At 41.9% G+C, this 258,783-nt stretch overlaps 2 protein-coding genes across 4 annotated transcripts; one reads left to right on the top strand and one right to left on the bottom strand.

Moving 5' to 3' along the window:
* Positions 1 to 40,371: 40,371 nt before the first annotated feature.
* pex5lb (peroxisomal biogenesis factor 5-like b) lies at positions 40,372 to 191,765 on the top strand. Of its 3 annotated transcripts, none has more exons than XM_029704017.1 (14): positions 40,372 to 40,735; positions 93,560 to 93,655; positions 104,309 to 104,423; positions 128,550 to 128,768; positions 135,093 to 135,222; positions 135,561 to 135,648; positions 135,920 to 136,018; positions 161,669 to 161,785; positions 174,824 to 174,967; positions 176,740 to 176,810; positions 178,603 to 178,818; positions 189,432 to 189,594; positions 189,730 to 189,887; positions 191,049 to 191,765. In XM_029704017.1, exons 1-14 carry the CDS (start codon positions 40,721 to 40,723, stop codon positions 191,242 to 191,244), a joined length of 1,827 nt encoding a protein of 608 aa, XP_029559877.1. In that variant the 5' UTR covers positions 40,372 to 40,720; the 3' UTR covers positions 191,245 to 191,765. The 3 variants fall into 3 exon arrangements, with proteins under 3 accessions (XP_029559877.1, XP_029559876.1, XP_029559878.1); XM_029704016.1 differs by having other exon boundaries at positions 189,429 to 189,594; XM_029704018.1 differs by lacking the exon at positions 93,560 to 93,655 and having other exon boundaries at positions 189,429 to 189,594.
* Positions 191,766 to 216,083: 24,318 nt separating this feature from the next.
* Positions 216,084 to 249,906, bottom strand: mfn1a (mitofusin 1a). The gene is made up of 18 exons (XM_029704015.1): positions 249,576 to 249,906; positions 249,314 to 249,437; positions 248,873 to 249,008; positions 248,280 to 248,442; positions 247,675 to 247,799; positions 236,333 to 236,441; positions 235,900 to 236,007; positions 232,525 to 232,678; positions 230,622 to 230,689; positions 230,394 to 230,515; positions 229,670 to 229,796; positions 229,112 to 229,216; positions 226,694 to 226,796; positions 225,910 to 226,136; positions 225,384 to 225,515; positions 224,214 to 224,410; positions 216,540 to 216,674; positions 216,084 to 216,383 (listed from the first exon to the last, which is right to left on the bottom strand). The coding sequence occupies exons 2-18, from the start codon at positions 249,426 to 249,428 to the stop codon at positions 216,314 to 216,316; spliced, it is 2,196 nt and encodes a 731-aa protein (XP_029559875.1). The 5' UTR covers positions 249,429 to 249,437; positions 249,576 to 249,906; the 3' UTR covers positions 216,084 to 216,313.
* Between the last annotated feature and the right edge of the window lie 8,877 nt (positions 249,907 to 258,783).

Here is a 258,783-nt window from a genome sequence, read left to right as displayed (position 1 = left end):
CCTAGTCTAGTGCTCTGTGGTCCCATTTCAGCACCATGTCGCTGTCCTCAAGTGCTGCACAGTCTCTATGGGGCTCCAACAATTTCAGCATAGTGGTGCTGTATGTCAATGCATGGACTCGTGCTGAACGGTGTTATGATACTGATGGTTTGTACGGTTGTGGCTAGATTTGGGTTCCCGAGTGGCGCAGCGATCTAAGGCACTGCATCTCAGTGCTAGAGGCGTCACATGCTTAAACTGCCTAGACCTGCAGCACTATGCTCGCCAAGGTCCAAACTGAGTTGAAGCACCTTCACGGGGCCTTTTCTTACACATTCTGGTTAGATTCCAGGCTATATCACAACCGGCCATGATTGGGAGTCCCATAGGGCGGCGCACAATTGGCCCAGCGTCGTCCGGGTTTGGCCGGGCTGCCATTGTAAATAAGAATCTGTTCTTAACTGACTTACCTAGTCAAATAAAGGTTAAATAAATGGAGTACAACTCTATCTAGTTGTTGTGTCAGGGGTTTAACAGCTGTTGACAACTGTAGCATTTTAGCCAAGCCTAACCCTTTTCCTAACCTTAAACTCATTCTTGTAACCTGCTACATGAATTCTCTTAACCTGCTGCGTTAAATCTCCTAATCTGCTGCGTTAGTTCTCCTAATCTGCTACATGAAGTCATTTCTGTCCTCAGCTGGGTTAGGCTTAGCTAAAAAATTACAGTTGTCAACAAACCATCAGTCCCGACAAAACATCAGTATCATCACAGCTACAGTCATACACACACACCTAATACAGACTTGACTTAATTGTCTACAATATGTTGGCTCTGTGTCTGCCATGTGTTCTCATTCAGATGTAGGCCAAGGTGTCTGAAATGTCTATATTTTTTTACTCTCCTAAATAAAGGATGTTTTTACTTCATGAGCGAGAGCTGCACTTGTTCTCTCCAGACACGGTCACAAAAATAGATTTCGAAAGACTGTACAAGGACACAATCATAAGAAATAACTTTAATTTGGCAAACCTCCATATGATGACCCTAGGCCTAGATTCAATCCAAACTGCAGAAGATCTGCTGTAAAGGAGTGTACCTTCACTAAGGTCTTTAGTCGTACAAAGAAATGTGCCTAAACTCTCGTTAAGAAGAATGTCAGCAACTCCAGCTCCAGTTATGATGTTGAATTACATATTATTTGTTCATGAGCAAAGATATGTGGTTTCTGGTAGTACAGAATTAAGATGATTTTGTAAAATATCAGGTTATCTACAATAGTACAATTTTACAATGAAGTAACAAAACTGCTAGAGTACAATAATATGTCACATTAACAATAACGGTTATAATTGAGTCAGTGATTCACATAGGGAAACCATAACTGAAAAGCTCCACAAGGGGGCAAGGCAGAGCTATAACTAAACAGGCCAAATGGCTTTCAGCGTGGAGCTGACAGCAACTTCAAACGATGAGGAAGGAGGCAGTCATGTGGTGCTTCAAGACAACTCGGAAAATCAGAACTTCAGAGTTAAAATTTGCTTAGGTTTTTTGTGTAGAGCTTCCTATTGGTTGATTATGATATCTTCCAAGTGAGTTCCATGTCGAAAACGTCTGAGTTTTCCAAGTTATAAAGAACTAGTGGAGGAATGTACATAAGCACATGGACACAATAGGATACAATAAAGGTTATGAAAAATACCTTGCGGTAAAAAAAAAACCTGTATACTATTGAAAAGGCGCCTCCATTAAAAATGCATTGTTTATTTAAGCAAGGTTAGAAGATTAACGTTTCAACCTTCAATGGCCTTTATCAGAATAATCACAAAAAGATAATAGACAAGTTACATATAGGGCACAGGAAAGACAATAAGGGAGAAAACTCGCTTCAACTGGTGGTGCTAATGAGAGAGGGTGTGGTAGACTATACAGGTTGGTCCTCAGGAAGAGGGGTACTGTGGTCAATGTCTCCACTTAATGATGATTTACATATTCACTATACATATGCGCAATTGGGCATTAGGCCACCACTGAAATCAATTAACGAACGTAGGCTACGAGTTTAACTTGTGTGCTAAAGTAAAAAACTTACTGCAATATACAACAAGGAAATATTTGTCACGTGTGCCTATGGTTCTATTTAGTCCTTTTTCTTTATTCCCTCGTGTGCTTTAAATATTTATCCTATTGTGTGCTTTGTTTTGGTTGATTTATTAATTACTTATTTGAGTGACTTTGGGACCGGATGAGTGTGACCCTGCTCGGGATGAAGAGCCGAATAACGTGCGAGTGTGTACCAATGGTTTCCAGTATAATGACGTTACTGATGAAGCTTTCTCCACCCTCTCCAGACATGACCTGCTACGACCCGACTGCAGAGGCCGTGACTATCGCATCGGAACCCCATGATGCCGATGCTGAAGCAACTAATGCTCCACGCCAAACAACTATGGACTCTAAAGTGTATGTGGTGTGAGTATGCCCGGGCCTGTCCTTGTGTTTTGTTCTATAACCCCCTTTTAATATGAAGAAAAAATGAAGATATTAAAGAACCGTAAACATTGACAGTCTGCCTGCTGCCTGTGTCTGTGGTATTGGAATTGAAATAACTTTGGTTTTGGACATATGCATTATGATAAGGTGCTTACTGTTGCATGAACGTACACATATATACATGTATTATTGGTTAGGAAACAACAAAAGGCAAAGGTGCGCCAGGGGGAAAATGTGCTGATGCATACAACAAGTTCGTGCAGGTTCTGTATGAATATGCAAATATACTCATGCACAGAACAGGTGAGGGATTTAGCACCCAAAACGGCACGGAACAACAGAGAATATTGTACATCCTCGTTATAGTGCAATTGACATTTATAGGTAATTTCCAATTGAGCCGACATATGCAGCGTTTACCGTGAATGTGGTCTTTGCGAAAGCAGTAAAACGTGCATAGCAAACCAACCATGATCAGATTGAATTTGGCCTTTAGACATTCCCTAGTGAAAGGACTCCCACCCAGTTTCATTTGTTGTACTGACCCCTCAGAGATGGACTGCTACCCACCACCTTGAGAGAGATTTATGCTTAGGTCTGCAGAGGGACAGATGGCCCTGGGAGGATCGCCATTGACAGAGTGTGAGAGGGGGACAGAGAGGGGGGGGGGGGTAGAGGGAGATACGGGGAAAAAGAGGGAGAAGGGTGGGGGAGAACGGCTATTTTTTGTCAAGCTCCATGTCCAACACAACCTGACCTCTACATTGGCCGGAATCCACCCCATCGCCACAGACACCTGGCAATCCACCAGAGACCTGCCCTGACGTCAGCACCAGCTTGGGTTGCCAGATTCCAGACGTTGCCCGAGACCTTTGCCGGCCGCCCACTCTGGCCATAGCATGGTGCCAACTGAGCTGATTGAATATTATTTGATTACTCTGAAATCCAACGGCATCAAGAGATTAGAGCCAGCTCAGAGGGTCAGCTCAGAGTATTTACCTCGAAATACGGCTCACAGACATTTTAGTTTTCAGGAAGACCAAAACACAAACAGACGTAACAATGGTATGATGCTTTTGCATATGATCGAAAGGTGAGTGATAGTTATAGTGGATAGGACTATTCACATCAAAAATGTGAATGTTGAATGGTCCTACCAACTATGGCTATACAGATGTAGGATCTTCATTTGAGCCAGTTTGCTACAGCTTGCTACAGCAGGAAAATAATCCTGCAGCAACAGGAAATGTGAATTTTGTGAATTATAATTAATGGTCATTTTTTGTATGGGTTGATACATTTCTCGTTAGGGCAAATCAAGTCTGACATTTTAAAGTGGAAATTACAAACTTTAGAGGCCTTTTTAAACCTTGAATACACTTCAAGTTTGCATTTCCTGATGAGTGATCAAATGAAGTTCCTACATATGTACTGACCCACTAAATTCCAAGGTCTGTCCAGCAGTGGACATGGAAACGAATCGAAAGCCCACTATTCTTAATTTTTTTTGTGATCAACATGTCATAAAAGCCTATTATTCTTGATCGATTGATTAGTGTATCAAGAGAGTTATCACATCTGTTTTCTATGAGTTTTGATCGGTTATTAATCAGTCATGAGTCATGACAGCCTTAACGCTACACAAGTAGCTGATTTGGTTCTGGGTGCTGAGACTAGTCACTAATTGAAAGGCAAGGAAGGGAACTAGTAGACAATGTGGCTCTCAAAAAAACATTGTATTTGGTCAAAACACTCACTAAACCCTAAACCTCACCTAAATCTTGTAATAAATAATGTGGAAATTGAGCAAATTGAGAAGACTAAACTGCTTGGAGTAACCCTGGATTGTAAACTGTCAAGGTGAAAACATATTGATACAACAGTAGCTAAGATGGGGAGAAGTCTGTCTATAATAAAGCGATGCTCTGCCTTCTTAACAACACTATCAACAAGGCAGGTCCTACAGGCCCTAGTTTTGTCGCACCTTGACTACTGTTCAGTTGTGTGGTCAGGTGCCACAAAAAAGGACTTAGGAAATTTGCAATTGGCTCAGAACAGGACAGCACGGCTGGGCCTTGGATGTACACAGAGAGCTAATATTAATAATATGCATGTCAATCTCTCCTGGCTGAAAGTGGAGAAGAGATGGACTTCATCACTACTTTTATTTATGAGAGGTATTGACATGTTGAATGCACCGAGCTGTCAGTTTAAACTACTGGCACACAGCTCGGACACCCATGCATACCCCACAAGACATGCCACCAGAGGTCTCTTCACAGTCCCCAAGTCCAGAACAGACTATGGGAGGCACACAGTATTACATAGAGCCATGACTACATGGAACTCTATTCCACATCAAGTAACTGATGCAAGCAGCAAAATTTGTTTAAAAAAAAACAGATTAAAAAAACACCTTATGGAACAGCGGGGACTGTGAAGCAACAAAAACATTGGCACATACACATGCATGCACGCACGCACGCACACACACACACGGATTAAGTAATGTAGATATGTGGTAGTGGTGGAGAAGGGGCCTGAGGGCACACAGTGTGTTGTGAAATCTGTGAATGTATTGTAATGTTTTAAAATTGTATAAACTGCCCTAATTTTGCTGGACCCCAGGAAGAGTTCTAATGGAGATCCATAATAAATACAAATACAAATATGTCTGATGGAAAATGGGCTAAATCCAAGTCATGAAAGGAAGGTCAAATTACCAAATCATTTTGTTCAGGTGCCAAAAATAATTTGTCCTTCTTCACATGGTGACATATCTGAGCCTACATTTGCATCATACTCTGTAGTAGGCTACACAAGACACGAAAAGGCAAAAAACAGCATATATAATCGAAGTTGCTATTTCCAAAGCATCTCTGCTATTTCTGTTTAAAAAAAAGATGCAGTATAGCAAATCCAGAGCTCCAATCACAACACATGTTTTCTGTAAAGATGCAAACGTAGACCAATATTTGCTCAAATTTAATTGAATTTTTTTTTAACAGAAAATAAAAGTTGCACACCCTCAATACCCCTGCTTGCCCTATTTGTTATGGATGATGGATACAGATTGGGTCATCAGTGGCGGTCCCTCGCAGTCCAGACCCAACATGGTGGTAGTGTTGGTCTGTGATCCACTCCAAACTGTCAATAAAATAAATCATTCATCAAAATAACCATACCACAAGGTAGTTACTCTACCTGCTTCATTCATAACAAGAAAACTAACATTAACTGTAAGAAGCTAGCTAGCTGGCCAAGTTGCTAGTTAGCTAAATTACTAAGCTTGCTACCTTATATTAACTAGGTAAGCATGTCAAAAACAAATTCTTATTTAATATGACGGCCTACCGGGTAACAGTGGGTTAACTGCCTTGTTCAGGGGCAGAATTACAGATTTTTACCTTGTCAGTTCAGGGATTCAATCATGCAACCTTTCGGTTACTGGCCTAACGCTCTAACCACCAGTCTACCTACCACCCCAAGATAAAGATAAATAAACCTTCTCAAATTAGCTACTAACTTTAGCGTCAACTTCTTTGAGGTATTTTCTGAACAGCTTCTCAATTCTTTATTTCAGTTCGATCACACACCGTTTACACACTCATTTGTGGTACCCAAATAAAAAATGACAGTTGAAACTCCACAGCAGAAAATACGTGATTCTTCTTGTTAAGCTACCAATACAGTGCTTTTTAGCATGCCTTTATCCAGAAGGAATATAAACATTATAGCTAGTGTCTGAAATAATTATATTGATTTAATATTTGTCAAATTATTGAGCATGTCTTCAAAACTCAAATAAGCATCAGAAATTGTCCTTTATTAGCCTATCAAATGCATATCATTATCCTGATATGGACCTCAGTCAAGAGAATATGCATTGTATGTGCTGAGGAAATATACTATGTAGGCCTATTGTCAGTATTGGTAATCTAATAGAGAAAATAAGAAAATAAATGTCCACATCTCAGGAGATCTAATCCAGAGGGAATCCAAAAATTATTTGTGCATGAAAGAAAAATATGGATTTCATGTTTGTGAAATTATTGAGCATGTGGTGAAAACTCAGAAATGCATCAGAAATCATCCTTATTTTCAGCATATCAAAATCAGGATATGGACCTCAGCCAAAATAAGCATATCTGGAATCAATATAGTTTCATATCTTGAATGTACAGAGAAAACACATATGTGATACATACAGTCAGTATTTGTCAACATGAAGAGGGAAAATAGGATGTCACATATCTCAGGATATTGAACGAGTCTATATCCGGCCACAGGAAATGTCCATGTGTAGTATTCGAAGTAATCCCAATGTCCTATATGTCTAAAAGACACATTTGTATTCAGAAATGGTCAGGATATGGTGCATATCCACAAAACAGAAAATATGCATTGGAAATGGTCTGTATTCTGTAGAATATCAAAAATGTGTCATGTAAAGATATCCCCTGATATGGACTCAGTGCATGGTTATAGCATAAAGTTAACAGATGGCACAAGCTTTTATGAAACTGACATAGTTTTAGGCAGGCGATTTAATCTTTAATTGACACATCCAGCGTGTTGAACATGGTTGGCTTTCAGCATGTGAAATTACTGTATGGAATGAAATCAAATGTTCCATGCCAATGCAGAAAGTAAACTCAAGTTGAATCCTCACATGAAATCTGATGAGTAAGTGGTATTTTCCCATAGGCTAGGAAAACGTACAGTTATGAATGAAACTACTGTTCCCCGAATCGATTGCTCAGTTTGGCATAGCGATCAGCTCCAGGAAGGGTCTTGGTGGTTCCAAACTCCTTCCATTTAATAATGATGGAGGCCACTGTGTTCTTGGGGACCTTTAATGCTTTTTGGTACCCTTCCCCAGATCTGTGACTCGGCACAATCCTTTCTCGGATCTCTATGGACAATTACTTCCTCCTAATGGCCTGTTTTTTTGGATTGACATGCACTGTCAACTGTGGGACCTTATATAGTCAGGTGTGTGGCTTTCCAAATCATGTCCAATCAATTGAATTTACCACAGGTGGACCATAGGTGGACTCCAAACAAGTTGTAGAAACATCTCCAGGATGATCAATGGAAACAGGATGCACTTGAGCTCAATTTCGTGTCTCATAGCAAAGGGTCTGAAAACTTACGTAAATAAGTTTTCTGTTTTTTATTTGCAAACATTTCTAAAAACATGTTCTCTCTGTCATTATGGGGTATTGTGTGTAGATTGAGGAACAAAATGTATTTAATCCGTTTTGGAATAAGGCTGTAATTAACAAAATGTGGAAAAAGGTAAGGGGTCTGAATACTTTTTCAAATGCACATGTATACAGTGTCACAGGTGGGATTGAACCCTGGTCTCCAGCTCTGATTTATAAGTTGGAAGAGTACGACTCACCTTTGCTACAACAGCACAACTACGTATGTATACAACCCTCTCATAGAGAGCGCACGCGCCGACTGTATAGTCGTAATCCCGTTCGAGGGTAAACCCCTAGCTCTCAAATTCAACTTTTCAGGGGCCGAATCCACAGATCCCTTATCTGCAGTTGTGGGTGCCAATCTCTCCTGTGCGCCTGGGACAATAGATCCCGAAGACACGGAACCCTCCACGGATCCCCGCCTGTCAAGCGGTTGATATCCAGGAACCAACGAAGAGTCGCCAGACTCAACAGCAGACCATCCTGACGGACCCTCTCCACAGTGGCCTGAATCGGATACGCCAAAGCGTCCATTCTCAACGGAGCGCCGAGATCCCTCATTGAGAAGTACAGACAACAATGTGCGTTTTCTCATGATGCGTAAAGATCTATGTTGGCTCTGCTGAACCCCACCCCATAGAGATATGAGCCCCCTTGAAAGTAGATCCGCACCCACGTTGAGAGATCCGGGACGATACGTCATCCTGAGCAACAGGAAATGTGCACTGCTCCATGCAAGCAGATAACGGCCAGGTTTTGGAGAGAGAGAGACCACGTCCCCCCCGCCTGTTGATGTACTCCCCTGCCATCCTGTTGTCGAACCTTACCAACACATGCTGCCTCTCCAACATCGGTAGGGAATGCCTCAGTGCTAGCAAAACAATCAGTAGCTCTAGATTAATGATATGCAGTGCCCTTTACGCTGTAGCCCACATACAGCCCTCCCCTCCTAGTAAGGATGTGTCTGTTGTGATCACCTTGTGGGACACTACCCGGCTCATGAGAACCCCCTGCAACAGCAGTCGCGGGTCCCTTAGACATGACAGGGATACTTTGAGCCACCAATGGCAGTCACAAGATGCGTCCAGATGCGTAGCAATCACCTAGCATTGAAACAGACGAATCAACAGAAGTCCCAGAGGCACCACAGCTATCATAGAGGCCATCGGACCCAATAACCGCAGGCTCAAGTGAAAAGGCCCCGAGTGCCTCAGCTGGAACCGTACTAGACAGAGCTGGAATGCGACCATCCTCTGTTAGGACAAAAACGCATGATTCAGACCTGTGTCCAGAACAAGACCCAGAAACTGAATGCGCTGAGCCGGAGTCAAACAACTTTTCTTGTGATTCACGATGAACCCCAGAGACTGAATATGGGAAACCATTGTGGCAGTGTGGAGTTACACCTGTTCCCTTGACTCCTCTATGACCAGCCAATCATCAAGATAGGCCAACACTCTGACTCCCTGGCAGCCCACCGGTGCTGAAGCTGCCTCCACCACCATAGAAAAGGTGTGTGGGATAGGGAGAACCGAAAGGCAGGACCAAACACTTGTAGGCCATACCCTCGAGGTGTGAGCATTTTGAACTTGCAAACGCTGAGGTGCTTGTACACAAGTCCAGGATTCGACGCAACGTTCCATTGCTCTTGGGAACTAAGAAGTACCGGTTGTACCAACCGCTCTGTACTTCTGACACGTGGGACCACCCAAATATCCTGCTTTAGAAGGGGAGTGGAAATCTCCTCTCTCAAGACAGGCGCTAGGACCTCTGGGACCAATGATGTAATGACACCATGAACGCACAGCAAACTACAGACCGTACCCCCTTGTCACCTTCCTCATCACCCATAGAGAAACTGCATATGCCCGCCACTGGATGGAGCACGCTGCCAGTCTCCCATACTTTATCTCTTAAAGGGGCAGAGTGCCACCCTAAGGACTGGGACATTGAAGGATTTTAGTAGGAAAAGGACCCGTAGAGCAGCGTCCTGTTTTTGTTTCTCCTCGCCTGTAAGGACTCCATAGCCGAGCCAAACAACTTTGTTGGCGAAACTGGCTTATCCAAATACATCCGCCTGTTCGTCTCAGGAATCTGGGACAACGTCAACCAGAAGTGGCACTGAGCCACCACTGTCCCCCCACACGTTTCCCCACAGCCAGGATAGTACCGCCGGGACAGATGCAGCACAAAAATCAGCCGCAGCCCAGATTTTGTCGAGAAGCTCTGAACCGGCTTCCCACCTCCACGGTCTTATTCAGCTCCTGCAGCAGATTGAAATGATACATCCACAGCATTGTGACCACACTCAATGACCGGATCGCCACACCCTCAGCCTGTTACACTTTGTCCAGCTGATCTGCAGAGAACCAGCACTGTTTATTCAGAAGCACCATGCTAGGAGTAACGTGTCAGCTTTCCATCTATTGGTGATGTGGAAACGAGCCCGGCCCCCTCCTTAACTCTCTACATTCATGAACTCGCCATAATCTGGTAGCACCAGCCTGGCTGGATGAGGGGAATCCCAGGTTGCCTTTAGCTCATCTGCAAAGATCTTTAAACAAGAGTAAACGACTTGGCTGGTTAGACTTTTTGTACTTACTCTTACAACTGGCCATCTTACTCAAGCAAGGAAGCGCTGGCTACACAAGCGAAGCAGAAAGTAGCATTTAGCAAACACAAAACCCAATACCAAGACCTAAAACTCGCAACATCTAGGGGGACAAGTACTCTCGCTCCATTAACCGGCACATAAGTCGGAGTCAAATCTCGTAGTCTTCATGTGCATCAAAAGTTTGTAAGTTGCGAGCAGAAGAGCGAAGAATTTATTGCCAGGAAGGCGGGGGCATCCGAGGGCGGGCTCGGCATCCATTGGCCCTTTTGGTTTGATTTCAGTTTTCTTCAGCTGAATGTGATTGACTCCCCCATAGTATGTTATACCGAGTGACCGACTGAAAGGGAACTGCAAGGTTGGCCGGTATTTTGTTGTGTCTTGGTTCCCCGCTAGAGGTAGCTTTGACAAATTGTGTCTTTTCAGATTTTGAATCAGGGCAATTCCACAGTAACTTGCATTGAGACTCAGATTTTTCACTTAGAATGTACGCCAAAGAAAAACTATTTATTTTAAAGTTTAACTAACCATACAACTCTATGCACAATGTAAACAACATAAACCCAAAAAATTCTGGGAGAACTATGCAGATGCAAAGTTTGGTAACTGCAGAAAGAATGGCGTGTCAGCGATGACATGACACATTGACTTTCAATAACTACATTTATTTTGGTTATTGAATGAAAGTAAGTGAAGTGGATTTACACCCGGTAACGGAATAGCGTTAACAGAATTTCATCATGGGTCCCTGATCTGTACTACACAGAAATTCATACTTATGGATATGATTGTCATTCTCTTCATGGTGATGTATCTTAAATAGGTACAAAAATGTGTAAATATGCAATATCCTACTTTGCAAATTTGGGTATTATTCTACACAATGGCTATTATTTTAATGAGCTCTGCCCCCAAACAAGACCAAATTTGGTTGGTCCGGACCTCACCAAATCCAAACTAATCATAGACATCTACTGTATGTTTCACAACTTTGGACATCAAGGTACAGCACAGCAGAGTTCAGTACAGTAGAGTACAGTTGAGTACAGTAAAGTAGAGTATAGTACAGTATAGGGTACTCAATCTAGTGCGCTCTACTGTATATTGTACTAAAGTTGTCTCTCACTTTACAGGTGCTGTTTTGGGGACATACAGTATGTCCCTGTTATCGCTGTCTCATCGTCTGACCTTAGAGGCATGGAGGTTTGACAGCACCCCATATGTCCCAATACTCCCCCCTTCCCTCCCTCCTTCCAGTGCTGCCATTCTGAACTGCAGACAGAGCTCTGAAAGTTGGCACTCAGTTCTCCAACTCAGCAGGGCAGCTATAGAAACTGAGCCAAACTTAGCGGGGACACGTCAGGATGTGAGGAAATTCAATTAAAGTCATCTTCACACCCACCCCAGTTGGTGACACGGGGAGTACCGGTGTGTACTCTGCTGATAGAGGCTGTAATATCATCGGTCACACTGCTGTTTGGTCATGTCAAATCGGCGAGTCTCACAGGCAGGCTACACTGGATGCAGAACTTTAGCAGAGAGTGAGGGGCTCCCATTCATTTCAATGAAACCTGGGTGTAAACAGCATAAAATTTACGCTCTAGTTATTTTGTCAAGATTGCATGCTCAAGAACACAGCTCATACTGGCAAAATGCACATATTTCTTTATTTGTATTCATTATTGATCTCCATTACAATTTTAAAACATTACAATATATGCACAGATTTCACAACACACTGTGTGCCCTCAGGCCCCTTCTCCACCACTACCACATATCTACAGTACTAAATCCATGTGTATGTATAGTGTCTGTGCCAATGTTTTTGTTGCTTCACAGTCCCCGCTGTTCCATAAGGTGTTTTTTTTTATCTGTTTTTTAAATCAAATTTTACAGCTTGCATCAGTTACTTGATGTGGAATAGAGTTCCATGTAGTCATGGCTCTATGTAGTACTGTGTGCCTCCCATAGTCTGTTCTGGACTTGGGGACTGTGAAGAGACCTCTTGTGACATGTCTTGTGGGGTGCTTGGGTGTCTGAGCTGTGTGCCAGTAGTTTAGATAGACAGCTCGGTGCATTCAACATGTCAATACCTCTCATAAATAAAAGTAGTGATGAAGTCCAGCTCTCCTCCACTTTCAGCCAGGAGAGATTCATTAACACCTAGAAACAAGATGCACACCAGTTTCTACATTGGTGAAAGACGATCATTTGAAGGTATTTTTCAAATCACGAATTGTCTTTTCTACAATGGATTCTGCTTTAGGGCTCTAGTCAATCTGTATCTCGGAAGTTCAGCATTAGAGTGTGATTGAAATGTAAAAAGCAATGTTCTAAAATTAGTGGAGACTGTGTTCATAGTAAACAGTGCATATGTCAGCTTAGTCTGAAATTACCTTTAAACATCTATCGCACAATCTGTAATGCCCTTAGATTTGTTAAATGTCACTCAAAACAATGGATGCTTTAATACATAAGTATAACTGATCCTTGTTGGATTGGTGGGAGTACAGTACTATTGAAAGGCAATCATGTGTACCATTTGCCTTAGGCATATTTCTGCATGGAGAGCGTTGTCTCATTCAATTTTCCTTAGACAGAAATTTGACACAAGCCAATAACAACAAGATTCTCTCAATGATAACCACCGTCTAGATTTAGTATCACATGCAGGTAGCCAGAGGCTAGCTATTAAATTGATGACAAATATTAACTATTGATAACTCATGGTACTGTATGTATTTGTATTTATTATGGATCCCCATTAGCTGCTGCCAAAGCAGCAGCTACTCTTCCTGGGGTCCAGCAAAATTAAGGCAGTTTATACAATTTTAAAAACATTACAATAAATTCGCAGATTTTACAACACACTGTGTGCCCTCAGTCCCCTTCTCCACCACTACCACATATCTACAGTACTAAATTCATGTGTATGTATAGTGCGTATGTTATCGTGTGTGTGTGTGTGTGTATGTGTGTGTGTGTGTGTGTGTGTGTGTGTGTGTGTGTGTGTGTGTGTGTGTGTGTGTGTGTGTGTGTGTGTGTGTGTGTGTGTGTGTGTGTGTGTGTGTGTGTATAGTGTGTGTATGTATAGTGTGTGTGTGTGTATAGTGTGTGTGTGTGTATAGTGTGTGTGTATGTATAGTGTGTGTGTGTGTATAGTGTGTGTGTGTGTGTGTGTGCCAATGTTTGTGTTGCTTCACAGTCCCCGCTGTTCCATAAGTTGTTTTTTTATCTGTTTTTTAAATCCTCATCAATCCAAGGGGATTTAACAGTTTTTACCGTCATTTACTTAATGAATGCGTGCTTATTAATAACTGGAATAAGTAGTTTCATAAATGTGTCAAGTGCAGCATCTGGTTGCTCCTCATTACACACCACAGACCAGCAAATATTCTTTACATCATCAACATATGAATCACTACAAAACTTATTGCATGACCTCTTATACATTATTAGGCCCAGCCTTTGGAACTTTGGTTTTCCTAGATATGGCTATAATATTGTGATCACTACATCCTATTGATTTGGATACTGCTTTAAAGCAAATTTCTGCAGCATTAGTAAACATGTGATCAATACATGTTGATGATTTAATTCCTGTGCTGTTTGTAACTACCCTGGTAGGTTGACTGATAATCTGATCCAGGTTGCAGGCACTGGTTACAGTTTGAAGTTCTCTTGAGTGAGCAGCTTGATGATAGCCAGTCAATATTTAAATCACCCAGAAAATGTACTTATCTGTTGATTTCACATACATTATCAAGCATTTCACACATATTATCCAGATACTGACTGTTAGCACTTGGTGGTCTATAGCAGCTTCCCACCAGAATGGGCTTTAGGTGAGGCAGATGAACCTGTATCCATATAACTCCAATAGTATTTAACATTAGATTGTCTCTAAGCTTTACAGGAATGGGGTTCTGAAAATAGACCACAACACTGCCTCTATTGGCATTTCTGTCTTTTCGGTAGATGTTATAACCATGTATTGCTACCACTGTATCATCAAAGGTATTATCTAAGTGAGTTTCAGAGATAGTCAGAATATGAATGTCATCTGTTACAAGCAAGTTATTGACTTCATGGACCTTGTTTCTTAGACTACATATGTAAATATTGGTTATTTTTTAGCACTGTTCTGGATAATTTACCAGTCATTGTTTCAACGCAGCCTTGAAATGTGTCGACAGTGTCCAGGAGCCAAGATGATTTGGATGGACTCCGTCATTCCTGTAGAGTATCTTCTGTTTCCAGAAGGTGTCAAAGTTATCAATAAAAGTGACTCCAGCAGAGCTACAGTAGTCTTTTAGCCAGATGTGTAATGCCAGCAGTCTGCTGAATCTTTCACACCCGCGGCCCAACGATGGTACTGGACCTGAAATGATTGGCTGTTTTTTGTCATCTTTAATTGTTAAAATCAGTTATTTAAAATCCATTTTCAAGTGTTCCGAGCTAGCCCTCCTGCTGTTGTTTGACCCCACATGGACTACGACAGTGTCACCTCTCGGCATCTGTGGTAGAACAGTTGGAAGCAGCCTGGTTATGTCCTGTACTCGTGCTCCTGGGTAACACAGGGTTTTTGCCTTGGGGACCAAGATGTTTCTCACCATAGAGCTGCCTATGATGACAGCTGGTGATGTTGAATGGGCCGGTCTCTCAGGCAGCCTCACAGTCTGGTGAGGCTGAGAGCTCCGAGGATCTGAACCCGAGGTAGAAGCCACCGGAGAGGGAGACAGAACCGAGGACCAAGACGCAGGTACCTCCGGATCCGATCTTGATTGGGAAGCCACCAAGGAAGAAGGCACCGGAACCTCTGGATCCAGGGCGGCAAAGCTGTTTCTGGTCTGTGTCAGTTCCGGGCTCAACATCTCCATGGAGACCCCCGTTACCAGAGGACGCCTTCTTCGACTTCCACGGCGAGTGACGTACCTCCATGGCTGGTTGGTTGGGTCGAGAACAGTCCATTCTCCAGGGACGGAGGAGACCCCTTCGGGGATGGAACCCTACCAAGCACCGGCCAGTCGGCTGTGGAGAGTCGACACTGCGGCGAAACTTCCACCAGACCAGAGCGGCGTCCGGCTACTGGGGTGGAAGAAAAATAAAATGTAGGTGGGCGTGGGTTCCCCAGTTACTTATGTAGGTTTGCTACTTGCTTGCTAAGAGTAGCTACTTCGCTCCTGTAGTCCTCCGCAAGCAAGCAGTTGCTATATTGAAAGTCAGCGCGGTCCACATTGTCCTTGAACAAAGCAAAGTAACAGAGCTCCTGCAATGCTGGAAACGTTCAATAGCGGCCTCCATTTGAGCCTGCCGAGCCAGCTAGGCTAGCTGGGCTTTCGCGTCTCTCCTCTATACGAAATCTGGCAGGATCCCAGGACAGATAGCAGCGCTCACAGTAATTTAGCCCAACAGAGCCGCAGGATTCAAAATAATATAAAAGTATATAAAAACACTGTCAGCTTTTAAACCGAGGTCTTTAGTTCAGGTTTCGGCATTCGACATCAAAGATATGTCGATGGCAATACAACACAGAAAAAAAGCCACTGTAATAATGCACATATTATGAATAGGCTATGCCATAACTTAAAAAAAACCTTAAAAGACCCTCTCTCCAAAAATAAAGAAGCAATATGCAAATATATGGCAATTTTTTAAAGTTAACTTCTGTTCTGTTTGTAGAATGTGTGCTTAGACATTGTACTGTTCTTGTTAACAAGTACACACTGCATCTGTGTGTACAGACATACAGAGACAAACACACAGCCCTCGTGAATTATTACACGTAGCCCTCGTGAATTATTACGGAGGGTGCTCCTTTTAGAGCCATGCCACTTCACCCTAGGCTGGCATCTCACAGCAGCTTAGACATACTGCAGCACACAAACCCTGCTGCCAAACTTGAACCTCGAGGCATTCCGAAAAGCCTCTCAATTATTACACAGGATTTCCTCACCCTTTACTGTAAGACCATGCGCACAAACATATACATGTACGCATGCACGCACAAGCGTGCGCACACACACATACAAACACACACACAGAAGGTATGTAAGACCTTTGAGATTCTATCCTGAGAGATACCAAGCGTTTTCTTTTGTGATTCTGAAGTGATGACTGCCCCCGTCATTGTATTACCTCCAAATCAACAATCCAGGGTGGAATCAGGCCCTTAATCGATTTTCACCCACTTGATTGCCTGAGAGGCCAACATCACTTGTCCTTGGTAAGAATTCATGTAACTGACAAAAAGAGTTAATGAGTGAGAGAGTGGTGTCAGTATGCCAAACAAAAAACATTTATTTCAAAGTTACTTTTAACAATTTACACTGAACATTTTACAAACAGGCATTTACTGGGAGAACTGTGCAGATGCATATTTCTGTAAAATCTCTCTGTTTTTTATGTGTCCATGTTTTCCAAAAACTCAAAATTAAGATTCAGCAATGTCTGCAGAAAGAATGGGGTGTCAGCTATGACATGACACATTCCCTTCATTTAGATTATTTTTAGGGGGTAGATCAGCTTTAATATTGCAGATAGATTGTGGCTTCTATCAATGAAATTATCTGCATAATTTCCAACCCCCATATATTTTGGGGAAAATACAGTACAAGTCAAAAGTTTGGACACACCTACTCATTCAAGAGTTTTTCTTTATTTTTACTATTTTCTACATTCTAGAATAATAGTGAAGACATCACAACTATGAAATAACACACATTGAATCATGTAGTAACCAAAAAAGTGTTAAACGAATCAAAATATATTTTAGATTTTAGATTCTTCAAAGTAGCCACACTTTGACTTGATGACAACTTTGCACACTCCTGGCATTCTCTCAACCAGCTTCACCTGGAATGCTTTTTCAATGGTCCTGAAGGAGTTCCAACATATGCTGAGCACTTGTTGAATGCTTTTCCTTCACTCTGCGGTCCAACTCATCCCAAACCATCTCAATTGGGTTGAGGTCAGGTGATTGTGGAGGTCAGGTCATCTGATGCAGCACTCCATCACTCTCCTTCTTGGTCAAATAGCCCTTACACAGCCTGGAGGTGTCCTGTTGAAAAAAATATGTTAGTCCCACTAAGCACAAAGCAGATGGGATGCAGAATACTGTGGTAGCCATGCTGGTTAAGTGTGCCTTGAATTCTAAATAAATCACCGACAGTGTCACCAGCAAAGCACCCTCACACCATCACACCTCCTCCTCCATGCTTCACAGTGGGAACCACACATGCGGAGATCATCCGTTCGCCTACTCTGCGTCTCTCAAAGACACGGCGGTTGGAACCAAAAATCTCAAATTTGGACTCATCAGACCAAAGGACAGATTTCCACTGTGCTAATGTCCATTGCTCATGTTTCTTGACCCAAGCTGTCACGCCCTGACCTGAGAGAGACATTTTTCTCTGTTTAGTTAGGTCAGGGTGGGGGTGGGCATTCTATGTATTTTATTTCTATGTTTTGGCCAGCTATGGTTTCAAATCAGAGGCAGCTGTCTATCATTGTCTCTGACTGGGAACCATACTTAGGCAGCCCTTTTTCCCTCCTTGAGTTGTGGGATCTTGTTTTTGTGCAGCTGCCTTTTGAGCAGTCCCAGAACGTCACGTTTCTTTCTGTTTATCCTGTTTATTGTTTTGTTCGGTTTCACTTCTAAATAAAGGATGTGGAATTACCGGCACGCTGCGCCTTGTCTTATTTATGACAGGGAGTTCGAGGACAGTGATCGTGACACAAGCAAGTCTCTTCTTCTTATTAGTGTCCTTTAGTAGTGGTTTCTTTGCAACAATTCAACCATAAAGGCCTTATTCACGCAGTCTCCTCTGAACAGTTGATGGTGAGATGTGTCTGTTATTTGAACTCTGGGAATCATTTATTTGGGCTGCAATCTGATGTGCAGTTAACTCTAATGACCTTATCCTCTGCAGCAATAAAAACTGTTTTTTAGAAATGTTTGCAGATTTATAAAAAAAATTAAAACAGAAATACTTTATTAACATCAGTATTCAGACCCTTTGCTATGACACTCAAAACTGAGATCAGGTGCATCCTGTTTCCATTGATCATCCGTTTCTACAACTTGGCGTCCACCTGTGGTAAATTCAATTGATTGGACATTATTTGGAAAGGCACACACCTGTCTATATAAGATTCCACAATTGACAGCACAACCTTCCAGAAGAACAACCATCTTTGCAGCACTCCACCAATCAGGCCTTTATGGTAGAGTGGGCAAACGGAAGCCACTCCTCAGTAAAAGGCACATAACAGCCCGCTTGGAGTTTGCCAACAGGCACCTAAAGGACTCTCAGACCACCTCTGGTCTGATGAAACCAAGATTGAACTCTTTGGACTGAATGCCAAGCATCACGTCTGGAGGAAACCTGGCACCATCCCTACAGTGAAGCATGGTGGTGGCAGCATCATGCTGTGGGGATGTTTTTCCGTGGCAGGGACTGGGAGATTAGTCAGGATTGAGGGAAAGATTAACAGAGCAAGGTACAGAGAGATCCTTAATGAAAACCTTCTCCAGAGTGCTCAGGATCTCAGACCCGGGCGAAGGTTCACCTTCCAACAGGACAACAACCCTAAGCACATAGCCAAGACAACGCAGGAGTGGCTTTGGGACAAATCTCTGAATGTCCTTGAGTGGCCCAGCTAGAACCTTGACTTGAACCCGATCGCAAATCTCTGGAGAGACCTGAAAATAGCTGTTCAGCATAACATAGCTTGAAAGGATCTGCAGAGAAAAATGGGAGAAACTCCCCAAATACAGGTGTGCCACACTTGTAGTGTCATACCCAAGAAGACTCGAGGCTGTAATCGCTGCCAAAGGTGCTTCAACAAAGTACTGAGTAAATGGTCTGAATTCTTATGTAAAACGTCATACGTTTATTGCAAAAATAAACAGTTTTTCGATTTGTCATTATGGGGTATTTAATCCGTTTTAGAATAAGGCTGTAATGTAACAAAATGTGGAAAAGTCAAGGGGTCTGAATACTTTCTGAATGCACTGTAGGTAGGAGCAAGTCCGTGTAATGTTTTGTAGGTTAGCAGAAAAACCTTGAAAACAGCCCTAGCTTTCAGAGGAAGCCAGTGTAGAGAGGCTAGCACTGGAGTAACATGATCTAATTTTTATATGATTTAATATAATTTTAATATAATATGGTTGTACAGTACACCACAGACTAGTAGTGTAGAAGTCAGTACAGTACAGTACAGTAAAGTATACAAACCACAGTATAGTAAAATACAATACATAGTGTGCTCTACTGTGTACTGTACTTTAATGTATTGAACTATACTCTACTTTCTTTACTGAACTATACTCTACTTTTCTTTACTGTACTGTACTGTGCTGTCCAAGCTTGTGAACCCAACTGTGGTTTGTGACTACTATGATTTCCCATTGTAGCCAATTCTATTGCAGAAATTCCAATTCGGTCGTGTAATTTCAAGTTTTAATCAGTAATTCATCAGCAAAATACCTTTTAAGACTTTTTCTAAGACCCATTTTCCATCTGTTTGACCAGAAATCAAAGCCTTTGCTTATTTCAATTTTTTGGGAAGGAAAATGGTGGAGAAATCTATATATGCCTTAATTTCTAACAGAATATAGACTCTTAGCTTTCATTTGACACCCAATTTGACATGCTCCTATTAACTTGACCAGAGAGAGAGAGGAGGGCCTACAGCAGCACTTAGATCTTCTGCACAGATTCTGCCAGAGCTGGGCCCTGACAGTAAATCTCAGTAAGACAAAAATAATGGTGTTCCAAAAAAGGTCCAGTTGCCAGGACTTCAAATATAAATTCCATCTAGACACCGTTGCCCCAGAGCACACTAAAAACTATACATACCTTAGCTTAAACATCAGAGCCACAGTTAACTTCCACAAAGCTGTGAACGAGCTGAGAGAGAAGACCTTCCATGCCATCAAAAGGAACATAAAATTTGACATACCAATTAGGATCTGACAAAAAATATTTGAATCAGTTATAGAACCCATTGCCCTTTATGGTTCTGAGGTCCGCTCACCAACCAAGAATTTACAGTGGGACAAACACCAAATTGAGACTCTGCATGCAGAATTCTGCTAAAAATATCCTCCGTGTACAACATAAAACACCAAATAATGCATGAATTAGGCCAATAGCCGCCAATTATAGAAATCCAGAAAAGAGCCGTTAAATTCTACAACCACCTAAAAGGAAGCGATTCCCAAACCTTCCACAACAAAGCCATCACCTACAGAGAGTGAACCTTGAGAAGAGTCCCCTAAACAAGCTGGTCCTGGGGCTCTGTTCGCGAGCACAAACAGACCCCACAGAGCCCCAGGAAAGCAACACAATTAGACCCAACCAAATCAATGCTGTTCATTGACTACAGCTCAGCATTCAACACCATAGTACCCTCCAAGCTCATCATTATGCTTGAGGCTCTGGGTCTCAACCCTGCCATGTGCAAATGGGTCCTGGACTTTCTGATGGGCCGCCCCCAGGGGGTGAAGGTAGGAAACAACATCTCCACTTTGCTGATCCTCAACACTGGCGCCCCACAAAGGTGCGTGCTCAGCCCCCTCCTGTACTCCCTGTTCACCAATGACTGCGTGGCCATGCACGCCTCCAACTCAATCATCAAGTTTGCAGACGACACAAAAGTAGTTGGCTTGATTACCAACAACAATGAGACAGCCTACAGGGAGGAGGTGAGGGCACTCGGAGTGTAGTGTCAGGAAAACAACCTCTCACTCAATGTCAACAAAACAAAAGAGATGATCGTGGACTTCAGGAAACAGCAGAGGGAGCACCCCCCATCCACATCGACGGAACAGCAGTGGAGAAGGTGAAAAGATTTAAGTTCCTCGGCGTACACATCACGGACAAACTGAAATGGTCCACCCACACAGACAGTGTGATGAAGAAGGCGCACTCACAAACTTTTACAAATGGACAATTGAGAGCATCCTGTCGGGCTGTATCATCGCCTGGTACAGCAATTGCAACCGCAAGGCTCTCCAAAGGGTGGTGCGGTTTGCACAACGCATCACCGGGGGCAAACTACCTTCCCTCCAGGACACCTATGGCACCCGATGTCACAGGGAGGCCAAAAAGATCATCAAGGACAACAACCACCCGAGCCACTGCCTGTTCACCCCGCTACCATCCAGAAGGCGAGGTCAGAACAGGTGCATCAAAGCTGGGACCGAGAGACTGAAAAACAGCTTCTATCTCAAGGCCATCAGACAGTTAAACAGCCATCATTGACACAGAGGCTGCTGCCTACATACAGACTCGAAATCATTGGCCACTTTAATAAATGGATCACTCGTCACTTTAATAATGCCACTTTAATAATGTTTACATATCTTGCATTACTCATCTCATATGTATATACTGTATTCAATAGCATCTATTGCATCTTGCCTATGCCGCTCGGTCATCGCTCATCCATATATTTATATGTACACATTCTTATTCCATCCCTTTAATTAGATTTGTGTGTATTAGGTCGTTGTTGTGGAATTGTTAGATTACTGTTAGATATTACTGCATTGTCGGAACTAGAAACACAAGCATTTCGCTACACTCGCATTAACATCTGTTAACCTCTACGGGGTAGGGGGCAGCATTGAGAATTTTGGAAAAAATATGTGCCCATTTTTAACTGCCTCCTACACCAACTCAGAAGCTAGAATATGCATATTATTGTTCAGGTTTGGATAGAAAACACCCTAAAGTTTCTAAAACTATTTGAATGGTGTCTGTGAGTATAACAGAACTCCTATGGCAGGCAAAAACCTGAGAAGGTTTCATGCAGGAAGTACCCTGTCTGAAGTCGCTCTGGATAAGAGCGTCTGCTAAATGACTTAAATGTAAATGTAAATGTTGTTCTTGCTTCTGTTTATTGAAGAGTCAGGATCTTAGCTGTAACGTGACAATTCCTAGGGCTCCAATAGGCTCTCAGAACCCGGGAAAAACCTGAACGATGACGAGGCAGCCTCAGGCTGAAACACAGAATCCCCTTTTCCAAGTGTCCCATCAGGGACAATAGAATTAGGAGCGTGCACGATTCGCCCCCGTGGGGTATTTTCCTTCGGCTGTTTAGCTAATTGCAGATTCCCGGTCGGAATATTATCGCTTTCTACGAGATAAATTGCATAAAAATTGATTTTAAACAGCGGTTGACATGCTTCGAAGTACGGTAATGGAATATTTAGAAAATTTTTGTCACGTTCTGCGCCATGCGCACGACCGTGATTTAGCATTCTGATAGTGTCTAGAACGCACGAACAAAACGCCGCTGTTTGGATATAACGATGGATTATTTGGGACCAAACCTACATTTGTTATTGAAGTAGAAGTCCTGGGAGTGCATTCTGACGAAGAACAGGAAAGGTAAGACAATTTTTCTTATAGGAAATGTGATTTTGGTGAAGGCTAAACTTGCCGGGTGTTTAAATAGCTAGCCCGTGATGGCTGGGCTATGTACTTAGAATATTGCAAAATGTGCTTCATCCGAAAAGCTATTTTAAAATCGGACATATCGAGTGCATAGAGGAGTAATGTATCTATAATTCTTAAAATAATTGTTATGGTTTTTGTGAACGTTTATCGTTAGTAATTTAGCAAATTGTTAGTAAATTCCCCGGAAGTTAGCGGGGGGTATGCTTTTTCTGAACGTCACATGCTAATGTAAAAAGCTGGTTTTTGATATAAATATGAACTTGATTGAACAGACATGCATGTATTGTATAACATAATGTCCTAGGTGTGTCATCTGATGAAGATCATAAAAGGTTAGTGCTGCATTTAGCTGTGGTTTAGGTGTTTGTGACATTATATGCTAGCTTGAAAAATGGGTGTCTGATTATTTCTGGCTGGGTACTCTGCTGACATAATCTAATGTTTTGCTTTCGTTGTAAAGCCTTTTTGAAATCGGACAGTGTGGTTAGATTAACGAGAGTCTTGTCTTTAAATAGCTGTAAAATAGTCATATGTTTGAGAAATTGAAGTAATAGCATTTCAAACGTTTTAAAAATCGCGCCACAGGATTACACTGGCTGTTATGTAGGTGGGACGAATTCGTCCCGCCGGTCCCATAGAGGCTAAGCCTGTGTATGTGACCAATACAATTTGATTTGATTTGATCATGAGAAAACAAAAAAGATAATTACTTGACATATAAGGAAAGCTTTGACTATGTACAGACTCAGTGAGAATAGCCTTGCTATTGAGAAAGGCCGCCATAGGCAGACCTGGCTCTCAAGAGAAGACAGGCTGTGTGCACACTGCACACAAAACGAGGTGGAAACTGAGCTGCACTTCCTAACCTCCTGCCAAACGTATGACCATATTAGAGACACATATTTCCCTCAGATTACACAGATACACAAAGATTTAGAAAACAAACCCAATTTTGATAAACTCCCATATATATTGGGTGAAATACCACAGTGTGCCATCACAGCAGCAAGATTTGTGACCTGTTGCCACAAGAAAAGGGCAACCAGTGAAGAACAAACACCATTGTAAATACAAAATACAACAATCCATTTTGTACTGTACTTTAACTATTTGCACATAATATGACATTTGTAATGTCTATTGTTTTGTAAATTTTGTGAGTTTTATGTTTACTGTTAATTTTGATTATTTATTTCACTTTTGTTTATTATCTAGTTCACTTGCTTTGGCAAAGTTAACATATGTTTCCCATGCCAATAAAGCCCTTAAATTGAATTGAATTGAGAGAGAGAGAGAGGGGGGAGTAATCTATCGCCATAATGGATTCCATAGACCTTGTTGACAGGATTCTGAAAACTAATTTCAATTACTGTCGATGCTTCAAATTATAAAGCCTGACAAGCTTTGTTAGTAATTTCTGAGTGCCACCAGATTTTTGGAAGGTACAGCGACAGTGCCCCTCGATGAGCAAAGTGTAAAGTAAAATAATTCCCAAAGGTGTAATGTAATCCACTTCCACTTGTCAGTCAATCCACTCTTCATACAATGGGAAATACGATGATAGCCTGGTCCCAGAGATATTTGTGCTGTCTTGTCAACTTCTATGGTCAATGGCTATACACTCTTAAAAAAAGGTGCTATCTGGAGCTTAAAAGGGTTCTTGTTTACGTGCTGCTGTGCGTTTTGTTGCGAGCGTTACTTTGCTACCTGCCAACTTTATGGTTTTTACTTTTTAATGACCGTTTTATAACTTTTTCACCCCGGACACTTTATCTCAACATGGTTCTACAGGACCTCCACCAGCCGAAGCTAAGTAGTAACATTAACATTATGCCTTCTAAATGCAGTCGCTGTACTCATAATATACAGGAGAACGATTGCCTTATGGTGAGGATTTCCGTGCTGCAAGCCCGGCTTCAGACGCAATCGTTAGGCAAGGGTAATATAAGTGTAGGAAAGGATGAAACAGCGTTGTGCTACAAATAATGTAATGTGGTCTGTGTGTAGCTTGTGTAGAGGAGTCAGGCGCAGGACAGCAGATATCAGTAAATAAACGTAATTTACTCAAAAATAGACAAATATAATACAATAAAGCGAGCCCACATAGCAGACTGTCTTACATACTGTGGCAAAGAAGGGGGTTGAGGGATAAATGGCAGATATGTGAGAAAATAAATAATAAACGGGCTCTGCCCGATCACTAAAATGGCCACCCCGATCAGAACTACAGATCACAAAATGGCCGACTGCCAAAACTACAATTCCCAGAAGCAAGGGAAACCCTCAGAAGGTGGAGCCGACCCACAGATAAAGGGTCAAGACAAACCAGGAAGAGAGAGAGAGGGCTGGAAGGATCTATGAACCATAGAGAAGGGGACAATATATATTGGCTGGATTTACCGTGTATGAGCTGGACTGTTTTAGACTTACCTGTTGGCATTTGGACCTGGACCTACCGAGAACCAGATTCATGTACCGAACCCTGCTATCCTTGACCTTGCCTGCGGCCTGGGTGGACCAGGACGGAGAAACAAACACATAGGTACTGTCATGTTCGAAAGAACTTTCATTCTGGGGTGATTTTGGTGACAGTTTCCCGCTTAATTTGTGACAAACGCTCCTAACCTTGAAGAGGTTTGCCTCAATACAAACAATTACTCACAAACAAACATGGGGGAACAGAGGGTTAAATAATGAACAAGTAATTGGGGGATTGAAACCAGGTGTGTAAGACAAAGACAAAACAAATGGAAAATGAAAAGTGGAATGGCAATGGCTAGAAGGCCGGTGACGTCGACCGCCGAACGCCGCCCGAACAAGGAGAGGGACCGACTTCGGCGGAAGTCGTGACAAATAAGTACAGATAGTAGTATAAATCCCCTCGCACAGTCCCCGCAGCCGGACAATTTTGTCATGGCTTCTGGAGGGAAATGCTGTAGGAATGCTCAACCGGTGTCGCTCATTCAGCCGACAGAAACTTTCAACTGGTTCTCCCCATTAAGCAACGAGTCGGAGTCAGAGGCCGAGCCTTCTCTGGTCTCTCCTCCACCCGTTACATGGTCTGAGACGCCGAAGCCTCCCACCATTAGCTCTGACAAATGGAAAACCTTAGTCATTGGCGACTCCATTACCAGCAGTAATAGACTTAAAAATAATCATTGAGCGATCATACACTGTTTACCAGGGGGCAGGGCTACCGACGTTAAGGCTAATCTGAAGATGGTGCTGGCTAAGGCTAAAACTGGCGAGTGTAGAGAGTATAGGGATATTGTTATCAACTTCGGCACCAATGATGTTAGGATGAAACAGTCAGAGGTCACCAAGCGCAACATAGCCTCAGCGTGTAAATCAGCTAGAAAGATGTGTCGGCATCGAGTAATTGTCTCTAGCCCCCTCCCAGTCAGGGGGAGTGATGAGCTCTACAGCAGAGTCTCACAACTCAATCACTGGTTGAAAACTGTTTTCTGTCCCTCCCAAAAAATATAATTTGTAGATAATTGACCCTCTTTCTGGGACTCACCCACAAACAGGACCAAGCCTGGCCTGCTGAGGAGTGATGGACTCCATCCTAGCTGGAGGGGTGCTCTTATCTTATCTATGAACATAGACAGGGCTCTAACTCCTCTAGCTCCACAATGAGATAGGGTTCAGGCCAGGCAGCAGGCTGTTAGCCAGCCTGCCAGTGTAGTCAGCTCAGCTATCCCCATTGAGACCGTGTCTGTGCCTCGATCTAGGTTGGGCAAAACTAAACATGGCGGTGTTCGTTTTAGCAATCTCACTGGAATAAAGACCAACTCCATTTCTGTCATTATTGAAAGAGATTGCGATATCTCACATCTCAAAATAGGGCTACTTAATGTTAGATCCCTCACTTCCAAGGCAGTTATAGTCAATTAACTAATCACTGATCATAATCTTGATGTGTTTTGCCTGACTGAAACATGGCTTAAGCCTGATGTGGCCTCTCCTCCTGGTTACACTAGTGACCATATCCATCCCGCAAAGGCGGATGTGTTGTTAACATTTATGATGCCAAATTTCAATTTACAAAAAATATAAATGACTGCATTTTTGTCTTTTGAGCTTCTAGTCATGAAATCTATGCAGCCTACTCAATCACTTTTTATAGCTACTGTTTACAGGCCCTCTGGGCCGTGTACAGCATTCCTCAATGAGTTCCCTGAATTCCTGTCGTACCTTGTAGTCATGGCAGATAATATTCACATTTTTGGTGACTTTAATATTCACATGGAAAAGTCCACAGACCCACTCCAAAAGGCTTTCGAAGCCATCATCGACTCAGTGGGTTTTGTCCAACATGTCTCCGGACCTACTCACTGCCACAGTCATACTCTGGACCTAGTTTTGTCCCGTGGAATAAATATTGTGGATCAAAATGTTTTTCTTCATAATCCTGGACTATCGGACCACCATTTTATTACGTTTGCAATCACAACAAATAATCTGATCAGACCCCAAACAAGGATCATCAATAGCCATGCTATAAATTCTTGGACAACCCAAAGATTCCTAGATGCCCTTCCAGACTCCCTCCACCTTCATTTAACCTTGCGTAATACTCTAGATGCAGTCGCACCCCTAAAAACATTTGTTATAAGTAACTAGCTCCCTGGTATACAGAAAATACCCGTGCCCTGGAGCAAGCTTCCAGAATATTGGAACGGAAATAGCGCTACACTAAACCGGAAGTCTTCCGATTAGCTTGGAAAGACAGTACCGTGCAGTATCGAAGAGTCCTCACTGCTGCTCAATCATCCTATTTTTCCAACTTAATTGAGGAGAATAAGAACAATTCTACATTTCTTTTTGATACTGTCACAAAGCTAACTAAAAAGCAGCATTCCCCAAGAGAGGATGGCTTTCACTTCAGCAGTGATAAATTCGTGAACTTCTTTGACGAAAAGATCATGATAATTAGGAAGCAAATTACGGACTCCTCTTTAAATCTGAGTATTTCTTTAAATCTGCGTGGTTTAGATCTTATCTGTCGGAAAGATATCAGTTCGTGTCTGTGGATGGTTTGTCCTCTGACAAATCAACTGTAAATTTCGGTGTTCCTCAAGGTTCCGTTTTATTGTTTTCACTATATATTTTACCTCTTGGTGATGTCATTCGGAAACATAATATTAACTTTCAGTGCTATGCGGACGATACACAGCTGTACATTTTGATGAAACATGGCGATTCCCCGAAATTGCCCTCCCTGGAAGCCTGTGTTTCAGACATAAGGAAGTGGACGGCGGAAAATGTTTTACTTTTAAACTTAGACAAAATAGAGATGCTAGTTCTAGGTCCCAAGAAACAAAGAACTTCTGTTCGATCTGACAATTAATCTTGATGGTTGTACAGTCGTCTCAAATAAAACTGCCAAGGACCTCGGCGTTACTCTGGACCCTGATCTCTCTTTTGACAAACATTTCAAGACTGTTTCAAGGACAGTCTTTTTTTCCATCTTCGTAGCATTGCAAATATCAGAAACTTTCTGTCCAAAAATGATGCTGACAAATGTATCCATGCTTTTGTCACTTCTAAGTTAGACTACTGCAATGCTCTACTTTCCGGCTGCCCGGATAAAGCACTAAATAAACTTCAGTTAGTGCTAAACACGGCTGCTAGAATCTTGACTAGAACCCAACAATTGTATTATATTACTCCAGTGCTAGCCTCTCTACACTGGCTTCCTGTTAAGGCAAGGGCTGATTTCAAGGTTTTACTGCTAATCTACAAAGCATTACATCGGCTTGCTCTTATCTATCTTTCCGATTTGGTCCTGCCGTACATACTTACACATACGCTACAGTCACAAGACACAGGCCTCTTTATTGTCCCTAGAATTTCTAAGCAAACAGCTGAAGGCAGGGCTTTCTCCTATAGAGCTCCATTTTTATAGAACGGCCTGCTTATCCATGTGAGACACGCAGACACGGTCTCAACCTTTAAGACTCATCTCTTCAGTAGGTCCTATGATTGAATGTAGTCTGGCCCAGTGGTGTGATGTGGAACGGAAAGGCACTGAAGTGATGAACCACCCTTGCCGTCTCTGCCTGGCCGGTTCCCCTCTCTCCACTGGGATTCTCTGTCTCTAATCCTATTACGGTGGCTGAGTCACTGGCTTACTGGTGCTCTTCCATGCCATTCCTAGGAGGGGTGCGTCACTTGAGTGGGTTGAGTCTCTGACGTGATCTTCCTGTCCGGGTTGGCGCCCCCCTCGGGTTCGTGTTGTGGGAGAGATCTTTGTGGGCTATACTCAGCCTTGTCTCAGGGTAGTAAGTTGGTGGTTGAAGATATCCCTCTAGTGGTGTGGGGGCTGTGCTTTGGCAAAGTGGGGTGGGGGTTATATCCTGCCTGGTTGGCCCTGTCCGGGGGTATAGTCGGACGGTGCCACAGTGTCTCCCGACCCCTCCTGTCTCAGCCTCCAGTAATTATGCTGCAATAATTTGTGTCGGGGGGCTAGGATCAGTCTGTTATGTCTTATCCGGTTTACTTTGTGAATTTGGTTCCTCTCTAGGTTTCTCCCTAGGTTCCTGCCTTTCTAGGGAGTTTTTCCTCTTCTCTCAGAGGACCTGAGCCCTAGGACCATGCCTCAGGACTACCTGGCCTGATGACTCTTTGCTATCCCCAGTCCACCTGGTCACGCTGCTGCTCCAGTTTCAACTGTTCTGCCTGCGGTTATGGAACTGTGACCTGTTCACCGGACGTGCTACCTTGTCCAGGACCTGCTGTTTTCGACTCTCTCTCTCTACCGCACCTGCTGAACTCTGAATGATCGGCTATGAAAAGCCAACTGACATTTACTCCTGAGGTGCTGACCTGTTGCACCCTCTACAACCGCTGTGATTGTTATTATTTTACCCTGCTGGTCTTCTATGAACGTTTAAACATCTTGGCCATGTACTGTTATAATCTCCACCCAGCACAGCCAGAAGAGGACTGGCCACCACTCAGAGCCTGGTTCCTCTCTAGGTTTCTTCCTAGGTTCCCGCCTTTCTAGGGAGTTTTTCCTAGTCACCGTGCTTCTACATCTGCATTGCTTGCTGTTTGATGTTTTAGGCTGGGTTTCAGTATAGCACTTTGTGACATCGTCTGATGTAAAAAGGGCTTTATAAGTACATTTGATAGAAATTTGATTGATTCTCCAGCTGTCCCTATAGGAGAACCCTTTGGTTCCAGGTTGAACCCTTTTTGATCCAGGTAGAACTATTTTGGGTTCCATGTAGAACCCTTTCTACACAGGGTTCTACATGGAAGTTGAAAGGGTTCTACATATAACCAAAAAGGTTTCAACCTAGAACCAAAAAAGGGTTATTCTAAGGGGACGGCCAAAGAACTCTTTTGGAACCCTTTTTACTAAGAGTGTACAGCACAAACAAATTTGGGACCAAGCTAATACGATGTGAGTTGAGGGTTAAATAAATACGAGGTGGAGGCTCAATTTTGTGGGAATTGCTTGTCTTGATCCCGTTTCGAGATTATGGACTACATAATCTGCGTAATGTGCCAAATAGCATGCTATCTGTGAGGAGTTCAACCAACCTCATTACTCTAATGTGGTATGTGGGGGAAAACAGTGGGCACCTGGTGATGAAATACACTGTATGTTATAATTTTTTAAACATTTCTACAGAGCTCTATCCCTCTATCCTTTGTTTCCTACCTAGGGGAACCTTCACTGGAGTACAGAGGAACCTTCAATTTTGGAGTACAGATGAACAAAGGAAAAAAGGGGATGGGGCTAGGTTTGAAGATAGAGATGCAGCTGTCATGACGTGGCCCTTTCTGATAATAGATTGTAGCATCCCTCTCTCTCTCTCCTACACCCAGGTTCTGTTATCTCAGGTTGTAAATTCCTGGAGGAGACTCTCTCCTCCTGGCCATGCAGTACAGAGAGAGAGAGAGAGAGAGAGAGAGAGAGTTTCACAGTAGAACAAAGGAACTTCTTCTACATCACAGAACTTGAGAACTGAACAATATCCATGTTTTGGAGAATGTGTAAATGGTCGGTGGAGAAGCCAGCTACGACCCGATCTGTTTTGTTTCATATTGGTGACCTCATGAAAGACAATACAGCCACATTACCATAGCTCTGTTTATACATGTGTCTGCGTTATGAGGTTTGTGTCTAATTATTGTATAAAATGAATGAGTAAAGACTAAACTATTTGTGAAATTATGTAATATGATGTTAAACCGTTAATGTGAGAGAATTGTATTCCCCTTTAAAGTTTAACTAAGTCATTGGCTCGCCCCATGTGCACAGACATGATCTGGCTCATGGGACAGCCCTTTCCTGTTGTTATGAATAAAACCCCCTCCTGAAGAAATCCTCTTCAGACCACGCGTACCTCGATGGACACCGAGTGGGCACAGGTTGAGTTCAGACCACGAAAACCTCAGTATAAGCTTAGGTTGTAATGGTTGTTGAATTCCTAACCATACCACGTGGAGCATTGTCGATCCCGACAGAATAAGAGCAAATCTTAGATACTAATTACTAGTCTGCAACTAGAAATGATGTCAACCTGGGATGCGAAGACCGACAACTGCCGAAACATCTATTCTATAAGAACATTTCTGAATGGTACTCTGATGTATCCATCCTAACCATGAAAGACTTCAGGGAAGCAGAGAGGCGCTCGGATGAACTTTCCAACAGGACTGACGATTCCAACAGAGATCACAACGACACACTGGGCGTAAATATATATTGATTGCAATTATTCCCGAAAGAGTGAGCGTTCATGTGCAAAAGAATAGCATTTCAATTAATATAATTATCAACTGTGTAGCGACTCCTGTTCTTTCCCGCCTTTTCAGTCCACACCCACTTCCCTTTGTCCACCAAGCCATCATTTCGGCTTAGCCCACTAGGGACCCTCCCTTATCATTTCCTTGTAACCATATCTACTGTGTTGTTTGTTTATGCATTTCTGTGATTATTTAGTTAGTAAATAAATGATTAAGACAATTGATGTATGGATGATTCATAGTGAAGGCTGGGTTCGTGCGGATAACCAACATATTACGAGGTTTGGAATGAGACTAGCGTGAAGTAAAGAATAAATCATTAATTAGACGACTAATTGACCAGATATTAAAATATCTGAAGAGTTATATTAGGAAAATTATAACTTTGTAATCTGAAGATTTTCCTTGGTGCCCCGACTTCCTAGTTAATTACATTTACATGACTAGTTTAATCACGTAATAATAATTACAGAGAATTGATTTGATAAAATAACAGTCTTCACTTTAATGATGCCAAAGACACGACACAGCCATGATTTAGTGTAGTTCAGTGGCGTGTATTCATGGATGCCAAGGGAAGCCCCCCCCCCAAATGGACAAAACATTTTACAAAATAAAAAACTATCTTTCGTCTCTTTGTGTTTCCTAATTTTCCTTCAATTCACAAGAGGCTGAATGTATCTCACCGGAGAAAGCATCCGAACGAGTGAAACAACACCGAGTGAAACAGTCTGACCAAAAAGTGTATGACATTGTTGCCGCCCGTAGCATATAATTCAATAACAAGGGAATCCAGCAAGCTCTCTTGATAAAAAAACATTATAAAATATAGCCAATCAACATTGAGCTAAACTGAATGGCTCAAATGTGAATGGTCCTGGCGCACCAAACAAAAGTGTCAAGAGAAGCCGATTTGGCTTCAGACCAATCACATAAGATCGAAAGCAAAACGTAATCAACAGAAAAAATGTGAATTGCTGCATCTCGTTGTGTTGTTGTCCTCCGGTGGCTAGCTAACTAAAATCATCCCTTTCCTAAATTAGCCATGGGATGGAGATTTGTATTTGAACTTGTTGTTTTACTTAATTCTCCGTACTGGCCAATGATTATAATGGTGATTGGGATCCAAACAAAAATTCATACACTGTGCCCCTGGCCTGAGAGGATGGAAGTTCAATATGTAGCTAGATGTAGTAGGCTATTGTTAACTAGCTGGCTCATCGTTGCCCATGAAAGGAAATTAGGCTAGCGAACAAGCATTTTAGCCAGGTAGCCTAGGATAACAAAACTAAAAGCGTGTCTTGTATGATAGAGTCATAGACCGTTTTGGCAACATGAAAGAGAGGAGGACGGTACTGGCGTTCCTCTACAAGTAGCGTGAGTCAACATGTGTTTTCTACTTGCACGCGCACACACACAGTCTTGTTTAAGTAGCCTTGTGGGAACATACAATTCAGTCCCACTCAAAAACCTATTTTCCCTAACCCCTAACCCTAACCCTAACACTAACCCTTAACCATAATCCTAACCCTAAACCCTAACCTTAACCATAAACCCCCTAGAAATAGCATATGACTTATGGGGACTAACAAAATTTCCCCAGTTGGTGACATTTTTGTACATTTACAATTATTGTGTTGTCTACACAAGTATAGTTAAACACGTCCACACACACAGAAATCAGTCCCATGGACAGCACAGCCACATCATATATAGCTTACATTGTATTGGACTAAATCGTATTTGGTATCTTTAAGGTGTCACTGTATTAGACTAAGCGTAGGTGATTTGATGATGTTGAAATGTTGAAGTTGAAATAGTGTTGGAATGGTGGAATCAGCTCCTGCTTTCTTTGCAACTAGCTGATACCTCTCCATGGTTCTAAATCAGTAGTTGTTTAGTAGTCCAAAAATGTCCAAAACATTAACTTGCTCTCCGGTTTTGTGATGAAACAAATGTGTGGTTGAATTTATTCTGCCACTTTGTCATTGTCTTCTTCTGGTCCCCACAAGTATAATTAAACACGTGTACACACACACACACACACACACACACACACACACACACACACACACACACACACACACACACACACACACACACACACACACACACACACACACACACACACAGTCTTGTATAAGTAACCTTGGGGGGGGACACAATTCAGTCCCATTCAAAATCCTATCTTCCTTAAACCCTAACCCTTACTCTAACCTTGGCAGTAACCTTAACTCTAACCATAAACCCCCTAGAAATAGCATTTGACCTTGTGGGGACTAACAAAACATCCCCAGTTGGTCAAATTATTTTCATTTACAATTGAAATGTTGAAGTTGAAATGGTGCTGGAATGGTGGAGGCAGCTCCTGTTTTCTTTGCGACTGGCGATAACTCTCCGTGGTTCTAAATCAGTAGTTGTTTAGTAGTCCCTAAATGTCCAAAACATTAACTTTCTTGACCATGCTGCAGGTCATGTAACCGTTTGTTAAATGCAAAATGCTTTGTGGATTTCACTGGACAGATGTTGCTCTCCGGTTTTGTGATGCAACACGTGTGGTTGAATTTATTCTACTACTGTGTGACTGTCTTCTTATTGTCCCGGCCTTATGCTTATATATTATGGTGGCATATGAACTAACAGGTTGAAGAGCAAACAATGCAATTATCACAACACATTGGTTGCAATAAGTTTTTTTTCTTCCTGGTTTGTCTTCCCTAGTGATTTTACTTACGCATCCCTACTGTTTTAGTTTGTGGGGAATTTGTTTCTTCCTCATAGCTCATTTTAGTAGCTCATACCATAGCTCTATTCAGTTATTTTCTGTTTTTCCCCAAGATCTTTCTATTTCATCACAAAACTCTTCTTCTAACTAGTTACTCTATCACTCACATAGAAAACCAATTTATGTCTGATTTCGGTCCGATTCCTATGCGTGAAACAAAGGTCAACAAAAGGTCACGAGAAGCCTCAAAAAAGCAATAACCCTGTGGGCACAAACTGGTTGAATCAATGTTGTTTCAACGTAATTTGTCAACATATTGTGACGTGGAATCTACATGGAAAATACATCGGATTTGAAAAAGTAATCAACAACAGATTTGACGTTGTCTTTAAATGTACAAATTCAGCATATTTGGGGTTTTCTATGTTGAAAATTGGTTAACATGATGACATAATTCTGTGGTTGAAATGTAACCTTAAAACAACAGTTTACTGTAACCTTAAAACTGTTGTTATAAGGTTACATTTCAACCACAGAATTATGTCATCATGTTAACCAATTTTCAACATAGAAAAACCTAAAATATGTTGAATTTGTACCTTTAAGTCAGATCTTCAATGTTATATCCACTATAAGAAAAAACAATAGGCTGGGCAGCACCTCCAACTGGAGAGTTAATCTATCAACAGCTATCTATTTGGTCTCTCCATCTGGAGACGTGAATCCAACACAGCAATTATTAGTTTGTGGAATTGTGTTTGGTTGTCAACGCAACCAAATATAATTTGAAGGAGATATATCTTCTGCTTTGATAGTTCAATCTGTGCAATTGACTTAGTCTGGCTTTAATTCCAGTTTGTCTACAAATGAACAATAGATTGGTTGGATTCACGTCTCCATTTCAACTTTAAATGCACTTCAAATAAAGTTTGATTTAGTCCTATTCTTTAACCATTTTTGGTTGAGATGGAGATGTGAATCCAAGATATCAATTATTCATTTGTAGACAAACTTGAATTAAAACCAGACTAAGTCAGTGGCACAAAAGATACATCTCCTTCAAATGTTGATATTTGTTTGCAATGACAACCAAACACAATTCAATATCACTTTTGCAATACAGTAAATAGTAGGGCTGGGACAATAGCATTATCGCGACAGTCGTTAATATCGTGGCAAAGAAACAAAATACAAAGCGGATTTGAGGGAAACAGCCCTAATGTTGGAAACAAACATCATTATGATGTCATCCAGAGTTGCATTTTTTTAGTTTTCCAAGCTATAGCACAACATATTTTACATACAACATGTTTTTAAAGGACCAAAGGGTTCAGTCTGCTTAGTTCGTGTTTTCATTTTTGCCATGGGAAAAATATTGCGATACTGGTGTAGTCATAGCCCCTGTAAATAGCCTATTAACTTGTCGACAAGTTAACAAATTATATGTTGGACTCACATCTCCAACTAAACCAAAAATAAAAGTTAAAGAATAGGATTAAGCCAATGGCTCAGATGAAACTATGTAATGGAGAAGGTGGAAAGTTTTAAGCTCCTCGGCGTACACATTACTGACAAACTGTAATGGTGCACCCACACAGCCATTGTGGTGAAGAAGGCGCAACAGCGCCTCTTCAACCTCAGGAGGCTGAAGAAATTTGGCTTGTCACCTAAAACCCTGACAAACTTTTATAGATGCACAATTGAGAGTTTCCTGTTGGGCTGTGTTCTGGTACAGCAACTGCACCGCCCTCAACCACAAGGCTCTCCAGAGGGTGGTTCGGTCTGCAAACGCCTCACTGGGGGCAAAATACCTTTCCTCCAGGACACCTACAGCACCTGATGTCACAGGAAGGCCAAAAAGATAATCAAGGACAACAACCACCCGAGGCACTGCCTGTTCACCCTGCTACCATCCAGAAGGCGAGGTCAATACAGGTGCATCAAAGCTGGGACCGAGAGACTGAAAAACAGCTTCTATCTCAAGGCCATCAGACTGTTAAACAGCCATCACTAACACAGAGAGGCTGCTGCCTACATACAGACTCAAATCATTGTCCACTTTAATAAATGGATCCTAGTCACTTTAATAATGTTTACATATCCTACATTACTCATCTCATTTGTATATACTGTATATTATACATCTATTGCATCTTGCCTATGCCGCTCGGTCAACGCTCATCCATATATTTATATGTACATATTCTTATTCCATCCCATTAGATTTGTGTGTATTAGGTAGTTGTTGTGGAATTGTTAGATTACTGTTAGATATTACTGCACTGTCAGAACTAGAAGCACAAGCATTTCGCTACACTCGCATTAACATCTGCTTAGCCTGTGTATGTGTTTGATTTGAAGCATTAGATACGTCTATTTTAAATGTTGAAATTTGGCTGTGTTGTCAACCAAACACACTTCTATATTACTTTTGTAATACAGTAAATAGGCAAAAGTTAAGGCTGTCTTAAACTAATGTAACAGTATTTATTTAACACATCCATGGCCATATTGAGGTTACTGTAGCTATAAATGTTGTCTTATGTAATCATAGAAAGTGTGCATGTTCAACATAGCATGCATTGGTCGCAGGTCTGTGGAAATCTTCACAATTGCTATAATAATCTATGCAGAATCTGGAACAGCATTGATCACCTGCACTATGTATATTTAATGTAATCTCAAGTGCAATCCAGGTCATTTGGTTGTGCTATTAGATGAAGCACAGTGATAATGCATTAAGTTATTGTATAAATACAAAATATCTGACATTGTATATTTTAACTTTGTTGTGCTTTTAAATGGTTGAAAGTGCAGTGATAACACATTTAGATTACAAATAAACCAAAAATCAGACATTGTTTTTCCATGAGAATTTGGTTGTGCTTTTAGATAGTTGAAATCATAGTAATAACACATTGGGAATTCAACAAACGTTCTTTTTGAATTGGTGACTAAAGATTTAAATCTTAATGATCAATGTCTAAACCAAATATGATCCCAATTTCCATATTGAAATCATGTGGTGTGTGCCCTTTCTCTGTAAACACACCAAAATGGGATACTGACATTGGTGACTGGTGCCCAGTTTTTGGCCACACCATCTGTGGATGAGATTGTCTCGCTGTTTATGAGGGAACAAAATATCAAATGTAATTGAATGATAATCCTAATCCCAAACGGAAATTTGTCTGTAATCCAGAGGTCTCTGTTCCAAATGAAGAGAATGGCTCCAATCCAGTCTGCTGCTTTGGTAGTCTTTGATGAAAATAGACAGGTCAACAAAGGTCTATTATTGTCATGCATGGAAAATGTGATGCTGTTGTGTTGTACTTTGTGATGTAGATGTGGGAGTGTTTTAGGTCAGTAAAAGCTTAATGAAGAGGTTATATGGTCTGGTTTCCCGGAAACAGATTTGAGCCTAGTCCTGGACTATAAAGGACTGTCAATGGAGAATCTCTATCAAAATAGCTTTTTGTCAACAGTTGTCTTTTTGAGCCTATAAATCCACAACACAAAACCATCTTCCTTCCTAAGTATAATGATATGGGTCAATAGGGTCTTAAGTCATTGATACAGGAAGTGTAAACATGTATTTTCTACGCAGACTAAGTGAAAAAATTAATCGTCTAGAGAGGCATAACATGAACCCTCAACAACAGGAAGAATAGCTGCTGCTTCAGCAAAAGCTAATGGGGAATCGAATAAACCAATAAATACCAACATATTATGCAAAATACAGAGAGCATTTCATTCAATTAAATTCATTCCACATCAGTCTTCATTGGGATGCCTGATATTCCCTGGCCACTGCACAAGTAGATCTTATACAGTAAATAATTATGGGATAGGGAAAGTCAATTTCTCAGTTCAATGGACTTAATCAGACTGTTTCCTATTCTTGTCTGAGCAAATTGGTACATGGTTTCCTGTAGTGATGGGCATTCCGGCTCTTTTCAGTGAGCCTCAGCGGCTCACCTGGCCATCGTCAATGCACCTGTTGATGCTCTGACCCAAGAGGAATGGGAGGTGGTGGAGGAGGTGTGCAGAGTCCTGGAACCCTTTGGAGCAGGTCACTGTGGAGATCAGTGGAGAGAGGTACAGTAAGCAGTTATTACTACATTATTATTTAATCCAGTATTATATATGTATATGAGCAGTAGATGAGAATGTAGTATCAGTAGACAAAACATGAACCTGAACTAATAAGTTACTGTTCTCTCTTTTCAGCTATGTGACAGCCTCAAAAATGATACTCCTGTGTAAGGGTCTGCAGCGAATCACAGCCAGCCACCAGAGAGAAGCAAATGTAACCACAGGACATGTGACAGAGTTGATGGACACCCTATGTTCATCACTGGACAGAAAGTTCCACAGAATGGAATATAATCATGTGCTATCAGAAACCGCTGATAGAAAACTTGACCCTAGGTTTAAGAAGTTAGCCTTCAGTGATGCCAGAGCGATTGATGAGGCTCTTCAAAGAATAACCTCAGCCTCACGGAGGGACAGCCCCAGCAGTCAGCTGGCTCTGGCACCAGGGCAACAGGAAGAAGAGGGATCTGATGGTGCAGAAGCACCAGCAGTGGTGCCATAAATGTCTGCTGTTTGGATGCTGTTTGACGAGAGAGCAACTGGGGATGCAGTACAAAGGAATCCCTCAGCAGATGCTATAATGGAGGTTCGATCCTATTTGGAGGAGCCCCAAAGATCTGCAGATCCTCTGAGCTGGTGGAAGAACAAGGCCTCTGTCTACCCACGGCTTACTAAAGTCATGACAGGGAGACTCTGCATAGTGGCCACATCCGTTCCCTCTGAGAGGGTCTTCTCAAAAACGGGACAAATAATTACTGAGAGAAGAAACCCCATCAGCCCCTCTAAAGTGAGGCAGCTTGCATTTCTGAATGCAAATCTCTCATAAAAGCAAAATCTGGTCAGCATTGCTGTGTGCTGCTGGTTATAACATGGCAATAAAGAAGAGAGAGCAAAGAGGGACCAGTTTAATGTTTTAAGTGAAATGCTAGTTTTGCACATTGTTATTTATTTTTCTTTGATATGGTGCAATATTCTATTATTATGTTGTTCAGATGGTATTCATTTTGAATTGTTACATTTATATGCACTTTGTTTATAAACATTAAAAAAGTTATACTTTAAATGCGCATGTGTAATAGCATCCTTCTTTTTTACATTCATTTCAATTTGTGGGATGCTGCAGTTTTGCAAATTGTTATTTTTATTTTGTTGATATGGTGCAATATTCTATTATGCTGTTCAGATTGTATTAGTTTTGAATGGTTAAATTTATATGCACTTTGTTTATATACATTAAAAAGTTCAACTTTAAATGCAAATGTTTAATAACACTCTTTTTCATAACAAACCAATGCATTTTTAAATACATTGTGGTTAAGGTAGAGTATGATTTCATTGAATAATTTAATTAGAATTGTTTTAACACCAATCATAGTCAAACTATCGCAAACTGTTTGACTTGAAAAAATACAAAACATATTTTTTTAAAGAGCCCATTTGGGAGCCAAAAGAGCCGACTCTTTTTGGTGAGGTGAGCCGGAATGCCCATCACATGCCTGCCTGCTCTCCACTGTTGCATGTTTTGGCTAAATTAGATCTCAGCTACTGCCGACAAGGGCTAAATTGATTGGGCTGCCTCAGTTGAGAGGTTAACTTATGATTCTTAAAAAGTTATTTCACTCAAACCTAACTCTTTATCACTTCTGGTAGACTTGTGGAAAATTACATAGATTCTGCTCTGTTACTCCATTTCTTTGAAAAGCACAAATGAATGCCATGGGAATCTTGCTAGCTTTAGGGCTCTTAACCTTCATAACACGTCTGCCTGCACAGCAAAATAGTAGAATATCACTTTTTTGGGGGGGTAAAAACAACTGTGAGCAGTACTTGTTATGAAATGTCATAAAATATTCACGTTGCCGCGTCTTCTCAAAAGAGCATGTCGGGTTCACGACATCTCACGTTGATTCGGGCTGTACTCTCGTTCATTTCGGGAGGGCACGTCAGCGGACGAGTCGGAGAGAGAGAGAGAGAGAGAGAGAGAGATAGAGAGAGAGTCTCTTCAGGGGTTGGGACAACGGATGCTCCACTCATTCTGCCCTCCTAAAAAGATAGCCCCGGGCTGCAATTTTCAAACAAATACTATTTACAATTGTGTAAATATTGGAAACATGACCCGGGCTCGTTTCAGAATCAATACGTTAGTTTGTAGTAGTAATTTGGCTGGTTTGAGAAACGCCGATCGTTGACTAATGGTCCGGGACCTCTCTTCGCCGGTGGGGTAGCAGCTAGCTGGATACGAAAACAGAGCGTCAACTCCGTGTGCAAGGAAGGGACAGCCTGTCCAAGCCTTCTGTGGTGAAAAGGTTCAGCAAAACCAAGTGCTGAACTAGCCTATTCGACTTCAACAATCCTCCTATTTGACTGAATTATGTACCAGGTGCAGGTAAGCTTACGATTTTAAAAGCAGTCCTCCAAAAGCCAGTTTTTCACGCCATAATGACACGTGTAGGCTACATAACCTAGAAAAAAAACTATGATTCTATACCCTACAGAAGGCTTGAGGACATTTTATGGAAGTAAATTGAATTACTATACATTTTTTTTGTGCGGACATAAGATGAGTGACGATAGGAATTAAGTAGTTTTTGCAAGAGGGATATAACATTTAACAAACACTGAGTGTACTAAACATTAGGAACACCTGCTCTTTCCATGAGACTGACCAGGTGAAAGCTATGATCCCTTATTGATGTCACTTGTTAAAACCATTTCAATCAGTGTAGATGAAGGGGAGGAGACCTGTTAAAGGTGTTTTAACCCTTGAGACAATTGCGAAATGGATTGTGTATGTGTGCCATTCAGAGGTTGAATGGGCAAGACAAGATTTGTGTCTTTGAACGGGGTATGGCAGTAGGTGCCAGGCGCACTGGTTTAAGTGTGTCAAGAACTGCAATGCTGCTGGGTTTTTCATGCTCAACAGTTTCTCTCGTGTATCAAGAATGGTCCACCACCCAAAGGACATTCAGCCAATTTGACACAACTGTGGGAAGCTTTGGAGTTAACATGGGCCAGCAACCCTGTGGAAGGCTTTCGACACTTTGTAGAGTCCATGCCCCGACAAATTGAGGCTCTTCTGAGAGCAAAGGGGCTGCAACTCAATTATTAGGAAGGTGTTAATTCTTTGTACACCGTCTATACGAACCAGCCAGAGAATGCCCACAACCTTTACTTCAATGAGTGAGACCAATGTGTCTTTTGATGATTTAAACTCCAGTTTATCTTGCTGTTGATTGAGAGTGAGTCGTTATTTGGTTTCTAGTAGTGGACCACTTATCAACATCTAAGCTAAGCTATCATGACTGTGCCTGCTGAAAGCACATTTTAGTACTCCCTCTTATAGTGCATTCGGAAAGTATTCAGACCCCTTGACTTTTTCCAAATTTTATTACGTTACAGCCTTATTCTAAAATTGATTTTTTTAAAGTCCCCCCTCAATCTACACACTACCCCATAACTACAGCAAAGCAAAGCCAAAACTGGTTTTTATAAATGTTTACAGATTTATAAAAAATACAAAACTGAAATATCATGTTTACGTAAGTATTCAGACCCTTTACTCAGTACTTTGTTGAAGCACCTATGGCAGTGATTACAGCATTGAGTCTTCTTGGTTATGACGCTACAAGCTTGGCATACCTGTATTTGGGGAGTTTCCACCATTATTTTCTGCAGATCCTCTCAAGCTCTGTCAGGTTGGATGGAGAGTAGAGGTCGACCGATTAATCGGAATGGCCGATTAATTAGAGCCGATTTCAAGTTTTCATAACAATCGGTAATTGGCATTTTTGGACACCGATCATGGCTGATTGCATTGCACTCCACGAGGAGACTGCGTGGCAGGCTGACTACCTGTTATGCGAGTGCAGCAAGGAGCCAAGGTAAGGTGCTAGCTAGCATTAAACGTATCTTATAAAAAACAATCAGTCTTAACATAATCACTAGTTAACTACACATGGTTGATGATATTACTAGTTTATCTAGCTTGTCCTGCGTTGCATATAATCGATGCGGTGCCTGTTAATTTATCATTGAATCATAGCCTACTTCGCCAAACGGGTGATTTAACAAGCTTATTCGCGAAAAAACACTGTCGTTGCACCAATGTACCTAACCATAAACATCAGTGCCTTTCTTAAAATCAATGCACAAGTATATATTTTTAAACCTGCATATTTAGTTAAAAGAAATTCAGGTTAGCAGGCAATATTAAACTAGGAAAATTGTGTCACTTCTCTTGCGTTCATTGCACGCAGAGTCAGGGTATATGCAGCATACGAGCCTGCAATATGTGCCATGTAAAAAAGCCAACGTTTAAGTTCCTTGCTCAGAACATATGGAAGCTGGTGGTTCCTTTTAACATGAGTCTTCAATATTCCCAGGTAAGAAGTTTTAGGTTGTAGTTATTATAGGACTATTTCTCTCTATACCATTTGTATTTCATATACCTTTTGACTATTGGATGTTCGTATAGGCACTATAGTGTTGCCAGCCTAATCTCGGGAGTTGATAGGCTTGAAGTCATAAACAGCACAATGCTTGAAGCACAGCAAAGAGCTGCTGGCAAATGCAGGAAAGTGCTGTTTGAATGAATGCTTACAAGCCTGCTGCTGCCTACCACCGCTCAATCAGACTGCTCTATCAAATATCAAATCATAAACTTAATTCTAATGTAATAACACACAGAAATACGAGCAGGTCATTAATATGGTCAAATCCGGAAACTATCATTTCGAAACGTTTATTCTTTCAGTGAAATACGGAACCGTTCCGTATTTTATCTAACGGGTGGCATCCCTAAGTCTAAATATTGCTGTTACATTGCACAACCTTCAATGTTATGTCATATTTATATACAATTCTGGCAAATTAATTATGGTCTTTGTTAGGAAGAAATGGTCTTCACACAGTTCGCAATGAGTCAGGCCGACCAAACTGCTGCAGGCAATATTAACTAAATATGCAGGTTTAAAAATATATACCTGTGTATTGATTTTAAGAAAGGCGCTGATGTTTATGGTTAGGTACATTGGTGCAACAACAGTGCTTTTTTCGCGAATGCGCTTGTTAAATCATCACCCGTTTGGCGAAGTAGGCTGTGATTCGATGAGAAATTAACAGGCACCGCATCGATTGTATGCAACGCAGGACACGTTGTAATATCATCAACCATGTGTAGTTAACTAGTGATTATTTTAAGATTGTTTTTTGATAAGTTTAATGCTAGCTAGCAACTTACCTTGGCTCCTTGCTGCACTCGAGTAACAAGTAGTCAGCCAGCCACATAATCTCCTCGTGGAGTGGCATGATCGGTGTCCAAAAATGCCAGATTACCGATTGTTATGAAAACTTGAAATCGTCTCTAATTAAATTGGCCATTCCAATTAATCGGTCGACCTCTAGTACACAGAGCTAATATTAATAATATGCATGTCAATCTCTCCTGGCTGAAAGTGGAGGAGAGATTGACTTCATCACTACTTTTATTTATGAGAGGTATTGACATGTTGAATGCACCGAGCTGTCTATCTAAACTACTGGCACACAGCTCGGACACCCATGCATAACCCATAAGACATGCCACCAGAGGTCTCTTCACAGTCCCCAAGTCCAGAACAGACTGAGGCACCCATGACTACATGGAACTCTATTCCACATCAAGTAACTGACGCAAGCAGCAAAATTAGATTTAAAAAACACCTTATGGAAAAGCGGGGACTGTGAAGCAACACAAACATTGGCACAGACTCATGCATAGACACATGATAACATACACACTATACATACACATGGATGTATTACTGTAGATATGTGGTAGTGGTGGAGAAGGGGACTGAGGGCACACAGTGTGTTGTGAAATCTGTGAATCTCTGCCTTTTACTGGTGGCTTCCGTCTGGCCACTCTACCATAAATAGCTGATTGGTGGTGAGCTGCAGAGATGGTTGTCCTTCTGGAAGGTTTTCCCCTCTCCACAGAGGAACTTTGAAGCGGTGCCAGTAACCATCGTGTTCTTGGTCACCTCCCTGACCAAGGCCCTTCTCCTCTGATTGCTCAGTTTAGCTGGGCAGCCAGTTCTAGGAAGTCTTGGTGGTTCCAAACTTCTTCCATTTAAGAATGATGGAGGCCACTGTGTTCTTGGGGACCTTCAATGCAGCAGAAATGTTTTGGTACCCTTCCCTAGATCTGTGCCTGGACACAATCCTGTCTCGGAGCTCTACGGACAATTCCTTCGATCTCATGGCTTGGTTTTTGCTCTGACATGCACTGTCAACTGTGGGACCTTATATAGACAGGTGTGTGCCTTTCCAAATCATGTCCAATCAATTGAATTTATCACAGGTGGACTCCAATCAAGTTGTAGAAACATCTCAAGGATGATCAATGGAAACAGGATGGACCTGAGCTCAATTTCGAGTCTCATAGCAAAGGGTCCAAATACTTAAGTAAATAAGATATTTCTGTTTTTTATTTTTAATACATATGTAAACAATTCTAAACCTGTTTTCTCTGTGTCATTATGGGGTATTGTGTGTAGATTGATAAAAAAAATGTTTTAATTTATTTTAGAATAAGGCTGTAACATAACAAAATGTGGAAAAAGTTAAGCAACCCCTACATACTGATTTCACAGATACTTCACTTTAAGCCTTTTAGATCCTTTTTTGTGCACTATGCACTCTAATCTTTTAAAAGCATTTTGCCAAGACAAAGACTTAAACTAGATAGGAATTATCTTGAGTAACTATCCCTGACTGAATATGATGAAAAAGTTGGCAAACATGATAGGCTTGCAGCGTTTGATTCATGCGTGTTGTAAGATTCCAAGGAAGTGCATTTTTCGCCACTACACATCATATGCTAGCCTCCTATATTGCAATGCTCCTCAAACCATGCTGAGGCAAAAATGATGACGGGACACTATTTGGCAGGCATCAAGTTTTATCTAACTAACATGAATACTCAATGCACAGTATACTGATGTCAGGGTGGAGGGGCAAATGCACCTTACTGAGAAGAGACACTCAGTGAGAACCTTGAAGTCAGAGGAGTGGAATCTCTGTACAATCTGTGAAGGTAATCAATCAATTACTTAAAGCCCCCCCATGCAGTGTTCTTAATTTTATTTTTAAATTGTCACTGTTCATGAAAATAACTCCAAATATATTTTGTATTATTTATATCCCTGAGCGTCCTTTTGCCATTTAAAATGCTCAGTCTGATCGTGTGGGCGTATTGATACAAATGTAAATATTTACATACACAGCCCTGATTGGTGGATAGGATCGTCTAGACCAGGAATACTCAACTCTTGCCATACGAGGTCCTGAGCTTGCTGGTTTTCTGTTCTACCTGATAATTAATTGCACACACCTGGTGTCCCTGGTCTATATCAGTCCCTGATTAGAGCGGAACAATGGAAAAATGCAGTGGAACTATCTTCGAGGTCCAGAGTTGAGTATGAGGGGTGTAGACTTTACCCCTTCAAAGTAGGAGGATCCATTTGCAAATAAAAGATTTCTGGTCATTGGTAAGAAATACTCAGATTGTGATGTCATGATTAGGGATGCACGATATATTGGTGAACTTATCGGAAATCGGCCGATGTCTGTCTAGTTTAACGCCGATGTGTAAAACCGATGTCAAAGCTGACGTGCATACCTATATAATGTAGGTACATGACGTAATGATGCCACATAAAATGGAGCGCTACACGTGCAACTCAGCATTCTTAACCTAGCCCACAATGACTGCTGTGTGGATCGAGCAGTCATTTGAAAGATTAAGAAAATTTCAGCGAGACAACTTGAAGGCGAAATCCATTACGCCAAGATAATGGAATTCATTGCCCTTGACAATCAACCGTTATCTGTCATGGGTGATGTGATGTTGGCTTTCGCCGACTGGTCGAGCACCGGTACGCACTACCAAGTACGCTATTTTTCAGATGTTGCCCTACCGGAGTTACACAGTAATAGCGTCACTGCTATTAGCTTAACGACTGACATTTGGACCAGCAATGTCAGCCCCATGAGCACGCACAGTGGGTCGTCGAGGATTTCGTACTGAGGAAAGTCCTATTGCATGCTCATGAATGTGCTGGTTGTCATACCGCTGCTGCCATTTCAATGGCATTTGAGATCATGTTTGAAACATGAACACACTAGCTAGCTCCATTCGAACAACTGACTCGAGAAATAAGCTCATCAACTGCGCCTGCAGCAGACGTGATACCCTCTGTCATGGAAACGCCTGAAACGCATCATGTCATGGAAACGCATTGAAACGCCTGCTCAACAAAGCGATTCGGTGGCATTCTGTCTTTACTGTGTTGCCACCATGCTTGATGCTAGGTACAAGGACTGCTACTTTGATGCAGACAAACAGGGTTTACGTGAAATGTTACATGCACAGCTGGACAAGATGGAAACGGACACAGTGACAGTGCGTACCGAGGAAGAGAGGCCATGGACAGACAGAGCTGAAACTTCACTGCTTGACATGTTTGATGAAATCCTGGTAGAGAATGAAACGACTGTACAAATTAACAATGAAACAGCAAGTAAGTGAAAGAAATAGGTTTTGATTATGTTTTACTGGTAATGGGGACATACGTACATATGCTAATTAATAAAAAATGTTGTTCTGTGTGTGTGTGTGTGTGTGTGTAACCATTATTTAACTAGGCAAGTCAGTTAAGAACAAATTCTTATTTACAATGGCCCCAAACCCCGACGACGCTGGGTCAATTGTGCGCCGCCCTATGGGACTCCCAATCACGGTGATACAGCCTGGATTCGAACCAGGGACTGTAGTCTTGCACTGAGATGCAGTGCCTTAGACTGCTGCGTCCATGTGTGTGTGTTAACTATTTAACTGTACTAGAATGCTTAAAAGGCCGCTAAAATGTTTAATATTGGTTATCGGTATCGGGGGGGGGGGGGGGGGGGGGGTTTGGCAAGGAAAATTTCTGATATCGGTATCAGCCAAAAATGTCATATCGGTTTATCACTAGTCATGATCTGGGCCAAAAACTCATCCCACCTGAACCGTCTGAAATTCCAGGCATGTTTTTTCAAACAGCTCTTACACGAAAAGGGCATTATCACCATTTTCCTAATTTCAGTGTGTTATTTAGGCATCATAGTGTGGAAATATCATTTAAAAAAAACAGGAAAATCACATTGACTGCACTGCCCTTTTTAACTACCAGGAAAAGAAGAAGTACTTTGGAGTATTCTGGACCTCAAAGCTCGGCTTTAAGTAACCCTGCCCTAAGAATTGGTGGTGCATTATCTGCACAACACAACTTTCACAAGTGCTAGTAGAGCTCTTCTGTACATAGTAATGGAAAGTTAGAGAGGAACAATGAGAATCTATATTACTGATCCTCACAAGTATTTCATTTCTGATCATGGTGAAAATTCAAAATTGAGACCTTTTCACTTCTTACATGCACTTGTATTGATGTATTGACCCAGGGCAGGCATGTAGGCTATTTGTTTCCTCTCTATACTATAGAATGGATGCCAAATAACCTGTCTGTGCATGTTTCCCTGTTCAGTCCCCCAATATTGATCTGTTCCTTTACCTCACATGTAGGGTTGCACATTTTAGGGAATATTCAGAGGTGGAAACTTTCTGTGGGAATTAATGGGAATATATGGGAATTAACAGAAATATATGCAAATTAATATTAATACCATTTAAATGTAGATGTTTTTTACATTGGATATATTTACCATATCATATGGAAACAGAAACCTTTTACCTTATCATAGTTGCAAATGATTAAATCCTTCCAATAGAAAAATGAAAATGAAAAATGTAGTTATGAATTGAACTTTAATTAAATGAGTTGACTCTTCACATGGGATGATTTCACTGAACAAAAGAAAGGGAATATTGAATGATCCATTCCATCTCCCAAAAACGTTATCAACATACATCTGTAAAATGATAGTCTAGAAACTAAAGCTTTGGTTGTCTTCCTCTCAGGCTTCCATGTCTTCTACCTGGACCTCCTCAATGTCCACCTCTTGAACATCAGACTGAGGCCTCATCTTCACTGTCACTTTCCAACCTTGTTGAGGATGGCTCGTTGTCAGGCTCAAAGCCTCACAGTTGCCCAGATGGCCACCAATTTTTCAACCCTTGTGTTGGTCAGCTGATTGCGTGCTTTGTGTGTGTGTGTGTGTGTGTGTTCCCAAACAAGGACCAGTTGCACTCTGAGATGGCTGATGTTGGTGGGATTTGGAGTATGATGGAGGCAACAGGGGAAAGAGCCTCAGATCCACAAAGTCCCTTCCACCAGGTGGCTGATGAGATATGTTGGCACGACTGCCATATTGTATCTCCATCTCAAAGCCCTTGCTTGGAAGTGTACTTCGCCAGACTGCCAAGAATCTTGCCTTCATCCAGGCCAAGGTGGCGAGACACGGTAGTGATGACACCATAGGCCTTGTTGATCTCTGGCCCAGACAGGATGCTCTTGCCAGCATACTTTGGATCCAACATGTACACTGAGGCGTGTATGGGCTTCAGGCAGAAGTCTTCATGCTTTTTGTTATATTTCAGAACTGCAGTTTCCTCTGCTTGGAGCAATAGTGAAGTGGGCAGGGCAGTACTAATTTCTTCTCTTACATCTGCAAGCAGAGTCTGAACATCAGACAGGATGGCATTGTCTCCCTCAATCCGTGCAATGGCTACTGTTATAGGTTTCAGGCTGCTTACCACTTTCTCACAAAATACATCATCCAGGAGGATCGTCTTGATGGGGCTGTCCATATCGGCAGACTGTGATAAGGCCGGAGACTGTCAAACATGATGACAACACCACCCCAACGGGTGTTGCTGGGCAGCTTCAATGTGGTGCTCTTATTCTTATCACATTGTTTGGTGTGGTAGAATGCTGCTATAACTTGATAACCATTTCCTTGGCACTCTTGTACAGTCGTGGCCAAAAGTTTTGAGAGATGACACAAATATTCATTTCCACAAAGTTTGCTGCTTCAGTGTTTTTAGATATTTTTGTCAGATGTTACTATGGAATACTGAAGTATAATTACAAGCATTTCATAAGTGTCAAAGGCTTTTATTGACAATTACATGAAGTTGATGCAAAGAGTCAATATTTGCAGTGATGACCCTTCTTTTTCAAGACCTCTGCAATCCGCCCTGGCATGCTGTCAATTAACTTCTGGGCCACATCCTGACTGGTGGCAGCCCCTTTTTGCATAATCAATGGTTGGAGTTTGTCAGAATTTTTGTGTTTTTGTTTGTCCACCTGCCTCTTGAGGATTGACCACAAGTTCTCAGTGGGATTAAGGTCTGGGGAGTTTCCTGGACACGGACCCAAAATATCATTGCTTTGTTCCCCGTGCCACTTAGTTATCACTTTTGCCTTATGGCAAGGTGCTCCATCATGCTGGAAAAGGCATTGTTCGTCACCAAACTGTTCCTGGATGGTTGGGAGAAGTTGCTCTCGGAGGATGTGTTGGTACCATTCTTTATTCATGGCTGTGTTCTTAGGCAAAATGGTGAGTGAGCCCACGCCCTTGGCTGAGAAGCAACCCCACACATGAATGGTCTCAGGATGCTTTACTGTTGGCATGACACAGGACTGATGGTAGCGCTCACCTTGTCTTCTCCGGACAAGCTTTTTTCCGAATGCCCCAAACAATCGGAAAGGGGATTCATCAGAGAAAATGACTTTACCCCAGTCCTCAGCAGTCCAATCCCTGTACCTTTTGCAGAATATCAGTATGTCCCTGATGTTTTTCCTGGAGAGAAGTGGCTTCTTTGCTGCCCTTCTTGACACCAGGCCATCCTCCACAAGTCTTCGCCTCACTGTGCGTGCAGATGCACTCACACCCGCCTGCTGCCATTCCTGAGCAAGCTCTGTACTGGTGGTGCCCTGATCCCGCAGCTGAATCAACTTTAGGAGACGGTCCTGGTACTTGCTGGACTTTCTTTGGCGCCCTGAAGCCTTCTTCACAACAATTGAACCGCTCTCCTTGAAGTTCTTGATGATCCGATAAATGGTTGATTTAGGTGCAATCTTACTGGCAGCAGTATCCTTGCTGTGAAGCCCATTTTGTGCAAAGCAATGATGATGGCACGTGTTTCCTTGCAGGTAACCATGGTTGACAGAGGAAGAACAATGATTCCAAGCACCACCCTCCTTTTGAAGCTTCCAGTCTGTTATTCAAACTCAATCAGCATGACCGAGTGATCTCCAGCCTTGTCCTCGTCAACACTCACACCTGTGTTAACGAGAGAATCACTGACATGATGTCAGCTGGTCCTTTTGTGGCAGGGCTGAAATGCAGTGGAAATGTTCTTTTGGGATTCAGTTCGTTTGCATGTCAAAGAGGGACTTTGCAATTATTTGCAATTCATCTGATCACTCTTCATAACATTCTGGAGTATATGTAAATTGCCATCATACAAACTGAGGCAGCAGACTTTGTGAAAATTCATATTTGTGTCATTCTCAAAACTTTTGGCCACGACTGTAGTGTGTCCATTGTTTTCACTGCCAAGATGTCCTTGAGGAGCAGCACAGCCAATGGGTGTGATGTGAGGGTAAGACCCCTCCACGTTAGACCAAGCAGCCTTCATGTTCGCATTGTCTTTCACCAGTGCAGAGCTCCCCAGTGGTGCGTGCTCAGTCCCCTCCTGTACTCCCTGTTCACCCACGACTGCATTGCCAGGCACGACTCCAACACCATCATTAAGTTTGCAGATGACACAACAGTGGTAGGCCTGATCAACGACGAGACAACCTATAGGGAGGAGGTCAGAGACCTGGCCGGGTGGTGCCAGAATAACAACCTATCCCTCAATGTAACCAAGACTAAGGAGATGATTGTGGACTACAGGAAAAGGAGGACTGAGCACGCCCCCATTCTCATCGACGGGGCTGTAGTGGAGCAGGTTGAGAGCTTCAAGTTCCTTGGTGTCCACAACAACCAACTAGAATGGTCCAAACACACCAAGACAGTCGTGAAGAGGGCACGACAAAGCCTATTCCCCCTAAGGAGACTGAAAAGATTTTTCATGGGTCCTCAGATCCTCAAAAGGTTCCAACGAAATGTACTATCTTATTACCCCTCCTGTTTCCAATCTGTCTAAATAAAGCATCGGAAAAAGGTGGAATTCCACCAAAAAATATTCTCCATAGGCCCTTATCAGTCAATATTTAGGCTATATAGCATTTGCTTTTCTGAACCATTGATTGTATGAGAAACATTTGTTTTTGTATTTTGATGCTGTGTTTTTACATGCATTGAATCCCCTGAAAGTGTTTTCACAATACTCTCTTAAAAACACCAATATTCAGGTTGAAGAACCACTTTGCGCGTTTCAGTGTACTTAATTTCTGTTTTAAAACATATTCTCTGTATTAAAGCACTACATTGGGTTTACATTCACACACCCTCCGAACACCAGATCTCAGCTTAGGTGCACTACTTTTTCATGGTTTCATTACACAATCATGGTGTTTTGAGACTTTACATTTTTACAGAGCGTGGCCGAAGAGGCAAAGGGAGAGCACGACACAGCAGCTGAAGATGGCTGTTTTTGTGGGCTGAAGAATGAGCTTTAGGGGGAGAAAAAATGGTGAGACCCATCTTAACTCATAAATGTCCTCCCTCTTGCAGTTTATGGCTCGAGGTTGATTTGTCCCAGTGCTTTGATAGGAATTTAATGGCAATGTCAAGGTGATGCCTCTGAAGAGAAAACAATTGTTAAAATTAGAATGTGCGGGCGGCACAAAGTGCTAAAAGTGTTTTAATTTGGGCTAAACAATTCATGATTTTTTGGCTAAATGGCTATATTGGTGACTCAATGAGTCTGAGGTCCAGTCCTTGTTCCTGGCTTGGTCTTGCATGTGCTTTTAAAGGGTAGGTTGACTTTTTAGACATATTCATGGTTTTTCAGACAGTTTTTAAGTCCTGGATTCAGATTTGTTTAAACATCCATAGCTAATGTTTATTTTACATTTTTATTTAACCAGGTAAGATCTATTGAGGTTAAAAACATCTTTTGCGAGGGTGACCTGGCAAAACGGGGAAATATAATACATAAAATGTACATAAAATACAAAACCCATCTCAGTTCTAACCTTAGAAACAGACAAGGACAGCAGCGACTGTGAACAAAAGACTGTATTGAGTGATTGATCTGGTCAGTAAGGAACAGAGATACAAAGGGACTTACCCTATCAATGCTTTGTACACAAAAGTGTACCAGTGCTTTAGCCTCCTGGTGGAGAGAGAGGTCCATTGCACCATAGCGTACAGATCAGTGATGGGTCAGTGATCTAGCGTTGGTAATAGATGTTAAAGCACCATGATACACTGTGTCCAGAGTTTTCAAGGCACTTGCTGAGGCCTGCATATAGACAATATCACCACCATAATCCAGCACTGATAAAAAAAAGTGCTTTGAACAAGATCCTTTCTGACTAACATAAACTTAGTCACCACCTAACCAAAAAACAATAGGAGTGATAGGGGCATGGTTCGCAATTTTAAAATTGCATAAACAAACCGTGATTGGAAGTTACTAAGATCTGATTAGGCCACACATTTGGGACATGCAAACCATATGCCTCTATCCTAACTGTTTAAAAAGTGAACCTACCCTTTAAATGTCTCTGTCCATTTGTAGAACAAACACAGCTTCCAAGTAAAACAGCCTATACGACCAGAACAGCCTATGATTTGCTGTCTATGAATGTTCAGATAAGAAAAGGGACAGCCAAAATGCTCTAGCCACAACTACATGCTCTTAAGTGCATTGGGATTCCGTCATTTGTTTGCAGAGGTCTGCCTTTAAAACTGTGACAATACAACGTGGTTCCACTTGACTGTTCAGCCAATGCTAAGTTAACCCTTTTCACACCAGCGCTGAGGAAAAATCACTTTGACCAACCTCCGATTTTAAACCAGTAAAGCGTAACACTTAAAGAAAATGTTCACACAATCTGACCAGTATCCAGACAAGTCTGGCACATCATTGTTCAGAGGTTTGATGTTATTGGTTGGCTGTTTTTCAAAGCTGTTGAACAATAATATATAAGGTTGCTTGTGTTCTGGGCAGTGCTTGAAGTGAAAGTAATATAATTATATAGGATTAACATGCTATGAATGTGTTATAAACACAAACTCCGTCTTGAATTGTCATTTATGGTCATGGAAAACTGAGAATGCCATCTTTGTCAAACTGAAGGTTATTGTCATGTAGTGGTTTTGGAGCAACGGAAGCTTGCATCTGTGCACATTAACCTAACCATCCTAATGGAAGATACACATAGTCAAGCTCTGGCTTAAGTGCTAAGTCCCACTAATGACACTGTGGCCTCAGAAAGATAACACCATTTTAAATGTTTGCTTTTCTTTTTTCGATAACACCATTTTAAATGTTTGCTTTTCTTTTTTCGTTGGGAATTAAGCACAGCAATGCCAGTTTTTCCTGTACATTTATGCAATGGCACAACATAATTTGAAGTCCTCACTTGATACGAAGGGGTGAGCCATTTATGACAGGGATTTCTGAAGTTATATTGAACAGGTTTCTGAAGTTATATTGAACAGGTTTCTCAAGTTATATTGAATAGGTTTCTGAAGTTATATTGAACAAGTTTCTGAAGTTATATTGAAGAAATTGGGATATTGTGTTATTACAGGATCATCTTGTATGATGAGGGATGGACAGAGTGAGGGAAAGAGGAGTGATGGGGAGCCAGAGGGGAAAAGTTGTGTCGCAACCTTAGACCTGTGGATCGATTGGAGTCAGTTGCTGAACCTCAGATTAGCCGACGATAGACTAATAGGAAATGTGTGTGTGTGGGAAAAACAGTTGGCTGGTATGCCCTCACCCATCTGAGCGGTCGGCTGTGAATGCCCTCACCCGTCTGAGCGGTCGGCTGTGAATGCCCTCACCCATCTGAGCGGTCGGCTGGGAATGCCCTCACCCGCTAGTACACTTGAGCTGATTAACATAGGGTCTGGCCCTCTACAGGATGTCTGGTAAGAACAAGGCAGATGATTCTCCTTTCAAGGGCTTTATTGGTTTTTCTTCTTCACCACCACACATTAGGCACACACAGACACACTTGGAATGAATTGGAATCTTACTTGTTGTGAACTGTTGTAGTTAGATGCACAGGGCAGAGCAGCAAAGGGACCGGATAAGATGGAGTCCTTGTTTATGTTTGGCTGTACTAGAGGTGCAGCTGATAGCAAGTGTCACTCTAGAGCAGTGTTTCCCAACTGCTTGAATATCCCCAACAGGACACATTTTTGTTGTATCAAGCACACCTGAATCAACTTGTTAACTAATCATCATGCACTCATTCAGTTGAATCAGGTGAGTTAAAACAAAAATGTGTGATGTTGGGGGGTACTCGAGGACTGGAGTTGAGAAACACTTCTCTAGAAAACCGTGGGGGCCAAGAGGGTGCCGGCTCCAACACACGTAAGGAGCTTCGGGACTGACCCCATGAGGGGAGGTGCGTAGAGATGTGGAGTTAGTCCTGGGCTACCCCATGGAATGCCACGGGGTGGCAGAGGATCCTGTAACTCAGCTGGTGCAGGACTGCTGGGGCCCATCTGTGGGCACTGATTCATTTGCCGGAGGCTGGCCACAGCTGAAGGAGGTGGCTTACGTAATGTGGCAGAGGAAGGCAATGGCTCCCATTGTGGAGCAGGGAGGCCTATGAGGGATCTGGAGGCAGGAGCAGGCTGGGCCCCAGAGACAAAGTCAGGTGGTCTCCCAGGTGTGAGGGTCGGAGGGTCGTCCAGTGCAGAAGGTGGGTGGTCCTCCAGAACTGGTGACAGCAGGGCCCCCAGGCCAGGAAACGGTGGGTCCCCCAAGTCGGGGGGGGCTGAGGGCTTAGCAGGGAAGGAAACCCGGGGCCTGACAGGGCAGGGGACTGAGAAACAAGCTGACTAGGGAACTTGGTGCCTGGCATTAGGACAGGCGACGGGGTGTTGGCTGGGTGCTATGAACTGGCTAGGGGCAGAGACTGCAGACCTAGAGGGGCAGAGCTGGGCTTGTAGCAATGAGGGAGCTGACTGCTTGTCGACTGAGGCTGGGGATTTCGGACCAACTGAGGGCAGAGGCTGTGGACCTAGTATGGCAGCGAACCTAAAGTCTGGCGGAGTAGTGGACTGAGGGCCGATTTAGGGCTGGAGATGGCAAAACTAGAACGGCTGAAGGCTGGGAGCCTAGTGCTGATAATGTTGGGCCTGACAGGGACACTGACTCTGGGCCTGGCAGGCAGTGGTGGGAAAGTACTTGAGTAAAAGTAAAGATACCTTAATATTAATAGGAAATGACTCAAGTAAAAGTCACCCAGTAAAATTCTACTTGAGTAAAAGTATAAAAGTATTTGGTTTAAAATATACTTTATCAAAAGTAAAAGTATAAATAATTTCAAATTCCTTTAACCAGATGGCACCATTTTCTTGTTTTTTTAATTTACGGAAAGCCACGGGCACACTCCAACATTCAGACATAATTTACAAACGAAGCATGTGTGTCTAGTGAGTCCGCCAGATCGGAGGCAGTAGGGATGATGATATTATGATGATGATATATTTTCCTGTCCTGCTAAGCATTGAAAATGTAACTGTCACGCTCGTCGGAAAAGACGGACCAAGGCGCAGCGTGAGTTGAGTTCCACGTCTTTAATATACAGTGAAACTAAGAAAACAACAAACATGCAACGAACGTGAAGTCGTAGTGCTCAACACACTAACACAAAAACAATATCTCACAATGCAGGTGGGAACAGAGACTCCTTAAGTATGATCCCCAATTAGAGACAACGATAATCAGCTGCCTCTAATTGGGAACCATACTCAAACCCAAACATAGAAATATAATTGACTAGAACACCCCATAGTCACGCCCTGACCTACAACACCATAGAGAACCAAGGGCTCTCTATGGTCAGGGCGTGACAGTAATGAGTACTTTTGGGTGTCAAGGAAAATGTATGGAGTAAAAAGTACAATATTTTCTTAAGGAATGTAGTAAAACTGTCCAAGCATTAGATACATCTATTTTAAATGTTAATATTCGGTTGCGTTGTCAAACACAATTCTATATTACTTTTGTAATACAGTAAATAGAGAAAATGTAAGGCTGTCTTAAACTAATGTAACAGTATTTATTTAATACATCCATGGCCATATTGAGGTTACTGTAGCTATAAATGTCTTCTTATGTAATCATAGAAAGTGTGCATGTTCAACATAGCATTCATTGGTCGCAGGTCTGTGGAAATCTTCACAATTGCTATAATAATCTATGCAGAATCTGGAACAGCATTGATCACCTGCACTATGTATATTTAATGTTATCTCAAGTGCAATCCAGGTCATTTGGTTGTGCTATTAGATGAAGCACAGTGATAACGCATTAAGTTGTATAAATACAAAATATCTGACAATTTATTCCCATTTGAACTTTGTTGTGCTTTAAGTGGTTGAAAGCACAGTGATAACACATTTAGATGACAACTAAACCAAAACTCTGACGTTGTTTTGGTTGTGCTTTTAGATGGTTGAAAGCATAGTGATAACGCATTGGGAATTCAACAAACTTCTGTCTGGCCTTTTGGAGTGGGTGAATAAAGGTTGAAATATCATTGATCAACGTCTCAACCTAGATATTACCCACATTTCCACGTTTAAATGACGTGGTGTGCCCAGTGGGAGGTAATTCACTTGAGAGAAGAAAAATGTATGAACGATTCTGACCACCCACCCTCTGCAGACAGGGTTGAATATTTCTTTAGACATTTCTTTGGCATGGGTGGGGATTTTAATGAGCAGCTAGTGTGACAGGGACAGGGCAAATCTGACCTTGGTTCTGAAATGAATGCAATAAATAGAAGGCTTGAGGCTAAAATGGCTTTTCTCGAGGCTGTATTAGGAGAAGCCTGTTCATGTAGGACTGTGCTGTGTGGAATAGGGTATTTTCTCTCCACAAATTATGGACTTGGGGGCTTAGTCTTACCAATTGCTTGCCTTTATTAGACTCTTTTCAATTGTGCCACAAGTATGAATGAATGTGCTCATATTATGGTGATAGAAAACTATAATTCTGTCATTGATTACATTCAACCTGGATATGAATGTATTAATATTTAGTTGATATACAGTACCAGTCAAAAGTTTGGACACAGCAACTCATTCAAGGGTTTTTCTTTATTTTTACTATTTTCTACATTAAAATAATAGTGAATACATCAAAACTATGAAATACCACATGGAATCATGTAGTAACCAAAAATATGTTAAATAAATCAAAATATATTTTAGATTCTTCAAAGTAGCCACCCTTTGCCTTGATGACAGCTTTGCTCACTTTTGGGATTCTCTCAACCAGCTTCACCTGAAATGCTTTTCCAACAGTGTTGAAGGAGTTCTCACATATGCTGAGCACTTCTTGGCTGCTTTTCCTTCACTCTGCGGTCCAGTTCATCTCAATTGGGTTGAGGTCGGGTGATTGTGGAGGCCAGGTCATCTGATGCAGCACTCCGTCACTCTCCTTCTTTTGTTCTGTGTAGCGCTGTATTTCTTGTGGCGTCATTACTTCATCGGCGTTAAACTAGACGTCGGGCCAATGCCGACGTTGGCATTTTTAGCTAATATCGTCCCATTCCGATATGCTTACTGATATATCGTGCATTCCTAGTATGCCCCATCAGGGATTTCTTACAATTAGTCCTTTAACCTCATTTCCACCTTTTTTTATGGTACTAAACGGAGACAGTCCTACAGTATAAGGGTGTTTTTATGGTACTAAACGGAGACAGTCCTACAGTATAAGGGTGTTTTTATGGTATTAAACGGAGACAGTCCTACAGTATAAGGGTGTTTTTATGGTACTAAACGGAGACAGTCCTACAGTATAAGGGTGTTTTTATGGTACTAAAGGGAGACAGTCCTAGATTATAAGGGTGTTTTTATGGTACTAAACGGAGACAGTCCTACAGTATAAGGGTGTTTTTATGGTATTAAACGGAGACAGTCCTACAGTATAAGGGTGTTTTTATGTATTTTTATTTTGCATTGTCCATGCAATTTTCTCCCTAAGCCGTTATCTGTTTCAAGACAGTGACTCCAATTCCTTTTTCTTTGCTCTTCACTGAGCATGCTTATATTGTAGTTCCTCTTAGTCTTCTGAAAGAGACCTCATTCACGGTCTCCGAGAAGATTCAGAGGGTGTGAAATAAGCCCCAAAGCTCTTTATTACTCTGTCAAGACAAGCTGCCCTATTTTGTTAACAAGTATAGTGAGTTGATTTCTAGAACTGGAATAAAAAGGGTATTTGTAACTATACAACTTACTGTACAGTGACAGCGTGAGTGGGAATTCACATTAAAACTTTGGGTCGTAATCTCCCGAACTGTCACTTGATTTACCTCAACGTGAGGTAAAGGACACTCAAAGAAACTTTATGAATGAGTAAGCATGCTGATTCGCATCAGGTTGAACTTTGACTGCTTCAAATTAGGAGCATAGTCCCATGTAATCCTCATGAGTCATGAAACATTTGTACAGCAAGTATCAAAAGGTGTTAGCTCAATGGACAGAGAATACTTCAACACCAAGGGCTGTGATTGGGTTCCTAGGAGTAGGTGGAAGGAGGAAGCTGCAGAAACTGAGGATGTTTGGTAATACCTCTTAAATCTGACAGATGTAATGCGTCCTGGTGTGGTTATAATGCATTGTAAGACGTAAGATCTTTGTAAGATCTATTATGTTGAACAGTTAAAAACTTACGGAACGTGTTATGTCTCGCAACAGTGTTTGTCTTTGTTCACCAACAGAGCATCAAAGAATACAATCAAAGCCTTTTATGGGTTTTGAGAGATGTAGTGGAAACGTAAACATTGATTGATGTATAGAAGAAGAGACATTAACAAAAACATGTATTACCAGGTGCAGTTAAGGTCAGACATAGGGCACCACTTTGCTAAAGGCCTGTTTCAAGTGTCTCACTACAATGGTTTAATCGGCGAGAAAGCTCAATGTTCAACATTAGAACTACTTTGTCTGCTCAGTATCAAAGCAGAGGAAGCTTTATCAGCAGGCTAGGGACCCTAAAGCTCTGGATATTGATCTTCGTCATGCATCCTGTCAAATCACTTGAGAGAGAAAAAAGCAGATGGTTGTCTGAAAGAACACAGCAGGGGGTTCTTAGGTAGAGAAATAAATTGGTGCCTTAACTTCAGGGTAGACGTTGAAGTCGAATGTTATTCATAACCCTCATGAGACATTCATGGCACATCAGACTTTTAGAATAATAATGTATTACATTTGTTAAGCACTTTTCATTATACAAGAATAATCTCAAATTGCATAAAAGAAGTTAAAATAGAAAAATAGTTAACCAAACAAACATAAATAACCATATCATAAAAGCAACAAAGTCTAGGTGGAAAGGTAGGACAGCTGATAAAGATGAGTCTTAAGGCCTGCTTTAAATGCTCAAACAGTCTGAATAGCCCTGAGACTGACAGGAAGGGAGTTCCAAAGGCGTGGTGCGTGGGAAAAGGCACGGTTCCCCATTGTTTGGAGCCAGGTCCTGGGTGCATGAAGCAGTTTGGTGAGGCTTGACCGTAGGGTGTGTGGAGGTTCATAGGGGGAGAGTAGATCAGACGGGTAGGCAGATCCAATCTCATTTAGGACTTTGTAGACCAGGAGGATAATTTAAGTCATTTCTTTGAGGGACAGGTGGAGGGATGTCGGCAAGGATGGGGGTGATGTGGGCAGAGTTGTTTTTATTGGTGTTAGAATCCTGCAGCACTGTTTTGAATAATCTGTAATTTATTGAGTTTACTGGCATGCCCCCAAGTACTGCATTCATAATAATTGAAAAAGCGTCAGAAGGGGTCTTTTTGTTTCACTTTCTGTTGGTTAGGTCTAGGTAGGCACGCACCTGTTTTGGTTTAGTTATTAGTAGGGGGGGTTATTTAGTCTAGCAAGGTATGTCTGTGTTTGTGCGTGATTATTTTCGTCAGGTTGTACGTCTGGGGAACAGGTGTTTTTTCCCTTCTGCCTGTGGGTTTTGTGGCAGTGTGTTTTGGGCTGCGTCCCTACGCTGTGTTCGGGCTGTTTATGGGTATTTGTTTTACCTTGCCCTGCCCTACCTGTTTTTGGCAAGTGTGGATTGTTTATTAAAAACGAGTGTTCACGGACTTGTGTCTCCTGCGCCTGACTTCAACCCTCCTGCTTCCTTGAGCATTCTGACAGTAGCAGTGCTGTTTCCTATCACATTGACTCTTAATTCTTTGTTAAAAACATAACCTTTTAACTTGCATTGCTTTTTCTAAGGCTCCACAGTATTGAAGTGGGGCACGGTAGGAGCAAGCAATAAGACTTAGTCCCCAAGCCAGTCTGCACACTTCACAAGACAGTCCATTTTCACTAATAAACCAACGCATTAACTTAAAACACAAAAACACAGCCAGCTGCATACATACGCAAACACACTTGCTCTGTCCATTCTCCAAACTGGCATCTAGTTAAAATCTAAAATAAAATACCATGTTCGTCCATCATTTTCTTGCTCGCGTTGCTGAGCGGATGCTTTTTTAAGCTTAACTTCATGGTGGACATATGACAAATTCTTCCCAATTCATATAACACTGTGTGTTAATGTAGGCAACTTGATTTAAAGTGCCGGAACAGTACTGCAACCCTTCTGGAATTTCATCACTGGTTTTCAGTCCATCCTGGAAAAAGAATGCAGATGATGCTGTTGAGTGCATATATGTGGTCTACAGTAAATGGTGAACTGGAGAATGCCACTGCGGAGGTTGACCCATGCGCTATTAAATTAGCAATAATGCATATGCAGATTCTGGGAAATGAATGTTGCAAATTTTGTCTGCCTTTAATCTACAGTAATCCTAGCACAACTAACCCCTACCCCCGATCACTGACCTCAACCATAGCCATAATCTAGATGTAGATATTAAGAACGTATGACGGGCTTGTCTTCAGCCTGTGATTATGCTGCCTACCCCCTCCACTCCATCACTCCATTTCAACCCCTTTACAAGGGTACACAATGACATCGTCACATAATAGACCAGAGCCAGGAAGTTAGACCCCAATCCTCACCTGAAAAGTAGTCGTGTTCATTAGGGCACACATACAAAAAAAGGGTATCTTATTGGACAGGTTTGGATGGTACCTTCCCACTATTTAGCTGGGAGCCTGTCCTCTCCTCTAGGGCATCTGTACTGTAGTTAGTCACAGAGACTCAGGTGGAAATAACCACAGGAGGGATGCTTTCATACAAGATTTATTAGAAAGAACTCTGCCTGATTACTGGTGGTTATAAATACATAAAACCTTTGGGGTCAAATAATTTCCGTCAACACAATTTTTAACCTCACCTGACACACGGTGACAGACAGTGGCTAGAGACATGTCCCCACCTCCACTGTTGCCCTTGGCTTGCTTTCAGGAGGTTGTTGGCCTGCATACATATGCTCTTGGCAGTAGGCTGATGATCAGTGTCTGACATTTTAAAAGCTCAGCAAATAATAATGCATATCAGGTTGAATTATTAATTTCCTAAATAATTCATATAAACTCAGTACCATTTATGTCATTTCTCAAAGAGGATATTCATTTTATGCCATTCTGTCCTTGCAGAAAACGCACTACAAATGAATCCCTATTCTCAATACTAATTTGATCCAGTGAGAACAAGGGAAGGAGTTGTGGTGACAGATATAGGCCATGTTTCCTTTTATGTATGTCTTTGAAACAAAACACTGCACTTCGGTTTGCATCTACTATGAAATGTTATGCCCACACTACATTATATTGGCCGCATTCCAGAGAACCAGTATCAGTTGAATAGTGCGTATGTAATTACCCTAGAATACGCTAGGACTCTTGCATGCATGTGTGCTGTATTAATTGTGTTTACTTGAAAAAAGCAGCAGTGAGCACTAATGACATCCCTTTACTTGCATACAGTACCTGGTACACAATAATTCCAAGATGGCGTAGCAGTTCAGACGTCCTGTCGTGTCCCGTGTATATATATATATATTTACATATTTTTTTCTTCACTTATCTTTTTACATTTTTTTTATTCTAAATACTCAACCTCAAAGCACTCTCCTGCAACCCGCCTCATCAATTAAAAAAAAAAAGAAAGTATTATTTACCTCATCTGAATTCCACGACAGAAGCTAGCCAGAGGTTAGCCATTTTCACTGGCTAACGTTGAAGTTCAGCTAGCTACGGTTAGCTGTCCTCAGCTATCCATTAGCTCGAAAAGCTATCGCCAGTTTTTGTACAGCGCGACTCAGACCAGAGCATATCGGACCTATTCTCTCTCCTTTCCTCGATTTCTACCGCAGGCTCTGGTCATTTACACCTGGATCTTGCAGCTAACTAGCTGCTACCTGAGTGACTATTGGCAACGTCGGTCACGGAATTAACACACACTATTACGGAGCTAGCTAGCTAGCCAGCTGAAGAGTTCCGTCAGCCACTCGTGGGCTATTCCTGAGCTAGCCAGCTGAAGTGTCTCCTGGGCTACAACTCACCTATCCTGACCCGTTTTACTGCCGATGCGGAGCCCCATTGGGTCTTCACGACTGGATCACCGACGTTATCTGCCCGAGGGAGTTGTCCAACTGGCCCCTCCGTCGCGACGTAACCTGATCGCCCATCTGCGGCCAGCTAATCGTTAGCTGTCTTTTCGGCTGCGATCTGAATAGGTCTGTCGGACACTTTTCTTGGGCCACTATAACTAACTATTTTGCCAACTTGGACAGGTCCCCCCTTCCACACGGAACCCCACTAACCCACAGACGGAAACGCACGAGGCGGCTAAAAACAGACCTCCCTCCCATCTTCCACCAGCTTGCTACCTATGGCCCGGCTAGCTGTCTGAATCTCACTGGACCCTCTGATCACTCGGCTAAGCATGCCTCTCCTTAATGTCAATATGCCTTGTCCATTGCTGTTCTGGTTAGTGTTTATTGGCTTATTTCACTGTAGAGCCTCTAGCCCTGCTCATTATACCTTATCCAACCTCTCAGTTCCTCCACCCACACATGCTATGACATCTTCTGGTTTCAATGATGTTTCTAGAGACAATATCTCTCTCATAATCACTAAATGCCTAGGTTTACCTCCTCTGTACTCACATCCCACCATACCTTTGTCTGTACATTATACCTTGAAGCTATTTTATCGCCCCCAGATACCTGCTCCTTTTTCTCTCTATTCTGGATGTCACAGACGACCAATTCTTATAGCTTTTAGCCGTACCCTCATACTTATTCTTCTCTGCTCCGCTGGGGATGTAGAGGTGAATCCAGGCCCTGCAGTGCCTGGCTCCACACCTACTCCCCAGGCGCTCTCTTTTGATGACTTCTGTAACCGTAATAGCCTTGGTTTCATGCATGTTAACATTAGAAGCCTCCTCCCTAAGTTTGTTTTATTCACTGCTTTAGCACACTCTGCCAACCCGGATGTCCTAGCTGTGTCTGAATCTTGGCTTAGGAAGTCCACCAAAAACTGTGAAATCTTCATCCCTAACTACAACGTTTTCAGACAAGATAGAACGACCAATCTACTGCAGAGATAGCTTGCAGAGTTCTGTCCTGCTATCCAGGTCTGTACCCAAACAATTTGAACTTCTACTTTTAAAAATCCACCTCTCCAAAAACAAGTCTCTCACCGTTGCCGCCTGCTATAGACCCCCCTCGGCCCCTAGCTGTGCTCTGGACACCATATGTGAACTGATTGCCCCCCATCTATCTTCAGAGCTCGTGCTACTAGGCGACCAAAACTGGGACATGCTTAACACCCCAGCCATTCTACAATCCAAGCTTGATGCCCTCAATCTCACACAAATTATTAATGAACCCACCAGGTACAACCCCAAAGCCGCAAACACTGGCACCCTCATAGATATCATCCTAACCAATGTGCCCTCTAATTACACCTCTGCTGTTTTCAACCAAGATCTCAGCGATCACTGGCTCATTGCCTGCACCCGTAATGGGTCAGCGGTCAAACGACCTCCACTCATCACTGTCAAACGCTCCCTGAAACATTTCAACGAGCAAGCCTTTCTAATCGACCTGGCCCTGGTATCCTGGAAGGATATTGACCTCATCCCGTCAGTAGAGGATGCCTGGTTATTTTTTAAAAATGCCTTCCTCTCCATCTTAAATAAGCATGCCCCTTTCAAGAAATTTAGAACCAGGAACAGATATAGCCCTTGGTTCTCCCCAGACCTGACTGCCCTTAACCAACACAAAAATATCCTGTGGCGTTCTGCATTAGCATCGAACTGCCCCCGCGATATGCAACTTTTTAGGGAAGTTAGAAACCAATACACACAGGCAGTTAGAAACGCCAAGGCTAGCTTTTTCAAACAGAAATTTGCTTCGTGCAACTCCAACTCTAAAAAGTTCTGGGACATTGTAAAGTCCATGGAGAATAAGAACACCTCCTCCCAACTGCCCACTGCACTGAGGATAGGAAACTCTGTCACCACCGATAAGCCCACTATAATTGAGAATTTCAATAAGCATTTTTCTACGGCTGGCCATGCTTTCCACCTAACTACCTCTACTGCATTCAACAGCACTGCACCCCCCACAGCTACTCGCCCAAGCCTCCCCCATTTCTCCTTCTCCCAAATCCATTCAGCTGATGTTCTGAAAGAGCTGCAAAATCTGGACCCCTACAAATCAGCTGGGCTTGACAATCTGGACCCTTTCTTTCTAAAATTATCTGCCGAAATTATTGCAACCCCTATTACTAGCCTGTTCAACCTCTCTTTCGTGTCGTCTGAGATTCCCATAGATTGGAAAGCAGCTGCTGTCATCCCCCTCTTCAAAGGAGGTGACACTCTTGACCCAAATTGCTACAGACCTATATCCATCCTACCCTGCCTTTCTAAGGTCTTCGAAAGCCAAGTCAACAAACAGATTACCGACTATTTCGAATACCACCGCACCCTCTCCGCTATGCAATCTGGTTTCAGAGCTGGTCATGGGTGCACCTCAGCCACGCTCAAGGTCCTAAACGCCATCGTAACCGCCATCGATAAGAAACAATACTGTGCTGCCGTATTCATTGACCTGGCCAAAGCTTTTGACTCTGTTAATCACCACATCATCATCGGCAGACTTAGTAGCCTTGGTTTCTCAAACGATTGCGTCGCCTGGTTCACCAACTACTTCTCTGACAGAGTTCAGTGTGTCAAATCGGAGGGCCTACTGTCTGGACCTCTGGCAGTCTCTATGGGGGTACCACAGGGTTCAATTCTTGGGCCAACTCTTTTCTCTGTATACATAAATGATGTCGCTCTTGCTGCTGGTGAATCTCTGATCAACCTCTACGCAGACGACACCATTCTGTATACTTCTGGCCCTTCTTTGGACACTGTGTTAACAACCCTCCAGACGAGCTTCAATGCCATTCAACTCTCCTTCCGTGGTCTCCAACTGCTCCTAAACACAAGTAAAACTAAATGCATGCTCTTCAACCGATCGCTGCCTGCACCTGCCCGCCCATCCAGCATAACTTCTCTGGACGGTTCTAACTTAGAATTTGTGGACAACTACAAATACCTAGGTGTCTGGTTAGACTGTAAACTCTCCTTCCAGACTCACATCAATCATCTCCAATCCAAAGTGAAATCTAGAATTGGCTTCCTATTTCGCAACAAAGCATCCTTCACTCATGCTGCCAAACATACCCTCGTAAAACTGACCATCCTACCAATCCTCGACTTCGGCGATGTCATTTACAAAATAGCCTCCAATACCCTACTCAACAAGCTGGATGCAGTCTATCACAGTGCCATCCGTTTTGTCACCAAAGCCCCATATACAACCCACCACTGCGACCTGTATGCTCTCGTTGGCTGGCCTTCACTTCATAATCGTCGCCAAACACATTGGCTCCAGGTCATCTACAAGACCCTGCTAGGTAAAGTCCCCCCTTATCTCCGCTCACTGGTCACCATAGCAGCACCCACCTGTAGCACGCGCTCCAGCAGGTATATCTCTCTGGTCACCCCTAAAGCCAACTCCTCCTTTGGTCGTCTCTCCTTCCAGTTCTCAGCTGCCAATGACTGGAACGAACTACAAAAATCTCTAAAACTGGAAACACTTATCTCCCTCACTAGCTTTAAGCACCAGCTGTCAGAGCAGCTCACAGATCTCTGCACCTGTACATAGCCCATCTTTAATTTAGCCCAAACTACTACCTCTTCCCCTACTGTATTTATTTATTTTATTTATTTTGCTCCTTTGCACCATATTATTTATATTTTAACTTTTAACTTTCTTCAAACTACAAATCCACCATTCCAGTGTTTTTCTTGCCATACTTTATTTACTTTGCCACCATGGCATTTTTTTGCCTTTACCTCCCTTATCTCACATAATTTGCTCACATTGTATATAGTCTTATTTTTTTCTACTGCATCATTGATTGTATGTTGTTTTACTCCATGTGTAACTCTGTGTTTTTGTATGTTGTCGAACTGTTTTGCTTTGAGAACTTGTTCTCAACTTGCCTACCTGGTTAAATAAAGGTGAAATAAAAAAAAAAAAATAATTACATCACCTATTACCTCATAGTAATCTTGGAATAATGTGTACTAAACATTAGGAACACCTGGTCTTTCCATGACATAAACTGACCAGTTGAATCCAGGTGAAGGCTATGATCCCTTATTGATGTCACTTGTTAAATCCACTTCAATCAGTGTAGATGAAGGGGAGGAGACAGGTTAAAGAAGGATTTTTAAGCCTTTAGACAATTGAGACCTGGATTGTGTATGTGTGCCATTCAGAGGGTGAATGGGCAAGACAAAAAAAATGTAAGTGTCTTTGAACGGGGTATGGTAGTAGGTGCCAGGCGCACTGGTTTAAGTGTGTCAAGAACTGCAACGCTGCTGGGTTTTTCACTCTCAACAATTTCTTGTGTGTATCAAGGAAGGTCCACCGCCCAAAGGACATCGCCAACTTGATACAACTGTGTGAAGCATTGGAGTCAACATGGGCCAGCATCCCTGTGGAACTCTTTTGACACCTTGTAGAGTCCATGCCCTGACAAATTGAGACTGTTCTGAGGTCGAAAGGGGAGGTGCAACTAAATATTAGGAAGGTGTTTCTAATGTTTTATACACTCAGTGTAAGTGTTGCCAATATTTCCAAAGTTTCTAAAAGAACATGAGGTCAGGTTATTCAATCAAATGCAGAGGATTTGTTTGGATTGATTTTCAATCCAATCAGGTTCTATTTCTTACACAGACATGGCTATTGGGACTCATGATATGCTTGACTTGCAAAAGTAATGCGTCATTATACAGGTGTGGGAGGGTTTTGTCGAAACAGATGTGGTGGGAAAAAAAAAACGTTTAAGCCTCAGTCCAGATCAGCTCGGCTCTGCACTACTGGGAGTCTCAATGGTCGGAGGTAGACTGTTTGCTCAGCATACAGCAGGTTTATTTTTAGGTCTGAAACGTGACGGCAACTCCCAAGCCACAACGATACTGAAGAGCGTTACAGCGGCATAAGATGCATGCATGGGTAAAAGAGTTGGAGAGAGAAAGAAAGAGACGAGTTAAGGTGAGACCAATATCCATTACCTTCTTATATCCATAAAAAAGTGCTGACTACATGGAGGATTCTAACTGGCCACAAGCCTCTCGTGCAGAGAATTTAATGTGGGTCCTTTATTGTAGGAACAGCGTGTGACTTTTATTTTGATATGCTCTTCTGGAGGTTAAGAGAAGAGCAGAGGTTCATTTAGGCAGTCTTGAGATTGGTGTGACTGCAGGTGCCATGTTGGTTTTATGATTTTGCCTTTCCCTAAATTGTAGTACTCTACTATTTAACATTGAAGTCTTGGAATACAGAGTTGCATTGTACCTGGTCATAATTCATACTATCGGTCTTATGTTAACATAGAAAAATATATTAAAATAGAAGCTTATTTCAAATTAAATGAACGCCCCCCCCCACCTCTGTGTCATGGTTGAACCATTTTTTCCCATGTGGGTGCACTACAGTCCTGTATCTCAGCCCCTTTTCAGGTGTCCCAACTTTTCTCTACAAAAAAATATCCTTTTGTCAGCAAGACGCATCAATTAATTCAGGCTAAAAGTGTGTAGACCCACTGACAATTGCCAAATGTCATGAATATTTTTTGGTGTTTTGTAACAGATGTCTCTTTCCATTCATCAAATAGATGCTGGAATTATTTTGGAGTGGACAAACATGCGCAGGTAGCCTACTTTTTCATGTATTTATTATTAGCCCCATACATTTTTTATAGATTTATTTTCATAGGAGGTCCTGCAAAAAAAATAGAGGCCCCGAATGTTAAGGTATAATTCGCACTCTGACCATGAGCCATTTAAACTGAACAACACTTTCGAAGGCGAAAGCCAAATAACATCGAACAGTTGACGAAAGAAGTGCATCTCTCAGAGTTTGAGCGTGATCGAGGAAGAAAGAGACGGAGAAACGAGATCAAACCAAAAGTTAGCTTGGCGGAGGAGTGGAAAAATCAAAATGTCAGTGTGGTGTTTAGAGGTTGTTGTTTACTTCTGTCCCTTTAGCCTTTTCTGTTTTGGTGTGTATCTGAAAAGTAAATGGAAAAGACGAGTGAAACTGCTAGCTTAGGCTGTGTTGTCGTTGATCGTGCAGTGGGTTACCCGCCCTGAGACCTGAAGTAGTGTCGCCATCGCCCAACCAGGTCCATCCCACTGGGCACACCACGTAATTTCAACATGGACATTTTGGTTGAGAAGTTGATCAATGAGATTTCAACCTTTTTTATTCACACACTCAGACAGCCAGAAGTTTGTTGAATTTCCAATGTGTTATCCAATGTTACAACCACAACTAAAAGCAAACCAAATTCCAATGGAAAAACAAGGTTAGATATTTTGTATTTTTACAACAATGTAATGTTATCACTTTGCTTCATCTAAAAGCACAACCAAATAACAGATTGTAGTTGAGATTACATAAAAAATACATAGTGCAAGTGATCAATGCTGTTCAGATTATTACAGCAATTGTGAAGATCGCCACAGACCTGCGACCTTTGCATGCTATCTTGAACATGCACGCTTTCCATGATTACGTAAATGAGACTTTTATATTTACAGTAGGCTAACCTCAAAATGGGGCCATGGTTATGTTACTCATTTTAAGGTTGAATAAACACTGTTACGTTAGGCTATTTACTGTATTACAAAATCATTGAATTGTGTTTGGTTGACAATGCAACTAAATATCTACATTTAAAGGATATGTAATGCTTCGATAGTTTAACAAATAATATACAGTGCATTTGGAAAGTATTCAAACGCCTTGATTTTTCCACATTTTGTTGAGTTAGACTTATTCTAAACTTGATGAGGAAAACATTTTATTTAATCAATCTACACCCAATACTCCATAATGGCAAAGCAAAAACAGGTTTTTAGAAATTTTTGCAAATTTACAAAATATAAAAAACAGAAATACCTTATTTACATAAGTATTCAGACCCTTTGCTATGGGACTCAAATTGAGCTCAGGTGCATCCTGTTTCCATTCATCATCATTGATGTTTCTTCAACTTGATTGGAGTCCACCTGTGGTAAATTCAATTGATTGGACATGATTTGGAAAGGCACACACCTGTCTATATAAGGTCCCACAGTTGACAGTGCATGTCAGCGCAAAAACCAAGCCATGAGGTCGAAGGATTTATCCGTAGAGCTCCCAGACATGATTGTGTCGAGGCACAGATCTGGGGAAGGGTACCAAAAAATATCTGCAGCATTGAAGGTCCCCAAGAACACAATGGCCTCCATCATTCTTAAATGGAAGAAGTTTGGAACCACCAAGACTCTTTCTAAAGCTGGCTGCCTGGCCAAACTGAGCAATCAGGGAAGAAGCGCCTTGGTCAGGGAGATGACCAAGAACCTGATAGTCAATCTGACAGAGCTCCAGAGTTCCTCTGTGGATATGGGAGAACCTTCCAGAAGGACAACCATCCTTGCAGCACTCCAACAATCAGCCCTTTATGTTTTGAGTGGCCTGACAGAAGCCACTTCTCAGTAAAAGGCACATAACAGCCCGTTTGGAGTTTGCCAAAAGGCACCTAAAGATTCTGACCGTGAGAAACAAGATTTGTTTTGAAGCGGGATCGCGCATTTTGCAACTCATGATTACATCTTCAGTCGTTGTGGGAAAGACGCAACGTTAAATACATTTGTAAACAACTGGTTGCAGTTCAGAGCCAACCTGGATACTAAGGAGATTCTGAGGGAAATCGATGAGTATCAACATAATCCATCATGGAAAGATCCGGCTAACTCACAAAATAACTCTAACCTGACAAAAAAAGAGAGACAGATTCATCTACAGACACGGACAATTTACTTACCGTTGAACTAGAGGCTAGTGCTCTTGCTTGAATCCATGCAACACTTACAGTTGTGTGAGGAGGTACAAGGGCAAAGGGGGAGTTTGGAGTTTAGCAAGAGTGAAATTCTCACGCTCCAAGGAGAGAACACAGTATTCACAGCCAAGGTAAACATCCTTGATTCCAACATGGATTGTCTACTCAGTGAAAAGAGGGTGATGAGGGAGTTGCTACTAGACATACAAAGCATGCATGAAAATCTAAATATTTTCTTGGATTCCCGTGGACACCCAATATTCCAGAGGGGGTGATCAGAGAGTTCATGCAATCCGCCTTGAAACTTCCTCTAGAGGCTGTAAACAAGGTGGCTTTCCACCGAGTGTACAGACTTGGAGGTCGGAGCGACAAGACCAAGAGTCCCCGACCTATCATAAAATTTGAACACTACCAACAAAAGGAGCTGATCGAGAGCAGGGGAAGGGAGCTTGAAGGGACTAAATTCAGTCTCAATTACCAATTTCCCCGGGAGATAAACGAACGTCGCACGAAGCTGTACCCTGTACAGAGTTAACAGAGGGAGAGGGGTAAGCGTGCCTTTCTCATTGTGGACAAACTCTTTATAGATGGACAGCTCTTCCGAGACAGCTCCATGACACCATGGCTGTTCCAAATTCTATGGAGACGTCAGGTTCCAAAAAAAAAGACAGTATGGGAACTGTAAAAATATCTGAACACTATGAAGTTGATGTGAACACACACACTCAATTACATGCTCACTTACACACAGACACAGACTTGATCTCGCTCTGTTCTCTCCTCTCTTTCTCCTCTTCTCTCCCTTTTCTCTCTCTGTCGAACTTTTCTATAATTTAATGTGTTTTGTTTATTTATCTTTTCTGTCTTTGTCTACATGTTTATATATGTTTACAACAAACAAGGGGAAGATATCAGAACATTGAGGAATAATAACAGAGACATTGAGGAATAATAACATTGTACAGAATACGTTTGTACTGTAGTGAAGCCGTCTCTATAGTAATGCAAGGTCTCTTTCATGATCATGTGAAACGTCAATTGCTATGGAAATGCTGGGATGTGTTTTTCTATGAAAATGTTTATGGTAATTATGATGAAACTATGATGGTGATACGATAGGGATTACAATTATCATCCTGAATATTAAGGCTGTACTCCATGTTACACACATAGACACTCAACCATGCAAATTGGCTGGGTTATTATTTATTTGGACATCACACATTATAGTCTTACTCTTATCCAGACATCATACACACTCTTACTTAATAACATCCAATATCATACACATCAACTTACTCGGATTTACTACACACTATCTTGACCCAATTTTCTAACATCTGTGGCATTGGCTCACAGGCAAGGGAATAAAACAAATATTGCTAGAACCTGTTTCTTGAAATCTAAATATCAGACATTTGAAATCTCGAATTTTGACCGTCATTATACCTCTGATGGCAGTAACTTTACAATCACTAATTATGGTCAATTTAGACTGAGAATAGTATCCAGTTATGGTAAGGGGTGAAATAAGTATAGCTAGTTATAATTGTAACGGTTTAGCAGATTATAACAAGAGAAGATCAGTCTTTACGGGGCGAAAAGAAAAGGACTATAACATATACTGTTTACAGGAAACTCACTACATCCTGATGAAGTTGCGTGGGAAAAGGAATGGGGTGGTGAAATAATTTTCTGTCATGGACAAAGGAACTCAAAAGGTGTGACGATATTAATTAACAAATTTACATCTGAATGTTCAAAGGCACTTACATTTTTTTGTCTTGCCCATTCACCCTCTGAATGGCACACATACACAATCCATGTCTCAATTGTCTAAAGGCTTAAAAATCCTTCATTAACCTGTCTCCTCCCCTTCATCTATACTGATTTGAAGTGGATTTAACAAGTGACATGATATGCTTGACTTGCAAAAGTAATGCGTCATTATACAGGTGTGGGATGGTTTTGTCGAAACAGATGTGGTGGGAAAAAAACGTTTAAGCCTCAGTCCAGATCAGCTCGGCTCTGCACTACTGGGAGTCTCAATGGTCGGAGGTAGACTGTTTGCTCAGCATACGGCAGGTTTATTTTTAGGTCTGAAATGTGACGGCAACTCCCAAGCCACAACGATACTGAAGAGCTTTACAGCCACATAAGATGCATGCATGGGTAAAAGAGTTGGAGAGAGAAAGAAAGAGACGAGTTAAGGTGAGGCCAATATCCATTACCTTCTTATATCCATAAAAAGTGCTGACTACATGGAGGATGCTAACTGGCCACAAGCCTCTAGTGCAGAGAATTTAATGTGGGTCCTTTATTGTAGGAACAGCGTGACTTTTATTTTGATATGCTCTTCTGGAGGTTAAGAGAAGAGCAGAGGTTAATTTAGGCAGTCTTGAGATTGGTGTGACTGCAGGTGCCATGCTGGTTTTATTATTTTGCCTTTCCCTAAATTGTAGTACTCTACTATTTAACATTGAAGTCTTGGAATACAGAGTTGCATTGTACCTGGTCATTCATACTGTTGGATTCGAAATGTTGAACATTGAGATATTAAAGACATGATAGTATAGTAAGGAGTGAGATCTGTAGAAAAACAAGAGTGGCTGTGGAATGTGCTGGGTGGATGGGAGGAGATCAAAGGATTGCTATAGGGGAGACAGATGGACATCTGTGGACTAGGCGAAGAAGGGGTTGAGGTCAGGAGGTGAGGTCAGATCCCCTGAAGGGAGTAATAAAGGTTTACTATCGTTTTCCCGTGGAACCATAAGATGTAAGGATTGGAGAGAAGGAGTGTCAAGGGGAATATATATATATATATATATATCTGTGATGGGACAAATGTTGGGTGGTCTGAATTACAGCTGTTCAGATCCTTTTGGGAAGAATTAAACTTGGTTAAAGCTTCTCTAGTGTCTGTGAGTTACTTACTCTGAAAAATAAGACCCTAACAATACTATCGGTCTTATGTTAAAATAGAAAAAATATATTAAAATAGAAGCTTATTCCAAATTAATGAACTCCCCCACCTCTGTTATGGTTTAACCATTTTTTCCCCATGTGGCTGCACTACGGTCCCGTATTTTGATATGCTCTTCTGGAGGTTAAGAGAAGATCATCAAGTTTAACAAGTGACATGATATGCTTGACTTGCAAAAATGATGCGTCAATATACAGGTGTGGGATGGTTTCGCAAGAAAGGTGGATCTTTTTGAATATGAAAGTAGATGAAAAACAGGTTTGACTCATTAATCTATATTTCGGTGATTCCCTTATAAAATGGGTAAAAGTTATGTATAGCAACCCCAGATGTAAAATAGTAAATAGCAGCTACTTCTCAGAGTTTTGAATTGTCAAGTAGTTAAACAAGGGTGTCCGCTGTCACCCTATCTATTCGTTATGGCTATCGAAATGCTAGCTATTAAAATCAGATCAAATAACAACATTGAAGGATTAGAAATCCAAGGCTTAAAAACAAAGGTGTCCATGACTCAAATTCTATATTAAGTCCGCAAGCTAGATTCCTGCAATGTCTCATTGAAGATCTAGATAACTTTTCTGGTCTCTGGACTAAAACCTAATTATGATAAGTGTACAATATTACATATTGGAACTATAAAAAATACAACTTTTACATTACCCTGCAGTTTACCTATAAAATGGGCTGACGGTGAAGTAGACATACTTGGTATTCATATCACAAAAGATATAAATAAGCTCTCCACAATGAATTTCAATAGAAAACTAGCAAAAATAGACAAGACCCTGTAACCATGGAGAGGTAAATACCTGTATATTTATGGAAAAATTGCCCTGATTAACTCCTTAGTCATATCTCAGTTTTTACTCACTTACTTATGGCGCTGCCTACTCCTGATGATTCGTTTTTCAAATCGTATGAGCAAAATATATTTAGCTTTATCTGGGATGCTAAACCAGACAAGATAAAGCGTACCTATCTATATAATGAATAGGGTGGGTTGAGATTATTAAATATAAAAGCATTAACCTGTTTGGGGTAGGGGGCAGTATTGAGAATTTTGGAAAAAACATGTTCCCATTTTTAACTGCATCCTACACCCACTCAGAAGCTAGAATATGCATATTATTGTTCAGGTTTGGATAGAAAACACTCTGAATTTTCTAAAACTGTTTGAATGGTGTCTGTGAGTATAACAGAACTCCTATGGCAGGCAAAAACCTGACAAGGTTTCAAGCAGGAAGTACCCTGTCTGACAAGGAGTCGTGCGTCTTGCATCTTTTTATTGAAAAGTAAGGATCTTAGCTGTAACGTGACAATTCCCAGGGCTCCAATAGGCTCTCAGAGCCCGCGAAATAACTGAAGGTTTACGAGGGAGCCTCAGGCTGAAACACATTATCACCTTTTGTAAGTGGCTGCTCCGAGGACCTTTGAATGATGCGCGTGCATGAGTCGCTTCTGAGGAGAAATTTTATTCGGCTGTTTAGGCTCAATGCATACTCCCGGTCGGAATATTATCACTAATCTACGAGTTGAATGGCATAAAAATTGGTTTTAAACAGCGGTTGACATGCTTCGAAGTACGGTAATGGAATATTTAGACATTTTTGACACGCCAATGCGCCATGCGCGAGACCGTGAAGAAGCATTCTAGAACTCACGAACAAAACGTCGCTGTTTGGATATAACGATGGATTATTTGGGACCAAACCAACATTTGTTATTGAAGTAGAAGTCCTGGCAGTGTATTCTGATGAAGAACAAGCAAGGTAAGAACATTTTTCTTATAGGAAATGTGATTTTGGTGGATGCTGACCTGGGTGGGTATCTAAATAGCTAGCCCTGTAATGCCGGGCTATGTACTTAGATTATTGCAAAATGTGCTTCATCCGAAAAGCTATTTTAAAATCGGACATATCGAGTGCATAGAGGAGTAATGTATCTATAATTCTTAAAATAATTGTTATGCTTTTTGTGAACGTTTATCGTGAGTAATTTAGCAAACTGTTAGTAAATTCAACGGAAGTTTGCCGGGGGTTATGCGTTTTCTGAACGTCACATGCTAATTCAAAAGGCTGTTTTTTGATATAAATAAGAACTTGATTGAACAGACATGCATGTATTGTATAACACAATGTCCTAGGTGTGTCATCTGATGAAGATCATCAAAGGTTAGTGCTGCATTTAGCTGTGGTTTGGGTTTTTGTGACATTATATGCTAGCTTGAAAAATGGCTGTCTGATTTTTTCTGGCTGGGCACTCTGCTGACATAATCTAATGTTTTGCTTTCGTTGTAAAGCCTTTTTGAAATCGGACAGTGGGGTTAGATTAACGAGATTCTTGTCTTTAAATAGCTGTAAAATAGTCATATGTTTGAGAAATTGAAGTAATAGTATTTCTAACGATTCAAAAATCGCGCCACTGGAATTTCAGTAGCTGTTACGTAGGTGGGACGAAATCGTCCCACATACCCCAGAGAGGTTAAACCTCTCTAAAAGATTCACTTATTCAAAAGTTTTATTTGAACCCTAAATGGTTCTCAAGTAGATTACTAAGAAAAGCTTATACATTGTTTAAAAATTGCCTTTTTGCCTTTGTGCAGATTGCCATGTCTCATTTTTGATTAATTGAAAATAATACTTTTTTCAAAGTATCTCTCTTTTTTCAGAAGTATCTTTTCTCTGCTGTTTCCTGAAGTCCACAATCATTTCCTTTTGTTTTGTTGATGTTGAGTGAGAGGTTGTTTTCCTGACACCACACTCCGAGTGCCCTCACCTCCTCCCTGTAGGCCGTCTTGTCGTTGTTGGTAATCAAGCCCACTACTGTGGTGTCGTCTGCAAACTTGACGATTTGAGTTGGAGGTGTGCATGGCCACACAGTCATGGGTGAACAGGGAGTACAGGAGGGGAATGAGTACCCACCCTTGTGGGGCCCCAGTGTTGAGGATCAGCGAAGTGGAAACGTTGTTTCCTACCTTCACCACTTGGGGGTGGCCCGTCAAAGTCCAGTACCCAATTGCACAGGGTGGGGTTGAGACCCAGGGCCTCTAGCTTAATAATGAGCTTGTAGGGTACTATGGTGTTTAATGTTGAGCTGTAGTCAATGAACAGCATTCTTACGTAGGTATTCCTCTTGTCCACATGGGATAGGGCAGTGTGATGGCGATTGCATCGTCTGTTGACTTATTGGGGCGGTATGCAAATTGAAGTGGGTCTAGGGTGGCAGGTAAGGTAGAGGTGATATGATCCTTGACACTTCTCTCAAAGCACTTCATGATGACAGAAGTGAGTGCTACGGGGCGATAGTCATTTAGTTCGGTTATCTTTGCCTTCTTGAGTACAGGAACAATGGTGGCAATCGTGAAGCATGTGGGGACAGCAGACTGGGATAAGGAAAGATTGAATATGTCCGTAAACACACCAGTCAGCTGGTTTGCGCATGCTCTGAGGACGCGGCTAGGGATGCCGTCTGGGCCGGTAGCCTTGCGAGGGTTAACACATTTAAATGTCCTACTCATGTCGGCCATGGAGAAGGAGAGGGTGGTACCGCAGTCCTTGGTAGCGGGCCGCATCGGTGGCACTGTATTATCCTCAAAGCGGGCAAAGAAGGTGTTTAGTTTGTCTGGAAACAAGACGTTGGTGTCCGTGACGTGCCTGGACTTTTCGTAGTCCGTAATTGCCTGTAGACTAGAGGTCGACCGATTTATGATTTTTCAACCCCGATACCGATTATTGGAGGACCAAAAATAAATGGCCCGATTTTTTTTGGCCATTTTTTTTACCAATATTTATTTTAATTTTTTTATTCATTTGTAATAATGTCATTTACAACAATACTGAACACTTATTTTAACTTAATATAATACATCAATAAAATCAATTTAGCCTCAAATAAATAATGAAACATGTTCAATTTGGTTTAAATAATGCAAAAACAAAGTGTTGGAGAAGAAAGTAAAAGTGCAATATGTGCCATGTAAGAAAGATAACGTTTAAGTTCCTTGCTCAGAACATGAGAACATATGAAAGCTGGTGGTTCCTTTTAACATGAGTCTTCAATATTCCCAGGTAAGAAGTTTTAGGTTGTAGTTATTATAGGACTATTTCTCTCTATACGATTTGTATTTCATATACCTTTGACTATTGGATGTTCTTATAGGCACTTTAGTATTGCCAGTGTAACAGTATAGCTTCCGTCCCTCTCCTCGCTCCTACCTGGGCTCGAACCAGGAACACATCGACAACAGCCACCCTCGAAGCAGCGTTACCCATGCAGAGCACGGGGAACAACTACTCCAAGTCTCAGAGTGTGTGACGTTTTAACCGCTATTAGCGCGCACCCCGCTATCTAGCTAGCCGTTTCACATCGTTTACACCAGCCTAATCTTGGGAGTTGATAGGCTTGAAGTCATAAACAGCACAATGCTTGAAGCACAGCGACGAGCTGCTGTCAAAACGCACAAAAGTGCTGTTTGAATGAATGCTTACGAGCCTGCTGCCTCCTACCACCGCTCAGTCAGACTGCTCTATCAAATCATAGACTTAGTTATAACATAATAACACACAGAAATACGAGCCTTAGGTCATTAATATGGTCGAATCTGGAAACTATCATCTCGAAAACAAAACGTTTATTCTTTCAGTGAAATACGGAACCGTTCCCTATTTTATCGAACGGGTTGCATCCATAAGTCTAAATATTCCTGTTACATTGCACAACCTACAATGTTATGTCATAATTACGTAAAATTCTGGCAAATTCGTTCGCAATGAGCCAGGCGGCCCAAACTGTTGCATATACCCTGACTCTGCGTGCAATGAATGCAAGAGAAGTGACACAATTTCACCTGGTTAATATTGCCTGCTAACCTGGATTTCTTTTAGCTAAATATGCAGGTTTAAAAATATATACTTGTGTATTGATTTTAAGAAAGTGTAAGGGCTGTCGTCGTAAGAAAACCAAGGTGCAGCGGAGGATGTGTATTCATTTTAAATATTTAATAAAAATGAACCACTACAAACAAAACACTTGATAGCAACGACAGCAAACAGTCCTGTCTGGTCAAAAATGAACGAAACAGAAAACACTAGACAGAAACAATCACCCACAAAAACCCAAAGGAAAAACAGGCTACTTATGTGTGACTCCCAATCAGCAACAACAAACTACAGCTGTGCCTGATTGGAAGCCACACGGCCAAAAATCAACGAAACAAACCAACCTAGAAAAAAGAACATAGAACGCCCACCCAATGTAACACCCTGGCCTAACCAAAATAAAGAACAAAAACCCCTCTCTATGGCCAGGGTGTTACAAAAAGGCATTGATGTTTATAGTTAGGTACACGTTGGAGAAACAACAGTCCTTTTTCACGAATGCGCACCGCATCGATTATATGCAACGCAGGACACGCTAGAGAAACTAGTAATATCATCAACCATGTGTAGTTAACTAGTGATTATGATTGATTGATTGTTTTTTATAAGTAAGTTTAATGCTAGCTAGCAATTTACCTTGCCTTCTTACTGCATTCGCGTAACAGGCAGGCTCCTCGTGGAGTGCAATGTAAGGCAGGTGGTTAGAGCGTTGGACTAGTTAACCGTAAGGTTGCAAGATTGAATCCCCGAGCTGACAAGGTAAAAATCTGTCGTTCTGCCCCTGAACAAGGCAGTTAAACCCACCGTTCCTAGGCCGTCATTGAAAATAAGAATGTGTTCTTAACTGACTTGCCTAGTTAAATAAAGGTGTAAAAAAAAGAATAATAATAAAAATAAAGAAATCGGCGTCCAAAAATACCGATTTCCGATTGTTATGAAAACTTTAACCTGTCTGGCGCATGTGGGACGAATTCGTCCCACCTACGTAACAGCCACTTCAATCCAGTGGCGCGATTTTTGAATCGTTTGAAATACTATTACTTCAATTTCTCAAACATATGACTATTTTACAGCTATTTAAAGACAAGAATCTCGTTAATCTAACCACACTGTCCGATTTCAAAAAGGCTTTACAACGAAAGCAAAACATTAGATTATGTCAGGAGAGTGCCCAGCCAGAAATAATCAGACACCCATTTTTCAAGCTAGCATATCATGTCACATAAACCCAAACCACAGCTAAATGCAGCACTAACCTTTTATGATCTTCATCAGATGACACACCTAGGACATTATGTTATACAATACATGCATGTCGGTTCAATCAAGTTCATATTTATATCAAAAAACAGCTTTTTACATTAGCATGTGACGTTCAGAAAAAGCAAACTTCTGGGGAATTTACTAACAGTTTGCTAAATTACTCACGATAAACGTTCACAAAAAGCATAACAATTATTTTAAGAATTATAGATACATTACTCCTCTATGCACTCGATATGTCCGATTTTAAAATAGCTTTTCGGATGAAGCACATTTTGCAATACTCTAAGTACATAGCCCGGCATCACGGGATAGCTATTTAGACACCCGGCAAGATTAGCCTTCATCAAAATCACATTTCCTATAAGAAAAATGTTATTACCTTTCTTGTTCTTCGTCAGAATGCACTCCCACGACTTCTACTTCAATAACAAATGTAGGTTTGGTCCCAAATAATCCATCGTTATATCCAAACAGCGGCGTTTTGTTCGTGAGTTCTAGACACTATCAGAATACTAAATCACTGTCACGAGCATTGCGCATGGCGTGACAAAAAAATTCTAAATATTCCATTACCGTACTTCGAAGCATGTCAACCGCTGTTTAAAACCAATTTTTATGCCATTTATCTCGTAGAAAAGCGATAATATTCCGACCGGGAATCTGCAATGAGCCTAAACAGCCGACTGAAATTTCTCCACGGGGGCGAATTGTGCACGGGCATCATTGCATTGACACCTAATGTGACACTTGGAAAAGGCGATAATCTGTTTCAGCCTGAGGCTGCCTCGTCATCATTCAAATCAAATCAAATCAAATTTATTTATATAGCCCTTCGTACATCAGCTGAAATCTCAAAGTGCTGTACAGAAACCCAGCCTAAAACCCCAAACAGCAAGCAATGCATGTGAAAGAAGCACGGTGGCTGGGAAAAACTCCCTAGGAAAAACTCCTGAGAAAGGCCAAAAACCTAGGAAGAAACCTAGAGAGGAACCAGGCTATGAGGGGTGGCCAGTCCTCTTCTGGCTGTGCCGGGTGGATATTATAACAGAACATGGTCAAGATGTTAAAATGTTCGTAAATGACCAGCATGGTCAAATAATAATAATCATAGTAGTTGTCGAGGGTGCAACAAGCACGTCCGGTGAACAGGTCAGGGTTCCGTAGCCGCAGGCAGAACAGTTGAAACTGGAGCAGCAGCATGGCCAGGTGGACTGGGGACAGCAAGGAGTCATCATGCCAGGTAGTCCTGAGGCATGGTCCTAGGGCTCAGGTCCTCCGAGAGAAAGAAAGAAAGAGAGAAAGAGAGAATTAGAGAGAGCATATTTACATTCACACAGGACACCGGATAAGACAAGAGAATACTCCAGATGTAACAGACTGACCCTAGCCCCCCGACACAAACTACTGCAGCATAAATACTGGAGGCTGAGACAGGAGGGATCAGAAGACACTGTGGCCCCATTCGATGATACCCCCGGACAGGGCCAAACAGGCAGGATATAACCCCACCCACTTTGCCAAAGCACAGCCCCCACACCACTAGAGGGATATCTACAACCACCAACTTACCGTCCGAAGACAAGGCCGAGTATAGCCCACAAAGATCTCCGCCACGGCACAACCCAAGGGGGGGGGGCGCCAACCCAGACAGGAAGACCACGTCAGTGGCTCAACCTACTCAAGTGACGCACCCCTCCCATGGACGGCATGGAAGAACACCAGTAAGTCAGTGACTCAGCCCCTGTAAAAGGGTTAGAGGCAGAGAATCCCAGTGGGAAGAGGGGAACCGACAAGGCAGAGACAGCAAGGGCGGTTCGTTGCTCCAGCCTTTCCGTTCACCTTCACACTCCTGGGCCAGACTATACTTAATCATAGGACCTACTGAAGAGATAAGTCTTCAGTAAAGACTTAAAGGTTGAGACTGAGTCTGCGTCTCTCACATGGGTAGGCAGACCATTCCATAAAAATGGAGCTCTATAGGAGAAAGCCCTACCTCCAGCCGTTTGCTTAGAAATTCTAGGGACAATTAGGAGGCCTGCGTCTTGTGACCGTAGCGTACGTGTAGGTATGTACGGCAGGACCAATCGGAAAGATAGGTAGGAGCAAGCCCATGTAATGCTTTGTAGGTTAGCAGTAAAACCTTGAAATCAGCCCTTGCCTTAACAGGAAGCCAGTGTAGGGAGGCTAGCACTGGAGTAATATGATCAAATTTTTTGGTTCTAGTCAGGATTCTAGCAGCCGTATTTAGCACTAACTGAAGTTTGTTTAGTGCTTTATCCGGGTAGCCGGAAAGTAGAGCATTGCAGTAGTCGAGCCTAGAAGTAACAAAAGCATGGATTAATTTTTCTGCGTCATTTTTGGACAGAAAGTTTCTGATTTTTGCAATGTTACGTAGATGGAAAAAGCTGTCCTTGAAGCAGTCTTGATATGTTCTTCAAAAGAGAGATCAGGGTCCAGAGTAACGCCGAGGTCCTTCACAGTTTTATTTGAGACGACTGTACAACCATCCAGATTAATTGTCAGATTCAACAGAAGATCTCTTTGTTTCTTGGGACCTAGGACAAGCATCTCTGTTTTGTCCGAGTTTAAAAGTAGAAAATTTGCAGCCATCCACTTCCTTATGTCTGAAACACAGGCTTCTAGCGAGGGCAATTTTGGGGCTTCACCATGTTTCATTGAAATGTACAGCTGTGTGTCGTCCGCATAGCAGTGAAATTTAACATTATGTTTTCGAATGACATCCCCAAGAGGTAAAATATATAGTGAAAACAATACTGGTCCTAGAACGGAACCTTAAGGAACACCGAAATTTACAATTGATTTGTCAGAGGACGAACCATTCACAGAGACAAACTGATATCTTTCCGACAGATAAGATCTAAACCAGGCCAGAACTTGTCCATGTAGACCAATTTGGGTTTCCAATCTCTCCAAAAGAATGTGGTGATCGATGGTATCAAAAGCGGCACTAAGATCTAGGAGCATGAGGACAGATGCAGAGCCTCGGTCTGACGTCATTAAAAGGTCATTTACCACCTTCACAAGTGCAGTCTCAGTGCTATGATGGGGTCTAAAACCAGACTGAAGCGTTTCGTATACATTGTTTGTCTTCAGGAAGGCAGTGAGTTGCTGCGCAACAACTTTTTCTAAAATTTTTGAGAGGAATGGAAGATTTGATATAGGCCGATATTCTTTTTATAATTTCTGGGTCAAGATTCGGCTTTTTCAAGAGAGGCTTTATTACTGCCACTTTTAGTGAGCTTGGTACACATCCGGTGGATAGAGAGCCGTTTATTATGTTCAACATAGGAGGGCCAAGCACAGGAAGCAGCTCTTTCAGTAGTTTAGTTGGAATAGGGTCCAGTATGCAGCTTGAGGGTTTGGAGGCCATGATTATTTTCATCATTATGTCAAGAGATATAGTACTAAAACACTTTAGTATCTCCCTTGATCCTAGGTCCTGGCAGAGTTGTGCAGACTCAGGACAATGGAGCCCTGGAGGAATACCCAGATTTAAAGAGGAGTCCGTAATTTGCTTTCTAATGATCATGATCTTTTCCTCAAAGAAGTTCATAAATTTATTACTGCTGAAGTGAAAGCCATCCTCCATTTGCGACTGCTGCTTTTTAGTTAACTTTGCGACAGTGTCAAAAAGAAATTTCGGATTGTTCTTATTTTCCTCAATTAAGTTGGAAAAATAGGATGATCGTGCAGCAGTGAGGGCTCTTCGATACTGCACGGTACTGTCTTTCCAAGCTAGTCGGAAGACTTCCAGTTTAGTGTGGCGCCATTTCCGTTCCAATTTTCTGGAAGCTTGCTTCAGAGCTCGTGTATTTTCTGTATACCAGGGAGCTAGTTTCTTATGACAGATGTTTTTAATTTTTAGGGGTGCAACTGCATCTAGGGTATTGCGCAAGGTTAAATTGAGTTCCTCGGTTAGGTGGTTAACTGATTCTTGTCCTCTGACGTCCTTGGGTAGGCAGAGGGAGTCTGGAAGGGCATCAAGGAATCTTTGGGTTGTCTGAGAATTTATAGCACGACTTTTAATCTTCCTTGGTTGGGGTCTGAGCAGATTATTTGTTGCAATTGTAAACGCAATAAAATGGTGGTCCTATAATCCAGGATTATGAGGAAAAACATTAAGATCCACAACATTTATTCCATGGGACAAAACTAGGTCCAGAGTATGACTGTGGCAGTGAGTAGGTCCAGAGACATGTTGGACAAAACCCACTGAGTCGATGATGGCTCCGAAAGCCTTCCTGTTTTTCCTGGGCTCTGAGAGCCTATTGGAGCCCTAGGAATTGTCACGTTACAGCTAAGATCCTTACTCTTCAATAAACAGATGCAAGACGCACGACTCCTTGTCAGACAGGGTACTTCCTGCATGAAACCTGGTCAGTTTTTTGCCTGCCATAGGAGTTCTGTTATACTCACAGACACCATTCAAACAGTTTTAGAAACTTTAGGGTGTTTTCTATCCAAACCTGAACAATAATATGCATATTCTAGCTTCTGAGTTGGTGTAGGAGGCAGTTAAAAATGGGCACATATTTTTTCCAAAATTCTCAATGCTGCCCCCTAGCCCCAACAGGTTAAATCGGCCCTAATTAATCGGCCATTCCGATTAATCGGTCGACCTCTAATGCTTGGGGTCATTGTCCATTTGGAAGAACCATTTGCGACCAAGCTTTAACTTCCTGACTGATGTCTTGAGATGTTGCTTCAATATATCCACATCATTTTCCTCCCTCATGATGCCATCTATTTTGTGTAGTGCACCAGTCCCTCCTGCAGCAAAGCACCCCCACAACATGATGCTGCCACCCCCGTGCTTCACGGTTGGGATGGTGTTCTTAGGCTTGCAAGCCTCCCCATTTTTTCTCCAAACATAACGATGGTCAATATGGCCAAACAGTTCTATTTTTGTTTCATCACACCAGAGGACATTTCTTCAAAAAATACGATCTTTGTCCCCATGTGCAGGTGCAAACCGTAGTATGGTATTTTTTATGGCGGTTTTGGAGCAGTGGCTTCTTCCTTGCTGAGCGGCCTTTCAGGTTATGTCGATATAGGACTCGTAGTTTTGTGGATATAAGATACTTTTGTGCCTGTTTCCTCCAGCATCTTCACAAAGTCCTTTGCTGTTGTTCTGAGATCGATATGCATTTTTCGCACCAAAGTACAGTGGGGCAAAAAAGTATTTAGTCAGCCACCAATTGAATCCTACAGACGAAGAACCGTATATGTGACATTTTTAAAAAAAAAGAGATATACATGAAAAATCATTATTGGACATCCTTTTTCTATAGTGAACCGGTTTCACAAGCTTTCCACGCGCTAATTAACAATATTTTTTAATTTAAAGATAGGCTCTCGTGGAATAACCGTTTATGTGCACCACTCAGAATGGACGGACAAGCGCACAACTTTTCTGTTGCTGATGAAAATCGCCGAAATGTGGGAAAGAAACGTAAAACAAAACTAAAAGAATGGAAAGACAGGCAAAGGAAGATCTTACGGAATGCGGGAAAACCCTATACAAATCGTAAGGGTCAAGAAAAAACAGTGAAAAGCTGTCCAAAAGAGGTATGTGGAAGAACCGTATATCAAACAATCAAGCTAGCTAGCTATAGAGTACAGTAACTAACATGTATGTTCTGGGTTGTCTAATTTGTAACTATAGAGAAAATATATTAGCTAAAGTTCGTTGGCTACTAATTTATACACTATCGTTACAAATGTTATTGCTAGATTATAGAAGAAACATAGCTAGCTACTTTTTGTCCATCCACCGGATGATTCGACATGGCTATAGTAGCTAGCTAGTTATATGTAACGTTACACTGTATCCTGCAGGGAAGAGCGTGTTCCACGACGTGCAGAAAGAATTAATTAACTACATATTGCATTTAAGTTATTTACATGAAGGGCATCTGTACTTGAAAGTACTTAAAACATCATATCAGGTGTTAAAAAAGGACATTTTACAAGTGTCATGCAAAATGTCACATATACTGTTCTTCCACAAACTGAAATCATCGCTGGAGATATACTGTTCTTCCACATTCTAAAAATTAAAACACCAATAAAATAAGTATTTTTTGAAATAACAAAATAATATCAATTGTTGTTGGAAGATATGAGTATGGTGAATTATTTGTCAACCATAAAACACCTAATGTGGTACACACAATTAATAATATAAAAATAGCTGATTATCTTAAAATGGAAAAATTGTCACATATATGGTTCTTCGTCTGTAGGATTCAATTGTGCAGGTTCTCCCACTTAAAAAGATGAGAGAGGCCTGTAATTTTCATCATAGGTACACTTCAACTATGACAGACAAAATGAGAAAAGAAAATCCAGAAAATCACATTGTAGGATTTTTTATGAATTTATTAGCAAATTATGGTGGAAAATAAGTATTTGGTCAATAACAAAAGTTTATCTCAATACTTTGTTATATAGCCTTTGTTGGCAATGACACAGGTCAAACATTTTCTGTAAGTCTTCACAAGTTTTTCACACACTGTTGCTGGTATTTTGGCCCATTCCTCCATGCAGATCTCCTCTAGAGCAGTGATGTTTTGGGGCTGTTGCTGGGCAACACGGACTTTCAACTCCCTCCAAAGATTTTCTATGGGGTTGAGATCTGGAGACTGGCAAGGCCACTCCAGGACCTTGAAATGCTTCTTACAAAGCCACTCCTTCGTTGCCCGGGCGGTGTGTTTGGGATCATTGTCATGCTGAAAGACCCAGCCACGTTTCATCTTCAATGCCCTTGCTGATGGAAGGAGGTTTTCACTCAAAATCTCACGATACATGGTCCCATTCATTCTTTCCTTTACACGGATCAGTCGTCCTGGTCCCTTTGCAGAAAAACAGCCCCAAAGCATGATGTTTCCACCCCCATGCTTCACAGTAGGTATGGTGTTCTTTAGATGCAACTCAGCATTCTTTGTCCTCCAAACACGACGAGTTGAGTTTTTACCAAAAAGTTATATTTTGGTTTCATCTGACCATATGACATTCTCCCAATCCTCTTCTGGATCATCCAAATGCTCTCTAGCAAACTTCAGAAGGGCCTGGACATGTACTGGCTTAAGCAGGGGGACACGTCTGGCACTGCAGGATTTGAGTCCCTGGCGGCGTAGTGTGTTACTGATGGTAGGCTTTGTTACTTTGGTCCCAGCTCTCTGCAGGTCATTCACTAGGTCCCCCCGTGTGGTTCTGGGATTTTTGCTCACCGTTCTTGTGATCATTTTGACCCCACGGGGTGAGATCTTGCGTGGAGCCCCAGATCGAGGGAGATTATCAGTGGTCTTGTATGTCTTCCATTTCCTAATAATTGCTCCCACAGTTGATTTCTTCAAACCAAGCTGCTTACCTATTGCAGATTCAGTCTTTCCAGCCTGGTGCAGGTCTACAATTTTGTTTCTGGTGTCCTTTGACAGCTCTTTGGTCTTGGCCATAGTGGAATTTGGAGTGTGACTGTTTGAGGTTGTGGACAGGTGTCTTTTATACTGATAACAAGTTCAAACAGGTGCCATTAATACAGGTAACGAGTGGAGGACAGAGGAGCCTCTTAAAGAAGAAGTTACAGGTCTGTGAGAGCCAGAAATCTTGCTTGTTTGTAGGTGACCAAATACTTATTTTCCACCATAATTTGCAAATAAATTCATAAAAAATCCTACAATGTGATTTTCTGGATTTTTTTTCTCATTTTGTCTGTCATAGTTGACGTGTACCTATGATGAAAATTACAGGCCTCTCTCGTCTTTTTAAGTGGGAGAACTTGCACAATTGGTGGCTGACTAAATACTTTTTTGCCCCACTGTACGTTCATCTCTAGGAGACAGAACGCATCTCCTTCCTGAGCGGTATGACGGCTGCGTGGTTCCATGGTGTTTATACTTGCGTACTATTGTTTGTACAGATGAACGTGGCACCTTCAGGCATTTGGAAATTGCTCCCAAGGATGAACCAGACTTGTGGAGGTCTTGGCTGATTTATTTTTATTTTTCAATTAGCCTATCAGAAGCTTCTACAGCCATGACATAATTTTCTGGAATTTTCCAAGCTGTTTAAAGGCACAGTCAACTTAGTGTATGTAATCTTCTGACCCACTGGAATTGTGATACAGTAAATTATAAGTGAAATAATCTGGCTGTAAACAATTGTTGGAAAAAGTAATGTCCTAACCGACTTGCCAAAACTATAGTTCGTTAACAAGAAATTTGTGGAGTTGTTGAAAATCGAGTTTTAATGACTCCAACCTAAGTGTATGTAAACTTCCGACTTCAACTGTAGCAGTGGCAACTCTGTCACACTGACTGAAATGTACATTTCATCCACCTCCCACTATTACAGTCATCTTTTAAGAAAAGTTTTATGGGAGCTGTTATGAAACAAGATGTTTAATAAATGAGTGGAGATGCTAAAGCAGAGAGACAAGCTGTAAAAGTACTAGTTGCCAAGCTTCCTAAAATATGGCTGTGCATATGTGAGGAAATTGTGAGTTGACACTGGTGTCCTAGAGTGAACTCTTTCCACTCCAAGTATCGAACCCAGACCGCATGATGGGAGAGCTCCTTCTCTCCAATCCTTACATCTTATGGTTCCACAGGAAGAGGGTAACAGGATAATAAACCCTTCTTACTCCCTTCAGGGGATCTGACCTGACCTCCTGACCTCAACCCCTCCTTCGCCTAATCCACCGATGTCCATCTGCTTCCTCTATAGCAATCCTCTGATCTCCTCCCGTCCACCCAACACATTCCGAAGCCATCTGTCTTTCTACAGAGAACCATTATCTTCTGACATAAAACCCAGTCTCTTTCACTGCTTATATTCTTCTATGCTTCTGATCTATCCTTTATTTAAAATCTCAATGTTCAAAGTTTAGCCCGATTCCAACAAAAGCTAGAATCCTTAGTTGCTACATTCATTTTTGGACTTATATATTAATGATATATACCCATTGATTATTGAAGAATATAATTTACAAATGCCTCATGAGCTTATTTCAACTGTACCTCATCAGAACCCAAAATATAAAATATATAAGCTTGTTTTACTCCATTGTTTGTAAACAGAAATGTAAACAACAGTGTATAACCTCAACACATGGTTAAAACTATGCATTTGATATCATGGATGGTCAGTCCTTGCACCCATAGCTCTATGGTTACATTTCTCCAGCCTCATCCCTTAACTTTTTGGGTGAAATTGACAGGGAGACGATTTGTTATTGTTGCAATTAAGGATTCTAGCTTTAATGTCACTCAAAGGCTTGTAGTGGAGACTGATTTCATCTTTCCATCAAAACTAGTTTCTGTATTGATCCTATAGTTGTAATAATAGAAACCTGGACCAATGTTCTCTCAAATGTTTGGCACTAAGCAAATTTCTTGGTCTTCTGAGCGAAAATTCTGCAACTTCCAGTGTGCGTTTACTATGAACACTGAGGCTGTATCCGCTTTAAGTTACAGTTTCAGACAGTGGTCATGTAGGCTACTGTAGCTATTTGATCATAATGTAGACCTACCAGATTAGCCTACCATAAAAAAAACTATGGAGAAAATGCATTCTATAACATTCTACGTGGAAATAGCTGTTCTATTATTCAGCCTACAGTACCAGCCAATGTTTGGTGTAAAATGTAGGCCTACATTGCATGAGACTAGGGAGGGCTTAACATTAACCTGTTTATCCACTTGTCCTTTAGACAAGGAGGTGACAAAAAACGTTTTGTTTGATAAATACAAAATAGTTATTATTCCCATACCATTATTACAGAGAATCAGACAAATTATGCTAGCCTCTGCCTATTGGCTACTTAGCTTATTCAAGAACCGCTCAAAATACAACACTGTGCCTTTAACCCTTGGGTGGCAATGTTACCCCCATATACCCCCATATTTTTTGCAAAATAAACAAACACACCTTATTTACGTAAGTTTTCAGACCCTTTACTATGACACTCGAAATTGAGCTCAGGTGCATCTTGTTTCCATTGATCATACTTGATGTTTCTACAACTTGATTGGAGTCCACCTGAGGTAATTTCAATTGATTGGACATGATTTGGAAAGGCAAACACCTGTCTATATAAATGTCCCACAATTGAAAGTGTATGTCAGAGCAAAAACACACCATGAGGTCGAATGGAATTGTCGAGACACAGATCTGCGGAAGGGTACCAAAACATTTCTGCAGCATTGATGGTCACCATGAACACAGTGGCCCCATCATTCTTAAATGGAAGAAGTTTTGAACCACCTAGACTCTTCCTAGAGCTGGCCGCCCCGGCCAAACTGAGCAATCGGCAGAGAGAAGGGTATGCGTCAGGGAGTTGATCAAGAACCAGAGTTCCTCTGTGAAGATGGGAGAACATTCCAGAAGGACAACCATCTCTGCAGCACTCCACCAATTAGGCCTTTTTAATGGTAGAGTGGCCAGATGGAAGCCACTCCTCAGTAAAAGGACATGACAACCCGCTTGGAGTTTGCCAAAAGGCACCTAAAGAACTCTAATCATGAGAATCAAGATTCTCTAGTCTGATGAATCCAAGCTTGAACTCTTTGGCCTGAATTCTCATGGTTGAACTCTTTGAACTATTTGGCCTGAAGCGTCAAGTCTGGAGGAAACATGGCACCATCCCTATGGTGAAGCGTGGTGGCAGCATCATGCTGTGGGGATATTTTTCAGCGACAGGGACTGGGATACTAGTCAGAATCAAGGGAAAAATGAACGAAGAAAAGTACAGAGATCCTTGATGAAAACCTTCCCCAGAACTCTCAGGACCTCCGACAGGGGTGAAGGTTCACCTTCCAACAGGACAACAACCCTAAGCACACAGCCAAGACAACACAGGATTGGCTTCAGGACAAGTCTCAATGTCCTTGAGTGGCCCAGCCAGAGCCCGGACTTGAACCCAATCGAACATGTCAGGAGAGACCTGAAAATAGCTGTGCAGCGACGCTCCCTATCCAACCTGACAGAGCTTGAGAGGATCTCTGCCAAAGGTGCTTCAACAAAGTACTGAGTAAAGGGTCTGAAAACTTATGTTAATGTGATATTTCAGTTTCTTAAAAAGGTTTTTTCTTTGTCATTATGGGTTATTGTGCCTAGATTGATGATGGAAAAAAATGATTTAATGCATTTAAGAATAAGGTTGTAACATAACAATGTGGAAAAAGTTGAGGTCTGAATACTTTGAATGCACTGTACGTACAGTACCAGTCAAGGTTGGACACCTCCTTATTCAAGGCTTTTTCTTTATTTTTAAAATTTTCTGCGATGTAGAATAATAGTGAAGACAACACTATGAAATAACACATGGAATCATGTAGTAACCAAAAATAGTGCTAAACAAATCAAAATATATTTTATATTTGCAAAAGCCACCCTTTGCCTTGATGACAGCTTTGCACACGCTTGGCATTCTCTCAACCAGCTTCATGAGGTAGTTACCTGGAATGCATTTCAATTAACGTGTGCCTTGTTAAATTAATTTCTGTAATTAATTTCCTCCTTAATGTGTTTGAGACAATCAGTTGTGTTGTGAGAAGGTAGGGGTGGTATACAGAAGATAGCCCTATTTGGTAAAAGACCAAGTCCATATTATGGCAAGAACAGCTCAAATAAGCAAAGAGAAACGACAGTCAATCGTTACCTTAAGACATGGTCAATCAATTTCAAGAACTTTGAAAGTTTCTTCAAGTGCAGTTGCAAAAACCATCAAGCAATATGATGAAACTGGTTCTCATGAGGACCGCCACATTCATTTGAGTTTACTGCACCTCAGATTGCAGCCCAAATACATGCTTCACAGAGTTCAAGTAACAGACACATCTCAACATCAACTGTTCAGAGGAGACTCCTTGAATCAGGCCTTCATGGTTGAATTGCTGCAAAGAAACCACTACTAAATGACACCAATAAGTGATTTGCTTGGGCATAGAAACACAAGAAATGGACATTAGACCGGTGGAAATCTGTCCTTTGGTGTAAGTCCAAATTTCAGATTTTTGGTTCCAACTGCTGTGTCTTTGTGAGATGCGGAGTAGGTGAACGGATGATCTCCGCATGTGGTTTCCCACAGTGAAGCATGGAGGAGGTGTGATGGTATGGGGGTGTTTTGCTGGTGACACTGTCAGTGATTTATTTAGAATTCAAGGCACAGTTAACCAGCGTGGCTACCACAGCATTCTGCAGCGATACGCCATCCCATCTGGTTTGCGCTATCATATGTTTCTTAAGGGAACAATGACCCAACATACCTCCATGTTCTGTGAGGCCTATTTGATCAAGAAGGAGAGTGATATAGTGCTGTATCAGATGACTTGGCCTCCACAATGAACCGACCTCAACCCAATTGAGATGGTTTGGGATGAGTTGGACCGCTGACTGAAGGAAAAGCAGCAAACAAGTGTTCAACATATGTGGGAACTCGTTCAAGACTGTTGGAAAAGCATTCCAGGTGAGCTGGTTGAGAGAGTGCCAAGAGTGTGCAAAGCTGTCATCAAGGCAAAGGGTGGCTACTTTGAAGAATCTCAAATAATATAAAATATATTTAGATTTATTTAACACTTTTTTTGGTTACTACATGATTCCATATGTGTTATTTCATAGATGTGGTGTCTTCACTATTATTCTACAATGTAGAATAAATAAAACCCTTGAATGAGTAGGTGTCAACTTTTGACTGTATACATATTAACCAGTTGCTATTAATTTAACAATATTAACATTTATTTTTATGTAAACCAGTCTCTTTTTTGTTTTTATTTAAAAATGCTAGTTTTATTTTAATCTAGTTCACAGGAAAACCAATGAGTAGTTAAAAACCACCCCATGTAAAATCACATTTTCTGCTGAACTATGTCATCAGTTCATCCACGTAGACAAACTATACTATACTGTGTGCATAATCTAAGGTGGCTGAATAAAACAAGTAGCTACCTTTCTACAGAGAGAATAACTTTTTATCAAGTAGACATCCTCCAAAGTCAGTATTGTGATGTTGAAACCCTGATATTTTATGGTACGATTAGTAAACTCTGATAATGTCATGCTGCCCCTCACTCGGCTGTCTTCAGTTTAAAGGGGCAGCCCATCCATGTATCATACCCTGTATGCCTTTTCTTTTTGTCATCTGAACATGAAACCCTATATTAAGTAATCCTTTTAAGGTAATGATCTACTTAAATTCAGATTTCTGTGGTGGACCACCTGTTTAAGTTATTTCAAACTGCCTATTCAATTCCTTGATATAAAAAGACATTGTCAGCATCCACTTTCAGTTTTTTCTTCTACAGTATAAGATGGAAATGCATGTTCAATTAAAACCATAGAATTTGAATTACTAGAATGGACTTTCACATTCAAGTCAATGTTCTGTGATAGGTGTACAGGCGGCCATATTGAGTTTACCCATGAGTGCACTGTCAAGTTGCCAGTCAGATTTATTTTATATGTTCTTGTAACTCTATGGTTATAACAGGCCATTAAATTGTAAATTGAGGAAGTAGAAACCATTTATCACCGCTGACACAAGTCATTGTTGATCTCACTGTTATAGGGGAAAGGGGAAAGGGCTGTTGCCATGGTGCTGAAGGAGCTTCCGGGTAAAAAGGCATCCTCAGAAGGAAACCCCCTCCTCACCGTGACAACCAAGGTGGGCATGACGACCACCGACAGGAAGCAGCAATCAATCACTTCCTGGTTTGGTATACTGTACACAACTGCTTTTTCGATTTCTTTTCTTAGCAGACACTGCTAGCCAAAGTAACTTACATGGCTTAGAATTCTGCACACATTTTTATATACAGCCTGGCAGTGAACCAATTAAGGTTAAATGCAGTGCCAGTGGCAGTGTTTCTTGCAGTGCCCCCCTGGGACTTGAAACAACTACCAACATATCAACAATGCTGTTCCTATTTACTTGGCTTGCTGCTGGCTGCATGTGAATGTATTTTTGCAAGCTGGCGCTAAAGCTGCATCTAGGCCCTTTTCAACAATCAAAAGTAAAAAGAATGTCAAATCTGTTCTGCAGCTGCAACTTTCTATTTCTGCAAGCAAACTGCTACATACACTCAAGGCCTTATAAAAATATTGGTATCGTCAATTTATATTACTGTTCTAAAACAATGCATGACATTTTCACATGTTAATTTTAAAACCATGAAATAACCTGGGGGGAAATTACTTAATGTGTAATACATTTTTTTTTAAAACTCAACCACCCCCAGGGGCCTCCCGAGTGGTGCAGCAGTCTAAGTCACTGCATCGCAGTGCTTGAGGTGTCACTACAGACCCGGGAGACCCATGAGGTGGGGCACAATTGGCCCAGCGTCGTTAGGGGAGGGTTTGGCCGGCTGAGATTTCCTTGTCCCATCGCGCTCCAGCGACTCCTGTGGCTGGCCGAGTGCCTTCACGCTGACTTCTGTCGCCAGTTGTACGGTGTTTCCTCCAACATGTTGGTGCGGCTGGCTTCCGGGTTAAGCGTGCAGTGTGTCAAGAAGCAGTGCGACTTGTCAGGGTCATGTTTCGGAGGACGCGTGGCTCTCGACCTTCGCCTCTACCGAGTCCGTACAGGAATCGCAGCGATGGGATAAGACTAAATACTAATTGGATATCATGAAATTGGAGAGAAAAAGTGGTAAAAGTACCTAAAAAAAAAATAAAAAAAAAATATATATATATATATATATATATATATATATATATATATATATATATATATATATATATATATATATATATATATATATATATATATATATATATATATATATATATATGCATGCAGACTATGATTTCAACAGTTTAATTCAAAATGAAAAACTTAGATGCTGCTTAGCTTTTCTTTTCTGCTCCAATCCAAGCAATCTTGTTTTTGTTGGATATGATTTTGTGTGCGAAGTGTTCTTTAATGCAACATTTAATTTTTGTGAATATGCTGTATTTGCAAAACTGATCTCTTAGTTATCCCTTGCAGTAATACTATATTTGTTACCCCAGAAATGGATATTTACGTTTTTTTCTATTTTGGCTCATCAATATATTCTACTTTGCAATGAAATATAGGCTTTTGGTGTTTAGTAGCTTGTTTTATTTAAATGCCGATGGTAGAAATGTATGTGCTTGTTGCCCTCCAGTAACGGTCTCGAAGCACACTGAATGCACTGTGTTTTAGTGGTCACAGTGATGAGTATGTGTTTGTTGTTTCGCCCCTTACATTTCCGTTAGTTCTACAGTATATTTTCCTTATTATGACTCCTTGACATATGTATAGTCTATATAAATAATAACTTCTGGCAGCTCTGTTATGGTGTGCATTTTCCTGACATGGTTTAGGTCCACTCAACCCCTTAGAGGGCAAGGTAAACGACAATAAATGCACAGCCTTTCTGAGTGATCACCTTCAGCCTATGGTGAATCATTTCTATGCTGATGCTAGTGGTCTCTTCCAGGATGACAATGCCCCCATCCACAGGGCACGAGTGGTCATTGAATGGTTTCATGAGCATGAAAACAATGTAAACCATATGTCATGGTCATGTCAGTCACCAGATCTCAACCAAATTGAACACTTATGGAAGATTCTGGAGCGGTGCCTGAGACAGCGTTTTCCACCACCATCAACAAAATTATGGAATTTCTCATGGAAGAAGGATGTGACACTTCCACCATACAACCGCTCCTTAACCAACTAGCTGACTGGTCAGAACAAAACAAGATGAAGCTCAACCCAACAATGTGCAAAGTCACGTACGCCTGTTTCAGCCACAATCCTGACCCACCTCTGCCATTATCCATCTCTGTTCACACACTTTGGTGTCCAGCACCAAAGTGCTCGGCGTGACATTCCAAGCCAATCTAAAATGGAACACGTACATATCTGACATTACCAACAAAGGTGATGATGAACTATCTTCGCCACTTAAACTTCCCTGTTTTGTCCGCCAAGTGCTGGTCTATCCTTGGCATGTAGGTTTCTCACTTATGGGTGGCACATATTGCGATATGTGCGAGGGGAATAGGCAGGGTATATGCAAGTTAAATACTGTAGTATTACTATAGTTAAACTGTTGTGTTTTTGGGGTCATTACTATAATATTAACTAGTGTTTTTTTTCAGCTATTACTGTAGTGTTTAGTATAGTATTCTACAGTATACTACCTAATTCTATAGTAAGTACTACACGTGATTGAGGGAGAGTGTACTATATTTTCTGCAATATACTACAGAATTCTATAGTAAATACTAGAGGTCGACCGATTCATCGGAATGGACGATTTTAATTAGGGCCGATTTTCAAGTTTTCATAACAATCGGTAATCAGCATTTTTGGACGCCGATTATGGCTGATTATATTGCACTCCACAAGGAGACTGCGTGGCAGGTTGACCACCTGTTACGCGAGTGCAGGCAGCAAGGAGCCATGGTAAGTTGCTAGCTAGCATTAAACTTATCTTATAAAAAACAATCACTCTTAACATAATCACTAGTTAACTACACATGGTTGATGATATTACTAGTTTAAGTAGCTTGTCCTGTGTTGCATATAATCAATGCGGTGCCTGAAATTGTGTAATTTCTCTTGATTTCAGTGTAAGCAGAGTCAGTATATGCAGCAGTTTGGGTCGCCTGGCACGTTGCGGACTGTGTGAAGACCATTTCTTCCTAACAAAGACCGTGATTAATTTGCCAGAATTTTACATAATTTTGACATAACATTGAAGGTTGTGCAATGTAACAGCAATATTTAGACTTAGGGATGCCACCCGTTAGATAAAATATGGAACGGTTCCGTATTTCACTGAAAGAATAAACGTTTTGTTTTCAAAATGATAGTTTCCGGATTTGACCATATTAATGACCAAAGGCTCGTATTTCTGTGTTTTTATTATATTATAATTAAGTCTATGATTTGATATTTGATAGAGCAGTCTGAGTGAGCGGTGGTAGGCAGCAGCAGGCTCGTAAGCGTTCAATCAAACAGCACGTTCCTGCGTTTGCCAACAGCTTTTCGCAATGCTTGAAGCACAGCACTGTTTATGACTTCAAGCCTATCAACTCCCGAGATTAGGCTGGCAATACGATAGTGCCTATAAGAACATCCAATAGTCAAAGGTGTATGAAATACAAACGGTATAGAGAGAAATAGTCCTATAATTCCTTTAATAACTACAACCTAAAACTTCTTAACTGGGATTTTTGAAGACTCATGTTCAAAGGAACCACCAGCTTTCATATGTTCTGAGCAAGGAACTTAAACGTTAGCTTTTTTACATTGCACATATTGCACTTTTATTTTCTTCTCCAACACTTTTTGTTTTTGCATTATTTAAATGAAATTGAACATGTTACATTATTTATTTGAGACTAAATAGATTTTATTGATGTATTATGTTAAGTTAAAATAAAAGTATTAATTGTTCATTCAGTATTGTTGTAATTTTCATTATTTCAAATATATATATAAAAATTGGCCGATTTTATTCGGTATCAGCTTTTTTGGGTCCTCCAATAATCGGTATTGGCGTTGAAAAATCATAATCGACCGACCTCTACTAAATACTGCATTATTCTATGGTAAACTGTAGTTATTTTTTAATGCAGGTAACTGGAGGACCAAGTGCTCTATGATCTATGGAAGCTCCAATGTTTGTGGAATTGGAGCCTTAAACCAGTATTAAATATATTACGGAAAGTGGCTTTCCATCAATCAATCAATCAATCAAATATATTTCTAAAGCCTTTTTTCTTAACCTGAGCATAGACGCTTTCTTTCTAATAAACAAGATTCCTTCCATAGTACTTCACTCGTATATGCTGCTCCTCATCATTCATTTCAAATAATATGGGTACCAGGGTTGAAGTCAATTCCATTTCAATACGTTTAGAAAATCAAAAAGTTAATATTGCTGGACTTACCTTGCCGTTTTGGAGACACAGTTGTGTTTGCTAGCAAAGAGATTTGTGGTGGCTGATTAAGTGAATTGTTTCGCCCCACAGTTATTCAAGATGATTAGTAAGCCAGCTAAAATGGTTTACAATAGTTAGCAATCACTTCTTCACCTATTTTGCTAGCTACAGTGTGCCTGCCGTGTCAATGTATCCAAAATGGTTTACAATAGTTAGCAATCACTTCTTCACCTATTTTGCTAGCTACAGTGTGCCTGCCGTGTCAATGTATCCAAAATGGTTTACAATAGTTAGCGATCACTTCTTCACCTATTTTGCTAGCTACAGTGTGCCTGCGACGTGCTGTTTCCAGTTTTGTTTACATTTTACAATTTTGACACTCATCCATGTGTATCCACTTTCTCTGCACATTGAGTCAATTCCATAGTTGTCCTCATTGAAAAGCATTGAATTGATTGAATTTAAATGGAATTAACCCCGACCCTGGTGACGTACTGTCTCCGGCCATTCACATTGGAGTTGACTTCATAGCCTATACATCTCATGTAATGTGGATTAGGATTTCTAAAGCAGAGCAGATTTGGGGACTAGAACAGATCGTCTGTGATACTGGCTGTTTACAGCCAGGGATTAAGCCATGGTTAAGCTTTAAGAGTAGGATGATTACTCCTCTGTGATTTGATAATAGATCAATAGACCTTCACTTTTTCCACATTTTTTAAAAGTTTCTAAAATTAATTAAATTGTTTTTTCCCCTCATCAATCTCCACACAACACCCTATAATGACAAAGCAAAAACAGGTTTACATTTTTTTAATAGAATATCACATTTACATAAGTATTCAGGCCCTTTACTCAATACTTTGTTGAAGCACCTTTGGTAATGATTACAGCCTCGAGTCTTTGTGGCACACTTGTATTTGTGGAGTTTCTCCCATTCTTCTCTTCAGATCCTCTCAAGCTCTCTCAGGTTGGATGGGGAGCGTCGCTGCACAGCTATTTTCAGGTTTCTATAGAGATGTTAGATCGGGTTCAAGTCCAGGCACTGGCTGGGTGCTTCAAGGACATTCAGAGACTTGTCCCCAAGCCACTCCTGCATTGTCTTGGCTGTGGGCCTAGGGTTGTTGTCCTGTTGGAAGGTGAACCTTCACTCCAGTCTGAGGTCCTGAGTGCTCTGGAGAAGGTTTTTATCGAGGATCTCTCTGTACTTTGCTCCGTTCATCTTTCCCTCGATCCTGACTAGTCTCCCAGTCCCTGCCGCTGAAAAATCCCTACAGCATGATTCTGCCGCCACCATGCATCACCGAAGGGATGGTATTGGCCAGGTGATGAGCGGTGCTTGGTTTCCTCTAGATGTGACACTTGGCATTCAGGTCAAAGAGTTCAGTCTTAGTTTCATCAGACCGGAGAATCTTGTTTCTCATGGCCTGAGTGTCCTTTAGGTACCTTTTGGCAAACTCCAAGTGGGCTGTCACGTCTTTTACTGAGGAGTGGCTTCCGTCTGAACACTGTACCATAAAGATCTGATTGTTGGAGTGCTGCATCGATGGTTGTCCTTCTGGAAGGTTCTCCCATCTCCACAGAGAAACTCTGCAGCTCTGTCAGAGTTACCATTGGGTTCTTGGTCACCTCACTCCCTTCTCCCCGATTGCTCAGTTTGGCCTGGCGGCCAGCTCTAGGAAGTCTTGGTGGTTCCAAACTTCTTCCATTTAAAAATGACGGAGGCCACTGTGTTCTTGGGAACCTTCAATACTGCAGAAATGTTATGGTACCCTGCCCCATATCTGTGCCTCGACACATTCCTGTCTTGGAGCTCTACGGACAATTCCTTCGATCTCATGGCTTGGTTTTTGCTCTGACATGCACTGTCAACTGTAGGACCTTATATAGACAGGTGTGTGCCTTTCCAAATCATGTCCAATCAATTGAATTTACCACAGGTAGAATCCAATCAAGTGACAATATCTCTCTCATCGTCACTCAATGCATAGGTTTACCTCTACTGTATTCACATCCTGCCATACCTTTGTCTGTACATTATGCCTTGAATCTATTCTACCGTGCCCAGAAACCTGCTCCTTTTACTCTCTGTACCGAACGTGCTAGACGACCAGCCTTTAGCCGTACCCTTATCCTACTCCTCCTCTGTTCCTCTGGTGATGTAGAGGTCAATCCAGGCCCTGCAGTGCCTAGCCCCACTCCCATTCCCCAGGCGTTCTCATTTGTTGACTTCTGTAACCGTAAAAGCCTTGGTTTCATGCATGTTAACATTAGAAGCCTCCTCCCTAGGTTTGTTTTATTCACTGCTTTAGCACACTCTGCCAACCCGGATGTCCTAGCCGTGTCTGAATCCTGGCTTAGGAAGGCCACCAAAAACCCTGAAATTCCCTTCCCAAACTATAACATTTTCCGACAAGATAGGTAGGATAGTCAGTTTCACGACAAATTGGGCGAAGTCAGTTTCACGCCAAATTGGGCGAAGTTAGCCTGCAGAGTTCTGTCTTACTATCCAGGTCTGTGCCCAAACAATTTGAGCTTCTACTTTTAAAAATCCACCTTTCCAGAAACAAGTCTCTCACCGTTGCTGCTTGCTATAGACCACCCTCTGCCCCCAGCTGTGCCCTAGACACCATATGTGAATTGATTGCCCCATCTATCTTCAGAGCTCGTGCTGTTAGGTGACCTAAACTTGGACATGCTTAACACCCCGGCCATCCTACAATCTAAGCTTGATGCCCTCAATCTCACACAAATTATCAATGAACCTACCAGGTACAACCCCAAATCCGTGAACACGGGCACCCTCATCGATATCATCCTAACCAACCTGCCCTCCAAATACACCTCTTCTGTCTTCAACCAGGATCTCAGCGATCACTGCCTCATTGCCTGCGTCCGTAATGGGTCTGCGGTCAAACGACCACCCCTCATCACTGTCAAACACTCCCTAAAACGCTTCAGCGAGCAGGCCTTTCTAATCGACCTGGCCCGGGTATCCTGGAAGGATGTTGACCTCATTCCGTCAGTAGAGGATTCTTGGTTATTCTTTAAAAGTGCTTTCCTCACCATCTTAAATAAGCATGCCCCATTCAAAAAATGTAGAACCATGAACAGATATAGGCCTTGGTTCACTCCAGACCTGACTGCCCTTGAGAAGCACAAAACATCCTGTGGCATACTGCATTAGCATCGAATAGCCCCCGCGATATGCAACTTTTCAGGGAAGTTAGGAACCAATATACAAGCAGTTAGGAAAGCAAAGGCTAGCTTTTTCAAACAGAAATTTGCATCCTGTAGCACAAACTCCAAAAATGTCTGGGACACTGTAAAGTCCATGGAGAATAAGAGCACCTCCTCCCAGCTGCCCACTGCACTGAGGCTAGGATACAGTGTCACCACCGATAAATCCCCGGTAATTGAGAATTTCAATAAGCATTTTAGTAAGGCTGGCCATGATTTCCACCTGGCTACCCTTACCCCGGTCAACAGCCCTGCACCCCCCACAGCAACTTGCCCAAGCCTCCCCCATTTCTCCTTCACCAAAATCCAGATAGCCGATGTTCTGAAAGAGCTGCAAAATCTGGACCCCTACAAATCAGCCGGGCTAGTCAATCTGGACCCTCTCCGTCTAAAATTATGTGCCGAAATTATTGCGACCCCTATTACTAGCCTCTTCAACCTCTCTTTCGTATTGTCCGAGATCCCCAAAGATTGAAGAGGGGGGATGACCGCGGCAGCTTTCCAAAGGGGGAGACGCTCTAGATCCAAACTGCTACAGACCTATATCTATCCTACCCTGCCTTTCTAAGGTCTTCGAAAGCCAAGTTAACAAACATATCACCGACCATTTCGAATCCCACCGCACCTTCTCCGCTATGCAATCTAGTTTCCGTGCTGGTCATGGGTGCACCTCAGACACGCTCAAGGTCCTAAACGATATCATAACCGCCATCGATAAGAGACAATACTGTGCAGCTGTATTCATAGACCTGGCCAAGGCTTTCGACTCTGTCAATCACCACATTCTTATCGGCAGAGTCAACAGCCTTGGTTTTTCAAATGACTGCCTCGCCTGGTTCACAAACTATTTCTCTGACAGAGTTCAGTGTGTCAAATCGGAGGGCCTACTGTCTGGACCTCTGGCAGTCTCTATGGGGGTACCACAGGGTTCAATTCTTGGGCCAACTCTTTTCTCTGTATACATCAATGATGTCGCTCTTGCTGCTGGTGATGCTTTGATCCACCTCTACGTAGACGATTCCATTCTGTATACATCTGGCCCTTCTTTGGACATTGTGTTAACTAACCTCCAGACGAGCTTCAATGCCATACAACTCTCCTTCCGTGGCGTCCAACTGCTCTTAAATGCAAGTAAAACCAAATGCATGCTCTTCAACCGATCGCTGCCCGCACTTGCCTGCCCGTCCTGCATCACTACTCTGGACGGTTCTGACTTAGAATATGTGGACAACTACAAATACCTAGGTGTCTGGTTAGATTGTAAACTCTCCTTCCAGACTCAAATTAAGCATCTCCAATCCAAATTTAAATCTAGAATCGGCTTCCTATTTCGCAACAAAGCATCCTTCACTCATGCTGCCAACATACCCTCGTGAAACTGACTATCCTACCGTTCCTTGACTTCAAGGATGTCATTTACAAAATAGCCTCCAACACTCTACTCAGCAAATTGGATGCAGTCTATCACAGTGCCGTCCGTTTTGTCACCAAAGCCCCATATACTACCCACCACTGCGACCTGTATGCTCTCGTTGGCTGGCCCTCGCTTCATATTCATCGACAAACCCACTGGCTCCAGGTCATCTATAAGTCTCTGCTAGGTAAAGCCCCGCCTTATTTCAGCTAACTGGTCACCATAGCTGCACCCACTCGTAGGACGCGCTCCAGCAGGTATATTTCACTGGTCGCCCCCAAAGCCAATTCCTCTTTAGCCGCCTTTCCTTCCAGTTCTCTGCTGCCAATGACTGGATCGAATTGCAAAAATCACTGAAGCTGGAGACTCCAGCTGTCAGAGCAGTTTACAGATCACTGCACCTGTACATAACCCATCTGTAAATTGCCCATCCAACTACCTCATCCTCATACTGTTATTTATTTTGCTCCTTTGCACCCCAGTATCTCTACTTGCACACTCATCTTCTGCACATCTATCACTCCAGTGTTTAATTGCTGTATTGTAATTATATCGCCACTATGGCCTATTTATTGCCTTACCTCCCTTATCCTACCTCATTTGCGCACACTGTATATAGACTTTTTCTATTGTATTATTGACTCTGTTTGTTTATTCCATGTGTAACTCTGTGTTGTTGTTTGTGTCGCACTGCTTTGCTTTATCTTGGCCAGGTCGCAGTTGTAAATGAGAACTTGTTGTCAACTAGCCTACCTGGTTAAATAAAGATGAAATTAAAAAATAAAAGCCATTCCAAATTGTCTTTCTCATTCCTAATTAAAGGGGTTGTAATGTCTGAGTCATTAGAGTCTACCTCACAGAGACAGTTATGACTCTAGGTCACACTCAGACCCTCTCTCATTTTCCTTCCCAAATAGACATGGGTGAAGATCCATAGTGCACATGGGCATGTATGCATGTATGTCCTCGCCGAACATAATACGCAGTGGTTTAATGGTGTATGGTGTCTATGGTAGAGGAAGCGGTGCTCTCTATCTCCCAGCTACTGCTTATCTGTTTGAAGGCAATGCACTGTTCCATATATAGCTTTATGTCCGTAAGTGGTCTATGTAACATCCCCAATGTTGCACAATCTGACATATATGGGATCTATATATATCTCAGTCATGTGCTATATATCATCCTTCATCAATGGAAAGTAAAGGATATCATATATTGTATTACATGACATTTTACTGTAAGCTGCTCTGTGTTTATGGAACATCAAGGAATACTCAGGGTCACTATTTAGTCAAGTGATGTAAATAAATATAATATGGTTACACTTTCACTTTTACATTTCATTCTCAAATGAGATGTCATTTATGTTTTATGTAATTTGTCACGTTTTATTATTTTGAAGATCTGTTTCGCAACTCGTATGGTCAAGGGATTTTGGCAGTTGTTTTATTATGTGTTGTATGCTTGGTTTCACCATCGCTCCTCTTTTGGTTCTGCTTCATCAAAATCAGTTCTTCTCCTCATCCTCAAAATGTTTTGTTTAGCTGTGATCCGATTCATCTCAATCCCTATGAATTCAGGCATAAACTTGAAGTGTTTCATATCCAGTTGATAGTAATCCGTTTCTGGGCTGGATTTGGCTCACAAGCCACGAGTTGCAGACTCCTTCTATGGACTATCCTTCTCCTGCAGCATTTTTCTTTTTTTGTTTTCTGTTTTCCTCACTGCGTCTCTCCTCCCCAGCTGGTCGGTGAGCAGCAAGAGAGCCGCCCGCTGCTGAGCCCCTCCATCGACGACTTCCTGTCAGAGAGCCGCATCGATGGCCCTGTGGTCCGGCCGGTCACCTCCAACACAGCAGGTAGCCCTCTCTCATTACCCACAACTCATTAATGCCCTCATCTGCTACTCTCCTCTCGTTCTCTCTCAGCCAGTCCCAATTTGTTCCCTGCCCCACCCTTCCCCTAGGCAAGTGTTTCCCATAGCTCTCCTCAAGGGCCCCCAGCCAGTTACACTTGAAGTATTCCACTACAAGCACACCTGAATCAATGGCAAAGGTTCATAAAGATGCCGGAATTCAGATATGACATCAGTGTTTTAGGACTATCCACAGAATTTGTAAACAACGGCACATGACATGGTTCAATATACAAATAAATCGCAAAAATGTTCCAATTGGCAGGCGTCTCAAAGCTGCCCCACACACAATACCCCATAATGTCGAAGTTGAATAGTTTTTGTTTTCACATAAAAAATGTAAAACTGAAATTTCGTTAAGTAAGCATTCAACCCCTTTGTTAACCTCTACGGGATTGGTGTCCTGTAGAGTTTAAGTTAATATGCTATAACCACCCAACACATCCAAATGTGCAACTTTTGTTGGAATGACTGAAATTACCACTGGAGCACATGGGGAAATAAATCAAGAGGGAAACAAACAATCTCTATGCTTAAATTTGTCTTTCCTAGTTGGTGATGAAGAAACGCATCAGAAGCATAATGTTAAAATCAATCTTTTAGTTAGTAAAAATCACAATTGTCAATCAACATTTTTGGCCTAATGGCTAAAGGCTGCCACACCCTGATCTGTTTCACCTGTCTTTGTGTTTGTCTCCACCCCCCTCCAGGTGTCGCCCATCTTCCTCATTATCCCCAGTGTATTTATATCTGTGTTCTGTTTGTTGCCAGTTCGTCCTGTCTTGTCAGGTCTTACCAGCATGTTTTCCAGTCTCCCTGCTTTCTCAAGTTCTGTTCCCTAGTTTCCCCGGTTCTGAACATTCTGCATGCCTGCCATTCTATACTTGCCTGACTCTGACCCGTTTACGAACCTCTGCCTGCCCTGACCCCGAGCCTGCCTGCTGTTCTGTACCTGCCTGACTCTGACCTGTTTACGAACCTCTGCCTGTCCTGTCCCCGAGCCTGCCTGCTGTTCTGTACCTTATTGACTCTGACCTGGATTACAGACCTATGCCTGTGAAAGTGTGGGCGTATCGTCAGTGGGATATTGTGCTGGAGACCTGAAGAGTTTTGTCTTATTGGTATTCTTTGTACTGACAGAATACATTTAAGTGAGAGTCCATAAACCATAATATATTAAATTAAACAGAGTTCCTAATTTGGAATAATGTCACCTATCTTCTGTTTTGGCAGTCAACTCGCTCAGTTGCTGCTCCAGAAATGCTCGATCAGCCTCCAGGTCTTCCACTGGAGCCTGGAGGATCTCTGCTTTAATCTTCCATTGGACCAATTCCTGGCTCATCGGCTTAATGTTTTCACTTGAACTTCAACAACATGAAAGAACATAAACTGAATACAAATATAAACGCAAGATGCAACAATTTCAAAGATTTTACTGAGTTACAGTTCATAAAGGAAATTAGTCAATTGAAATAAATAAATGAGGCCCTAATCTATGGATTTCACATGACTGTGCAAGGGGCGCAGCCATGGGTGGGGCTGGGAGGGCATAGGCCCACCGACTTGGGAGCCAGGTCCACCCACTGGGGAGCCAGGCCCAGCCAATCAGAATGAGTTTTTCCCAACAAAAGGGCTTTATTACAGACAGAAGTACTCCTCAGCCCCCTCCCTCCCCCTCCTCAGTCGATCCCGCAGGTGAAGAAGCCCGAATGTGGAGGTCCTGGGGTGGTGTGGTTACACGTGGTCTGCGGTTGTGAAGCCTGTTGGATGTACTGCCAAATTCTCTGAAACAACGTTGGAGGTGGCCTATGGTAGAGAAATTATCATCTGTGACATTGTTTTGAGACAAAACTGCACATTTTAGAGTGGCCTTTTATTGTTCCCAGCACAAGTTGCACCTGTGTAATGATCATGCTGTTTAATCAGCTTCATAATATGCCACAACTGTCAGGCGGATGGATTATCTTGGCAAAGGAGAAATGCTCACTAACAGAGATGGTAACACATTTGTGCACAGAAGTTGAGAGAAATAAGCTTTTTGTGCACATGGAACATTTCTGTCATCTTTTATGTCAGCTCATGAAAAGTGGGACCAACACTCTACATGTTGTGTTTATATTTTTGTTCAGTATAGTTGGGGAGAAAATATAGCACAGGAAAGTTCATCATGCCGGACACGAGACATTCAATAACCAAATTTGGTTAATGTTTTTCATGTTTGCATGCTGTTTATTCACTGCAGCACCATCTCTGGGCCAATGATGACTGAAAAGAGATGTTTTACAATCTGAACTCTTGAAGCGATACAGTATGCGATCGTTAACGTTAACACTGACAAATGCTAGCTATGTATAGCTAGCTAACTAAACATGGTATTTCACAAAGTTTAGCTTTCTAGCTAGTTAGCTAGCTACCTTTTTATAGCTTATACCATAGATAAGAGGTTAGCTAGTTCTATAATCTTTGCTTATACTGTTATCATTAGCTTGCTAACTACTTACATTCCCCCTCCTCGTCCTCTTCCTTTGCATGGTCACACATCCGCGCTCTTGTCCCCTGAGCAGAAAAGATGGTGGACATGAAAACGTGAGCTAGCTAGCTAAACAAGCTCCAGGTACCTTACTAGCTGTGGCCGAAAACGTATAATAGCAGCAATTGTTGTTAGACTTGCAGTTTACATTTTGCTAGCCAATACTTTTTAGCTCAGACATGAATCATATTTCAACAATGTAGCTAGGCATCTAACATTAATTTACCTTATATCATTGTATTGCTTTGTAGACACTCCATATGGTCCTCATGCAGTTGCAGCGGTGAATGTAACGTTACTGCAGGCGGGGAGAGAGGGGCCGTCCGGTTCGGAAGTGCAACGATGTGCAATGTCCACATAGAAACGAACACCCACATAGACGTCACTCATGAAAGATCGCAGTGAAATCTCTCTGCATGGTTATGCACTTTGGTCCCAGCCAATGAAATTAGTGTGCCAATTATATTCAAATAGTACGCCAATTCCAGTCAAAACACTATCCATTATTCCAGCCTGTCCCTAATGGATAATAGATTAGAGATAATGGATAGTTTAGTTAGAAAACTGACTAGCATGGTCTATGTCAAACAGAACAAAAAATCTACATAGAAATTGATAAACTGTCTGCAGGAGAAACGTCTGCTGAAAGGAAAAATGAAAAGTAAGAAGTGTGTGGACGGAAGATGAAGATGGTGTCATACCAGTGCACAGAGAACTTCATCTGGGAAGTCATTGTTAGCTAGTGTTAGCTGTATTAATCAACTGGAAGCAAGTGGCATTTTTGTTTTTAGAAACAATGTTTAATTTAAATATGTAATAATGCAGCCCATCAATATTTGTTGCCGACCATAAACCGGAAAACAAGCTGATATGTTAATAGGCTATCGTGGTATGATATGAGCTTTGAATGTCCAAAAGGCTCCTCAACAGCTTCTACCCCCAAGCCATAGAGACTGCTGAACAATTCATCAAATGGCCACCCGGACTATTTACATTGACACATTTTACACTGCTGATACTCGCTGTTTATTATCTATGCATAGTCACTCTATCCCTACCTACATGTACAAATTACATTGACTAACCTGTACCCCCGCACATTGACTCAGTACCGGTACCCCCTGTATATAGCCTCGTTAATGTTATTTGATTATTACTTTTTATTCCATTTCTTACTTTAGTTTATTTAGTAAATATTTTCTTATCCAATGATGCAGTTCAAGAAATAGAGTTAAAGGCTTGACAAATACATTTTTGATTTGATTTGCTGTGGTGGAGTTCTCCATGGTTCTGCAGTAGCCGGTGAGTGCAGCCTGTGCCTAGGCCCTAGGTCTACTGCTCAACTGGAATATGTGGCTCTGACCTAGGCTATTGACCACTGTTTCTGTATGGTCTCCACTGTCCTGAGCAAGCTCTGTACTGGTGGTGCCCCGATCCCGCAGCTGAATCAACTTTAGAAGACGGTCTTGGCGCTTGCTGGACTTTCTTGGGCGCCCTGAAGCCTTCTTCACAACAATTTAACCGCTCTCCTTGAAGTTCTTGATGATCCGATAAATGGTTGATTTAGGTGCAATCTTACTGGCAGCAATATCCTTGCCTATGAAGCCCTTTTTGTGCAAAGCAATGAGGACGGCACGTGTTTCCTTACAGGTAACCATGGTTGACAGATGAAGAACAATGATTCCAAGCACCACCCTCCTTTTGAAGCTTCCAGTCTGTTATTCGAACTTAATCAGCATGACCGAGTGATCTCCAGCCTTGTCCTCGTCAACACTCACACCTGTGTTAACTTCTTGGGGCTATGTGGGACGTTAGCGTGCCACCCGTGGCGCACCCTATCAACAGCAGGTGCATTTCAAGAGCGGCAAATTTGAAACCAAATAAATGTCAAAATTCAAATTTCTCAAACATACAACTAACTTACAGCCTTTGAAAGATAAACATCTCCTTAATCTAACCACGTTTTCCGATTTCAAAAAGGTTTTACGGGGAAAGCATAAAGTTAGGTTATGTTAGGAGAGTACATTGACAATAGCTGTGTGTAGTGTATTGTCGATTCAAAGACAGGCGTCACCAAAACCATAAAATCAGCAAAAATTATGCACTAACCTTTTACAATCTCCATCAGATGACACTCCTAGGACATTATGTTAGACAATGCATGCATTTTTAGTTCTATCAAGTTCATATTTATATCTAAAAACAGCGTTTTACTATGGCGTTGATGTTCAGGAAATCGTTTCCCTCCAATACCGGCAGTCAAGTCATGACAACAAAATAATTAATTAATATTAGAAAACATTGGTAAAATATTATATTGTCATTCAAAGAATTATAGATTTACATCTCTTGAACGCAATGGACTTGCCAGATTTAAAATTAACCTTACTGGGAAATCACACTTTGCAATAATCTGAGCACTGCGCCAGAAAAATACGCATTGCGATACAGACTAACCGCCATGTTGGAGAGATCTAAAATCGAAAATACTATGTAAATAATCCATTACCTTTGATTCTCTTCATCAGATGTCACTTCCAAAGAATCCCAGGTCCATAACGAATGTAGTTTTGTTCAAAAAAGCTCATCATTTATGTCCAAAAACCTCCGTGTTGTAGCACATGATCTAAGCCAGCCGGACTTCACTTCACTTCAAGAACGGAAAAAATATATTTCCGTTCGTTCAAACATGTCAAACGTTGTATCGCATAAATCATTAGGGCCTTTTTTAACCAGAACATGAATAAAATTCGACGCGGACCATTGGGTTCTCTTTTAAAACGTTTCGGAATGAGAGTACCCACCATCAACTCGCGCGCCAGGTGTCACGTTCCAAGGTTCTTCTTCAGTCAGATCTCACTGTAGAAGACTCAAAACACTTTGTAAAGGCTGGGGACATCTTGTGGAAGCAATAGGAAGTGCCAAAATATTCCTCAGCCCCTTTGTTTTTCAATGGTATAGGCTTAAAGTCAATTCAACACATCAGGTATCCACTTCCTGTCAGAATCTGTCTCAGGGTTTTGCCTGCCAAATGAGTTCTGTTATACTCACAGACACCATTCAAACAGTTTTTGAAACTTTAGGGTGTTTTCTATCCATATATAATAAGTATATGCATATTGTAGTTACTGGGTAGGATTAGTAACCAGATTAAATCGGGAACATTTTTTTATCCAGCCGTGAAAATACTGCCCCCTATACCCTAACAGGTTAACGAGAGAATCACTGACATGATGTCAGCTGGTCCTTTTGTGGCAGGGCTGAAATGAGGTGAAAATGTTTTTTGGGGGATTCAGTTTATTTGCATGGCAAAGAGGGACTTTGCAATTAATTGCAATTCATCTGATCACTCTTCATAACATTCTGGAGTATATGCAAATTGCCATCATACAAACTGTGGCAGCAGACTTTGTGAAAATTAATATTTGTCATTCTCAAAACTTTTGGCCACGACTGTACATAGTCTTGTCTATGTTAACACACTGTGTTGTGACTATAATGGCCTATTATGTAGTAGTCCTTTAAGGCTGCAGTTATGGGTGTGGTTGTAGGCGTGTCCAACCCACAGGTGCCATCTTGAATTTGCTGCAAGCCCATTCTGACAGAGAGCTGGGGCTAGCTCGATCCAATCGGGAGAGATGCTGGTTGGAGCTAGAGACCGAACGGTTGACGGCTGGTTTGTGCATTGACAGTGTCCGATTCGGATTGGAAAGCGACAGGGTTTTGAGTGTTGACGTGGAGGTGTTTGACCAACGCTGCGCTGTGACTGGAGCAGAGATGGATGGAAAGGTAAGAGGGTTAGGACTTGAGGAGGATGGGATGAGTGTAGCGGTGGAGGGGGAAAAGTTAGAGGAAGAGTAGTGCGAGTAGATATGAAGAAGAGGAAGACTGAGGATCTTTTGCAGGTCTCGTCAGGGGAGAGTGGTGATGAGGGAGGTTCGGTTCACAGTGTTTTATGGAGAGAAGTGGAGTTCAATGGGTTGGTTAAGTTTAAGGACAAGAGTGGAGTCATGGCGGGGAGTCCGGTCGCATTTGCTCGTGATTTGTATAGTAAAGTAGGAGAGGTTGTGTCTGCTAAAAGTCTTTGTGATGGAAGTTTGGTGGTGGTGTGTAATGATGCTGAACAGCATGAGAAGGCTCTCAAACTCAATCAGGTATGTAAACGTGAGGTTGATAGTAGCATACTGGATCAAACCGGACGGTAGTGGCTGAAAGGAATTATTTTACCAGAGTCCCAGAAATTGTTAACATAAACAAAATAAAGGATCACTTGAAGGGAGGCTCTCTTATTAATGCAAAGTGCCTCCAGATGACACAAGAAGGGAAGGTGGATAGCCTGTCAGAGATACTAAACTTTGAGGATCTGGTACTGGCAGAAAAATTTCAGATGTGCAAGCTCATGTTCCGAAACCATTGCATTGATATAACTGGTAAAGGTTTGGGTATGTGGCGGTGGTGTTTAAAGGCAAAATTATATTTGTGAAGTGTGGGGGCGAACATGAATGTGGAGATCCAGTTAAATTGCTGTGCAGTGAGGAAAAGACAAGTAGAAGTGCAGCAGGTGAGGAGTGAGCGTAAAATCTCATATGCAGAAGCGGTAAAGGTAGTTCACGCAGAGCACCTAGAAGAGCAGGTATTCCAGGACAGATTGGGATGCAGGTTGGGCGTGATGTAGGGAGAAAAATGAGAGAGAACACAAGACTGGTAGACATGAAGAAGGTTGTTACATATGCACGGTAAGTGAGAAATCTAAGAATAAGATTTGGCTTGTTTAGGTATGGCCCTGCCCTGCCCCCGTGTGGAGCTCTTCAGTTACTGTTTCTTATAGAATTCATAATTGGGATTTTGTCATTGCAACTTATTTTTTTATAGCAGTGTTATTATGTTACTTCATTGTAATATTGTTTTATTGCTATTTCCTGCTATTGTATTCTAATTACTAATAATTCCTCATTCTGTACTTTCAGAAACCACACACATAAACAGTAATAAACATTATTTGCGAACATCATAACTGGACATCTTTCGTGCCGAAGATTGAGGCCAACTTTTGTATGCTAGCAACATACTGTTTGAATTTACACTCCTTTACAGTTTTAGTGGAGGGAAAAATAGGTCTATATGTAATGGTTGTCTATTTCTAGTGATTGAGCAACAAAAACAGCATTCCCATCCCCCACCCCTAAAGGCATTGTATCAAGGCAGGTCACCTGTCAAGACAGTCAGTCAGTAATTGCGGCAGATGTGCTCAATAGTCCCCAAAGTGTGGCGTAACACACAGGGCGTGTCACAAGCGAAACACATGTACTTTATGAACTTCCTCTGCTTCCTTCTCCTGACGCTGGACAAGCAGACTATGCAGTGCCTCCTTGTGCGACTGCCTTGAGCAGCAGTTTGAGGGTCTTCGGAGGGAAAATGTAGTGCCGTGAGGCATAGGGGATTGTCTGCAGCAGGACACCCGCCAGTGGATGGACGCAGAGGGGTGTGGTGCTCGTTCATCGGCTCTCATGAGGTTCTCTCTATACTTTTGGTAGGTGATCATCTCACCGATGAGGGAGTGGCTAGGTGGGTGAGATATTGTCAATATAATTGCATAATGGAACTGTATGTGAACTATATGTTCAATTACAAAAAAAACGTGTTAAATAATCATCTCACCTGTTAGCTGGCGGTGAATTATGTGGCCATTGAGGACAGCAGTGTCGACCTGATGAAAAAATATATTCTTCTACCACTTGGTAGTTTTCCGAGCACGTTCCACAAAGCTGTTTATCATGTCCGCCTTATCCACTGCCCCATTTTGATGTTATAGTCAAGCACGCAGTCTGGTTTGATCTTTCTCCCGTCAGGTGGTCCACCTTTCCTGTGGCAACATGGTTGCTATATGGACAGTGGAGAGGACATGGACGTATACAGCTGTTGACCGTTCTCCTTGATCTCCCCTTCTGCATCTTCCTGCTTCTGAATCCCTGCATCCCTTTCCTGTTCAAAAGTCTGTGCCAAAGGCCCCTGTGAGGGGGGCTGTTGGTCTGCCTCAATCACCACCAGCATCTTCAGAGTGACCTGGTACTTCGTTGGTGTGCAAGGGGTCCTCAGATTCAGGGTTCTCAATGACCACAAGGTTGGGGGCAGCTCCTCACTGTCACTGTTAGAATCTGATTCCTGACTTTCCGACTCACAATTTACAAAAATCTCCAGAATTTTTTGCTTTTGAAAGACATTGCTAATGCTACAGCTTAGCCCACTAGCTACATACATAAACGTCAACACTGAATTTCTCTGAGTGACTGTCAGAGGTTACTTGATTGACTGCCGGCACGCGCCAATTGTATGAATAAATCAATATCAGAAAATGGTTTGTGTGATGTTTTCAAGTACTGGTGACAAATCATGGATTCCGATTCTTGCACAGATTGTAATGGACACATACAGTATGATGTGTGTAAAATCCTTTTTCAAGGTTGTACTGATTATGATTAGCTAATTGCTGGTTATGTGTGGAGCCATGTTTGTTGACATCATACAATGCATTCTGGGTGTCACGGTAACGTCTGTCAGACTAAAGATGTTATAACAAAATGAGGTGAAAGGATGGTTGAAATTAAATTGTATTTGGCACATGCGCTGACTACAAAAGGTGTAGACTTTACCATGAAATGCTTACTTACGAGCCCTTAAAAAGTTAGAACATTTAGCTTTTTTTTTAAGGAAATAGTAACACAATTAAATACGATTTTACTGAGTTACAGTTCATATAAGAAAATCAGTGAAATTAAATAAATTCATTACGCCCTAATCAATAGATGACTGGGAATACAGATATGCATCTGTTGGTCACATATACCTTAAAAAAAAAAGTGGCTCAGGCTCTCAGGATCTCGTCACCGTATCTCTGTGCATTCAAATTGCCATCAATAAATGCAATTGTGTTCGTTGTCAATAGCTTATGCCTGCCCATACCATAACCCCACCATGGGGCACTCTGTTCACAATGTTGACATCCGCAAACTGCTCACCCACACGACGCCACGCACGTGGTCTGCGGTTGTAAAGCCAGTTCAACGTACTACCAAATACTCTAAAACGATGTTAGTGGCGGCTTACGGTAAAGAAATGAATAATCAATTCTCTAGAACCAGCTCTGGTGGACGTTCCTGCAGTCAGCATGCCAAATGCATGCTCCCTCAACTTGAGAACTCTTTGGCCTGAATGCTAAGCGGCACTTCTGGGGGAAAAAAACTAACAATTTAATCAATTTTAGAATAAGGCTGTAACGTAACAAAATGTGGAATTAGTCAAGGGGTCTTAATACTTTCCAAATGCACTTATGGCTCAATCATTAGGGATTTTTTGGGGTTGGGCTCATTAAATGTCTTTTAATGTTGGGCTAATGAAATGTATTTAAATTATGGCTCATCAGGCTCGAATTTACACTAAAATCCAGACACAGGCCTATGCTTTTGAATGACGCTTCCGGTTTTGGCAGGAAATCACGGGTTACCCGGGAGAAAAGTGATGGGAGTATTCAGACCCCTTTACTTTTTCCACATTTGTTACATTACAGCCTTATTCTAAAATGGATTACATTTTTGTTCCTCATTAATCTACACACAATACCCCATAATGACAAAGCAAAAACAGGTTTTAGACATTTTTGCAAATGTGTATATATATATAAAAAAATAAAACTTACATAACATAAGTATTCAGTCCCTTTACTCAGTACTTTGTTTAAGCACCTTTGGCAGCGATTACAGCCTCGAGTCTTCTTGGGTATGACGCTACAAGCTTGGCACACCTGTAATTGGGGAGTTTCTCCCATTGTTCTCTGCAGATCCTCTCAAGCTCTGTCAGGTTGGATGGGGAGCGTTGCTGCACAGCAACATCCCTACAGCATGATACTGCCACCACCATGCTTCACAGTAGGGATGGTGCCAGGTTTCCTGGGTCTGGACCCTGCCCTGTGCAACTGGGTCCTGGAATTCCTGACGGGCCACCCCCAGGTGGTGAGGGTAGGTAACAACATCTCCACCCCGCTGATCCTCAACACTGGGGCCCCACAAGGGTGCGTTTTCAGCCCTCTCCTGTACTCCCTGTTCACCCACGACTGCGTGGCCATGCACGCCTCCAACTCAATCATCAAATTTGCAGACGACACCACAGTGGTAGGCTTGATTACCAACAACGACGAGACGGCCTACAGGGAGGAGGTGAGGGCCCTCGGAGTGTGGTGTCAGGAAAATAACCTCACACTCAACGTCAACAAAACAAAGGAGATGATCGTGGACTTCAGGAAACAGCAGAGGGAGCACCCCTCTATCCACATCGACGGGACAGTAGTGGAGAGGGTAGAAAGTTAAGTTCCTCGGCGTACACATCACGGACAAACTGAAATGTTCCAACCACACAGACAGCGTGGTGAAAATAACGTGGCAGCGCCTCTTCAACCTCAGGAGGCTGAAGAAATTTGGCTTGTCACCAAAAACGCTCACAAACTTTTACCGATGCACAATCGAGAGCATCCTGTTGGGCTGTATCACCGCCTGGTACGGCAACTGCTCCGCCCATAAACGTAAGGCTTTCCAGAGGGTAGTGAGGTCTGCACAACACATCACCGGGGGCAAGCTGCCTGCCCTCCAGGACACCTACACCACCCGATGTCACAGGAAGGCCAAAAAGATCATCAAGGACAACAACCACCCGAGCCACTGCCTGTTCACCCTGCTATCATCCAGAAGGCGAGGTCAGTACAAGTGCATCAAAGCTGGGACCGAGAGACTGAAAAACAGCTTCTATCTCAAGGCCATCAGACTGTTAAACAGCCATCACTAACATTGAGTGGCTGCTGCCAACATACTGACTCAACTCCAGCCACTTTAATAATGGAAAAATGTATGTAATAAATGTATCACTAGCCACTTTAAACAATGCCACTTCATATAATGTTTACATACCCTACATTACTCATCTCATATGTATATACTGTACTCTATACCATCCACTGCATCTTGCCATCTTGATGTAATGTATCACTAGCCACTTTAAACAATGCCACTTCATATAATGTTTACATATCCTACATTACTCATCTCATATGTATATAATCTACTCTATACCATCTACTGCATCTTGCCTATGCTGTTCTATACCATCCCTCATTCATATATTTTTTATGTACATATTCTTATTCATTCCTTTACACTTGTGTGTATAAGGTAATTGTTGTGAAATTGTTAGGTTAGATTACTTGTTGGATATTACGGCATTGTCGAAACTAGAAGCACAAGCATTTCGCTACACTCGCATTAACATCTGATAACCATGTGTATGTGACAAATAAAATTTGATTTGATTTATGTGACGCTTGGCATTCAGGCCAAAGAGTTCAATCTTGGTTTCATCAAACCAGAGAATATTGTTTCTCATGGTCTGAGAGTCCTTTAATTGCCTTTTGTCAAACTCCAAGTGGGCTGTCGTGCCTTTTACTGAGGAGGGGCTTCCGTCTGGCCACTCTACCATAAATGCCTGATTGGTGGAGTGCTGCTGAGATGGTTGTCCTTCTGGAAGGTTCTCCCATCTCCAAAGATGAACTCCGGAGCTCTGTAAGAGTGACCATCGGGTTCTTGGTCACCTCCCTGACCAAGGCCCTTCTCCCCCGATTGCTCAGTTTGGCCGGATGACCAGCTCTAGGGAGAGTCTTGGTGGTTCAAAACTTCTTCCATTTAAGAATGATGGAGGCCACTGTGTTCTTGTGGACCTTCAATGCTGCAGAAATTTTTGGTACCCTTCCCCAGATCTGTGCCTCGACACAATCCTGTCTCGGAGCTCTACAGACAATTAATTTGACCTCATGGCTTGGTTTTTGCTCTGACATGCACTGCCAACTGTGGGACTTTATATAGACAGGTGTGTGCCTTTCCAAATCATGTCCAATCAATTGACAGGTCGACTCCAATGACGTTGTAGAAACATCAAGGATGATCAATGAAAACAGGATGCACCTGTGCTCAATTTCGTGGCTAATAGCAAAGAGTCTAAATACTTATGTAAATAAGGTCTGTTTTTTGTTATTAATACATTTCCCAAAATGTCTAAAAACCTGTTTTAGCTTTGTCATTATGGAGTATTGTATGTAGATTGATGAGGAAAACATTTTATTTAATCCATTTTAGAATAAGGCTGTAACGTATCAAAATGTGGAAAAAGGGAAGTGGTCTGAATACTTTCCGAATACACTGTGTATGCATCCTCCGGTTCAGTGAGCCCCATAAATATGGATACTTTTTTGTCTGGTATAGTATTACCTAGATTATCAGATAGCCAGGTAGACCTGGTCTGTACAATAATGGAAGATGAGGTTAGAGCTGCCATTTTATGTATGATAGCAGGGAAGTCACCTGGTCTGGATGGCCTTCCTGTAGAATATTCTGAAAAGTATATTGACATTCTTGTACCTATGTTGACAGTGGTTTAACAGGAGTCATTAAATAAGGGCTCCCTTTCGGACACCTTTAACCTCTCTTGGGTCCCTACCCGGATGAAAAGCGTGCCCAAAGTAAACTGCCTGTTACTCAGGCCCAGAAGCTAGGATATGCATATAAAATTATGTCTGAGTATAACAGAACTGATATGGCAGGCGAAACCCAGAGGACAAACCATCCCCCCCCAAAAAAGAATTCAGCCTACCACTGTTTTCAATGGCTGTCACTTTTATTATAAGGCAAAATCCTCCCAGATTGCAGTTCCTAGGGCTTCCACTAGATGTCAACAGTCTTTAGAAAGAGTTTCATGCTGTTTTTTGGGAAAATGAGCCAGAAATTGTAGTTTTTCCAGGTGGCTCCCATTTTGGCTTTAGTGTTTCCAAGCGCGTGGAAGAGAGCGCGTTCTTTGGTATTTTTTTCCGGTAAAGACAATAACGGTTCTCCGTCTTAAATTGTATCATTTATTTACGTATTAGGGTACCTAAGGTTTGATTCTAAACATTGTTTGACTTGTTTGGAAAAGTTTATTATTAACGTTTGGGATTCATTTTGCATGCATTTTGATGGAGGGAAACTGGGTGGATTATTGACTGAAGCGCGCCAGCTAAACTGAGTTTTTATGGATATAAAGAAGGACATTATCGAACATCACAAATGGTCCTTTTGTATCTTTGACCTTTTGGAGTGCCAACAGAAGAAGATCATCAAAGGTAAGGCATTTATTATATCGCTATTTCTGACTTTTGTGTCGCACCTGCCTGGTTGAAATATGTTTTTCATGCTTTTGTATGCGGGGCGCTGTCCTCAGATAATCGCATGGTGTGCTTTCGCCGTAAAGCCTTTTTGAAATCTGACACAGTGGATGGATTAACAAGAAGTTACGCTTTATTTCGATGTATTACACTTGTGATTTTATGAAAGTTAAATATTTATAATTCTGTAGTTTGAATTTCGCGCTCTGCAATTTCACCGGATGTTTGCCAGGTGGGACGCTACCGTCCCATCTGCCCATAAGAAGTTAATGAGGCTTTGATATTGCTTATCCCTAAAAAAGATAGCGATACTACGGAACCTGGGAATTTTAGAGCTATCCGTCTCATTTAATGTGAATTGTAAGATTCTTACTAAGACCCTTGCGATATGCTTAGAGAAGACACTACCTAATATACATAGTGACTAAGTAGGATTTATTAAGAACAAGACCTCAACTGATAATATAAGGAGGCTCTTACATCTCATGTGGTCAAACATAGTTCCTACCACTGCTGTCACCTTAGATGCTGAGAAGGCATTTGATAGGGTAGAGTGGGCTTTTCTCTTAAAAACTCAAGGAAAATGTGTTTTTGGACATGACTTTTGTAAATGGATAGGGTCCTTTATTCCAGTCCTAAAGCAACAGTATTTACACATGAAATTGTTTCCTTTTTTTGTCTTTCTGGAGGCACAAGACAGGTTTGCGTGCTCTCCCCTCTCCTGTTTTAGAGCCTCTTGCAACAAGGATAAGAACAGATCCAGAAAGTTGGGGTGGACATGGAGGAGGAAAAGAACACAAACTGCTTATGTATGCAGACAATATTCTACTGCTGGTCTCTGATCCTGTACCACGATTACTTACTTGTACTGAATCATATTCTAGTTTGTCAGGCTACACAATTAATTGGAATAAGTAGGAAGCAATGCCAATTAATGCTATATGTTACTCTGGAACTGTTACCCCATTTAATTTCAAATGGGATCCAACTGGGATTAAATATATGGATATTAAGTTGAGCTCAAATTTGGAGGAAGTGATGGGACTACATTTTGAGCCACTACTAGTCAAGAGTAAGACCAATTTAGAAAAATGAAAATATTTAAATTTTATCTCTGCAATGTTACCTATGAATTTTCCAGACTGGTATTTTAAACAATATGACAAATGAACTAAATACTTTTTGTGGGATAGGAAAAAATTCAGGATTAATATGAAGAAGATGTGCTCACCAAGGGATGTAGGAGGCTTGGCTTTACCAGATGTTAAATTGTACAATTTACCATTTGAAATGGCTAAATTGGGGAAGCATTGGGTAAAAGGGATGCTGGCTTGGATTGGATAACAATAGAATGGGAACTAAGTTATCCTTTCACCCCTGTTGATACTCTGTCATATAGTCTTACAGGGGGAGGTCTGTTAACTCCCAAACCAATTTTGTTACACTCAAAAGAGGTGAGGAGAACAGTACACAAGATATGTGGAATTTCACATCTAAGGATACTCATATTTGTGGCACAATCCTAGGCTACTGATGGGAAAGAAGTCTGTGTACTGGAAACAGTGGCTAATGAAAGGAATTCATACTATAGGTAATCTGTACAATGAAGATGTTTTAAAGTCATACTCAGATTTGGTACAAAAATATGATGTGGGAGACGAGGGACATTTCTGGAAATATTTACAAGTGAGGGAGTGTTTGTTAAACGGCTATCAACAAAATCCAGGAAAGAACCCAATAGCTGAATATTTGGAATTACCCAAATATAAAGCAGCTGTTTTTTTACTCAATATTTAGTCATCTGCAGAGTAAAGACTGTAAAAACCTCTGAACAATATGGCAAATTGACCTTAAGTGTGAAATTGAGGATGATACCTGGTTGAAGATTTTGTCCAGCTCAGGGAAGGGAAGCCAGGGGGAAACTTACTCAATATAAGATACTACATAGGTTTTATTGGACCCCAACAAGGCTTCATAAGATGGGGCTGACCAACAAATATCTGTGTTGGAAATGCCAAAAAGACACTGGGACATTTTTACATGCAATATGACAATGTACATTAGTGCTACCTTTCTGGAAGGATGTTTTGAAATATTTGGAGGAATGGTTGGGGTTAACAATTTCAGTTATACCAAGAATGTCTCTTGGGCGATAGAACAGAGTTACCTAATGTAACAAATGAGGAATTTGCACTGATCGCTGTTATCGTTACAGCAGCTAAAGTAATCCTTAGAACTTGGAAGGGTCATGCCACTCCTACTCTGAAACAGTGGATAGAATCAATGTTGGAGGTAGTATCTTATGAACAAATGATTGATTGGATCACTGGTAGAAACGACAATTCTAGAAGCTGGACGCATTTTATTTGTCATGTTGTTTCTAAGACTGGGAGGTGATGACTTATGCTTGTGAACCCATTTTAGTTTAGTATTTTAGCTTGTAAGATACCATTTGACTCCTTATGTGTGATATGTTGGAGGTGTTGGTCAATTTCTTCAACAGATGATCAGGTCTATATAATTATCATACATGTATATATATATTGGTAGTAGAAAGGAAACACAGACTCTTTGTTTAAGTATTTAGATTCTCCTTCAGTAATACAATTGTAGGCAGAAGTTGTTACAGAGTACAGTATATGACTGAGGAGAGCTAAGACCTGGGGAGAGAGCTAAGACATCCTGTAACTCATTTAGCCTCTCCCAGTCCTCCTTGCGTGAGTTTCCCTGGCAACAACATTTTAATAAATATAACCTCTCCCTGACAGCAGCAACCATCTCATCAGCAAGTAAAAACTCAGAAGTGGGTTTGACCAAAACTTGACCTTTCATCACAGGTATAGGGGTCATAACAAGGTGAACGAGTCCAAGCATCTTCTGACAGGAGGCTGTTTTCATCAGGCCTGCGGCAGCCTTGTGTTCTCAGGAAAACAGTCGTATTCGCAGAAACTCAGATATCCACGTTGGGGCCCAGACAGGAGGAGTATGAGCTTAGGCGGTTTCACCCTTCTGATAGTGTCTGAAGGGCACAACACTCAAAACAGGTGTTACCACACACACAGAGGTCTCATTACAGTTTATCATAACACAATATATTAACCCTTTAGAAGGTATGAGGCCTTGGTTTAACCCCTTCAGAAGATATGTCTGGATGTCATGCTCAATGTTTTTATGCTGTACATTGTTTAAAAAAAAATGTGTTTGTGGGAGAAAAAAAAAATCTATACAACTTTAATAACAAACCAAAAAACTAGCATTAGTTCAATCGTCTTGGGGTAACAGTTGAAATAATGGGGAAATTCGTAGTACAGTGCATTTCTCATCCCTGGATTGATGTACTTTTTCCAAACTATATCTTGCGCTGGCTCCACAGTGTCTATACAGGAAGCTTGTCTGACCCTAGTGCAGCTTGGGTCGGATCTGTTGGCTGACAGTAGGCCTACATAGTATATTTCCTCAACAAATACAATGCATATGCTCTTGACTGAGGTCCGTATCAGGATCTTGATATGCGTTTTGATATACTAAATTGTCTGTTTATTTGAGTTTTGAGGACATGCTCAATAATTTGATATATATTAAATCCATATAATTCATAAAGGTGCAAACCGCAAGCTACACGCACTGTAACTGGTAGCCTAGCAACAAGAACCACTTTATTTCTGCTGCAGAATTCAAACCGTCATTGTTTTGGGGGGGGGGGGGGGGGGGGGGGCACAAATGAGTGTGTAAATGCTGTGGTCGAACTGATAACTGGAAAAGCAAAGTGAGGAACTATTCAAAAAATACCTCAAAGCAGTTAAAGTGAATAGCTAATTTAAGATGTTTTATTTATCTTATTAACTAGAATCAAGAACGTTAGCTAATTTGGCCAACAGCCAGCAGGTCTAACTTAGCTAGCTAGGCTTGATAGGGTGACTTCAGGCTGATGAGTTTAACAGATCCCCATCTGCTACATTCACCCCCCAAACTCACTCCACAGCGACACCAGCGTTTGAGATGAGCACAACTATTGTCAGAGTCCAGCTTACTTAGCGAGTACCGCTTCCACCTGATTCAGCTTGTACAGAGACTCAAACTCAGGACCTCTGCTTCAAAAACACATGTGACCGTCCTCCTGTACCATACCATCCCATCACGCCATTAAAAAAGGCTTCTTCAATAGTGCAAGGGGTGACACTTCAGGCTGAGGAGTGAGTTTCACAGATCCCAATCTGCTACACTAATTCAAGTCTGCAAGATCCAGCAAGGTTAATCAGCAAAAGAGCGTGGTTTGGTGACCCACGCTTATGTGATGTGAACCTTGCCTGAGACCTGAAGATTTGTTTGTTTCAAGTACTCATTATAAGGGTAACGTGACTGGGTTAAGACTTTGTTAGCCTACTGAGCTAAATCCTAGGCATTGGTTATGTTACTTTGATTGGTCTCTTTGAGGAGGAGGTCAAAGGGGGGTGAAGTGTAACACAGGTGGTTCGGGGACCACATTTGAGTGATAAGTAACATGTCAGAGACAAGTTGCATTGTCTTGCGTGCAGGATTGGGTTAGAAACCCATCAGTCAAGCTAACATGTCTTCAGGTCTCAGGCAATAAGTTTGCTCATCACATGCATGGATCACCAAACCACCTCTGTTGCACTTTCATTGAGGTGCACAGATCCTTCTGCTTCTGTTTGCCACAGAAAGTGTTGTTGTGCAGTGGGCCTGAGTTCAAATGCAGTCAGCTATATTGGTGCTATGATCTGTGAGTATGAGGTCAAAAGGGGTGAAATGTAACCTTGCTGGAGACTTGTTAGCTTCCTGTACTCATTCGGATGGGCTTCAGCTAAGTGGGCTAAAACAGTCTTCTGACATGCAGGAGACCCAGTTCGCACCCAGTAAGTCACAAGAGCAAGAAAAGGTATTTAACTATATTGTAATGGGGGCCAAATTGCTGTTTTTTTACCCTCTCCTTCTAATGTGTCCATAGAGGGGAACAGAAGGCACCACCATGTTCCAGAGAAACTTCGCTTTCAAGAATGGGGTCATAATAGCTTATAGCCGAAATGGTTAAAACGCTAGTGCCAAATTCATAGAAAGAAAATACATTCAACATGCTACATTGGCTTCAGAAAACACCAGAAACCTGTTTAACATAGTGTTTGATTCTCTGTTCTCTTGTACCATTTCCTGCTGGCAAGGTACAGTACCAAGATGTTGTCTCTGGTTTTGAATCTGAATTTAGAGAACTGAATTTGAAAACTGAATCTAGACGCATCTGAGAAGTTGAATATATTAAACCTTGGTAAACTTGAAATTATAGTTTTTAACTTGATACATAGACAATGAATGCAATAGTTACCATATTGAAACTGAATTCATAAAGAACAGTAAAGGGGCCTCCCGATGTGGCGCAGCTGTCTAAGAGGCGTCACTACAGACCCGGGTTCGATCCCACGCTGTGTTGCAGCTAGCCGCGACTGGAAGACCTCACATGAGGCAGCGCACAATTGGCCCAGCGTCTTGTGGTTTAGGGGAGGGATTGGCCGGCTGGGATGTCCTTGTCCCATCGCGCTCTAGAGCATCCTGTGGCTGGCCGGGCGCATGCACCCTGATTTCGGTCGCAAGCTGTACAGTGTTTCCTCCGAAATATTGGTGCGGCTGACTTCCGGGTTAAGCAAGCAGTGTATCAAGAAGCGGTGCGGCTTGGCAGGGCCGTGTTTCGACCTTTGCTTCGTTGCAGCGATGGGACTAGACTGTAACTACCACTTGGATATCACGAAAAAGGGGAGGTTAGCATTTTTTTTGGGGGGGGGGGTTATGATATATATGCCTCTAACTTTCTCACTCATCATTATTCACAATTAATTCAGGATTATTCGTAATCATGGTAGCATCCACATTAATGTAGAATTTGTCATTGTCCCAATACTTTTGGCGCTCATGGTAAGTCTTTAAATAAAACACTCCAGTGATAACCAACTTTTTCATTTGAAAACTGTCGTTCAGAGCTTAGATTTAAAGGCTTAATCTGTAATATGTGCATCACCAATTTGGACTTTGAATAATATATAGCCATTGATTCCTGAGGAATAAAACCTCGAGAGCTAAATTCAACTGCCTAACTCCATCAGAACCCAAAATATAATCTTGATTTACTCCATTGTTTGTAAATCATGTAATTGTAAACAACACTGTATAGCCTCAAAACATATACTGAAGAAAAATATAAATGTGTTGGTCCCATGTTTCATGAGCTGAAATAAAGATTCCAGAAATTTTCCATATGCACAAAAAGCTTATTTTCCTCAAATGTTGTGCACAAATTTGTTTACATCCGTGTTAGTCAGCATTTCTCCTTTGCCAAGATAATCCATCCACCTGACAGGTGAGGCATATCAAGAAGCTGATTTAAACAGCATGATCATTACACAGGTGCATATTGTGCTGGGGACAATAAAAGGCCGATCTAAAATGTGCAGTTTTGTCACACAAAACAATGCTACAGATGTTCATTTCTCTACCATAAACCTCCTCCAACGTTGGTTTAGAGAATTTGGCAGTACATCTAATCGGCCTCAAAACTGCAGACCACGTGTAACCACGCCAGCCCAGGACCTCCACAACCGGCTTCTTCACCTGCGGGATCGTCTGAGACCAGCCACCCGGACAGCTGATGAAACTAAGGAATATTTATGTCTGTTATAAAGCCCATGTTGATATCATGGATGGTCAGTCATTGCATCCTTAGCTCTGTTTAGGAATTTGAGAGATTTACATTTCTCCAGCTCCATCCCTCAGCTGTTTACCAAAATTGTGGTGGGGTTTCACTTTATTTTTTGAACTGCAGAATGCCTCTTTAATGGGTAGGTTGATTCCTTGTTCACTAATGATACTTTGACACTATTTAATTCCAGTACACCAGAGGACACTTTGGAAATACATGGAGGACATAGACATGGGTGTTCGGAATGTTGGCGATCCGGTGCAACTCCAGTCGTCACAATCCCTCAGCTTGTGAAGAGGAGGAACAAGGAGACCCTGGTTGCTGTCATCACGAAGCATGTGAAGCGTTAGAGTATGGTAGTCAGTGATAAGTGGAGAGCCTATGCAGGTTTCTCAAAGGAGGACTACAGGTCAACCACAGTCAGAATTATGTAGACCCGCTTACAGGTCTGCACACTCAGAATATTGAGAGGGCGTGGCAGATTTACAAGAAGGAAGTGTGGCGTGGAAACCGGTCAGAGAAGTCCCTAAAGAGGAAGCTCTGCTTCATCGAGTGGATATACGTTGGCCAGGAGACACAAACATGGAGTCCTTGGTAGACTTTTCAAGGACATAAGGAATGTGAAAAACTGAGGTTGTGATGGTTTTGACCATTTGAAACGCAAAACTTGTGCATCACCCATGTGCAGCACACACCATACACAATCGCTCTATGGGTCACCGTAAATGTACCGTTCTTCTACTGGTCGTTTAGTACTGTTTCCTTTGAATTATACATTACACACTATTCTGTCGAACTGAACACACCCCTGGCAACTTTATGCATGGTGGGTGATATTCAAGTAAAGGTCACAGAGATGAAGAGAAAGGGGGAGCTACTTCCCCTCCAACTAAGATAAGAGGACAAACATGTTTTCCTTGTTGCAGGACGACGGTACTTTGTTACATTCGATAGTACCGGTTCAAAAAAAGAAAAACGTATATTTGAGTTTTTCCCCAAATTGAATTAAACTTCCCTGGTGCTGCAATGTCTCTTTTTCACTCACTCTCCTCGGGCAATGGCCCAACATGCACTGGCAGCCTTTAACAATTAGGCCAAAAATGTTGATAGACAATGTTGTGATTTTTGTTCATTAAAACATTGAGTTTAACATTATGCTTCTGATGCGTTTCTTCATCACCAACAGGAAATACACGTTAAGCTTAGTGATTGTTAGTTTCCCTCTTGATTTATTTCCCTGGGTGCTCCAGTGTCTGAAGGTCATTTCAGTCATCCCAACATCAGTTGCACATTTGGATGTGTTGGTTGATTATTGCATATTAACTTAATCACTTTATTTCCATAGTCCCAATGCATGTCTACAGAGGGTTACTAGAGTGTTGGTAATTGCACATGTTGCCCAATTGCAACATGCTCATCAGTTGATAAATATTTGAATGTGAAATAGATAGTTGAAGGTCTACACTATACAGACTAAGCTCAACTTGTTTCACTTTATTTAAAAAGTCCCAAAGTGTATGTACAGATATTTCTAGATAGAATGCTATTAAAGGGATAGTTCACCCAAATTACACAATTCCGTTGGCTTCCTTACCCTGTAAGCCAGTGGTATTCAAACTTTTTCAGCAGGGACCCTATTTTTTTCCACTAGAATTTCTGGGAACCCATTTCTATCACCAGAGATTCTGGTGAACCCCACCCCAAATCTAATGACACAACCCTAAAATCCGTACATTTTGATTTTCACGTCAACAGAAACCTTAATTTAATCTCTAGGAAAACCAGTATATGCATTTACTCAATAAAATTGTATTTTTCAACAACAAAAAAATCTGTAACGTTTGTACACGGTGTATAAAACATTAAGAAAACCTTCCTAATATTCAGTTGCATCCCCCCTTTTCCCATCAGATCAGCCTCAGTTCATCAAGGTGTCAAGCGCTCCACATGGATGCTGGCTCTTGTTGACTCCAATGCTTCCCACAGTTGTGTCAAATTGGCTGGATGTCCTTTTGGTGGTGGTCCATTCTAGATGCACACGGGAAACGGTTGAGCGTAAAAAAACAAGCGTTGCAGTTCTTGACACAAACCAGTGCGCCTGGCACCTACTACCATACCCTGTTCAAAGGCACTTAAATCTTTTGTCTTGCCCATTCACCCTCTGAATGGCACACATACACAATCCATGTTTCAATTGTCTCAAGGCTTAAAAATCCTTCTTTAACCTGTTTTCTCCCATTCATCTACACTGATTGAAGTGACATCAGTAAGGGATCATAGACTGACCAAGTGAATCCAAGTGAAATCTATGTTATGTGAAGTGCAGGTGTTCTTAATGTTTTGTACACAGTGTATATTGTCCCATAAAATAAACTGTACTCTTAATTTTTGCAATTCCTAGTGGTGACCCCACTGCAAATCCGACTTTGAATACCTCTGCTGTAAGCAGTCTATGGACAAGATATGACAGCAATCCGTGCCTCGGTTTAGTTTCTCTAACACTGTTTCCACATGCTAATGTTTTAGCATTTGTGGCTCAAATCACATTCAAGTCATTGGAACGATATTGGCTTTCACGCATCATGTCCAAATCATACGAAAGTATCTAAAATCGATTGTGAAGCTCAACAAAGTCACTGAGATAATTTGAACATGATGCGTGAAAAATGCTAATATCGGTGCCATGCCTTGAATGGTATTTGTGCTATAAAGGCTAAAGCATTAGCATGTGGAAACAGTGCTGCTAAGGAAACTAAACCAAAGCACGGATTGCTGTCCATATACGGCTGACAGTGTAAGGAAACCAATATGTAACTGATATGCAGTTGACTATGCTGCTGATAGTCTACAGCTGGTTTGTTGAGCATCTATAGATGGAATGTCCAAATAAAGTGTTACCGAATAGATCAACTAAGTGGAAGTGGGAGGAGGATACTCAAGTAATAGGTTTGGGAAACACTGTGTCACGCCCTGACCTTTAGAGAGCCTTTTTATTTCTCTATTCGGTTAGGTTAGGGTGTGATGTGGGGTGGGCATTCTATGTTGTTTATTTCTTTGTTTTTGGCCGAGTATGGTTCCTAATCAGAGGCAGCTGTCTATCGTTGTCTCTGATTGGGAATCATACTTAGGCAGCCCTTTTTCCACCTGTGATTGTGGGATCTTGTGATTGTGGGGTCTTGATCTGCCTGTGAGCAGCCCCAGAACGTCAGGTTTAGTTTTTTTTTTTTTCTCCTGTTTTGGTGAGTTTCATTTTCATTAAAAGATGTGGAATTCCATGCACGCTGCGCCTTGGTTTATTTATGAGTTTGAAGATAGCGAACGTGACACACTGCCCTAACCCTTTGATGTTTGCAGATCTATAAGAAGTAAACAATATGGTAGAAGTCCTACCACTACATGGTCTGCTTATACTTATCCAGACAACTCAGATCTGCAAACATGGAAGATTTATAGGGTCAGGGGGATGGATAGAATTACAATAGGTTGTCTCAAGTCTTTTGTATGCATTACATGTGTTCCTAGAAAGTGTTACCCAAGTTGTTAATTCAGCAGTAACACACATGTATGACTACACAGACATGACCTTCTGTTTGTGTCTCCTCAGTTCTATCCTCAGCCCTCGACCTGGTGGATCTGAGTGAGCCCAGTGAACGCAGCAGCAGGAAGGACAGCGTCAGGGAGCGTCCGAGCCCCTTGGGAAATTCTAAAAACAGCCCACGGAGAGGGAAGAGACGCGATGAGACAGAGCTCATCCAGGTGGAGGTGGAGCGCTCATCGAGTGCTCACACCCCACGAGCCCCCGAGAGGGTCTCCCTAGACTCAGGTATTGACTGCACGATGTGTGTGTTTTGGATTGAGGGGAGGTGGGTGGGTGAATGTTTTGTGCATGGGGGGGTTGTGTGTTTGAACGTTACAACATGCAGCTGTCTTCATACTGTGTACCTACAGCAATATCATTAGACATTCATATTGGGAGGACACTTACATTTAACATTTACATTTAAGTCATTTAGCAGACGCTCTTATCCAGTGCCTTCAGAAAGTATTGACTTTGACTTTTCCACATTTTGTTGTGTTACAAAGTGGGATTAAAATGGATTTAATTGTCATTTTTTTTGTCAATGATCTACAGAAAATACTCTAATGTAAAACTGTAAGAAATGTTCTTGCATTTGTAAAACAATTATGAAAAATAATACACTAATATATCTTGACTAGATAAGTATTCAACCCCCTGAGTCAATACATGTGAGTCACCTTTAGCAGCGATTACAGCTGTGTCTTTCTGGATAAGTCTAATCTCTTTCCCCCTAAGAAAAAATTAAGTCTCTAAGAGCTTTACACAACAGAATTGTACAATATTTGCACATTATTCTTAAAAAAATTATTCAAGCTCTGTCAAGTTGGTTGTTGATCATTGCTAGACAGCCATTTTAAAGTCTTGCCATAGATTTTCAAGCCAATTTATGTCAAAACTGTCACTCAGGAACATTCAATGTCATCTTGGTAAGCAACTCCAGTGTATATTTGGCCTTGTATTTTACGTTATTGTTCTGCTGAAAGGTGAATGCATCTCCCACTGTCTGTTGAAAAGCAGACTGAACTCAGTCCCCGCTCTCTAGGATTTTTCCAATCAATCAAATGTATTTATAAAGCCCTTTTTACATCAACAGTCGTCACAAAGCGCTTATACAAAACCGAGCCTAAAACCCAAGAGCGCAAGCAATGCAGATGTGAAAGCATGGTGGCTTGGAAAAACTCCCAAAAAGGCACTAACCTAGGAAGAAAACTCTGAGAGGTGGCCAGTCCTCTTCTAGCTGTGTCGGGTGGAGATAAGAGTACATAACCATTAAGGCCAGATCTTTCTTGAAGATGTTCAAATTAGAGATCTACACGGTTCCACCTGTACCCAAATACTCGAGACCTGATCCAGGACCCGAGCGTGTCCGGATCCAGAATTCTAAATAATGTCACGGGTCAGATCTGATATGATTGTCTCGGGTATGTGTAATTTTAACTGACTTGTCCGGAAGGGCCCGTACTTATCTGAACGCGACTGCTGCAGTAGAGAAAAAGAGAATGTATCATTTATGCTCCTGCTCTTGCTTTTCATGAGTCTCCCTCCCTCCTTTTCATTTCTCTCCCTACAGAACGGGTCTAATTGTCCTTGGGTCGGGGTGGGAAAGCCCCAGGTCCATATTGGGTTCGGGTGGGAAAGCCGCAGGTCCATTTCAGAACAGGTCCAACTTTTTGGACCCATGAAGACCTCTAGTTCAAACGTTCATAGATGACCAGCGGGGTCAAATAATAATCAGTGTTATAGAGGGTGCAACAGGTCAGCACCTCAGGAGTAAATGTCAGTTGGAGAGCCAAGCATTCAGAGGTCAAGACGGCAGGTGGTGGGGGGAGAGAAAAGAGAGCGAGAGAGGTTCGAGATAGCAGGTCCGGGACAAGGTAGCACGACCGGTGAACAGGTCAGGGTTCTATAGCCACAGGCAGAACAGCAGAAACTGGATCAGCAGCACGAACAGGTGGACTGGCGATGGGGACAGCCACGAGTCGTCCTGAGGCATGGTCCTAAGGCCGAGTATAGCCCATGAAGATCTCCCCACCGCACAAGCCCAAGGAAAGGCAGGTTGGGAGAGAGCAAGCAAGCCAGCCACCGTAATAGGGTCAGAGGCAGAGAATCCCAGTGGAGAGAAGGGAGCCGCCTAGGGAGAGACAACAAGGGTGGTTCGTCACTCCAGTGCCTTGTTGTTTACTTTCGCACCCCTGGGTCAGAAGAGATGAGTCTTGAGTAAAGACTTAAAGGTTCGGACCGAGTCTGCATCTTTCACATGGATCGGCAGACCATTCCATAAAAACTGAGCTCTATAGGAGAAAGCTCTACATCCAGTTGTTTGCTTAGAAGGCCTGCGTCTTGTGAACGTAGCGTAGGTACGTACGGCAGGAACAAATCGGTGAGATAGGTACAGTAGGAGTAAGTCCATGTAATGCTTTGTAGGTTAGCAGTAAAACTTTGAAATCAGCCCTAGCTTTAAGAGGAAGCCAGGCTAGCACTGGAGTAATATGATCAAATGTTTTGGTTCTAGTCAAAATTCTAGTAGCTGTATTTAACACGAGCTGAAGTTTATTTAGTGCCTTATCCGGGTAGCCGGAGAGTAGAGCATTGCAGTAGTCTAATCTTAAAGTGACAAATCATTGATTAGCTTTTCTGCACCATTTTTTGACAAAATGTTTCAGGTTTGTGCAATGTTACAAAGATGGAAAAAGGCTGCTTTTGAAATATTTTTGATATGTTCATTTCTTTTTACCATATACTCCCTATTCTTTGTTGATGACAAGCATACCCATAACATGATTCAGCCACCACCATGCTTGAAAATATGTGGTGGTACTCAGTGATGTGTTGTGTTGGACTTTCCCCAAACATAACGCTTTGCATACAGAACATAAAGTGAATTGCTTTGCCACATTTTTTTGCAGTTTTACTTTAGTGCCTTATTGCAAACAGGATGCATGTTTTGGAATATTTTATTCTGTACAGGTTTCTTTCTTTTCACTCTGTGGAGTAACAACAGTGTTGTTGATCCATCCTCAGTTTTCTCCTATCACAGCCATTAAACTCTATAGATTGGCCTCATGGTGAAATCCCTGAACGGTTTCCTTCCTCTAGGGCAACTTAGTTAGGAAAGACGCCTGTATCTTTGTAGTGACTGGGTGTATTGATACACCATCCAAAGTGTAATTAATAACTTCACCATGCTCAAAGGGATATTCAATGTCTTTGCGAGGCATTGGAAAACCTCCCTGGTCTTTGTGTTGAATCTGTGTTTGAAATTTACTGCTCGACTGAGGGACCTTACAATTATCTGTATGTGTGGTGTACAGAGATGAGGTATTTGTTTAAGAATCATGTTAAACACTATTATTGTCCAGGCAACTTATGTTACTTGTTAAGCAAATGTTTACTCCTTAACTTATTTAGGCTTGCCATAACAAAGGGGTTGAATACTTATTGACTCAAGGCATTTTAGCTTTTCATTTTTTAATGTGCTCAATTTTAAATTCAGGCTGTAACACAACAAAATGTGGAAAAAGTCTAGATGTGTAAATACTTTCTGAAGGCACTGAATGTGTTTAATAATGTGCTTTTCATGAGAAGGATGCAAAAGGCATAACTCTCTTCACTCCATTCCTATTACTGTTTTGGCTTAAATCCCTGTCTCCCAAATCACTGCTCATAGCTACTCTAAAATAGGCCAGGTTAAGGTTTCACTGGATTGACAAATTCCTTTCATGTGGAAATGTCGGCTTGCCGGTAAATAATAAATTGTTCAATTGACCAGTGCAAAGCCTCAAGCCACACAGCTATCCTATTTTCTACATCATCATGGTGCTGTCATTTGATTTATGCAGTGACATCTCTGTTCTTAGCCTAATGCCTTATTTAGATATCTCTATAACCATGTTTCCATCCACAGTTTTAAAGTACAGTAGAAAAATAAAATCATGACAGCTATGATGGAAACAGGTAGCTTCGGTGAAATTGTATAAATGTTGACAGATCATTTGTTCATTCGACGTGGTGGGATCTTTTTATTTTGGGAAAATGAATTATGTGAGAAATGGAATTGGAAACGCCTTTATGTGCAAATATTGATATAATAACCATCATATGGAAATAAACTTTGAGTCACGCAATAATATGGTGTGTGTGTGGTCCTCCTACTACGACTTGGGAAACCATGCAGTTTATTAGGCTACAGATGAAATACTTTATGATGAACTTCACAGGGTGGTGAAAGTGCACAGTGATCTTGATGCTCCTTTCCAATAAATATTGAGGGTCTTGTTCTGGTGACATGATGATTGATGCTTGACTACCGTTTGACAAATAAAAATATTCTTGCTCTTATCCATAATAATCATCATAGACTAGCCTACTCGCACTGTATCTGCAAGCTGTTGGCTAGAGCGCAAGTGCCAAGACTAGAGTCGGCACATTTGCTATTTGACGCAACAGTTTGAGAGACAACTATCGGTAGAGTTATGTCGTGTCTTTGGCTATGCCGGATTAATTGATATGACATGCTAACTTATAAAATGATTTCTCTGTAATAAATATTACCTGATTAAGCTAATCATGTAAATGTAATTAACTAGAAAGTCGGGGCACCACGGAAGAACGTTTATAGAGCTGTTATCTTCCGAATAAACTCTTAATACTTAGTAATATTTAACATCGATAGCAGTCAATATTAAGCCTTATCTTATTTTCAGTCTCATAATGAAAGTTATAAATTCTTGGTTATCTTCACGAACCCTGGCTAACAAGTTGAATCAGCAATACAAAATTGGGTTTATTTATTTACTAAATACCTAACTAATCACACAGAATTACAAATACACAGAACACCAATGATGTCATACAGAACGTCCCGGTGGACGGAACCTGGTTACACAAAGGAAAGGGGGTTGGGCTTGAATGAAAGAGCGGGAAGATTTAGGAACAGAGAAACAGCAGCTATGCTATCGTAAATACATTATCTTATGCATTCTAAATTACCGCCCATTTGGAAAAGGAAAATGCAATAAATATTTACTCTGAGCTGCGCTTCGGTAGATTGGTCGTAGATGCTGGCCGGGTTGGCCAACAGATCTTCTTGTACTCGGAACAATGTCTCTGGTGGTAAATTGGATACGTGGTGGTATCTTCGTCTGTTTGTTAGACTGGATCCGTTGTCCGTCCTTTCCTAGCCCCCGTCGACAGCGGCCGCTGCTAACTCAACGGCTAGGAAGTATCACTTCTGTAGTGAATAAGCTCAAAGTTCATACGATAGCTCACGCCGAGGTTGGCTTAGTTCTGTCCTTGATATGGTTTAGTTAACATGTGTGTCCTTCTAACATAGAGGCTGCAGACCTCCCGTACTGGAACTCCTGAATGTATTTTCGTCAAAGGCTTATATAGTGGAGAGGGGGGAAGGAGGTGTTTCATCGTTTATAACCCCTGTCTCTTCACAGGGTTGGGCCACTGATCGAGCAGGGCACTTTCCTTATGAAAACCCAATTCTCTCATTTGGAAGCTAAAATTACATTTAATCTCCTAACAAACAATTTCAATATCAAACATTTCAATTGCATAACAATTCCATGTGACTCTGATAACTAGAGGGTGTATACTTTCCCAGGTACAGTTTGTCATCCTGTCATCAGTCATAATGTCACAGATAACAATGAACTGACCTCCATACTCATTACGTTATCAAGCATATTTCCAACTGGTTTTATTACCAAAATATGGTTCCTTTTCCCCATTTGTTTGTTCCCAGACTCTCTATATTTAACACAGGCTATTCAAGTCCTTTAGTAGGGTCAGAGAGAGAGGGGAAGGGAGAAAGGTATTTATGGGGGGGGGTCATAAACCTTACCCACAGGCCAACGTCATGACAGTTACAAATGTGAGGGAAACACATTGAACTTTATTTGGTACATGAGAACGTAAGCAAAGAGTGCACACAAAATGTAATTATGTCATCACACACTGACTTTTATCCGCAACAAGTCTGTTTGGTAGGAAACACACCACTGGTGGGAAAATGGATGTAAACCTAGCTACTAACACTGACTGACCTATGGGATTTTTTTTTTTACTTTCGTACACACAGATGATTGTAAATTGTGCATACAGCTAAATCCACACCAACCATTGTAATTTATATATCTTGAACTTAACATCAAGGTATGTGATTTAGTTGGAATATGCTCTAGTATGGTTTAACATCAAGGTATGTGATTTACTTGGAATATGCTCTAATATGGTTTGTGTGAAAATTTGCATCACTTATGTTCATATTGTTGGATAGGTATGTGATTTAGTTGGAATATGCTCTAGTATGGTTTAACATCAAGGTATGTGATTTACTTGGAATATGCTCTAATATGGTTTGTGTGAAAATTTGCATCACTTATGTTCATATTGTTGGATAGCACTATGCTAACAGCACTTTGCATAATGCTATCAGTTCTATCCACAATCTTCTTGTCCATGTTGGATAGCATTATGCTAACAGCGCTATGTTTCTGTCTATATCTTGTGGATAGCATTATGCTAACAGTTCGAAACACCTTTATTCCTTCTGCTCAGTCAGTTCCTCTTCTCCTTTGGAGAAATGGGAGGAAGTGAATCTTCACCCTGAAGGTGCCCTGAATGACAGCAGGAAGAGAAGATACGAAAAGAAGTGCACCTCACACCACTCCTCCAGTGAATTAATATGGTAAAGAAGGCAGTCTGAAATCTGTATAAGCCTGCAAATGGCTTTATTTATTATTTAACCTTTATTTAACTAGGCAAGTCAGTTAAGAACAAATTCTTATTTACATTGACGGCCTACCATGGCTATACTTTCCTCCATGTCCACTTTAAATGTCAAGTCTTAACGTGTTAGAAATAGAGTTCAATCAATTATGCGTTATAAGTTACAGGAAACAAAACATAAAAAAATGAAATATGAATAGTGGTTGTGAACAGATTTTTTGATTTTGTTGTACAACTGTAGTATTAGAGTATATTGTAGTAGTATACCTTTCAATGTTTACCCTTCTTTCTCCCCAGGTCAGCAGAGTTTAAAACAAATCCATCTGTGAAAAACTCATTTGAAGTCAATAGCATTGATGACGAGGACCACATATCAGCACTAAAGGTCTACACAACCTCCATTTACATGTATACTTATAGAAAAGTATGTGAAGTTATGGTATCTTCCTTGAAAATAATCATATACAGGTCAAGGTTCACCACAAAGTGTGAGGATGTATCGAAAGCTATTTGAAATTATATATTGGTGTCTCCATTGCCTTCTGGGATTATAAGTGTGACCCGTCACACAGTTAAAGGTGAGGGTTTTTGCTGATCTTGCATTTCTGTGTGTGTGCGCGTGCATGTGTGTGCGTGCACATTTCTGTGTCCTACAGGACCCAGCACCCCTACAAGTGCGGCCCAGTCTCCATCACCTCTTAGGCAGACATCATTCCCAGGAGGAGGAGTTTGTAAGGGCAAAGGCTGCTGTAGAGGTGAGAGTAATACATACATCTTACTGTAGTACTGTAGCCTACTCCCGACCCATAATGGCTACACACACATAATCTAAGATATTTGTTTGCTGGAAGTAGTAGTTTGATAATGACTAAACTTTAAAAACATCCTACACATCTGTTATCAACAAGTTTCCACATGCACAGGATACAACAGGTGTAAAACAGTACAGTGAAATGCTTACCTTGAGAGCTCTTTCCGAACAATGCAGTAATAATATACAGTAGATAATAATCGGAAATAGAATAAAAAATGTAAACAAAAACCATACAATAACTACTATGAGATTTAAAGAAACACGAGAATGCAAGTGTATATACAGTCCAGGTCAGTGCCAGTACCTTATTCAATGTGCAGGGGTACTGGAGTGGTTGAGGTGGGTTTACACATAAAAAGTGACTGGTAGTAGGATATACATGTAAACATGGCTGAAAAAGGGACTGGTAGCAGGAATATATAAATACGTATGGTAATATGTGACCGACCGCCTCGATTCGTTCTTATGGTTGCTCGACTACAAGTTTTGAGATTATGCTGCGATATTTAGAGGTAATTTGTGGTTTGGTACAGTACCATGCGTCACTGCTTCATTTCTGAAGCCCAGCGCAAGGGGGAGTTAGAACACTTATTATGATTTTGGGTCCCAAGGCGCTACTGTGTCTCTGACAATGAATGGGTGACATAAACCAAATAGAAACTGATAATTGTGCATGACTTCAAAAATTGAATTTCAATTAACTGAATGATGAGGATGACGGTGATTGAATTGAGAACAATAGTGTAACACCATACCCGCGTGCGCCATCGTGCACAAATTGATTTTGTCCCCCCACATCAAACGCGATCACGACACGCAGGTTTAAATATAAAAACAAATTTGATATTTATATTGATATATATATTATATTAATTTGGGGACAGGTCGGGAAAGCATTAAACATTTATGGCAATTTAGTAAGCTAGCTTGCAGTTGCTAGCTAATTTGTCCTATTTAGCTAGCTTGCTGTTGCTAACTAATTTGTTATGAACGTTGAGTTGTTATTTCACCTGAAATGCACAAGGTCCTCTACTCTGACAATTAATCCACACATAAAACGGTGAACTGAATCGTTTCTAGTCATCTCTCCTCCTTCCAGGCTTTTTCTTCTTTGGACTTTATATGACGATTGGCAACTAACTTTCATAAGGTGTATTACCACCACTGACCTCAATCTCCCATGTGGGTATAACCAATGAGGAGATGGCACGTGGGCAAATGCTTCTAAAAGCCAATGAGGAGATGGGAGAGGCAGGACTTGCTGCGCGTTCTGCGCCACAAATAGAAGCAACTTCTATTTTAGCGTCTGGCAACGCAGACACATGCGACCCGTGTGGTGTGGTCAGCATGTAAGAATTGCTATTCCTCTGTCCTGCACGCGCACACCCAGAAAAGCACACATTTTTTTGTTACTTACTAAAACTGTTGTTACACTAAGAAACAAATCTTCAATTATATTCCAGGATATTCTTAAAATATATGTATTGACTGAATATAAGCAAGTGTCTGCTAAATGATTAAGTTGATGGCGCGGTTATATAGCCTCGGCACCTACATAAAGCTGAGTGACTCACTCATTCATGGCTTTGGATCAAAATAAATAAGTACCAACATTCTTTTTTGATAGTCTTTTAATAAAGGAATGTTTTGGTTATTCTGACCTGGACACCATGTATTATAGTCTCTAAAAGGAAATATTTTACAACTGTTTCTTGCGCATATCATTTTCCATATGGATCCATAACGAATTACTATGGGAATAAATATCACTGAATGACAGAAATATTGGGACAAAGTAGTCTAACGAAGGTAAACAAATGGTTGCTTACTGGAAAATAAATTAATGGAAGAGGCAAGTGGAAGGGGGAAAAGACAGCATTCAGAGGTCAAGACAGCGCAGCTCTGAGACAAGCATGGGGACTGGTCTTGATAAAACAAGATTTTTATTTTCACTGAGTCTCTATTTGGGTATTGGTTAGACTACAATTAGCGTGTGGAAATGTTAGGATTATTTCTTACTGTAGTACTGTAGCCTACTCCCGACCCATAATGGCTAATAGCCATTATGGACTATTAACAGGACAATAGACTCTTGCCAACACCTCTCTGTATTTTTTTATTCTTTGTGCAAGGCAATTCATCAGCATTAAAAACTTAAACTCATAGGCTCTACTTCCAGCTTATATATACAGTTTACAGACACAGTGTAGTTTACAATAGTTATATTTTATTTGTTTTTAGTCCCATCCTACAGCTCTTCTCAACCCCTCCCATCTATCTCTGAACACCATCCAGTTTTTTCTATTTGCCATATATTTTTCAACTGGGCTGTGATGTTTCACAAAAGTTCTGAACCTTTCTATTCTCATAGATTCTACAAATGAAAAACATTTTTGCTAAGATTATTAATCGATTGACTATGACTTTTTAAATCACCCAGCAGTGCTATTTGCAGAGTTAGCTCCAGGTAAATGTTGCAGAGCTGGGATGGTTGTATCCCACATATATATTAGTGGCAAACCTCTTCAAAGTTAGGAGCGTTTGTCACAAATTAAGTGGGAAACTGTCACCAAAGTCAGCCCAGAATGAAAGTTCTTTCGAACATGACAGTACCTGTGTTTGTTTCGCTGTCCTGGTCCACCCAGGCCACAGGTAAGGTCAAGGATAGCAGGGTTCGGTACACAAATCTGGTTCTCGGTAGGTCCAGGTCTAAACGCCAACAGGTAAGTCCAAAACAGTCCAGCTCGTACACGGTAAATCCAGCCAATGTAGATTGTCTCTTTCTCTATGGTTCATAGATCTTTCTCTCTCTTCCTGGTTTTTCTTGACCTTTTATCTGTGGGTCGGCTCTACCTTCTGAGGGTTCCCCTTGCTTCTGGGAATAGTAGTTCTGGCAGTCGGCCATTTTGTGATCTGTAGTTCTGATCGGGGTGGCCATTTTAGTGATCGGGCAGAGCCCGTTTATTAGTTCTGCCCTCACATATCTGCCATTTATCACTCGACCCCCTTTGCCACACATCTCCCCCCCTAGATCCGACCCCCTAGGTCGGGCTAACGCAGCAAAATATGCGTGCATGCGGGATAACCCATCCACATTTCCCATTTCCTTTCCTGCTCTGTGTTTCAAGTCAAAGTGAAACGGTTGGAGACTCAAAAACCACCGCATCACCCGAGCGTTCTTCTCTTTAGCCCTATGCATCCAGGTGAGTGGTGCATAGTCACTGATGAGGGTGAAGTGGCGCCCCAGCAGGTAGTATTTCAGGCTTTCCAGAGCCCACTTTACTGCCAGCGCCTCTTTCTCAACAACTGAGTAGTTGGTTTCCCGTGGTTCCAGCTTCCTGCTTAAAAACAGGATGGGGTGTTCCACCCCTTCTACCTCTTGGGACAGCACTGCTCCCAAGCCGACCTCTGAAGCATCCGTCTGAACCACAAACTCTCTCTCAAAGTCTGGTACCACCAGAACTGGATTACAGCAGAGGGCCTCCTGTAATGTCCTAAATGCTTTGGTGGCCCTTTCATCCCACTTGACCATGTTTGGCCCTCTGGCTCTAGTCATGTCGGTGAGTGGGGCGGCCACTGTGGCATAACTTGGGATGAACTTCCGGTAGTACCCGGTCAGCCCTAGGAAGGCTCGAACCTGCTTCTTATTTACTGGTTTCGGCCATTCTCTAATTGCCTCCACCTTCTTACGTTGGGGTTTGATTAATACTCTTCCCACTGTGTATCCCAGATACTCCGTTTCCTCTAACCCCACATAACACTTGGCAGGGTTCGCCGTGAGCCCTGCCTTTCTAAGGGCGTCTAACACCGCCTGTACCCGGGGTAAGTGGGATTCCCAATCTGGGCTGTAGATCCCCACGTCATCTAAATAAGCTGCGGCGTATGTTTTGTGCGGTTTTAGGACCTTGTCCATGAGCCGTTGAAAAGTGGCTGGGGCCCCGTGTAGGCCGAATGGCATGACGGTGTATTGAAACAAACCGTCAGGGGTTGCAATATGTCCCGGTCGATTACAATTGTAACAGATAATAGGGTTCCGGGGGGGAGACCTCCTCGACCCCCAGTCCCGGTTTTCGGTTTTTCCCTTCGTGTCTCGGCCCGATTCTGATTCTTTCCTCATGGCCCCACGCTGCTCTCCTCCCCCTCCCCCTGTTGGGACAGTCTTACCCTGTCCGCTGGTTCGCCCAGGCCTGGGGAATGGGAATCTTTCCTCCAGCGCCTGCTCAGCTGTTCCTGCCGTACAATACCGTTCAACCAGGCCCACGAGATGGTCGGCGGAAAGTACCTCGTTCTGGCCAACCCATCGTCGCACTTCTTGGTGTAGACCTCGCTGAAACTGGTTGAGAACGATGGTCTCGACGACCTCGGCGGACGAACGGGTCTCCGGTCGCAACCATTTCCGTGCCAGGTGAATCAAGTCGAACATCTGTGTTCGGGGGGTTTGTCCCGGTCTGTAGGACCACTGGTGGAAGCGGTGTGCCCTCACGGTATCGGTCACTCCCAGTCTAGTCAGAATCTCTCCCTTGAGTTTATCGTAATCCTGTGCATCCTTCAACTCCAGGTCGAAATATGCTTTTTGAGCGTCCCCTGCCAGGTATGGTGCCAGAAGCCCTGCCCGTTCTTCTTTCGGACACTTCTCCCTCTCTGCCGTCCTTTCGAAGGTGGTAAGATATGCTTCCACATCATCCTGCGCTGTCATTTTTTGAAGAAAATGATTGGCCCACCTTTGGGTATTTGCAGCTGGTAACTGAGCCCCAATTTGGTCCGCTAGCCCCTTTAGGCCTTCTCTTAACTCCCGGGTGTTTCTCTCTTGCTCTTCTCTGAGCAGCTGGTTGGTGCGGTGCTGGACCTGTAACGTGTCCTGATACATTCGCATTGCATCCTGATGAGCTATTTGTTGAGCTCTAGTTGCCTCTTGTTGGGCGGACGCCGCTTGTAACAGGGCCTGTATGGCTCCCTCCATACTCATTTTCCTGAAAAAAAAACTGTCCTAACCAAACAAAGCCACAAAAAAAACCTGACTCCCCTTTGGAGTGCTAACTAAACTTTTTTTTTTTTATTATTATTATTTTTTTCTACCTAACCAGCGGTATGGTTAATCCAGTGCCCACATTCTCCACCACGTGTGGCAAACCTCTTCAAAGTTAGGAGCGTTTGTCACATTAAGTGGGAAACCGTCACCAAAGTCAGCCCAGAATGAAAGTTATTTCGAACATGACAGTACCTGTGTTTGTTTCGCTGTCCTGGTCCACCCAGGCCACAGGTAAGGTCAAGGATAGCAGGGTTCGGTACACAAATCTGGTTCTCGGTAGGTCCAGGTCTAAACGCCAACAGGTAAGTCCAAAACAGTCCAGCTCGTACACGGTAAATCCAGCCAATGTAGATTGTCTCTTTCTCTATGGTTCATAGATCCTTCCCGCCCTCTCTCTCTCTTCCTGGTTTTTCTTGACCTTTTATCTGTGGGTCGGCTCCACCTTCTGAGGGTTCCCCTTGCTTCTGGGAATTGTAGTTTTGGCAGTCGGCCATTTTGTGATCTGTAGTTCTAATCGGGGTGGCCATTTTAGTGATAGGGCAGAGCCCGTCTATTAGTTCTGCCCTCACATATCTGCCATTTATCACTCGACCCCCTTCTTTGCCACAATATATATATATATATATATATCATTCTATTGGTTGCAAGCATTTTGTATAATAATTTTAAATTGAACATTTCTACGTTTGAATACAGCGTTGTTTTGTGTATCAGTTCATAAACCATGTGCAATGGGATCGGTACATCGAATCTCTTCCCAACTATTTTGCTATCTGAATGGTACAGCTGTCAGTATTTTGGTCCTTAAATGAAACTGGTATACTTTATTTATCATAATTGTCTTTACCAATTTTGGTCTTTAATGCAGGGCCGACAGACAAGTTCCTTACTTTCTCCCCCTTCCACTTGCCTCCTTCATTTTTGGTGCAATTAGTTGGTCGTAATTTTGAGTAGAGCAGACATTTCCACATTTTTGTTAGCTGCATGTGTGACAACTCCACCAGTCCTATTTATGAAAATAATTTACAAAGATTACAACAAATATTACGGCATAATATGTTATTTTCTGGTGGATTAAACTGAAATTGCAACCAACTTTCAATGACTTGTTTTAAAAATAGCGATATTTTGGAAATTATTTCATTTTCAAATAACCGAAAGTGAGAGGTTGAAATCTGAATAAAGGACATTCTTGAACACGGGATGGGCCATTCTTACTAATCTGCAAGAGAACCAGTTCAGATTTAAGTAAACTCAGCAAAAAAAATAAACATCCTCTCACTGTCAACTGCGTTTTAGTTTCAGAAAATGTAACGTGTAAATATTTGTATGAACATAAGATTCAACAACTGAGACATAAACTGAACAAGTTCCACAGACATGTGACTAACAGAAATGGAATAATGTGTCCCTGAACAAAGGGGGTGTCAAAATCAATAGTAACAGTCAGTATCTGTTGTGACCACCAGCTGCATTAAGTACTGCAGTGCATCTCATCCTCATGGACCAATCTGGTGCAAATCTTGCCAGTTCTTGCTGTGAGATGTTACCCCACTCTTCCACCAAGGCACCTGCAAGTTCCCGGACATTTCTGGGCGGAATGGCCCTAGCCCTCACCCTCCGATCCAACAAGTCCCAGACGTGCTCAATGGGATTGAGATACGGGTTCTTCGCTGCCCATGGCAGAACACTGACATTCCTGTCTTGCAGGAAATCACGCACAGAATGAGCAATATGGCTAGTGGCATTGTCATAATGGAGGGTCATGTCAGGATGAGCCTGCAGGAAGGGTACCACATGAGGGAGGAGGATGTCTTCCCTGTAACACACAGCATTGAGATTGCCTGCAATGACAGCAAGCTCAGTCCGATGATGCTGTGACACACCGCCCCAGACCATGACGGACCCTCTAAATCAATCCCGCTCCAGAGTACAGGCCTCGGTGTAACGCTCATTCCTTTGACGATAAATGTGAATCTGACCATCACCCCTGGTGAGACAAAACCGTGACTCGTCAGTGAAGAGCACTTTTTGCCAGTCCTATCTGGTCTCGCGACGGTGGGTTTGTGCCCATAGGCAACATTGTTGCCGGTGATGTCTGGTGAGGACCTGCCTTACAACAGTCCTACAAGCCCTCAGTCCAGCCTCTCTCAGCCTATTGCGGACAGTGTGAGTACTGATGGAGGGATTGTGCGTTCCTGGTGTAACTCGAGCAGTTGTTGCCATCCTGTACCTGTCCCACAGGTATGATGTTCAGATGTACCGATCCTGTGCAGGTGTTGTTACATGTGGTCTACCACTGCAAGGACGATTAGCTGTCCGTCCTGTCTCCCTGTAGCGCTGTCTTAGGCGTCTCCCATTACGGACATCGCAATTTATTGCCCTGGCCACATCTGCAGTCCTCATGCCTCCTTGCAGCATGCCTAAGGCACGTTCATGCAGATGAGCAGGGACCCTGGGCATCTTTCTTTTGGTGTTTTTGAGTCAGTAGAAAGGCCTCTTTAGTGTCCTAAGTTTTCATAACTGTGACCTTAATTGCCTACCGTCTGTAAGCTGTTAGTGTCTTAACGACCGTTCCACAGACGCATGTCACATCTGTTCCTGCAACGCCCTCTACTGCTCATCCTGTGTCTCCTTGACCTGCCGCCACTCCCCCAGTACTCTCTCCCTCGCTCTCTCTGTGTGTGATTGTGTGGGCGGAAACAGGTGTGCTGGAGTCAGAGCAGATCCCCACCAGCTGTAACCTGTTCCATAATCAAGACCTCTGCAAATACTCAGTCCTGCTACTTCCACACTGCCAGATCGTAATCTATGCTCAGTCAGTCTACGTTCCTAGCCGGTTGTTACTATTCAGACCCTGTTATCCGTTTGTTCCTGTTTTCCCTTGCCTGATGCTGTTTTCCTCTCCGCTACAGTTCTGTCCCTGTCTCCAGTCCCACGTCTCGTCATCCTGCTACTCTGTCCTGGATTCCCCACTCTGCTACTCCCTTGGATTCCCCTCCGGACCTACTTACCCTGTCCCAACCCCTCTCGCTCCAGCCTCAGCCTCCGCACCTGGTTTCCAGAAACCCGGCCGAGCTTCCCCTGACCTGCACTCCATCTCCCCCCTGTGTCTCAGTAAATACCTTGGTTACTTCATCCCAGTCTCCTCGTCTGAGTCTGCTCTTGGGTTCCCCTGTTCCACTCCGCGTAACAGCATGTTCATTAATTGTTTATTGTTCATTGAACACACATGGGAAACAGTCTTTAAACCCTTTACAATGAAGATCTGTGAAGTCATTTGGATTTTTACGAATTATCTTTGAAAGACAGGGTCCTGAAAAAGGGACGTTTCTTTTTTTGCTGAGTTTTTAATAGAAATTACCATAGCTCAAAATATGCATGACACAGTATACTTTAAATGCATGCAAAGTTGTTTGTATTATATTTGAGTCATTCAAGAAATATTAAAGCTATATTTAAAGGTCTTGTTATGTGTGCATGGATATTTGTTTGTGTGTGAATATCCAACCCGGGTTCAAATAGTAATTGAAATCAAATGCAATGATTTTGAATACTGTTTGAACCTAAGTCTGGTGAATGTAATGTATGCCTCTCGTCCCCTTTCCATCTGTTTGGAAAATTGTTACTTTATCCTAAGCAAATAAAAGGCCAAAGACAGTACAAAAAAGTCACATACAGTATATGAGTTTTTACTGGCATTATCTGAGGATTCTCTGTATATCTACAGTGAGGGAAAAAAGTATTTGATCCCCTGCTGATTTTGTACGTTTGCCCACTGACAAAGAAAGGATCCGTCTATAATTTTAATGGTAGGTTTATTTGAACATTGAGAGACAGAATAACAACAAAAAAATCCAGAAAAACGCATAATAAATTAATTTGCATTTTAATGAGGGAAATAAGTATTATGACCCCCCTCTCAATCAAAGATTTCTGGCTACCAGATGTCTTTTATACAGGTAACGAGCTGAGATTAGGAGCACACTCTTAAAGGGAGTGCTCCTAATCTCAGTTTGTTACCTGTATAAAAGACACCTGTCCACAGAAGCAATCAATCAATCAGATTCCAAACTTTCCACCATGGCCAAGACCAAAGAGCTCTCCAAGGATGTCAGGGACAAGATTGTAGACCTACACAAGGCTGGAATGGGCTACAAGACCATCGCCAAGCAGCTTGGTGAGAAGGTGACAACAGTTGGTGCGATTATTCGCAAATGGAAGAAACACAAAAGAACTCTCCCTCGGCCTGGGGCTCACCTCGTGGAGTTGCAATGATCATGAGAACGGTGAGGAATCAGCCCAGAACTACACGGGAGGATCTTGTCAATGATCTCAAGGCAGCTGGGACCATAGTCACCAAGAAAACAATTAGTAACACACTACGCCGTGAAGGACTGAAATCCTGCAGCGCCCGCAAGGTCCCCCTGCTCAAGAAAGCACATATACATGCCCGTCTGAAGTTTGCCAATGAACATCTGAATGATTCAGAGGACAACTGGTGAAAGTGTTGTGGTCAGATGAGACCAAAATGGAGCTCTTTGGCATCAACTCAACTCGCCGTGTTTGGAGGAGGAGGAATGCTGCCTATGACCCCAAGAACACCATCCCCACCGTCAATCATGGAGGTGGAAACATTATGCTTTGGGGGTGTTTTTCTGCTAAGGGGACAGGACAACTTCACTGCATCAAAGGGACGATGGACGGGGCCATGTACCGTCAAATCTTGAGAGAGAACCTCCTTCCCCCAGCCAGGGCATTGAAAATGGGTTGTGGATGGGTATTCCAGCATGACAACGACCCAAAACACACGGCCGTTAAGGTCCTGGAGTGGCCTAGCCAGTCTCCAGACCTTAATCCCATAGAAAATCTGTGGATGGAGCTGAAGGTTCGAGTTGCCGAACGTCAGCCTCGAAACCTTAATGACGTGGGGAAGATCTGCAAAGAGGAGTGGGACAAAATCCCTCCTGAGATGTGTGCAAACCTGGTGGCCAACTACAAGAAACGTCTGACCTCTGTGATTGCCAACAAGGGTTTTGCCACCAAGTACTAAGTCATGTTTTGCAGAGGGGTCAAATACTTATTTCTCTCATTAAAATGCAAATCATTTTATAACATTTTTGACATTTTTTTTCTGGATTTTTTTGTTATTCTGTCTCTCACTGTTCAATTAAACCTACCATTAAAATTATAGACTGATCATTTCTTTGTCAGTGGGCAAACGTACAAAATCAGCAGGGGATCAAATACTTTTTTCCCTCACTGTATCTACAGCTCTTACAACAGCCAATAGCTGGACATGTTATGGAGGTTTGGGTATGAGAGCTGAAGCAAAGCACACGATGCACATCATCAAAGTATTGGATTACTCCGTTGAGCCCTCATTCTTCTCCACCTCACCTTCCTCCTAACCTTCTCCCCCTTTCCGTCCTTGTGTCTCCCCTTTCAGTTTAATGGGGGCATGATATCAGTTCTGCCATGCCATATGTACAGTGCTGTAAATATGCTGACCTCTTTGTTTGCTGTCAAACTGATATGTTACTGCAGGTGTTGTTTTCCGTTGGTTCAGTTCAATTGTGAATAAAGTTGTCTTTATTTGTCTCACAATGAATTATAATGTTAGTTCATTTGACCAGGGAATAATATCCCCTCATATTAATGTCCCAGGTGTGTGTGTGCACGTGAGTGCGCATGGGTGTGTGTTCATCTGTGCATCCATGTGTGTATGCATCTGTGTCTGTATGCATCCCATTTCATGAACAACTATTGACCCATCATTTTCAATTCTGGACCTCAAAGCCAGTTCCACTGCTTTTTTCTCTTGATCTGTGTGCTATTCCTGTGCGCCACCATTCGCTTCAAGTTCAGTCAACTCATACAAATCATTTCATCAGTCAGGTAAGAAAGAGGATAAGAAATTCAGACAATAGCAAGCCCACTTTCCCTACTTTGGCTAAATCACCATTTGTTCTGCAACTGATATAAGCTGTATTTATACTGCATTAAACTGCACTATTCTTGACACGTGTCATTTTTAGGTGATCAAACACGTGAGTAGTGAATATCATCGTACTGCAAAAGATAACCATATTCCAAGGGGTATTGTCAGTAATAATCTTGTGACCATAAAGTTCAATTCAACTGTTAGCCCATTTGGGAAGCCCACTGTGGTACACTCATCCAGTGCTAATACTTTAAATACCATAAATATGGATACCCCCACTGTTTTAAATCGTGTAGGAGGCTTAAGCTGTTGCATATCAACGTGTAAAGTTTGTCAAAGATGGACCTTCCTGATATGAGTGCATGACATGAGCCCGGATATTTTCATTCTCATGGAGACTTGGCTAAATGGCTTGATCCCGGATAAGGACCATGACATTGCTGATTACAATGTCTACAAACTTGTTTTTGCATGGATTCCACGACGCGGTTAGCTTTTAACAGCTAGGGTCGCTATTTTTTGTGCCGGAATCCCACTTAAGACAGGTTGAAGCCTGCTTGACAGAGACGCTAAGCTGCTAGCCATCATACTAACAAAGTTGGTAACAGATGAGTTTTGCAATGGAGAGGACTGGCCACCCCTCATAGCCTGGTTCCTCTCTAGGTTTCTTCCTAGGTTTTTGGCCTTTCTAGGGAGTTTTTCCTAGGGAGTTTTTCCTAGCCACCGTGCTTCTTTCACATGCATTGCTTGCTGTTTGGGGTTTTAGGCTGGGTTTCTGTACAGCACTTTGAGATATCAGCTGATGTACGAAGGGCTATATAAATACATTTGATTTGATTTGATTTGAGCCCTCTGTCTGGAGAAATAAATGAACGGTTCGAGCGCTGTAGGAGCTGTATCTACTACGCTTTGTTTCGGGACAAACCGGGTCACTCGGACTTCCAATGCGCCGATTGTTTACTTGCCGAGGATTATAGGCTTGAGGTGGCTTCCTTGATCGCGCTGGTCGCCAGCCTATGTATAAAGCTGGGGAAAACGCGGAGTGGATTGTTTACATTTTCTACGCCAGTGGCTGGATGGCATTTGCGCTCGCCAGTGTTGCCCGGAGCTCCCCCATCTGATAGCAGAGTTGAAGTAGCACAGTAAAAGGAGCAGGGCAATCAAAGATGGTCAAATGTTACAAGCCAGGAAGCCGAAGACATCGGCCTCTTGCAAAGCAGTCTACACTCCCAACGAGAGGCCCGGAGCGGATACAAACAACGAATAGTTTCGCCTTCCTGAAACCTGATCTTCCTGCACCTTCCTCGCTGGAGATGCCTGTGTCTGGGGCCACAATGCCTACTACTACAATTTCGAAGTCGACGTCGGCAACCTTCTGTCCCTGCTCTGGATTGAGTGGGCTTCTCCATCTGTTGGAGGCCTGCGCCGGGCTCAACTTATCCTGCCTCTCACCCATCCATAAATGGTTCTTCAAATTATGTGAAGCGTGGGAATGGGCGGATTTCCTCATCCTTCTAGCCAGCCGTGATTTTGGGCAGCTCCATGGTAAGAAATGTGACAGTTCCTGGTGCAAAATCAATGTCCGATCCCGGAGCTCGAGTAAATTACATTACTAAGCTGTTCCTGAATGTACTACGTCAGGACATGGGAATTGATTCTATCGTAGCCCATGTGGGTTTTAATTACATTATGAAGGGCAGCACTGAGCAGTTGAAGCTGGATTTTAAAGAGTTGATTGACTCTCTGCTAGACACTAACAAATATCTGGTCCTGTGACCTCTCTGAATCGTGGCATTGATCGCTTTAGCAGGATTCTTTCTCTTCACTACTGGCTACGTGATTATTGCACCTCAATGGGTGTAACAGCTCAATGGGTTCCTGGATCCTTTCAAAGCATTATAAGGCTGCGTTGAGACAATGACTTATCAATGACCCAAGCCCAGCTCAGGTAATCCCTACCATTGTCATGCAGAGTTGACATAATGCTTCAGCAAATGTACATTACACCAGGGGCGTTGGTAAACACAATGTAAGTAACCTAATTCATATCCCTCTATCTGCTCTGAATGCCTTTGATCCTACAGCTATTGTATGCAGTAATCATGTACCTATGAACCAGATTTATACTGTTAGCACTGAGCCGGTGTGCCCTAGGAGGAAGTCCAGTGTATGCAGCTCACCCTGCACTAACATAAATAACATCATAAGCTTCTCAGTAAAGCAATAAAAACAAGTAAGCATCCCAGAAGAGTGCTCAAAATAGCCCACGTTATCATATGTAGCTTAGAAACAAGGTTCATGAAATCAATAATTTGCTAGTAACAGATGACATTCATATTCTGACTATCTCTGAAACTCACTTAGATAATGCCTTTGATGATACAGTGGTAGCAATACAAGGTTATAACATATACAGAAAATATAGAAATGCCAATGGTGGAGGTGTTGCTGTTTATATTCAGAACCACATTCCTGTAAAGATGCCATACTGTTTAAGTAATATGGCTACAGGTTCATCTGCTTCACCTAAAGCCCATTCTGGTGGGAAGCTGCTATTGACCACCAAGTGCTACCAGTCAGTATCTGGATAACAGAAATGCTTGATAATGTGTGAAATGCTTGATAATGTATGTGATATTATATTTTCTGGGAGATTTAGTTATTTACTGGCTTTCATCAAGCTGCCCACTCAAGAAAAAGCTTCAAACTGTAACCAGTGCCTGCAACCTGGTTCAGATTATCAGTCAACCTACCAGGGTATTTACAAACAACACAGGAATTAAATCATCAACATGTATTGATCACATCTTTACTAATGCTGCAGAAATTAGCTTTAAAGCAGTATCCAGATCCATCGGATATAGTGATCACAATATAGTAGCCATATCTAGGAAACCAAAGTTCCAAAGGCTGGGCCTAATATAGTGTATAAGAGGTCATACAATACGTTTTGTAGTGATTCCTATGTTGATTTAAAGAATCTGTTGGTCCGTGGTGTGTAATGAGGAGCAAACAGACACTGCACTTGACACATTGATGAAATTGCTTATTCCAGTTACTAATAAGCATGCACCTATTAAGAAAATGACTGTAAAAACTGTTAAATCCCAGTGGATTGATGAGGAATTTAAACATTTAATGGTTGACAGGGATGAAGCAAAAGGAATGGCAAATAAGTCTGACTGCACAATGTGTTGCAAATTGTGAAATCATGTAACTAAACTGAATAAAAAGAAGAACTACGCTATGAAACAAAGGTAAATTACATACAGAATGATAGTAAAAAGCTTTGGAGCACCTTAAATTACATTTTAGGAAAAAGGCAAACTCGGCTCCATCATTCATTGAATCAGATGGTACATTCATCACAAAACCAACTGATTTTGCCAACTACTTTAATGATTTTTTTCATTGGCAAAATTAGGCATGCCAGCAACAAATGCTGACACTACACATCCAAGTATATCTGACCAAATTATGAAAGACAAACATTGTAATTTTGAATTCTGTAAAGTGAGTTTGGAGGAGGTGAAAAAATTGTTGTCCATCAACAATGACAAGCCACCAGGGTTTGACAACTTGGATGGAAAATTACTGGGAATAATAGAGGACGATATTGCCACTCCTATTTGCCATATTTTCAATTTAAGCTTACTAGAACGTGTGTGCCCCCAGGCCTGGAGGGAAGCAAAAGTAATTCCGCTACCTAAGAATAGTAAAGCCCCTTTACTGGCTCAAATAGCTGACCAATCAGCCTGTTACCAACCCTTAGTAAACTTCTGGGAAAAAGAGTGTTTGATCAGCTCCAATGCTATTTTACAATAAAACTAATTAACAACAAACTTTAAGCATGCTTATAGGGAAGAACATTCAACAAGCACAGCACTTACACAAATTACTGATTGTCTGAGAGAAATTGATGATAAAAAGATTGTGGGGACTGTTAGACTACATTGTGGCTTTTGACATTATCGATCATAGCCTGCTGCTGGAAAAACGTAGGTGTTATGGCTTTACACCCCCTGCTATAATGTGGATAAAGAGTTACCTGTCTAACAGAACACAGAGGGTGTTATTTAATGGAAGCCTCTCCAACATAATCCAGGTAGAATCAGGGCAGCTGTCTAGGCCCATTGAAAAAGGTATTCTTTATTAATGACATGCCAGTGTGTCTAATGAGTAAAGCCAGTGTGTCTATGTATGTGGATGACTCAACAGTATGCTACTCAGCTTCTACAGCGACTAAAATGACTGCAACACTTAACAAAAAGTTGCAGTTAGTTTCAGTGTGGGTGGCAAGGAAAAAGTTAGTCCTAAATATATCTAAAACTAAAAACATTGTATTTGGGACAAATCATTCATTAAACCTCAACTAAATCTTGTAATAAATAATTTGGAAATTGAGCAAGTTGAGGTGACTAAACTGCTTGGAATAACACTAGATTATATACTGTCATGGTCAAAACATTGATACAACAGTAGCTAAGATTTACATTTACATTTTAGTCATTTAGCAGACGCTCTTATCCAGAGCGACTTACAGTAGTGAATGCATACATTTCATACAATTTTATACATATCATACATTTTTTTTCTGTGCTGGCCCCCCGTGGGAATCGAACCCACAACCCTGGTGTTGCAAACACCATGCTCTACCAACTGAGCTACAGGGAAGAAGTATGTCCATAATAAAGCGTTGCTCTACCATCTTAACAGTACTATCAACAAGGCACGTCCTACAGGCCCTAGTTTTATCGCACCTGGACTACTGTTCAGTCGTGTGGTCAGGTGCCACAAAAAGGAACTTAGGACATTGTAATAGGCTCAGAACAGGGCAGCACGGCTGGCCCTTGGATGTACACAGATTTCTAATATTAATAATACACATGTCTATCTCTCCTGGCTCAAAGTGGAGGAGAGATGGACTTCATCCATACTTGTATTTAAGAGCGTTATTGACATGCTGAATGCACCGAGCTGTCTGTTTGAACTACTGTCACATAGCTTGCACACCCATGTATACCCCACGAGACATGCCACAAGAGGTGTCGTCACAGTCCTCAAGTCCAAATCAGAGTATGGGAGGCTCACAGTACTACATAGAGCCAATACTACATGGAACTCAATTCCACATCAAGTAACTGATGCAAGCAGTAAAATAATATTTAAAAAACAGATAAATATATACCTTATCGAACAGCGGGGAATGTGGAGCAACACAAACATTGGCACAGACACGTGCATACACATACACACACAATAACATACGCACTATACACAGACATACACATGGATTTTGTACTGTAGATATGTGGTAGTGGTGGAGTAGGGGCCTGAGGGTACACAGTGTGTTGTGAAATCTGTGAATTTATTGTAATGTTTTTAAAATTGTATAAACTGCCTTAATTTTTCTGGATCCCAGGAAGAGCAGCTGCTGCTTTGGCAGCAGCTAAAGGAGATCCATAATAAATAAAAAATACAAATCTTCAGCTGTGACAGACTGAAAAATCGGGGAGAGGTGGCTATTAACAGTACCAATCAAAAGTTTGGACACACCTACAGTGGTTCGTCCTTTTAAAAGTTGCAGCGTACTGCGGCGCAGCTTGCATGGTGCCGCAGAATTCTATGACACGTTATTTAAGTGTGAACCGCTGGTACCATTAATGCGAGTTAGTGTTAGTTTGACCACCAGCGGGCATCTTTGAGAAGCATTTGATAGGCTTCAATAGTGGCTGTACTAGAGAATGCAGGCATCCGGGAGACCGGGGTTCAATTCTCTGACGGGGAGGAAGGAGTAGGCTGCCCTTGTAAAAAATAATTTGTTCTTAACTGACTTGCCTAGTTAAATAAAAGTTACACTAAGAGCATACCATTTCTACAGCCTCATTTTCTAATTCTTGTCTAACCAATACCCAAATGGAGATTCAGTGAAAATAAAAAGATCATTTGTTTATCAAGACCAGTCCCTATGCTTGTCTCAGAGCAGCATGAAACGGTGCAAAAAATAGTTGTAGGCTATTGCTTCAAATCCTATTGCTTCTAACTTCAATATTCTCTTTAAATAAATAAGACCTACACCACTTTTAACAGAACATTACTCAACAGTAGTGAGACTCATATTGCGTAGATTAGGCCTACAGTATATCGGAAAATATGACATCGCTCTCCGCCAATAATTACATATAGAGGATTGGGGATATTTCTGTAATTCAGTGATATTTATTCCTATAGTAATTCATTATGGATCCATAACTAATAACTAAATAAACATCGGCATTTTGAAAGAGTATTTTTATCATTATTTTATTTAAAGATTCCGTTATTAGTTACATTGTTTTAGTTTGAACGTGCAGACTGGCACTAAGAACAGAACAGCGGGAACGTTTCCCTAGTCAGCGCCGTTATTAGTGCAATAAATGCCCCTTAAAGTGTTGCCAGTGTCACAGGGTGGGGTGTCCACCCCCCCTCCCCCTTCCTCCTCCCTTCCCCATGGGCTAGGTCCATCTTCTGTGCGCGGCTCTGTGGCCCATCCCATGCCTCATGCCCTCGTGCCTCTAACCTTGCGCACTTTCAGTGGATACAGCTGGAGAACTGCAAGGCAATCCCATTGTGCGCCACTCGGGAGCCATGACCAATATATATTGTCCTGCTAATAACAGGGTTAATAAAATATTTTTTGAGACTATCCAATGGCTTTTATATTAATAATAATAATCACTTTGTATAAAAACAAAACAAAATTGGAGATTATTTCATTTTCAAATAACGTAAAAGGAGAAAGAAAAAGGCCATTGTTGAAGATGGGGTGAGACATTGTTACTAATTTGTAAATAAAGCCAGTTTGTTATATAGAATTATTTATTTCTGTTTTTGGAGGGAGAGAAACCAAAAACCTACAGTCAACATACAGTCATCTCATGGGTCTCCCAGTCAAGGGTGGCACAGGTATTGAACCACCATCTGTGGCAACACAGCTTGCATTGCTATGTAGTGTCTTGGACCGTTGCGCCACTCAGACGCTGTATAATGTGACCGGTCGGGAGTGGCCTACAGTAAGAGCAAATAATCCTGACAAAATAAATAAAGAGTAACACCAGTTTTAGTAAGTAATACTGAAGTTGTGCACAATTATCAGTTTCTATGTAGGTTTATGTTGCCCATTCATTGTCAGTTAGAGACACAGTAGGACCCAAAAGCATAATCAATGCTCTAACTCCCCCTTGCGCTGGTCTGGAGCAATAAAGTGGTGACGCAGGGTACCGAACTAAACCACAAATTACCGCAGCATAATCACAAAACTTTTATTACACAAATTACCTTTAAGTACCGCAGCATAATCAATGCTCTAACTCCCTCTTGCACTGGTGTGGAGCAATGAAGTGGTGACGTAGGGTACTGTACTGAACCACACATTACCTCTATGTACCGCAGCATAATCAATGCTCTAACTCCCTCTTGCACTGGTGTGGAGCAATGAAGTGGTGACGTAGGGTACTGTACTGAACCACACATTACCTCTATGTACCGCAGCATAATCAATGCTCTAACTCCCTCTTGCACTGGTCTGGAGCAATGAAGTGGTGACGTAGGGTACTGTACTGAACCACACATTACCGCAGCATAATCATAAAACTTTTAGTGGAGCAACCACTGTACTCATTCAAGGGTTTTTCTTGTTTTTACTATTTTCTACATTGTAGAATAATAGTGAAGACGTCAAAGCTATGAAATAACACATATGGAATCATGTAGTAATCAAAATATTTAGTAGCCACCTTTTGCCTTGATGACAGCTTTGCACACTCTTGGCATTCTCTCAACCAGCTTCATGAGGAAATCTTTTCCAACAGTCTTGAAGGAGTTCCCACATATGCTGAGTGCTTGTTGGCTGCTTTTCCTTCATTCTGCGGTCCAACTCATCCTAAACCATCTCAATTGGGTTGAGGTCGTGTTATTGTGGAGTCATCTGATGCAGCACTCCATCACTGTCCTTCTTGGTCAAATAGCCCTTACACTGCCTGGAGGTGTGTTGGGTCATTGTCCTGTTGAAAAAAAAATGATAGTCCCACTAAGCAAATGGGATGCAGAATTCTATGGTAGCCATGCTGGTTAAGTGTGCCTTGAATTCTAATTAAATCACTGACAGTGTCACCAGCAATTCACCATCACACCTCCTCCTCCATGCTTCACAGTGGGAACGACACATGCGAAGGTCATCCGTTCACCTACTCTGCATCTCACAAAGACACGGCTTTTGGAACAAAAATTCTCAAATTTGGACTCGTCAGCCCAAAGGACAGATTTCCACCAGTCTAATGTCTATTGCTCGTGTTTCTTGGCCCAAGCAAGTCTCTTCTTATGATTGGTGTCCTTTAGTAGTGGTTTCTTTGCAGCAATTCGACCATGAAGGTCTTATTCACTCAGTCTCCTCTGAACAGTTGATGTTGAGGTGTGTCTGTTACTTGAACTCTGAATCATTTATTTGGGCTGCAATCTGAGGTGCAGTTAACTCCATAGAACGTATTCTCTGCAGCAGAGGTAACTCTGGGTCTTCCTTTCCTGTGGCGGTCCTCATGAGAGCCAGTTTCATCATAGCGCTTCATGGTTTTTGTGACTGCACTTGAAGAAACTTTCAAAGTTCTTGAAATTTTCCAGGTTGACTGACCTTAATTTCTTAAAGTAATGATGGACTGTCGTTTCTCTTTGCTTATTTGAGAATTTCTTGCCATAATATGGACTTGGTCTTTTACCAAATAGGGCTATCTTCACATTCCAGGTGACTACCTTATGAAGCTGGTTGAGAGAATACCAAGACTGTGCAAAGCTGTCATCAAGGGAAAGGGTGGCTACTTTGAAGAATCTCAAATATTTAAAAAAAAACTTTTTTGGTTACCACATGATTCCATGTGTGTTATTTTATAGTTTTGATGTCTTTATTATTATTCTACAATGTAGAAAAAAGTAAAAATAAAGAAAAAACCCTGAATGAGTAGGTGTGTCAACTTTTGACTGGTACTGTATGTGAAATAATCTCTTGTGGCATCATGTTCTCTAAATATCACTATCCCCATTTTTTTTTTTTTACTTTTGGTTATAGGTTTTGCCATGAGCCAAAATACGCATTTATCTATTTCATTGATTTACTGTTTAGCTGATTGCCAGCTTTTCAGGCAATTGAGAAATAGATACACCTCCTCAATCAAGAAAGCTAAATCATGCTACTTTCTATCTCATATTCTGATGGTGTCCCGTCTAAATTTTGGAAAACAGTTAAAGCACTAAAGCGCGGAAATTAATCTCCCTCCCTGCCTATTTACTGAGAAACATTTGATAAGTGATTATTTTAATCAATGTGTTATCTCCGCAGGACTTTTATTTGAAAGAAATGGTTTAATTTACCCTGATCAGTCAATCGACTGCTTTTCCCTCTCCCAGCCTCTAGTTGGCATGATGGAAGATCCATCAACTTCTGGGGCTAATTTGCTTGATCCTTTCTTGCTGCAGCATTCTGCTCCTCTAATTGTAGAATTAATGACACATTTTTAACCTGACAATTATCTTGGGTGCTATCCCTAGGGTCTGGAAGGCTGCCCATGTGCTTCCTCTCCATAAAGGTGGTGACCGCTCTGACTATTGAAAAATGTTCAATCTTTAATCAACACAGCTTAGATATTTTCCAGTGTCCATCAGTCTGGTTTCGGGCCAGCACTATATCTGCTTCTTCTTTGGTGATAAATTACATTGTAAATTGCTTGGACAAAAGGCAGCATTGTGCTGCCCTTCTTATAGGCCTGTGGAAGGCTTTCGACACTTGACCTGCCACCATTATTAATTTGTAGGCTGTCTGAAATTGGCCTGGCTTAGGCAGCCTGCATTTGGTTTGAAAACTACCTGACAGACAGGACACAATGTTATTCTTCTGATGGTGTTAAGTCAGGGTTCCTTGAGAGGAATGGGATGCCTTTCATTAAATAGCAGAAAACAAATAATTCAGTCAACATTCATACCGGTTATAGGTTATGGTGATATCGCTGATATGAATGCAGCTGCCACTGTGCTGAAGCCACTACACTTTATTACGGGTGACAGGTTCAGTGCACATCACTGCTTTCTGTATCAGAAAGTAGACTGGCCCTCTTTGAAGTCTTGTAGATTGATGCATTGCACTCTATAAAGCCCTCTTGCATAGACTTCCGTCGTGCTTTGTTGGGAACCTACAGACATACGAGCTACCATACTCGACCTCAGGGATGGTTTACTCTGGAGATCCCTTCCATCTCCACTGAGTTAGGTAAATCTGCTTTTTTTTTACACCTTACTTATGGAATAATCTCAAACTCTCTCAAATTGGAAGAATTGGTGACTAGGGCAAGTCAGGTGGCTGATTGAGGACATTTTTACTACAGGGCTCATCTGTAAAATAGACCTTGGTCTCAGCAGACTGTCCACAAAAAGGTTACTTAAAAAAAAGTTCATCAGAAGATTTGGCAATGTATTTGTTTCTTCTGTTCCCATTGAAGATGGCTTCTTTCCAAATATAGCGTATCTATCTATTGAGGCTAATTTGAACTGACAAGACCCACATTTAGCAGCGGGAGAAATATGCTTCAGTAAATGGGTGAAATTATGGATTTTTGTTCAAATCGCAGTGTGTTGTCTTGGACAGAGGCCAGTGGGGGCATGCAAACACAAGCAAAACACGCAATTGGAGTCGATTTTTCTCAGGGTCTGAATACTTTTAATAAATATGTAAACATTTCTAAGTACCTGTTTTCACTTTGTCATTCTGGGGTATTGTGTGTAGATTGATTTTAGAAAAACATATGTTTAATCCATTTTAGAATAAGGCTGTAACGTATCAAAATGTGGAAAAAGTGAAGGGGTCTGAATACTTTCCGAATGCACTAACTTGGTCCTTGCAAGTTTGTGGATATTAGGGCTGACCCCATTTAGGCAACTGGTCAATTGTTTGTCGATTGGTTTTGGTTGACAGATTATTTTTGTTGAGGGGCCCATGAGACAGCTGTCTGATTCGTGCCTGTCTCAGTGGACTAATCCATTGCGGAGGCCGCGGGAATGTCAGTCTGTATGGCTATCGTAGAGAGGGGAACAAACCGCGGCGTGTTGATTGCTCATGATGATATTTATTATAACTCAAAACACTAAAGGAAAAATAACAAAGAGAAAAAAAACAAAAGCGCACAGTTCTGTCAGGTACATAGACTAAACAGAAGATAACTACCCACAAACACAGGTGGAAAAAAACCCTACTTAAGTATGATCTCCAATTAGAGACGAGGACCAGCTGCCTCTAATTGGAGATCATCCCAAAAAACAACAACATAGAAATAGAAAACTAGAACTAAACAGATATAGAAAAACACAAAACAACCCGTCACGCCCTGACCTACTTACTGTACCATAGAAAATAACATCTTACTATGGTCAGGACGTGACACAGTCCATAACTCTAAGACAGGCATCTGCAACATAAGGCACACGCGAGGGTATTTGCCTTGGCACGCCAAGCAATTTTATAATATTAAGAAAATAAGTGAAATTGCATTAGTTTCAAAATTGTATTGGTTTTTCCATAAATAGCTTCTGCTTTGGACATGACACCATTTGTTAAGTATTCCTTAGGCCTACAGTATGTGTGAAGATAATGTGTCTTGGGTATCATTTTAAATTTGACTGTACGCTTGTTTATTTCATGTGTAACTCTTCGTTGTTGTTTGTGTTGCACTGCTTTATATTGGCCAGGTCACAGTTGTAAATGAGAATTTGTTCTCAACTAGCTTACCTGGTTAAATAAAGGTGAAATGAAAAAAAAAAAATGTTGAGTCAAGAAGAAGGGGAATGTGGCTAAGATGCACAAGGCACGTCTCTCTCCAGAATGCGATCTGTCCTGCCAATTCGTGCACGTTCATTGTTTCATACCTTAATTGTGTGAATGGTTTTCCCTTTGATTGTTAGTGTCTATCAATTCCCCATTACATACACTATATATACAAAAGTATGTGGACTCCCCTTCAAATTAATGGATTCGGCTATTTCAGACACACTTGTTGCTGACAGGTGTACAAAATCGAGCACACAGCCATGCAATCTCCATAGTTTGTTAAGTGGAATGTCTAGGAGCAACAACGGCTCAGCCGCGAAGTGGTAGGCCACACAAGCTCACAGAACTGGACAGCCAAGTGCTGAAGCTTGTAGCTTGATAGTGAGTGTTGCAACCGAGGACAGACGATTTGCCTGTCCTCGGTTGCAACACTCACTACCAAGTTCCAAACTGCCTCTGGAAGCAAAGTCAGCACAAGAACGGTTCGTTGGGGGCTTCATGAAATGGATTTCCATGGCCGAGCATCCGCACACAAGCCCAACATCATCATGCGCAATGCCAAGCGTCGGCTGAAGTGGTGTAAAGCTCGCCGCCATTGGACTCTGGAGCTGTGGAAAGACGTTTTCCGGAGGGATGAATCACACTTCACCATCTGGAAGTCTGACGGACGAGTCCCTGCAGCAATGTTCCAACATCTAGTGGAAAGCCTTCCGAGAAGAGTGGAGGCTGTTATAGCAGGAAAGGGGGGACCAACTCCATATTAATGCCCATGATTTTGGAATGAGATGTTCGACAACCACGTGTCAACATACTTTTGGTCATGTAGTGTGTATCACCAGTAGTACATTTACCATAAATCCCCATCATTTCTAATCTACAATGTTTCTTTGGTTTCGGTAATTTCTGTTAATACATTCAATAGGCTATATTATTTCTACAGTCATTTACTGTTCTCATTATCGGAGTGGCCACGTTGTTTGCAGAGCTCACAACCTATGCTACACTTGTAAGACACGTTTTGGTTTATTTCATTTACTAGTTTTGTCAATTTATTCATTGTCTTTTGTTTGGAGCGCTCCTGTCAATGTTGAGTAAGGACGCGCACCTGATTGTGCATAGAGGTAGGCATAGGCTACCTAGCCTGCGCGTAAATGTATAAATGTGCCCATTTGGGGATGTGCCCATTTGGGGATGTATAAATGTGCCCATTTGGGATTGTCTTAACTCACCACCACTAATGAACTGTGGGGCTTCTCAAAGTAATTGTGTCTTCACCTTAAACAGCAAGTAAAGTCTGTTTTTACATCTATTGAGAATGACAATAGTTCCTCAATGTATTAGAAAATCTTTCCAGCTCTCTCCCTTTCGATAACCACCGAGCCTCTGGGTGAAAGGGAAAAATGTCATGCCCTTATCCAGTGGGCCGGACCCAGTTGATAGTTGATACAATATTTCAAGTTCGTTGTAGACAGGCGGTGTAGAGAGATGAATGCGATTCAAAGAACCTGAACAAACTGCCATGCGTAGCCAATGTGATTTATAGGACATTTATTTTTATTAGGGTATTTTCTACCTAAAATGTTTTTATTTGTAGGTTTTCTTTTACGTAGTTGGCAATACAAGTTACTTGCATTGTTATATAGGCCTCTCTCTGTGTTCTGCACTAAGTTATTTATCTGCTAATGGCTCACGGTTTAGGCTATCTCTTCAATGTGTTCATTTGGCAGAGGCAGGTGCTCTTGCATTAGATTGATTTGTATAATTTTCATTTCGATTTAGATAGAATTTAGATTAACTACATGACAATGATTTTGAGATACTAAGATGTTATAAAAATGTAAATGAAACTGCTCCATGAAAATGCTTTTGAAAATCATAACTTGCATGCAGATCGGTAGAAATGGTAAGAGAAATTGTAAATTCCACATGAAAAAGGTTGCCGACCCCTGATGTAGCCTATTACCGGCAACTTCAGGAGTTTAACGGCAGAATCTGCGAAGGCCTGTAGCAGCAGGAGTAGGAGAGTTGGGAACATTTTTCTTCAAATTCTTTTTATTTTTATCTTGATCTCTGGCTCTCTCTTGAGTCATTTGTGTGTGTTAATTATTTCATCAAACAGTGTGCTTAAACATCAGACAAGCTCAGTGCATATAGTTGATTTTATTAAAACGTTTATAAATGAAAAAATACACGTTTTAAAATGTCTACCAATTGACTGGTCGAAAGAACAGATGACCCTCTGTCAACCAAGATATTATTTTGGGTCGGGGACAGCGAATAATGGTTAGAATGGAAATAGCTCATTGAAGATTTGGAAGAGAATGGTACATAAAGCCAATGACCCAATCCTAAACTATTCCATTGCTTTTACCTCTCTAGACCCTTTAATTGTTGACCCTCCCTATTAGCTCTAACTAGCATTGTATTTATACTTTTTTTGTATTGTCACAAACACCGAAGGCTATGTGGAGTTTATACCATATTGCTTACACTAGAGTTGTCTTCAATATGAACGAAACGGAAGAAAACAGACCAATAATGAGTGAAACGGGGATATCCTATGTGAAAAAGGTGAAACGTTCATTTTCTGTTGAGAAACAGTTTGCTACAGTGTGCTCTAATGAACATGACCCTGTAGTATCTAGCTCCCATTAGATCCCATAAGGGTGTCACCAAGGGCCATGGCCATGGGATATGTCCTGTGGATGATTATGGGATTGGGCCATTGTGAAGCAGAAATCAATTCCAACACCTCTTTCTCTTCTGTTCTCATCAGTCGGACACAGAGTTCTGGGATAAGATGCAGGCAGAATGGGAGGAACTGGCTCGCCGGAATTGGCTCGAGGAAGAAAATGAAGGCCCGATACCACCCAGCAACTCTCCAATTGAGAAGGTAAACTCCCCCAACACCTAATTCTTTCCTCAACACTAATACTAATCTGGAAAAATCTCCCATCAGTTTCCAATATCATTTACTGAACTTTCCCACCAATCCCAAAATGTATTCACAAAATGTCTATCCATTCAAAGAGATGCAATTACTGACCATAATCCCTGATACTAATCGCTGATATTACCCCCCAAAATAACCTTTTAAAACCACAAGCGAGGGTACAAAACACCATCCCTTCCTCAAAGCTATCTAATCCAAGATTTTACATGGAGAAAAACAGTAATCACGATGTAATCACCAAACCTTTGAATTCATCTTCAACCTATCACTAACCTAGGAATCTCACACCTGCACTCATTTGGGATAGGTAGTGTAGAGCTAACATGAGAAAGTGATGTGTTGCTTCAAATGACAGACCACTGATGGTTGATACTTAATCTACAATTCTCTCAACTCCCTCTATTGTCTCAATTGGAACAGATTGTTGCTCAAATGTTGAGATCACAATAATGAGGGAGAAAAAAGGAGAGGGAGGAAGAGAAGACAGAGAGAGGGGAGAGGGAAAGGGGCAGTAGTGGAATAGTAAACAACTATCCCCCATTGGTTTAACAGTCTTATTAATAACATACATTGGCTTGTTATTTTCTTTGCTGTCAATATGTTTCCTCCTGGAATTATTATTATTTTTAAATCTGAAAGGTTGTGTTTCACATTCATTCATCAAAATAATGCTGCAGTTGTCGCTCCAGTTGATATATAATAATAACTACCCACCATAACACATAATGCCCCAACCATATTCTGCCAGAATATATTGTAAAAATGTATATGACAATAAACATACCGGTATATTAAATCAGCATCCGTTCCCCAAAAATCATTTATATTGCTATTACGTTATGTTATTACTTGCATCATAATTCATTTTTTTTATATAGGTTATTCACCCTCAATGGTAAAGACCTCCATATATCGGAGGGTTGCTGTCAACAGCATCGAACAAGGCTCTAATTTTCTATAAATACATTTCAAATACCCCTAGGACCAAACAGACTGTCACGGGCGTCGTAAGGAGTGGACCAAAATGCAGCGGGTAAAGCGCTCATCTTCTTATTTATTAAAGGAAAAACACTTAAACAAAACAAATGACGAAAACAGTCCAATAAGGTGCACAGACTATACTGGAAACAACCACCCACAAACACAAGTGAAAAACGAACACTTAAATATGGCCTCCAATTAGAGACAACAACAACCAGCTGCCTCTAATTGGAGGTCATTGAAAAACACAACATAGAAAACTAGAATAAACATAGAAATAGAAAATATAGAACATAAATCAAAAACCCCGAAACACACAAAACAAACACCCCCTGCTACGCCCTGACCAAACTACAATAACAAATAACCCCTTTTACTGGTCAGGACGTGACAGTACCCCCCCCCCAACAAAGGTGCAGACCCGAACGTACCTCAAAACAAAAACCCCACAAAATTGAACCCCAAACTTAAAGGGAGGGAAGGGAGGGTGGCCACCGTCAACGACGGCTACCGTGCAACACCCCCCCCAATTCTCCAACTACGGAGGTGGCTCTGGCTCCGGCCTTAGTCCCCATTCTAACCTGCCCACCCCCGCTGAAGGCTCAGGGCTGTAGACCACTGCTGAAGGCTCTGGGCTGAGGTGCGTCACTGGAGACCTCGGGCTGAGGTGCGTCGCTGGAGACCTCGGGCTGTGGTGCGTCGCTGGAGACCTCGGACTGTGGGCCGTCTCTGCAGGCTCCGGACTGTGGGCCGTTTCTGCAGGCTCCGGACTGGAGGCGCCAGACTATTGGCACGCACCTCAGGGCTAGTGCGAGGAGCAGGAACAGGACATACTGGACTGGGCAGGTGCACTAGAGGCCTGATGCGTGGGGCTGGCTTTGGAGGCGCCAGAACAGTAACACGCACCACAGGGCTAGTGCGAGGAGCAGGAACAGGATACACTGGGTCTTGAAGATGCACTGGAGGTCTGGAGCGCACAGCCTGCACAACCCGTCCTGGCTGAGTTGTCACTGTAGCCCTGCACAGGCAGAGTGCTGGCACAGGGCGAACTGAGCTGTGCTGAGGAATGATGGCTGCTGTGCGTAGAGCAGGCGCAGGATAGCCTGGGCCTAGGAGACGCACTGGTGGCCAGATATGCTGAGCAGGCATACTCCTTCCTGGCTGGATGCCCACTCTAGCACGGCACTTGCGGGGGGCTGGTATCAACCGCACCGGACTGTGCGTGCGGATGGGCGAGTCTGTGCACACTTCCGCATAGCACGGTGCTCTCCATGCCAAACGCTCCCCATAATAAGCACGAGGAGTTGGTTCAGGTCTATTGCCTGACTTACCCCAACTCCCCGTGTGCCACCCCCCAAAAAAATTCTGGGGCTGCCTCTCAGGCTTCCTTGCCAGCCGTGTTCCCTCATAACTTCGCCGTTGGTCCTTTTTTCCTGCTGCCTCCGCTCTTCTGATAGCCTCCAAATGTTCCCATGGGAGGTGATACCTTACGGCCAGGATCCCTTCCCACGTTTAGGATCCCTTGCCGTCCAGGATGTCCTGCCATGTCCAGTCCAAATAGCTCTCCTTCTGCTCCTTCCTCCGCTCCTTGGTCCTTCTTTGGTGGGTGGTTCTGTCACGGGCGTCGTAAGGGAGTGGACCAAAATGCAGCGGGTAAAGTGCTCATCTTCTTATTTATTAAAGGAAAAGCACTTAAACAAAACAAACGACGGAAACAGTCCAATAAGGTGCACCGACTATACTGGAAACAACCACCCACAAAACACAAGTGAAAAATGAACACACTTAAATATGGCCTCCAATTAGAGACAACAACAACCAGCTGCCTCTAATTGGAGGTCATTGAAAAACACAACATAGAAAACTAGAATAAACATAGAAATAGAAAATATAGAACATAAATCAAAAACCCTAAAACACATAAAACAAACACCCCCTGCCACGCCATGACCAAACTACAATAACAAATAACCCCTTTTACTGGTCAGGACGTGACACAGACCTGGGTTTAAATACATAAAGTATTTCAATATTTGTATTTGAAAATTCAATTTTCTGTGTTTTTGAGTTTTTTTTAAATGCATGTCAATACTTTACTTGTATTTTCAAAGGAACTTTGTCTAAATACTTACTTCAAATAATTGAAATACAATTTATAGTATTTCAACCCAGGTCTGGTAAATACTCGTTTGTATAATGGGTAACGACTTACTTTGACTACATATCCATAACACCTGCATTACACATCTATAAGCATTTCATGAACGTGTTATAACAGGTCCAAACCACATTGTTAAAGGTTAATTAAATACATCCATAGGATAGCTATACCACATTCATGTCATGGTATGCAAGAGCTCATATTTATGTATCTTAATAGATGCCTCATTACAATGACAGCATAGTGTCATCATTATGGCTTTTCTCAAAAGTGTGTTTCTGACATTTCCCCCAATGGACTTACCTTACCTTCTTCTTCTCACTGAGGTCAATGGTGCATAAAGATCCCCACAGGGTTGAATCCTCGGGGTAAATTTTACGGTTCAAACTGTGTAGTTCTCATTCGTACCTCATTAACAGCCCTCTACATCACAATTAAGTTGGTCATACTGGTCTTTAACGCACACATGAAGGGTCTATTTATGAATTCTCTGCAGTCAAAGTAGTCATCAATTTTCCCATTCATAGCTAAGCACTTCATGGTAATTAACTGAGCAGTTTGCCACTCTGATCTATAAAACCAACATTAAAGGTCTGTGTATGGATTCTGTGCAGTCAATATACTGCCATTTCTGTTTTCCCATTTATAAACATGCCTCAGTTATCAAAAAGAATACGGACACAACACAAAATGTTAAAAGGATCCTTCAGGATTTTGGCAATTAAGCCCTTTATCTACTTCCCCAGAGTCAGATGAACTCATGGATACCATGCATCCAGTATGAAGGAAGTTAGAGTTTTTCTAGTCAATGCTAACTAGTGATAGCATAGACTTTCAGTCATTGCGCTATCTACCAGCACACTAACGCTAGTTAACAACTTCCTTCAAACTGCACTCAGAGATAAAAATTGTATCATCTGACTCATTGCCAAAATCCAGAAGTATCCCTTTAAAGGAAATATGCACATTTTATTTCAATTTTCCAGATGTAACACAGAAAACAATTGCTGAAGAATCCTACTATTGACATTTTTAATTTTGACTTTTATTGAATAAATTTAACAAATATGAATATTCAAAGCATTCAAATCAAGTTCCACATTTCAGACTCATAGCAATAACTATGAGGAAAACGTACTAACACAGGGTGGTAAAGCTAGCTAGCATTTCCCCCTTAATTAAAGGGTCCGCATGGTCAATCCGGCCTCCGCAGAAATCAGAGCATTCATACTTCTTGCACTTTGCGGAGCAGAACAGAGCTGTTGTGAAGGAATTTGTCGTCAAGGAAGTGGGTAGCTGCAGCCCAATATGGTGACTGGAGTTTGGGCGAGTTTATTAGGAGCAGCTACTCTTCCTGGAGTCCACATAAAATACAGTAATGGACAAGAACGAAATAAGATATTTAATTAAAATAAGCGTTATATATAGGAAAGTCACCAAGAGACAACAAAAATACTATTTACACACGATTCATACATATTCATATGTACAGTACAGTTAAATTAGATCTTTAGAAAGAGTGGTGGCGCTGTGATACAAGATGTTTTTTCCGTTTTTTAAAACCTTGCTTTTTTGCCTGAGTAACCTCTGGTGGCAGAGCATTCCACGATGACATGGCTCTATACATAACTGAGTAACCTCTGGTGGCAGAACATTCCATGATGACTTGACTCTATATATAACTGAGTAACCTCTGGTGGCAGAGCATTCCACGATGACATGGCTCTATATATAACTGAGTAACCTCTGGTGGCAGAGCATTCCACGATGACATGGCTCTATACATAACTGAGTAACCTCTGGTGGTAGAGCATTCCACGATGACATGGCTCTATATATAACTGAGTAACCTCTGGTGGTAGAGCATTCCACGATGACATGGCTCTATATATAACTGAGTAACCTCTGGTGGCAGAGCATTCCACGATGACATGGCTCTATACATAACTGAGCAATGCATTAAATCTGTTTATTATTTGGGTGCCGTGAAGAAACCCAGCGAGTGTGTGTGTCAAAAGGAGTGGGTGTATGAAAAGCGAATCGGCTAATTGGGCTGATTTTTTGCCACTTGAGGCAGTTTTGCGTGGCTGATTGGGCTGCACGGCAAGTCGATAAGCCGGTGCGAATGACAAGTGTATCGGCATGCCTGCCGAACTGAGGTGCTTCTCACTGGGCAGCTGTATCACGGAATCGCAGCCTACACAAGAAATAGCTAATATTGATAACCATCTAGATGTCACCTTGATACAGTGGGGGGGAAAAGTATTTGATCCCCTGCTGATTTTGTACGTTTGCCCACTGACAAAGAAAGGATCCGTCTATAATTTTAATGGTAGGTTTATTTGAACAGTGAGAGATAGAATAACAACAAAAATATCCAGAAAAACGCATGTCAAAAATGTTATGAATTGATTTGCATTTTAATGAGGGAAATAAGTATTTGACCCCCTCTCAATCAGAAAGATTTCTGGCTCCCAGGTGTCTTTTATACAGGTAACGAGCTGAGATTAGGAGCACACTCTTAAAGGGAGTGCTCCTAACCGCAGCTTGTTACCTGTAAAAAAGACACCTGTCCACAGAAGCAATCAATCAATCAGGTTCCAAACTCTCCACCATGGCCAAGACCAAAGAGCTCTCCAAGGATGTCAGGGACAAGATTGTAGACCTACACAAGGCTGGAATGGGCTACAAGACTATCGCCAAGCAGCTTGGTGAGAAGGTGACAACATTTGGTGCGATTATTCGCAAATGGAAGAAACACAAAAGAACTGTCAATATCCCTCGGCCTGGGTGTCCATGCAAGATCTCACCTCGTGGAGTTGCAATGATCATGAGAATGTTGAGGAATCAGCCCAGAACTACACAGGAGGATCTTGTCAATGATCTCAAGGCAGCTGGGACCATAGTCACCAAGAAAACAATTGGTAACACACTATGCCGTGAAGGACTGAAATACTGCAGCGCCCGCAGTGTCCCCCTGCTCAAGAATACATATACATGCCCGTCTGAAGTTTGCCAATGAACATCTGAATGATTCAGAGGACAACTGGGTGAAAGTGTTGTGGTCAGATGAGACCAAAATGGAGCTCTTTGGCATCAACTCAACTCGCCGTGTTTGGAGGAGGAATGCTGCCTATGACCCCAAGAACACCATCCCCACCGTCAAACATGGAGGTGGAAATATTATGCTTTGGGGGTGTTTTTCTGCTAAGGGGACAGGACAACTTCACCGCATCAAAGGGACGATGGACGGGGCCATGTACCATCAAATCTTAGGTGAGAACCTCCTTCCCTCAGCCAGGGCATTGAAAATGGGTCGTGGGTGGGTATTCCAGCATGACAATGACCCAAAACACACGGCCAACGCAACAAAGGAGTGGCTAAATAAGAAGCACATTAAGGTCCTGGAGTGGTCTAGCCAGTCTCCAGACCTTAATCCCATAGAAAATCTGTGGATGGAGCTGAAGGTTCGAGTTACCAAACGTCAGCCTCGAAACCTTAATGACTTGGAGAAGATCTGCAAGGAGTGGGACAAAATCCCTCCTGAGATGTGTGCAAACCTGGTGGCCAACTACAAGAAACGTCTGACCTCTGTGATTGCCAACAAGGGTTTTGCCACCAAGTACTAAGTCATGTTTTGCAGAGGGGTCAAATACTTATTTCCCTCATTAAAATGCAAATCATTTTATAACATTTTTGCGTTTTTCTGGATTTTTGTTTTGTTATTCTGTCTCTCACTGTTCAAATAAACCTACCATTAAAATTATAGACTGATCATTTCTTTGTAAGTGGGCAAACGTACAAAATCAGCAGGGGATCAAATACTTTTTTCCCCCACTGTACATACAGTCTACTACTCAATTGGGAGGGCATGAACGGCAACAACCCCGGGACACAGTGCTCTTCGCTCCCGCTTGCCAAGCACTACTGACCGGCAATGGCGTGGGAAGTATAGCTACCTAGTAGCCAATATCAGGGTGACAGTCGCAGTAAGCATACAACACATACAAGAAACAGTACACCCATCATCAGTACTTTTAATCAAAAATAAACAATCGTCACTTTTATAGCTGAAAATGTATAATTATTTCTGTAACAGTGCAATACGACTCAGACTCATCCTCTGGCTTCAAAGCAAAAGTCCAAACTCTCGCCGTATGGTTGCTCAACGTATGGTAGTTGCGTGTTAACTTAAAGGGGGAAAAAACTCAATCAAAACCGTCTAACCTATAGATAGTAGAGCGCTTGAAACACCCGCTCCTTTCCACACGCCCACTACTTTCCTTTCAACACACCCACTTGCCCATACTCCGGTCACCATATTGGGCTGCAGCTACCCCTTTCTCCTGCCGTGAAGCTAATCAGAAGGAGAATGTGAGAGGTCAGTGAAATATCACTTCCTGTTGACCTCTCGCTTTGACAAAAAAATGTAGTTAACCTTTTTGTTCACTATTTCATGACTGACATTGTACGTTTGCACATTTAAATTAACAAAAATAGCTAATAAGAACCCTGGGCTGTCGACCAGAAGTGATGTCATACTGACCTTTCACATTCTCTTCTGCAGTCAAAACCGTTATTTTATACCTCAATGGTCAAAATAAAACCAACTGATTCCTGTCTCTTAATTTGTCCCATTTCAAAAGGTTCATAATGTGCCAAAGTAGAATGGAAATAGTGAAATAAATGTTTAATGAGTTTTATGACTATTAACGTGTTGACATTGTGCCAGGGGCTTAGCTAGCTAGCTACATTAGTGATAGCGCTGAAGCCCCTAGAGGGCGTAGTTCTTCCTGATGTCGTATTACTGCTAGGTGTGGACACAGTCAGCCCAGCCGGTAATACACTTGTGTCCCACATGGACCGGCTCATACATAAAACATCATCCATTCAGGCTGCAAAGGCATTGTTAACTCGATTTAAAGTAGCAGATAATGGACCCTGTCATATATTTATGTAGTTGGTGCTGTAGATTAACTAATGAGTTCTAACGGGAAAAATGGGTTCTAACTTCGAAAAGTTTACAACTGTACAATTTATGCTCCCCGCATATAAAAACCACAAAGACTGATGGAAAGCTCAGAAAGCAAGATCGTAATTTCTATGACTCACACAGTGGATGAACATATTGCCTGTAGCCTGGTGTGCACCAAGTGGCATGTTTCTACAATATTCATAACATACTGACACATTTACAATCTTTATAGAATAAAAATCTATTTTCATCGATTAGATGTGAAAAAACATATTTAAGTGAACATTAGCAAAGAGATGAAACAGAAAGTGAATTCTCACCTCCTTCTCTCCCAGGTGATATTCTATCACTGGCTAGGTTTAGGATATTTACTAGCTCATACCAGTGTCAAACTTAGCTATGTTATCAACATTTGGCAGTATACAAACCAAATCTAGCTCACTTATTTTGCCAGCTCGAAAGAAACAGCCACAAATTAATTCAAAAATGGAGGAAGAGAATAGCTAGCTATAGCAAGCTAATGTTAGCTTAGCTGATGCTTCTTCAACAAGAAGCAACTGTGACAACATTGATCCTAAGAGTAAGATAACATTTTTTTATAAATAAAACTTTCCCATTGAGCAAAATCCACAATCCACCCCTCCAAAGAAAGCCTGGCTCCAGGGCTTCTCAGAAATTCCACCAGATCCGCGATTGAATCCATGGCCGAAGCTTTGCATTTCAGTTTAGCCTGCACTCGGCAGGCCGTATAGAAAACTCCCCTGGAGCCACAGAACGGCCAAATGATCTGCCATCAGTCCAGTGTAGGGAATATCTTTGAGATGCCCTAGCCCGTAGCTGATTTCGGAATACAATTCTGCTGGAGGGGTCTCGTCAACCCACGCGGATCCATCTGACAAGCCATCCACACACAGTCCCTCAGTCGCAGCCAAAACTACTCTTTCCCATACGCTTGTACTATCTACTGTATGACAGCACAAGCAGTTAGCTACCAACAACTGGCAGGCATGTTTACATTTGGTTAGTTTGTGTTATTTAGATGGAAAACGTGAGCTAAATACGGTAGCTCTGTAGTTACTCTTAGAAAAAAAGATTCCAAAAGGGTTCTTCAGCTGTCCCCATAGGAGAACCCTTTTTGGTTCCAGGTAGAACCCTTTTGCTTTCATGTACATGGAACCAAGAGTGTTCTACCTGCAACCAAAAAGGGTTCTTCATAGGGTTCTCCTATGGGGACAGCCAAAGAACCCTTTAAGGTCCTTGACCTTTAGGTCTTTCCCTTACCCTGTTCACTTCCATGCTCACTGAAGCCCATAAAAATGCTTGTTCTCTGCTGATGCTGCTGGCTGTTTGAGATGCTTTAGAATAGGGGTGTGCCGATCTCATTGTATTCGTAATTGTATCCATTTTATCACACTTTATAGTCGTAATCGTATTTATTCGTGATCAGACAACCCGGAAGTGTGCTGTAAATGCCTATACCACAAGTGCGCATTCACTGCATTGTTATGTTCCTTCACTCATTCACACACATTTTTAAATGACCCCGAAAGATGAAAATGCACATGATACTTACTTAGTTCTATTCAATTATTAATGAAATAGGCCAATAAATAGTACTACTACTGCCTGCATTTATTCCAGGCACATATTTAGATGAATGTAGGCTATATATTGTTGCACTTTTGAGATGAGCAAAACCTTTCTCTCCCGCAACTTATGTCAACATTTATTCAATACATTTAAAAAGGTATCTACATTTGTCATTTTATTTTCGAATGATCTGTCGCTCGGTAAACATGCCTGGGCGAGAATAAATAATAATAGCAAGCAAGCATGGGCTTGGATCATGACAAAATGACAGACGTCGTCAGCAGCAATGGAATAATTATACGGACAGACAACGTAGACCTACTAAACAACGCCAAGTAGACAGACAAAAACAACCATATGGCGTCAGCAAAGTCAACAGGAAATAACTAGATTGAACAACAATGACTAGCTACAGATTCTGATTCATGCATGATGTTTGAAGAAGGGGAGACGTGTGCACTGAGACGAGTGACTGAGTGAAATGGGGAAATGAGAGCAGAGTTGCTTGTTCTAATCCAATCGTTGCAGCAGGCTCAACTGATACTCCATTTTATACTCCATCTGATTCTTTACAGACAATATAACTAGCCAATAGTTGTTTAAAGCACACAGCGCTTAACACTGTTTGAGTGAAAGAGAGATGCATGCTGGCAGCTGAATTTTTTTTTTTTCTTTCACGGATTATTACAAAAAATACTTGTGTCATAATCGTATTCTGAAAATGTTCCATATCTGTTACGATACTCGTTTTGTCCGAGTACTCAGCACACCCCTACTTTAGAAGCCACGTTGATGGTAGGGACAGCATCCACTTTGAGAAGAAACTTCTTTCTGAAGCCCTCCTTCCATTATTGATATCCGTGAAAGTTTTCTGGGATGAAATGGACCCTGCAGATGGACGAGTAGACGCCCAATCCGACCACCTCATTCTCACAAATGTATTGAATTAAGATGAATTAAGTTTCCAAAGTTAGAGCTGATTTTGAAAACCTCAAACTCACCTTTTAAAACAACATTACAATACTATAACAATTGATTTAAGTTTGCAATTTGGGAATGTTTTCTTTGGGTTCTCGTAGTAATTATTATATGCATTTCTGGCATTAGGAAATAGGTGCTACACTCCCTTTAAAGGCTCGTTGGTGGGAAAAAAAACGGGGAAAATATTTGTAGTGTCTTAATAAAACACAGTTTTCCACCACCACGCTAGGGTGGCTAATGCTACTTGCTGGTGTTGCGGTCTGCGTTCGACCAGGGGTAAACAGACTCGCGATGTGCAACATCTGGTTGTCAGAAGTTGTCTGAAAATCTGAAAATGGTGGTGGAAAATTGTATTTTTGTTAAGACGGTAAGCATATTTTTACTAAGGAGCCATTAAATCAAGTTGAGGAAACCGACGTCTTTGCAGTTGAATGGAGGATGTTTTATGTACCAGCCGGGCCACGAGGGAAAGCAGTGTATTGCTGGCTGAGTACATTAAAGTCATACGTAAGATGATAAACGATGTAAAAGGAATAATATTGCCATCTTGTGGCCGGTTAGGCTACATTAGTGAATAATGGGCAAATGCTTTGCCTGACGACTCAAACGGAATTATTCCACTGCTCTATCGTTCGCTACATACATCAATCTGAGACTGCCATCAATGAAGTTGTTTGTGGTGACGTCAAAATGAGGGGTGTTGTAAAAAACGAATTAGTCAAAGACAATGACGAATTTTCAAAACGCCTCATTACTTATGCTTGTTCTTGCTCGACTAGTCAGGCGGTCTGGAAATCATCGGAGAGGTCATCAGAAGCAGACTCATTGTGGAAAAGAAACTAACATCTGTGGGCACGGCGTAGTGTTTGGCCGGAGCAAGGAGTTTGAGTAGCCAGGCAAGGAAATTCTAGCTAGCTGTACCACCCTGTGTTTATTTGGTTTACTCACTAAAAAAGTTATGGCTATGAGTCTGAAATGGGAATTTGAGTCTTTGTTAAATCTACTCAAGAATAGTCAATAGTAGGATTCATTTTCTATCAAATGTTCATATTTCCTTTAACATTCTGTGTTGTCTCACTTATCAAAAATAATATGGACACATGTTTATAAATGATTTATAAATGCTTTATGAATGGGAAAATAAAAATGACAGTACATTGACTGCATAGAAGCACTTCACAACTAAGCACTTCAGACCTTAAATGTTGGTGTTGTAGATCAGTGGCAAACTGCACAGTTAATTACCTTGAAGTGCTTCATTATAAATGCTTCATGGGAATGGGAAAATAGATTTAGCTTTACTTTGACTGCATAGAATTCCTACTTAGACCCTTCATGTGTACGTTATAGACTAGTATGACCAACTTAGGCCTAATTGTGATGTGGAGGGGTGTTAATGAGTTACGAAAGCGTTATGATATGACCCTCAACTACACTATTTGATCCATACAATTTACCCTGAGGATTCAACCCTGTGGGGGATCTTCATGCCCCATTGACCTCTGAGAAGGAGTAGTTATGGGCCTCTACTGGCCCATATATCAGCATCATTTTCTAAATGTGTTTGGGCCTTTTGCAATATTCACTAACACTGGTATGGCAGAAGCACACTTTTGAGAACATCCATAATGATAACACTACATTGTCGTTGTAATATGAGCTCTTGAATGACATGAATGTATTATTGATATGCTATTGATATATTTCACTAACCTTTAAAAATGTTGTTGGGACCTGTTATAACACGTTGATGAAATGCTTATAGATGTGTAATAAATGCGTTATGATATGCAGTCAAAGTAAATCTTTACCCTTGTGGTATGGAAGAAGAATCATTCATGAGCTGCATTATGGAGACTTAGCGTAAGTGTTGGGCAGTGGAGGGACAGTTAGGGCTGGTGCTGGTGCACACTGGTGCACACTGCTACCATGCCCTGAACACAATGCCTAACTTAATTTTCTACGGTTATAGAAATTCATCCATATAATTGGATGATTTGTAATAAAACGAGGTCCCCATGAATAACACATATTTGAATGCCTCACTGAGACAGTTATTACACAGAGGTGTTAACCTCACATATACTTATTGCAACTGATGTTACACGGTCGTGAAACAGTTATCATAAGATTATACATTTTTATTGTTTCATGAATTAACTGTTATACCGCAAATACCCTACTGTCAATTATGTCATATTAACCATGTACTTGTATTCGTATGACCATGCAGACATTATTTACACAAACGTATGCAATTAATTCAAAAAGATGCCTGTGATATTTACAGGGCTACTACTTTCACACCAACAACCCGTACAAAGAGTGGCCCAATGCTTTTGAGGAAGGGCAGCAGAAGGCCAGAGATGGAGACCTGAACAGTGCTGTCCTTCTACTGGAGGCGGCCATTTTGCAGGACCCTTCGGACTCGGAGGTAAAAGATCGTTGAGATCAGTGGTGTAGTGAAGGGTATACACAGGTATATGCCGTATACCCACATATTTTTCAGTGGGCATTGCGTATATTTATTTCTTAATCCCCACGATGCGTATCAAAGTAGTGTAATGGAAGTATACGTCGTAAAAATTAATAAGTGATGGAACAGATCAGAATGTTTAGCTTAAAATGATGATAAACTATTATTTATTCACATTTTAGGAGCAGCTATATACACACAGATGTAGGCTTACACGCAAATGTTCCAAAATGCAATTTGCGGAAAACATTATTCGAAAATGCGCACTGCACATGCAAGCGGTTTCATGGACAGAGATGGAAATAGCCGTTAGTTCGTGCATCTTAAGATCTCTCCTTTCTATCACAGGTTGCTAATAGTGCACAGCGATTAACCGACATTTCGTATGTGCACATTGCACAGTTTCTGTAGAGATACATCCGATCAAGCCAGAACTATGAGTTGTAGTTTCCAACATGCCAATATTCTATATAGTTTAGCGCAGAAAACATGGTAAAGCCTGCTACGAAAAAGAGACAGAAGAATGCTTCACAAGGTATCTCTACCTGAAAATACATGCTCTAAGTGATTGATAGTTGCAATTCAGCAGTCATAAAAAAATGCCTTATTTACTTTGAAGAACAAATACAATAGTGATTTTGTCAGTGGCAACAGCTCTATGGAGATGAGATGATGACTTGGAAGTCATCAAATAAAACAAATGTAATATGGACAACTGAAATAAAGTAATGTGAATAAATTATTAATAAGTGATAAGCAGTGATGTGCAGTCACTACCATCATGGGACTTTTATTAATTGTATTATTTTGTGTTGTTACTGCATTCAACCCACAAAATGCATAGTGCATTTAATGTTTAAAAACTGATATGGAAAACTGATCATTTTTTTATAATCCAACCGAAACCGAACCAACCTCAAAGCACTAATCGCTCAGCACTAATTTCTAATATGAATAGGATAATGCCTTTGGCTGATAGACAATGAAAGAAATTTGAAAGAAAACCAATATTACAGGAGAACGCATAGGAGGAAGTCTATAAAATAATTGCCTACACGTTTCTATGGTGGAATTTTGGCTATAGGTATTTTGAAGCAAGGTAAGACATGCCTCATAATGAAGTAAAACGTCCAGCTTTCAAACAATTAAGAAACAGGAAAAATATAGCGATGTTACCGTCTTCTGGTAGATGGAAAGGCTTTCTCAGAAACCTTCTCAATTGAATGTTAACTAGCTACAATGTAGCCTACGCCTACCTGGCATAATGATATCATGATTATTTGCGTCAATCCGGTGGCCATTTCTTTTGCAAAATTCAATTTTATGTGCTACAGAAACACTACTAACCAAACAACATTTCTAGGTGCCTGCGCAATTGAATTAAAGGGTAACTACAAGAAATAAATGTGATGCATTTTTTCCCAGACCTCAAAAGTAGTCTCCTGATGTGGTTAAAGCATTGTTATGGACTTAGAACATCCACTTTTGTTGTTTATTTTTTTTATTAAAAAAGTGTGTTGTATGAAACCAATCGATACATCAAGCAAAGCTTTTAACCTTGCCTGGCCGCTCTTAATTTCTATTCAGTTCCACTCGCCATAAAATCGATGTCTGAACTGTGCATAAGATTTCCTTTAGTGAAGTATTGGTTAGCTCGGAAGTACTGGTGTAGTATTGTTTGACTTTGTTTTGATGTGTTAGTTTGGTTAAAACCCTCTCTGCGTCTTTAGGCTTGGCAGGTTCTGGGCACCACACAGGCCGAGAATGAGAATGAGCAGGCGGCCATCGTGTCACTCCAGAGGTAAAAAATGAGTTGTTTCTACTTACAATGCCTTCAGTATTCAGATCCCTTGACCTTTTCCACATTTTGTTACGTTAGCCTTATTCTAAAATGTATTACATTACAAATATATATCCTCAGCAATCTACACACAATACCCCATATTGACAAAGCAAAGCAAAGTTGATTGGACATGATTTGGAAAGGCACACCTGTCTATATAAGGTCCCACAGTTGACAGTGCATGTCAGAGCAAAAACCAAGCCATGAGGTCGAAGGAATTGTCCGTAGAGCTCCGAGACAGGATTTTGTCGAGTCACAGATCTGGGGAAGGGTACCAAACATGTCTGCAGCATTGAAGGTTCTCAACACAGTGGCCTCCATCATTCTTAAATGGAAGAAATTTGGAACCACCAAGACTCTCCCTAGAGACGGCCGCACGGCCCAACAGAGCTGTCGGGGGAGAAGAACCTTGGTCAGGGAGGTGACCAAGAACCCGATGGTCACTCTGATGGAGCTCCAGAGTTCCTCTGTGAAGATGGGAGAACCTTCCAGAAGGACAACGATCTCTGCAGCACTCCACCAATCAGGCCTTTATAGTAGAGTGGCCAGACGGAAGCCCCTCCTCAGTAAAAGGCACATGACAGCCTGCTTGGAGTTTGCCTAAAGGCATCTAAAAACTCTCAGACCATGAGAAACAAGATTCTCTGGTCTGATGAAACCAATATTGAACTCTTTGGCCTGAATGTCAAGCATCACGTCTAGAGGAAACCTGCAACCATCCCTACGGTGAAGCATGGTGGTGTCAGCATCATGCTGTGGGAATGTTTTTCAGCGGCAGGGACTGGGAGACTAGTCAGGATCGAGGCAAAGAGTAACGGATCAACGTACAGAGAGATCCTTGATGAAAACCTGCTCCAGAGAGCTCAGGACCTCAGACTGGGGCGAAGGTTTACCTTTCAATAGGACAACGACCCTAAGCACACAGCCAAGACAACGCAGGAGTGGCTTCGGAACAAGTCTCTGAATGTCCTTGAGAGACCTGGTTATAGCTGTACACCAACGCTCCACATCCAACTTGACAGAGCTTGATAGGAGCTGCAAAGAGGAATGGGAGAAACCCCCCAAATACAGGTGTGCCAAGCTTGCAGCGTCATACCCAAAAAGACTCGAGGCTGTAATCGCAGCCAAAGTTGCTTCAGTAAAGTACTGAGTAAAGGTTCTGAAAACTTATGTAAATGTGCTAAAATAAAAAAATATAACGTTTTTTGCTTCTTCATTATGGGGCATTTTGTGTAGCTTGATGAGGGAAAAAAAAACAATTTTAATACATTTTAGAATAAGGCTGTAACGTAACAAAATGTGGAAAACGTCAAGGGGTCTGAATACTTAACGAAAAGCACTGTATATACACATGTATACAGTGTCACAGGTGGGATCGAACCGTGGTCTCCAGTTCTGATTTAAGTCGTAAGAGTCCAACTCACCTTCATTACAACAGCACAACTATGCTGTTTAACTTGATACGGTTAACAGCAAACATAGTAATTTACAAGGAAATTCCTAATCCATTACCTTTTTTCAAACCTCAAATAACCTAATTCAATGGGTGTTATGTGCATCAGCAAAAATGGAGTCTCTCGCCAATCATTTTTTGGGGGGGATTATTAAAACATTTAAAACATTTCCAAGGAAGATGCATTGTCCCCATCCTCTCCCCATCCTACCTGGAACGACCTCACCTGGTGTGCACAAAAAAAGACAAAACCAGCACATCCCAAATAGGCAATCAACCGTACTTTCTTGTGTCTAGGTGTCTAGACCTCCACCACAACAACTTGCCGGCCCTCATGGCCCTGGCGGTGAGTTTGACCAACACAGGCATGCAACAGGACGCTTGCAAGGCCCTGCACCGCTGGATCTGCCACAACCCCCGTTATAAACACCTACTGCCAGGTAGCCGGAGCCCACTGCTGCAGGGGTCCCCCACCACACCGCGCAGGGGTCGTCCCCATACGCCAACCTCTTGGTATGCCCACCTCTTGGTTACAATACATATTCAGTGGTTCCTCCTTTAAAAGTTGCGAGCTTACGCCGCAGGACTTAGAGGTAATTTGTGGTTTAGTACGGTACCCTGCTTCACCACTTCATTGCTCCAGACCAGCGCAAGGGGGAGTTAGAGCACTGATTATGCTTTTGGGTCCTACTGTGTCTCTAACTGACTGGGTGACACAATGGGCAACACAAACCTAAATAGAAAATTGTGCACGACTTCAGTATTACTGACTGAAATTGTTGTTACACTAAGGTTTTTATTATTTTATTTTGTTAGGATTATTTTGCTTTTACTGTAGTACTGTAGGCCACTCCCGACCGGTCACGTTGTACAGCGCCTGAGTGGCACAACGGTCTAAGACACTGCATAGCAGTGCAAGCTGTGTTACTACAGATGCTGGTTCTGTGCCGGCCTGAACTGGGAGACCCATGAGATGACTGTAGGTTTTTGGTTTCTCTCCCTCTAAAAACATATCAATAATTCTAAATAAGAAAATGGATTTATTTACAAATTAGTAACAATGTCTCACCCCATCTTCAAGAATGGCCTTTTATTCGCTCATTTTACGTTATTTGAAAACGAAATCATCTCCAAAATATTTAAGGGGCACTGAACTAGGGAAACGTTCCCGTTGTTCTGTTCTTAGTGCCGGTCTGCACGTTCAAACTAAAACAATGTAACTAACAATGGCGTCTTTATGCCTTCATTAATAAAATTATGATAAAAATACTCTTTCAAAATGCTGATGTTTATTTAGTTATGGATCCATAACGAATTACTATGGGAATAAATATCACTGAATTACAGAAATAGTATTATTCTACCTTTATTTCAACAAGGAACGCAGACTGAGACCAAGGTCTCGTTTACAGCTGGGCCCTGCGTATACGTGTTTACACATACAGTTTAGGTACAATGATTAAGAAATTATACAAGACCAACAAAACAATCACAGATAACACAAAAAAATACAACAGCAGATTGTTACATTTACACATACACTACCGTTCAAAAGTTTTGGGTCAATTAGAAATGTCCTTGTTTTCCATGAAAACATACAAGAAATTAGGGACAAAATGAATAGGAAATATAGTCAAAATGTTGACAAGGTTATAAATTATGATTTTTAATTGAAATAATAATTGTGTCCTTCAAACTTTGCTTTCATCAAAGAATCCTTCATTTGCAGCAGTTACAGCCTTGCGGACCTTCGGACTTTGGCATTCTAGTTGTCAATTTGTTGAGGTAATCTGAAGAGATTTCACCCCATGCTTACTGAAGCACCTCCCCACAAGTTGGATTGGCTTGATGGGCACTTCTTACGTACCATACGGTCAAGCTGCTCCCACAACAGCTCAATAGGGTTGAGATCAGGTGACTGTGCTGGCCACTCTATTATAGACAGAATACCAGCTGACTGCGTCTTCCCTACATAGTTAGTGCATAGTTTGGAGCTGTGCTTTGGGTCATTGTCCTGTTGTAGGAAGAAATTGGCTCCAATTAAGTGCGGTCCACAGGATATGGCATGGCGTTGCAAAATGGATTGATATCCTTCCTTCTTCAAGATCCCTTTTACCCTGTACAAATCTCCCACTTTACCACCACCAAAGCACCCCCAGACCATCACATTGCCTTCACCATGCTTGACAGTTGGCGTCAAGCACTCCTCCAGCATTTCTTCATTTTTTATTCGTCTCACAAATATTCTTCTTTGTGATCCGAACACCTCAAACTTATGGACAGACAACTCTTAACACTTTTTCCCAATCTTCCTCTGTCCAGTGGCTGTGTTCTTTTGCCCATCTTAAATCTTTTCTTTTTATTGACTAGTCTGAGATATGGCTTTTTCTTTGCAACTTTGCCTAGAAGGCCAGCATTCCGGAGTTGCCTCTTCACTGTTGACGTTGAGACTAGTGTTTTGCGGGTACTATTTAATGAAGCTGCCAGTTGAGGACTTGTGAGGCATCTGTTTCTCAAACTGGACACTCTAATGTACTTGTCCTCTTGCTTAGTTGTGCGCCGGGGCCTCCCACTCCTCTTTCTATTCTGGTTAGAGCCAGTTTCCGCTGTTCTGTGAAGGGAGTAGTACACAGCGTTGTACGAGATCTTCAGTTTCTTGGCAATTTCTCGCATGGAATAGCCTTCATTTCTCAGAACAAGAATAGACTGACGAGTTTCAGAAGAAAGGTATTTGTTTCTGGCCATTTTGAGCTTGTAATCGAACCGACAAATGCTGATGCTCCAGATACTTAGCTAATCTAAAGAAGGCCAGTTTTATTGCTTCTTTAAACAGCACAAACGTTTTCAGCTGTGCTAACATAATTGCAAAAGGGGTTTCTAATGATCAATTAGCCTTTTAAAATGATCAACTTGGATTAGCTAACACAACGTGCCATTGGAACACAGGAGTGATGGTTGCTGATAATGGGCCTCTGTACACCTATGTAGATATTACAAATCAGCCGTTTCCAGCTACAGTAGTCATTTACAACATGAACAATGTCTACACTGTATTTCTGATCAATTTGTTATTTTAAATGGGCAAAAACTTTTTGCTTTTCTTTCAAAACAAGGACATTTCTAAGTGACCCCAAACTTTTGAACGTTAGTGTAGGTTATTCCCCTAATAGCACAATAGCTTGCATTACCCAAAGCAGTTACAAGCAATACAAAAATAAAAATCCTCCAATAAATGTTTAAAATGGGCAAGGGGGAGAAGAGTCTCAAGTTTAGTCTGCAGGCTATTCCATAAGCAAGGAGCGTAACAGGAAAAGGCAGCCATACCCAACTCTGTGGGGATCTCAGGGGCCTCAAGTGTAATCCATGCTTGAGACCTGGTTTTAGGAATTATAATTCCAATGTTGATAAGTGATGATAAATAAGAAGGTAGTTTATCCAGAAGTTCTTTATAGACAAACATGGGTGCATGTTGTTCTCGCCTCATGGACAGCGAAGTCCAACCCACATTTTTATCTAAAACACAGTGGTGAGTTCTGTAGCTAGCACCCGTAATAAACCTAAGTGCACAATGATAAGTAGCATCCAGCGGTTTAAGTGTGGATGCCATAGCATGCATGTAAATAATATCCCCATGATCTATAACAGACATAAAAGTAGCTTGCACAATTTGTCTTCTATTTGTGGAGTACAATCACGTCCTGTTTCTATAGAGGAAGCCTAGCTTTTTGCAATGTTCGTTAACCTCTTACATCTAGACGTTCCGCTAGCGGAACACCTGCTCCAATATCCAATGATAGGCGTGGCGCGAATTACAAATTCCTCAAAAATACAAAAACTTCAATTTTTCAAACATATGACTATTTTACAGCATTTTAAAGACAAGACTCTCCTTTATCTAACCACACTGTCCGATTTCAAAAAAGCTTTACAGCGAAAGCAAAACATTAGATTATGTCAGCAGAGTACCCAGCCAGAAATAATCAGACACCCATTTTTCAAGCTAGCATATAATGTCACAAAAAACAAAACCACAGCTAAATGCAGCACTAACCTTTGATGATCTTCATCAGATGACACGCCTAGGACATTGTGTTATACAATATATGCATGTCTGTTCAATCAAGTTCATATTTATATCAAAAACCAGCTTTTTACATTAGCATGTGACGTTCAGAACTAGCATACCCTCCGCAAACTTCCGGTGAATTTACTAAATTACTCACGATAAACGTTCACCAAAAAGATAACAATTATTTTAAGAATTATAGATACAGAACTCCTTTGTGCAATCGAGGTATCCGATTTTAAAATAGCTTTTCGGTGAAAGCACATTTTGCAATATTCTGAGTAGATAGCCCAGCCATCACGGCTAGCTATTTTGACACCCACCAAGTTTAGCCCTGACCAAACTCCGATTTACTATTAGAAAAGTTTGATTACCTTTGGTGTTCTTCGTCAGAATGCACTCCCAGGACTGCTACTTCAATAACAAATGTTGGTTTGGTTCAAAATAATCCATAGTTATATCCAAACAGCGGCGTTTTGTTCGTGCGTTCAAGACACTATCCGAAGTGTAAATAAGGGTCACGCGCACGACGCATTTCGTGACAAAAGATTTCTAAATATTCCATTACCGTACTTCGAAGCATGTCAACCGCTGTTTAAAATAAATTTTTATGCCATTTTTCTCGTAAAAAAGCGATAATATTCCGACCGGGAAAGCGTGTGTACATACAAAGAGAGAGAAAATAAAAGCATGGGATCCCCTCGTGCACGAGCCTGAGTCTCATAGTACTGTGACCGGCCACTATCCAAACGCGCTAATGTTTTTAAACCAGGGCCTGCAAAGCCACGATTCAGCTTTTTGCCGCCTTCTGAGAGCCCATGGGAGCCGTAGGAAGTGTCACGTAACAGCAGAGATCCCCTGTATTGGATAGAGATAATCAAGAAGGCCAAGAAATGGTCAGACAGGGTACTTCCTGTACAGAATCTTCTCAGGTTTTGGCCTGCCAAATGAGTTCTGTTATACTCACAGACACCATTCAAACAGTTTTAGAAACTTTGGAGTGTTTTCTATCCAAAGCTAATAATTATATGCATATTCTACTGCCCCCTAGCCATAACAGGTTAACATGCATTTTAAAAGACAGTTTATCATCCAGCCATATCCCTAAGTATTTATATGCAGAGACCTGATTCATTTGAGAGCCATCTAAGCTCGTAAGTGCAAGTCTATTTTCAACTTTCTGGACCTATTAAAAATCATAAAATGTGTTTTCTTAGCATTTAAAACAAGTTTCAACTGTAAAAAAGACCCTTGTAAAATTTTAAAATCTGTCTCCAACTGTGATAATGCTTGGTCAGCCGTTGAAGCAATAGAGTACATGACAGTGTCATCAGCATATAGATGAAATTTACACTTTCTTACCTCATCACCGATATTGTTTATGTAGAGAGTGAACAATAATGGACCAAGTATAGAACCTTGTGGGACCCCTTTAACCAACTCCAATGGCGCCGACTGGAGGCCGTCAACTCTAACAGCCTGACTTCTATCCTTTAGATAGTCATGAAACCAATGACAGGCATCCGATCCCAGTCCTATTGACGACAGCTTACCCAAAAGTATCGCATGGCCTACAGTGTCAAAAGCTTTAGACAAATCTATGAACAAGGCGGCACAGTACTTGATATTATCTAGGGCATTAGCAATATCATTTACAACACGTACAGTGGCTGAAGTGGTACTGTGTTTTGGTCTGAAGCCAGATTGATTGCTAGAAAGAGTATTGTTAACAGTTAAAAATGGTTGTAGTTGCCTATTCACCAATTAATTTTTGCCAAACAGGAGAGCTTAGAGATGGGCCGATAATTATCCAATTCACTACCATCACCTCCCTTGAGGAGTAAAACAAAAGCTGTTTTCCAAGCTTCAGGAATCTTTCCTTCGACAAATGTTTGATTGAAGATGTGCGTCACTGCACTAACAATGATAGGTGCTGCACATTTAAGTAAATATGGATCCAGATTGTCAGCGCCTAATGATTTCTTTGAATCTATAGCAGATAAGACCTCATCTTCTGTGACTTTTTGAAAATTAAAAACCAGCTTACTGTTTTCATTTTTACATTTTAGTCATTTAGCAGACACTCTTATCCAGAGCGACTTACAGTAGTGAATGCATACATTTCATACATTTTTCATTTCATGCATATATATATATATATATATTTTTTAAACTTTGTACTGGCCCCCCGTGGGAATCGAACCCACAACCCTGGCGTTGCACACACCATGCTGGCGTTGCACACACCATGCTGGCGTTGCACACACCATGCTCTACCAACTGAGCCACAGGGAAGACGGGTTTTCCACATCAGCTGGGGGCCGAGGGGCTGAAACAATAGACCGGTCAGGATCATATTGGCCATTTTTTCTTTCAAAAAGAAAACTAGTAGAAATAAAGTGCTTATTGAAAACATCACAAATTTCAGTTCGGTCACTGACAATCCCAGATTCCAATGTAATTTGCTTTGGCAGGGAAGTCGAGGAGTTTCCTCGTTTAAGTGAGTTAACGGTTTTCCAGAAGTTAGTGTCACGTTCTGACCAGTAAAGGGGTTATTTGTTATTGTAGTTTGGTCAGGACGTGGCAGGGGGGTGTTTGTTTTATGTGGTTCGGGGTGTGTGTTTATGTAGAGGGGTGTTTGTATTCCGGGGTTTTGGTCTATGTTCTATGTTAGTGTATTTCTATTTTCCGTCTAGTCATTCTATTTCTATGTTTCGTTTATGGGTTTGACCTTCAATTGGAGGCAGCTGTTCCTCGTTGCCTCTGATTGAAGGTCCTATATAGAGGGGTGTGTTTGTAATGGGTTTTGTGGGAAGTTGTTTTTTGCACTGCTGTGTTTAGCCTGCAAGACTGTTCGTTCGTTTATTGTTTTGTTTATTTAAGTGTTCACAATAAAAGTGAAAATGAGCACTCAACCCGCTGCGCCTTGGTCCACTTACTACGACGACCGTTACAGTTAGAGGGATCACCAGCAGACTCTGTCATAGCACTAGATTTTGCCTTTTTTTCCCTAAGCTGTTTCACCAGTATTCCTCGCCAAGGCCCATGCTTGATTCTTTTGCAGGAAAAGGATTTTCAAATCAGAGGAGAACCAAGGATTAGTTACATTTTTTTACCCTAAGTCGCTTTAACGGGGCGTGTTTATCAGCAATTGCAGTAAAAATGGTATGAAAAGAAAGAGAACGCAAAAACTGGGTCCTCCAATCCTCCTATATGTAATTATTGGCAGAGTCACGTCATATTCTTCGATATACTGTAGGCCTACTGTAGGTGACATGAGTCTCACTAGTGTTGAGTAATGTGCTGTTAAAAGTGGTGTAGGTCTTTATTTATTTAAAGAGCATATTGAAGTTAGAAGCAATAGGATTTGAAGCAAAAGCCTACAACTATTTTAGCACTGTTTTGTGCTGCTCTGAGACAAGCATGGGGACTGGTTGTCATGGTCGTGATAATGGACGGACCAAGGCGCAGCGTGTGTTGAGTTCCACATCTTTATTAAAAGTGAAACTTCTTAACAAAAACAATAAACAAGCAACAAAACGTGAAGTAACGTAGTGCAACAAGCACATACACAAACAAGATCCCACAAAAGCAGGTGGGAACAGGGACACCTTAAGTATGATCCCCAATTAGAGACAACGATAATCAGCTGCCTCTAATTGGGAACCATACTCAATCCCAAACATAGAAATTAATCGACTAGAACACCCCCTAGTCACGCCTTAACCTACAACACAGGGTGTGACACTGGTCTTGATCAATCAATGAGATTTTTATTTTCACTTAATCTCCGTTTGGGTGTTGGTTAGACTAGAATTTTAAAATGAGGGTGCAGAAATGTTATGCTCTTAGTGTAACCTTTATTTAACTAGGCAAGTCGGTTAAGAACAAATTCTTATTTACAAGGACAGCCTACTCCTTCCTCCCCATCGGGGAATTGAACCCCGGTCTTCTTCGTGCCCTGCCCGCAGGACATGGGGATTCTTTAGCTAAATAGCCCAGTACTGTACTGCCGACCATCACGTTGTACAGCGCAATATTTTCCGTTCCATCCTAACAGAAACCCAGAGGGTACCAAGTACCAATCAAAAGTTTGGATACACCTACTCATTCCAGGATTTTTCTTTATTTTTACTATTTTCTACATTGTAGAATTATAGTGAAGACATCACAACTATGAAATAACACATATGGAATCAGTTAAGAACAAATTCTTATTTACAAAGACAACCTACTCTTTCGTCCCCGTCGGGGAATTGAAACCCGGTCTCCCGTGTGCCCATATTCTCTAGTACAGACATTATTGAAGGTACTTGAGGTCACCAAGAAAGTCTGGACATGGCCTGCTCTCCCTTATGTAAGGAATTAGGCACCTTCCCATGTTTACTACAGTATGTATTGTAGGCTGTCTACTTGTCAGACTGCACAGTAGCCTACTAAACAAATGCAGGTGGCTTATATCTTCTAAATGCTTTATTATCCAAATGTAAAAGCATATACTGTACAGTACTGTATTTCTTCATCAGCATCTTTATACTTTCGTTAATGAAATAATGATAAAAAATACTCTTTCAAATGCAGATGTTGATTTAGTTACGGATCCATAACGAATTACTGTCGGAATAAATAGCACTGAATTACAGAAATATTGGAATAAAGTTGTCTAATGAAGGCAAACAAATTGTTGCTTACTGGAAAATACTCTTTCAAACACACATGGCCACGTTGTACAGCGTCATTATGGCTATTAGCAGGGCTATATTTTATCCTTTATAAATATTATTTTGGCCTTTATTCAGATTACAATCGCTCACTGTCGTTATACAGTTGAAGTCAGAAATGTACATACACTTAGGTTGGAGTCATTAAAACTAGTTTTTCAACCACTGCACAAATTTCTTGTTAACAAACTATAGTTTTGGCAAGTCGGTTACGACATCTACTTTGTGCATGACACAAGTAATTTTTCCAACAATTGTTTACAGACAGTTTATTTAATTTCTAATTCACTGTATCACATTTCCAGTGGGTCAGAAGTTTACATACACTAAGTTGACTGTGCCTTTAAATGGCTTGGAAAATTCCAGAAAATGTCATGGCTTTAGAAGCTTCTGATAGGCTAATAGACATCATTTGAGTCAATTGGAGTTGTACCTGTGGATGTATTTCAAGGCCTACCTTCAAACTCACTGCCTCTTTGCTTGACATCATGGGAAAATCAAAAGAAATCAGCCAAGACCTCAGGAAAAATAATTGTAGACATCCACAAGTCTGGTTCATCCTTGGGAGCAATTTCCAAACGCCTGAAGGTACCACGTTCATCTGTACAAACAAGAGTACGCAAGTATAAACACCATGGGACCACGCAGCCGTCATACCGCTCAGGAAGGAGACGTGTTCTGTCTCCTAGAGATGAATGTACTTTGGTGCGAAAAGTGCAAATCAATCCCAGAACAACAGCAAAGGACCTTGTGAAGATGCTGGAGGAAACAGGTACAAAAGTATCTGTATCCACAGTAAAATGAGTCCTATATCGACATAACCTGAAAGGCCACTCAGCAAGGAAGAAGCCAATGCTCCAAACCACCAAATGGACAATGACCCCAAGCATACTTCCAAAGTTGTGGGAAAATGGCTTAAGGACAACAAAGTCAAGGTATTGGAGTGGCTATCTCAAAGCCCTGACCTCAATCCCATAGAACATTTTTGGGCAGAACTGAAAAAGTGTGTGCGAGCAAGGAGGCCTACAAACCTGACTCAGCTACACCAGCTCTGTCAGGAGGAATGGGCCAAAATTCACCCAACTTATTGTGGGAAGCTTGTGGAAGGCTACCCGAAACGTTTGACCCAAGTTAAACAATTTAAAGGCAATGCTACCAAATACTAATTGAGTGTATGTAAACTTCTAACCCACTGGGAATGTGATGATAGAAATAAAAGCTGAAATAAATCATTCTCTCTACTATTATTCTGACATTTCACATTCTTAAAATAAAGTGGTGATCCTGACTGACCTAAGACAGGGAATGTTTACTTGTGAGAATGTCTCACCCCATGTTCAAGAATTGCCTTTTTCTCGCTCACTCTAGGTTAAATGAAAATGAAATCTCCAAAATATTGTTACTTTTTAAACAAAGCGATTATTGTTATTTATTTATGTAGAATGATATGAAAGCCCCTTAGATATTCTCACAGATCCTAACGGAAAATGCCCCTTAGATATTAATTTAGAATTCTCCAATGTAATTATTGGCCTAGAGTCTCGTCATTGAAATAAATATATTTTAGATATACTATAGGCCTATCATAGGCGAAATGAATATTAGTTACACTACAATTAGGGTGTGGAAATGTTATGCCCCTTAGATATTAATTTAGAATCCTCTTATGCTGTAGCCTACTCCCGACCGTCACGTTGTACAGTGCAATATTTTCCATTCAATCCTAACAGAAATCCTGGGGGTTTCGTTTTTCTCGGAATAGAAACACGATAATATTAATCAAATTAATTAAGCCAAATTTCTTAAAATCAATCTCATGTACTATGTTATTACAAAAAAGGTTTTACATTCTCAAGTAATGTCAATATGGGAGACTATCAAATGCTTCTCAAAGTTGCCCTCTGGTGGTCAAACTAGCACTAACTTGCGTTAACGTAAAAAATGGCTGACAATTAAATAACGTGCCATAGAATGCTGTAGCAGCCCGCAAGATGTGCTGCAGTATGACGCAACTTTTAAAGGAGGAACCACTGTAGCTTGCAGATATATTGCTTTATTCCTTGTTATAAGCATAAATGAGCCTTTATAATGTAAACTGTCCATTTTAGGACAGCCTCAGTCTCAAGATGACTTCTTTCAATCTCAGGATATCTTAACAATGTCTTAACATATTAAGCCTATCTGGAAAAAATGATGTCCTTCGTTTCTGACGGAGCTCATTTAACATTTCTGCATAATTTACTTAAACTTGTTGAATCCATGCACTTCGGTTACTGTCTTGAAGCACATCAAGTGCACAGTGTGTCAATTGTCACAGTGTGTGTGCGTGCTTGCAGCAGCCAGCTGGCGGAGGTCAAGGGATTGTATCAGGAGGCCGCCTTGCTGAACACAGATGGGGTGGACCCGGACCTCCAGACAGGCCTTGGGGTCCTGTTCAACCTCAGCTCCGAGTTTGACAAGGCTGTGGAGGCCTTCAACTCAGCCCTGTCTGTCAGACCTGAGGTATCCATTAATATAGTACAGAGAAACACACACTATGCACAAACCTATCACAAAAACACCTCAACCTACCACACACACATGCACACACACACACCCTTCCACCCCCACCTATTCTGGTTATGTTGTGTCTGTCAGGACTACCTGCTGTGGAACCGCCTTGGGGCCACACTGGCTAATGGGGACCATAGTGAGGAGGCAGTGGAGGCATACACCCGGGCCCTGGAGCTCCAGCCGGGCTTCATCAGGTCCCGCTACAACCTGGGCATCAGCTGCATCAACCTGGGAGCGCACAAGTAGGCAAGGGGGTTGGGACGGGATGGGTTGAGCTGAGTGAGAGGGCAGTCAGATAGGGAGAGAGTGGAGTAAAAGATGCAATAATAATGTTCTACTTTATTGCGCCCTTCATTACATTAAAGAATCTCAAAGCTTTAAAATAAGACATGCAATTTAGAAAAAACAACATCACATCATCATGAGATGGACAGTCATTAAAGTTCATGGCTTGAGTGGTCATCTGAGGGAGGGGGCAAGCAAGCAGCACGGTCTTATCAAGGTGTCTCGCGTCTACTACCGAAATGAAGCAGTCACGTGGCGCCAGAAAGCACACCACATTTCATAATGTTACTTGTCCTCCCCACGATCCTCATCACTGCACACCTCTGCCGTCATGCTTTTCGGGCTTCTCTTCATCCTCAACCTCAAAACAATTGCCAGCTAGCCTGTTAACATTAGCTTGCTAGCCAAACAAACAAATGACTTGCCAGCTTCAGTCTTAATGCTGTGGTTGATTCTGATGATATTAGCTATATTAATTGTTCATTCTTAAAACAAAAAGATTGTATGGAATAAATCAAAATGAATTACAAAAATATTTACAATAAAGGTACAGGTTTCTGCTTAGGCTGCTACTAGGGTGCCATGGCAACTGTAGAACGATGTCGTTGAAAGCTTACTTTCCTGTGGGGTTAGGAATAGTATATCCTAGTTAAAATGACAGGTTTAAAGGGATAGTTCAGCCAAGTTTACTGTTTCCTTACCTTGAAAGCTTTGACAAAACCAAAGCAATGATTACAGTCTTTCCTTGTCCATAGACTGCTTTCAAAGTAAGTATATATACACTTTTAATTGAGCTATCCCTTACTTTGGGGTCTTACCAGTGCTAACAGGGGTCCTAATTCTCCAATTGTTTTACACTGAACAATGTTAATGCTATTATAGCTGTTTGTAAACAAACCCATATTTTGGGTTACAGAATCTCTTGGTCCATGTACTACTTTCTACTTATCCATAAGATTAATTGAAGTTGTAATAACGGCAAACTATTCCTTTAAGATTAAGTAAAATTGTAATAACAGCGAAATTTCTCTTAAGATAAAGTAAAGAGAGTAATAATTACGACACTTTAAAGTTGTTTTAAAAAACATTTTTCACCTTTTTCCTGATTTTTTTTTTAGGGAGGCAGCTAGTAACTTCCTGACTGCCCTTAACCAGCAGAGGCAGAGCCAGAGTCACCAAGTCATGTCGGCTAACATCTGGGCTGCCCTTCGGATCGCCCTCTCCATGATGGACCGGCCCGAGCTCTTCCAGGCTGCGAACCTTGGAGACCTGGACCGTCTCATGAAGGCCTTCGAAATGGGGCGGGTTATGTGACCAGGTTTAGTGGGGCTCCTCAGATAAACAGGTCGCTAATTGGCTAGAGGGTTGCCAGATTGGTGACCAAGAATGGCTTCTGTTAATGTAAAGCTAAATTAATGTCTGACAGGAAGAGAGATTAATGTTATTAAAGATCGGAAAAAGAGGGGGGGATTGTAGAATAACGGAGGTGTTCTAGGATTTGAAATGCCATTATAGTGAAAATATTGGAAGACCTGAACCAACTTGGGAAATATACACACTCTTTTAATTTAGACTGGCCTCCAGCAGCTGAAATTAGGCTACAATAACACAGCCATAGATCAAAAGTGGTCATTTATTCCCCATTCGCTTTGGTATGGCACTGTATACAACTTCTGCTGTGTGGTCAGATGCCATCTACTTTAAGTGGATGGGAAGATTGTTTTTAACCCTTTGAAACGGATTTGCACCACAGCAATGGGGTACTAGTATTTATTTTTTATCCTCGAAGAGCACAACGTTGACTGAGGAAAGGAAAGACAGAGTCTGCTGTAAAATAGAGGAAAAATAAGCCATGCATGCCCGGCAATCACATTGTGAAAGAACTGAAGCCTTATACTAAGTGAAATGATATCAAATGCACAAGTCATAATCACTTTTATAGACAGCAGGTACTGATGGTCAAATTGTGTGTAATAGTATAGACTAGAGTCCTCTTGTGTATAGTTTTTCGTTTTGTACATACCGGTATTTATTTGGAATATCACTTCCATGCAACGCTCCAAGTACAGTATGTAATATATGACTGGTTGACAGGTCCGATAGGCCGGAAAGTAAATAAGCTCATTTGAACATACACACACGTTTGTCGGTACACAGACTGCCTCTGGATGAACAACCATTGTACCATTTGGGGACCCGCGTGTGTAACTTGAGTTTATTTCAACCACTCTACAGCAATAAGTGGAGTGTTTTTCCACATTGCCCACTTACTACTCAAGTAGTAAATACCCACACACACCTGCTTGCGACACCTGTTCCATCTGTTTTTGCAACATCAGTCACACGAAAGGATGTCTGCCTCTCATCTTTACTAGCATCTCAGTAGCAACTGGTGACGTTCAAACAGTGCTTTGTGAACCTGCCTTCAAAGTGTGGCAACAACCGCTGAAAATGAAATCCCTCTAAAGCAGCCTGTCATGTTCAAATGAGAGTGATTTAAGTCAACGGGCAGAAACAACAGCGAGGAAAACGCACTCAAAAGACCTGTAAAACAAGTTATACAAGTCACCCGCTCGTTCATTGGTTTTACGAATCAGTGTTTGATGAGCTATGATTTCAAGCATAAATCATCTGCTTTTTAAGAAGTTCTGTTTTTGAGGATAGATTATCCAGTGTACTCTTTCTTACCAGAAAAAAAAGGTGTGGTGTTTAAAGTGATTATTGGTTTACGACTGAATTGGTAGTGGGCATGTGTGTTGAATTGACAGTAAATTCCCTATGCAATATACAGTATATTTGTATAACATTGACTGTTGTCTCAAATTTGGTTAAATTAACCAAACTCATTGTTTCTTTGGGAGTTTGAACTTCTGTCCACATGCAAAGGCTAAAGACATTACGATTATTTGTTAAGCATATGTGTTAGTGCTAGGCTGGAACAAAAGCCTGTTCTCTGGAACTGGAGAACCCTGATTTACACTAACCAATTCCTCATTTCCTTAGAACTTACTTTTGGTCTTTTTACCCTCTCAGATTCTCAATAAGTTGAATGTTGGCCATGGAATTTGAGAATGTTGGCTTGTGTAATGTAGTATAATAATATTTATTGACATTGTACAGTACATACAAATCAAATGGCAATGTTACTAAACAGTTTCCCCACTGTTTCTACACTGTAAATGGATTGCACTGTATAAATGAATAATAACAAAATAATAATAATAATAATAACAAAATGCTCAATCTACACACAATACCTCATAATGGCAAAGCGAAAAAAAATGTTTTTTTACATTTTAGCAAGTGTATTAAAAATAAACAGAAATAACTTATTTACACAAGTATTCAGACCCTTTCCTATGAGACTCAAAATTGAGTTCAGGTGCATCCTGTTTCCATTGATCATCCTTGAGATGTTTCTACAACTTGGAGTCCACCTAAGGTAAATTCAGTTGATTGGACATGATTTGGAAAGGCACACCTGTCTATATAAGGTCCCACAGTTGACAGTGCATGTCAGAGCAAAAACCAAGCGATGAGGTTGAAGGAATTGGGGAAGGGTACAAAAATAATTTTACGGCATTGAAGGTCCCCAAAAACACAGTGGCCTCCATCATTCTTAAATGGAAGAAGTTTGGAACCACCAAGGCTCTTCCTAGAGCTGGCAGCCCGGTCAAACTGAGTAATCGGGTCTTGGTCAGGAAGGGTCTTGGTCAGGGAGGTGACCAAGAACCCGAGGTGGGGAGGTGACCAAGAACCCCAGAGCACTTGAGTTCCTCTGTGGGAGAAACTTCGAGGGACAACCATCTCTGCAGCACTCCACCAATCAGGCCTTTTTGGTAGAGTGGCCAGACAGAAGCCACTCCTCAGTAAAAGGCACATGACAGCCCGTTTGGAGTTTGCCAAAAGGCACCTAAAGACTCTCAGATCGTGAGAAACAAGATTCTCTGGTCTGATGAAACCAAGATTGAACTCTTTGGCCTGAATGCCAAGGTTCACGTCTGGAGGAAACCTGGTACCATCCCTACGGTGTGGTGGTACTGTTTTCCAGAGGCAGGGACTGGGGGACTAGTCAGGATCGAGGCAAAGATGAACGGAGCAAAGTACAGAGAGATCCTTGATGAAAACCTGCTCCAGGGGGTTCAGGACCTCGGACTGGGGCGAAGGTTCACATTCTAAAAGGGCAACGACCCTAAGCACACAGCCAAGCCAACGCAAGAGTGGCATCGGAACAAGTCTCTGAATGTCCTTGAGTGGCCCAGCCAGAGCCCGGACTTGAACCCAATCAAACATCTCTGGAGAGACCTGAAAATAGCTGTGCAGCAACGCTCCCCATCAAACCTGACAGAGCTTGAGAGGATCTGCAGAGATGAATGGGAGAAACTCCCCAAATATAGGTGTGCCAAGCTTATACCGTCATACCAAAAAAGATTCAATGCTGTATTCGCTGCCAAAGCTGCATCAACAAAATACTGAGTAAAGGGTCTGAATACTTATGTAAATGTAATATTTCTGTATTTTCTTTTATAAATGTTCAAAATCTTCTAAAAAACACTTTTTGCTTTGTCGTTATGGGGTATTGTGTGTAGATGGATGAAGTAAAAAAAAAAGTCAATTTTAGAATAAGGCTGTAACGTAACAAAATGTGGAAAAAGTCAAGGGGTCTGAATACTTTCCAAAGGCACTGTACATAAAAAACTAAACCTATCAAAAATTGTATTTACAGGATCATACCAATATATATTTAATGCATTTCTCTAAGAACAACTATTACATGTATTAGCAACTGAATATATTTTACTCACAAGCTACAGTTCAAATGCCGTAACCTACAGTTCAAATGCTGTAACCACAAGCACTTAAACTAAATCTGCACTTGCATATTTGTGATTAAAGGAATTGTTTGCCCAAATTACAAAATAAGTTAGTATACTTGCATGATAAGAAAACAACTATGAGCCAGCCATCACTATGGATAATATTCTCTCCTGGCCAATAGAAACATCTGAGCATTTATCTTTGTAATTTGCGTAACTATCCCTTTAAGCCAACTTAATTAAACATAGCTGTACTGATCAATATGCAATATGTTTTGCATGTAAACATGTTGTGAAGTCATATCCTTTGTAAGCATGTACCCATCATTAGTTGTCACCTAGCTTTTCCAAATGTTCATGCCACTGTATAGTATACAGTATTCCTGTAAAGAATAATTAAACACGGGTTTATTGTCAATATTCAAATACTATTTTAGAAATTAAAGTATTGTTACATAAGATGAATGCCATCGTTTTTTTCTGGATGTCTCACAGCTGCAACATATTTTCACAAAATAAAGTCACATAACAGTATTATTATAGCCCAGTGACGCCCTTGTATTGGAATCCTTACCACATCCCTGATTTGAAATTAAACATACAGTACCAGTCAAAGGTTTGGAGACACCTACTCATTCATGGGTCTTTATTTCTTTTTACTATTTTCTACATTGTAGAATAATAGTGAAGACATCAAAACTATGAAATAACACATATGAAATCATGTAGTAACCAAAAAAGGGTTAAACAAAATACATTTTAGATTCTTCAAAGTAGCCACCCTTTGCCTTGACAGCTTTGCACACTTGGTATTCTCTTAACCAGTTTCACCTGGAATGCTTTTCCAACATTCTTGAAGGAGTTCCCACATATGCTGAGCACTTGTTGGCTGCTTTTCCTTCACTCTGTGGTCCAACTCATTCCGAACTATCTCAATTTGGGTTGATGTCGGGTGATTGTGGAGGCCAGGTCATCTGATGCAGCACTCCATCACTCTTGTTCTTAGTCAAATAGCCCTTACACAGCCTGGAGGTGTGTTGGGTCATTGTCCTGTTGAAAAACAAATGATAGTCCCACTAAGCGCAAACCAGATGGGATGGCGTATCACTGCAGAATGCTGTGGAAGACATGCTGGTTAAGTGTGCCTTGAATTCTAAAAAAATCACAGACAGTGTCACCAGCAAATCACCCCCACACCATCACACCTCCTCCATGCTTCATGGTGGGAACAACACATGCGGGGATCATCTGTTCACCTACTCTGCATCTCACATAGACACGGCGGTTGGAACCAAAAATCTCAAATTTGGACTCATCAGACCAAAGACAGATTTCCATTGCGTGTGTTGCTTGGCCCAAGTAAGTTTCTTATTTTTAACCCTTGTTAAAATACGAAAATTAGGTGGATATATTGAAGCAACATCTCAAGACATCAGTCAGGAAGTTAAAGCTTGGTTGCAAATGAGTCTTCCAAATGGACAATGACCCCAAGCATACTTCCAAAGTTGTGGCAAAATGGCTTAAGGACAACAAAGTCAAGGTATTGGAGTGGCCATCACAAAGGCCTACAAACCTGACTCAGTTAAACCAGCTCTGTCAGGAGGAATGGGACAAAATTCACCCAACTTATTGTGGAAAGCTTGTGAAAAGGCTACCTGAAACGTTTGACCCAAGTTAAGCAATTTAAAGGAAACGCTATCAAATACTAATTGAGTGTATTATACTTCTGACCCACTGGGAAGGTGATGAAAGAAATAAAAGCTGAAATAAATCCTTCTCTCTAATATTATTCTGACACTTCACATTCTTAAAATAAAGTGGTGATCCTAACTGACCTAAGACGGGGAATTTTTACTAGGATTGAATGTCAGGAATTGTGAAAACCGGAGTTTAAATATATTTGGCTAAGGTGCATGTAAACTTCCGACTTCAGCTGTACATACATACACAGAAACAGAAGGCATTTGATCCCAGTGTGGCACAAAGAGAAGATGCATATGGTAGACAAGCCTATACACACACACGTGCCATTTACCACATAGAAGCTAAATATTTTTACAATTTAATTATAGGTATATGACAAGAATGCCAAAATATGCATCTTTCCAACTCAATATATTCAACAGCAATTGGATGGGTAAAGGTGTTTGCAATATGGTGAACGCTCCAACACTGCAAGACCTAAAACTATCCAGACACTTCAGATCTATAAGTATTAAAGGATTAGAACTCCTGTGGAGTGAATTGGGACTGGTACAATGAGTAAGACTATGTTGCCTACTATCGCCCTAGTGTCCAGTCAACTATATGGCACATAAGAGAGACAAACCACAACAATGGCATTGCTTTGTGCAATTATTAAATACGTAAATTAAAGTCCGGGAGCAAAACTAAACTCACTCACACTGAGATATCGTGGGCTATAATCAATTTAAGCACAGCCATGCAAATCTTTAGGCAAAATGAGTTTCCACAAACAAGGAAAGGATATCCAACAAAACAAATCTCACCATGCTTATGGCCTCAAGGCAATTTAGATCATCTTAGAAGTCCAGAAACTCCCAAGTCATCGGACATGTATCGTCCAAGTCATCGGACACGTCTTCATCCTCAAAGCCTATATCCTCTTGAATGTCCATAACTTCAAGAGTGTCCCACAAAACAAGAGTATGCCACAAAACAAGAGTAGCCAGAGAATGTCTGGAGCTTAAAGAATTTTCAAATATGACCCCAAAAATCTGGAACATCCAAATTGAGTTTTGAGCTGTGAGCTGTGAGTGACACACCTGGGCCTTGTTCAAATATTCAAAAAAATGCATCCTTCCTTCCTTCCCTAATCTGACATGACTAGATGGGTCAAAGAAATTCAATGGAGCCCTTTGTTTAGACATATCAAATGATGTTAGAACAGTGATTACTTCAACAATGGAAAGAACTACGTATGCTTAACCTCTGAGCCCTGCCAACTTGGCACTTGTGGAGATCTGAGAGTATTAGATAGGTGTAAGCAATAATAGTACACGTAGCTCTCCTTGCTCTATCTATGCTATATATCCACAGGTGTTCATCCTTCTTCAATGTTAAGGTTAGGAGAAGTTTTCCTCTTGAACTTCAACACTATCTTAAATGCTTAAAATGGAAATCTCACCACTATTCAGCCTATTATTCATCATCTCCAGCACCACCCCAACATCAACATAGGTAACTTGGGTGACTTATCAGAAGGATCACAACCATCCAGCTTCAATTCACCTTAATGGAGAAGCTGGACCACTACACGCCAAGACTGTTGTCCTTGTTTAAGTCAAGAGGAGGTTTATTCAACTAAGCAGGAAAATGTTCATTTACTAACTTTGCCTGCTCATAGTTTAAAATGTAATGGTGCTCACCAGATGATGTCAGTGTTTTGTACAGTTATTGCCAAAATAAAATAAAGTTGTTTCAGTGACAGTCAGCTAACCTATGAGCAACCCGGCCTATGTATTGAATACATGGAATTGGATTGTGAAGATAAAGATGCAGGAATCATGCACACAATGTGCTTATTTTCCATTTTCTTTTTTGTTTGGTGAAATATGCATAAAATGAGAGTAATTGCCCATAACTTCGCATGTTTTAATACTTGTATTAAAAATGCAGAGGAAAATCATTCTTAACAAAGAAAAACTCATCTACTGGAATTTTTTAAAAGAAAGACTAACTTTATGTTTAATCAGTTTAGACTCAAGATACATTTGTTTGTTCATCTTTATGTTGTGTTGTTTTGATGAATGTATTTGTAATTTAGACTATCATATTATAGTTTTGATGAATTAAGCAAAGCCAGTTCAAACGGGAAACGTGAGTGTTGTATCAGCTGTTAGCAAGCACCATAGCATACATAAGCATTAGCTGAGATTCAAGCAATCAGTTCTCACCTTAAAACCTTGTAAGTATTACCCCCTTTTTTTCAATTTTCGCCTAAAATGACATACCCAAATCTAACTGCCTGTAGCTCAGGCCCTGAAGCAAGGATAAGCATATTCTTGGTACCGTTTGAAAGGAAACACTGAAGTTTATGGAAATGTGAAAGAAATGTAGTAGAATATAAAACAATAGATCTGGTAAAAGATTATACAAAGAAAAAACCAACTGTTCTTTTGTATTTTTTTGTACCATCACCTTTGAAATGCAAGAGAAAGGCCATAATGTATTATTCCAGCCCAGGTGCAATTTAGATTTCTTAAAAAAAAAGTCAGTTTAAATAGACCTCCATATGTTTCGCTATTACAGCGAAAACATGCCATGCGATTGTTTGAGGACAGCGCCCCACATCAAAATATTTTTCCACCGGCACAGGTTTCATAAATTCACAAATAGCGATTAAATATTCACTTAATTTTTTAAAATCTTCCTCTGATTTGTCATCCAAAGGGTCCCAGCTATAACATGTAGTGTCGTTTTGTTAGATAAAATACTTCTTTATATCCCAAAAAGTCAATTTAGTTGGCGCCATCAATTTGAGCAAACAACTCGTTCAACATGCAGAGAGAGGAATCTGAAAATCTACCCCTAAACTTTGTTTCAACAAGTCAAAATATGTTTCTATTGACTCTTCAGATACCCCAAAATGTAATCAAACTATAATATTTCTTATGGAAAGAAGTATGTTCAATAGGAAACCGATTTTAGCAGGTGCGTCCTGTCTTCATGGCGTGCGCAAATACGAATTTCCAAGATTGTGTCCTTCTACAAAACTGTTATTTCTTATTCGTTTTTGAAGTTACAAGCCTGAAACCTTCAACATAGACTGCTGTCACCCTGTGGAAGCCATAGGAATTCCATCCAGGGAGCTAATTTTCCGTATGACATTATACTTGCCATTGTAAGAGGATGGTCTCTCTCAAAAACAAAATTCAGGTTGGATTTTCTCCTACCATATCTATTGTGTTATATTCTCCTACATTATTTTAACATTTCTACAAACTTCAAAGTGTTTTCTTTCCAATGGTACCAATTATATACATATCCTGGCTTCAGGGCCTGAGCAACAGGCAGTTTACTTTGGGCACGTCATTCAGGCGGAAATTGAGAAAAAAGGGGCCTAGCCCTAAGAAGTGTTTTAATATCAAAATGTCTAAGAAACTTCAAGAGCATAACACACTTGTTGAAACCATTTAGCAAATTTGTTTATATTCCCTTATCATACTGGCGACCTCCCCGCAGAGTTACCCCTTAGGGAGAAATCCAGACCGTACAGCAGTCCCAATCTGGTGAGATTTGACAAACAAGACAAAAACAACAACAGCAATACACTTCTTCAAATAAACTAGAGGTGAGAATTACTTTTCTTCCTTTCATAGGCAGACATGTGAAGAAACAAATTAGCATATTTACCAAAAGCCCCAGAGGACCGGTAATTAAAAATAATACTATCTGTTAAATCAGAAATAACCAAATTAGAATAACAAATCAAATTAGAATTACAACTCTTGATAACTCCATAAGGAAATAAGTATATCCCATAAGTTAATGGTAAAATAGACTAGAGACAGGTGTTCCTCATTCAGGGCAGCTCTCTCTCTCCTTCACGTGTTCCAAAATACACATAGGGCTATTGCTAAATTATAAACTTCTTCTTAATTTTAAATGTTTACATAGCCGATTTAAATCTCACCCAATGTCTCCAGTCTTTCTAGTTGAAGGTGATCGGGCCTCACCAGGGAGCAAGAACAGAGGTCATTCAACCTCATTAAATGTTTTCTTTCTTTTTCTTTCCCTGTACCTCAGAAACCATTTAAAAACATTTCCATCATTCTGCGTACCCAGTTTACAACCAAATAAAGACACCACACAATAAATCAAACATGGTATTAACACAACTTAACAAATATTCCTAACCGGTGAGTTGTGTGTGCGTGTGCTGGTGAAACGTATGGCAAAACAAATAAAGCAATGACCAGGCCTTACTTATTTGGGAGCTCCCTCTATGGCCAGATCTGATACATTTATAAAACGTTACTAATAAACTTTTCCAAACAAGTCAAACAACGTTTATAATCAAACCGTAGGTACCCTAATACGTAAATAAACGATAAAATTTAAGATGGAGAATCGTTATTGTCTTTACCGGAGAAAAATACCAAAGAACGCGCTCTCTTCCACACGCTTGGAAACACTACAGCCAAAATGGGAGCCACCTAGAAAAAACTACAATTTCTGGCTGATTTTTCCAAAAACCAGCCTGAAACTCTTTATAAAGACTGTTTACATCTAGTGGAAGCCCTAGGAACTGCAATCTGGGAGGACTTGGCCTTATTATAAAAGTGATGGCCATTGAAAATAGTGGTAGGCTGAAATTTATTTTGGGGGGATGGTTTGTCCTCAGGGTTTTGCCTGCCATATCAGTTCTGCTATACTCACAGAGATAATTTTAACAGTTTTAGAAACTTTATAGTGTTTTCTATTATATGCATATTCTAGCTTCTGGGCCTGAGTAACAGGCAGCTTACTTGCCCCTTACCCAAGAGAGGTTAACTTTTGTAACCATGCCTTAAACAAAGGCACCAAAAGTACAAACACATTTTCAGATTTGCACTTTGTTTGCAATTCTGCAACACAATTGCAAATCACTACACCCTGTTTCTTACATTAGACACTTAATTCAAGAATGAAATCTCTTGTAATCATTAGGAAAACCTTTCTATTCCAAATGCAAAACATACCTGAAATTGACACCCCACACACGAAAACACTTATACAGTAATTGAACACCAATTAGTCTGAGCCTTAGATCGACAAATAAACCTCAGGTAAGCTCACCACTTTTGTGAGAACTTTGCAAACATGTAGGCAGTGAGAGAGAGAGGAAGAGGAAACGAGCAGTAGGATGAGGACAAGAACAAAGAAGGGGACCAGGCAATAGACGGAGACATTTTTCCGAAAACATTAGTGCCACTTTGGTGGACCATGTCATAAATCATGGCCTGACGATGAGGGAGGCTGGGCAGAGAGTCCAGCCCAACCTGAGTTGCTACACGGTAGCATCCATAATATGGACATTTAGACTGGAGAACAGGTACACTGCCGTTCAAAAGTTTGGGGTCACTTATAAATGTCCTTGTTTTTGAAAGAAAAGCACATTTTTTGTCCTTTAAAATAACATCAAATTGATCAGAAATACAGTGTAGACATTTGCAATGCTGTAAATGACTACTGTAGCTGGAAACTGCTGATTCTTTTAATGGAATATCTACTTAGGTGTACAGAGGCCCATTATCAGCAACCATCACTCCTGTGTTCCAATGGCACGTTGTGTTAGCTAATCCAAGTTTATCATTTTAAAACGCGAATTGATCATTAGAAAACCCTCTGCAATTATGTTAGCACAGGTGAAAACTGTTGTCCTGATTAAAGAAGCAATAAAACTGGCCTTCTTTAGACTAGTTAAGTATCTGGAGCATCAGATTACTGGCTCAAAATGGCCAGAAACAAAGAACTTTCTTCTGAAACTTGTCAGTCTATTCTTGTTCTGAGAAATGAAGGCTATTCCATGCGAGAAATTGCCTAGAAACTGATGATCTCCTACAACGCTGTGTACTACTCCCTTCACAGAACAGCGCAAACTGGCTATAACCAGAATAGAAAGAGGAGTGGGAGGCCCCAGTACACAACTGTGCAAGAGGACAAGTACATTAGACTGTCTAGTTTGAGAAACAGACGCCTCACAAGTCTTCAACTGGCAGCTTCATTAAATAGTACCTGCAAAACACCAGTCTCAACGTCAACAGTGAAGAGGTGAATCTTTTTTTTTTTTTTTTGGTCAGTCTGAGATATGGCTTTTTCTTTGCAACTCTGCCTAGAAGGCCAGCATCCCAGAGTCGCCACATCGAAGTGTCAACTGTAGGGATCAGCTCTTCCTTCAGGGGTCCTACAAACTCACTCACCTTTGGGGTTTTCAAAGGAGAGGTCAACTCATGAGGTTTAGCAAAATCAGGATGACTCATAAATGTCTCAGACAGATCGACCATGGTGGGATTGTCGACATCCTCCTCAACACTAGACTTGCTCCCGGCAACTTTATTAGACATCGCACGTATAACGCCACACACGCTAGGAACACTCTAGGGTACTTTTCTGATAACCCATCAAGTTCCTCTACTCTTTGATTGTCAGTTCCCTTTGTTGTGAGAAAAATGTTGAGTTTGTCTTGTGGGAACGTAACAAAATGGGGGCTCATCCGGGATATTGCTTCCCATGAGTATGGTAGTCACCTATCCTGAAGCTCTGCTGTGCCCAGATATTTGAGTGTTCAAAATACACTTTTGAGTAGAGTTTGTCACTGACACCCACCTTGAGGGGTTATAAGACTGGTGGAATCATTTTAAGAGTTGCATAAACACACAGGCTAATAAAATCCAAATAAAGCCCTGGACTTTACATTTGAATCATTTGTGAAAAACCCTACATGGGAAATGCTAGATAAATGTACAAAGTGAATCTGCTTGTCATTGCAAAGCATTATGACATCAAGGTGGCATCCCGCGATCCAAAAGCAGTAGTCAAAGAGGTGATCGATGCTGCTTTGGTGGAGGAGGAAATCCTTCTGGAGAGGGAGATTGATGAAATGGGTCCTAGTAGTAAATCCAGTAGACGTGCAACTAAGGAAGTTAGAACTACAGGTAAAGTTGGAGCAACAAAAATTTAAGCTTGAGCACACAGGGAAAGGGAACAAGAACGAGAACGTGCAGCCAGACTAGAACAAGAATAAAGTGCGCATGCCATTCGATTGAAAGAGATGGAGCTGGAAGTACTCCGAATCCAATCGGGCCATCCTACACCCTCAACAGTTTGATCTTGGTCGGAACAGCCAACTTGTACTGCCTTTCAATGAAAAGGAGGTGTATTTATATTTTACTCTGAGCAGATATCCACATCCCTAAAATGGCTGCGAGATATTTGGTCACTGCTCCTCAAGTGTTCTTGTGGGAAAGGCTCAATGTGTGCACCGCTTTATCTCTTGACCAGAGTTCAGATTATGGCACTGTTAACTTCTATGGGCTAGGTGGGACGTGACCGTCCCAACTGCGGGACACACTATTCAACAGCCAGTGAAATAGCATGACGCGAAATACAAAACAGCAAAAATCTCATAATTTCATTTTCTCAAACGATCAACTATTTTACACCATTTTAAAGATAAACTTCTCGTTAATCTAACCACATTGTCCGATTTCAAAAAGGCTTTACGGCGAAAGCATAAAATTAGATTATGTTAGGACATAAACTTCACAAGAAAAACCACACAGCCATTTTCCAAGCAAGGACATGCATCACAAAAAACAAAAATACAGCTACAATATTCACTAAACTTTGATGATCTTCATCAGATGGCACTCATAAGACTTCATGTTACACAATACATGTATGTTTTGCTCGATAAAGTTCATATTTATATCCAAAAACCCCATTTTACATTGGCGCGTGATGTTCAGAAAATGTATTCCCACCAAAACTTCCCGGTGAATGAGCACATCAATTTACAAAAATACTCATCATAAACGTTGATAAAATGTACAATAGTTATTGAAAGAATTATAGATATACTTCTCCTTAATGCAACCGCTGTGTCAGATTTTAAAATAGCTTTACGGAGAAAGCACATTTTTCAATATTCTGAGTACATAGCTCAGTCATCAAAGGAAGCTATACAGATACCTGCCAAGTTCTGGGGTCAACTAAACTCAGAATTAGTATTATAAATATTCTCTTACCTTTGCTGATCTTCGTCAGAATGCACTCCCAGGACTCCTACTTCCACAATACATTTTATTTTTGTTCGAAATACTCCATATTTATGTCCAAATACCTCCGTTTTGTTCGTGCGTTCAGATCACTATCCAAAGGCATAACGTGCGAGGGTAAATCCAGACACGAAAAGTCAAATAGTTCCATTACCGTTCGTAGAAACATGTCAAACGTTGTTTACAATCAATCCTTAGGATCTTTTTAACATAGAACGTCGATAATATTCCAACCGGACAATAGCGTATTCATTACAGAGGAAAAAGAAGGAGCGGCGCACCAAATGTGACACCGCAGTAAACAACTCACTGGTCCCAGGCAGTCCACTCATTGACTGAGCTCCTATTTTCTGCCCAGTATCAGGAGAAGGATGAAACACGTTTCTAAAGGCTGTTGACAGCCAATGGAAGCCTTAGGAAGTGCAACGTGACCCCACAGACACTGTAGTTTCGATAGGGATTCAAAAGAACTACAATTCTCAGATCTCCCATTTCCTGCTTGGATTTTTCTCAGGTTTTTGCCTGCCATATGAGTTCTGTTATACTCACAGACAATATTCAAACAGTTTTAGAAACTTCAGTGTTTTCTATCCAAATCTAATAATAATATGCAAATATTTGACTCTGGGCCCGAGTATTAGGCAGTTTACTCTGTTCACGCTTTTCATCCAAAAAGGAAAATACTGCCTCCTATACCTTAAAAAGTTAAGCCATTTTGCCACAACTTTGGAAGTATGCTTGGGGTCATTGTCCATTTGGAAGACCCATTTGCGACCAAGCTTTAACTTCCTGACTGATGTCTTAAGATGTTGCTTCAATATATCCACATCATTTTCGTTTCTCGTGATGCCATCTAGTTTGTGAAGTGCACCAGTCCCTCCTGCAACAAAGTAGCCCCACAAAATGATGCTGCCACCCCCTTGCTTCACGGTTGGGATAGTGTTCTTCGGCTTGCAAGCCTCCCCCTTTTTCCTCCAAACACAACTATGGTCATTGTGGCCAAACAGTTCTATTTTTGTTTCATCAGACCAGAGGACATTTCTCCAAAAAGTATGATCTTTGTCCTCATCTGCAGTTGCAAACCGTAGTCTGGCTTTTTTATGGTGGTTTTGGAGCAGTGGCTTCTTCCTTGCTGAGCGGCCTTTCAGCTTATATCAATATAGGACTCGTTTCACTGTGGATATAGATACTTTTGTACCTGTTTTCTCCAGCATTTTCACAATGTCCTTTGCTGTTGTTCTGGGAATAATTTACACCTTTCGCACCAAAGTACGTTTATCTCTAGGAGACAGAACGCGTCTCCTTCCTAAGCGGTATGACGGCTACATGGTCCCATGGTGTTTATACTTGCGTACTCTTGTTTGTACAGATGAACGTGGTACCTTCAGTGTTTGGAAATTGCTCCCAAGGATGAACCAGACTTGTGGAGGTCTACAATTCTTTTTCTGAGGTCTTGGCTGATTTCTTTAGATTTTCCCATGATGTCAAGCAAAGAGGCAGTGAGTTTGAAGGTAGGCCTTGAAATACATCCACATGTACACCTCCAGTTGACTCAAATGATGTCAATTAACCTATCAGAAGCTCCTAAAACCATGACATCATGTTCTGGAATTTTCCAAGCTGTTTAAAGTCACAGTCAACTTAGTGTATGTAAACTTCTGACCCACTTATTATGATTCAGTGAATTATAAGTGAAATAATTTGTTTGTAAACAATTGTTGGAAAACTTGTGTCATGCACAAAGTAGATGTCCTAAACCACTTGCCAAAACTATAGTTTGTTAACAGGAAATTTGTGGAGTGGTTGAAAAACGAGTTTTAATGACTCCAACCTAAGTGTATGTAAACTTCCGACTTCAACTGTACATAACTTTGGCAAAACATCAATTTACTTTAGGGAAAGACAGCATCTGAACAGTGCACTGTGAAATCACCAACTTTCCTTTCCACTTTGCAAGAGGCTGAAACCAGAGATCTGTATATAATGACGAGATGCTCATGTCTCCGCCCGAACAATGGTCATTGTCCCAAAGGTAGGAAGACAGGCTACAAGCTTAGGTTTGCATAATATGCCAATAAAAACCCATTGGGTGTAGTCTGTACAAATTTTGGTAAAAGGGAGCCCTCTTGCTTCACCTCTTCCTCTCTGCTGAATCTATCACCGGAGAAAGCATCCGAGCGAGCCAAACCGCCCCTCTGTCTTACTATACGCAGCACATGCACTGTATCTGATCCTGTCTGGCCAGAAATAGTATGACTTGCCATACTCATTTTGTCCAGACAGCATCAGAAACATGGTCTACACATACTGAGACAGTGGGGCGCTGTTTCGCTCGATCGTATGCTTAATCTGAGATTGATGCGTCTTTCTGTCGGCCTGTGTCTCGGTCAAAAAAATGATCCGTATTTCAATATTTTATTTGGACGGGCAAGGAGGTACTGTATGGCGGGCCAGGCCCCCTAAGGCCCACCCATAATGTCGGCCCTGAGACAGTATGGTTCATTGCCTTATCCTCATGTCTGTTCCACCACCCCTCTCCTCCTTCCATTCCTGCCCAGGCAAGTATAAACTGAAAGAGTGATTGGTGATGCTGGCTGGTATAAATAAGTCAGTCATTACAGGACATGGGCTGATATTTTCTATGTTTTCATTAAAAGTATATAAAGTTTTCTTTCATTACAACTCATCAGTGGAGGCTCCTCATAGGAGGAAAGAAGCATAAAAAAGTTGTCCTTTATAGATAAAACTATACTAAATATATTCACGTCACATTTAACATTTACATTTAAGTCATTTAGCAGACGCTCTTATCCAGAGCGACTTACAAATTGGTGCAGTCACCTTATGATATCCAGTGGAACAACCACTTTACAATAGTGCATCTAAATCTTTTAGGGGGGGGGGGATTAGAAGGATTACTTTATCCTATCCTAGGTATTCCTTAAAGAGGCGGGGTTTCAGGTGTCTCCGGAAGGTGGTGATTGACTCCGCTGTCCTGGCGTCATGAGGGAGCTTGTTCCTCCATAGGGGTGCCAGAGCAGCGAACAGTTTTGACTGGGCTGAGCGGGAACTGTGCTTCCTCAGAGGTAGGGGGGCCAGCAGGCCAGAGGTGGATGAGCGCAGTGCCCTCGTTTGGGTGTAGGGACTGATCAGAGCCTGAAGGTACGGAGGTGCCGTTCCCCTCACGGCTCCGTAGGCAAGCACCATGGTCTTGTAGCGGATGCGAGCTTCAACTGGAAGCCAGTGGAGAGAGCGGAGGAGCGGGGTGACGTGAGAGAACTTGGGAAGGTTGAACACCAGACGGGCTGCGGCGTTCTGGATGAGTTGTAGGGGTTTAATGGCACAGGCTGGGAGCCCCGCCAGCAGCGAGTTGCAGTAATCCAGACGGGAGATGACAAGTGCCTGGATTAGGACCTGCGCCGCTTCCTGTGTGAGGCAGGGTCGTACTCTGCGAATGTTGTAGAGCATGAACCTACAGGATCGGGTCACCGCCTTGATGTTAGTGGAGAAAGACAGGGTGTTGTCCAGGGTCACGCCAAGGTTCTTAGCACTCTGGGAGGAGGACACAATGGAGTTGTCAACCGTGATGGCGAGATCATGGAACGGGCAGTCCTTCCCCGGGAGGAAAAGCAGCTCCGTCTTGCCAAGGTTCAGCTTGAGGTGGTGATCCGTCATCCACACTGATATGTCTGCCAGACATGCAGAGATGCGATTCGCCACCTGGTTATCAGAAGGGGGAAAGGAGAAGATTAATTGTGTGTTGTCTGCGTAGCAATGATAGGAGAGACCATGTGAGGATATGACAGAGCCAAGTGACTTGGTGTATAGCGAGAATAGGAGAGGGCCTAGAACAGAGCCCTGGGGGACACCAGTGGTGAGAGCACGTGGTGCGGAGACAGATTCTTACCACGCCACCTGGTAGGAGCGACCTGTCAGGTAGGATGCAATCCAAGTGTGGGCCGCGCCGGAGATGCCCAACTCGGAGAGGGTGGAGAGGAGGATCTGGTGGTTCACAGTATCAAAGGCAGCAGATAGGTCTAAAAGGATGAGAGCAGAGGAGAGAGAGTTAGCTTTAGCAGTGCGGAGAGCCTCCGTGACACAGAGAAGAGCAGTCTCAGTTGAATGACCAGTCTTGAAACCTGACTGATTTGGATCAAGAAGGTCGTTCTGAGAGAGATAGCAAGAGAGCTGGCCAAGGACGGCACGTTCAAGAGTTTTGGAGAGAAAAGAAAGAAGGGATACTGGTCTGTAGTTGTTGACATCAGAGGGATCGAGTGTAGGTTTTTTCAGAAGGGGTGCAACTCTCGCTCTCTTGAAGACGGGAGGGACGTAGCCAGCGGTCAAGGATGAGTTGATGAGCGAGGTGAGGTAAGGGAGAAGGTCTCCGGAAATGGTCTGGAGAAGAGAGGAGGGGATAGGGTCAAGCGGCAGGTTGTTGGGCGGCCGGCCGTCACAAGACGCGAGATTTCATTTGGAGAGAGAGGGGAGAAAGAGGTCAAAGCACAGGGTAGGGCAGTGTGAGCAGGACCAGCGGTGTCGTTTGACTTAACAAACGAGGATCGGATGTCGTCGACCTTCTTTTCAAAATGGTTGACGAAGTCATCCGCAGAGAGGGGGGGTAGGAGGATTCAGGATGGAGGAGAAGGTGGAGGAACAAGTGAGGAACAAGTGAAAGGATGCCAGGTCCGCAGGGAGGCGAGTTTTCCTCCATTTCCGCTCGCCTGCCCGGAGCCCTGTTCTGTGAGCTCGCAATGAGTCGTCGAGCCACGGAGCAGGAGGGGAGGACCGAGCCGGCCTGGAGGATAGGGGACATAGAGAGTCAAAGGATGCAGAAAGGGAGGAGAGGAGGGTTGATACAAGGTAGTGGTCGGAGACTTGGAGGGGAGTTGCAATGAGATTAGTGGAAGAACAGCATCTAGTAAAGATGAGGTCAAGCGTATTGCCTGCCTTGTGAGTAGGGGGGGAAGGTGAGAGGGTGAGGTCAAAAGAGGAGAGGAGTGGAAAGAAGGAGGCAGAGAGGAATGAGTCAAAGGTAGACGTGGGGAGGTTAAAGTCACCCAGAGCTGTGAGAGGTGAGCCATCCTCAGGAAAAGAACTTATCAAGGCGTCAAGCTCATTGATGAACTCTCCAAGGGAACCTGGAGAGCGATAAATGATAAGGATGTTAAGCTTGAAAGGGCTGGTAACTGTGACAGCATGGAATTCAAAGGAGGAGATAGACAGATGGGTCAGGGGAGAAAGAGAGAATGTCCACTTGGGAGAGATGAGGATTCCAGTGCCACCAAATAATTGATTAAAACACACTGTTTCGTAGTGAAGGTTTACAGTAAACTCAAAAGCACTCTGTAGGGTAGCACCATTATGTAGCCGGAGGACAGCTAGTTTCTGTCATCTGGGTACATTGATTTCAATACAAAGCCGAAGAGGCTCACGGTACCCACCCCCTTCCATAGACTTACAAATTAATTATGACAACCAACCCAAGGTTTCCCAACCCTCCCCCCCTTTCAAAGCACTTCATGGCTACAGACGTGAGTGCTATGGGTCAGTAGTCATTTAGGCAGCTTACCTTAGTGTTCTTGGGCACAGGGACTGTGGTGGTCTGCTTGAAACATGTTGGTATTACATACTCAGACAGGGAGAGGTTCAAAATGTCAGTGAAGCCACTTGCCAGTTGGTTAGCGCATGTCCTGGTAATCCGTCTGGTCCTGTGGCCTTGTGAATGTTGACCTGTTTAAAGGTCTTACTCACATCGGCTGCGGAGAGCATGATCACACAGTCGTCCAGAACAGCTGATGCTCTCATGCATGTTTTAGTGTTACTTGCCTCGAAGCGAACATAGAAGTTATTTAGCTCATCTTGTAGGCTTGTGTCACTGGGCAGCTCTCGGCTGTGCTTCCCTTTGTATTCTGTAATAGTTTGCAAGCCCTGCCACATCCGACAAGCGTCGGAGCCGGTGTAGTACGATTGGATCTTAGTCCTGTATTGATGGTTCGTCGGAGGGCATAGCGGGTTAGAGTCCCGCTCCTTGAAAGTGGCAGCTCTACCCTTTAGCTTAGTGCGGATGTTGCCTATAATCTATGGCTTCTGGTTAGGGTATGTGCGTATGGTCACTGTGGGGACGACGTCATCGATGCACTTATTGATGAAGCCAGTGACTGATGTGGTGTACTCCTCAATGCCATCGGAAAAATCCCGGAACATATTCCAGTCTGTGCTAGCAAAACAGTCCTGTAGTTTAGCATCTGCTTCATCTGACCACATTTTTATAGACCGAGTCACTGTTGCTTCCTGCTTTAATTTTTGCTTGTAAGCAGGAATCAGGAGGATATAATTATGGTCCAATTTGCCAAATGGAGGGCGAGGGAGAGCTTTGTACACATCTCTGTGTGTGGAGTAAAGGTGGTCTAGAGTTTTTTCGCCCCTCTGGTTGCACATTTAACATTTAGGTAAAACTAATTTAAGTTTCCCTGCATTAAAGTCCCCGGCCACTAGGAGCGCCGCTTCTGGATGAGTGTTTTCGTGTTTGCTTATGGCGGTATACAGCTCATTGAGTGCGGTTTTAGCGCCAGCATCGATCTGTGGTGGTATGTAGACAGCTACGAAAAATACAGATAAACTCTCTAGGTAGATAGTGTGGTCTACAGCTTATCATGAGATACTCTACCTCAGGCGAGCAAAACCTTGAGACTTCCTTAGATATCGTGCACCAGCTGTTGTTTAGAAATATGCATAGGACCTCGCCCCGTGTCTTACCAGAGGCTGCTGTTCTATCCTGCCGATAGAGTGTATAACCCGCCAGCTGTATGTTATTAATGTCATCGTTCAGCCACGACTCGGTGAAGCATAAGATATTACAGTTTTTAATGTCCCGTGGGTAGAATATACGTGCTTTCAGTTCGTCCCATTTATTTTCCAGCGATTGTACGTTAGTTAACAGTACGGATGGCAAAGGTAGATTAGCCACTCGTCACCTGATCCTCACACCCCCTTTCTCCAGCGAATGACGGGGATGAGGGCCTGTTCGGTTGTTTGGAGTATATCCTTCCCGTCCGACTCATTAAAGAAAAATCTTCGTCCAGTTCAAGGTGAGTAATTGCTGTTCTGATGTCCAGAAGCTCTTTTCGGTCATAAGAGACGGTAGCAGCAACTTTATGTACAAAATAAGTTACAAACAATGCGAAAAAACTAACAAAATAGCACGGTTGGTTAAGAGTCAATAAAACGGCAGCCATCCTCATCCTCTCCGGCGCCAGAGGAGGGCGTTCCGCCATGTAGCCAACTGCAGATTGTACTGGATAGTACCATGGAAATGAAATATCAAACACACTTTGCTCTTTACTTTTCAAATTGGCAGGCATTATGCACAATTAATCATGAAAATGATAATGCAATATATTTTTATTTATTTTAATTTTGTCACAAACAATGCATACCCATTTGGGATAATAAATTGGAAATGTGATTTTGATTTATCATTTGCCAATTTGAATTTATGTTTTATGAATATCACAAAACTACCATAGTCAGAGAGGATACCATTTGAATCTGATATATTTCTGTTGTGTAGCAGAGCAAGAAAGCAGTCCGTTTACATTTTAAGTCATTTAAGCATACACTTACCTAGAGTGACTTACATTTCGATACATTTGCAATAACATCTGCTAAACACGTGTATGTGACAAATAAAATGTGATTTGATTTGATACACAGCCTCCTTCCCTCATGCTGCTAAACATACCCTTGTAAAACTGACTATCCTACCAATCCTTGACTTCGGCGATGTCATTTACAAAATAGCCTCCAACACTCTACTCAGCAAATTGGATGTAGTCTATCACAGTGCCATCCGTTTTGTCACCAAAGCCCCATATTCTACCCACCACCACAACCTGTATGCTCTCGTTGGCTGGCCTTCGCTTCATATTCGTCAAACCCACTGGCTCCAGGTCATCTATATGTCTTTGCTAGGTAAAGCCCCACCTTATCTCAGCTCACTGGTCACCATAGCAACACCAACCCGTAGCATGTGCTCCAGCTGGTATATTTCACTTGTCATCCCCAAAGCCAACTCCTCCTTTGGCCGCCTGTCCTTCAAGTCCTCTGCTGCCAATGACTGGAACGAATTGCAAAAATCACTGAAGCTGGAGACTTATCTCCCTCTCTAACTTTAAGCATCAGCTGTCAGAGCAGCTCACAGTTCACTGTACCTGTACACAGCCCATCTGTAAATAGCCCACCCAACTACCTCATCCCTGTATTGTCATTTATTTCTGCTCCTTTGCACCCCAGTATCTCTACTTGCACATCATCATCTGCACATCTATCACTCCAGTGTTAATGCTAAATTGTATTTATTTCCTTTATTGCCTTACCTCTCTAATCTTACTACATTTGCACACACTGTACAGTATATAGATTTTTCTATTGTGTTATTTACTGTACATTTGTTTATCCCATGTGTAACTCTGTGTTGTTTTTGTCGCACAGCTTTGCTTTATCTTGGCCAGGTCGCAGTTGTAAATGAGAACTTGTTCTCAACTGGCCTACCTGGTTAAATTAAGATAAAAAAAAATTGAAGAGCAATTTGGGTAAAGTGCCTTGCTCATGGGCACATCAACAGATTTTTTTCACTTAGTCGGCTCTGAACCAGCGACCTTTCAGTTACTGGCCTAATGCTCTTAACCACTAGGCTACCTGTGTTGGTGTTATATGGGTCATTCCGTCAATGGATACACACCTTTTGGATCCTGTAATTTAGTCAAAGTGCCAATTAAAGTAACAGGTCATTTCAGTAATTTCATCTGAAATCAGCAAGAAATTCCCTTGTCACAAGGGGAATGGAATCTTGATTTGGGAGGGGCAATTGAATGCAAGCTTCACCATTTTTTTTATTGCCTATCTATGGGTAACAGGGTTGACTAGTTATGCATGACACGCTCAGTTTTTTCTTTCGAAAATAAATATTTAACTAGGAATATTTTCACCATATTAAAATGAGAGTTCAGTTCACGTAACAGGGTTGACCTTAAAATTAGGGACAAATGTAAATGAACCACTAATTACATTAAATAAATTATAATCTTCAGAAATTACTTTGTCAAAGCAACAAAATAACTAGGGCTTTACAATGAATCTGAAAACGTGTGGTTAAGTGGGTTAAAACCTTAATAGAGGTCGGGAAAATATAATATGGAACAAAAGAAAGTCAGATTTATTGAATTTTCCATGTGGTTTATACACATTAAGAACAATGTCCTAATATTGAGATGCACCCCCCCTTTTGCCCTCATAACAGCCTCAATTCATTGGGGCATGGACTCTACAAGGTGTCGAAAGCATTCCACGGGGATGCTGGCCCATGTTGTGTTTCCCCCAGTTGACTGGTTGACCTTTGGGTGGTGGACCATTCTTCATACACACAGGAAACTTTTGAGCGTGAAAAACCCATCAGTTATTGACACAAAGCGGTGCGCCTGGCACCTACTACCAGACTCTGTTCAAAGGTACTTCAATCTTTTGTCTTGCACATTCACCCTCTGAATGGCACACATACACAATCCATGTCTCAATTGTCTCAAGGCTTAAAAATCCTTCTTTAACCTGTCTCCTCCCCTTCATCTACACTGATTGAGGTCGATTTAACAAGTGACATCAATAAGGGATCATAACATTCCCCTGGTCAGTCTATGTTCATACTGTTTTGTTCACTCAGTGTATTAAAGGGCACTTCATTAAATATAGCAGGCTTTTCAAATTCAACACTGGTGCAACATTTTTACTTAAAATATTTGAAAAAAATATCAGTCACTATATTCATGTAACGACCCATATATTGCCTCCCGTCAAACAATATTTCCTCCTTGGTGTGGCAAATCCTCAACAGGCAAGAAACACAGACCCAAGAAATATCTGGCCAGATGTATTGCACTTAGTAGATATGATGTAACTAAGGCTGTTTATTCATATCTTCACTTGTGTGAAGATGAATAGCACAGTCATGAATAAACAGTGTCTCTCTAATATACCAAATGTAATGTGCAGAGTTGCAGAAAATGCAAGTACAATACATTTGAGTTTACTTGGTACAAAGGTGACAAAACTGGTTGTAGCTTTGCAGCAAAATGAACTGTATACCATATATTTATCCTATTGCATTCATGGTAAGTGCTGCGTATGTCGGCGAACTATAGCGAACTATAGCGCTGATTGAATCTAGCCCTAAAACGTCAAATGAGACCTAAACGTCATATTGTTACTCCCATCTCTCTGTCTACCCCTCTGTGATTTCACAACTGTCTAAATAAAATACTGTATGGCACTCTGCCTGTTGTTTAATTGTGTTTTACAGAATCAGCTTGGCCCTGTATACAGTGTATTCGGAAAGTATTCAAACCACTTGACTTTTTCAACATTTTGTTACGTTACAGCCTTATTCTAAAATGGATTCAATAATTTTTTCCCCCTCATAAATCTACACACAATAAATAAATAATAATAATAAATCTACCCCATAATGATAAAGCGAAAACAGGTTTTTAGACATTTTTGCAAATGTATTAAAAATTAGAAGAACCAATCAGACTTTCCTAGAGCGGGCTGACCGGCCAAACTGAGCACTCAGGGAAGAAGGGCCTTGGTCAGGGAGGTGACCAAGAACCCGATGGTCGCCCTGAGAGAGCTCCAGAGTTCCTCTGTGAAGATGGCAGAATCTTCCAGAAGGACAACCATCTCTGCAACACTCCACCAATCAGGCCGTTATGGTAGAGTGGCCAGACAGAATCCACTACTCAGTAAAAGGCCCGCTTGGAGTTTGCCAAAAGGCATCTAAAGGACTCTCCGACCATGAGAAACAAGTTTCTCTGGTCTGATGTAACCAAGATTGAACTCTTTGGCCTGAATGCTGTGTGGATGTTTTTCAGTGGCAGGGATTAGGAGACTAGTCAGGATTGAGGGAAAGATGAACGGAACAAAGTACAGAGAGATCCTTGATGAAAACCTGCCCCAGAGCGCTCAGGACCTCAGACTAAAGGAAAGGTTCACCTTCCAACAGGACAACGACCCTAAGCACACAGCCAAGACAACGCAGGAGTGGCTTCGGGACAAGTCTCTGAATGTCCTTGAGTGGCCCAGTCAGAGCCCGGACTTGAACCCAATCTAACATCTCTGGAGAGACCTAAAAATAGCTGTGCAGCTACGCTCCCCATCCAACCTGACAGAGCTTGAGAGGCTCTGCAGAGAAAAATGGGGGAAACTCCCAAAATACAGGTGTGCCAAGCTTGTAGCGTCCTACCCAAGAAGACCCAAGGCTGTAATCGCTGCCAAAGGTGCTACAACAAAGTACTGAGTAAAGGATTTGAGTACCGTGATATTTCAGTTTTCGATTTTTTATAAATGTGCAAACATTTCTAAAAACCTGTTTTTGCTTTGTCGTTATGGGGTATTGTGTGTAGATTGATGATGAAATGAAAACAATTTAATACATTTTAGAATAAGGCTGTGACGTAACAAAATGTGGAAAAAGTCAAGGGGTCTGAATACTTTCCGAATGCACTGTACCTGTGTGAGATGTGCCCCATGCGATAACACATGCAATGACACATCCAGATGCTATCCAGCTAAAACATTTGGTTCCTTGGAAGTTGTGGGAATGTCTGTTTTTGGTTTTAAATTGTTTCTTGGAAATTGAGTTGTTTCTGTATAGAATAATCATGGAACCGCAGACCATTTTAGAACCAGTTCCATTGAAAACCTCAATGTAGCTCCTTGTGAGGATCTGTTCACTCAGCACTGATTCGGCAGATACTGGGCAGAGAATGCCTCCAGCTGAGACTCCAGATCTGTGGCTCTGTGTCTGTGGGAAACAGAAGAGATTTATCACTGTTATTTTCTAACTTTTCATGTCAGTAGTTTGTATTGAAGTATGTGTGTGTACAATGTGTTCAGAAAGCCCTACTGTCAGACATTAAAAAGCTGAGATGAACAATGCAAGGTAGAGTGGCTATTCGACCTGAGAGTCTTGGAGCGTCGCTGGACGTTCTCCAGTCTCTGGATCCTGCCACTCAGTAGTCGAATGTGCCCCTCCAGCTCCACCTCACTCAGGTCAACCCGCTGGCACAGACGGGCAAAGGTCGTTGCCAACTCCCTGCCACAACCAAAAGGTCACGTTAGGAGGGCATGAGAGCTGGAAAATAATTACTGTACATGTAACAGTATAGCTTCTGTCTCTGTTCTGGCCCGAGATGGGTGCAAATCAGAGACCATTATCACCCACAAAGCAACATTCTAACCAATAGCTCTATAAAAAACATGGTCTTGGTTGAGCAAGGGTGACACGATCTCTAGGTCAAATAGAGGGTGACATCACTTGGAAGATTGCCACTACTAGTGCACAGCTAATTAGCGAGTGATTCCACATTGAGGCTACATAGGATACACATGACAGTATAACTGTAAAATAACCACAGTTAAAAGCAAAATGACTGCACTTTATACAGCATACTGTAGTAACAAAAGTATCTGTAATTATTTTCGACGCAGTAGTGTAACTGCATAGTACTCTACTCACCATACACTAGCGCTGAGCTTTTTGAGGTCAATTTGGTTTCGGTTTGATTATAAATAATCACGGTTTTCGATTTTGTTTATAAAAAATATCAATAAATGCACTATGCATTATGTGGGTTGAATGCTCTAACAACACAGAGAAAAAGTCCCATGGTGGTAGTGAGTGCCCATTATCACTTATTAACCATCATTTATTCACATTCATTTGATAAAATATTTCAGTTGTGTATATTACATTTGTTTTATTTGATGACTATTATTTCATTTCAAGTCATCGTCTCTTCTCTATAGAGCTGCTGCCTATGCTGTCTGACAAAATCACTATTTTACTAGTTCTTAAAAAGTAAATAAGGCAGACTTTTATGACTGCTGAATACCAACTAGAAATCACTTTGAACATGTATTTTCAGGTAGAAATACCTCGCGAAGCAACTGCTTTCTAACCCTCTCGACTGCGCATTCTTCTGTCTCTTCTCTCCCTCTCTGTGTCTACCCCACACTAACCTAACTTAACAGGTGTAAAAGAAACACACAGACCGGACAAGTAGGTGTGCAATGGATTATGGTCATTGTAGTTAATTACCATGTTTTCTGCGCTAAACTATGTATAATATTGGCCTGTTGGAAACTACAACTCCCTAATACATCGCACAGTTTGGGCTTGATCTGATTTATCTCTAGAGCAGTGGTCACCAACCAGTCGATGGAGATCTGTAAAAAAAAAAACTATAAGACTTGTGTTCGTATTTTATTTATTTGTCTCAAGTTGTTGGTGTTAAGTGCACCCAATTCAACTGCCCTGCGTGTCGGGTAGGCGATGTGTTCCCATTTTGAACCATTTCATATGTCTGAAGGTACCTTCCCGCCGGGCCCGGGGTTAGCAAATCAAATGGACTATAGGCCTACCACTTGTCAATCGGATGGCTCAGATCTTCTTGTTTGCAGTAACGTAGCAGGTATTAAAAAAAAGCTACTGCAAAGTTAATATTGTGAGATTTCAAAGCTTTTAAAACCATGACTAGAGAGAGTGTCAACAAATACAGCAAAGAGCTGCTGTTTTTATGATTGAGTTCCTGTTTAAGTTTACGCAACACTGTCAACACTCTCTAAAGGGAGAGCGGAGGAACATTGAAAGGCGGACCCTCATTCTGCTGCCCTGTCCCTCTACTGAGAGTCCCCATCCGATGCAAGCTCCATCAGCCCAGTAAAATAAAAATAAAAAATTATTAAAAATATATGCTCACTCAGCTGTGCCTCACAAGTAATACAACAACTGATCTATTACCGGTGTAATCATATAGCCTACTTCAAATGTTGAAATATCATTTTTTAAATGGTCTGAGAACAACCACAAATGCAAGGCAATTCAAGCAAAACGAATATGTGTCTCGTTTCAGGAAACTAGGCGTTTCAGGAAACTAGGCGTATGTCGCGTGTCACTTGAACGTAAACCTTAAAAAGAAATCTAAAACCATTTTTGGCAGAAATGCATTCTGGAACATGTGAACTTTCATGTGCCTTAATAACAAACTTGTATGTCATCTGTAAATACGAATACAATTGTTAAATTACGAGCCTACGTGGTTGAGCCATGGAAAAAGCCAGGAACCTTCACCACTAGCCATGATTGTCTGAGATAATGGTTTGGCTGGACATGCCGAGAGAGGAGTTCGGATTGGTCTGCCATGTAGCACGCTTCTGTCTATAACATGAGCTGGTCAGTATGTGTAGGTAATCCTTTCTAACTTGGCTTTTTTGAAAGATATCACATAGTAGAACTGAAAAACTGCTGCTCTCCACTTTCTGGAGGACCGAGATTTGAAATCAGTGGAATGACCGGTGGAATTAGAGTATGATAGCTAAGGAGATGGAGAAAATGTTGTAGTTTGATTGCAAATATGCAGAGGGAGTCGAAAAGGGAACACACAGAAGGCTGTTGTACAACACACCTGTCTCCGGATTACATCTTCAAACTAAGGGCAATCATGGCATCTGTGACAGAGAGGGAGAAGCGTCCAGCCATGTATATGGGTAAGATAGTCTAGCTAGTTACATTTTCAGATATTATACATTTCTAATTTTGTACTTTATTACATTGAGTAGCAAGCTACCGCGAGGACGTGCTCTATCAACTCTGCGGCTTGAGCATGCTTTTGGTGCACAGTTGATAGCGCGCTGGCCTTCGGGCAAGAAGGTTGAGGGTTCGAAACCTGCTCCCTGCTTGTTTCATTTGAAGTTGTGCACAATTATCAGTTTATTATTTGGTTTATATTGCCCATTCATTGTCAGTTAGAGACACAGTTGTGCATTGGGACCCAAAAGCATAATCAGTGCTCTAACTCCCCCTTGGTCATTAGGGAAAATGTGGTCTGTGATAGGACGGGGTATTTTCACACCTAGCTCGGCTATTAGACTATTCTTTAGTAAAGGGTGAATAGTCTATGTTCAGCTATTAGGCCCTCCCCAACTTACAGCAATTTTTTGTTGCAAGTTGCCCTCTTTTTGTCGAGAGCAAAACGTTTTTATTTTCAATCAAAAATAATTGTTCTGGAAGCAAAAACGAGGCTTTAAAGTAAAAAAATAAATAATTGCAATCAAGTATTTTGTAATAGAGCACAAAACTTTATGCATTTTATTCTCCAAAAATATTTTGAGAACAAAAAATGTATTTGAAAATAAAACTACAATTTAATTTCGCTATCAACCACTCTCCATTTTGGCCATTTTTTGAGTGTCAGTTTGGCTACAACCAATACTGTTCAGCCTTTCTTTCCAACACAAAGGAAGACATAGCGGACACCTATGAAGGACTGTGTGATGAAGGCATCTCAGGTAAGCAGCACTGGGTGTTCTTCCATCCAACTTCTACATAGCTAGTAGTTAGCTCTTACGATTCAGGGACGGTTCATAACATTCTACTATATTTTATAGATATATACATACATAGAATGATAAATCATGCAATTATTATTCTCAAACTAACCAAAAACATTTATCTACGAACACCTATTCTCGCCTTTTTCAGGTGAATTCATCTAACTTTCTTTCATTGCAACTCATAAGCAGGCCATGTCCTATTTGTTTCATAGTCGATATATAATCATATTACATGACAGTGTAACGGTTAGCTTTTTTTACAGAAGGATGAAAGAACACTGTCAGGGCATGCTATTCTGATATGTCAGTGTAACGATCGTCGCCTGGTGACGAGGAAGCGGACCAAAACACAGCTGGGAGCGAACACATGTTTATTCAACACACTGGAATTAAACATGTACACAAAAATCAAGAAAAATGCCGATACGTTACGTGGTCAAACAAAGAGACAACACCCCACAAACAGCGTGGGGAAAACAGCAACTTAAATGTGATCCCAATCAGAGACAATTAGCGACAGCTGTCTCTGATTGGGAATCGACAGAACCCAACATAGAAATAACCCACCTAGAGCCTACACAAGGCTAAAACGTAAACAAAACACAAACCAAGGAAAAATACCTAACATGACACACCCTGACCCAATATACCCGAGTTCACCTGGTCAGGGCGTGACAGAACCCCCCCCCCCAACGGTGCGTACTCCTGGCGCACCAAACTTAAGTCTATTAGGGGGGGACCGGGTGGGCGCCTCACCCTCGGTGGAGGCTCTGGCCCCGGGCGTGTTCTTTCCCCCGCCTTCACCTTAACCCTACCCCTCTGGCCCGGACTGGACCACTGTGGAGCGGCATGCTCAGGCTCCGGAGCGGAGCCGTCGACCGGAACAGGATTGGGCACCGGTGGACCGGACACGGGCCGTGCCGGACTGTGGACACGCACCGTGGGCTTGGTGCGGGGAACAGGAATGGGCCGGACAGGACTGTGGACACGCACCGTGGGCTTGGTGCGGGGAACAGGGACGGGCTGGACAGGACTGTGGACACGCACCGTGGGCTTGGTGCAGGGAACAGGGATGGGCCGGACAGGACTGGGGACACGCACCACTAACCTGGTGCGGGGAGCAGGGACGGGCCGGACAGGACTGGGGACACGCACCACTAACCTGGTGCGGGGAGCAGGAACGGGCCGGACAGGACTGGGGACACGCACCACTAACCTGGTGCGGGGAGCAGGGACGGGCCGGACAGGACTGGGGACACGCACCACTAACCTGGTGCGGGGAGCAGGAACGGGCCGGACAGGACTGGGGACACGCACCACTAACCTGGTGCGGGGAGCAGGAACGGGCCAGACAGGACTGTGAACACGTACTGGTGACCTGAAGCGTGGAGCCGGTTTAGCCACTCGTCCTGGCTGGATGCCCATCCTAGCACGGCATGTGCTGGGCATGTCCACCGGACGCACCGGGCTGTGCGGGCGCACTGGCGACACAGTGCGCAACTCCGCATACCATGGCTCCTCCTCCAGATCTTCCCTCTGCAGGTCCTCAATCAACTGCCTCATCTCCGTCTCTTCCTCCGCCGTCATCCCCCACGAGAGCAGTGGTCTGGGCTCTTCCTCTGCCCTTCCGGACCACCCCATTAGCCCCCCCAAAAAATTTTCTTGGGGGTGTTTTCCGGGCCTCCTCGACCGCCGCCTGCGACTCCGTCTACCGGCTGGCTTTACCTCCTCGACCTGGGAATCCTTCCGCCAGGGTCCTTTCCCCGACATGATCTCCTCCCAGGTCCAGAACTCCTTCCCCTCGCGAGCCCATCTCTCGCGCTCCTTTTCCTCCCGCTGCTTGGTCCTGGTTCGGTGGGGTGTTCTGTAACGATCGTCGCCTGGTGACGAGGAAGCGGACCAAAACACAGCTGGGAGCGAACACATGTTTATTCAACACACTGGAATTAAACGTGTACACAAAAATCAAGAAAAATGCCGATACGTTACGTGCTCAAACAAAGAGACAACACCCCACAAACAGCGTGGGGAAAACAGCAACTTAAATGTGATCCCAATCAGAGACAATTAGCGACAGCTGTCTCTGATTGGGAATCGACAGAACCCAACATAGAAATAACCCACCTAGAGCCTACACAAGGCTAAAACGTAAACAAAACACAAACCAAGGAAAAATACCTAACATGACACACCCTGACCCAATATACCCGAGTTCACCTGGTCAGGGCGTGACAGTCAGATGAAGAGTTAGACCAGAAAGTCAGGGCCATTAAGGCCAGGATGCCCCATGGGGGTTTTAAAATGGTCAAAGGAAGTCTCCAAGCAATGGGCCATCATGTACAATGGCGAAGAGTTAGGGAGTCTTTGCAGCGTGTAGATGGTGCAGGTATCATTGCCAGAATGGTCCAGCTTCATTGCTTTGCTCGGCAAAAATACTCTGTTCCTGCTCCCCTGTCTCTAGTCCACATTGATACAAATGATAAATTAATAGGGTATTAAGTGTCATGCCCTGATCTGTTTCACCTGTTCCTGTGATTGTCTCCACCCCCTCCAGGTCTTGTTTTCCCCAGTGTTTCCTGTCTCTCTGTGCCAGTTCGTCTTGTTTAGTCAAGTCAACCAGCGTGTTTTTCCCGTGCTCCTTTTGCTATTTTCTTTTTCTAGTCCTCCCGGTTTTGACTCTTGCCTGTTTCTGGACTCTGTACCCGCTTGACTGACCATTCTGCCTGCCTTGACCACGAGCCTGTCTGCCACTCTGTACCTCCTGGACTGATCTGGTTTTGACCTTTTTGCCTGTCCACGACCATTCTCTTGCCTACCCCTTTGGATTATTAAACATCTAAGAATCCAACCATCTGCCTCCTGTGTCTGCATCTGGGTCTCGCCTTGTTCCTTTATACTAAGATGTATAATGTCTTCATCAAATATAAGAATTGATTTCAACTTTTTTATTCTTACTTATTCATAGACAAATTTTCAATGATGTATGAAGTTGGAGTTGCTCTTCATCAACTGGTAATACATAAATAATGAAGCAGGTTAATAGGTTAAACATTTCACTTTTAATTCCAAGCTTTTTTCAAGATACAACATTGTCATCTTGGGCGGTATAGATGGGTTTTCAAGGAAGGTAAGTATATTATTTTGTATGCATGTTGCATATTTCTCATCACGTAATGAACAACCACAATACCAGTCTGGTGTTAAGCTTTCTGTGCTGTATTGATGTATACTGAAAATAAGATCTGCTGATTTAGATTGAACGGTGATATCTCAGTTATTGTTTTCATATCTACAAAAAGATACTTTACTTTCAGAGTGCGAGCTGATCAAGGGGTCGAAACTCTAGATCTTACATGAACTGTTTCATAAGACGATAGCCTGGTTTGCTGGTTTTCTCAGGAGTCCCTAAAACATTAAACAACACGAATTACAAATTCATACTCATGTCATAACACTAACTAGCTAGCTGGCTAATGTTAGCTAGTCAGCTAATTTGCTAAATAGTGATTTTCGTAAATTTACTTTATGAAAAAAAATGCACAAACGTTGGTATCTACATTAACTAACATATTCCTCTCAATTGTAATTTTTTTGCTTGACTCATTATAACTACTTACATTTCCTTCCACCGTAATGTTTTGCCAGCCATCTTTGAAGAAAGTCACCAGGCTCGCGTCAAATTCGTCATTGGAACCACACGATATGATTGGTCATATAAAAACCTTGGGACCCAAATGCATAATGAGTGCTCTAACTCCCTCTTGCGGTGGTCTGGTACACTGAAGCCATGACGCTGGGTACCTCTAAGTCCCGCGGTGTAAGCTCGCAACTTCTAAAGGAGGAACCACTGTATGCAGTGATAATATTTTGGGCCTATAGCTTACTGCACAAACCTCATTAATACAGTACTGTTTTTAATAGGTTTTAATAGGTTTAATAGGTTCATGTTGCATAATCGTATGTTGCATAATCGTATGTTTTTTAAGTCATGTAAAAAAGAATTGCAGCTTGCATTTTGACTCAAAGTGATCTCTCAAAAAAGGTTGGTGACCACTGCTCTAGAGAAACTGAGGAATGTGTGCATTGAGCTCACAGAATAAAACTGAATGAAATGGAATTCAAATAATTTATAATAATAATTGGTTAATTGCGTAACACTCATTTCAATTCAATCGAAAGCCACAAAAGCTAAATTAAATCCTATCCTCTCTCAAACTGTTTCAGTAGAACTGGGACTCACTGGTGAACCTGCTGGCTGCAGCTCCCACTGGTGAAGGGGATGATGGCCCTAAGTCGGTGGATGGCGAGCTCCACAAACTGCTGCTTCAGAGCCCTTTCCCTGGAGGCGTTGGTCCACGTCAGCTTCTCGTACAGGTAGAGCAGGCCATAAAGTGTTGCGGAGAGGGCGATGAGCCTCCAGCCCACTGAACGCCACACCTGCCGCATAGGGTGGGAGGAGATCATGTAAACATCGCTGTAATAGCAGTGCTAGACTAGCAAGAAAATCAGTGTTAGCATTAGCTTTTACAAACAGTTGTCAGTATTAATAGCAAATTACCAATATAATCATGTGTCAGTGTTTGCTTTACTGTGTCAGTTTTGGCACGCAAGTTATCTGTTATCATTACAAACAAGTAACGGTAGCTAACACTGTTCCATACAGATTTTGCGTACCATGGTATTCAAATGAGGCTGCGATGAAAACAAATGGGACTGTAGGGACTGTGTTGGTATCAAAATCCGGTTCGTAAACTACGTTTCTATTCAAGCATTGATTGACATGGTAATAGACCAATAGTATTTGAGAAAATTTGAAAAACCTGACCCCTCTGACGCTGTACGATACGCGCTTCTCTCGCAGATTAAAAACAAGAAAGTGAAAGGGATAGGGAAAGGGGGATACCTAGTCAATTGTACAACTTGAATGCATTCATTTTTCGTGTCATCACTGCAAGCCATCATGACTCTCAAAAGCCGTGACAGCCGCAGTTTATGTGTGAATATTACTTTAGCACTGCCCTAAAAGCCCTATTCAAATTCGACACAAACCTTTAAATAGGTATGTAATGACACATTATGTTAACTCTTTATAGTGTTGCCCAAATCGGGTGAAAAAAGCTATCTCAGACAACATATCTCCCCCTTTCACTATTACTCAGTAGCCTTCGCTTCCCCCTCCACAATTTAAAAAAAGACCAGGCGGAGCTCCATTGTCTTCTTCAATCATGTATGGAAGTTTATTAGTTATCGTTAAGCGTTAGTGTGCCAAAAGATAACGGCTAGCAATGCATGTGTTAGCGATGGCCAATACAAGCCCCTTTCAGTTTTATCAGTAGCGTTAGCAAATAGAGTACATTATACAATGAAATACAAACATAATTGGTTTGAATAGAAGAGAACGTGCACATACCACTCCGCCAATGACAAGCACAGTCATGGACGCTCTGGAGGTGAGTGACACTACACCTGTTGCCATTGAAAAGACCATGTGGTCCTGTAGGCTGGTTCCACCATGTGCCTGGAGTGCAGTAGGAGAGGTATTCTGGAGAGAATTTAAGGGCATATGACACTGGTGGCCACCTACATCAATACTCCTCATCGAGAGCTACGGGGTGTACAGGCTTTCATTCCAATCCTGCTAAAACTACTTAGCTGTTCTTCGATACTTTGATTAGCTGAATCAGGTGTTAAGAATAGGGTTGGTGCAAAACCCTGCAGTCCCAGTAGCTCAAGAGGATGGCTTGCTACCCCTGGCATATCACTAATTTATCCTACTGTTGTCAAAGTAAACTTTTTTTAAAGCATCTCAGAGTAGGAGTGCTGATCTAGGATGATGTCCATGCCATATTTTTTAAATATGATTTAAAAGGCAAAACTGATCCTATATCAGCACCTCTACTCTGAGAGACGGAATACAGGACCTGACCATGGCTAACCTGAAACTTCTGGTTCATGGCCGTCAGGGCTCGTTTGGCATTGCTCGGCCCAATGAATCGACTGACAAGGGCAGTCCAGCCGAGAGAGAACTGGAAGTCGATGTTCTCCTGGAAGTCAGCGCAGAGGGTGGCCAGGTTAAGGTCGTAGGTCAGGACAAACTTCCTGCTGGGTAGGTGAATGTGGAGCTGCTCCTGGACAGCAGGGGGCAGCAGTGGCCGAATATTCTCTGAAATACAGAATCATAATCATGGGTCTAACTACACAAAAATAATACATCTATATAAATCAATTACTTCCTAATTCTTGGATTGATATTGTAGCGATCCTCACTAATGAGCCCACGTTACAATTCCCCCAAAGTGGATTAACCCTATTGGAGCAATGAGTAGCAAGTTTGCCTTTCACAGGAGCGATCTGGGTTCTATTGCTGATCCCTCCGTTTGCTATTTTGGTGACAGAGGTTTGGGATGGCGCCAGTGAAGCCATCACAATGCACGGATGGACGTGCTTCGTAAACCTGAAAGATGGTCCAGCACGGAGACGTAATCTTTGTGTTCGGATGGGGCAGTGTAGCAATCCTCACTAATGAGCCCACATTACAATTCCCTCCAACTGGGTTAACCCTAATGTGTACCGTTGTTTGCCTTTCACAGGAGCAACACGGTTCCTATTCCCGCTCCCTCTATTCGCTATAATATAATAATGTTATGCCCATGATCACCAAACTATTTTGAATTTCAAGAAGCACATTCATGGCTCAAGCAAAGTGTGTACTATACCTACCAATCATGTTTTTCTGGCATGACTGCATGTGGCCATTGATCCCAGTGGAACAACGAAAGGCCAAAGATGTACTCATCCTCTCTTCCACATGCATCATAAGCTTCTGCAGGTGAAAACAATGAGTAGAAAGAGATTATGAGACTGCATGTAAAGGAGGTGGTTCAGTGAACCACGCTCGCGTGATCAGTAACCTTATCGGAGACCTGGATACCTAGGTTAGCTCCCCAAGCTCTGCCCAGGCTTTAGCTCAGCGGGCTAACGGTGCTGTGGTGAGTAGACAACCCGGGTTTAAACCTGGTTGGTCACACACTCAACCTATTACTCAAAAGGATGTCAGTGAAGATTTAGTTTACCATCATTATATTTTTTACATAATCATACACAACCAAGTGCTGATGCCATAAAAAAAAATAGAATTTGAATGACACTGACCAGTACTTTTAAAGTTCATACATCACTGTGTTATCATCCATAGATGTAAACAAAGCTTACATTCACACACACAGTCATACAGACACACACAGTACAGTGCCCTATTGACCCTATGTCTATTGACCCCATCCACCCCCCTCTGACCAGCAGGACTTTAAGAGGCTTTCCTTTCAATCCTGTTTAGCGTGATGGCTCACTCTCCAGCTAGCTGTACTGATCAGATAGGGTACACTGAGACTGTGTGTGTGTGTGTCAGGGTTTCCGTTAGCCAGTAATTGCCGACTTTTGGCTGATAAAAAAAATGAAAAGAGATAACTAAAATGCTTGCCGGCCAAATTGACCGTGAGCGGGTAAACTGATTGCGAAGAGACGCTGTAGACGCTACTACTAGTCACATCCCAAATCTCACACACACAGACACACGTGACATGACTCAAGTGACCCTGTTACCACGGTAACCTCCAGCCCTTAAAGGAGCAGCTGAACATTTTGTGTCATCTGATATTTTGGGTAAAAGACTCACAGACAAAAACATTTTTTTTAATTGATTAATATACCACATTACTTCTTACTGGTATATTTTTTAATCTACCCACCACAGTTGATGGTGGAACAAAAAGTGAATTTTAGGTCCTGACCGAGAGAAAAAAATTATGCATTTAAATAATTAAGGGAAATATCAGTCGATGTAAATACATTTGACTGTAGTTGCTGCTGGAGTGAATCAAAATCTTTGATAAGCCAAGTCATTCCGCAACAGTTGTAAATGCTATCGCGTGTTAAAAACACTTTTGATGGCCACGATTGAAAAGAGCTACTATTTTTATTTCTTTACAGGTAATTGAATCGCACCATTCAAGTGCATAGGCAATAGTAGGCAGGCTATCAGTGCGTCACCCACGACTTTGCAATGTGATCTGGAGGCAGTATGCATTTTGAAAACATATATTTAATTGTTTGAAACCTGAATGCTTTACTTCATATTATGAGGTATGTCTTACCTTGATTTGATTCAAAGTAGCCTAGTCAAAATTGGACCATAGAAACATGGAGGCAATTTTTTTATAAAGACTTCCTCATGGCCTCCCGAGTGGCACAGCGGTCTAAGGCACTGCATCCCAGTGCTTGAGGTGTCACTACAGACCTGGGTTCAATCCCAGGCTGTGTCGCAGCCGGCCGTGACCGGGAGACCCATGATGCCGTGCACAATTGACCCAGCGTCGTCCGGGTTAGGGGAGGGTTTGGCTGGCCGGGATTTCCTTGTCCTATCGCGCTCTACCAGCGTTTCTCTCCAGTTCTATAGGTTTTCATATCAACTTTCTTTCGTTGTCCAGAAGCCAAAGGCACAATCCTAGTCATATTAGCAACGCATCCTAGTTGTTGCATCTTTAGGTTCCCACTCTTTCACATATGGAACCACTCATATCAGGTTTGCTGTTTAGAATGGTGTTTTCCTGTGAATTGCATTTTGTCAAATGTTTGAAAATTACGTTTTATTGGCTGCTACATTACAGGAGTTGCATGATCTGTTAAGATAAATTACCATAATCGAAATGTGATCTAAATGTTCTATCATTCTGAGCACTGTGGGTGGACGCTCTAATGGGTTACACACCCAATGCATACACTGTATACGTCTGGTAAATTTCTCAAATGGCCGGTAAATTAAAATCTTCCTGGTCACATTGTCTGGCGCCACATTTTCCTAACGGAAACCCTAGTGTGTGTTTGTGTGCATAGGTCTCTGCGCACATCTGAGTGTTTGCCCATGGGTGTGAAGGTTAAATGTCACGTTTAAAAAACATGACAGTGTAGAAAGGGTGAAATAGTTAAAGGGAATTACAATTTGAATGCCACTTTTTCTGTCCTGAAAAAAGTGTGTTGTTAGGATTAGGCCTTTAGGCTACGTGCAACAATTAAGATAGAGTTTAACTGTTGATCATGGGTTAATATTGCTAGGATATAGGATCTAGAAGCAGAACTCACTGCTTTGTAGAGCGGCAATGCATGTGGTGTTGGTATAAAATCAGCACTGAACTCATCAACCAGCGCTGGGAGACCACGAATCTGCTCCACCATGGCAACGGTCACCTAAACAAAAATGTATACTAAAATCATAAACCAACAGATAATTTACTAACCTTAATCTATCCATTGCCTACACTATTTATATGTGGCTAACAATACACAAAATATCGTTGAACACAAAATCATGAACACAAACTGCTTGTCAGGCCAACTATAGACAAACATATGTGTTGTATGAGAGAGTTGTTCATCTGTTAATCCTAAACCAATCATTTACTCACACATTTACGCACCGCTATCCTTGCATTATTTTGATTTGAGATCTGTGTGCTTAATGAAAATGTTCTCCCATTAACATCAATTAATTATTTAGGTCAAGGGTGAAAGATGTGTACGCTTATCTAAACTCTGAATCAGGCCTATAGTAAATAATAGGCTATTCCCCTTTGTCATTTGGCTTAACAGACAGTCCCTCCCTTTTTATACAACTGTACGTGGGTGAGTGCGAATGTCTACCTTGGCAGCCACCTCATCTGTTATGGTGTTGATCTTCTCTTTGACGTTCTCGGTCAGGCGGTTAAGTTGGCCTCTGACAAACTCTAGACGGTCCTTCTGGTCCTCTCGGTCCTCCAGGGAAAATATCCTGCACACGGAGAGGTCAAAGGGGAAAGAGCAAAGGTTGTCATAGGTAGGAGCAAATTGGAAAGCTTCTCTCTTTCAAGGCTAAATCCTATGCTGAGATGCACATTTGAGTCAGAATTTTGCGCAATTCATACAGTACATGGATGTTAGTAGGAAGTTAGTGTGAAAATTGGAGGTTTGGATTTTCAGATCTAGCGTTTGGGCCTTTAAAGGGATACTGCGATATTTAGGTCTTCAATCTATTTATCCATTACTATGAATAGCTTTGTAAGACTATAAATGACCAACCACCCAGTTTTGGAGTAGTTAGAAGGTCTATTCCCCTGCTTTTGAGAGGAGCTGGCGACTGTACTGGGGGACTTACAGCAATTGCGCTAAACTAACGATATGCTAACTTCAATAATCTCCACACCGCACGCAGAGACATAAAAATGGTATCCATGAGTTCATCGGACTCTGGGTAAGTAGATAAACGGTCTAAATCTTGAAATATCACAGTATCCCTTTAATCTAATGACTAATAATCAATACTGTTTAGGGGCATATGGCAGCAGCACATTACCAATGCTCCTATAAAAAAACTGGGGGAGAAACTCACTTCCTTTCGGCGGATGCGATATTTATGGCGTCCATGACTGCTTTGATTGCTTCTGTGATCTGCCACGCCCTGAGCGTGTGCTGCTCAAACTTGGTCTTGACCGCAGAGTGTGAGATGAACTCCTGTGCAGTCGTAAATACAGTAAGTTAGTGTGACAATGCCACTCAACGTGAAATTGACAATGATATTACAATGGACCACGACAATCAGTTATGCTTCAGTGCTTGCCTCAAAAGTTCTCTCGAATCTCTGGAACTCCCTCAGTCTCTCGTGGAATCCCTCTGCTAAAGCGCCACCTAGAAAGACCAGCAGAAGTCAAAATAAAAATAATAATGGGGGACCACCAGCACATGAAGTTATAGTTAATGTGGGCATTCATGGATGGCCGGGTAAGGTGAACAGTTCAAAGCTTTAACCTGTTGGGGCTAGGGGGCAGTATTTACACGGCCGGATAAAAAACGTACCCGATTTAATCTGGTTACTAATCCTACCCAGTAACTAGAATATGCATATACTTATTATATATGGATAGAAAACACCCTAAAGTTTCTAAAACTGTTTGAATGGTGTCTGTGAGTATAACAGAACTCATTTGGCAGGCAAAAACCTGAAAGATTCCTTTACAGGAAGTGGCCTGTCTGAGCATTTATTTGCTTTCTTTGACATCTCTTCCAAAAACTAAGCATCTCTGCTGTTACGTGACACTTCCCACGTCTCCAATGGGCTCTCAGAGCCCGGGAAAAACCTGAATGACGTAATTCAAAGCCCTGGCTGAAACACACGAGCGCTTTTGCTAAGTGGTCTATCAGCAGACAAAAGGCTTAGGCGCATGCACTGCCCGCCCCCGCCTTTCTGTTTTTCCCTCTATTTACAGACAGGCAGATTCCCGGTCAGAATATTATCACTTTTCTACGAAATAAATTGCATAAAAATTGATTTTAAACAGCGGTTGACATGCTTCGAAGTACGGTAATGGAATATTTAGAATTTTTTTGTCACGTTATGCGTCATGCGCACGACCGTGATTTACCATTCTGATAGTGTCTAGAACTCACGAACAAAACGTTGCTGATGGAACATAACGATGGATTATTTGGGACCAAACCTACATTTGTTATTGAAGTAGAAGTCCTGGGAGTGCATTCTGATGAAGAACAGGAAAGGTAAGACCATTTTTCTTATAGGAAATATGATTTTGGTGAAGGCTAAACTTGCCGGGTGTCTAAATAGCTAGCCCGTGATGGCTGGGCTATGTACTTAGAATATTGCAAAATGTGCTTCATCCGAAAAGCTATTTTAAAATCGGACATATCGAGTGCATAGAGGAGTTCTGTATCTAGAATTCTTAAAATAATTGTTATGCTTTTTGTGAACGTTTATCGTGAGTAATTTAGTAAATTGTTAGTAAATTCACCGGAAGTTTGCGGGGGGTATGCTTTTTCTGAACGTCACATGCTAATGTAAAAAGATGTTTTTTGATATAAATATGAACTTGATTGAACAGACATGCATGTATTGTATAACATAATGTCCTAGGTGTGTCATCTGATGAAGATCATCAAAGGTTAGTGCTGCATTTAGCTGTGATTTGGGTTTTTGTGACATTATATGCTAGCTTGAAAAATGGGTGTCTGATTATTTCTGGCTGGGTACTCTGCTGACATAATCTAATGTTTTGCTTTCGTTGTAAAGCCTTTTTGAAATCGGACAGTGTGGTTAGATTAACGAGAGTCTTGTCTTTAAATAGCTGTAAAATAGTAATATGTTTGAGAAATTGAAGTAATAGCATTTCAAAGGTTTTGAAAATCGCGCCACAGGATTCAACTGGCTGTTACGTAGGTGGGATGATTTGGTGCCACCTAGCAATGATGTTTTCGAGGCGAGACAGTAACAGAGAGAGAGATGCCTGTTATAGGGCTGATGGAGGAAAATCTGTCAGGAGTGTGCTGTCAACTTCTTATGAATGTATATGTATTCAAGTAAATTGTTATTTTGCCTTCTAAATTACCATAACCATATCAATATCGTATAATTATTGTTCCAAAGCCTTATCAGTGAGCCAGCTTAGCCAGTCAGTAAGCATCATGCAACCTCGACCACCTAGCCTTTGGTCCCTCCTCACCGATCTCACCTGTCTCGGGCATGCCCTGGGCACAGTGCATCCTGGAGCTGAGCACCTCCTTGGCCGACACAAAGAAGATCCGGCCCGGCGCCTCCTCTTGTCTCACCACCCTCAGCTCCTCCACCAGGAAACTCACACAGCGGTCCATGTGCTGCTTACGCACCTGAGGGAGCTCATTATCCATTAGGTTTGAAATTTTGGTCACTCAAAAAGTAGGCAATGAAGGGCTCAATGAAGCACCCATAAGCCCTTTATAAGTGGGATCCATCTTGTTTTTCTCACAGCTAAACTACTGTCATGACGTTGCCCTCTTTGGGTACAGCGAGCACCATCCCCCTCTCCCTCTCTATACCCCTTTCACCAGGCTCTGTAAGAGAGGTCATAAATTCCTAGAGAAGATCCTGCCTCATGGCCAGACAGTATAGAGAGAGTGAGTTTCATAAAGAGAACAAAGGAATTTCTTCCACCTCACAGAACTGGAGAACCGAACAACATTTATGTTCTGGAGAAGGTATAAAAGATCGGTGAAGAATCCAGCTAAGAACTGGTCCGTTTGGTACAATTTTGTGAAACTCATGAGAGACAATTACCATAACGCTGTTTATATAATAGCCTCAGCTATGAGGCGTACATCTAATTGTTGTATAAAAGGAATGAATGGGGATGGAACTGTTTGTGAAATTGTGTAATGTGATTTTGAACTGTTTAATGAAGGAAACTCCAATTCCCTTTGGAGTTTAACTATATCAGAGGACCGCCCATGAGCACAGCTATGGTCTGGCGTCATTTTCTGCTCTTCCGAATTAAACCCCCACCTAGGTTTTCTATCACCAGACCAGCTTACCTCGATAACGAGAGGGCCAAGGTTTGAGAGGAGACCAAGCTTACCTCAATTACGAGATGGCTAAAGGTTGTAGTCCATGCATTTCTCTTGCTGAACTTTTAACTATACCACGTGGTTAAACTCTTAGACTAATGATACCGACAGAATAAGAACAACAAGTCTTTGATATTAATTACTAGTCTGCAGCTAGGAATTTGGTATCATTGAACGCGAAGACCGACAACCACCGAAACATCTGTCCTATAACGACATTAATGAATGTCACTATGAACTATCCATTCTAACCACGACAGAGAGAGAGAGAGAGAGAGAGAGAGAGAGAGAGAGAGCAAACTCTCCAACAGAAACAAACTTTTCAACAGAGATCCCGATGACACACTGAGCGTAAATATATATATTGATTGCAATTGTTCCCAAATGAGTGAGCGTTCATGTGCAAAGGATTAGTATTTCAATTGTTATAATTATCAACTCTGTAGTGCCTTCTCAGCTGACCCCCACTTCCCTTTTGTCTAACAAGCCGCCATGCCGGTTTAGCCCACTAGGGCACATTCTCCTATCATTTCCTTGTAAACATATCTACTGTTTGTTATGCATTTCTGTGAATTACTTAGTTAGTAAATAAATGATTTTAAGACAATTGATGTATGGATGACTCATAGTGAAGACTGGGTTTGTACAGATAACCAACAATTTACGACGTTTGGAATGAGACTAACGTGAGGTAAATAATAATTCATTAATTAAAAGACTAATTGATCAGATATTAAAATATCTGAAAGTTATATTAGGAAAATTATAACTTTAATCTGAATATTTTCCTTGGTGCCCCGACTTCCTAGTTAATTACAGTTACATGATTAATCAGGTTAATCGCGTAATAATAATTACAGAGAGTTATTTGATAAATACGTCTTCAGGTTAATGATGCCAAAGACACGACACTACACAAGACATGTAATGTAAGCATAGTGTACACAAAGCGCAAGCGTGGATGACACTGAACCACTGTGAGCAAGGAGAAATGATACTCCAGCTGAGCAAGCAGCAAGTGAATGAAGCGCTCTTTCGCTGCTTAAGTGTCTATTTCAAGTATTTCACTCCTGCTTTCAGTGTTCTCAACAAGCGGATTACACTATTGATTGCGTCGTCCTTTTGCTGCTTCTGGTGTAGCATGGTGTCATGACGTTGGCCTCTGAGTACAGGGAGGACAGTTGACCCCCTCCCCTTTGTACCATCCCCCAACCTTGCACCCCCACCCAGGCCCTGTGTGAAAGGGTTGTAAAAATTCTAAGGGGAGAATCTCCTACCACATGTTTCATAGAGAGACAAAGGAAATTCTTCCAACTCATAGAATTGGTGAAGATTGGTGAAGAGTCCAGCTACGAACTGGTCCGCTTGGTACAATTTTGTGATACTCAGAAGAGACGGTATAGCCATATTACCATAAAACTGTTTATATAATAGCCTCAGCGATGAGACTTGCATCATAATGGTTGTATAAAATGTATTAATAAGGATAAAGCTATTTGTAATACATTGAGATGCTATGTACTGATGTTAATGTGATAGAATTGGATTTCTGTAACAAGCTTCACTCAGCCATTGGCACGCCCCCCAAGGGACACAGACAGGACCAGGCGTCATTTGACAAGCCTGTTCTAGGGTCATCTATAAAAAACCCCACCCTGATTTACTTTCTTAAGACCAGGCCTGCACTCCATGGCCAGTAGGTTTTACTATCCAATTCCTCTACTGAAAGTGAACTATACCACATAAATTATATCATCGAACGCGAAGACCAACGAAACATCTATTCTATGACGACATTAATGAATGTCGCTTTGAAAGATCCATTCTAACCGAGAGAGAGAGAGAGAGAACTCTCCATCAGAACGACGCTCGAACAAGGATCCCGACGACACTGAACGTAAATATATATTGATTGCAATTGTTCCCGAATGAGTGAGCGTTCAATTGTCAATTGTAATATTAATGAACTCTGTAGGTGTGCATCCTCAGCTGACTTTTATGATCCATTGTTCAACAGGCCGACCTGCCTGTTAGCCCATTAGGGCACATTACGCTACCAATCCTTTGTGACGATAATTACTGTTTTTATGTTTTCTGTTAATTACTTAGTGTAGTAAATAAATTATTTTAAGACAATTGATGTATGAATAATTTTAGTAAAGACTGGGTTCGTGCAGATACAACAATTTACGACGTTTGGAATGAGACTGGACTCGAGGTAAAATACACCATTTAAACCAGAAGATAATCGGCCTATATTATAATATAGGTTAAGTTATATTAGGAAAATTATAACTTTGTAATCTGAATATTTTTCTTGGTGCCCCGATCTTCTAGTTAATTACAATTAAACGATTAATCAGTTTAATCGCGTGATAATAATTACAGGGAGTTAATTGATAAACATGTCTTCAGTTTAATGGTACCCAAAGACACGACAATGGCAAAAACAACGCTTATGAAATGCTTGCACTATGCTTGCAGTGTAGTTTCACAGTCAAACTCACTTCATCAATGTACTCGGGCTCCCACGCAGAGGCATCCCAGCGGTTGTGCAGGATAAAAATGTTTGGCTTGGATATTCGCTCGCTCACTTTGTGGAAAAACAGCTTCTCCTTTAAAGAGTAATAGACACATCAAGAAACACAAATATAGGAGTAGAGAAGCAATGGAAAGATTTTTTTTTTTTTAATTAACATAAATCCATCATGGGACACACCGCAACATCTATATACAATATAATAATTGATTATGCTCATAGTGGTGTGCATAGGCGTAATTTCCAGTAGGAATGGGGTGAATTTTGTAAGATAGTATAAAAATGCAGAAAAGATATTTGAATGGCAAAAAAACATTATTAAAGTTTTCTGTCAATTAATGGTATTGTACGTTAGTGTTAATGCTAAAGAGTTACAAGACTGGTTTAGTTTTTTTTCTCACTGTGTTCATCAGTGTGGACTCTGCATTGCCCACCAACACAAAGACGTCAGCATCCAGACAGAACTTGTCGATCCAGCTGTCCAGGTAAGAGGTCACATCAGTCCCTGGGCTGCGTGTGTGCATGCGCATGCATAATGCAAAATACAAGTAGAATTGATTGATAAGAGGAAGTAAAATAATACATTTTGAACACATACAAAGTGAACACAGTTTTCATGAAATACAAAATATACAAACACTGCACAGACAAGTCAGGACAACCCAGCGTAACAGAGCCAGTCCAGGTTGTATATTGTACATTTCCTTCAGAAAGTAATCATACCCCTTGACATATTCCACATTTTGTTGTTTTACAGCCTGAATTCAAAATGGATTAATTAAAACATGTTTCTCACCCATATACACACACAATACCTCATAATGACAAAGTGTAAACATGTTTTTTGAAAATGTAGCAAATTTATTGAAAATGAAATAAAGAAATATCTAGTCTACCTACCCCTGATTCAACACACCTTTGGCAGCGATTACAACTGTGAGTCTTTATGGGTAAGTCTAAGAGTTTTGAACACCTGGATTGTACAATATTTGCACATTCTTTTTTTTTATTCTTCAAGCTCTGTCAAGTTGGTTGTCGATGGCTAGACAACCATTTTCAAATTTTGCCATATATTTTTTAAGCCCATTTAAGTCTAAACTGTAACTAGGCTACTCGGAACATTCAATGCCGTCTTGGTAAGCAACTCCAGTGTATATTTGGCCTTGTGTTTTAGGTTATTGTCCTGCTGAAAGGTACATTTGTCTCCCAGTGTCTGTTGGAAAGCAGACTGAACCAAGTTTTCCTCTGGGATTTTGCCTGTGCTTAGCTCTATTCCATTTATTTTTATCCCACAAACTCCCTAGTCCTTGCCGATGACAAGCAAACCCATAACATGATGCAGTCACCACCATGCTTGAACTCAGTGGTACTCAGTGAGGTGTTGTGTTGGATTTGCCCCAAACATAACGCTTTGTATTCAGGACTTAAAGTTAATTTCTTTGCACTTTATCGTTAGTGCCTTCAAGCAAACAGGATGTTTCTAAATATTTTTATTCTGTACAGGCTTCTTTCTTTTCACTCTGTCATTTAGGTTAGTACTGTGGAGTAACTGCAATATTGTTGATCCATCCTCAGTTTTCTCCTATCATCGCCATTAAACTCTAACTGTTTTAAAGTCAACCATGGGCCTCATGGTGTAATCCCTGGGCAGTTTAGAAGGGACACCTGTATTTTTGTAGTGACTGGGTGTATTGATACACCATCCAAAGTGTAATTAATAACTTCCCCATGCTTAAATGGATATTCAATGTCTGCCTTGTATACCCATCTACCGATATGCGCCCTTCTTTGCATTGGAAAACCTCCCTGGTCTTTGTGGTTGAATCTGTGTTTGAAATTCACTGCTCGACTGAGGGACATTACAGAAGTGTGGAGTACAGAGATGAGGTACTCGTTAATAAATCATGTTAACCACTATTATTGCACACAGAGTGAGTACATGCAACTTATTATGTGACTTTTTAAGTAATATTTTACTCCTGAACTTATTTAGGCTTGCCATAACAGCGGGTTGAATACTTATTGACTTGACATTTCAGCTTTTCATTTTTTATTAATTAGTAAAAAATCTAAAAACATAATTCCACTTTGACGTTATGGGACATTGTGTGTAGGACAGTGACACACAACCTCAATTTAACCCATTTTAAACTCAGGCTGTAACACAACAAAATGGAAAAGGGTCAAATGGTGTGAATACTTTCTGAGGACACTGTACACTCTTAGAAAAATGGGTTCCAAAAGGGTTCTTCGACTGTTCTCATAGAAGAACCCTTTTTGGTTCCAACATACATTTTATTTGAATCCCATAATTTATCATTTGTATTAGGATATGAATATGAATTTAATATTGTATAATTTGTAATGGACATATTGAATCATTGAATTCAGAAATTGAACTTGTATATTCATACTGTTTAAATATGGTAGATATTGCATTAATTGTATGTGTATCAAGTTTATAAACTCATTTCAAGTATATCAATGGTAGGTATATTCAACTTCTCAGATGCATGTTTTCAAATTCAGATCTCAAATTCAGATCTCAAATTCAGATTCAAAACCACAACCTGGTACTTTGCCAGCCAGGAAAGGTAGAGAACAAATGCTCTCTGTGTTAAAAGAGAAGCTTCTGGAGGTTTCTGAAGCCAATGTGTCGTGCTGAATTTATTTTAGTCATTAAAACTAGGTCAGATAGGGGAGAGGCGTAGTGTTGTGAGGTGTTATTTAATTAGTTTTTTAAAGCAAATTTTGCTGTTTGCTCGAGTAATTTGAGATGGAAGGGAGTTCCATATGATCATGGCTCTATATAATACTATGCGTTGCCTTGAATTCTAACTGGATTTGGGGACTGTGAAGAGACCCCTGGTGGCATGTCTGGTGGGGTAAGTATATCTGTCAGAGCTATACGTAAGTTGATTATACAGACAATTTTGACATTTTAACACAATAGTATTTCTCACAAAAACAAAAATGTATGCAGTCAGCCCTCAACCAGGAAAGCCTGGCATGCATGTTGTTGATGTTAGTTCTGTATGTTAAGGGCAAGGAATGCTGCTATGTTTTGAGCCATCTTCAGCTTTGCTAGGTCTTTCTTTGCTGCACTTAACCATATTACCGGACAGTAATCAAGATGGGACAAGACCAGAGCCTGAACTAGTACAGTTGATTTTTGTGTCAAAAACATAGAACATCTTTTTATAATAGACATTCCACTCCCCATCTTCACAACAACTCTGTCAATATGATTTGACTATGATAATTGACCATCCAATGTTATACCTAGGAGTTTAGCTTCCTCAACTTGCTCAATGGTCACACCCACAATTCCATTTGAGGTTTAGGTCTTAGAGAATGTTTTGAACCAAATACAATTATTAGTTTTAGCTGTATTTAAGATCAGTTTATTATTAATCACCCATTCTGATACTGACTGTAACTCCTTATTTAGAATTTCACTGAGCTCACTGACTTTGGGTGCTGATGTCACGACTTCCGCCGAAGTCGGCTCCTCTCCTTGTTCGGGCGGCGTTCGGCGTTCGACGTAACTGGCCTTCTAGCCACCGCCGCTCCATTTTTCATTGTTCCCTGCACACCTGGTTTACATTCCCTAATTACACTGCTATATATTCCTCTGTTCCCCCCAAGTCTTTGCGTGGAATTGTTTTACGTGACGCGCCAGGCTGGTTTTCCATGATCCGTGATTATTTTCACAAAGTATGTTTATTTGGTAAACTATAGCTTTTGTGACTGTTTTCGCGCTTTGCACTTTTGCCATTTTTGCTGGAGGTTTTGACGCAGTTGCATCCGTCTGCTGTTTGTTAGAGAAGCTTCCAATGAAGAACACTCTCTAGGTTCTATTGGCTAAATAAAAACACCTGCTATTTCTATGACATAGACTGACCAGGTGAAAGCTATGATCCCTTATTGATGTCACCTGTAAAATCCCCTTCAATCAGTTTAGATGAAGGGAAGGAGACAGGTTAAAGAAGGATTTTTAATCCTTGAGACAATTGAGACATGTATTGTTTATGTGTGCCATTCAGAGGGTGAATGGGCAAGACAAAATATTTAAGTGCCTTTGAACAGGGTATGGCAGTAGGTGCCAGGCGCACCGGTTTGATAGTGTCACAAACTGCAATGCTGCAGGATTTTTCACGCTCAACAGTTTCCCGTGTGTATCAAGAATGGTCCACCACCCAAATGACATCCAGCATACTTGACACAACTGTGGGAAGCATTGGAGACAACATGGGCCAGCATCCCTGTGGAACGCCTTCAACACCTTGTAGTCAATGTCCGGACGAATTGAGGCTGTTCTGAGGGCAAAAGGGGGTGCAACTCAATATTAGGAAGGTGTTCCTAATGTTTTGTATACTTAGTGCATATTCTCATAGGGGCCAAATCATGCTTTTGTGACACTTTCTTCTAACGTGTCCTGCGCTGCATGTGATCATCAAAGAGGGGAACAGAAGTCATGTCCATGTTCCAGAGGTCTTAACTTTCAGGTATGGCGTCAAATTACACTACATGACCAAAAGTATGTGGACACTTGTTTGTTGAACATCTCATTCTAAAATCATGGGCATTAATATGAAGTTAGTCCCCCCTTTGCTGCTATAACAGCCTTCACTCTTCTCGGAAGAGAACTTCTCGGAACATTGCTGCAGGTACTTGCTTCCATTCAGCCACAAGAGCATTAGTGAGGTCGGGCACTCATGTTGGGGGATTAGGCCTGGCTCACAGTCAGTATTCCAGTTCATCCCAAAGGTGTTCAATGGGATTAAGGTCAGGGTTCTGTGCAGGCCAGTCAAGTTTATCCACATCTCGACAAACCTTTTCTGTTTGAACCTCGCTTTAAGCAGGGGGGCATTGTCATACTGAAATAGGAAAGGGCCTTCCCCAAACTGTTGCCACAAAGTTGGAAGCATAGCATCATCTAGAATGTCATTATATACAGTAGCGTTAAGATTTCTCTTCACTGGAACTATACAGTAGCGTTAGGATTTCCCTTCACTGGAACTATGTGGCCTAGCCCGAACCATTAAAAACATCCCCAGAGCATTATTCCTCCTCCACCAAACTTTACAGTTGGCACTATGCATTGTGGCAGGTAGCGTTATCCTGGCATTCGTCAAACCCAGATTCATCCGTCGGACAGCCAGATGGTGAACCGTGGTTCATCACTCCAGGGAATTTGTTTTCCCTGCTTCACAGTCCAATGGCAGCAAGCTTTACATCAAATCAAATTGTATTGGTCACATGCACATATTTAACAGATGTTATTGCAGGTGTAGCGAAATCTTGTGTTCCTAGCTCCAACAGTGCAGTAGTATCTAACAGTCCAGTAGTATCTAAAAGCAATACACACAAATCTAAAATTAAAAGAATGGAATTAAGAAATATGTAAATATTAGATTGAGAAATGTCAGAGTGGCATTGACTATAATACAGTAGAATAGAATACATATGTACATATGAGATGAGTAAAGCAGTATGTAAACATTATTTAAACATTATAAAAGTGACTAGTGTTCCATTATTGAAGTGGCCAGTGATTCCAAGTCTATGTATACAGGGCAGCAGCCTCTAAGGTGCAGGGTTGCGTAACCGCGTGGAAGCCGGCTAGTGATGGCTATTTAAGGCCTTAAGATAGAAGCTATTTTTCAGTCTCTTGGTCCCCACTTTGATGCACCTGTACTGACCTCTTCTTCTGGATGATAACGTGGTGAACAGGCAGTGGCTCGGGTGGTTGATGTCCTTGATGATCTTTTTGGCCTTCCTGTGACATCGGTTGCTGTAGGTGTCCTGGAGGGCAGGTAGTTTGCCCCGGTGATGCGTTGGGCAGACCGCACCACCCTCTGGAGAGCCCTGCAGTTGCGGGTGGTGCAGTTGCCATAGCAGGCAGTGATACAGCCTGACAGGATGCTCTCAATTGTGCATCTGTAAAAGTTTGTGAGGGTTTTAGGGCCAAGCCAAATTTCTTCAGCCTCCTGAGGTTGAAGAGGTGCTGTTGCGCCTTCTTCACCACACTGTCTGTGTGGGTGGGGCATTTCAGATGGTCAGTGATATGTACGCCGAGGAACTTGAAGCTTTCCACCTTCTCCGCTACGGTCCCGTCGATGTGGATAGGGGCGAGCTCCCACTGCTGTTTCCTGAAGTCCACGATCAACTCTTTTGTTGTGTTGACATTGAATGAGAGGTTATTGTCCTGGTACCACTCTCCCAGGGCCCTCACCCTCTCCCTGTAGGCTGTGTCGTCATTATCAGGCCTACTACTGACTTGATGATTGAGTTGGAGGCGTGAGTGGCCACGCAGTCATGGGTGAACAGGGTGTGCAGGAGGGGGCTGAGCACGCACCCTTGTGGGGCCCCTGTGTTGAGGGTTAGCGAAGTGGAGGTGTTGTTTCCCACCTTCACCACCTGGGGGCGGCACGCCAGAAAGTCCAGAACCCAATTGCACAGGGCGTGGTTCAGACCCAGGGCCTTGAGCTTAATGATGAGCTTGGAGGGTACTATGGTGTTAAATGCTGAGCTATAGTCAATGAACAGCATTCTTACATAGGTATTCCTCTTGTCCAGATAGGATAGGGCAGTGTGCAGTGCGATGGCGGTTGCATCGTCTGTGGATCTCTTGGGGCGGTAAGCAAATTGAAGTGGGTCTAGGGGGTCAGGTAAGGTAGAGGTGATATGATCCTTAACTAGCCTTTCAAAGCACTTCATGATGACAGAAGTGAGAGGTACGGGGCAATAGTCAGTCATTTAGTTCAGTTACTTTTGCTTTCTTGGGTACAGGAACAATGGTGTACATCTTGATGCAAGTGGGGACAGCAGACTGGGATAGGGAGAGATTGAATATGTCCGTAAACACTCCATCCAGCTGGTCTGAGCATTCTCTGAGGACGCAACTAGGGATGCCATCTGGGCCAGTATTCTTGCGAGGGTTAACTCGTTTAAATGTCTTACTCATGTCGGCCATAGGAAAGAAGAGTCCACAGTCCTTGGTAGTGGGCCACGTTGGTGGCACTGTGTTATCCTCAAAGCGGGCAAAGAAGGTGTCTGGTTTTCCCTTTGTAGTCTGTGATTGTCTGTAGACCCTGCCACATACGTCTCATGTCTGAGCCGTTGAATTGCGACTCGACTTTCTCTGTACTGACTTTTGCCTGTTTGATTGCCTCATGGTGAGAATAACAACACTGTTTGTATTCAGCCATATTCCCAGTTACCTTGCCATGATTATATGCAGTGGTTCACGCTTTCATTTTTGCGCGAATACTGCCATTTATCCATGGTATCTGGTTTGGGTAGGTTTTAATAGTCACAGTGGGTACAACATCTCCTATAAACTTCCTGATGAACTCAGTCACCGTATCCGTGTATTCGTCAATGTTATTTTCAGAGGCTACCCGGAACATATCCCAGTTTGCGTGATCAAAACAATCTTGAAGCATGGATTGCGATTGTTCACACCAGAGTTGAATAGACCTTAGCACGGGTACTTCCTGTTTGAGTTTTGCCTATGGGAATGGAGGAGCAAAATGGAGTCGTGATCAGATGTGCAGAGGGGAGGGCGGGGGAGGGCCTCAAAAAGTTCAGTAGCAGTGGTCCAATGTTTTACCAGCGTGAGTACTACAGTCAATGTGTTTGTAGATCTTCAGTAGCATTTTCCTCCAATTTGCTTTGTTAAAATCCCCAGCTACAATAAATGCGGCCTCAGTATATGTGGTTTCCAGTTTGCATAAAGTCAAGTAAAGTTCTTTGAGGGCTGTCGTGGTATCGGCTTGCAGGGGAATATACACGGCTTTGACAATATACAAAGAGAATTCTCTTTGGAGGTAATACGGTCGCCGTTTGATTGTGAGGTATTCTAGGTCGGGTGAACAAAAGGACTTAAGTTTCTGTATGCTATCACAATCACACCATAAGTGATTAATCATGAAGCATACACCCCCACCTTTCTTCTACCTGGAGAGTTCTTTATTCTTGTCTGCGCGATGTACTGAGAACCCAGTTGGCTGAATGGATGGGGGCAGTATATCCCAAGAGAGCCATGTTTCCGTGAAACAGAGTATGTTACAATCCCTGATGTCTCTCTGGAAGGAGATCCTCGCCCTGAGCTCGTCTACATTATTATCCAGAGACTGAACATTAGCTAGTAATATACTCAGAAGCGGTGGATGGTGTGCACGCCTGAGTCGGACTAGAAGTCCACTCCGAATACCTCTTCTCTGCCGGTTGTGTTTTGGAGCAGACTCTGGAATAAGTTCAATTGCCTTGGGGGGTACGAACAAAGGATCCAATTCAGGAAAGTCGTATTCCTGGTTGTAATGCTGTTGAGTTACCGATGCTCTGATATCCAAAGGTTATTTCCGGCTCTATGTAATAACACAAAACAATTCTGGGCTAATAAGGTAAGAAATAACACACAAAAAAAACTAAATACTGCAAAGTTGTTTAGAAGGTAGAGGCAGAGCTGCCATATCTGTCGGCGCCATCTTACTTTTCTTACTTACACCACTCCAGCCGACGCTTGGCATTGCACATGGTGATGTTAGGCTTGTGTGCGGATGCTCAACCATGGAAACCCATTTAACGAAGCTCCTGACGAACAGTTATTGTGGTGACGTTGCTTTCAGAGGCAGTTTGGAACTCGGTACTGAGTATTGCAACCGAGGACAGATATTGTTTACGTGCTTCAGCACTCGGCGGTCCTGTTCTGTGAGCTTGTGTGGCCTACCACTCCCCGGCTGAGCCGTTGTGGCTCCAAGACGTTTCCACTTCACAATAACAGCACTTACCGTTGTGGCTCGAAGACGTTTCCACTACACAATAACAGCACTTACTGGGACCGGGGCAGCTCTAGCAGGGCCGAAATTTGACAAACTGACCTGTTGGAAAGGTGGCATCCTATGACGGTGCCATGTTGAAAGTCACTGAGCTCTTCAGTAAGGCCATTCTACTGCCAATATTTGTCTATGGAGATTGCATGGCTGTGTGCTCGATGTTATACTCTGTCAGCTACGGGTGTGGCTGAAATAGCCGAATCCACTCATTTGAAGAGGTGTCCACATACTTTTGTATCTGAGAAGTTGACTGTTTGATCAACTTGAAATTAAAAGTTTGACACACAGACAATAAATTAAATATCTACTATATTTATAGTAGATATTTGACTGAATATTCATTCAGTTCAGTTTCAAATCATGAAATACAAGTTCAATTTATGAATTCAATGATTACATTTGTGCTTCACAAATAAATAAATATGAAAGAAAAATGTAATATCCTAATACTGTAACGCCCTGGCCATAGAGAGGGTTTTTTGTTCTATAGTTTTGGTTAGGCCAGGGTGTGACATGGGTGGGCGTTCTAGGTTTCTTTTTCTATGTTGGTGGTTTTCTTTGTTTCGGCTGTGTATAGCTCTCAATCAGGAACAGGTGTAGATCGTTGTTGCTGATTGAGAGTCATACATAGGCAGCCTGTTTTTCCTTTGGGGTTTGTGGGTGAATATTTTCTGTTTAGAGTTTGTTCCTGACAGAACTGTTGCTGGTCGTTCTTTTGGTTTCTTTTTTGTATAGTGTTCATTCGGTCATTAAAACCTTTCAAGATGAACACATCCTCCGCTGCACCTTGGTCTCATTTCAACGACAGCCGTTACAGATTCACCCACCGACAACGGACCAAGCAGCGTGAGAGGAAGAAAAAGAAGGTTCAGGATTCTTGGCAGTGGGAGGAATTACTGGACGGAAAGGGACCATGGGATCAAGATGGGGAGTATCGCCGCCCGCAGTGGGAGATCGAGGCAGCGAAAGCTGAGAGGCGGTGGAATGAGGCAAGGGAGCGCAACAGGCATGAGAGGCAGCCCCAAACATTTTTTTTGGGGGGGGGGGCACACGGGGAGTGGGGCAGAGCCAGGATTGAATTCTGGGCCAACTCCCCGTGCTTACCGGAAGCAGCGTGGTACTGGTCAGGCACCGTGTTATGCTGTGAAGCGCACGGTATCTCCAGTGTGCGCTCAGAGCCCGGTGCGCTATAGACCAGCCCCCCGCAAGTGCCATGCGAGTGTGGGCATCGAGCCAGGACGGATTGTGCCAGCTCAGCGCGTCTGGTCTCCAGTGCTCTGTTTCGATCCAGGCTATCCTGCGCCGGCGCTGCGCACTGTGTTTCCGGGGCGCTGGGAGGGTTCAGTTTGTCCTATGCCTGCGCTCCGCCCGTGCCGGGCAAGAGTGGGCATTCAGCTTGGAGTATGGGTGGCAAGCCTACGCACCAGAACTCCAGTGCTCCCCCACAGCCCAGTTTATCCTGTGCCTCCTCCCAGGCCTCCAGTGGGTCTCTCCAGCCTGGTCTATCCTGTGCCTCCTCCCAGGACCAGGCCTCCAGGGGGTCTCTCCAGCCTGGTCTATCCTGTGCCTCCTCCTCGGACCAGGCCTCCTGTGGGTCTCCCCAGCCTGGTGAGTCCTGTGCCTGCGCCCAGAGCCAGGCCTCCTGCATGTCTCCCCAGCCTGGTGAATCCTGGGCCAGAGCCGCCAGAGCCGCCCGCCAGTCCGGAGCCGCCAGGGTCGCCCGCCTGTCCGGCGCAGCCAGGGTCGCCCGCCAGCCGGGCGCAGCCAAGGTCGCCCGCCAGTCCTCCGGCGCAGCCAGGGATGCCACCTAAGTGGGCTAAGCCGAGGGTGGTGCGGGGTCCACGTCCCGCACCAGAGCCGCCGCCGTAGGAAGGCCCACCCGGACCCTCCCCTTTAGAGTCAGGTTTTGCGGCCGGAGTCCGCACCTTTGGGGGGGGTACTGTAACGCCCTGGCCATAGAGAGGGTTTTTTGTTCTCTATTTTTGGTTAGGCCAGGGTGTGACATGGGTGGGCGTTCTAGGTTTCTTTTTCTATGTTGGTGGTTTTCTTTGTTTCGGCCGTGTATGGCTCTCAATCAGGAACAAGTGTAGATCGTTGTTGCTGATTGAGAGTCATACATAGGCAGCCTGTTTTTCCTTTGGGGTTTGTGGGTGAATGTTTTCTGTTTAGAGTTTGTTCCTGACAAAACTGTTGCTGGTCGTTCTTTTGGTTTCTTTTTTGTATAGTGTTCATTCGGTCATTAAAACCTTTCAAGATGAACACATCCTCCGCTGCACCTTGGTCTCATTTCAACGACAGCCGTTACAAATACAAATTCAAAATTATGGAATTCAAACACAATTTCTGTTGGCACTGAAATCACTCCATAGAACATGCACCATGGATCACTCCGTAGTTAATCAATTGCATGCGAATCTGACTAAGCCCGTCTTACTCTCACTTTTGTAGTGTAACATCATTGAACAATGTTGCGAATGTCTAGACTATTTCGGACCTAGTATATCAGACATTTTGTTAACAGTGAATAGCACATTTTGAGCCTCTTCCAGTGCCACACAGCTAGTTTGGGGATTGTCTACCGTAACTGTGTCGACAGGTTGTGTGTAGCCTATTCATGATAGTTAGCAATTCAATCCATGAAAGTAAGTAATATGTTCTATACGGGACTTAATGTTGAGTAAATATGGTGGGCTGCTAATGTTGTGATGACTGGTCGAATGTATGAATGAAGCCATTTGCAGCTATTTGCACCTGCACATTTTGTATTTGTTTGTGTGGCATAGAAATTATATGTAATTGGTGCACGGGTCCCGTCAAATTTTTTTTTCTCAGGAAACGGGAAGGAGCTTGGTTGGGAAGTCCTGAGATACCGGTCACTGGTATTAAACCCTAGCACGTACCTGTCCATAATAACAAGGTCATCCCTCAGCAGGGCACACCTGGACTTGGGCCAGAACACCTTCACTAGGCAGCCTGAGTCTAGACTGCGCTCCATATGCAGGGCATGGGCCAGCTGATTGACTGACTAGAAGGGGGGAAGAAAAAGACATAGAGACATACATAAAGTAATAGAACAGAGGGAAATATACAGAAAATAACAGCGATCTAAAACTATTATATTTGCACTATGTAGTCCGTGGTCCACATCAAGGTTAATTTAGCAAGTCCTACATCATCATTGCTAACAATTGTGTGCTATACTGCACATCGAAAAGGCTGGTCTAGCAGTAATAGCGCAGCCTCCGACATACGTCTACATTATCGGCATAGGTTTGAATCTGGCCTTCAGCCTTTCGGCACAAACTCTTTCTATCCTTCCCCACTTTCATTCTCTCAATATCTGTTCAATAAAATTGGAAAAGCCCGAAAATATACAGTGTGTGTGTGTGTGTGTGTGTGTGTCACACACACACACACACACACACACACACACACACACACACACACACACACACACACACACACACAGTAGATCAGTCTGCGAACCCCTGGTTTGACCCCCGACCTTGACGCTTTTTCTGTCATCAGAGCCCTCGGTGGTGAGGTAGGCTTCGTCCCCGTCTGTGCCTTCCACCCTCAAAAAGCAGTTGGTGGTGTGGCCAATGCCGCTGGGCAGCACCCGGTCCCTCAGCATGGCATTGATCACCGTGCTTTTACCGTTACTCGTCCTGCCAGGGAGAGGGAAAGGAAATGTCTCTTTACTCCTTTGACAAAATGTTTACAATTATGGTCGCAGGGCTAATGTGAACAGCTTTGTTCTATCCTGGGTCTCCTGCCACCACAGTAATTATGCTGAGAAAAAGCCTAGGTAGCTCAACGAGCTAGCACAAATCTTCCACCTCCGTTACACTAACTTTGAGGAAAATAATTCTGCTCATCCAAAGTTATGGTACTAATATTTACCTATGCTGTATCAATAGTTACACCATACTATCTAGGTAGTATGAAAAACGTCTGGAATAACAGTGAGACTACATAATTATACGAATCCAGCAACAAACTGTATAATATAAATGTCCTTTACATATGGACCCTCAGTAATGCATCTGTGTTGATTATTGGGTTCAATTCTATTTCCAATAAACCATTGACTCTCACCTCCCAAAAAAGGCTACCTTCATGTGCCTACGAGCCAGCACCTCCTGAATGGTGGCCAGTTTCCTAGCACAGGTCTGGATTTCAAGGCACTGCTCCTCAACTGCGACCTGCTCCAGATCCGCACTTCGCCATGTCTCTGGGCATCACAGAAGCAGATAGACAAGAATGGATATTGTGGTAAATGACAACTAAAACCCCCACACTAGTATAAGGTAGTCCCCATGTGTACGCATTAATATGTAATAGGTAGCCACGCAAAAAAGTGAACAGTTAACAAGGGAATTGTCTGAAGCGTGCCCTTTTAGATGCAGATTATAGCATAAAACCATCTATACCTATGATATTGTGTATACATCTTTATTCAAACTGTAAGATGCTATTGATGCTAATAATCTACAAAACACATTTTTTGTTAAGTAACACTATGTAGACTCATCTTACCGTCCACAAACTCTGAGCCCTCTTTGACATACTCCAGCAGCTGATCAAATATACCGTTGATAGTCTTCTTCGCCACCACAAAATGCATGAGGGGCGATGGGCCCCCCGGGTCCATTTCAACTTCCTGAACATAGTGTTGAGATTAACTTAATAGGCACAGACAAACTGACAGGCAGGCAGACAGACAGACGGACAGACAGGTGACACACAGGCACACATTATGCAAACACAGTACACACATGCACACAAAATCTGTCAGTACCTTGGCTAGGGGAAAGTTGCAGTGAGAGAAATCTTCAGAGGTTCTGGATTCATTTGCTTCCCAATCAATGCCATTAGAAAGTGTTGAGAAGCATAGCTGCAGGACAAGAATTGACAACACTTCCTCTCCCTAAATGATCAAATACACCTGGTTTGCCCAATTACATTTTTTCTCCATTATATCATCTGTTTATGCACCCGTACACTCTCATTTCCACTTCTTTCTATTCTTCATACACAATGTATTTCACCTCCACCCTCTTCCTCTCACTCTCCAGCATACAACCTGGGTCTACCTGCTTTTTGTGTAAAGATCAGATCTCTGAAGCGCAGTGGACTTACACAGCCTTTCCAGCTGGTGTGTGTGTGTGTGTGTGTGTGTGTGTGTGTGTGGAGCCTGTGAATCTCCAATCCTCTTAGCTAGGACTTAATGCATCAGGTGGTCCGGTGTTACACGTCTTGTTTCTTTACCTGCTGTGTCTACTATGAATAATACTATGAGTAATACTATCCTTTAGTAGTGTTCACTGAGTTAAACTGGGCCTAACTGCAGATTGGGTACTTGTGTAATGTTTACAATGTTTTAGGCATATTGGTATTTTTATAACTGCTGTTTACCATTCACTTTTGATATCTGCTAATGAAATGGACTATTTGCATTGTCTTGTAAGTAAGCATTTCACTGTAAGGTCTACACCTGTTGTATTTGGCGCATGTGACAAATAAAATTAGATTTCATCTATCTAACCAATTATTCTAATAAAGTAAACCAGCCTGTGTGTGTGTACGTGGGTGAATACTATATGATTACTATATGTGTTATTTCATAGTTTTGATGTCTTCACTATTATTCTACAATGTAGAGAATAGTAAAAATAAAGAAACCCTTGAATGAGTAGGTGTGTCCAAACTTTTGACTGGTACTGTACATACAGGAATCTTTTATTCAAAATCAAATAGCTAAATGATCCATTGTATGACCATCTTAAAATAATTCCATATTTAGCTTAGTAGCCCTCCACCACCGGCTTAGACTTTGAGGTTAAAAGGTGGAAATCTTATTACCAATCACACCATTCATAGTGCTGATATGTGGTACCCCACACGCTACAGTACCTTTGAATGGTGCACCTCTATCTTTGCATCAAAGATAGAGGTGTAGCTTTGAGAAACTAACAAGGTTAGCTAGCCAGCTGTACTCGTTCGCAGCGACGCCGTTTTACAAACAAAGCCAACACCACAGCCACTGCTAGCTAGCCAGCTTTACCAACTAGCAGTACAGTAGAAACTAAATACATTACAACGGAACGATTTGATTAGAGTAATGTTAGCTAGCTACATAGTTGTCTTTGTATCATAGATAAAGGTGTCGTACAGAGTAGCTATCGAGGTTAGCTAGCCAGCTACATTTTCAAACAAAGTCAACAACGCAGCCACTGCTAGCTAGCCAACTCTACCAGCGAGCAGTACTGTATCATTTTAGTCAACAAGATTTTTGCAACGTAAGCTTAACTTTCTGAACATTCGAGATGTGTAGCTAGCAGGACTGACTTTGTGTTAGCTAGCCAACGTTTAATCACTTCTGCGTTATGAAAGGTACTAGACACGGACACGAATGATCCATTGGTAGTTTGTTGTAACCAAGTATTGGTGCTAACCGTGTGTTATTGGATGCTAGCATGCTAGTTAGCTACGGCGTCATAGGATACGGTGCACTGGAAGAAGCTGGAAGAATACTGTACCAAGTTATCTAGCTGAATAAACTAAGTTTGAGCCTATTCCTGGTAACATTGAACCACTGTAGTTTACATCAATTATAATTTCTAAAGTGGAAGTTGGAAAGTTATATTTGAGTGTCATTGAGTGTTAATTCCAATCTCCTTTGCATTAGCGTAGCCTCTCCTGTAGCCTGTCAACCATGTGTCTGCCTATCCCTGTTCTCTCCTCTCTGCACAGGCCACACAAACGCTTCACACCGCGTGGCCGCTGCCACTCTAACCTGGTGGTCCCAGCGCGCACCACCCAAGTGGACTTCCAGGTCTCCGGCAGCCTCTGGAACTGCCGGTCTGCGGCCAACAAGGCAGAGTTCATCTCAGCCTATGCTACCCTCCAGTCCCTCGACTTCTTGGCGCTGACGAAAACATGGATTACCACAGAAAACACTGCTACTCCTACTGCTCTCTCCTCGTCTGACCACGTGTTCTCGCATACCCCGAGAGCATCTGGTCAGCGGGGTGGTGGCACTGGAATCCTCATCTCTCCCAAGTGGACATTCTCTCTTTCTCCCCTGACCCATCTGTCTATCTCCTCATTTGAATTCCATGCTGTCACAGTCACCCATTCAAGCTTAACATCCTTATCATTTATCGCCCTCCAGGTTCCCTTGGTGAGTTCATCAATGAGCTTGACGCCTTGATAAGTTCCTTTCCTGAGGATGGCTCACCCCTCAAAGTTCTGGGTGACTTTAACCTTCCTACGTCTACCTTTGACTCATTTCTCTCTGCCTCCTTCTTTCCACTCCTCTCTTCTTTTGACCTCACCCTCTCACCGTCACCCCCTACTCACAAGGCAGGCAATACGCTTGACCTCATCTTTACTAGATGCTGTTCTTCTACTAATCTTACTACAACTCCCCTCCAAGTCTCCGACCACTACCTTGTATCCTTTTCCCTTTTGCTCTCCTCCAACACTACTCACTCTGCCCCTACTCAGATGGTATTGCGCCGTCGCAACCTTCGCTCTCTCTCCTGCTATTCTCTCCTCTTCCATCCTATCATCTCTTCCCTCTGCTCAGTCCTTCTCCAACCAATCTCCTGATTCTGCTTCCTCAACTCTCCTCTCCTCCCTTTCTGCATCCTTTGACTCTCTATGTCCCCTATCCTCCCGGCCGCCTCGGTCCTCCCCTCCTGCTCCGTGGCTTGACGACTCATTGCGAGCTCACAGAACAGGGCTCCGGGCAGCCGAGTGGAAATGGAGGAAAACTAGCCTCCCTGCGGACCTGGCATCTTTTCACTCCCTCCTCACTACATTTTCTTCCTCTGTTTCTGCTGCTAAAGCCACTTTCTACCATTCTAAATTCCAAGCATCTGCCTCTAACCCTAGGAATCTCTTTGCCACCTTCTCCTCTCTCCTGAATCCCCCCTCCCTCTCTGCGGATGACTTCGTCAACCATTTTGAAAAGAAGGTTGACGACATTCGATCCTCATTTGTTAAGTCAAACGACACCGCTGGTCCTGCTCACGTTGCCCTACCCTATGCCTTGACCTCTTTCTCCCCTCTCTCTCCAGATTAAATCTTGCGACTTGTGACGGCCGGCCGCCCAACAACCTGCCCGCTTGACCCTATCCCCTCCTCTCTTCTCCAGACCATTTCCGGAGACCTTCTTCCCTACCTCACCTCGCTCATCAACTCATCCTTGACCGCTGGCTACGTCCCTTCCGTCTTCAAGAGAGCGAGAGTTGCACCCCTTCTCAAAAAACCTACACTTGATCCCTCCGATGTCAACAACTACAGACCAGTATCCCTTCTTTCTTTCCTCTCCAAAACTCTTGAGCGTGCCGTCCTTAGCCAGCTCTCTTGCTATCTCTCTCAGAATGACCTTCTTGATCCAAATCAGTCAGGTTTCAAGACAGGTCATTCAACTGAGACTGCTCTTCTCTGTGTCATGGAGGCTCTCCGCACTGCTAAAGCTAACTCTCTCTCCTCTGCTCTCATCCTTCTAGACCTATCTGCTGCCTTTGATACTGTGAACCATCAGATCCTCCTCTCCACCCTCTCCGAGTTGGGCATCTCCGGCGCGGCTCACTCTTGGATTGCGTCCTACCTGACAGGTCGCTCCTACCAGGTGTTGTGGCGAGAATCCATCTCCGCACCACGTGCTCTCACCACTGGTGTCGCCCAGGGCTCAGTTCTAGGCCCTCTCCTATTCTCGCTATACACCAAGTCACTTGGCGCATGTCATATCCTCACATGGTCTCTCCTATCATTGCTACGCAGACAACACACAATTAATCTTCTCCTTTCCCCCTTCTGATAACCAGGTGGCGAATCACATCTCTGCATATCTGGCAGACATATCAGTGTGGATGACGGATCACCACCTCAAGCTGAACCTCGGCAAGACGGAGTTGCTCTTCCTCACGGTTGACAACTCAATTGTGTCCTCCTCCCAGAGTGCTAAGAGCCTTGGCGTGACCCTGGACAACACCCTGTCATTCTCAGCTAACATCAAGGCGGTGACCCGATCCTGTAGGTTCATGCTCTACAACATTCGCAGAGTACGACCCTGCCTTACACAGGAAGCGGCGCAGGTCCTAATCCAGGCACTTGTCATCTCCCGTCTGGATTACTGCAACTCGCTGCTGGCGGGGCTCCCTGCCTGTGCCATTAAACCCTTACAACTCATCCAGAACGCCGCAGCCCATCTGGTGTTCAACCTTCCCAAGTTCTTGCACGTCACCCCGCTCCTCCGCACACTCCACTGGCTTCCAGTTGAAGCTCGCATCTGCTACAAGACCATGGTGCTTGCATACGGAGCTGTGAGGGAAACGGCACCTCGGGAACTTCAGGCTCTGATCAGTCCCTACACCCAAAGAAGGGCCCTGCGTTCATCCCCCTCTGGCCTGCTCACCTCCCTACCTCTGCGGAAGCACAGTTCCCGCTCAGCCCAGTCAAAACTGTTCGCTGCTCTGGCACCAAAATGGTGGAACAAGCTCCCTCACAATGCCAGGACAGCGGAGTCAATCACCACCTTCCGGAGACACCTGAAACCCCACCTCTTTAAGGAATACCTTGGATAGGATAAAGTAATCCTTCTACCCCCCCCCCAAAAAAAAAACAAATATATAGATGTACAATTGTAAAGTGGTTGTTCCACTGGATATCATAAGGTGAATGCACCAATTTGTAAGTCGCTCTGGATAAGAGCGTCTGCTAAATCATGTAAATGTAAATGTAATGTAATATAAATGCCTTTGAATCACACGTTGTACTGTGTGATACGCAACCCTTTCAATGGTTATTTTAGACAATTTCAACTGAGACCGTGCACATGTTCAAATTGTCCAAATTTGTGGGTTTTGCGAGAAACTGTCCTTTCTTACAATCGAGTGGAATTACTAGGCTTCTATTTGCCGTCCTGGCTACATGGGTTCACAGGTTGGGATGTATTTATTATCGGGGGGTTTTGCCACAGAAACTAGAGTTTCTATTGCACAGATTCAGGTCCTGTTTTTCTTCTTCAGTGGGGTTTTATGGCAGACCACAACCCAAAAAGGTGTGTTGCTTCCACCTACTGGATGCGGTGGTTCCAAGTGAATACACCCTAAATGTTGCATAATCCCTATCAAATGATTTGTGAAACAGAGACAAAATGTGACCAACAGGCTCAAATACAGTATGTAGCAAAATTTGAAATTTCGTTTTTTCCTTGGATAAAAGTAGAGACTCAGCGCTACAAAATAGTATATCATACACTGCATTTTTGAGGAGTTGATAAACTTGTAAACTCACTTTTGGCCTTTGAATGTTTTGGTACCTAGTGGAGAGCTCTGCTTTGTCTACACCCATTCAGCATTATTCACACCCTCTTAAACCAGCCCCACCCATCTCTTTAAGGATTCACATGTGAGGTCATGTGCTAAAAGTTAAGATTAAGACTAAACGTGGTAAAAGTAGTAGCCTACAATAAGGAAAAATTCCAGGTAAACAAAGTGTCCAGATAAAAATATTTTCAGAATATTAGACGTGAAAGAAACACTATAACCCCCAGCCACATCTTGCTAAGTGGATGGGTCTCTACAGAAGGTGTAAACAGTACAGCCAAATGGTTACTTGCATAGTAGCAATATCAAAAAGTGTCAATATAAATAAAATATAAAGTATGTACAAGAACAATATCAATAACCATATCAGTGATAGACGAGGTAGTTATATGCATATAAATCAGGGGTAAAGTGGCTGAGCAGCAGGATAAAAATTGTAGCAGCAACGTATGGCGTGTGTGTTAGGAGAGAATCATTTGAATAGAGGCACTGCACGAACCACGCATGAACAAGGGAATCTATATTCGGAGAGCCTGTTTCTGTCCTGCCCTTGAATTTGGTGCACAACATCAATTCCCCTCCCAAGTTTGGATAAAAAGAATAACCTCATACAATGCAATGAAAATAATATACACCTGAAGTGCTGGTACTGCTTGAACTATTGCAGTGGCCTGAAGTACAGAGGCAGGTGTTGTTGCCAGCCATAGCTTTCCACTAGCACTGTACCATCCTCCAGTCCAGTACCAGCTGTGGGATGTTGACCCCTGTCACAGTGCTGTCCTTCACAACACTAGCAATCTCAGACAAAGTGTTCACTATGGTCTTTCTGAAGACCTTGATGGCCTTGATGAGGCCGAAGAACCAGTTGGGGTCAAACTTGGTGTGGCCTGTGATCAGGAAGTGAAGTTCCAGAATGTGGTGGAGCTTGTGCATGGTCCGCCAGTCACAATACCAGAGCACAAACTGGTGTTGTAGGTACACATGTGCAGAGCAGCAGCACTGCATACAGAAAGATCATCTTGGAAACTGGAAGTTAAAATGATAACACACAGCCTGACTACACATACCTCTGGAAAATACAGAAATAATGTGAGCTCAATAAAAGTAGTGCTAATCATGTTGGAGGTAATTTAAATAATCAAACGTGTTGTTTATGCTTTACATACCAAGTGTTGTCATGAATTCCTTGTAGAGGCCACACTGCTGCTTTGTCACATGGGATGGCATCAGCTTTCCACCAAAGTGTTTGTTTCCTGGGTGGCGTCCTGGTAACACTATCCTCTGCATAGTTGTTGATGAAGTTCACCACTCGCTGCAAGCCCTCATGCTTCAGGTGTAACCTGTGCTTGCTTGGGCCAGCTCTCTTTTTGATGGGCGGCAATTGATCATTCTCCTTGTAGGAGAGTCGGGAGTGTTCTACTGATGCTGAAAGACAAATTCCAGATACAAATATTTTGGCATTATTATACAATAGATTGCCGTAATCATCGTCAGACACACCTGGCTAACTTGATGTAATCATCTGGCGAAGCGGAGTCTTGTTTAGACATGCTAGCTAAACAATGAACCATAATCCTAATCCATAGAGTACTAGCAATAAACACCGATTGTCGTAACTAACTAAAGATAACCAAATAGGTTCAATGTTAGCTAGCTAACATTAGGCTATAACTAGCAATGCGAAATGGCATTTTGAGATAACATTACTACACACAGATCATAAATGTAATGTTGGCTAGTGAGCCAGCCATCTAACATCAGCTAGCTAGCTAACAGTATGCTTTAACTTGCAAAGAATAACAAAGAATATCTAGTTAACAGAAGAAAATAAATACAAAATAAGGACAGAAGAAAAAGGACATCAAAGTGAAACAGTCCTCTAAAGACACAAGAGACAATAGTAGAAGAAACAACGCATCTATTGCGTTTATATTCTATTTCTATAGCTTCTTCAAGGTTTCCAAGATGGCGTAGTAGTCAGACGTCCTTTGTCCTCGTCTTGTCCCGTGTGTATGTATTTTGTCTTTTTGTCTTTTTCTTCGCATATCTTTTTGTATATTTTTTCTAGAAACTCAACTTCAAAACACTCTCCTGCAACCCGCCTCACCAAATGTGGTGCTGATCTGTTTTTTGTTGTTGTTTTTTTTTCAAAAGTATTAATCACCTCATAAAGCTATCGACAGTTTTGTACAACACAACTCAGACCAGAGCATACTGGACCTATTTTATCTCCATATCCCTGAATTTCTACCGCAAGCTCTGGACATTTACACCTGGATCTTGCAGCTAACTAGCTGCTATCCGAGTGACTATTGGCTAACGTTGATTCCGGAGCAAACACCAATTATCCCAGAGCTAGCCAGCTGAAGAGTTCCATCAGCCAGTCCTGGGCTACAATCACCTATCCGGACCCGTTTTACTGCCGATGCGAAGCCCCACCGGGCCTTCAAGACTGGAATTCCGACATTATCTGCCTGAGGGAGTTATTCAACTGGCCCCTCCATCTCAACGTAACCTGAACGCCCATCTGCTAACTGCGGCCCGCTAATCGTTAGCTGTCTTGAGCATATCGGCTACTATCTGAACAGGTCTATCGAACAATCTTCTTGGGCCACTATAACTATAACTATTTTGACAATTGGATTGGGGTTCCACCCTCAGTCGAATGGGCAAACTGAGCAGGCCAACCAGCCCAGCAACTGGAGCAAGTTCCTCGTCTGGGCGGAGTATGCTCATAACACACTGCCGAACTCGCAGAAGCCCGCTCCTCGCTACATAGAGCTCCTCGCTACCATTCCAGATCCTGAGTCGCAGCAACCCAATCACCTATCGTTTCCAGCTTCCCAGGTCCATGAGGGTCGGTCTGTCCGTCCTTTCATGTCTCCAGACTCAAGCTGGTAAGGAGCAGTCAATTCTCTCCCCCCACACCTGCTCCTCCACCCCCCACACAGAAAGCGACCTTCCAGGAGTGAAGATTTTTGGACCAGTTCATAAACCATATGAGATGGAATTGGTACATTGGAAATCTCAATTTTTTGAAACTGGTATATTTTTCTATTTATGCCAGTTCCTTTCAACCACTTTATATCTTTAATATATGGCAGGCAAACAAGTTCCTTATCTTCTCCCTTTTCCACTTGCCTCCTCCATTTTTGTGGTAGTGCTGCAATCAGTTGGTTGTAAATTTGGATTGATCACATTTTCCCTGTCACGTCCTGACCAGCAGAGGGAGTTGTTGTGTAGTTTTGGTCAGGACGTGGCAGAGTATGTCTGTATGTGTGTTCTGGGTGTTGTATTTCTATGTGGGTCTGTGTGGCTCCCGATCAGGGACAGCTGGTGATCGTTGTTCCTGATTGGGAGTCATATAATTAGGAGTATGTTTGTCACTTGGGGTTGTGGGTGGTTGAGTTAACACTGCTATTCATTTTGTTCGTAAGTAGCCTGTTAGCCTGTCGTGAGTGTTTATTGTTTTCTGTGTATACATTACTTAATTATATTAAAAGATGAGTATCCACATTCCGCATGCAGTTTGGTCTCTTCAATACGGCTTCAACATTTATGACAGAACCACCCACCACAACAAGACCAAGCAGCGGAAAAGGGAGCAGGACGCTGAATATATGGACTATTCTGAGGAAATAGACTTCGACATGGACAATCGCGAGA

The sequence above is a fragment of the Salmo trutta genome, chromosome 21, assembly GCF_901001165.1.
Source record: "Salmo trutta chromosome 21, fSalTru1.1, whole genome shotgun sequence".
NCBI classification, from domain to species: domain Eukaryota; kingdom Metazoa; phylum Chordata; class Actinopteri; order Salmoniformes; family Salmonidae; genus Salmo; species Salmo trutta.
This window is presented reverse-complemented; position numbering and strand designations above follow the sequence as displayed.

Coding starts and splice junctions, on each gene's coding strand:
- pex5lb (XM_029704016.1), top strand. Junction 128,769..135,092: donor GAGGGTCTCCCTAGACTCAG/GTATTGACTGCA, acceptor CCTTCTGCTCAG/TCAGTTCCTCTTCTCCTTTG. Junction 161,786..174,823: donor GCAACTCTCCAATTGAGAAG/GTAAACTCCCCC, acceptor TGATATTTACAG/GGCTACTACTTTCACACCAA.
- mfn1a (XM_029704015.1), bottom strand. CDS start 249,428: ATGGACCCGGGGGGCCCATCGCCCCTCATGCATTTTGTGGTGGCGAAG. Junction 247,800..248,279: donor ATGACAGAAAAAGCGTCAAG/GTCGGGGGTCAA, acceptor CCCCCCTTCTAG/TCAGTCAATCAGCTGGCCCA. Junction 216,675..224,213: donor TGCAGCCAGCAGGTTCACCA/GTGAGTCCCAGT, acceptor TGGTTGTGGCAG/GGAGTTGGCAACGACCTTTG.